General features: G+C 44.0%; 1 protein-coding gene across 2 annotated transcripts; it reads right to left on the reverse strand.

Moving 5' to 3' along the window:
* Nucleotides 1–38,679: 38,679 nt before the first annotated feature.
* Nucleotides 38,680–189,959, reverse strand: ANKFN1 (ankyrin repeat and fibronectin type III domain containing 1). Of its 2 annotated transcripts, XM_036269323.1 has the most exons (17): nucleotides 175,591–175,791; nucleotides 172,709–172,919; nucleotides 159,100–159,294; nucleotides 157,293–157,406; nucleotides 112,080–112,177; nucleotides 109,599–109,689; nucleotides 103,963–104,070; nucleotides 94,041–94,140; nucleotides 93,211–93,343; nucleotides 92,628–92,744; nucleotides 83,903–84,118; nucleotides 75,225–75,391; nucleotides 72,517–72,667; nucleotides 70,761–70,929; nucleotides 60,681–60,847; nucleotides 53,474–53,690; nucleotides 38,680–39,476 (listed from the first exon to the last, which is right to left on the reverse strand). In XM_036269323.1, exons 1-17 carry the CDS (start codon nucleotides 175,774–175,776, stop codon nucleotides 38,680–38,682), a joined length of 3,237 nt encoding a protein of 1,078 aa, XP_036125216.1. In that variant the 5' UTR covers nucleotides 175,777–175,791. The 2 variants fall into 2 exon arrangements, with proteins under 2 accessions (XP_036125216.1, XP_036125217.1); XM_036269324.1 differs by lacking the exons at nucleotides 38,680–39,476; nucleotides 53,474–53,690; nucleotides 60,681–60,847 and adding an exon at nucleotides 189,830–189,959 and having other exon boundaries at nucleotides 70,637–70,929; nucleotides 175,591–175,792.
* Nucleotides 189,960–288,358: the final 98,399 nt, after the last annotated feature.

Consider the following 288,358-nt stretch of genomic DNA (forward strand, 5'->3'; position numbering starts at 1 on the left):
TTTCTTAGGCCCCTAACACTTGATTTGGCTTTGGTTTGGGCCAGGGAAGGTTAATAAGGATCAGGTCCTTGGCCGTTGTTTTGTCCTTTAGAGAGTCACCTTGTTCTCTACAAGAAGTCTTTGCCAACTCCTTCTTCCCCAGGTTCCCTTCCGCCCCTACCCCAAAGCAGGTCTGGCTGGGCGGGCTTTAGTTCCTCCTTGAAATGAAAATCGATTAAGACACTGTAATAATTACTGATTGCCACAATGATGTTATGTAAATAGTCACCTCGAAATTCAGTGGCTTAAAAGAATAAATATTTATTATTGCTCAAGAATCTAGGGTTTACCAGATGGTTCTTGTGGTCTCAGCTGGGTTCACTCATGTTCTGTAGTCAGCTGTGAGTCTGGTAGGTGACTCTGCTGATCTTGGCCAGCATTTTCATATGTTTGGGGGTTGACTGGCGATAGGCTGGTCCAGGACACCTTAGCTGGGGAAGGCTGGACTCTCCTTATAATCTTCCATCAGGCTAACCCAGTCTTGTTGGGTTAAAAAAAAGGCAGTTCTGTCCTGGCCTGTTTGGCTTAGCAGTTAGAACATCGGCCTGCAGACCAAAGAGTTGTGGATTCGATTCTGGTCAAGGGCACATACCTTGGTTGCAGTTAGGTCCCAGACCCTGGTTGGGGTCGTGCAGGAGGCAACCAATTAATGTGTTTCTCTCACACTGATGTTTCTCTCTCTCTCTCTCTCTCTCCCCTCCCTCCCCCACTCTATCTGAAGATAAATGGAAAATATCCTCGGGTGAGGATTAAAAACAAAAAACAAAAGCCCTGGCCAGTTTGGCTCAGGAGTTAGAGCGTCGGCCCGCAGACCAGAGAGACTCAGGTTCGGTTCCCACTAAGGGCACGTGCCTTGGTTGCAGTTTCTCCCCTCCCAGGTTGGGGTTGTGTGGGTAGCAACCACTCGATGTGTCTCTCTCACATTGATGTTTCTCTCTCTCTTCCCCCCTCTCTCCCTCCTGCTCTATCTGAAGATAAATGCAAAAATGTCCTCAGGTGAGGATAAAAAAAAAAGTTAAAAAACAGAAAACAGAAACCAGTTCTCTCCCGTGGTAGTGCTCAGTTACAGTTACACTGATGCACACACACAGATCCATTCTCCACTCTGTTCTGTGCCAAGGAGGCTGACCTTTATCTTCTGGGCTTTTTCACTGCTGGCTTTAGGTTGGGTTTGGCCATTGGGAGGCACCAGGAGAAGTTTGGAGTTAAGTGGAGGGGGCTTTTTAAAAAATTTTTTAACCCCCCCCCACCCGCACTGGCCAAAGCAAATGACATGGCCAAGACCAGTGTCTGAATGGGAGGGGCCTATGAATTTGCAGGATAAAAGATGGACATCAGGAGGCCATTAATTGACGAATTAATGCAATCAACTGAACACTAGGCGAAACCCCCTCTTTTATCAAGCAGTTGCTGAAATCTCAGCTGGAACAGCAGAAAGGCAGTTGCTTGGGAAAGCTGTAGTTGTGAGGGAATACACTTATTGACAGAGACAGTGCCAAGGCCCGAAGAACAATGAAGATGACCCTCCTCTCTCTCTCTCTAACTCCAAACTCCTATTGATGCCTCCCAATGGCCAAACCCAACCTGAAGCCAGCCAGTGGAAAAGCCCAGGAGATAGGTCTTACAGGTCTGCCTCCCTGGACACAGAGCAGGGCAGAGTGGATCTGGGGGTGTGTATGATGCGGGTCATTGGAACTCTAGCTGTACCACTGGACTGAACACCTGCCTCATAATTCCAAGCTCAAAAATTTTAGTGGGCTTGTTCCAAATTTAGCCATGCTCAGCATCCTGGCCCCGCCTTCTCATTTCCTCCCTCCCTGAATTGGTTAGGTTCTCTGAGATGTAGATGCTAAGATGGTTTAGATCAGCGATTTTCAACCTTTTTCATCTCGTGACACACATAAACTAATTGATGAAATTCTGTGGCCCACCAAAAAATATATGTTTTGCCTATCTGACAAAAACAACAACAACAGCGACAACAAAAAGATATAATATTGACTCATTCATACCTGACGGCTCTTGTTGTGTTGGCTGTTGTCATTTTTTTATTTGACAGTCTAAGGGAAACGAGGTCAGTGCCTCTGACTGAATAGTCAGGTATTGCACGTTTTAAAATTTCTTGCAGCTCACTGGTTGAAAATTGCTGGTTTAGATTTATGGGGAGAAATAACCATGAAGAAAAAAGACAAGGGGCCAGAGGGGGAGGTTGGAAGAGCCGTTAGGACCACGATGCAGGTCTGACACCTGTGAAGAAGAGAGGAAGGAAGGGGCAGAGTCTCCAACTGTAGCGCAGTTCCAACAAAGTTTTGGCCAAGCCAGTGGGCATCCCTTGAGCCAAAGTCCACATCAAAAGGGTCCTATATTTTGCAGGATCTGTCTGCCCTAGTGCTCCAGCCATGCTTACTCTTTGTCTGAGAGCCGCAGTTGGATGCACGGTCTCCATGCACTGGCAGCGATGCATTCAGAACCCGGCAGCTGGGGCCATCAGTCAATTATGCACCCAGTAGCAGGAGATCTGAGGCACGCTTCATGGTGTTTGCCCTTCTTCCCTCCTTTTCTCCCTTCCTTCCTTCTTTTCTTTCAGATACTTTTTGGAGTGCTGTTCAGGTTCCAGGCGAGGTGCCAGGTACTGGCGATGCCCAATGAATAAGACAAATACTGTCTCCGTTCTTATGGTGCTTCCTTATTCATTCTTGCTTGTGAGTATTTGTATGATTCTGTTGAATGAACTCACCTGACAGCTCTTTTGAGTGGAGGGAGGGAGACTTATCTAGCTTCCCACCCTCTTAATCCTCAGAGCTTAGTCTGTTGCCTGGCACATCATTGAGATAACCATATTTCCTCAGCCCCAAACCAGGCCATTATGATTTGTGAATTTATTTACAGAAAAGTCATAAAAAAACCTGTGAAAGTTAAATCACATTTTTATAGTTTTAGTGAATCCCCTTTCAAGAACTAGGGCAAATTCATGAAATTAGACTAATCTCAGGAAAGCAAGGGCATATGTTAAATACGACAAGCAGGTTGACTGAATCAGATTTGTGTGGGTGCAAAAACAAAGATTCATTCAAATTATTCATAGGTTTGTCATAAAGTTACATGTGTAGGGGAACTCAGGAAAAGCCATTCAGTTGGTCTTGGGAAGGTCAAGAACTCCAACAGGATTTGAGCCGTACAGAGCCTGAATTGTAGGGTCATTTGGAATCCAGGGAGATTCTAGGAATGTTGGACTCAGGACAGTATGGATCTTGACTCTGGTGTTCCACCGTTTTCATGACTCATCTCTTCTTCATGGCTTGTTCTCCACTTCCTACAGATTGCTTTCCTCAACCTCTGCCTTTTATCTTTTCTTGACTTCCTAGTTTCTGACCCTCATAAGTTCACCTTGTTCATGCATCATGGTTCCTCTGGTTTATTTCTGTCTCGTGCTTTGACTTCTGCTGCTAAAGACTTCACTCTCCTGGCATTTCTCAGTTCAGATTCTAGAGAGAAAAAATCGAATGGGCCCAGTCTTGTTTTATGACAGCCTGTGAGAATCAGTACTGCACTGGGGACCTGGCTCAGAAGTCCAGTTAGCTCGGAATTCCAGTTGTGGTCTAATCAGTTGGGAAGGTTGGGTTGGGTTTCATGTGACTCCACGTAAGCTGCCCAAGGCTTTCTCTTCTCCCGGGGCAATTGGCCTCTCAGTTTCCCTTAGAAAAGAACCATGGCTTCGTTGACAAAGATATATCATTTTAAAAGTCTTATATCGGTCTGTACTACAGTCGTGATAAATGAAATAATGTTATTATATACCTGCCCCATCCCAGTCTTTTTCGTATAAACAAACCCACTCTTTCTGTTTCCCAGACTGATGGAGGAGGGGTGGATGAAGGTTGATCAAGTCCACAACGTATGCCAAGAATGCTGGTGTATGTTCTGCATTCATTACTTCACTTGATGATGACAGTAACCCTATGAGGTGAGTGCTGTTTATATTTTACAGATGGTAAGACTGGAACTCAGAGAGGTTGAGCAGCTTGCTGGAATTAGCAAGTAGCCAGCCCAGGATTCAAACCTAAGTGTTCAGCTGGTCTTGGTCTAAGTGTCCATGTCGGTACAATTTCTTCTTCAACGTTCTGCTTTCAAGTCTTCCCATAGTTCAACGATGTCCAGCTCAGACAGCACTCAGAATGCTTCCTTTTCTGCCCTGCTTGGCCTGGAAACATGGGGTCCAGAGAGCATTTGTATGTGCCGCTCTCTGTCCTTTACTTAGCTCAGAATCCCAGAGACTGTTTAGTTCATGAGGATGGTGACCATGTGCCGTCTGCTCCCCTCTTCACGTTGTGTGGGCCCTCTGCTACACGCCTCCCTCTGGGTGGTAAAAATAATCCCAGACCAGTGGCTGTCAGAAGGCCTGAGTTCAAACCGTGGTTCTGCTATTAATGAGATAGGTGATTTGGGGCCAGTTTTTTTTTTTCTGGGAAACTGGGCTCCAGCTAAACAGGATTTGAGTAAATTGGATTTGAGTAAATGTTACTTTCCATCTGATTCAGGGCCTTTCACGTGGGAGGAATGTGAAATAAACTGAGTGGGAGAGAATACTTCTCCACAGTCAGAATTCATTTTTCTCCAGCTGTTCTTTCCAGGACCATGGTTTTGATTCACCAAAGCCCCACAGTTTCACACACGTCCTCGGCGCCTGCCTGGAGCCCCAGCCCTGGGTTGCAGAAGTCTACCCACTGGGGAGGCCATCACCGTTGCTTTCATTCATTAAACATTGAGTGCCACCATACAATTCTGGACACGAGGTCTGTAATAGTGAACAAAACAGATATGGCCCCTCTTGCCTATTGCTTACAATCTGGAAGGAAAGACAGTCAATAAACAAGTGATGAATAGACAATTCTAACTTCTCAGGCAGCTCTTCTTTAGAAATCTCATAGGGAGTAAATCAAATGATGCTGGGACCTTTTCAAAACACTGCCTTTTTAGTGTTATGCATTACAAATAAGATCTCACTGTGGAGAATTCCTGCACATATATCCCAGTGGATTTATCACAGTCAAATTTAGTTACAGTGGGATCTAAAATAGTTGGCACATAGTAGGTGTTCATTAAATATTGATTTTCAATCCTTTCACTAAGAGTGAATGAATAAATGAAAAGATGGACCCTGGATGGAAAAGTGGAAGGAGAAAACTGTTACATAGACAGTTTTGATCTAAGCCTGTTGCTCACTCAATTATTAGATTATTTTTGCATTTATTCCAATTATTCATTAAATACTTAATTAAAGACTTACTATGTGCCAGGGCTACTGGTGTGCTAGGTTATGAGGGTACAGTGGTTATCAGAACAAACAGAGTCCTTGCCCGTGTGGAGCTGTTTCTAAACTTTTCTTTGCCCTCCCTCCCTGTCTCCCTCCCTCCCTTCCTTTTCTTCCTTCCTTCCTGTTTCTCCCTTTCTCTGTTTCTCTCTCCACCAGTGGGCTTTTCACGTGGGATCATGCTTTAATAAGCATGATCAAGATGGTGTTTGACATGGCATGGGAAGTAATAAACAGAGACAGAGAAAACCATGGCAGAATTATGGGGGAGGGCAGTTTTTCCTTTCTTTACCCTTTTTCCCCCCTGTGTGATGAAGGGCCCATAATTAGAATATGATTGTTACAGTGACTCTTACAGAGAAAGGATCGAGGGAGAGCACTTGTATCGAACATTGATACAAGTGTTCCGTGAGCCAATAGCCCATTGTGGAAATAATTCTGTTATTTACTTACGTAGCTCTTGACAGCAGTAGGATGTGCCATCCTGGAAGCTGACCTGCTTTACTTTCTGCAGGGATGCAGGCCAGGGACTGTTTACAAGTCTATATATTCTATGGCTGCTCTAAACAACTGGTAACCCAGGCAATGAAGGGGCCGGGGCTTTGCATAAATAGAAAAGCAAATGTATATTTGTCGGTATTGCTCTCCTCTCCTTTGTTTTATCCTCTTTCCAAAAATAAAGCGCATTGTTCCCAGGGAGTGGAATTTGAAGTGGCAGCTGTGTGCCTGGCTGACTCCTTCCCAAACAGCAGAGCTCAAGGAAGTGACTAGGGTTAACTTGAGTTTGTTCTGTCCTCTACCGGCCCAGGGATTCAAGCTGCCAAAATAGCTGCATTCGCAGGGTGTGTCATGCTGAGCCCCAGACGCCCATTGCTCACACATTTACAAGTGACACACAAGCTTTGAGGGGTACCTGTGTCCTTGTCGCTACACAGGTGTTGCTCATTGGAAAGCTTCCCCCCCATTGATAAGGAATGGTATAGCGCTCTGTCCGTCCGCCACTTTCTCAATGGTCAAATGGGAGCTGAGAATCACTTCACGGGGTCCAGGTCCCCAACAATTCCACAGAAGTCTGGTTTTGACAGTGCTATTGTTTGTGCACCCGTGAACTTGCGGGGCCAGCCGGAACGAGGAAGGTAGACGTGCACACTGTGCTATGCTGGAGGGCTGGCTTGAAGAATAACTTACGGTTCACGAGATGCCAGCTCAGGGGTACTGGTGTAAAAACTATTTGTCCAGCATAGAGGACATGTTATTCAGGAAAATTTGGTGGGCAAAACTCAGGTGCATAATCAAAGTTTCTGGAATTGAGTTAGATTACTATGACCCGATTCAACAAATATTGATTAAACCCTTTGGTATAGTTAATATACCAAGAGATCCTGCCCTGGCTGGTTTGGCTCAGCAGTAGAGCGTCGGCCTGCAGACCAATGAGTCCTGGGTTCAGTTCCCACTAAGGTCACGTACCTCTGTTGTGGTTTGTCCCTGGCCCCAGCTGGGGTCGTGTAGGAGGTAACCAGTCAATGTGTCCCTCTCACGTAGATGTTTCTCTATCTCTACCTGAAGATAAATAGAAAAATATCCTCGAGTGAAAAAAAAAAAAAATATGTATATATGTACACACACACACACACACACACACACACACACCAAGTGATCTTTGTAAAATAATCTATCTTTTCTTTCAATGGCTGGGTCAGTGTTTTACATTAGCAGGGATGTGTTAGAGGGATAGTATGTCTGCCATCCCGGGAGTATCAGTTTTTGGTGGTGGGAGAAATGTCCCCTCGAGTTAGCATTACAGCGTGGGAGAAACCATTCCCAGGCACATTCTGCGAACAGGCACTGACTAAATGTGCTAGGGGTTGTGGATGTTGGAGTAAAATGGCAATAAGATATGTCTCTACCATAAAAAGGCACTTACTGGGTTGAATGGCAACCTCCCAAAAGATATATATACGTCCTAATCCCCAGAACCTGTGAACGTGACCTCACTTGGAGAAAGTGTCTTTGCATATGTAGTAAAAGATCTCAAGATGAGATCATTCTGGATTATCTGAGTGGGCCCTAAATCCAATGACAGGTGTCCTTAGAAGAGACATACAAGGGGGAGACACACAGAGAGGAGAAAAAGGCCATATGAAGACGGAGGCAGAGGTTAGAACTGTGCAGCACAAACCAGGGAGTGCCTGGAGCCACCAGAAGCTGCAAGGGGCGTGGAGAAATTCTCTCTCTAACCTTTGGAGGGAATGTGGCCCTGCCGGCCCATTGCTTTCAGACTTCAGGCCTCTAGAACGGTGAAGGAATACCGTTCTGTAGATTTAAGCTACCAAGTTTGTAATAATTTGTTGCATTAGTCCTAGAAAACTACTACAGGGAATAAGTGAATGATTTATTCTGGAAACGCATAGTTGGAAGCTAGCTCCTTCTGAACTGTCAGAGGCCTTTATAATTCATTCATTCATTCCCTCCACAAACACACAATGCAGGGCTACTCTGTGCTGGGCACTGTTCTTGGTGCTGAGTAAACAAAGACAAGTAGTGCTCAGCTGGGCTTTTCAGGGAGCTCAGCCATGCAAGCAAAGCAGTAAGGACCCAACAGTGGGCAGGGCCTGGGAGGTGTGCACTGTAGGAGCACAGAGCAAGGCTGGCCGCCTGTGTGTTTTTGCAAGGAGATCAGTAGTTTACAAAACAATGCACATGCCCTGAGGTCTGGGTGTGTGCAAAATCAGGGAAAATCTGCTTCCAGGGAGAGCACTTCTGCAGGGTGAGCTAAGATTTCTTGACCCTAACCTTAGACTCAGTTTAAAAAAAGGAAAGACGGTGGCTCATAATTTATGGGGCCCATGGGGAAGAAAACAAAAGGGTCCTTTCTTGAGTAGGCTGATGTGTGTGGAGTTTATGTACAAAGTTCCCTCTGCCATTGCCAGCCTTGGTTTTGAATCTTTTTGAGCTGGTGGTGGACGGGTGGGGAGGACTGGGTGGAGCGGAGGGGTGGGGAGTTCTGCCAGAGGAAGGGCATCCCCATGGAGAACTGGGCCTGAGCTACAGGTGCAGTGAAATTCCCTGGAGATGCTGTTTTGTCTCTCAGACTTGTCCAAATACAGGCACTCAATTATTCATTTATGGAACACTGATTTATCTTGTGAGGTTAACAAGGTAGTTCTGTGCTAGGGCTCAAGGTGGGATGGCACTTCCCAGGAGGCAAGGACATTCTATCAGGAGCTGATCAGTCACATGGGGGACAAAGACACAGACCTTGACACTGAGGACCGATGTACGGCCAGGTTTAGCCCCAAATGCAAACTGTGTAGACAGACGCAGTCATGCTTTAGACAGACAAGGGAGGTCATTAAGGGCCAGCATGATCAGGAACGGCTTTCTGGGGAATGTGGCTCAAGGTGGGTGTTGACATGTGGGTAGGATTTAGCCAGATGAGAGCAGATGGAGGTTGGATGCATCTTCCTTTCTCCCTCTTTTTCTCCCTTCCTCTTTCCTTCCCCGGCCCCTTTCCTTCCTTAAGCCCGGGGTGGGAAGAGGGCAGCATGCCCACAGGTCTACTATCCAAAAGGATTGTCATCTGGGGGAGAGGGCGAAACTTGTGTTAGCTGGGATATCAAAATCTCGTTAAAATAAATCTCGGGGGAAAAAAGGTATATAATTTTATTCAAAGCAGAAAATGTAGTCCTGGCTGGTTTGGCTCAGCAGTGAGAGTGTCGGCCCGTGGACCAGAGAGTCCCAGGTTCGGTTCCCACTAAGGGCACGTACCTCGGTTGCGGTTCGTCTCTAACCCTGGTTGGGGTTGTGTGGGTGGTAACCAGTCCGTGTGTCTCTCTCACATCGATGTTTCACTCTCTCTCTTCCTCCCTCCCTCCCTACCGTTCTATCTGAAGATAAATGCAAAAATGTCCTTGGATGAGGATAAAAAAATAAATAAAATAAAAGCAGAAAATGTAACTTATGGCCAGATTGTAGAAACCTTGAGTACCTGCTAAGGTATTTGTGACCCTAAAAGCAGTTGAGCCATTGCTGTTATTTTTTTCTTTTTAAGGAGGTAAAATCTATTTCCATCCTAAAAGTAATAATGCTCATTACTGGAAGTAGAAAAATTATGGGAAAAAAAAGAAAAATAAACCACCAGTAATCCTCCCTTAAAGAAATAATTACTGTCAGTATTTTTCCTGCATGTAATTTTTAAAATAGTTGTGGAAATCACATATAGACTTTTTTTATATCCTGCTTTTTAATCTTACCTTTATAATACAAGCATTTCCTGATGTTATTTCAGTTCTTCAGAAACACAGGTTTTCATGCCCACATCTAGGAGATGTACATTAATTTACTTAATCTTTCCCCTATGGTTAAATATTTGATTTACTAGCATTTTTCATTATTGTAAATCATGCTGGGATGAGGTTCTCTGTGTAATAATCTTCTTCCATATTTATGATTATTTCCTTTGGCTAGATCCCTAGATGGGGAATCACTGAATCAAAGGGCATGAACCATCTTTAAGGTTCTTTGAACATTCTGCCAAATTGCTTCCTTGGGGGTTGTTGAGCTCTGGAAGTACATGATGAAAGATGAGTCTCATAGCCGAGGACAGGCAGGGCCAGGCCAGCGAGAAAGAGCATTCCAAACATTCTCGCAGGAAGAGACATTCCGGAGTCACCGAAGCCGCAGCCCTGGTGATATGCTGTCCTGATATGAAAGCATTGCTGGTGGCCCTGCCATTTTTAGAAAGCCAGTTTTCAGTTCTTCCCTACAAGGACAGTCCTGCTCCGGACACACTGGCCTTTCCTGTGTTCCGAGCACACCCCACGCTCACTTCCACCACAGGGCTTTTGCATTCGCTGCGTTCCTCCACTGGAAAAGCTCTTCCCTCAGAACTTGTCACCACGGGTGCCTTCTTTGCTCTTACATCTCAGTTCAAATGTCACATGCTCAGAGAGGCCATCTCTACGACCTGTTCTAAAGAGGCAAGCATCTTCTGCCTCCAGCCGCTGCTACCGAGTGGACTTTATTCATGGCACTAATTATCCTGTCCAGTGTCAGTGTTCAATGGCTATTTGTAGAATGCCTGAATTAAAGTCATTCACGTATTCATTTCATCCACAAATATTTTCTGAGGGCCACTTTAAAATATTCCTCTTGCTCTAGGAGCAATATATGTAATGTGGCCGAGAGAAGGATTTCCAGAACTGGTTTTTACCTAATCTCCCTTGTCTTAGCTTGACTCGCACTCTGCCTTAGTCCCTGCACTTCAGCCTTATGTGCCCGGATGTGCCATACTTCTTACTGCCTCAGAGCCTTTGCACAGGCTGTTCCCTCCGCCTAGAACTCATCTGTCAGATCTCAGATCTCAGACCTCATACTAGGTCAGATTCTTCTATTACCTACTCTTTGTGGGAGCTAGTCTGCAAAGATGGCTCCCAGTGAACTACACCTCCTAGCATTCCTTTATTTTGTAGTTCTCTCTTTTTGAATCTGCCCTGGCCCTGTGACTCATTTTTTTTTTTATTTTTTTCTTTACTGATTTTTAGAGAGAGAGGAAGGGAGAGGGAGAGAGATAGAAACATTGATGAGAGAGAACACTGAATGGCTGCCTCCTGCATGCCCTTCACTGGGGATTGGGTCCACAACCTGGGCCTGTGCCCTGACCGAGAATCGAACTGGCGACCTCTTGGTGCATGGGTCGATGCTCAACCACTGAGCCACACGGGCCAGGCCTGTGACTTGTTTTTTGATCGATAGGATGTGGCAGAAGTAACATGTGCAGTTTCTGAGGTGAGGTCATAAGGAGCTTTGCATCTTCGACCTGGGCTTCTTTGGGTACCACTCCCTCTCAGAGTCCAGACATCAGGCTCCGAGAAGCCAAAGCCGCACGGAAGGCGATGGGTAGGTGCTCTTGTCCTAGGGCCCAGCTGAGAGCCAGCGTCAGCGGGGAGTCTAGCCCAGATAAGCCTTCCCATGGCTTCCCCTCCAGCTAGTTGCCATCTGACTGCAACTATACGACTGAGCCCAAGTCAGAACCACCTCGCTGAGCCAGGTCAGTCCGCAGAACCACGAGAGACAAAAACAAATGTTTGTGTTAAGCTTTCAAGTTTTGGGGTTGTTCGTTATGCAGGAGTGGACAACGAAATGCATTTATAGCATCATGTACCTCAGAGCATCTCTCCTTCACTGTACTCATCACAGCTGTGGCTGTGTTTCTCGCTTGGTTACTTATTAATGATTCCCTTTCTTAGTTGTCTGTAAGCTTTATGAAGGCTGAGGCCACAGTGACCATGTCTTTTTGTTTGTTTTGTCTTTTTGACTCACCATTTGTAGTGGACAGTTGTCACTTCATGGCCACTGAGAAATGTTTGGGGAACCTGCCAGGGTGTCAGTTTCAGAAGAGGCAGGGTTTTGCCTCCCAGAAAGAAAGCTGGAAAGTCAGATACTCTCTGTTTGCTCCCTGACAGCCAGGGCACAGTACATGCCCTTGGCCCAGCCAATTGGATGCTCCTGCTGGGTCTTTGGAGCTAGGGATGCAGACAGAGAAGGAGGAGGGTGTAGGATTCTTCCTAGTGGCCCTGGTAGTAGCATCTGGTGTCCAGTGGCGGCAGCCTTGAGACCCTAACTGCTTCTGAGCTAGAACTGGCTGTGCTTGGGCTGCCTGGCTTCCCTTAGTCCCCGCCCATCCGTTTTACAAGTTGGTTCTCCAGACTTGCTGGTGATCTTCTAGGCTACCTGATACCCTTCCAGGCATTTCATTTCTGGGGGAGCTAGAGTTGCTTTTTGTTGTATATACAGAGGATGCAGAGTAGTTACGTAGGAGCCAGCATTGCAATGAAGGCACGAAAGGTATTTCATAAGTATTGTTAAAGGAATCAGTGAGGACGTGTCAGGGATCCAGGTGGACATCAGGGATTCCAGAATAAATAAAGCTATAATTCAGAGAAGCTTATATTTTACTAAGTTATACCTAAGCAAAAACAATAACTACAGGTAAGTGCTGCAAGAGTGATAGGCACACAGTTATGAGAACAAACTATGTCTGGAAGGGGGAGGGGCATCTCCTTGACTTATATCAGCCACTATAATTAAATGAACAATCAGTGTTTATTGATTGAACGATGAATAAATAAATGTAATGTTGAAGTAATGTATATGGAAGAGCTATGAGAATTATAAAGTGATACATACCTGGAAATTACTTTCCTTAGACTAACGCTTAATTTCTGTATTAGTTGGGACTATTTATTTGTAAATATCAGAAATCTCAAGTCAAACTGCCTTAAGTAAAATTGATTGGCCCATATAACCGAAAAGGCCAGGGAGTATAATAACTTCAGGGGTCAAAGTGTTGTTAAGACCTCTTTCTCTTTGGTCTTATCTGCATTGGCTTAGGTTCTCTCTAGATGGTGGGTCCCAGACATCTAAGGCCTCCCTATCTCAGGTTCATGCTCAGAAGAAACAAACAAACAAGAAACTATTTCTGGTTGTTCAAGTATAACTCCTTGGGGTGCATTGGCTTGGTTGATATGCCACTTTTTAAACCAATCACTGATGGAGGGGGATATATAAAATGCTCGGATTGGCCAGAGGGCAGCCCTGCTGCAGCGACTAGTGGTTAGGACCATGGCCTTGGACGCCGACTACTTGGTTTTGCAAATTTTGCTTCTCCTACTTAAGAGCAAAGTATGTATTTGCTTCTATTTTGGCTGATGCATTTTTGAAATGGAGATAATAATAGTGCTGACATCACAGAATTGGTGTAGGATGAAGTGAGTTAATATGTTGAAAATGCTTAGACCAGTACCAGGCACATCGTGAGAGCGTACTGCACGTTAGTTACCATGCGTAGCTCTTATTGAGAGGACCAAGAATAGGGGAGGAATGACTTGCAAAGGAAGTTCATGGAACCGTTACCAGAAGAGAGTATGAATGAATGCTTGAAAGGCAAAAACAACAAACGTCCACTACACTTCATCCCCAAGTTCTAACCAGCGAGCCACTGGAGGTGCACAGCCAGTTAGCTCTTGGTGCCAGTCCTGTCCCCCGAGAAGTTCCAACGCCCAATTCTGCTACCTGATCAACACCCCAGCAGTGCCGAATGTCTCCCTGGCAACAGTCCTCATTTTTTTCCAGGCTTTACCTTTGGGGCAGTCTTAGAAAATCCATGCCCTGGCCAGCCCGAGTGCATAGTAAACCATTTCAAAATGTTGGAAGAGGAAGTCTGCTTGCTTAATGTGTAATTTAGCTGAAAGAACTGGAACAACTTGCATTTTGGTATGTTCCTCATTTTGCAAATGAATGTTATTTTCGTAATGGACCATAATGGCTCCCTCAGAGTTATTCTGGTCTGTCATATTAATGTGGATGGTGGCGCTTTAATAAGGGTTGACTTTTGACTCTTTGGGCATGCATGATGGTTGCTTGGCTGCTCATACACCAAACATTAGCCATTCTCCTTGTAAATTGATATTCCTTGTTTCACTACTTTCTTAGATGAGCAAGAACACGAATAATACATCAACAAGCCCAAAGCTTTGTCAATGGCTTGACGTGACAAAGGATTGGTTTTTAAGTCCTTACAAAATTCCAGTTGAGGAAGCACAGTGTCCAAAATTGTCTAATTTTGTCTGAGGTCTCTATGTCTCTGTCATTCATCACATCTCTCTGGAGACAGACTAGAGAGGTGGCCTCAATGTTGCCCAATTCAATTTGTTTCAAGATGGAGGTGTTCAACCATCAAATAGCTGGGTGAGAAGGACATTCCAGGCAGGAGTTCCTGGAGAGCACTTTTGGCAGAGAAGTGGCTTTGAGCTAGGTTCCTGGAAAGAAAACAGCCCTTTTCAAATAGTTCTTATAGGAGTGCTGGAAAATCTGCAGCACCTCTGCTTGGGGACACCTGGGTGGTGGCCGTGAGCACCTATAGCTGTGAAGCTCCTGTGTCACACTCTTGCTTCTGCCCAGATGGCCGTGCATTTTGAGGCAGGTTACGTCACCTCTCTGAGCCTCAGTGTCCTTGTCTGTAAAACGGGCACAATCATATATACACCAGAGGACTTTTTAGGAAAATTAAATGAGATCGTGTCAGTAACACACCTAACTGGCACACGACACTCTCAGTAAATGGTTGCCCTGTCAAGTTAGAAATCACTGTGTGTGGAGGACACTGTCCCTTCCCTCCTCCTTCTCTAAGCTCTCTCAGCCTCTTCCCTGTCTCCTTTCTTCCCCCTCCCTTTTTCCTCAGCCTCTGGTCTCCTCCACCTTTTCCAATCCCACCCACAACTCAGAGGGGATGCAAGAGGATAGAGTTGTTTATTTTGAGACTAAATTCAACATTGACCCTCAGGAAAAACAACCCCTGCAATTCGCTCCATTACCACATGAGCGCCACATTGAAACAAAGCCTTCGGGCCTGAACTGAAAATCGTCGGCCCTCTGGGAGGCAGGAACCGAGGGGCTGCCGGCGGGAGGGACAGGCAGCAGCTGGCAGGGCCGCCTGCAGGAAGGAGCAGCCCAGCTCCTGGCTGTGTGCATTGATTTCACTCGCAAAGTTGTGACCCCTTTTCTGCACAGACAGGGAAAACAATAGCAATCTGTGAAACTGTTGGAGGGCAGGAAAGCAATGACTGTGATAGACTGAAATCAATCAGCGCTCCACTCAGTGACCAGCTAGAGACTTCTCCTGGGGCTCGGAGGGACAGCCTGGAAATGGCATGAGGCTATGACTGCAACCACCCCCATCTCCTAAACAACAACAACAAAAACGAACAAAAATCCAAACCACAGTGGAGCAGAGGAATGTCCCTGTGGGTAATGATCATCTGAGCACGGAGGAAGGCAGACATTTATCGAACACTTGTTATGCACGAGGCACAGAGCCCAGTGGGAGCTTTTCCATACACCAATTCATCTAATCCTCACCACCAGCCGATGAGGTGGCTACTGTATTGATTTATTTATGACCTTTTTAAAGAGTGCTTCTGGGTTCACAGCAACCTTAAGAGGAAAGTACACAGCGATCCCATATATCCCCACTCCCACACATGCACAGCCTCCCCCGGTATCAGCACCCTGCCCTACAGTGGGCAGATACTATTCTTTATCTTTATTTTTACAGATGAGGAAACTGAGGCACAGAGGGGTTCAGTAACTTCTCTAAAGTCACACAATTGGTGGATTGAACCCCAGCATTCTAGCTCCCGAGCCCATATACTCACCCCCCTCCGCCCCCGTGCTGCCTGGTTCTGTGTAAGATGCACTTAGCTGTGACATTAGGATAAACATGAGACAGCATGGATCTTTCCGACGAAGCTGCTGCTGGGCCGCCTTGGGCGCGTTATAGTTACTTGCACGCCTGTCTTGTGATCGCCTGGGAAACTGTAGGATCCTCGAGGAGCTACCTGTTTGGGGCTGGCACAGAGAAGGGGCTCAGTAAACACTTGCTGTGCTTCCAGCAGGCAGATGCTACATGAGGTGATACTGACTGTAAATGTGAACTAGACGTTCAGTGAAGATGGAGATCAGAGAGGGATGGAGAGGCTGCAGAAAGGCCCGCCGAAGGGAAAGGTAGCCAGATGCTGGGGTTCAGTCCACCCACTGTGTGACTTTAGAGAAGTTACTGATGTAGGCCTGGACAATGTGAATAGTGAGACGGTTGAAGAAAGGGTGCTCAAGGTGGGGAAACCATACAGGCTAAGTGCACCAGTGGGAAGGGGGATGCTGTGGCTGATGCGAATAGGGAGAGCTGGTCAACCAGAGTGAGCAGTTGACCTTGGTATAGCTGGCCCTCACCTGGGTCGGCAGAGGTTCTTGAGCTGGGGGAGCATGAACAAGGCAGTGCTTTTGGAAGCTTGGGGGGCCAGTACGGCCCTGTGGTTAAGCACTTGGAGTCTTGAGGTCAAAGCCAAACTTGGCCATTGCTCAGTTGTGGGACCTTGTGCAAGCTTCCAGGCATATGTGCCTCTGAGGGTGTGAGAGGATGAAATGACATAATGTGCGGACAGTGTCTGATGTCGTCCCGTAGACTGTGGTGCCAACTGCTATGATCTATCGAAAGCCTTGAGACAGAGAGTGAACTGGAGAGAGACTGAGCAAGGTGAGAATTTGAAGGCCATGGCTATCACGACAGAAACAGTAATCCATTCTGATACGTATGGAACTTGACACCCAGGCTCCTCATCACATCATATAACCCAGGGAGGTGAGCAATGTCCATGTGATGGCATAGGAGTGATCACCTGATTCAGGTTCACACACGCTCTGGCCTCCAGGCTGATGGACGATCCCTCACCGAATCCTAATGATTCAGACGAAGAGGTGAAGAAGGAGGGGATTTTACTGGTGGAAACATCCCAGGGCTGCACATTGGTGGGCGTCAGGTAAGTGCCCTGGTTCAGGAGGCCTTTGGTAATTCCTTCTACTTTTTGAGAAACACACAGACTCCTCAGCCCCACCTCCGGGAGACTCTACCGAGGTCACCCACCCTTTGTCTCTCTAGAATCACATCTTCTCTTTACCTCCATTACCCGAGAGGCGCTGTGTCAAGCTTAACTTTCTGTAGCTTGTTTTATATTTTGTTGCCATTTCCAAGCAGATTTATGACATGGAGATTTTCTTAATTTCTAGGACTAGACAGTAAACTCCATGAGGCTGGGGGCTTTGTCTTGTTCACCATTTATCCTCTTTACCTCAAATAGTGCCTGGCACATAGTCGGGGCTCAAGAATCATCTGTTGAATGCATGGATATACTTTTTCAAACTGAGCATGTCCCTGGGAATTCTGTGTCCCGGGCACATATCCAGAGATGGGTAGTTAGTGTTATTATTGCAGTAATCCCGCCTGCTTTCTCAACTCCACTTCCCACAGCCTCTGTTCAGTGGCCAGACTGTCCATTCCTTTTTTTCTTTATTGATTTGAGAGAGACAGAGACATCGATGAGAGAGAACATCGACTGGCCGCCCCCTGCCTGCCCCCACCAGGGATCTGGCCCACAGCCTGGGCATGTGCCCTGACCAGGAATCGAACCGGCGACCTCTTGGTGCACGGGTCGATGCTCAACCAGTGAGCCACACCAGCCGGCTAGACTGTCCATTCCTCACACTCAGTGTCCTGGGGTCTTCAGGCTCTTTCACCTCTCCTTTCTGAGTGTGTAAGGGATGTAGCTTGGAGTAGGTGCTCAGTCAATGCTGAGAGATGGATCTGTGGGTGTGGCGTGGGTGACTGTGTGTGTATGTGAGTGCAGGTGGACACGGGTGTGGTTCCCATACCAGCCCTCCTTCCATGGAGCTGGAGGGTGTTTGCTGAAGTTAGTCAGAGTGGCTGGGACTCAGGACTCTTGGGTTCTCTTCCTATGATTCATGGACATTCTGGGGAACTCTGTGAAGCCCTTAAACTGCGGTGAAAACTGGTACTTAAAAAAGAGGATGACTTCGTTCCTCGTTCCCTTTTGTACATTTTTCCACTAGCACACAGGCTCCTCCAGGAAATTTTGGATCTTCAACCACCTTTAGAGCAAGTCATTATTAGTATTTATTTTGGCCTTTTTTTTTTTTTGCATAAGCTAGCTACTAACTAGGCATTTGTTCATAACATTTCATTCATTCATTGATTGATTCACTGTTTTAACTCTCATTTACTCTGCCCCCACCATGTGCCAGGCACTGGCTGGCACTACAGCGATGAGACACCTCTGTGCCCTTGAGGAGCTCCTGGGGCGAGGAAATGGACAAGTGTCTGGGAGCAGAGATCTGGTGGAGAGGTGGGGGTGGGTGGGGAGGAAGGTCAGGGGTTCAGGGAAGATTTCTAGAGGCGGGAGCACTCCCTGAATGAGGGCTCGCAAGGTGCCAAGAATCATGCTAAGCATGTTGCAGACATTATTTCATTCATTCCTCCCTGATCTATGAGGTAAGTGCTATTATTCCTGTTTTTGTGTGACCTTGGATGAATTACTTAATGTCTCTAAGTCTCAGTTTCCTCATCTGGAAAATGGAATCTGAAACCTCAGAGAATGGTGGCGAGGAATACGCGTTTACAAACATGCATAAGGTGCTTGGCAACATGCTAAGTTGGAATTACTGGGGGGAGGCAGAGATATCGCAATAAACCAAAGAGGAGATGAGGCCTGGAGGGGTGGACGACTTGCCCAAGTTCCCACAGAGAGTGCTAGAGGTAGGATCTGGATCCTGTGCTAAGGACAGGCCATGCTGTCTCGCATGTCTGCTTGGGCCTTTGGAACGGGATTAGAGAGTTTTTCCTGGATGGAAAGCTATATTGTTGAAAGGTTTTCAGCAGGGGAGAGGGGCACGTCCTATTTCTGCTCTGTAACCTCATTCATGGTAAATATGCTGCTTCCCCGGTCAAGCTCTGAAACGGACGTGGGCACCCCCTTCCTTTGTTTCCAGACATTGGAGCTCTTGCTGTAGAGCCGGGGAATGACCTAGAAGGGAACCCGTGAAGCCAGTGGAGGACCAAGGACGCTCACTGCAGAGCTCCTGGGTGGTAGAAAACAGAGAAGTCATTCCTAGGGGAGCAGTAGGGGAGGGAAAGAAAAGAGGAGAAAAGAAAAATAAAAAGCAGGCCACTCCTGGCTCTGATGTTGTTCACTGAAATAATTTTTTATCCTCTGTACGGAGTCACCACCCAGCTCTTCTCGGAGCCACCTCCCGGGGCAGTTGTAAGAAGCCCTGATAAAGATTTATGTGGTTTGTTTTCTTTCCCCGAAGCCTTTGAAGATCAACAGAGGAGGTAATGTTTATGGTTGGTTGGTTAACCCTACGGCTCTCTAGGGTCTTCTCTGCGACCCCCAGGCTGGTTCTCAGGGCAGGAGGCAGCAGACCATGGCTGCCCCATCTGGGGAGCTGGCTGTCGAAAGGCCAGGGTTGGAGAGAATGTCAGACCCAGGGGTTCTGGAGGCTTCGCTCACCGCAACGGCGTCATCACAGAACGCCCCCACCGTCTTCGGAACAGAACCAGTTCATCCCACAGGGGAGTGAGCTCTAGAAAATCAGCATCAAGAGCGGGGGGAAAGAAAAAAAGAGGTTGGGGTGATGCTTGCAAGGTTGGGTGAAGCAAGACCCGAATCGATTTGGCTCTGAAATTGTTAATTCAGGTCAGGTGAAGGCAGAATTGTCCAGGGTTCTCTGGAGTGTGAGGGACGTTATAGGAAGATATGTAGATATTTAAAAAATAAATGAATCTCAGCTTTGTTTTTTCAAACTCTAATATTTTCCTGGCACTGCTGGTTAGAATTACTTGCTGGGTGTCTTGAACTCCATTTCTGAGACCCAGCTGAAAACCGTGGACAGCTGGCGGGAAGTAGACACCTTGGAGATTCGAAATATTTGGTATGCCTTTCCGACCTTATTAAAAAACAAATCCATTTGTTTTTTTTCACATGTTCCTCCACATCCTAGGATAGCTACTGAAAGAACATTGGAAAAACGTGTCTTGTTGGAGTTATGCTGGTCAACAGTTCAGGGGAGCCGAGAGCTTGAGTTCTTTGCCTCATACAAGGGACTCTGTGGACTTATAGCTCCAAATCTGTTTCTTGTTTAGGAACCAAGGAACTAGCATGGACTCCTTAAATTCCCCCTCTAAGTAACAGTGGGACTCCTTAGCAGATTTAAACTTAGAAGAGATGTTTACCCATATATCAATTCATTGGTTTATTTTGGGTCAACAAGCTGGCCGTAAGCTACTCAATGAACGTGAAAGTCATCTCTAAGAGCTCAGCTGATTGTATGAAGGTGCTCGTCTCCCACTTTTTTTGGCTGAGAAAACTGACGCGTGGTAAGGTTGAATAATGGGACCACCCAGCATCTCTGATTCTTTTCTCTTCTCTAGTTGCTTTCCCCAGAACCCATGGTGGCATAATCTGAAACTTCGGCGCCAGAAAGATCCAAGTTCAAATTCTGTGTCTTCTACTTTCTTTGGGGAAGGCCTTAGGCAACTTCCTTAATTTCACCAAGCCTCAGTCTGTTCATCTGTATAATGGCGATCGACACAACAATAACAACTTCGCCAGGGTCGCAGTGAGAGTTAAAGAGGACGAAGTGTTCAGAGCCCTCTATGAATAGGTTTTCCATACGTAGCATGAATTTTGGCATGATTAGGTCAAAGCCACGATCCTTCGCGCTGGTCCTGGGGCCTGGAACGTGTGCTTCAGGTTCACAGAGGAGCCTAATTGGCCTTTCAAAGGTTTAGCTCCTGCCTTGGGTGCTGCGCTCACTGTGTTGGGCAGAGGTGGTCTCGAGAGCAGTCAGCTTTGGTTTCTCTACTAGGAGGTAGAAATATTTAACATAACAAGGTGACCTCATCAGGGGCATACCAGATGCTATCATCCATAAACAGCCATTTATTCCAGCCGAGCAGGCCCCACATGCCACAGGTAAGCTGGGGAAAGAGAGATTGAATTGTTCAGTTCTGCAGGAGTGGAGGTCGAACAGAAAAGCAACACAACCCTTACTCATAACTTCCAATTGCTGCAAGTGTTTTTTTTTTGTTTTTTTTTTTAAAGCAGGTTAAACAGGTTTTCCATGGAAAGGTGCTGAACAGACCCAAAGCTGGACAATGACAAAATTTTCTTTTGCATAGAATCCTCCTCCTCATCTCCACCCACCCTGCCCCCTACCCCACATTTCAGCAACCGTCCCTCCTCTTGCTTCCCATCCCTGAAAAAATGTGTCAGGCACAAATTAGGCCGACTCCACCGCATAAAGGCACACTCTTCCCAAATGAGCAAAAATATTCCCACTTAAAAATGTATATAAAATGTTTATGAAATGAGGGAGATTTAGAAGTTATTGTAGGAGCTGCCAAATGTATGTTGGATCACCTCTGATGGTTTCTCTGCAATTGCCATTTAAAATGTGTAGACATGTTCTTGCTCCCTCCCTGGAAGGCCCCCACTCCCCGCCCCCAGGCCCAGCTGCACATGTACACAAGAACCCACATATACATGCACGCACGCTCTGACCGAGGAATCCAGCAAAACACGGGCTGTTCTTTATAGGCTGGGGCGCTTGTTGTTTTAGTCTGTTGTTTTCATTTCAGTGCACCTGCACCCCTTGCTACGCCCCCCGCCACACTGCCCCTGCCTTGGCCAACAACACGGGGATGTGTGTTTCTGAATAAGCCATACATTATTCAATTTGGTTTCCTCAGGAATTTGGTAGGAAAACTCTGGATCCCAGTGAATTGAGCTTAATTGGATCCTTCAGGTCCTGGGCAGCATGTCTCACCTGCCTTGGGTTTGTTCTCTGGGACTTCCCAGTCCTCATCAGCCCCCCTTCCCTCCCCAAGGAGCCGAGTGCATGATTCTGCTGAAGTCTCTACTCCTAGCAGGAGCAGGTCAATGAGCTGGGGACGTGGGTGGTAAGAACAGCCTGGGCTGCCCAACATTCTGGTGGCTAAAGAGTGGGCGGAGAGGGAGGGCTCCAAGCTCCAAACTGATGAAGAGCTACTCCCTGCATTTGATGTCCAGCCACTACCGAATCCTGTTTGCAAATGCGAAGTGACCTTGTCAATATGCTACAAATTACCAATAGCAGCAGGGGGGATGTTGACTGCTGCAACTTGGGCCTTGAAGGGATTACTGTGCTGTTGGTGCAGCCCGGGGCGATGGTGTCTTAAATCCAGTTTTCATTTGGTGGTTGTCTAAATCATGGCAGAGATGGCAATGCAAAAACAAAGCCAGGTTTCTTCCTGGTTGAGGTGGGGCGTGGGGTGGGGGAGGGGAGGGGAAGGGAGGCAAGCCAATCTGGAGCCAAAAGACTCATAAGAAAATCATCCCATGGTTGTCTTGCCTTAGTAGGAAGGTAACCTTCCTTTCTCAGCCAGAGACGGGAGTGAAGGTCAGGAAATCAGCACTGGCTGGCTGAGCACTGAGGACCCCCTGCTTCCCTCTCTGGCATCCTTCCTTCTCCTGTTAGACAACAGTGATAATCCGGACTTTTTTCTGTGATGACTACACTGGACTCCTTGCCAGACCCATGTTTTGGTCATTCTATTAGTTGTTTATTGCCGCATAACATATTACTCCAAAATTTAGCAGCTTAAAGACAACAAACGTTGATAATCTCAAAGCGTTTCTGAGGGTCAGGGATTCAGGAGCAGCTCAGCGTTGCTTCTGGGTCAGAGTACTTGAGTACTTCAAGAAGTTGAGTCAAGACTGCAGTCAGGGCTGCGCCATCTGAGTTTTGACAGGGGGTTGGAAGGTCTGCTTGCAAGATGGACCACTCACACGGCTGTTGGGGAAGTCCTCAGTTCACTGCTGTTGGCAGGAGCCCTCAGCTCCTTACCAGGCAGACCCCTCCATAGGGCTGCTGGAGTGTTCTCGAGACATGGTAGTTGGCTTCCTCCGGAGCAAGTGATCCAAGAGATGGAGCAAAGTGGAATCCACAATGCCTCTTATGACCTAGTCTCGGAGGTCACGCATTGTCACTGCTGCCCCATTTTATTACTTAGAAGTGGGTCACTAAGTCGAGCCCACATTCAAGGTGAGAGAAATGAGTCTCCGCCTTTTGAAGGGAGGATTACGGAAGAATTTACGGACGTATTTTAAAACTACCACAGACATGGTTCTCCTAAGTGATACGATAGAAAATAAGTCTATTTAATTGTTGGAGTAGTCTTCTGGATATTTGAAGATAGCTATCATATCTTAACACTGCTGGCAAAATATTCTCAATTCCTTTGACTGTTCCATGCGACTTGGTATGTATATCTCTACCATCCTTGTACAGTGTGCCAGTGAAGCTGAAACAAGGTAACTTGGATTGAGCATAAGACTTAAAGCATGAATGCACAAGACTATGTAACTGTTAAAGCTCATTAACCCATGCTCAGTACAGTGCTCGGCACACAGTAGGTATTCCATTAATATTTGCTAGTGACAGAATGAACATATGGACGACTAGATGAATGGACTTATTTCTATTAAAATACCTGGAGACAGCATTTGTTAACTTTGTTCTGTTTTTTTTTTTTTTTTTAATAGCTCTTTATTCTTTTGCTTAATTGTAGCTTATTAAATTAAATGCCTAAGTCAACTTAAAAACAAACAAACAAACAAACAAACAATTCTTTGCCCAGCTACGATTCTCCTATTTTGTTCTTGGATTTTTAAACCTAAATATGGAACCTCAGTCTCTACTAAAGGACTTCTGCTATTTGAGACCATTCTGTATCATGAACTATCATCTAGCATAAACTCTCCTAGATTGACGTTGTCCAAAAATCTAATCTAGGAGTTGTACATATTCATTGATTAATTATTGCTTCTTCAGGCTACCAAGTTAGTTCATCTGTGTGTATTTTCCCTGCTACCAGGGATTCTGTTTCCTGTCTCCCTCTCACGGGCTCTGCATGCGATCAGCACTCACCAAAATGGCAAACCACCCATAACTAACGTGTCCTAACCACTTAAATCTAAGCCATCCTCCACAGGTGTAGTCCTCTCTCTGGCGAAGACCTTTAGAAAGGGAGATTCCACTGCCTCCCACAGGCACCCGTTCCAGAGTCCCCCCCCCTGGAGGTTAGGGAGAAATGAGTGGGGAGAACCATGTATTGGCAGAATAATTGGCGCGGAAAGGATTTATTCTTGGCTTTTTTAGTGGGACCAAAGTCTTTTTTGGGTATGAGTGAAATGTGGGCAGAGGGAAATGTGGGAGTGGGGAGAATGAGTCTCAGCTAAAGTCTTAATATCCAGCAGAGATGGCCACTTCGAAAACCAATGTGGGGAGCAAAGAGTGGAGCTTTCCACGCAGATGTTAGTGTCTGGGGCCAATTAAGAGAGTGCATTTGGATGAACTCGAAGACATAATGGGAGTAATCTGAGTTTCCTGTGCTTGAATCAGCCTTGAAAAAATTCTGGTCTCCGTTTATTTTTATCTTGACCTACTTTATTATTGTTTTAAATTACAAAGATAATCTGTGCTCTTTTTATCAAGTCAGAGAGTCTTCTCCTCATCCGAACTCTAAAGTTATAGCTTATGTTTCTTTCTATATTTCTTTCTACATGTAGGTATACAACATACTTATACATGCGTAGACTTTTTAAAAATTACTTGTAGCAGGCTGGATCGTAAAATACATTTCACTGTCTTACCCTCCTTCCCTTCTTTCTGTCTTTTCTTCTCTTCTTCTCAACCTGCCATGGATCTCTCCAGGTCAATACAAACGGCTCTTACTCATTCTTTGCAGGAGTACTTTAGGTGCTACTCTATTGGAGTAGCTACTCTATAGTAGTACTCTATTGGACAGATTCCCCAAGTGGTATTTTGGTTTTAATTGGTAGTATGTGTTACATTCTTTTTTGCTGGTTAATGGTGTAATAAACAATGTACTGTCCTCTCTCCCTTAAACCAGCTCTTTAAGCTATTATTCTATTTGGTTCAGGCAATAGCAGATTGCCCCAAGTGGCCACGTGGCTGAAGTAAAACCTGGGAAAATGCATCAATTCACTGTTTGGGTGGGGGTGTAGGGTGGGCTAATTTATATGGGCCCAGTTTTGAAGTTGGTCTATGTGTGTTGGTGAGTGTGTGTGTATGTATGTAAATGTGTGTATCTGTGTGTGATTTAAATGACTCAGCTTAAATGTATGAGTAACCATGTTTCACTATCACTCCATGTTAAATAAAGTAAATGAATGGCAATACTGAGGTGTGACATAGTAGAGACAGCATAGGATTTCAAGTCAGAAGACTTGGTTCTGTATCTACTTGCTATATTCTCTTAGAGTTGAGACCTTCATAAGAAAAATGGGCACCATTGCTGTGCCAACCTTAGAGGTTGCGAGACTGGAAAGAGAGATCACACTGTAAGCCCTGCAACTCTCCATGTGTGGTTTACATTTATTTAATGCAAGCAAAAACACTCCTGAGGAAGATGCTGTTCTTTCTAACAAACAACAAATAAACACATAAAGTCATCAGGAGGCCACCAGGACCTTATGCTGCAGAGGTCTTATAGGAACCGAGGAGGGCAGGTCCCAAAGGCACCCAAAGACCTCAGAAGGGCTGGCTGGATTGAGTGGAAGATACCAGGGACTTACAATCATAAGTGTATTTGAAGCCTGGCCAGTGTGGCTCAGTGGATTGAGCATCTTCCCATGAACTGAGAGGTCCTGGTTGGATTCCTGGTCAGGGCACATGCCCGGGTTTCAGGCTCGATCCCCAGTAGGGGGTGTGCAGGAGGCAGCCTATCAAGGTTTCTCTCTCACATGGATGTTTCTCTCTCTAAAAAAATCAATAAAAACATATTTAAAAAAAAAAAAAAAAGAGTGTATTTTAAAACAGCCACACGCAAAGAGCTGCTCAAGTGGTTCCTGCATTCGAGGACCGCTGTCACCTGGCGGATGGGATTCCTTTCTTTTGGTTCTGGTGTAAAGATCCTTTTTGGTAGACTGAAGCTGTTGGCTGCAGTCCTGTGCTGAGCAGCCCGTGGAGGCTTCTCAGGTGTTTTCTCTTTTGCTAAAGCCATCAGTTCAGTGGTGTGCCTGGGACTGTCCTGGCTTTAAAGACGAAAGCCCAGCATCCTCAATCCTGGGCGCGGGGGTCTTGCTCACTCTTGGGTCGCTTGCCCTGGGGGAAGTCAGCTGCCGAACTATGAGGACACTCCGCAGCCCCACGGAGAAATCTGCCTGGTGAGGAACCGAGGCCTCCTGCGTCTTGCTCTTTATTCCTGGGTGGCTAAAACTATTCAAAGAAAAAAAAATGTCATGATCACAGAAGTTGTCCTCCATCCCTCACTCCCTGGGGATTATTGATTCTTTAAAGCTGTACTTCCCAAACTTTGATTTAATGGAATATTGATGCTTTATAAACGGAAAGGTGAGTATTTTTTTTTCTATTAAAATTTAAAAACAGCTACTTATCCCAATTAGCAGAAAAGAAAAAATTAAGATGGCAGTAGAATTACATTCATTTTCAGCCCTTCATCCAAATGTGACCAATCACTTACCTCTTGTCACTTACCTACAGTCTCATGATTTTATTTTACTTCTCAACCAGGGATGTGTTTATTGATTTTAGAGAGAGAGGAAGGGAGAGAAATAGATAGAGAGAAACGTGCCCTGATTGGGGATTGAACTTGCACCCTTTCTGGTGCACAGGTAGCTCCAACCAACTGAGCTACCTGGCTGAGGCATTATTTTTAAATATATACTAAAATGATATTTTAAATTAAAATTTCATGTATGGATATCATGGTATATCATAAAAAGCTGTGACTTCCAATGGGCTTCATGATATAGAGTACACTTTAGGGACATTGTAAAAGGATGATCTTGATGGCATGTTATATAGGGACCCTTCAGAAAGTTATAGAAAAGGGGACTCATGGGTCCCAGTGTCCTAGGGATAGTCCCTGGTAAGCCTGTGCCCCACGGTCTGCCCAGTCAGTGCCCACTCTTACTATCAAAAGCCTTCTAGTTTGAATGACAAATTATATTTTCATCCTGGTTATGGGGGAATCTGGTAGGAGGGAGTTTTTCCCTCCTTAAATTTGCTAGATCACGCCAGGCATTGATTTGACCACTTTCTGAGCATTTTCTCCTTTAACCCAATGACCATTAGTACGTGCTGTTAGAGATAAAGAACCCAAGGCCCAGAAAGGTGAAATAATTTGCCCACATTTGGAAAGCTGCTACGTGGCAGAGTCGGGATTAGAACCTGTGTCTGGCAAGCTCCAGAGCCTGTGCACTTGGCCAACACATAACTCGTTTTCATCCTTCAGTATTAGCAAGTGGTCTGAGAGGTTGAACTGGAGTCCCAGCTGCCTAGAATCCTCAAGAATTCCAAGGAAGCCGACGTAGCCTCAAGTGGCCAGTGGGGCTTCCTTCTGGGGAAGCTGTGCTCCTTGGGTAGGAAAAATGAGGTGTCTGTACTCATCTGAGTATTTCAGGTAACCCCAAGGGAGGCCCTGTCCGTCCCTCATTAGTAGAGCTGCCTGTTTACAGGCCTGCTGAGATTTTTTTTTTTTCCAATTAAAGTATAACGAATTCGCTAAGCCTTCGCCCCACATCGCCCTGCCAGTGGGGTGTTTTGGGGTACATAGGCCGAAGTGTGAGCCCAGCAGCCCGCCCTGGGGTGGGAAAAGAGCAGATCTGTGTGCGTCCCAGCAGCCGGCAGCTCTCCCTCGGCTGTGGCCTGTTCTGGGACTGCGGGCCAAAGGAGCCTTGGAATGGCTTAGACCTGCCTCTGTGCCTTTAGCTGTCCGGGTAAAAACATCACCTCTCTGGAGGCCTGTGCTGGAGCACAAACCCACGTATTGTCTGGCCCCTGGCAGGCTGGTCTGTGGAGGGGACACTCTAAGAGCTCTATTTTAATCTTTTGGAGCTGGGCCAGGGTAGGAATTCAGCTGCCAGCACCAGGCTCCCCACCCCCATGCTCTCACCCCAGCTCCCATACCGCTACCCCTCCTCCTGGTTTCATTCGCTCTGACCTCCCATCATGAGAGGTGCTGGTGTTCTTTTTTTCTCCTTTCTCTTTTTTAAACTACCAGGGCTCTTTCATTGATTTGACCTCCCAAAGTGAGGCAGACCAGGGCTCCTCAGTGGGCTACTTGGGGCTCCGAGCTGGCGTGAGGCCAACCCTTGAATCCTGAGTCTTACCTCCAGATGTGTGTGCCTCTGTGCTTGTGTGGATGGGTGTGTTTGTGTTGTGTGTGTGTGTGTGTGTGTGTGTGGTGCAGGGAGAACTGAGTGGATTGGTACGTGTATGTGTGTTTTTTGTATCTCTGTGACTTTTATCTCCATGTGAAGAAAATGATAGAGGGATATTGAGGGGATAGAAAGGACAGGAAAGGGTGGCTCAAGACCATAAACCTCCTCTCTTCCCTCTGCCAACAACACACCCCCAGCCCGAGTCAGATCATTTCGGTGGTCTCCCCTAATGGGTCTCCCTGTGCGTCCTCTGAGTCACTCGGGGTTGCTTCTCGGGATAAGAATGAGTCTTGCAGGGAGACCACAGCATACAGTGGGCATGGGACTCCTTGAAGTCCAGTCCCAGCTCTGCCACATGCTGGCTGTGTGATACTGGCTACGTGAGTTTCCTTCCTTTGAGCCTCAGTTTCCCGATTTGTAAAAGGTGGATGATAATGCTGCCAACTTTCACAGAAAGTAGAAAGTAGAAGATGAAATGATACTCAAAAGATGACCCTTAATGTTAGCTCCTTTCCTGCCTACCTATCCTTTCCTGGGAACAAGCCCTAAGGCAGCAGTGGCGCCTGGCCCGACCCCGGTGGAGAAGCCCCCAGGTGGGAAGGAGGGGCTGAGTTCTTCCTGCAGGGGTGGGGGGCAGAGGGTGTGGAGCTCTCTCTCCCACCCAGAATCTCCCATCTTCGCTCACCACCATCCTTCGGCCTCTGCCAATGATGTGCATTTTCCCCTCTGCACCGGCCTCCCAAACTGACTCATTACCTCGACAGGGTAGCAACTTCCAAAACAAAACTTTTTCAACCAAGGAAAATATAACTATGGGGAGGAAAACATTTCAATATCAGGCCTCCGGGGACCGAGGAAATGTGCTGAATGTTTGTCAGAGAATGATGCTGCCCTGACTTCAGGGCCTTCGCGGAGGGCAGAGGAGAACAATGCCTGGCTCTGGGCTCCAGCCGAGTCGGACTGGCCCGGGAGAGCCCACGCTGGTGCTCACGCTGCCTCAGACTTGGAAGGATCAAAGTGTGCCCGACACTGTGCCTCAAAGCAGGTCCCCCTACATAAAGGAGGGCCCATGCTCTGTCCCATGCCAATTTCTCATCTTCCCTTCTACCCCAGAGGAGATGCCCGCTGCAGGCTTGCTGTCTGGCGGAGGGCCTGCCTGCCTCACTCCTGGATTCTGGGAAATGGCCAATGGAGCACACTCCACTCTCAATTATAGTGCCCCCTGGAGTTGGGCAATGCTTCGACCCTTTCCAGACACTCCAGGGAAGGGATCTCAGGGTAGTGATCGGGCAGGATCTAAGAGAATAGCTGGTGGGAGATGCCAGTACCAAGTCAGGGCATCAGGGAAGGTCCAAGGGCTAGTCCAGATCTCATTCACTCACTGTGATTCCACCGCGGCCTGGGCAGCCACAGATCGGGGAACTGAAGTAAATGGAACTGTTTTCTGAGAGAGAATGTTGTAGGGTGAGGCAGAAGGAGGAATTCTTTTTGTGGGGGGAGGGTGCAGAATATTGGGAAGGGATGCTGAACGTGGATTTGTCACTTTTCTTCTCCACTCTCCTTTAGCTTCTATAGACTCAGTGTCATCTCCTACTTACCTTCCACCACCTACCTTCTCCAACAAGAGCAGTGACATCTCCGTTAGACAGAAACGCTCTTTTTTTTTTTTTTTTAAATTTTTATTTTTATCCTCACCGGAGGACATTTTTCCATTTTTTGTTCAGGTAGAGTGGGAGGGAGAGAGAGGAACAGAGAGAGAGAGGGAGAGAGAGAGAGAAACATCGATGCGAAAGGAACACATCGAGTGGCTGCCACCTGCACAACCGACCAGGGCCGGGGACAAACTGCAACCGAGGTACGCGCCCTTAGTGGGAACCGAACCCGGGTCTCTCAGGACCGCAGGCCAACGCTCTAACCGCTGAGCCAAACCGGCCAGGGCAAGACAGAAACGCTCTTAAAAGAATCCCTCCTCCTCCTCGAGAAGTACTCAATGTATCTTGGATTTGTGGAATTTCAAAATGGAAAAAGACCCTACACATCTGATGATGTTTTTATCTGGAAGTTCGGAGGACAAGTGTCTCTCTCGCGGTCTCCGAGTGCCCGAACCCGAGCTAGAACACGGGCCTCACGGGAACGTGTCTGTGTGCTTTGTTGCCCTGTTTGGTTCATTTGGGGCATTAGCTGTGGGTGTACACATGCCCCTGGCATGTCTGTCTATGCAGGGTGTCTGTCCAGAGAGAGGGCTTCTAGGGGCCGCATCAGGCAATGTTTTTCCATGGGCATTAGCTGTGGGTGTACACATGCCCCTGGCATGTCTGTCTATGCAGGGTGTCTGTCCAGAGAGAGGGCTTCCAGGGGCCGCATCAGGCAATGCTTTTCCATGGGCATTAGCTGTGGGTGTACACATGCCTCTGGCATGTCTGTCTATGCAGGGTGTCTGTCCAGAGAGAGGGCTTCCAGGGGCCGCATCAGGCAATGCTTTTCTATTCTCGTGGGACCTAAGTCAATGGCACATGCCACACTGGAAAGTTAAGAGTCCTGGGCCCCAGAAATCACTCTACGGAGCCTCTACCTCCTTATTTGTATGTAAAACAGATCAAAAGTTCTTGCTCAGATCGCAGAGCTGTTTGTCAAGCTGAAATAGGACGGTGCTTGTGAAAGGCTTTTGTACACATACAGGAGACTGCAGTTCTCAAAAGCCTGATGAGGAAAAGGGTGTGTACAGAAGTGGCCTTCTTGGCCACTGGGACAAGACGTTTGCAGGTTTTCTGGAGACTCCGAGGATGCAGCAGGGACAGATGATGTGTACAGCAGTCTCCCTGGTGCTCAGCCAGTGGGTGTGATTCTAGGACTCTCAGGTAACCGTTGGCTGCCTGGAAGTCTTCCCTGCACCACAAGAGAGAGCAGGTCTCTCCCTGGGCCCTTTGCTTCTGTCTGGGGGCTCATCTCAATGAAAACATTCCGGAGACGGCGTCTGGGGTGGGTGGTGCAACTTTTCAGGCAGTCCTAAAAGAAATACTTGAGGGTACACTGAGGGGACAAACTGAGCTCCCTCTGAGCGGACTGAGAGAGCCTTGTGCGAGCAGGCATTTGGGAAGGCCTTTGAGTCCCTTTCTTTATGGTGAAGGCAAACAATTTATGGGATTTAACCTGACTTTAAGTGATCTCTTCATCAGTTTTTCACTGATTTAACAGGTATTTGTGCCAGGAGCTATGAAATGTGTTGGGAAGAGGATGGCCAAATAAACCCAGGCAGTTGCTTTTGGCTTGGAGCATCTGATCTAGTTTGGTGTACACCTGGTGCCTGACTTCTCTAGCCTGTATCTAATTCCAGTTCCTTCTGTGGCCTATAGCTTAATGCAAGGGTTGACAGAATGGGCATGATGATAGAACAAGCATTATTATTATTATTACTGACAGAATAAGGCACATTATGCAGAAGTGAGCATGCCATATGCTACCTGGAGAGAAAATATAATTCACATTCCAAAATCATTACAAAGATCTAACTTACTTGAGAGATAATACTGGACAAGAGAATTTCTTTGAGTTTTTTTCTTCCCCCCGCCTGAGAGTTACCGTAAATTGATAGGAAACTCCTGGTTTAAGCTCGCTTAATTCCCTAACATTATTATTATTACAACTAATATTATTATGAAGAAGAAATTATTTTTTGTTGGCATATTGAAATACTGGGTATTGCTCAGCATGCTTTATCAAGGGCTAAGCTTTCAATAAAGGGACACGTTTTAATGAGCAACTTGCATTTCAAAGGCCTCCTCTTCTCTATACCACTCTGTCCCTCCCCCAATACCTCCCCAGGAGTGTTCATAGAATACAGGGGATATTAAAGAGCAATGTTATCTGTTTGGTTTGAAAAAGAAGGTAAACTTTTATTTAAAGACCGAGTTAGGAAAAGAAAGTAATGGTTTACTTAGAAAGATGACAATTTACATAAGGAACACAGCACATTTGGCCAGGACAACAAAACAGCCCTCTGAGGCTGTCAGGAAAGCCGGCCACAAACATGCCAATAAAGAGTTGAATTGTGTGTGTGTGTGTATTTAAAAGAATTCTGTAAAACAGCATAAGACAAATACATGGTCTAAAGCAGCATATTTCCTGCCCTTGGGGATTCAGGGGAACCTTTGTACAGGCCCATGGGATTGAAGTAATCTCTTTGTAGTGGGCTCGAGCACAGAAGAAATCTCAGTTCTCAGCCAGAGGAAGCAGGGGTAAGAGGGGAGCTTTGTAGGTGTGGATACAAAGGGTGAGGGAAATACAGATGGGACAGCACATGCAGAAATGCACTGGAGACATTTAGACATGCACACAGTGGAGGAAGGAGCAAGGTGAAGAGGTCCAAGCTCCTGAGTGCAACTTGGTGAAAGTATTTGCCATTGCAGCCCGCTGCTGTATTTTCAATACTTGGCAATAATCAATTATGCAAGAGAAAGAACCCAAATGCTGTCAACCAATCAAGGGCCAACTGGCCAGACTTTTCTGATAGTTGTCAAAGCAATGCCCCAAATAATAACTCTTCCAAAGTATCAGCCTATCTTCCAAAGGCTCAGGCTGAAAAATGTTTGTCTTATTGAGACTTGGAAAAACCATCATATAAGCCCAGTACTGACAATTCTATTAGTTATTATTTAATTGACATTTCTCCACACTGAAGACAAAGGGCTCGAAAACTGTCCTTGAAGCAGCAAAAGATTTTAGGAAGAATCAAAACTATTTTTGACTTCTTCACCCTTGAACTAGATTTCCACAACATCAGGTTAGACATAAAGTACATTAGTATTACTTAATGCTTATGAAACAAAGTCGTCCCTTCTGATAGCTAAGATTTCTTCTGTTGACAATTTTTCTTTCAAATATGATTAGGCAGGTAAGAAATTATCAAAAATACTTGCCATTAGAAAAATTACCTTAATTCTTGTTAACCTCTGACTTCTTGTTATAAATTGGTAGGTGGGAGAGGCATGCATTTACCAGTGTTGTTTTTGATTGAGGGTACTGGCCATTTACAATATCCTTTTAAAATTTCCAAATAGTTTGCAAAAGTACATACTACAAAATATTGTTTCAAGATCGAAAGTTACATTGAGCACACCAAACATGATTCATCTGTACATGTACAGAGGTTTAAAGCACACAAAATTGTGCAGATAACATACCAAAATCTAAACTTTTACATACACTCAGTTGCATTCACAGCCACAAGATACAATAGATTCTGAACAAATAACCAATAATCAGCCAAATTACTATGTACAATTAGGCAGCAAGCAATTAAACACTGCCTAATATAATATCACTTAAATTACGTTTTCTATGAAACACACTTCCCCCACTACACATACGCACACACGCGCACACATACACACTTCTTTAATTCTTTTTTTCATCACAAACATTACACTGATGCTTGTGACCACATACATGGGAAAAATCCTCAAACATCTGGTTTGTTACATGGCAAGAAGCAACACAGCAACTCAGAGTGACTTAACACAATAATCTGCCAAATTTGGTTTGTCTAAATCAGCTACTGGATAGTGGTTACTGTGAAAGCATATTTAGACTTTCATGTCATGGATTGAAAGGAGAGGAGCAAAGAGCATTATCTAATAGCTTTATAACACTTGCCACTAAGTTAAATATTGGCTTTTGCTAAAATGAAAAATATGTGTTTCTGGAAAGACCCTAAAATAGTATTTAAAATAACAACAAACCTCCTACTTCCTTTATCAAAATAGCATATTTTCACAGACTATCTATGATTGTTAAATAAAACCAACTATCCTTTTGAGTAACCATTTGACAAATTCATTATTAATGGAAATAAAACAAATAATTGAAAAAAAACTCCCAAATAAAACTACTATGTGCAGATGTAGTGGAAAAACCAGAGACCCGAAATATGGCAAAATCAGTGCTTCATAAAGAGTCAATGGATTTTTCTAAAAATACTTTTTGCTAATGGCAAAGTTCAACACCTCAGAAAAACTCTGAATTAAGATCTTAGAAGAAGTTTCCAAACTGTACAACATAGTTTCAAATACACTACCCTTGTTGTTTGTAAGGCCGCATTGAAGTTTAGCTTAACAGTCATGAGCCATGTGTTTGAACATCTTATGAGAGGTGACCTGCAAAGAAACAAGTTTTTTCCTTGTTCACCCTGCTACCTGTGAAGAGGTATCATTGCTTTCCAAATTGCTCCTTTAAAAAATTTCCTTAAAGGTATGACCAGGAAAAAACATTCAGATTTGCTTTATTGAATCATCTGAAAAAATATTTAGACTTTATAAAGTGAAAATGTAGCACTTTCAATTCTTCAAGAGTGTTCTCTTGTTAATCTATAACTACCCTCTCTAATTGGTATGTTCTAGTTCAATAAACAAATATACCAAGAGATGCACACTCCTGTCGTAGCTCTGCTACATACAAAGGTGAGAGAGCTGTAGAATAATAGCATCATCTTTCCAACAATGATCAGTTTTAAGAAGCCAGTGCATTCTGCATGCCATTGACATAACTAGGGAAATTAAATGCACTTCAGACCCCTTAACATCTTGAGTTGATAGTTCTCCAAGAGAAAGTGAATATATCTTGGGCGGAGTATGAAGAAAAAGAGGCGGCCAAGGAGTTGGGATTTTCCGGTATGCCTCCTTGCCTAAAATTGTCTTCAAGTGAAGAGCTCAACACTTTCCGGGGCGCATGTTCATGTGGCAGGATAACAATGAATGAGAGGCCAGTCCTCTTTTCCACTTGTCTGGCATGATCTCCTGGCAAGGACGGGGTAGGTGTTTGCCAGGTGGCTCCTGGACAAGGTCTTTTTAGGGGAGCACAACAAGGCTTCAGTCATTGCTTTTCATAAAGTGCTTTGGGATCCTTCAGGAATAGGGGCTGGAGGAATATTATTACTAATTGGCTTCAATTTTCAAACCAAATGGAACCATTTTCTCCAGTGTAATTATTGCTTTGAGCATCAGTGAATGTTCTTAAACGGAAATGGGTCTCATCTTAAATACCCACTTCTTAAAATACTCATTCCCTAGAGTGAAAGTTTTAAATTACTGTCTCCCAGATTTCCTCAGCAACTAAGGTTTTAAATGGTTGCAAGCATATGCATTTAAGACTTGTATTCTCCAGGCTGTTATCCTTATGACTAGACAGTAAGAGCAAAATCAAAGATGTCTAGCCCCACATGTACTACGTTGGCCTGGCCGAGGGGACAGGTTCCTGCGTCTTCTGAAGACATTGGTGAGAAGATATGTGGTGATGCCGGCTACACTCATAGCAGATTGTGAGCTCCTTGTGGCCTGGGAATGTGTTTTATACTTGATTCTTTTGTTCTCTGTGGGTCTTAGAATAGACACAGACATGTAGGAGGGCCTCAGTCAATGATTTTTGAGGATTTTCACAAATGATGAGAGCTGGCCAATACTGGTGAGAATTAGGCATGTTAGAAAAACCATGGAAAAGACCTGGCATAGGAAAGTTTCCTCCAGAGGCTCCCAGGATGGATTTAAAAAGAATGAAAAACAAATGTCCATCATATCCCAAACCAAACCAAACCAAACCAAACCAAACCAAACCCAAATAAGACAAAACAAAACAAAACAAAAAACAAAACAAACAAGGAGTCCTTGTACATTGTAAAGTTTCCATAATCAGAAGACTGGCCAAATGAATAAAGGACTGTGAATTAGAGAACACAACTTCGCTCACAAGAATTAATTAATTTAAACTAGGCTCACAAAGTGGAGTTATGGGCGGAGGGAGCCTATTTGAACAAATAGCTAATTACTGAGGATATAACATCCACTTTTATATAGGAATAATGCTAGGAAAATGCATTTCCAAGTTGATTAAGCATGCCCATTGAAACCTAATGTGAATTATTAATTTCATGGGCATGCATTTCTTTTTCTCAGAGAAGGTGAAGAAATAACCCCGTGTCCCCAGTATAAATTAGTGGGTTTGGATTTAATGCAATTGTACTTCATGAGTCATTATTTGGTCCAGTGTGCCAGAGCTTGCTGACCAAACAAGGGGCCCAAGGGTGGGTAAGTCTCTGCGTTTGCTGCTTGTCAAATGCCTTCCATCTAATTCATAGTCACAAACTTCCTTCCATGCCACCAGAAAGGTCATGGTCAGAGAATCATTTTGTTTCTTAGTCCTTGACAATTATAGCATCTCAACTCAAACTTATTCAACATATATAATTTATCTTATAATTAGGAATAAGTAGACACTGACTGCAGGTCGTATTCTGTTATTATTATGTTTTTATCCTCACTGAGGACATTCTTCCATTTTTTTGTTCAGATAGAGTGGGGGGGGGGGGGGAGAGACATCGATGTGAAAGGGACACATCGAGTGGCTGCTACCTGCACTACCCAACCAGGGCCAGGGACAAACTGCAACCGAGGTACATGCCCTTAGCGGGAACCGAACCCGGGTCTCTCGGGACCACAGGCCGATGTTCTAACTGCTGAGCCAAACCAGCCAGGGTGTCATATTCTGTTATTAAAGAGGAGTCATATGGTTTGTAATCTTAAGTGATACTTCTCCCCAATTGGCATTTTAACTAATTAGTTTAAATCTCTATTATATGAAATTTGAATTTCCTGGCAATAAGGAGCTCTGTGATATTGGAAATCTATTAGGTAAAAGTTGAAAAAAAAAAAGTTGAATTTGGGATTAGAAGTAGATAGATAATTGGAGAACTAGATAAGTAATAGCCTATAGACAAGAGTTGACTAGGTGCGTGCCAATTCCCAGTGGGAGAGTCTGCTATAAAGAGAGTGGTTCTGGGTCCTGACCCTAACTCTGAGACTAAACTAGCTCTTTGACCTTGAGCAAGTCACTTAACCACTCTGGGCCTTAATTGCATCATCTGTAAACGCAAGGACTTAGACTAATTTTATGGTTCCTCCTAGCTCTAACACTCCATACACATAGGCTTCACTCAGAAGAAGAAAACTGCCTTTTAAAATTCTCCCAGGCAGGGGAAAGGAGCTGCAGTGATTCTGATCAGATTCTTTGGAAGATTCATTGTGTATAAAATCTCTTTAAAAAAAAAGAGAGAGACTGAGCTCTGGGTGTTAGTTTTCTAATGACCATAGGCCATGGGTCAAATCTGTACCTTTCCACCAGGGTAATTATTTATGTTTAAATCAAATGTTTTACAAAGGAAGGGATCGGAATAACATTGTGAACAGGGGACTCAGTATCAACTCTCGTGAGGATGAATGGTAGAGGATGGGAGTAGGGCTGTAAAGAGCAGTATTGAACCAAAATGCCTATGAAGCAGAAAAGGACCATTCAGAATATCAGCGAACCAAATGAGTTTTGGCTCCAGGACATGAGGGAAGGCTCATGTGCTTTTGAATATGCTGCGTGATTTCTCTTCGATTTGGATTTCTCCTTTGAGAGAAAAGCAGGTGGGAGGCGATGGGACCAAAGCAGGATTTTCAGGTGTCTTTGAGCATAGCCTTGGAACCACAGGCAGCGCCTTCTAAGAAAAGATTTTCCCTGAGGCCAATGGACCAGCTGATTTCAGGGTAAAACTGACTTTGGAAGGGGTGGATTAAAAAGAAGGCAGCAACTCATGCCCCTTAGACAATCTGTCCTGTGACTTGTGATGTGAGGGTGAGTAGATGTCTCTGTGTGACTGTAAGGACTCCATCACTGCCTGGCCGTATCTGCAGGGCACTTTTGTGTTCAATGACAATTCTGTCACCTAAGAAATCTGGAGCAGATTACTTATCATTTTCAGAGACGCAGCCTGCATGAACTTGTTTATTTTAGGATTGTAATGTAAACACATTTTTACTCATGTCTTTCTCCCTCCCCTTGTCTTGACTATAATCCAGGCTGTCTCAGCCCTCTTCTTGCACCCTGGAATAATATGCGGCCCTTTCCTGCTTGAATGGGAGCTGAGTGTGCAGGAAGGGCTGCTTGCTTCCTGCCCTATTCCATCTTTGCAAGACAGAGTTAGAAGAGAACCATCCTTTACTTTTGTTTCTGGTGGTTTTCACACAGGCAAAGTGAAGAAAAGCCCTGTCCAAGGCCTCCTTAATCAGATCAGTGCTGGGAGATCAATTGGATTTGGTGAGCTGCTGAGAACCCTGCACTTTGGAATGCCTTGGTTTAGCTGGCAGGGAACCCAGGACAAGTCAAGCTGACCCTGTGCCTTAGAGATACAGCGTGGGCTTCTTCCCCCCAAACTGTTCGAAAGGTTTGGAATGGAGAGAAAAACAACGCTAATCTTATTTTCATCTCTAGAACTCCTTCTATCAATCACAAATTCATGAAAGAGCCCTAAGCCCAGGGGTCAGATTACAAAGCCAGCTGCAGAACTGAGGGTGGCTCGTTGGCCTGCCCTACCTTAGTCACAGGTGCCACCAAGAGGGAGGCATGTTCGAACGGTTATGTCCAGGACTCCACGCGGACACAAAGGCTCCTCTATTGTAGGCTGAACCGGGAATGACACTGGAAACTCTTGCCTTTACCCCAACTCTCCTCTTAAAAAAAGAGGGCCTTGAACCTGTAACCTATGGATTTTTAAATATTCAAACCGTTTGAAAATGGATGGGGACGTGGTGCGGGCAGGCTGGGTGATAGAAAACGCTGGACTTGCGGTGGACTGTGGCCTCCCTAAAGCATGCTGCTGAGAATTTCTGCCACCGGGGAGGTGGTCGGAGCCTCCGGGCTCCTCTCTGGACGGGTGGGGCTGGGCAGGCCCGAGTGGCCCCCAGGAGGAGAGCTCAAGCTGGCCCAGGGCTTTGCGTCCACCAGGGCCTCGGGGTAGGGCTCCACGTAGATGCGGCGCACGGAAGGCCTCGGGTCCTGGAGGATGCCCTGCCGGCCCTCAGGGAGGCTGGCCGCGTGGGCCAGAGCCAGGCCCCGGGGCGCATCGGCGGCAGGTCCGAGCCGCTCGGCCTCCCCGGGCTGCTGGGCCAGGTCGCAGGCCCCGGACCCGTGCTGCGTGTAAACGCCCTCGGACAGCGACAGCGACTGCGTCTCGCTGTGCATGCGCAGCCAGCGGTGGTGCCGGCTGAAGCCCCCGTAGTGCTGGTGCTTGGCCGGCTTCCGCTTTCCCAGGAAGCCCAGCGGCGGCCGCGCGCCCGACGCCATCTTGGCGTGGTTCTTGGACGCCAGGCCCGAGAGGGTCAGGCCGTGGAGGAACTCGGCACATGCGTGGTCTGGATCCGGCCCCGGAACCCGGCCCTGGGCGTCCTGGCCCGGCCCCAGCGGAGACTTGATGTCGTGCACCTGCAGGACGTCGGGGGCGCTGCCGCTCAGGCCGCTTAGAGCCTGCTGGGCGATGTCGTGGGACGACAGGTAGACCAAGTCGAGGTCTCGGGGGCTCAGGGCGTCACTGGAGTCGTAGTCGCTGTCGGTGGGGAGGAAGACTTCCGAGCAGCCTTCTTCATCAGAACAGGGCTGTGAATCTGCAGAGCCAGAAATGGAGGTCAGGAAAAAGGGAAACTCTTAGCTGGGGGTACTTCGTGGACCGAGAATTGATGTAGCTGAGAACACCCCGCCCCGTGCCTTGAAGGGCCTCGTGCTTCGTTTCATGGTTTGCGCTCATCTCTTGAAATTATTAAGCAGCTGTGAACAAGCGGCCCTACGTTTTCGTTCTGCATAGGGCTCTCTCCGTGAGGGAGGGAGGGGACTCTGACAGGTCCACCTGCTAGCGGGTGGGGGAGAACGTGTCCTCATTCCACACATGCGACTCTCTTATTTATTGGGTGTGTGTAGAGAGAATGAAACAGGAGACAAAGCTAGATGTTACTCATTTATCATTCCCTATTCTTCAGATATGATTTTTTTTTTTTCTTCTTTTTGATATAGTAGTGGAAATGTAGAAGGGGGAAGGAAGAAGAGGACGCACTGGTGGCTGAAGTCAGGGAAAACTGGTTTCAAATCCTAGCCTTCCTCCACCTGCTTGCTCTGTAATCTTGGGGAAGTTTGTAGTTTCTTTGAGCTTCAGTTTTCTAATCTGTAACATGGGGATGATAATAGAACTTACTAAGGGTGACTATAAAAAATAAGTTGATTATGCATATAAACACCATGTTGTCAGGTGTTTGAAAAGAAAAAAAGTGAGGCCAAAGTAAAAACAAAAAGCAGAAGTAAAATCAGAAGCAAAAACAAACCTCGAAGTGCATGCTATGATGACCATGAGTCCCAAGTTTAGTTCTATAGACATTTGTCATCGACTGCACTAGTTATTTATGTGTGTTTCCCCCAATCAGGTTGTATATTTCTGTAAGGCAAGGACTGTCTTACTATCCTTTTAATTTCCCACAGAACTCAGCCCATAATGTACTTGGTAAATAAATGCTAATTTTGAAAACATGCAAGTGCTCTTAAAAAGAAGAAATCTCTAATCTACAAATCTGAGACAATCCTAATAAAACAAGTCTCCATAGTATTTAAAAATGGAATTTAGTAAATTGATTTTTAAATTCATTGGAAGAGAAAATTTATGAGAATAGCCAAACTGTGTTTTTAAATGCAACAGGAAGAGGTCTGAATTACCAGATTTCAAAACATACGATAGAGCTTTGATAATTAAAACTTTGTACTATTGGTATATAAATGGACAGATGGATCTGTGGAACAGAAAAATAAAGTTCAAAGACAGGCTTAATTCTGTGTGATAGTTTAACATATGGGAAAGGTGACATTTCAAAGTAGGGGAGCGAGTAGATTATTCAGCATATAGTGGTGGGAAAGTAGGTTATCCCTTTAGCAAATATAATTAGAGAAAGTCCTACCTTATACCATATATAAAAGTAAATTCCATGTAGTTTATGTATAACAAGCAAACCCTACAAGTATTAGAAGACAAATATGTTTGTAATTTTGGAGTGGGAAGGTCTTTCTAAGCAAGACAAAATCCCAGAAGTCAGGAAAGAAGTGATTGGTAAATTTGATTACATTGAAGTTTAGTACTTTGTAAAACAATTGATACCATAAACGAAGTAAAAAGATAAGTGATAGATTGGGGGAAAATAGATTAATATTCAGAATATATAAAACTCTTATAAATCAGTAAGAAAACAGTCCAAATGGGCAGAAAGTAATGAACACTTCCAAGAATAATTAATACAAATGGCCAATAAAAGATGTCCAACCTATGGGGAACAAAGGGGGACATCTGTAATACTTTCAAAAATTAAAAGAAAAAGATGTTTAATTTAGATAGACTATAATTACTAACTAGATAGTAATTAAGAAAATTCAAGTTGAGACAACAATGAGGCATCTTTTCACCATCAGATTTGCTAAAAATCAAAAGGGTGATAATCTCATGTATTGGTGATGTGTGGGAAATCAAGGACGCTCATATAATGATGGCAGGAGTATAAACTACAGCTCTTTGGATAGCAATTAGGTAGAATATATTAAAATTGTATGTATCGTTTGTCCCAGCAAGTCCCTTTTTAGATATCTGTGTTTGAGAAATTGTCACTGTGTGTACATGGAAGCATTTATAAGTTGTGTACTGCAGTGTGATTTATAATAGTGAAAAACTGGAAATAACCTTGTGGCTGAGACTGCTGTGAAAGGAAGACTTAGAGGCACAGAAGCATTAAGAAAAGAAAAATAGTTTAAGAAAAGAAAGACGGTTTACTTGCAAAATTCTCCAAGGGAGTCCAAATTCAGGACTGGCTTGCTGATTTAAAAATACAACAGGTATTTAAAAAGTAAAAACCCACAGGGTTACAGGGTTATAGTGAGTCTGTTCATGGTAGAAAGTCAGACATGATTATCATAAGAATATTACAAAGTTTAGGGAAAAAATTGTTTTGTTAGGGATTCAGTAATTTACACAAATGGGATTAGGGTTTCTTCTATTTTAGCAACTAAAACCAGATGTAATACTTTTTTTTTTTGCTTGTTTGTTTATTTCAAGGTCAGGGTGTGAAGTATCATCCCCCCGTACCACCTTTTCCTGACTATAGAAGATGTGTGTGCTTATTCATTGGCAGAGCACGATTTTTGTTCTTTCTATAGCAGCTACCCTATAACCATTATCCTTTTTTAGTTACAAAATCTTAAACTTTGTTTGAGACAGCAATGCACTCATGTAAGACAACATTTTATTTTCTAGCTTCTCTTGCAGCTAGGCATAGCCACACAACTAAGTCTGGGCCAATGAGACAGAACTGAAAGTATTGTATGAAACTCTTGGAAGGCTGCATAAAGGGAGCTGGCTTAGCTGGAGGTAGGCCCTATTGTTTTTCCTCGTTCCTTCCAGTTACCTGTAACAAGAGGTGGGCTCATGAGGCAGTTTGGAAAAAGCTAGGACGGTGGAGCTGCAAAAATGGAGCATGGACCATGGAGTCCACATACCAACCCGGAATTGTCTACTTCTGGGCTTCTTTTACACAGGAGAGAAATTACCTATCTTGTGTTTATGACAGGCTTATGTAACATGGATCCAAACTCAATTCTAACTGATACAAACCTAAATGCCCATTAGTAGCGAAATGGTTTAAAAATTTGGGCACATCCATACTATAAGATGTTGTCCAGCAGCTACAAAGAATGAGATCAGCCCATATGTTGTTCTTTAAATAATGGCTACCAAAAAGGATTCCCTTTTCTACTTTTTTTTTGTTTTACTCATATATTCAAGGTTTCTTTCAAACATAGCTTTCTTTGGGAAAGCATACCCCAACTGTCCTGAAAAGTACGCTCACTTGTCTGTACATCTGCAACACTTTTTGCTTCTTTTATCCTTTGGCACTTAGCCTATATAGACTTGTATTATTAGTTATCTTTTTTGTGCAAATATAATGTCCTGGTTTCCTGATTAGACCAGAGCCCTCTTAGAGCAGCTATTTAATTCATCTGTTCATTCAACAATTAAGATTCTGTTTTGCTTGAGCTCCTGTTCTAACAGAAACCCTGGGCTGTGTTTGGTGCCTGAATGAATTTAAAACTAATTAAGAAATGATTTGCCTCTAGGGAGTTTACTGTTTTAATAGAGTTATAGGGGACATATATATCTATGAGACTGTGGAAGAACATGTACTTTATAAGAGAAATATAGCAAATAGGATGTAGGTTTATAGGAGAGAGGTCACATGTTATTGGAACAGGGTTGATAAAATACTTTGTCATCTTTTATTTATTTATTTTCTCCATTTGTTCATCTCTGTTCTCTGTCTATATTAGTTTATTTCTGCATCCACTTTCAAAAACGATTTGAGGCAGCTTTTAATAATAACTGTGCAAATGATGATGAGGATTAGAAACCAGAGAGGAAAAGGAGACAGAACAAATAGTCCTGTTTGACTGTCATATGGGAATAGGAATAGAGTTTTGGGAAAACGAGACTACCAAAGTCAGATGCCAGCAATTGTACTCTTGGGAATGTGTCCTTGAGAAATTAAGGCTTATTCAAAGCAATTTTATTCATGTTAACCCCAAGCTGGAAACTACCCTAAATATCCTTCAGTGGATGAGTGATTAAACAAACTGTGTAATACTACTCATCAATAAAAGTAAAAAATTCCATTTATGTAACATTTATTGAGTAATTATAGAGATGAAAAGATTAGCAGTAGCTAGGGTTAGGGATAGGGTGTGGTACAGAGGGATTTTTGTGTTGGTGTTAAGTTGAATATCTTGATTATGGTGGTGATTACCCACAGCTGCACATAGGATGCAGTTGCCTAGAACTATACAAGCGAGCCTGCAAGGAGGCTATGGTTCAGGCTATGTTTCCTTTAAACATTTATCTTTTTTAGGCTGTGGGGCTGAGCAAGAACAGAGGTTATGTGGAGGAAAATAGAAGTCCAGGAAAGTATTTCATTCAAAGATATGTACTGAGCACCTGTTTTGTGCTAGACAGACATGGCCTCTGCTTTCACGCAGCTCACAGAGGGTGGATTAGACAACAAACAAGTCAGAAAATATGTAAGATTAATTTTAGGTAGTACAAAATTCTTTGAAAAAAATGAAACCGGGTTTCGGATAAAGAGACTTGCGAGGAAGGTTCTTTTGGTAAGGTAGCCAGGGGAGGAATCTCTGTAGAAATTGAAGTCCAGGTGAGATCTCAGTGATTAGAAGGAACTAGCTATTGAAAGTTTTAGGGAAGAGTGTTCCAGGAGAAGCAAGTGCAAAGGCCCTGAAGTGACCAGTAGGTTACAAGCCTCAGTGGCTGGAAGATAGGAGTAATATTAAACTAGAGGAGTATAATTGCAGCAGGTTTGGGCAGTGGAAGAGATGATAAATTTAATTTGGGACAGATTGAGCTTGAGGGGTTGGCCAAACATCCTGGAGGGCATGGAATGGGAGCCTAGTGGGGAAGGGGTTGGGAGGTTGAGGGAAAATGTTTGTGGGGAGAGGGAACTGTTGAAGATGTCAGTGGGAGGTTGATGGATACAACAGGAGGGTGGTCACTTGGAAGCACCAGTGCTGACACTGGTCTTTATGAAAAAGATGGAGGACACATGATTAGGGAAGTAGACAGATACAGAGAAATTTTCAGCTTAAAAGTAGAGAACTTGATAAAGACATGGGCTGAATGACTTAGGTATTCTTAAAACAAGTTTTAGACACTGTTTTCCCTAATTTTTAGTGGAAAAAATGGGCACTTCAAGTAACAGGGTCTCAGAACTATTGGTTTTTTTTTTTTTTAATCTTCACCTGAGGTTATTTTTTCATTGATTTTTAGATAGAGTGGGAGGGAGGGAAGGAGAGGAAGAGAGAGAGAAAAAAACATCGATGTGAGAGAGATACATTGATTGGTTGCCTCCTGCATGACCCCAGCGGGTTCGAATCTGCAACTGAGGTACGTGCGCTTGACTGGGAATTGAACCTGTGACTCCTCATTGGTGGGCCAATACTCTAATTGCTGAGCTAAACCAGCCAGGGCCTGTTGACTGTTTTTGATGATGGCAGTGTTAGGTGCCATGGAGTGATGAGGAAGCGAGGTTAACTGAATATTTGAAATTGGGCTGGAAATAAGATCCATGCAAAGAGCTGATAACTGACTTTAGTTGAACTTCTCTGTTTATCTGATCACTGTGTCTATTCAGCTATCTACATGTATTCTTTTGTGTCCATAATAGTAATAACAAGACCTGTGGGCTAGTCATTCTGCTAAGTGCTCTAGTTGCTTTATCTTATCTAATGCTTACAATTATTTCCATTTTGCAGATAAGGATACTGAGGCTTAGGTTTATTAAATTTTCCAATTCATATAGTTGATTAAATGGCAGAATAGTAACCCACATACAGATTTGTGTCACTTCAAAGAACTTCTGTATTGCCATTCCATTCAGCTTAGCATTTCCATGGCTCTCCCTGGAAGCTTCCTGAGGGCTGGGACCACTTTGTTCAGTTCCCACCCAAAGTTATGTTAATTAAGTTCTTAGTAAGGGCTTCTTGACATTGGTGCTGCTAGAGAATCATGTTAGGTCTTATATTAGTGTCCTGTGGCCGCTGTAACAAATTATCACCTACTGGGTGGCTTAAAACAACAGAAGTGCATTCTCTCACAGCTCTGGAAGCCAGAGGCTGCAGTCAGGGTGCCGGCCATGCTGCCTTGGAGGAGTAGGGGAGAACTGCCTCTTCTAGCTTCTGGTGGCCTTCCTGTGGCCGCACCACTCCAGTCTCAGTGTCTGGCTTCCTGTGGACTCGCCTCTGTCTCTTATAAGGACACTTATCATTGGATTTAGGGTCTGCCTGGATAATCCAGGGTGATCTCATCTCAAGATGCTTAATTACACCTTCAAAGACCCTTTTTCCAAATAAGGTCACATTCACAGGTTCTGAGGGTTAGTACAGGAACATAGCTTTTTGGGGGCCACCATTCAACCCACAAGAAGGTTGATAAGAAAAATGACTATAACTAGACTTCTAGTTCTAGTTGAGGAGTTTATGACACCTTTTTCTTATTTCCAGCCCATAGTCAGGTCAAGCACTCTGAAAGAGCAGTTTGCACTTTGACCTCTTGACCTCCAAATAGCATTTATTTTCAGGAGTCTAAGGGATGTATGAAGGTGTGCTGTAAAGGGCTGACATTCTAATATTTCAATAGATCCTCACATTTTAAGACTCATTCTCTCAGGAAGAGCCTGTGCTGATTTCCCCAGGTGAAGTTAGTTGCTCAGTTCTCTTGGCTTTTATAGCATTTTATTTATATCTCTCTTACTGTATTTATCAAAGTTTATTATAAATTACTCGTTTGCATGTTTCTCTACCTCAGTGAATTATGAACTCCAGAGAGCATGCATTATGTCTTATTCATTTCTGCTTGGTAAATGTTGAAGACATCAGTTAATGAAGGAATAGACTAAGGGAGTCAAGCAAAGGGACATGTAGAATCTTCTGTATTCCCAGATCGTCTAATCTGAACTTGGACCTCCTAACTAGACTGTGACTGAATCACTGATGTATTATTAGCCTCTTGTGTTCTATCTGGTACATACAAAGCTCTCAGTAAATATGTTGAGTTGCTTTGAACCTGAGACAAATATTGAAATCTGGGAGTAAAAAGAATGGTATAATTTGACTGCCTCTTAAAAAACAATACTGAAAGCAGCCTGAAAAGATCTAATTTACTATAGAAATTTTGGAAAATAATCACCCAAATAATTTTGCTTTATATTTAACTTGATGAGTCAGCTGAGTTATAGCAGAAAGAACAATGTTCTTAAAATTAGACCAACCTGAGCTGACGTCCTGTCTTACTCTTTGCTGTGTATATGATCTAGAACAAATCACTTAGCCCCTCTGAACCTTCATCTGTAGCATGTAGGTCATTACATTGCCTACCTTCTATAAGTGCTATGAGGATTAAATTAGTTTGTTGAAAATGCTTTAAGTGCTGCCCTGGCCAGTTTGACTCAGTGGTTGGAGCATCAGCCTGCAGACTGAAGGGTCTCTGGTTCGATTCCCGGTCAAGGGCATGTACCTGGGTTGCAGGTTCAACCAGGGTCATGCAGGAGGCAACCAATCGATGTCTCTCTCACATCAGTGTTTCTCCCCCACCCCACTCCCACTCTATCTAAAAATCAATGGAATAATATGCTTGGGTGAGGAGTAACAAAAAAAATGCTTTATGTGCCTTACAAACAGAAGGTATCAATATTATTGAGATCTTTTCCAACCTTAAATAGAGAATAACTAGAAAACATTTCAAGTGGTGATTCATTAAAATACAAACCAGCAATCAGATAAACTTTAAGATTTTGCTGTGAGAACGCTGTTATAATAAACGAGAACAGTCTCTTGTATGATGTTCTGTGTTGGTGATGATCTAGTCCAGTACTGTATTTCTCAACCTAGATTTAGTGACTTAGTAAATTGCAGTAAATGACATAACTTCTTTACTATAACTCCCTCGCGCAAGAGAGATAGGAGATAAATCAAGAGGCGAGTAAGTTATAACTAGTAACTCAGGAAGGAGAGTATGGAGTGGTAAATATTATCTTACAGGTTCATGGATCCACACTTGGGAAATGCTGCTCTAGTGGGAATCTAAATATTTGACTTCCATGGTGGTTGTATTGTTTATTATAAGACTTAGTGGAACCTATTGCTTAGAGTGGGATACCCCTCCCAGAACAAGCTGGGAAAATCTCCAGGATGCCAGCCAGGGCACTGAGGAGAGTTTCCAGGGACTTAGGCCACTGCCACTCCCTCCCTTCCTGGAAAAGAATGCAAAGTGCAGCTTCCATCCCCAGATCCAGCCATATGCTCCATTAAGCATTGGAGGCACTTTGCCCAGTTGTTATTTTAATAAACCTGGTTGTGCTCCTCAATTTCCCTTAGAGGGCCCACTGGGCAGGCTGGCACTGGTAGAACCTTGGTTTCCCTCTAGTTGACCCAAGAGCTGTTTGATGAAGTTCTGCCCATAGTATAAGTGCTGGCGGAGGAAGCTTGGCCTTCCCGCTATTGTAATGGGTGTTGCAACTCCTGGGCTTTGGATTAGGCCAACAACAGCAGAGTTGATGTGGATTTTGAGGGCATTATGGAGAGATGACATTTCAGAAAAGAATAATTGATTTAAAAGCTATTACTTTTCTCTTAAAAGCAGATGACATGGCAAGACAAAAAGAAAGGAATAATGAGCAGTATTTGTTCTAAAAATATATTTTCAAATTTTTAATGTACTTTTGTATGAATTTGTATTTGTGCTTCATTGAATCTATTTCCACACTGTTTAAGGAGAATTTAAATAATTTGTACATAAGAATTTTAATAAATCTTTTATCAGGCCTTGGGTGGAACCTCAGGGGTTTGTTCACCTAATTTCCCAAGAGAAATAGCATCTCCAGATTTCTGTTGATTTTTCAAGCTGTTTAGTTTATGCCATAGTGTTCTTAGTGGGAAAAGGTTACTAGGAAGATTTACATTTGGAAGCTCAGGATAATCTTCAAATGCATCTGAAGGAAACAACGCCCCCCTCCCCTGTTGCCTCACCCATGCGTCACTAGGAGAAATAGCAGAATTGGAAAAAAAAATTACTGCTGCCTGTGACCACTATACCCACAGAAAAGGAGTGGAAGAGAAAATACCCATGTGATGGACCAAATCATTCCACCCCCTGCCTTGAGCTGCCTTTTCTAGGAGCCAACTTTCCCCCTTGGGTCCTTGGGAGATGCTTAATTTTAATTGACTCAGAGGAGTTCTACTTCATGTTTGAAAACCACATAGAAATGGGAAGTTAAAGAGCCCTCCCCTCCCCCCCACACAAATCAATCCAAGGTACTCAACAGCCTTAAAACAAAGTCTTAGGCTGGCACCAGAGGCTAGGCGTGTGATAGGCTCTGTAGTTCCAGCAGGTTCCTCAGAAGTTAGGTGCACCCTACGCACACAGAATGGAATTGTGTTGTAAACTTTGGCCTGTGAGCAACCCAATGGGGATGTTCCTCAAATTGGATATTTTCCTCTTCATAAATGGTTTCCAAACAATTAAAGTCATCACACTAGTGTAGATGACAGAGCACGCAGGAGCCGATGTCATTGCTCTGAAATGCTTTTGTTTTTGTGAGGGGTAGGACACTAATGTTTCTCCCTACACTCCTCAACAGTTGCCCTGTCCCTGAGGTCCATTCTTCGTTTGCTGCCCTCCACGTCTCTGTTTCACAGCCCATGGAATCTTGGCCTCAGAGAAATAAAGGGACCCAAGAGAGGGTTATATTTTAAGAAACAGAATGATGATCACTCACATTTTAAGTTAATAATAAAATCTGAATGTAATTGGCCAGATCCTCCTAGCAGGGAGTGTGTGTAACCCATCATCTGGCCAGCGTGAGAGTTTGGCACTTCTGTGGCATAGGAGAGGCCACCCTCCTACAGCTGGGGGAACCACTTAGGACCCTGTGGCCCAGAGAAGATTAAACGTTGGGGAAGTTCTGTGAGCAGACAGGGCATACAAGGGATATGAAGATGGAAGTAGAATTGAAGAGTTAGTTGTAGAATTATGTGAATTGTGGAATGGCAGAGGGCATATCTAGCCTGCCTTTAACAAACGCAACTTCCGACCCTTTCAGCCCTGTACTGCTCTAGCTACTGCCCTCCCCTCTTTCCTTCACAGCCAGGGGCCCACTTCTTTACCTCCCTCAAGCTGCTGGCCTACTTCTAGTTTCTGTCTCCTTCCTTTCACACACTGCTCTCATCAAGATTGCTGATGACTTCCTCATCCGAAACAAAATAAAGCAATAGAAGCTTTTCACTTTTATTTAACCCCTGACCATCATTTGACATGCTTTAATTTCTGAGATACTACTCTCTCTCTCTCTCTCTCTATCTTTTTTCTCTGGTTGTTCTGATTTAGTCTAAGACAGTAGTTCTCAACCTTTCTAATGCCGCGGCCCTTTAACACAGTTCCTCATGTTGTGGTGACCCCAGCCATAAAATTATTTTCGTTGCTGCTTCATAACTGTAATTTTGCTATTGTTATGTCTTAGGCGACCCACAGGCTGAGAACCGCTGGAAAGATGTCTTGTTCCTTCCAGTCTTCTCTCCTTACTACACCTACTCTCTCTAGGGAATCTCAAGCATTTTTGTAGTTACGTTAATCATATGTCAACAATTCTTAAATCTACATTAGTCCAGTTCTCCTTCCTGAGCTCCAGAACCTCATGCGTCCTGTTTTCTCCTGAATGTTTCTTTTTATATAGAATGTCCCAAAACTAACCCGAATTCAACATGCCCAGCCACACAAGCTTGCTTCTCCTAATGCCCCCCCACTGGTAAATGGCATCATGATATCCAGAAAACGTTTTCAGTCAAGCCAGAAAACGTGGTATCTCCTCTGTTAATAGCTTCCTTATTGATCTCCCTGCTTCCAATATTGTTTTATACATAGAACAGCCAGATTTGGTTTTAAAGAGTAACTTAGATGATAGCAATCCTTGCTTTAAAAAGTTTCCAATGGCTTTTCCTCCCAAGTAGAATAAAATCCCAACCTCATCCCATGGCCCTCCCTGAGTTGGTCCCTGCCTTTCCTTCCTGTCCTCTGTCATCGCTGCCCCTGTGTTCACATGGCCCCAGTGACTTTGGCCTTCTTCCCCCTCACCCACCTCAGAGCCTTCTGTTGTTTTGTGGCTTAGGGTATTCCAACTCTGATCTTTGCCTTACTGGCTCCTTTTACTGTGACTGGTTCGAATGTAACCTTCACAGGCAGGTCTCTGTGATCGCAGGGAATTCAGCGCTCCCCCTGCCCACCCAGACTGCTGTTTCATATTATACATAGGAATTTTCACTATCTGAAATTACTTTGTTTGTTTATGTTTTCATTGTTGTTTGTCACTGTTTAGAACAGAGATTTTGCTTTGTTTATTACTATATCCCTGTTACCTCAGAGAGTGCATGGAACATGGTGGGTAACCAAAAAATATAGTTTTTTGAGTGAAAAAAAGAAAGTACACTGTACTTGGATCCTGAGTTCAGCCAGACTGCTTACAGTTCCCTGAACTACAACATAGTTGTACATTCTGTTTCTTCTGCCTGTAATGCTCTCCTCTTCTCTTTTTTGGTTCAACTCCTGCTTATTCTTTGGTACTTGACTCTGACACCTCCTCTAGGAAGCTTTCTTTGAACTTATGAGTTTAAAACCTCCAATAGACTCCATAGTACCCAGTACATATCCTTATTAGAGTACATGTGCAATTATCAGGAAATATTTGTTAATGCCTTAGACCAGCTTCTGCCAGGGATAGTGTTTGATCCCAGTAGGAATCTATAAAAATACACTTGAGAAACTCTACTTAAAGAATTTTTGTTGTTGAATTATTTGGTAAGTCATAGAATCCTTTGGTAATGTAAATAAGCTGTTTCTCAAGTTCTTCCATATGCCCAGTGTTGATTTTTAGGCAGTGAGGTGTTTTAAAATGTAGGAGTACAGACTTACTTAAAGAAAAGACTCATGCCCTGGCTGGTTTCTCAGTGGTTAGAGCTTCAACCTGCAGACCGGAGAGTCCTGGGTTCGATTCCTGCTAAGGGCACGTACTTCGGTTGCAGTTTGTCCCCAGCCCCAGTTAGGCCTGTGTGGGTGGCAACCACTCGATGTGTTTCTCTCACATCGATGTTTCTCTCTCTCACTTCCTCCTTCTCTCCCTCCCACTATATCTGAAGATAAATGCAAAACACAAAAAAAGAAAGAAAGAAAAGACTCATATCCCCACTACAGTTTTCTATAAGAATAATAACATTAAGTATGATACCTACAATTTATTGTCTGTTATGTGCCATGCATCTCTGACATAGATTGTCTTATTCACAAGTAACTTTTCAAGGTGTAAATATTTCTCTCATTTTACATATGCGGAAACTGAAATTCATGTAGTAATCTGTTCAAGCTCATACAACTGGTAAAATAAAGCTGGAATTTGAATCCAGGTCTCTGATTTCTAAGCCCAAACTGCTTCTACTACACCATGCTGCCCCCTATGGGACAAGCCCACATTTCAGTACTATTTATTAAAAAATATCAATTACTATTGCCCTGGCCAGCTTAGCTCAGTGTGTTAAAGAATCAACTCGCAGACTGAAGAGTCACAGGTTCGATCCCTATTAAGGGTATGTACCTTGGTTGCAGGTTCATTCCCTGGTCCTGGTCAGGGTTGTGCGAGAGGCAACCAGTCAATGTCTCTCTCTCACATCCATGTTTGTCTGTCTCTCTCTTTCTTCCTTCTCCCTCTCCCTCTCTATCTTCTCCTCTCCCTCCGTTCCTGCCCCAACTCTAAAAATCGGTGGAAAGATAACCTCAGGTGACGATTAAAAAAAATCAATTACTATTGCAAAACTTACAAAATTGGAACTCTTATACGCTATAGCAGTGATTTTCAACCGGTAATAGGTATTGCATGTTTTAAAAATTCTGTGGCACACTGGTTGACAATTGCTGAGCTATAGAATTAAGAAAGATGCTTTAAAGCCATTATTTTAATTAACTAAAAAATATGGCACTAGTCTCAACATGTCTTAGGCAAGAACATTATATTGTCTTTGACTAGTATGCTTTCTCTCTGTTTATAAGCAAAAAAGTGTTTTGTAGAAATTTGGGATTAGCATTTGCCATATAAATTGAAACTTGATTCCCAAGAGTGGAGGTGACTTTTATTTTATTTTTATTTTTTATCCTCACCCAAGGACATTTTTTTTTTTTCGGTATTTTGTTCAGATAGAGTGGGAGGGAGAGAGAAACATTGACATGAAAGGGACACATCGAGTGGCTGCCACCCACACGACTCAACCAGGGCCGGGGACAAACTGCAACCGAGGTACATGCCCTTAGCGGGAACCGAACCCAGGTCTCTCTGGACCGCAGGCCGATGATCTAACCGCTGAGCCAAACCGGCCAGGGCTGGAGGTGACTTTTAGATAGCTCCTCCAGTTTGTCAGTAAGTTGTCTCCTGCTTGCTGTGTCCATGATGATGCCAATTTATTTGATTTTTGGCTCTGGATTCTAATGTATCCAAGGTTTCTCTCTTTTCTACCTCCACCCCAGGACACTGGTGCCACGTGGGTGGGAAGTTTGCCCTGAACTCTTAATCAGGAGGGACCTACTTCCTACCTTGTTCTGTCAGCCCCTATTTTCTTGAAACTGGGCATGTTCTCCTTCCTTACCTGGTTTCCGTCAGATCCTTCAGCTGACTTGGCCTGCACGTGGCACTGCATCTGCCTTCTCAGGCCTCGTCCCTGCTCTGTGTCCTTTTGTATCTTGGAAGGTTGGTACAGAACTGGACTGAATCTTTCCTACCCCTAAATGGAGTTGATCTCAAGTTACTGCCTTGGTTTCCTACCTTTCCACTGCTCCAGTTCTATTCCCCATCTGCTTTTAGATTATTTCCACTGAACAGTGTTTCCTACAGCTTGATGGGACCATGCCTCAGCACAGATTAATGTCATCAGCGGAAACAGGACTGAGAATCTGGTGACTGAAATGCATAACTTTAGTTGTATTGCTTACCACTCACTGCCTTTCTTCTGTGCATCTCTGGGGATGGGGATGGTGATGGAAGACAGTCTATATGTGATGATGTAGAGCTGATCTTCTTTAGGTGGTTCTGCTCATCTGAGGCATCTATCAGCTTAGTGATGGGGAATCCAGAAATTGATTGTTTGTATCTTGCATACTGTAGAGCATCCATGATCCATCTCATTTCACGCCAAACTTCATCTATTTGCTTTGAAATACAATGGTAAAAGACATTAAGTTATCAAATCAGTGTTAAAAAGGACTAAGTTCCCTGAGAGTCCAAGATGATAAATTTTCCACAGTATTGGTTTTGAGAAAGAGTTAAATACTTTCTTTAAACATTTTTTAAAATTATTAAAAATTTTTTTTTTTTTTTTTTTTTTTGGGTAGAGTAGAAGGGACGGAGGGAGAGAGAAAGAGAGAGAAACATCAATTTGAAAGACACTCAGCAATTGGTTGCCTCCTGCACAACCCCAACTGGGGCTGGGATTGAACCTGCAACCCAGGTACGTGCCCTTGACTGGAATTGGAACGCACAACCCTTCGGGCCACAGGCTGATGCTGTAACCACTGAGCCAAAACAACCAGCGTGAGTAAAATATTTTCAACATCAGTTTGCTACATCAGAAAATACTTCTTCTTTATAATCACTAGTGTCTTGAATACGTACCCGAGAGGCTATGTCATTCAGTGCAGAAAACAGAAGACCTGGATTCTAGCTGGGATCCGCCACTTATTAGCTCTAAAACAACCCTGGGCAAGTCACTTGACCTCTTTGAGCCTCGTTGCTTTATTGTGAAATGTGGACAAAACATCTCCCCTTTTATATCTCACAAGACTGCCATGATGATTGGGTGAAATGATGAGTCTGAAAGTGCTTTGTAAAAACTACAGGGTACATTTCTTACACACGTGAAGTGTTATTAATTCTCAGCATATAATGAAATATTCCTTGTTAGAATATTATGAGGAAGGCATCTGATAAAGTCTGAATTTCAGAATAAGCACTTGAGGGAAAAAGTATAGTTTTAGTTCTTTGTGAACTAGAAAAACAAAGCATTACTGGAATATTGTACTAAGAAGAGGTTTTTGGACCTATTTGAATAGAAAAGAAGCAACTTTATATATCAAACTATTATTTTCTTACATATAAAATAAATTCTTTTAAAGTACAAATAGGTTTTAAACAGCTTCTTCCTGAGTAATTTAAATATCTTTATATTTTTAGGGTAGCCCATTTAAGATTGTTACCATTTTGATTTCTGGGTTACCAAAATGCTTTTAACATTTTCATTGTGAAGCACAATAGTCATTTTGCTAAAGCCTATCAAGTAACGATCACTCATATTTTTGTGTCTACTTCTGTAGATGACAAATATTCTCCCAGATCTTAATAGACACTGACCATGAACTTTCTGGTTATTCTCACATTCTCCAAGGAGGGGCTTTTAGTAACACATCTTTTTCATGGGACCCTGGAGCTGGGGATAGGCTTTGTACCTATTTCATTGAGTGCCTTGGGCAACCCAGTCACTTCTCAAGGCACATTTAGTCAACTGTAAAAAGAAGAGGTTGGATTAGATGATGCTTACGGTCCCTTCCAACTCTGGCACTTCATGGTTTATTTTTGGAGAGCACTTGGGAAGCTGGTTCCCTCAGCTTTCAGGTGGAAGGTTCATTGTGTGGACACTGCAAGGTTAAGATCGCTCTGACTGTGGAAGTTCCAAAGATAAGGGACCCCCCAGTGTTCTGTTTTATTTTCAAAAGTCCTTCTTAAGGGCCTTAATCTATATTTAGAGATTACTCTTTAAAGAATATCCACAAACCTGGTGCTCCCAATAGAGCACAGTCTGAAACTGGGAGTCTGTCATGTGTAGAGGGACCAGCAAGCCAGACTGAACTAGTCAATGGCACTGCATGGTCGATAGCCATTTTCTCTTGCTTCTAGTTCTGTCCTGCCCTGGAGTGACAGGACTTGGCAGAGTTTTCATAGTAATGAGAGCATAAGTTTGAGCTTCAGGCTTTGTTGGGCAGTGAGTCGGGCAGGAGGTTTAGCAGTGGGCAGGCCCATGAGGAGGCTCTGAGCATCATAAAGGGAGAAATCTGAATGAAGTTCAGCCAAAGTGGGAATCCCAGATGATACTCAGACCAATTTTCTTGATAGGATTGTTGCACTCTCATCTGGCTTTCATTGGTCCTACCTTATGTAACATAGTCTTGTCTCAGTTTACTTTAAAGGGACTACATGACTGTGGACAGCTTTTAGAGTGCCTGCCAAGGCAGGGAATGTGGTTTTGTATCGATTACTCTTGGCTGTGCAGAGTAAGGTAGGTAGGCACTCAACGAATGATAGCTCAGTGAATGAATGAGTGAATTAGTGGTCACCTAAAGATCTTTACCCTCAAACAGCGTTATTATGGAGATTCAGTAAGATAATGTAGGTTAGTGCACTTTATAAACTATACAGTGTTACATAATTTTCAGTTGTTGCAATGACAGTCATAATTATTGTAATGGGCTGAATGTGGCCTCCCAAGACATATGTCCATGTCCTAGTCCCTGGAATTTGTGAATATGACATTATATGATAAAAGAATAAATATTAACCTTATTTGGCAAAAGATGTGATTAGGTTAAGGATTTTGAGAGGAGGAGTTTATCGTGGATTATCTGGCCCTAATTCCAATAATAAATGTCCTCATAAGGACATTCTTACAAGAGTAAGGCAGAGGGAGATTTGGCAGACAGAAGAGAAGGAGGCATTGTGACCAAGGAAGCAGAGGTTGAAGTGATGTGTCCACAAGTCAAGGAGCTGGAAGAAGCGGAGAGCAGATTGTCCTGTAGAGCCTCTGGAGGGAGTGTGGCCCTACTGACACCTTCATTTCAGGTTTCTGACCTTCAGAACTGTGACAATAAATTTCTGTGTTTCTAGCCACCGAGTCTGTGGGAATTTGTTACAGCAGCCATAGGAAACCAATACAATGAACAGTAACTACTTGTTCTCTTTGGATAAGATTGTTTCTGCCGTATTGCTTAGGATGGATAGTGAGATTTAGTGTAGAAGAAATTTTAAAATTATGTGTAGAAACAATGTGTATTTCTTCATTTTTCTCAGTGATGAGGTGAAAAGGGATTCAACTGGAGAAAAATGGAAAACATAGGGTACAGAGAAACCCGTGGACTGAGTTTAACTGACTTAGCTAAGTAGCTCTAAAAGAAGTACAATTTTCACCCATTTTACCTTATACTGTTGATCTAAAAATAACTGACAACATAATCCCCCTGATTTTAAGGTCCAAATTCAGCTTCTAAAGACTTGCTGACACGTTTTTAAAAAGAAAGACCGTGAACTCCCTAGGTCTGTTGGTTAAAAGTTCTGCATCCATTTCTCACCCTGCCTTTTAAAAATTTTGGTTTTCATCCCATGAATTACACCCCTTTCTCTGTACTCAGGCAAGATAATATTTTTATTAAAATGTAAAGGTGATTGGTTTTCTCAGAGCACAGTTACAAGGTGCTTGAGGGGATGATAGATTGGCTATATTTAATGAGCTGTGTTTCTATTACAGCTTAGGAGCATTTGAAGCATTACAGTATATAAATTATAGCCTAATTGCCCTTTAGGCTTTAGCAGCTCAAAATATGCCGGGCTCCAAGTCTCTGCACTTTGACATTTCTGCTGCGTGTGCTGTCTATAAAGCCTGTATACCTTATCTATGATTTTCTGCACCTCCCCTGTCCAGCCCTCCCCCTTTCTGGCCGCACTCCTTGGCTTCTTTTCCTCACTGTATTTACATAGACTCCCTTGCTCTTTACAATGTTTGGTTTGTGTAGTAACTTCAACACTGTCTTAGATCTGGAATCATACAAATGCTCTCGTGGCTGGCGGTTGCCTCTGCAGGTTACGGTGTGTGGTGAGCTGAGCTGTGAATGCCAGTGGGTGAGTGGCTACAGCTGGTTTTCATTCTGAGAGAGAGAGAGATTGAGAAGCTCCAAATAGATAAGGGGATAGGTGATACCGCGTTGTCTTCAGCCAGTGAGGACATCCATGTTGAATGAAACAAGGCATTCCACTGAAAGCTGTGGCTGCAGAGAGGTGGTCTGGTTTTATCCTGGCCAAGAAGTGATTTTTTGGAACCCTTTGAGAATTGGCTTTTATCCAAGTCTGCGTGTACCTGGCTAGGTGGAAGGAGAGTATGTAGAGGGGCTCTCAAGTTACCTGCTTTGGAAGACCAGAGCAGGCTAAACTGTGAAGAATTCCTGGCCTGCCTTTATCCATCCCACTTGATGGTGCGAGGAAAGGGAAGGAGGAAAAGGCATTGGAGTCCTAGGCTGGGTGAAAAAGAAAGGAGCAAGGGTAGTCCTCAGGGAGTGAGAATGTAGCCAGGAACCCTGGAGGGGTTGACTGTGACAGACTGGAGAAACTCAGCCTTGTCGGATGAGCAGACTGGATTCAGGGAGGCTTACGTGGAATAAAGCAGGAACAGAACCTAAGGCATGGTTAAAAAAGTGCTTCTCTAAAAATATTTATGGTTGTTAAAGAAGTCGTGAAGTATTAGAATTAACTGTGCCCTGAGAAGTCATCTAGTCCAATCCTTTCATTTTACAAGTAAGGAAATTGAGGCCCCTGGCGATCAAATAAATTGTTCAGTACTCCAGGGTATATCAGTAGAAGATTCCAGATTAAAAGTGTATGTTGATAGACTTCTGGTCACTATTCTTACTATCCTCCACTGTTCCATATATTGGGTTCAAAAGATAAGCCAGTCTACTCGGCTGTGTGGCTCAATGGTTGAGTATCTACCCCTGCATCAAGAGGTCGCTGGTTCGATTCCCAGTCAGGGCACATGCCCAGGTTGTGGGCCAGATCCCCAGTGGTGGGCATGCAGGAGGTGGCCAGTCATTGTTCTTTCTCATCAATGTTTCTATTTCTCTCTCTCCCTTTCTTTCTCTCTAAGATCAATAAAGAAAAATATTAAAAAAAAAAAAAGATAAGCCCTGGCCGGTTTGGCTCAGCAGATGGAGTGTCGGCCTGCGGACCAGAGAGTTCTGGGTTTGGTTCCCGCTAGGGGCACGTACAAGCCAGTCTTTCATTCTTCCCCTTTCCACCCTCATCTCTGTCTGTATTTTTCTACTTTTACTGGAAAAAAATAAATTATGTAAATGTTTTGAATTTTTAAATGTTACATTCTCAAGTAAAGAGAGCAAGTGACTTCCTAAAAGGTTTATTTCTTTAGTTGAGAGGTCACCTGAGAAGTTGGAGACCTCATTTACAGGGTGAGAGAAGTAGGGTCGGATGTGCCTGCTCACCACTTTGCAACTCTATTGCAGGATCTTCTTTCAGAGTACTTCATAAACCCAGATCTTGCATATACATGTTTCAAAGCATTTTCCCTTGTTAATGCATGAATGAATTAATATATAATTTATTACATAGTTGTGTGTAGGCATTTTGCTGAGTGCTTTACGTGATTATCTTGTTGAATTCTCTCAGTAACACTGTGAGCTGGTGCTCTTATTATTATCCCTATTTTATAGATGAGGAGATTGGGAATTAGAGAAATTTATTTTCCCAGTTCATAGCATTTTCTCATCTTAGGTTGTCATTATTTCTTGCCTAGATGCTTCTAATAGCTTTGTTTGTGGTTTTCCTGCATTTAGTCTTTTTCTTAAATCTAGGAATGATATGCAAAATTATTTAGTAAGTATGGCCATCAAGAATGAGTGCTTACTATAAACAACCAGTATGGCCATACCAGTGGGCATGGGAGGACTATCCTGCCCTGCTTGAGTCTATCCTAAATAGCTATGAGAACCTCTAATTTACCTTCTCCAAAACTTTGGTCAGGTCCCTACTGTCTGCAGATTAAAGTGCAAATTTCTTATCCTGGCCTTTAGTTTGATCTCATTGCTACTTTCATTTTTTCCCAACTTCTTTCTACTGCCCTTCACTCAATTTATGCCCCAACCAATCTTGACTACTCATCATTCCCCAAATACTATTTTTTCTTCTCTTTCTGCCTTGTCTGTTTATACATTTTTTTTTTATCCCCACCCCCACCCCAGTTTATTTCTCCTCATAATAGTTTAACCTCTCTCTAGGCCCAGCTCACATCTCAGATATCAGTTACATGCTCTATGGCAACTTCTCTTTTACCCACAAATGCAAGTTCATTTTTACTTTGTGTTGATACAGAACTTTATTTTTTTTACTTCTCTTGGCATCTAACTCATTTTACAAATTGTATTTATACACATTTCTTGTCTCTCCTAATGAATTTTAAACTCTTTAAGGTCAGTTGTCTAATTCAACTTTGTATCTTCCTTACAGTGCCCAACATCTAGGTGTTCAACAAATATTTATCAAATTGAACTGAATATATATCATAGTGATATTTGTCATGAGGCTGTGGCTGTTGTACTCATTTTGTGAATCGGGTAACTATAGGCAGAAAGATAGTAAGATTTGTCTACAGTATTCAGAGGCAGTGTCAGACCAGATTCAGATTCTCCTGATGCCTAGTCAGCACCCTGCCACAAGACCCTGGAGTTGTCACTGTAAGACCTCTCCAGCCCCGGCCGGTTTGGCTCAGTGGTTGGAACGTTGGTCTGCGGACCAGAGAGTCCTGGGTTCAGTTCCCACTAGAAGTACGTACCAAAAAAAAAAAAAAAAAAGACCTCTCCAGACAAGACCGTGGACAGGGAGCACCTTTTTCTAACCTCTGTAGTGACACATTATAATGTCGACTCTTCCAAGAAGACATTCAAAGCACGAGGAATCTGAAGTCCAACTTGATTTGGGTTAACATAAACTAGTGGATCAGTTTCTTCTCTCTTTCTCCGGGGTCTGAGTGAATACAGTGTTTCTGTTGGATTTGTCAGTGGACTCAGGTGAGAATGATATTCTGATCACTACTTCTTGGGGCATTGATTTTTCTCTCCATGTGGGAAACCACTGCTACCCACCATGTGGCTGATGCGGCTCTTAGTGAAATTGTGATCTATCTGTGGCTTTTTCTTAAGCCTTTGTTTAAAAACTCACATTTCCTTGAGCTCTGGATTCTAACCAAACCAACAAGCTACTTGCACACTATGGTCTTTAAATTAGCCCAGATGGCTGCTCTTTCTCATGCTTGTTTCTCATCCCCTCCACCCTGCCTTTTCTTCTTTCTTTTACCCAGAAGAGACAAACTGTTACCTGAATGAAATCTAAAACTTGTTGGTGTCTTTGTTTGGCAGCTGCAACCTCGCTGTCTGAGATTGCTTCCCTCAGGGACTGCTGGGTATTCAGAGAATGCAGCTCCACAACAGCAGAAAGGCGGCAATACAGACTAATAAATTTCTCCCTGTAGCTGCAAAAATGAACTGGAAAACGGGTAAGCAAAATAAAACAAGTTAAGATCTGGTATCAAAATAGAGAAATTCATACCTCAGAGAAAACAAGTTGAATGAAAACATGATTTATTAATCCTATCAGTGGAAAATATTAAGCCATAAATAAATTATAAATGTGCTCTTAAGGAGCCAGTTGTCTGGCTTTAGTCAGACAGTATTCCCTTTTAAGGTTTACCAAGTCCTGGAAAGGTATGGGGAAGTGGGGTTGGTACAAGCTGCAGTTTATGATGCTCAGTCCCTAAAGTTGGGGCTGAAGATACATATACATGTGTGTCATATAAATATATATATATATATATGACATATATATTTATATATATGTGTGTTTATGTATATACATATAATGTATTTATATGTGTGTGTATGTGTATATATATATAAATAATTTTATATATATAGATAAATAATATATTTATATACTGGGAAAATAAGTTTGCTTATCACTTTAAAGAAAAAGAAAGCCAAATAACAATTTGAAATTTAGTTTTAATTTCCATGTCTGATTTTCAGTATGTATTTTGTGTGCTTCTTTCCAAGGCCAGAAGTCCCAAAAGATATGAGAAATGCTTTTCTCAGGGTACCTTTTGCCTGGCTGGAAAACTTCCCTGAGGACTTAGTATGGTGCATTTGATCCTCCTCCTGCCCCTCTGCCCCTTAGCTCCTCTGGAAGGATGGTGAAGCAGATGCCTTGACAGAACGTTTTTGTCTTCAGCAGACTTGGCCTTCCTCCCTCAAAAGACAGTGGGCCAGAGGCCAAGGTCCACAGTCTAACCTTCATCCCCATCTTGGAGGAGGGAGACAGGAGAGTGGGACTCAGCCTGGTGCAGACAGCCCGAGGTGGTCAGACTCTCCCTGTGTCTCAGACCACCATGATCTCGTACTTTAGATTCCAGCGGGATGGTGAAAGCATCCTGATTTAGACTCATGTAGTACTGGTGTCTCCCTGGATATTGTGGAATTTGGAGACTCACTTTCTAGGAACTTCACTCTGTGTACTTCTGACTTATACTGGTATTTTCCATACTTTGGAAATAAGGCTGTTAGAATGCAATAGATATGGGGAAACATTTTCATTCTGGCTGTTTGGTGAGGAAGTTTAGGAAGAATATCGAATTACTTCCCTGGGGCCTCTTAGCTGTTGATTCTTGAGACCTAGATCTGGCCATTTAAGGAACCTAAAGGCCACATGACCTTAAAATGGGGCATCTGACCATCTCTGCATCTCAGTGAGGAAACCCAGCTTCTCTGCATGTTGAGAAATTTCTGTGACCCTACAGTTTCCATCTTACTACTGCCTGCTTCGTTGCTTGATTTCTTCTTAGGGTGAATCTCAGATGGGTGGTGAGGGTGACCTGTTCTGTTTGTATTTCTTCATGTGGAAATGGAGGAGGAGGATGGGGTGAGGGCTTCAGTAGCCCATTTTTACTCCAGCTGCACTCCATTTTGAGGAGGTATTTTTTATGCAGGTAGTCTCAGATCTGGGGTTGACTTTTCTCTCTAGTGTCAGGTTCTTCCTTCCTACTTCTTCCATTCTAGTACTTCTTCCTTGCCTGACACACAGAGAACTGACTTCATGTAACCTCTTAGTAAATGACCATATACTAGTTCCTCTCAAATGATGTACTTTTCCCAGCTTAACTACCATAGAGCTCCTTCTTGACTTCAGGATAAAACCTAAATATCTTAATCACCATAAGGAAAGTTTCTTGGGATCTGGGATTTGAACATATCTTCAGTTGTTATCTTGCACTATGCAACTATCTATCCTCCACTTCTGCCCACACCGACCCTAAGCTTGGTCAAGCCGAATCTCTTTACAAGTCCTTTTGTACTTATATGCTTTTAAACACACCTTTTCCTTGTCCTCAAATACCCTTCTCTCCCAGTACTTCCAGATCAGCTTTATCTGGTACTTAATGTCTGACGCCTCTCCCCCTCCTGGCAGAATTAGTTTCTCTCTCCCTTGTGCTCCTTAGGGCACTAGTTTCTGAATGTATCAGGACATTTATCCTGCGTTACTGTGATTATGTGTTTACTTGACTGCCTTGGTATTAGACTGGTTTCTTTGAGGGCAAGAAGCATGCCTCCTATTAATTTTTATCTCCTCAAAACCTGGGACATTGTAGCTTCTCAGTTCATATCTATTGACTGAATGAACAACAACAAAAAAATGCATGCCCTGATCGGAAGAGGGCAGGCCTTTCCTCCCAAGTCTCCTCTTTCCCTCTCTTCTCACCGTGCTCTTGATTTTCCTGTTTTGAAAGGTGTATTCCAGGTCTGTGATATTTACTGGAAGTCTACAGGAAAGAGTCACCATTACTTTGTAGCTTACTCTTGACACTTGTAGCTCCCTGAATGTCTCTTTATACCTTTCAAGGAGGAATTATATCCTGTTAGTACTTAACAGATGCCCTCTTTTGGCTGGAGAGTGCAGAGAGTGAGGTGTCTCACAGCCTGCCTTTCCAGAGCAAGTTGTTTAAATAAAATCATCTAATTTCCCTCCTTTCTAAAATATGACTTGGAAGATAGGGAGAGAGACTGAAGACTTTCTGTAAAAGAACCACTATCAGTCTCATCTAAATTCTAAAACACCAGGGTGTCCATAACTTTCTCTTGTTGTGTCTCTTTGCGGTAGGCGTCTTGGATCAGTGGGTGGTCTCATAGCGCCCACACCACCCGTGCCACTCACCACAGTGACCTATGAGGGCCTTTCAGCTACAGCGCTCCCACTTTCCTGCTCTAGTGGTTTTTATCCAGAGCCTTTAATATTACTTTAACAAATGTTACTTTAACATAGTCTTTTGTGGTTTAGCAATGATACATTTGGTAGCCATCACTGAGGAGGGGAGGATAGACTGGAAGCTTCTAATTCTTTTCTAATGTGAATCACATGCATTTCACAGACAAAATGGTATAAGGGTTCAATAATGCGTTATCTGGACCACATTACTAATTTGTTAGTAATTTACAACCGAAGACACATTTTCTGTGGTGCTCTCTCTGTCTTTCTTTGATATAAGGTAGTGACAGACTCGAATGCAGTTGGCACAACACTAGAAGCCAGACAAGTATAGTTGATTGGAAGGTACTCAGGCTTAGGTATCAGAAAGAACTGGGTTGGAATCACCGTTCTGCCACTTACTACCTGCATGAGAGTAGGTGTGTAACTTCGGGGAGCCTCTGTTTTCTCATCTAAGTCAGGGATAACAATGTCTACCTAGGATTAAGTGATAGAATATATATAAAGTGCCCAATACAACATATGGCACATAGCAGATACAAAATAAATGTTTGTTTGTACCCGTACCTCATCCCCCAGGAAGAATGAGCCATTGAGTAGTTAGAGTTTTAGAACAGGACTGTAGTTAGAGTATTAGAACAGGACTGTGATGAGAACATTCTCCTTGAAGATCTCTAACTCAATAAAGTCCTAATCAGTCTGGGTGGTGAAGCCTGGTTTGGAGGCTAAGGAATCATACCTCTTGGGGTCACTTTTAGTTCCATGATTCTTTGCCAAGATGTCAAAAAGAACTTGGGCACAAGATGCCCCTCTAAAGATTCCTAGTAGTAAATGAGTTGACAGTTGAAATTCAGGAATGGTATCCTAAATCATGAAAAATGGGCATCAAGAATGAGGGTTGAGACTGTGCCATTTCTTATAAGCCTGTGGCCTGGATTCCATTAGGCTCAATGCCTGGATATCCCACAGGCACCTCAAAACTCATCATTTGTCAAACTGAACTCATCATCTCTCCCCCTCCCTCAAACCTGTCCCTCCTCTCGTAATTCCTATTTTGGTGGATGGCAGCACCATCCATTTCAGCACCCTGTTCAGACTCGCTGGCTCCTCCACCTTGCTCTTCAACACGTTAAATCGATCACAGAGTCCTGTTGATTTTAACTCCTAAATTCCTCTTGCCTCCACTTTCTCTTCTGTACCCCTACCGTGGCAGCCTTGGTTTGGGTTCTCATCATTGCCCACTGGACCCCTCAACTGTCTCATTGCCTCTAGTTTCAGTTTTTTTTGTTTTTGTTTTGATTCTCTTGTAATTCATCTTCTACAGAACTGCTAAAAACCAATAAAAACATATTATTCATTTTCTTAAATCTCTTAATGACTCCCTATTGCCTATTGGATCAAGTCTAACTTCTTTAAGATGTCATAAGTAGCTTTTGGTGATTTTGACCTTTTTAATTTTTAGTTTCATCTCCTGTCACGCTTCCTCAGATACCTTAAACATCTATCACAATGAGCTACTAAGAATATACTTCACTGGGCTTCTTTTTCCCAGATTTCCAAGCCTTTGTGCATGCTATTTCTTCTGCTTGAAGTGATTTTCTTTTTCTGCTCTGTCTTTTCTTTTCTTTTCTTTTCTTTTCTTTTCTTTTCTTTTCTTTTCTTTTCTTAATATTTATTTATCTTTCAAGGTCTAGCTCAAATATTATCTCTGTAAGAAAGGATTAGGTGTGTTTCCTCTGAAATTCAACAGCCTATCTCTTACAACAGTGCTTTCATTGTATTGGGACTGTTGGTATAGATGTCTGTATCCTCTACTGGACTTGAAGCTTCTGGTGGGCAGAGTATGTCTTGCTAATGTCCTTACATCCAGCCCCAGTATAGTACTGGGCATGGTGGAAACTCACTAAATGTTTGTTGAATGAAGGATGGAGCCAAGCACCGAAGTATGAAATATATACCAAGTTTCAAACTTTAAAAAATTCCTCAGTTTTTAAATCTTGCTAGTCTAATCAGTGTGAATCATAGACCCAAGGAAATAAAAAATTAGCTTTCCTCATTGCAGGGCTGCTGTCAATGCTGACTACTCACAGTGCCAAGGCAGGGCAACCTTCTCAGTGCAGTCTCGGCAGATTCTCAGGAGGCCACGTCCCTGGACAGAGTTTCCAAGGGCTCATGATACTCCTTTTGTTTCTGGAACAGTATAAATAGTGACCCTTGTCAGCCCCCAGGCACATGCTTTATTACTGCAGAGGAGTGCTATCCTGCTTTTATCCAAAGGATGGGGGAGTGTCAGCCCTCAGGCTGTGGAGGGGGAGTAGGTTGAATTGTACCACTTTGCCTCAGCTCAAACTTGCTCTTAGAGATCTCACAGCATCCTCCTATGTGACAGTCTCCCCCCCATACAAGTAAGTAACTCTGTTAAGAAACACCTTCTGGGTCTGCCCAGCCTAGTCTTTCCTTCAGGACACAGGAATAAGCTCTTTATCGTTTTGTCCTTGCTAGATCTATTTAGTGCTGGAACAGGCCCAGATGCAGTTTTCCATAGCTGGTTAGCAAGTTATTTATGATTGACTCAGGCCACTGGCAGGAACATGGTCAGTCTGCCAAATCTCAAATACTTCCATCAGGACAGGGATGACTTACACAAGTCAAACTGAGATATAGAATAATGCTTTATGCTATTATAATTTACATGTGCCCATATTCTGCACCTTTTCAAGCTTTATTAGAATTCCCCATGTTGTTAATACAATTTTCTGAGTTCTGACTACATTTCCAACAACCTTCTCTTTCTCAGAAATGCTTAGTGTATGTGTGGATTTTTAAATCTGGACCTATCTATGGAAGAAACAAGTCCCTATTTATTAGAAACAAGTAAAAATGGCTTAGCATTTTTCTTAAAGGGGCTTAGACCCACTATAGCAAGTTTCTATAGAAGACATTATTAAATGCTTAGTGGGCTGTGATGATCTATCTCTTGGAAAGCTCTGGTTACTTGGGGATGAGATTCTTACTAAGGCCGAGCAATATTTCAAAATTTGTTGCTGGTGGTGCTGAAGTACAATAAGCATTGTACTAGAGTGCATTAATTTCCTGCTACTGCCAACATTTCCTCCTGATCCCTGGGAAAAACGAATAGAATTGTGTATGCCAGTGGAACCAAGCCCAACCAAGTGGTCTTTTCTGGAGATCTACATGGTCTTCATTAATCAGCCGGATCAACAATGATATGGTAAGAAAGGAGGAGCAAGAGGGTAAGAAGGTATGTTTTACTCTAGGAAAATACATCTTAAAGTTAGGAACTATTGAGAGTTCTCAAAGGTAAAGAATAGTATCTGATGGTCTTACATTGCTTTTAGTATTAAGAAGAGTAAGGCAGCTCAAAGAGATCGGCAGGTTGGATTCTATTACTATGTTAACCACATCCCTAATTCCATAAGTTCCTACAATGTCTTTCTGTCTGTGTTCTAGGCAGTACTAATTTAAGTGTAGTGTGTGGATTGGCAGCATCTGTATCAGCTGAGAGCTTGTTAGAAAAGCACATTTATCTAGTCCTGTTCCCAGACTTCCTGACTTAGCATCTGTGGGGTGGGACTCCAGGAATCTATTTTATTAGCAAGCTTTCCAAGGGATTCATACGCACATTAAAGTTTAGAAAGCACTGTTCTAGGGTATCATATCCTTAAGCATGTTTTCTTTGAGTTTTAATAGGTGCCATGCCAAAAATGGTCTCAAGTCATTGTCAAATGAATTTGGAAAATCCTGGGTTAAACAGAGTTAAGCTTAAAAAAAATTTTTTTTTGTAGAAGGACTACTGGAGTTTGCAGAGCTTTTTAATATGTTACTCTATTGCTCACAATTCTCCACTGGATTCCCACCACATTTAAAGTAAAACCCAAGCCCTGGCCAGTTTGGCTCAGCAGTTAAAGCATCAGCCTGTGGTCTAGAGAGACCCGGGTTCGGTTCCTGCTAAGGGCATGTACCTCGGTTGCAGTTTGTCCCCGGCCCTGGTTGGTCGTGCGGGTGGCAGCCACTCGATGTGTCCCTTTCACGTCGATGTTTCTCTCTCTCTCTCTCTCTCTGTCTCTCTCTCTCTCTGTCTCTCTCTCCCCCTCCCACTCTATCTGAACAAAAAAAATGGAAAAATGTCCTCAGGTGAGGATAAAAAAAAAAAAAATTTAAAGTAAAACCCAAAATTCCTATCATACCCTACGAGGCCCTGCATGATCGGGCCCCTATTGACTGTACTCTCATTTGCTATCTCTGTTGCTGTTGCTCACTGCACTTTACCTCCAGTGATCTCCTAGCCCAGCACACTGTCACTTTAGGCCTTTGCACTCGCTGTTCCCACTGCATGGAAATCTCAGATCTCTGCAGAGAGGCCTTCCCAGGTCACCCTATACAAAATTGCATCTTCTGTCACTTCACTCCAGTCCCTTACCCTAACTTGTTTTCTCCATAGCCCTCACTACTACCTGACATTTACAGTATTATTATTTTTGTTGATTGGTTTACTATTTGTCTACCCCACTACAATGTAAACTCCATGAAGAGTTTGTTCATTGCTGATTCTTTAGTACCTAGAATAGTACCTGGCACATAGTAGGTCACTTAATAAATATTTATTTATGAACACATGAGCGGAGAGAGGAAATTGTAGAGTAGAGAGTAACAACAGTGGGACAAAGTGTGGCTGCCCAAGAACAGTGCATGAGACTCTCAGAAAGCAGAATAGAAAGGAAACTTGCAGGTCTGGCTCACGGAGGGTCTTGGGAATCACACCATTATGATGGATACCAGATCATTGACTGTTCACACCAAGGCCACTGAGGCATGGAGAAATGGATTTCATGTATCTTTTCCTGTAATTATGGGACAGAATGGACTCCTGGTTAGCTTTCTAATGAAGTATTTTCCTTAGTTCTTTTCCCTGTTAATTATCAATTATCAATCCCTGGGAAATCATTCACTTTCATGTCTTCAGATGTCATCAGTAGACATTGGTCAAATTTCTGTGTTTAGTACCCAACTTTCTCTCCTGTGTTGCTACTGCCAATTGGATATGTCCACTCAGGTATTAAACTAGCACCCTTATACTCAAGATATTCAAAGCTAAAAACATAACTTTTTTCTTCCCTGATTTCCATACTTCCTGTAATGATAGCAATAATCTTAATAGCCTTTGAAGCTGAAAACCATGGGGATGCTCTAGAAGTCTCTAGATTTCACCTTTTCTCATTCAGACAGTTGCTCAATCTTGCTGATTACTCCTAGTGTTTTGTACATCTGTGTGTATGTATGTGTATGTGTATGTGTGTGTATATATATACATATATATGTATATATATATAAATATAAATAAACAGATCTCTTTTGGTTTTGTTTCTACCCTAACACTGGGCTATTATAATAACCTCTGAGCTATTCCCGCTAACCCTGCTTTCAGTCCACCTTGAACAGACTCTTCAGCCTGACTCTTAAGATACTGACCAGTATGGACGCAACATGCCTATAGCTTTATGTTCATGATTTCCTCATATCTCTTCTGTGATCTATCCAAACTGGACCACTTGTTTTTTTCCTGATTCTTTCTGAGTTCTTATATTCTCATGTCTTTGCTCGTTCTGTTTTACCTGACAAGAAAGCTTTTCTTATCATCGTGTTTATTACCATCTTGTCCATTCTTTAACATCCACATCAGATATCCTTTCCTCCGAGACAGCTTTCTGATACCTTCTTTGAGAACATGTGTGTTCTTTTCTTAATTTAACATCACGTAATACTAATGATTTTGGCACATTCTACCTCATTCAATAATAATTTGTATTCTCATTTTACTCCTACCACTGTATTGAATGCTCCATGAGGGCAGAGCCTTTGTCTTACTAATTTCTGCATCTCCACATAAGCCCCATTGTATACACTTAGTACCTTGAATTGAAATACCTTGATTTAAACTGTATTCCATAACAGCAGTACAGTTATATCATGGACTAACAATGTTCTTTGGGTGGGGAACTTACTGAATGGTCAGATTCCTATCCAGGCTTCTTGGGAGTGGGCCATTTATTTGACATAGAAAAGGTACAGAAAGGTTAAGTGATTGTCACTGCCTTATAATAAGTGACCCAGCACTCTCAAGTCCCAGTCTGCAAGTTTGATTCAGGCGTCTCTTAATAACTTCCTCTGGAAGATAACAATTGCTGTTCATCAGCTTTTGAGCATCTGAACTACCGGGAGCAAGAGTAATGGGGAGGCTTACTCCATTTATCCTCAAAGGCTAAGTTCAGATTCAGATGCCAAGTCTCAGAGTGAGGCATCAGGTAGTTGCCTGGTCTGCTTCTAAATCTGGTGGCAGGGGAGCAATCCGAAGAGAATTTGCCTCCATTCCATCCACCTGGTTCCTCATCCTCCCACAAATCCTACAGCTGATTTGAACCCCTGAAACTCTTGCTAATTGCCTCTTATTGGCCTGTTACAAGGTGAAGCATGGGGAAGAGACAAAGCCTGCCTATTCACATTCTCAGTGGGCAGCTGGGGTCTCTGCAAAAATAAGGAAACAGGCCCAAGCTATTCATTTCTTAAAGTCAGGACAAGATCTTCTGCCATTCAGAGTCCCACATTGTAATCACAGTATTGCCTCCTGGGAGACCCTGTCAGCTTCTCACATGGTCTGCTAGAGTCTTAGAGTCTATTAAATATTAGATCTGTTTAATAAATCAGTACAATTTAAAGTTATAGGCTTTTTTCTCCAAAGTGATACACACACTACATTTTAATTTTAGTACTTTTTTCCCAGTTGGAGGAGAGAGAGAAGTGCTTTTCATGGAAACATCAGTTCATGTATTTATGTTTTAAGAAAGCAAAGGGGAGGTAAGAACTGCAGCCTGATAACTGAACTTTCTGTTTAGAATTCCCTCCTCTCTATTGGGCCTTAGCTAGGTTTCAATAATTATTGCTCAGGCACATAGTCTTGGAGCTTTGCTTTCTCTCAGACTTGTACACAGTTCTAGGAAGGGTTGTTGCCAAAGCCATCATGTGATTTATTGACCCTCCACTGGGACAAGGGGGAACAGATATAACTTTGTGATTTTATTATAAGGAGGCTGGGTTAATATTTCTAGGTGAAACAAGCTACTATACCAAGTTCAAACATCTGAAGAGGGAGGTTAAGAAACCCTGAGTGTGGGGTGTAAGGATTATTCTGTCCTGGGGCTGTACAGACGTCGTCTGAGGCAGGGAGCAGGAGAAGAAAGGACACATTGTGACCCATTTCCAACACCTCCTGTGTGTAGAGGCGGAAGTTCCTTGCCTGCAGAGGGACACGCGCGGAGGAAAAATAGGAGAGTTACAACATGGCACTTACATAAACAACACCAAACTGGCATAAAACATCTAACAAAATCACACGACTTCAAGCTCGGAATTTTTATACAACATAAATATTAGGGTTCAGCCCATTTAATAATGCTATATAAAATCAAGATTTAAGGCAGTAATGTTCCACATAAACTCTGAAAACAACATTTATGCTTCTTATAAAAGCAGAAAATGATTGCATTCTGTGGGCTTTTCAAAATGATGAATATAATTACATGAAGCAACAAAAATGGATTGAATTAAAAATCCACTAGTTTCAATTTAAGTTGGTTAAGGGGGAAAAATGTAGTTTCTGGCCAAGGACTGAGAAAATTTTACAAGAATCCAAAAAAAAAAAAAAAAAATGTTGTATGCACTCTTAGGCAGTTAGGCAGCCTTCTCCCAACATATATATGTAGCCCAAGAGTCACCAATGAAATATGAGCTGCTTCAAACCTGCTAAGCCCAAGAAACCCTTTAATAGTATCTACTGTCACAAGTAGACCTGGTAGGTTTTTTTTTCCTTCCTCCTGAGTACACGGCCACCCCTGGAATAATTCAGTTGCTCCTGTAGTGTCTTTTTGGCATCTTATGCAATTTATTCTTTGTCAGTGTTGGCTGTTTTGCACTAGCCTTGTAGTCTTAACTTAGAATTAGAGCAATAACCCAGTGGAAGAACACTCTTGGAGTCTCTACTCATAGAGACTCCATGGGTCAGAGGCCAAAACATGGTCGTCTCTCTGTTATTTAAAAAGAGACATTTACTCCTGCAGTGGTCTTCCTCTTTACAGGCTAAACTTGCTTCATTTTGTGTGTGTATATGTATGTGTGTGGGTAGGGTGGGAGTAGAAGGTAAAGGTAGGCAAAAAAAAAAAAAAAAAAGATGAAAGAATTCAAGCTAATGCTATATCATGTTAACTTACTGGACAGAGCTAATTAAACTTTTTTCTTCCATGCCAACAGCTTTTCTTGAAATTGCTTGTTAGTGGTGGTTAGAGTTAAAGACAATAATTTTGACAGTAAATTCTCTGTGGAAAGATAGCATAGCATAACCTTGGCCATTGCTATAAATTACACTACTGCTAGTCTGCTAGCCTTCTGTTCTTAGATACATTATTTGTACATCTAACTATATAGACTTATTTATTTATTCATTTATTTTCCTTGCTTCATGCTATCCTGAAGCTGAGACTTGGTATCTTACAAGGTGGGGTAGCCAGTGATTTTTCCTTGCTTGGCCAGACCACAGTAAATTAGGGTACAGGAACCTTGGAAGAAGTTGATACAGAGCAGCCAGAAAAAGGGGGCAGAAATGCAGTCTGTGTCTACTTGGAGGCATCAAATTCAAAAGGTTTTTGTATGTGCAAAGTGGTATTTAAATCAATGAAAATAAACATTATATATATATATATCTGTATAAATATATGTATAAATATTTATATTATGTATATATAAGTAATATATATATCCTCTTGTGCTTTATGCCACAGTGCAGTTTCCATTAGCCATAAAAGAAGATAGAAACGATAAGGACTGGTACCTGGTGTAGAGGTATATTGATCTGCTTCAGGAGAGCTTTCACTGCCATCTGGAGCTCGTAGAAGAACAATTGCACGGGGCAGTCAGAAGTATGATCCACACTTTCCATGGAGTCAGAGCCAGAAAGCTTTTGGACCCATTCCCACTCCTCTCTGTATGTTGAGTCAAGTTAAAATTAGAAATATAACAAAAGTTCAGAACACAGCTCAGAACATTTTTAGTGTATATGTCCAGAACCTGGGTAACCAATTTTTGGTGGTGAAAATGCAATTCAATTTATGATATTTGAAATTTTAGTCACCCAAATGGAGTTTAAAATGAGCTTTTTCTAATTTAAGCTTAATTTACCTATCAAGTCACCTATACCTCAGGTCTAATTTGTATTCTTTTTTTTTTTTTTTTGAGATTGGAGCTTTTAAATATTTTGTCGTCATTTTTCTTCCCCTGAAGATCCTCTGCAAGTTCTAAGACCCTGCATTTTGCCACAGGGGCATCTTCTGGTTAATTCATCAATTGAGTAACTTCAGGATTCTGGTCCAACTCAGGCAACAAACCACATGGCACATTTCAACCCTGGCCTGTAGTAATCGTGGACTATTTTAGTTTCTTTCCCTTTCCAAAAGCTCAAGGAGAATCACAAACAGGACACCAGACAATTCCAGTAAAAGGAACCAGGGGCTACACATCACTGCTTCCATCTCCTTTCAAACTAGTCACATGTGTCTGTATTCTGCATGCTCTGGACTCCTTCCTAATGAACTTTTCCAAAAGTCACGCAGAAGGGAAGAAGGGAAAGAATGGTGGTGGGAGGAAAGTGCATCTGGTTTATCCCCCAAAGCCTGCTCTTCAGAAGGAACTTGAAAAGATCAAGGTGAATGCCTCTTGGGTAACATTGTTTCCACAGGTATTTAAGAACAGGTCTCTAAACATATTCAGTTGGCCAGGTTTCTCCTCCTATCTCTCCAGGGAACAACAGTATGCTCTCAGGAGCAGGCTAGGGAGGAAAGGGGAGCCCTCCTCTCTGGGGATGGAAAGAGAGGAGGTGCTAACATGTGTTCCCACTCTCATGAAAACCCTCTGAGGGCTCTCCCCAATGGGTTATACCAGCCTGGGCTCCAATTTGTGGGTCAGAAAATGAAACTGATTGTGACATGGGCTTTTCATCAGGAAACACTCTTTTAACCAACTACCCTCTTAGAAAGTTTCTATTTTCAAGATATCTGTTTCATTTCAGTTCCCACACTGGAAGAGACTGTGGAAAATTTACCTTTTGTCCCAATAAAATAAAAAAAAGTTAAATCCTGTTTCAATCTGGGCATACTTTTGGCTTCATAAGTAATTGAAATCTTTGAGAACCTGCTTGGGAACTATTTCTTTTCTCCCATGCCTGATACTGAACTAAATGAGGGGGTTCTGACTAGCACAAGTATACACAAAACTTGAAGGAGAACATTGCTAAAATAGCATCTGTAATCAAATTAGAAAATAAATTACCGGTAGGAATACCATGAAATATTACCACTAAGTAATCAGCTTGATCTGTAAGGATGAGGGAGATGGAGCTGGCAGAGTGAAGGAGACTGGAATCGCCCGTAAAGATGAAACTTGGAGTCTTGGCGAGGGGAATTAGATGGTATAGTCACTAACAGATAGAGTCTGAACCTTTAAGACACAAATAAGCCTTGTAACCTCTTGCGAAGAACTGAGATCACTAATGTTGAGTGTAGAAGTGACCACCAGAGGGCAGACTTAAAGTCTAGGTATAGTTGATAAGTAAAAGAAGAGAATATGGCAGCTAGTCTCGGAAGAGACCATCATCATCATCTCCTTCCTTTTGATCAACTGGTATTTAGTAAATGTTGAGAGACACTATTGTTAATAAACTTGGTAACATTTTAAATGACCAAATTAGAATCTCATTTGGTTAAATAAATCCATAGGTCTGACTAGAATTTGGGCATCTAATTTGTACTCTGAAGCCTGAAAAGCTCTGGAGAGTTCTTTTTCTTTTCTTATTTATGCTTTCCTTTCCCTTTTTAATTTTTTTTTATGTTAAGCACAATTCAGTAGACTTTTAGAGGTCTTGCTAGAGGGCTAGTTGTAAAGCTGAGCCAGATTACCAAGATTGGGCAACTTTCCCAAAGCTAACAGGGTAATTCACCATAATGCCAAACCATAGAGCAGTTTCCAGAAGCTCAGGCCTTGTTACTTCTTTTCTGCCCTAGAGAATCATAAAGAGTATATAGAAAGCATACCAAGTCCCCAGGCCAGAGGGTTAGGGGTGAGGTGAATAAGGGTGTGGGAGGTCCTTTAAGATTAAGGGTAAATCAGTGATGCTGTACTAGACCCCATTTCCATAGCAGGATTAAATAAAAAAGACATTGGATTGTGAAGAAAGAAACATTGGGTTGAAAGGAAAGGGCACCTATTCATTAACCAGCTGGGCATCAGTGGTTGTACCATGAATAATGTAGAGAGGAAAGAGAAAGGATAGTGCCCCCTCAAACAGGCTCGCTGCTTTCACTGACACCACCAGGCTTCCGTGTCCTGATGGTGAAAGGCAGCTCTGCCCCTGCCCAGTGTGCTGGCTCCTGAGGACCTCTCCCCAGAGAAACTATGGGCAGTAACACTTCATCTTCCCTCACACACCAAACCATCACCCAAGCCATTGTTTCGTCACAAGGGAAATCCAAATTCCTCGTAACTTACTTGGAAATGTTACTGTTTTCACGGATCTTCACGTGGCAGAGAATGTTGGGCAACTTTTGGGTAACGAGAACTTTGATCTGATCCACAGAGCTACACAGCTTTAGATAACCCATGTACAATCCAGGAGAGAGACGCTGATGGCTCCTCTTGTGGTAGGACAGAATATCCTGTAGGGCGAAAAAACAAACCGAAACAAAAACATCTTGAAAGGCAATCTCGAAATCTTTTTCTTTCTTAGGTGTGACATGTCATGAATTAAAGGAGCTGTAGCTAAGTAATTAGGTGAGGCACCCCGGATACCACCATGAAAGTTGGAGACAGCCAGTCTTACCTTCAGGAGAATTATCCTCCAAGTCAAGTAACCAATCATTACTATGTTCTGGGTGTTTATTTTCCTCAGATTTCTGAGCTGGGGTAGGTGTGTGATTGGGAATGGACTGCTGGTGGTGGAGACAGGTACTAAAGAAAACTAGAATTTATAATTTCTGTCCTTAGAGGGCTTATTATGTAGCTGGGGGGAATCAGAAATTTACAAATACAAAAGCTGACAAAGCAGTACAGGAAGCTCATTGTTTCAGGATAATTGGTATCAGGAAAAGTTTATTTTAAATGATACCACTTAAAATAGGATAACATTTTATAGTAAATAAAAAAAAGATTTAATTGATTTTTTATCTTGAAAGATGAAACAAAATGTAGTAACAATAGATTTCTGTTATTAATATTTCAGTTGTAGCTATACTTATTAGTTCTGAAAATGAGAGAATCAAGTATTGATTCGTTTATTGGCATAACTTCTTTAGACTAAATTGTATGATAGCTGAAATGCTGTTTCTCACATTTGACTTTCACAGCGAAGAGGATACCTTTTACAGGAGTTTGTGAAAGTTTTTTTTTTCTGGCATTAAAAAATTTTTTTGATATTCAAGTCATTCTCTTATAAAATCCTTGTTCCTTTTATTAACTGGTCTACCACTTAATTGTAACTAGCATTGCATGTGATTTAATTAGGTCTCCACATCATCTTCACAAAATTCTGTGTCTTGTACCAGATTTTAGATTTACCCTGTGATAATTTTGCATTGTATTGCCACATCACAATATTGCACAGGCAGCAGAGACCAAATGAAGTTGTTGGTGCAGCGGGAAGTGCCAGCCTGGTTAAGCGTAGAGGGATGTTTTACGGGTGGTCAGTTCTCGAGTGAACTATTTAGGTTGTGACTTGAGCTTCTCTGTATCACGGCAGTGACTCAGATAATGAATAATTGGAAATACACTTCCCCCTTCCCCGATATCAGTAGGTATGACTTTTTAAACATTTAGACAGTGTGCAGTTGAAACAGTTAAGAGTGATGAGTCAGGTAACTGATTATAAGAGAAGGATTCCTATAGACCAGACTTTAGCCTGATTTTTAAAGTGGGAATTTTAGAAAAAGAAGGAATCAACTATACTACTAAATGCAGGGAAGATGAAAAAGAAAAGAAAACCAAACATACTCGTGCAGTATTTTATATGGAACAGAGAGGTATCGAAGCCTTCCTTGACCATGATACTCTGAAGGAGTGACCCCTCCTCTGTAGAATTAATGATTTGCAACATCTAACATATGCTTTTGTATTGTCTCCTTTGTCCCATCCTGTACCTTTTTTGAATTCTAGGCTCTAAGGGAGACATTGGGGTTTCAGGTAACCTGATATGATCACTACTTTTGAAGAGGTCAAGAAGATGAGTAAAAAAATAATCACAATATACTGAAGTCAGTTTTATAATAGAGACAATGTGGAAGGAATATTTAGCTTATATATTTTTTATTTTATGCTCTTTTTTTGAACTAGACTATTAAATTAATGGTGTTGCTGTGGTTTTTATTGCTTTATATCCTTGGTACCCAGTGCCAATTCTATATATAATAGGTACACACATGTGGAAATGAGGACAGTTCCCTGAAACAACATATGAGAATAGCAGAAGAGGGACAAAATAAGAATGGCCACAGCCGGGGTCACAAGTGGTCACATAATGAGCAAGTACAGAAAAGCAAAGAGGCTAAGTAATTTTTAAGGTATTTGGCGAAAAAATAGACTAGAAAAAAATTGGATTTTGTGATCAAGAAGGAAGGCCTTCTTCTTAATATCAGGAGATTGATACAGCTTAACTTCTTAATGTCTTTTGTCCTTTCTCCTCAGAACAGATTACAGGTAAGTGGCTGACTACAGGAGCTTCAGTCAAGGCGAAATTCTGAGAAATGAGCAGGTAATCAAAGAGAGAAATGGTTAATGAGAGGAGGAAATATGGGAGTGTCCAGATGAGCAGAATCTGATGATATGCACCCTAGGGGTACTTGCTGTACAAGCAGATGTGGCCACAGACCCACAGGTCATTATTTTTGAGAAGTGATGGGGCAGTAGGAAATCCCTAGAGATTAGAAAAGAGCAAATATGCCTATCTTTGAAATAGGACGGGAAGAAACACAGGATGTCTCTAGTAATTAAAGACTGCCAACTTATTGATCTTAGGGAAAAATGAGAAATAACCATTGAACAATCAGTTTGCAGTCAGTCAGGAAATCCTAAGACACTAAATAGGAGTCAACATCATTTTGTGAAGGGCATATCGTACAGACAGTTTTAATTTATAACAGCAAAAGAACAGGACCCACAGACCAGGGAGAAGTCTCCAGTGGAGCCTGTTTTACTCGATAATCTGAAAAAAGTAGAATCTTTATATTACTTTAATAAGCTGAATATCTGGGATGGAGATTTGTGAATGATGGAAATGGTGTGGGAATAGTAGACAGATTGAGTGATGGCCCAGTAAGGACTGGTTCTGAGGGCTACTCTTTGCAGCCTATTTATTGACATTCCAGACAAAGAAATAAAAAATGTGTATCAAATTTGTGGATCCCAAGTTTGGTGTGGTTTTGATTTTCTGGAAAATCGTAATAAAGCTCTGAATGACCCTATGCATTGGAAAAATAAGCCTATCATAATTAAGGTTGAAACTTAATAAGAAAATGTGCTTGTAAAGACCCAAACCCAAGTACAAATATAGGATGGGTATGAGTATAAGAGAAAAAACATGTGGGGGTCAGACTGACCACAAACAGAATGTGAGCTGGGAACATACTGTGGCTCTGTAAAGACCAGTACCATTCTGGAATGGAGTACTTCACTCTTTCATTCAATTTTTTTTTTTTTTTTTTTAAAGACTATTACTGAGCATCTACTATGTGTTTTCCTGTCTTTACATAGTCATTTTATCCTTCATTTGAATATTTTGGGGCCTGAGAAATGCATGGGAAGAGAAAGGTGTCCCATTCACAAAATCTGAGGTACACTAGAAAGGCCCCCTTAAACCAAGTGAAATGACTGTGGGTTTATATATGGCCTCATTTGATCACTAAACCACACTTCTAGCCTTTCCTTCCACTGCAGCCCTTTTTGATCTCTCATCTCCAGCCAAGGTGGATTCCTTTTTCATCCTTCATGCATGCCCTAATCTCTATTTTTATTTTTTTGTTGGTTCATGAATTAACTCATTCTACCAACTTTTATTGAGCACCTACTACATATCAGGTATTGTACTAGGATATTACTGGCATCAAGATGAATAAGACATGAGCCTTTCTTTCGTGGAACTCACATTTCAGTATGTGAGAGCTACGTGTAAGCAAGTTTTTCTAACCCAGTGTGATAAGGGCCATAAGAAGAATGTGTGAGGTTTGCTGTGATAAGGGAGGGTCCACAGCTTCTAGCTTCTGTCTCATTTCTTTTACTGTGCTCTGCATTTAATTCTATTTAACTCCTTCCTTCACCCCTTCCCTCCCTCCCTCCCCTCCTCCCTCCCTGTCCATCTTCCTTCTACCTTTCCTCCATCTTTCTTTTCCTCTTCCTTCCATCCCCCCATCTCTTCCTCACTCTCTTTCTTTCTTCACCTGGTGAACTTAACTTACCCTTCATGGCTCAGGCAAATGTCACCTCTTCTACAACGCCTTCCCTGATATTTCCAGGTGGAATTAATGCCTGCTTTGTCTGTGTTTCCATAGTACGCTGTTTGTGCTGCTATCAGGCTCTGGTTTAATTCTGCCTTGTATTACCTTGATTTGTTTACAAGTCTGTCTCCCTCCTTGACTGAACTCCTTGAGACTAGGGACCTTGACTTATTCATTTGTTTTCCCTATAGCACCTAGAAGAGTTCCTGGCACCTACTTGGTGCTGAAAAAATGTTTATTAAATATGAAGTGAGAGGCCCAGAGGGAGTGGGTCTGGGACCAGGCCTCTGGGAGAGAATGTGCTGTGCTGGTGCAGTAACTAGGAAGGGTCTATCCAGCCGCTCTTCATGGCTCATATTGCCTAGGAGCTTGTTAGAAGAATGGTGTACGCTTGCTTTTCCAGTCACTGCAGGTTTTTGTTTTGTCGGAGAGGGGATGGAAGCAGGGTTGTCCTGGAGAGCAGAGCTCATAAAATGGTGGCCAGTGGGCCGTGTGGGCCAGCCCACGATCATTGGGCTGCAAATAATTTACATTTTCTGAATTATGTTTTAACTTTTGAAAGGAAAGAGATTTTATTCAGAACTCTGAACTTTAAACTTTTCTTTAAAAATTGGAAAATATTTCAGCATTGGGACTACTTTGTTCCACTGCAATTAGCTGAGGCTGAATAAGGCTGTTCTTTAAATGAGACAAGCAGTCTCCGGATTACTGTAGTCTCTGTTACTTCTACTATTATTTATTGAGATATAACTCACATACCATAAAATTCACCATTTTAATATGTGAAATTCAGTGGTTTTATTATATTCACAAGGTTGTGCAGCTATCGTCACTATCTAATTCCAGACCATTTTCATCACTCAAAAAAAACTTTGTTTCATTCTTAACCCCTCCTCCACCTGTCCCTGGGACCACTGATATACTTTTTGTCTGTATGAATTTGTCTGATCTGGACATTCCATACAAATGGAATCATGTAATATATGGCATTTCATACCAGCTTCTTTCACTTAGTGTAATGTTTTCAATGTTTCATTCCTTTTGTTGCATGGATCAGTACTTCATTCATTTTTATGACTGAGTAATATTCCATTATATGGATATACCACTTCTGTTTATTCATTCATCAGCTGTTGGACATTTGGCTACTGTGAGTAATCCTCCCGTAAACATCAGTGAACAATTCATGTGTAAAACCAACTGTTTCTTATGTTCAGCCCACTTGGCTCATTTCCAATTGTCTTCCTTATTCTAGTAGTTTTCGATTCCATGTTAGAGGCTGCTTAGAGATAGAGGAAACAGGAATGTGCTAGAAAAAAAGCAGAAAAGGGCAGACAAGATAGTAGGTCCTAGGCACCTCAGATGTAAGAAGATACTGGGTCCCTGGAGGTGGCAAGGGATGCATAAGGAGAAGAGAAGGAAAGCAGAGATGGGAGGAGATGGAAGACAAGCTCACTGTTGCTTCTGTAGGGTGAAACTTTTAAAAAAGGATCCAGAGGAAAGGTGAGGAGGTGTGCAAAGCAGCATGGTAGACTGGGAGGAGCACCAGGTGAGGGGTCAGAAGACATCGGTCTTTGTCCCTCCTATGTTGCATTGTGGCTGATTGACTTTGGCCAGTTATTGTCCTGAACTCCACAGCTTCATTTATGAATTGGTCACAATAAAATTGCCCACTCAACCTCACTGGATTTTTGTGAGGGTCCGATGATGCTATCACAGATGTGACAGTGTCACATATCTGACAGTGCAGTACAAACGAGAGGTGACTGCTGTGAGGCTTTCGGTTTGAAGGGCCTCCTGAAGATCATGGTCAGACTCAGCCTGCGAGGGCCCCTGTGGGAAATGCTGTCACTTCAGTCAGTGCTCAGGAGGAGGCCAGCTCGTCCATGACAACTCCTCTTTTTTCCGAGCACCTGGCGAAGAATCTCTCTCTCCCAAATCTCTGAGAGAGGCCTGTTGTAGAGGTCTGGGACCTGAGAGGCTCAGGCATTCGAGAGCATTGGACGCTGGAGTTTCCCTGGGGCACTAGGGATTAGCAGATTAGTTATAGGCCCAGATCTTGTTAAAGCCCTTATCTGTTTTGTAAACCCCACTGTGGATCATATAGTTTTTATATAAGTTTTCCTTAGTTCTTATGCAAAGGTACAGGAAGGGAGAAGATGCCCCAAGGGATGATTGCGCTGGTACTTGGGGTCCCCTGGGAGAGCAGGGATGAAGAGGAGATGGACTGGGTATGCCCTGGGGAGAGCCTAGCATTGCTTGGATTTTTCTGAGTAGAGAAATAGTAAGAATTACTAACATTTATTGAGCAGTCACTGTGCTGCTCGTCTAATGTTTCATGTTAATTCATCTACTCTTCATTAGAACTCTAGGAAGTAGGTGTTTTGTTTTTTTTTTTTGTTTTTTTTCCCCAGAGGAGGAATATGAGAGGTGAGAAATTAAGTAACTTGCCCATGTCACATAACTAGGGAAGGTGGAATCAGGAATCACCCAGTCAGCCTGATTTCAAAGTGGTGTCTCAGAATGTCATGTGATGCAGCAGAAAGCAGCCCTGGCTTCCAATTAGAAGGCCTGGTGGTCATCAGTCTACCAACCCTGAAAAAGGACAATGGTTTGTGGCCCAGAATTGTGGGAATCACCTAGCCAGCTTTGGGCAACCACCACGACCTGTCTCTACTTTCATGTTCAGTTGGTGGGGCCACCTCCTGACACATTTAACCTTAGATCTGGGAGTGATTGGATACTAGCCCCAGTAGTTTTATCCCCCATTTCCTTTCCAGTGTCAGACCTACTTGGGAAGCGGGTGAGAGAGAAAAAATAGGAGGAGGAGAAAGGAGAGTGGGGGTGGGTGGGAATGACATCAAGCAGGAATGTGCCAGTCAGCGGGGGTAAATTTTCCATTTGGATCTGTGTGGAAACCTGATCTTGCCTCTATTTTTGGTCTCCTTCTCTAACAACCTTTTGCCAGATTGGAATTTTTCTGCACCTGTAACACATTTTTAATGTAATAAGTCTAGGAGAAACCAGGTATTATATCATGCTGGGGCCTGTGCTGTGTTTCTAGGAGGGAAGGTAGCCCAGACCCCAGTTTATCCCTATAGGGGATTAGTGTATTAGTCACCCTGTAAAAGCTCAATTTATTATGATTTTTTAAATGTTTCTTTTAGCACTTGCTTATAAAAGGTGAAGAGGGGAGCCACGAATGTGTCTGTGTTCCCTGCCCCCACCCTTTTCACAATCACACACACATACACACACACACACACCCTCTATCAATTTCATATGAACTCAAATTCTATAAAATCAAATCCAGAGGCTTTGACCAATTAGCTTACCTTTGCTACATTGGACTTTGTCCTTGTTTGGGCTTGTGCAAACTACTGGGAAGGTGAGTTTACAGTATGAGCCACCCCTCAGTGGGGAATGGAAATAAGTGGGCTCAGCTTTTCAGGGTGATCATAAGGGGCTACTGGGCCAAGGCTTGGATCTGGCTTGTTAGTTTGGGATTGAACCCTTTATTTCACCATTACTTTGGACCGGTCATCTTGTGAATATATGTCATGGGTTGCATAGGGCTCAAGGTAGATGTTCCTGCCGACTCTGCCACCTAACTGGACAGTTCTGTAGAACTTATCCCCATCACTGGATTCAGAAAAAGAAAAAAAGCAGGAAAAAGAAAGAGCTTGAAGCCCGTATCACATCAGAACTTGTGCGGCAGTGTGGTGGCCTGGAGAGAGCGCTGGACTCGAGCGGCTGTGGGGGCGCATCCTGGCTCTGCCATCCAGGGCAGAGGTCTACAGTGGGGCAGCTTGCATTTGAGGTTTGGTGGTATTCAGTTCGCAGGCAAGGCTCTCATCCTTTATTTTATCTCTCATTCCCCACTCACCGAATTCCTGCCTCCTGCCCTGGAGTGTGAAGTGAGGTAGCAGAGAAGCCTGCCTCCTCAGAAGCCTGAGCTCAGGTGCCTGTGTGCTCAGGGCAAGCCCAGTTTGGTGGGGCCTGCAGCTAATATAATTTTAGGTTCTTTCCTTAAGGTAAAGAATACAAAATTATGAATGTGAAATTGTTAGTTTCCGCCAGGGCCTTGGAAGGGGCTTGTGCAAGTGAAGAGCTGAATGAGATGGAACCTTAATAGCTTCACTAAATCTGTCTCTGTGTGGTCACATGTCACATAATCTCTTCGAGCCTCAGTTATTTCATTCCGAAAATAGATTTAATCATGTCTGTCTGTCTGTCTCAAGGGAGTATTTTAAGGAACAAGCAAGAATAAATATATATGAGAACGTTTTTGTTCAAATGATACATACAGGCACACACACACACATACAAATACATACATTTATAGTCTAGAAATGTATTATTATTACAGTCCATTCAGATATTGGTTTACTGTTTTGATTATACTATCCGTAGATCCCTACTCAAACATTTATCTCAGTGTTTCTCATTGGTTCATTGCTCAGGGGCATTCTCAAGGTGCCCATTACTTACATTGCAGATTGGGAGAGTGGTAAATAAAAACAAGCTTCTGAATCGCTCTGATATATGGAATACAAGCAGTGACATGTCTCTGGACCCTCTCCACTCCATCACTGCGTATGTTAGTGGCTTTTGGTATATTTCACTGAAGGCTTAATAGTGTGTTTGGAACTTTAAATATATTAAGAAATTGAAAAGACTACATACCTGGATGGTTATCGTTAAAATGTCTAAGGCTGTTGGCTCCTCGGGTGTTGACAGAGACTTCCTCTGGCTTTGCAGCTTTGAGATCTGCATCCATTTGCCATTAAAAAATGAATAGAGCATCTCCACCTCTCTGATGGTGACTATGAGGATGTTTCCATGCCGGTCTTTAATGGGCTCATAGTAAACTCTTCCCAAATTGTGTGTTCCAAGTAAGTTCTAAAATCAAAAAGATTTCTGGTAGCTTAGGTGATGTACAAACAAAGCAGCATAACTGCAACAAAAGACACTAAATAGTTATCTGATGTTTCAGAGAAGATTTTTTTTTGTTTTAGCAGACTTAATCCTAGAATATGTGGCATCATAGAAATGAACTTAACAGAAGCTCAAAGAAAATGTCTTCACCATAAGCCTGCAAAGATTATAGCAAGAAGCACAAAAATTATGTTTTTTTAAGCAAATTCAATATCTGTAAATATCTCTTACCCACATAGACACACCAGCACATAAACCTCAGTCACCAGCACTTGAAGAGAATCCCAGATGTTTTAAAGAAAAATGCCTGATATTTCAAGTATGCTGCTTGTGGAGTTTTCAAGCGATCTCCAGTACACCAGTGTGAAGTGGGGTTGTTTAAAATGAAGAAGTGAATTGACAATGTAGCACATTGTACAGGTCCCCAGATGACTGCACATTCCCTTCAAGATACTTTAATTGGGAGATTGGCCTGGTTTGACTTATCTGCATTTCAGGGAGTTTTGTTTATTTAAAACTTTGTTAAAATTGTTTGTGAGCTAGGTCTACTGAGGCAGACAATGCTTTTAGAAAGGTAGGAAGGGAAGGGTGCCACATTAAATGTGGAGGGGCCCAGGTAGAAGTTTTTAAAATACAGTTTCACAAATATGAGGGTTTGAACAGCACCTAGAGGAACAGGATAAAATACCTTTTTACTTTGAATATCTAGGGTTTTAAAAATTATAAACTGTCTCAGAGCTTCTAGCTGTTATTATTTTAATTTTTTGAGTTTACATAAATGCTGAATAGATAACCTCTTTTTTTTATTTTTTTTTATCCTCACCCGAGGACATTTTTCCATCCTTTGTTCAGGTAGAGTGGGAGGGAGAGAGAGGAACAGAGAGAGAGAGAGAGAGAAACATCGTCGTGAAAGGAACACATCGAGTGGCCGCCACCCACACGACCGACCAGGGCCAGGGACAAACCGCAACCGAGGTACATGCCCCCAGCGGGAACCGAACCCGGGTCTCTCTGGACCGCAGGCCGACGCTCTAACCGCTGAGCCAAACCGGCCAGGGCTGAATAGATAACCTCTTAGCAGGAGAACAAAAGTAGAACTGGGATTTGTGAAAGTAACAAGGACAACCTAAAAATGAATGAGCCAGCTTTTCAGTATCCACATCTACAAAACACTGGAATGTTCCCTCACAGGTAGGGACTGTGCCTCAAAGCTTTATTTTATTTTTTATTTCACAAGGACAGGACACATAAGGAAGAAATTTCACAAATAATTATTGACATTTAAAAATTCATCAGGCAGGATTACTGTCTTTAACAATGGCCTGACCCTGGCCAGTTCGCCTCAGTGGTTGAGCGTTGGCCTATGGACCAGAGAGTCCTGGGTTCGGTTCCCACTAGGGGCATGTACCACCAAAACAAAACAAAACAAAAAAACAATGGCCTAATCAGTCAGTCACATTATTCCTTTTCAATAATTGACTTCTAAATCATAGAGAAGTAATTAGGTAAGGCTTTTAGTCCAGCTTTCTGTGGTACTACAGTTTTATATAAAGTCGTTTGCTGCAGAGTAACATTGGCCAACAGCAGTGGTGTGCCGATAAACTGCCTATCAAAAAAAAAGGACCTGATTTATAGGATATGCCAATTTCTGTGGTGTAAATACTCCCATCATAAGCTGATTTCAAGCAACTAGGGGTTTGACAACAGGCTTTCAAAATTCCTGAATATTTAACAGTTGGCTTTCCTAAGCCAGTGCAAGTTGGCTCTAGCACACCACTGCTGTTAAGCCTTTAGTTATACTGGTGTTGAATTTCAGGGCTGGCTGCTGTTCATTAACTCTTAGACTTCTGAGAAATTATTTACTCTCTTTGGTCCTGAGTTTCATCATCTAAAATTAAGGGTCCTTACAGCTCATATATCCCTTATCCTAATCCTTCCCTTATAGAGTTTCGGGGGGCCTAATTCAAGCAATGCATGAGAAAATATTTTGTAAACTCTCAAGTTTGACATAAGTAGGGTCTGGGCTTTCTTTATTGCTCCCATTGGAATCCCACCTTGGCTTACACTTACTTATTTTCACAACTCAGTCCAGGTTTCATCCTCTCTGGAAGGACTTTCCCAACTATCTCAGGTAGAATTTACCATCTTCTCTTTTGTCCCTTATTGTTTCCTGTACAAACTTTTATCTTAGCATGACTCTGGCCTTCCTGCATATTGATATACATGTCACGAGATCCAGATGGTTTCATCTCTGTGTCTCAGGCTTCCTTGCACCATGCCTGGTGCATAGTTAAAGCTCAATAACTTTTTGCTGACTGAATTAACATATTATCATTAGGAAAGTGGAAAATACAATTTACTTCAAACCTAAGCTGGTGGGTAGACATTGGATGAGTGGTCATTTTTTTAAGCAGAGTCATTACCAGTGGTTCACTGTTAGCTTTGGATATGATGACTAATGGGGTGAACAAGCAAACACTTTAAAAGTCTACCAGGAATTCTTTACTGACATCAAACTGGGTTTGGGGAGCACCCAATTTAAAAGCAGAATATCCTTGTGAAAATAAATTGTAACTTTGTTCCAAGAGTACAAATTTGAAGGTCTTTAGGGCCTAAAGGAAAAACAGACCATGTTGATACCTGTCATGCTATGCAATCAATGTTAGGAGATCTAGGAACCCTGAGCATCGTACAAGATAAAGAGGACTAAAAGCCACCTAATGGCGAACAGGTATGCATGTAGGTTGTAACTGGAACACATCACAGGACTGCCAGTAAGCCCTAGATCAGCGGTTTTCCACCTTTGGGGGTCGAATGACTTTCACAGAGGTCACCTAAGACCATCAGAAAACATATTTCCTATGGTCTTAGGAACCGAGACACCGCTACTCTATCCGTCTCCAGGCGGGTCCACCCACATGCAGATACGCCCACATGCAACATGAGGAACTGTATTAAAGGGTCATGGCATTAGGAAGGTTGAGAACCATTGCCCTAGATAGATGCACAGTATTTGGACACCTTTAGTCGGTTTGGGATGACACAGGAAGTTTAAGGAAGTCCGGAGTAGAGTTATGAAGGCCTGAAATAGAAGAGTAAAATTTTGGGGAAACTTTCCTACAGCTTGAAAAATGAAAAAGACATAATATTCATAAATTGTTGCCTGGCATTTATTCGCTAATGCTCATTTCTAAAAGCAATGGAGGAAGAAAGTTTAATGTAATCCAATCTACAGTGTCAGATTATTACTGTATTTTGAGGATAAGTAGGTTGAACACCTCTTAATGTACAATGTACACTTCTGTCTGTTGAGGCCTCTGTCATTTCCCCAAGAGTAGGGAAAACAGTGGGGGGGGGGGGTCTTAGCCACTTAACAGGACTTCTCATTTTCCAAATACTGGCAGATACCTGTCTCCCCTCTTGCCTAGGTAATATTAATCAATTTAAGGCCACTTCTAAAGAGGCTCCAAATGATGCAGAATAGAATTCTTCTTAAAAAAACAAAACAAAACTATGCCCTGGCTGATTTGGCTCAGTGGTTGGAGTGTCGGCCTGCGGAATGGGGAGTCCTGGGTTCGGTTCCTCTGGGAGTATGTACCTCGGTTGCAGTTTGTCCCTGGCCCTGGTTGGTGTCGTGTGGGTGGTGGCCACTTGGTGTGTCTCTCTCACATCGATGTTTCTTTCTCTCCCCCCAACCCTTTCTTCCTCCCACTCTATCTGAAGATAAATGCAGAAAGGTCCTCGGGTGAGGATAAAACAAGAAACAAACAAACAAAAAAACTATAATGAGGATAATTTATTTCTATTTAAAATTTTTGTCTGCTTTTGTAAATGAACATACAAGAAGATGATGAAGCATTGGAAAGAATGCAGGCTTTGGAGTTACATAGATACGGATTTGTATCCAGACTCTGTCACTTTCTGTTTGCTGACCTTGGGCAAGTTATTTAACCTTCACAACCCTAATTTTGTTACCTGTTAAATTAATAACAATACTTTCTCATCAGGGTGTGGTGAAGGTGAAAGGAGATATACTTTGTAAAGCACTTAGCACAGTGCCTGGCATCTGTTCTGTTAAATAAAAGATAGTTGTTTCACAATTATTATTATTTTGTATTAAAGGCTCTTACCACAGAGCAGAAACTGGAGAGTAAGGGACGGGATGCACAGTGGTTGGTGTGCACTGTCTTGAAGGTAAGGCAGGGTACTGTGGAAACAGGCGGGAGAAAGGTGGAGACGGAGGCCTTTGTGTGCGTGATCAAATGGGCCACTCATGAAAGAGCATGGGTATGGGAATGACAGGTCAGAATCTTCTGTGTGTGGCGATGCCAGTCAGGCTATTAATAATGCATCTTTACTTTGTAAAAAATGTTAGGTTAGTAAAGAGATGTAAAATATTAAGTGAACATCAATTTCCCCCAATTTATTTTTCTTCCTCTTCTGAGAAGTTTTTCTATGCCTGTCACATCCACTTACCCCCTCCCCCCAAAACAATAACAACAGGTGGCTTCATTACAGGTTGGGGCAAAAGTAGATTTACGGTTGTTCATATGGAAAATAATACAATAATTAATAAATAAAAAGAGTCAACTCAGTTTCATTCATGTACTCACAACTGTAAACCTACTTTTGCTTACCCTTGTATTTTCAGATATTTTTGTTCTGAAGATCAGCAAATAGTTTAGGAAATAGGTCCTACAGAAAAAGCTGAAAGTGACTCATTATTCAGGCAGGCAGGCAGGCAGGCAGACAGAGACGTGAAGGGGAGAATGGAATTTACAACTGCTCTGGCCTTTTTTAGGCACTGTAAGAGGGTAGCTGTGGAGTGTGCGAGGCTCTGGTCACCATGCAGGGCTGGGAGCTATCCAGGTGGTCACTGTGGTATGAGGTGCATTTCTGTGTTCCTTTCTCCCTTTGACTAGATAGAACACGCTCAGGTGTGATCTTTGGGGCACAGGGGTTGGACTGACATATACATTTATTTATCCAGCTAGTGCTTGTTGAGGGTCTGCCACAGGCCACACGGAGGATATAGTGGTAACCAAGATAGATGCATTACTTGAGCTCAGGATCTCACAGTCCAAGTGGGTTACTAACCAAATAAGGGCACAAATAATTAGCTAAGGGGTTTATGACCACCGTTCTGAATGAAGAGTACAAGGTGCTATGAGAAGGATTCAGAATCAGGAGATCAGAGAAAGGCTGCCCGAGGGAAGTATAAAAATTAAACAGATCTGAAGGATAGATAGAAATGAGTAAGGCAAAGAAGTAGAAGAAGAGTTGTCTAAGCAGAGGAAACAGCATATGAGATGGCAAAGGAGACTGAGAAAGACAGGCCCAGAAGTTGGAAAAGCCTGGACATTATGGAGTCATGGAAGCCAAGGGGTATGGCCGTTTAAAAAAGGAGAGGGGGACCAAGTGCGTCAAACGCCGTGAGATGTCAGTTGCGAAGAGGATTTAAGTGTCCATTGGATTTAGTGACATTTCAGTCACTGGCAAGGGCCTGCACCCTGTAATTTTAGGACCCTCTTTAAGACAGAGAATACCAAATTACAAATATAAAATTATGTGTAAACGTGAATATTTAGAATGAGAAAGGAACTCTCCCCAGATACTGGAGTATTAGGGATTTGCAATTCCCTTCTCCCTGAGGTTTCTTGAGTCAGTTTACCAGAAATGTTCCCTGATTACAACTCAGTTTCCCTTCCCCACCTAACATCCTCTGACTCCCACGCACCCAGGTGCTTATCTGCTTCCGGTGCCTGGGGCCTGAGAAGGCAGTTTGGTGGGCATGGTGTCATTGGGCAGGGAAAAGGGGGAGAGCTGAATGGGGAGTGAGCAGGGACGTGGAGAAGGGAACACAGGCAACTTTTTCAGAACTTTGGGCCTAAGGCAGAGAAGAGAGTTTAGTAGCCGAAGAGGTCTGGGGGAGGAAGGGATTTGAGGGAAGTTAAACCATAGACACCTGAGTATGTTTAAGTAAGATGGGCAGGAAGAACTGGAAGTCAGAGCACGTGTGAAGGGAGAAGCCTTTGGGAGGAGGACTGAGACTCCTGGAATAGGAGAGAAGATAGAAGTATCTATCTTCACATTTGGTGACGGGAAGTAATTAATTCCCATTTGTTAATGATTTATACAGTGAAGTCACCAGCTGATGGCGGGATGGGGGAGTGTAGGGAAGCCGAAGGGATGTGGGAGAATGAAGAAAGTATAAATAGTTGTTTTATAGTTTGGGAAAGTGAATTTAGTAGAGAAATAGAATGTGATCACTAGGTAACATTACATGTGGGAATTGTAGTAATGAATTTAACATAAAACCAGTCAAACCCCCCCCCCCCCCCCCCGGATTTTGGGTGATTTTTCTACAGCAGTGTGCAACTACTCCAGTGTAGACATGTTGGATTCATCCAGACTTGGGATTTTTCCAAATAAATAATATGGAAGGAGACAGTGGCCAGAAATTTAGAATATTTTCAAGGGAGTGATTATGATGGGCCAAGGAATCTAAGCTAGACAAGGAGGGAAATGACCTCAGAGGAGGCTGATGCATTATGAAGTGGTGGGGGCAAGGGAACCCAGGAGCTGTTCGGTGGGAGGAGTCGAGCCAGGAGCACTGCCCATCATGGTTTCCCCCTGACCCCTCAGCGTGCGACTGCACTGGCTTGTGACAGTCTGATTCTTCCCGTGTACTGATACTCGATGAAAGTGTTTTAGGAAGCCTCCCACAAACATACACTCAAGAGCCCTATGTGAAATGATAAAGCTGTTTGGTCTGTGATCCAAGTATGTCTGGGCTGTATGGTGGGTTCATGAGAGAGTCCAGTAAGGGGTCTGAGCCTCCTGGGAAAGAACTTGATCGTAATGAAGGAGCAGTTTGAGGTATAGTGGATTGGTCTAATTCAGGCTGATCAGTGATGAAAGGAAGGGGCTTCACATTGAGCACGGTCCTCATGGCCCAGCTCCAAGAACGTTTTCTTGAGTTGAAGGAGAAGGTTCTGCAATCAAGAGTGAGTTGAAATGGAGAGCACTGTTTACTAAAATGTCTGAGGCCAGGGAGGACACAAGGCAGTAAACCGCTTATGTAATGGAACATAGCACGGAAGGGGTAAGAGTTACTTTTCAGAATCAATCATACTAGCAACACAATAATTATTATTGCAGGAAGTGGAATTATTGCGTGGGTCAAGAAATGAAGTTCCTATAATTGCAGGTGGGGGTGGAGCCGTAGACATTTTTTTTTGTTTTGTTATTATGACCCTATTTTTATGCCTGGGCTGGGATAGCCCGGCCAAACACAGCTTACATAGATTCCTGTTATGCATATTTCTGAGGTTGATGTAACTGATAGCTTTGTAGGTAGATACCCATTACTGTTAAAGGCTCAGAGGTCTCTTAAAGACCCCAATTTCATGTAGCAGATGTTTTTCTGTGTTAAGAACCACAAACTCAGGGAATAGCAGAAAACAGAGGAAAACTCAGAAGAGCTTGGTTAGAACTTAGCGTCATTTCTAGGAGGGACTCTAACCTACAAAGATTCTTGTAGGAATTAGGGACCTGATCTGATTGGGTTAATAGTACAGAAGGATGAAAACTTCATGGTTATAAATAAGCTTTTAAGAGGTTTTATTCTGTTTTGTTTTAAGTAAGCAAAAGTGTATGCAAATGCCTGTGCTTTACCAAAAACATCAAGCCAAGAAACAACTCAAAATATCTGCTTGGTCTCTTTCTCCATCTCCATACACCCATAAACACACAGGATGCCAGAGCAGCAAGGGTTCTCTAAGTGATCTAGTCAAACTTCTCTTATTTTGCAAGGGATAAAACTGGGGCCCAGAAAGGAGAAATGAGTTGACTTATTAATATCAAATCCAGTCCTGGCCAATTTGGCTCAGCGGTTGGAGCTTTGGCCCACGGTCTACGGGTTCAATTCCTGGTTAAGGGCACGCACCTGGGTTGCAAGTTTGATTCCCCAGTCCCAGTTGGGGTCGTGCAGGAGGCAGCTAATCAGTGTGTCTCTCACACTGATGTTTCTTTCTCTCTCTCTTTCCTCCCCTTCTTCTCTATCTAAAAATCAATGGAAAGATATCCTCGGGTGAGGATTAACAAAAAAAAAAGAGAGAATATTTTATCTATCTATCTATCTATCTATCTATCTATCTATCTATCTATCTATCTATCTATATCTGAAATCCAGAACTCAAATCTTCTCACTCCTTGTTTTGGGGTCACTCCTAGACTCTTCAAGAGAGACCCTGCTCCTCTTCCAGAAGACTGCTAAAGGCACAGGCTCCCTACATAAGCAGGTGTGCGGCAGCTGAGAACCCTTCAACCTGTCTGAGAACCCTTCCTATGCTTCATAGGGCTCTGAAAGAGAAAGGAGCCCACCCTTTCCTTTCCAGGTGGGATTGGGATGGATCTGACCGAGTTTTTCTCAAATTTCTGTGGAGATCTGGGTTGAAACCTGGCCCCTCACCTGTAGCTGGGCGGTTGCTGCGAGCATCTTCTGCCGAGTTTGCAGGACTGTGGATGAGGACATGGAGATAGGCACGCTTTGCCTCAGCCACCTTATATCTTCCCACATACAAGACAGCTGCAAAAGAAGTCACGAGGTCATATCATCGTCCAAGCCAGTGCATGATTTAGGTTGTGGCATCAAAGCACAGCAGGGAGAAGGAAACCTGACCCCTGATGTTTGTTCTCCAGTCCATTTTCAGATACACGCGAAACAACTTTTTGATCTCTGTCCAATTGGAAAAAGATCTGAATGTTAATGAAACAGTCAGATCCACATTTTAGTCTTTGCCAAACGATCCCATAACTCAGAATAGTGGAGACACAATCTGACAGGATGCAAGCTTCTTTGCTTTGAAAATGTAGCGTAGACGCTATTTTGGCATTTTGTATGACATAGGGCATATCAGAACTGAAAGACCTTTGAGATTATTTATTCCCACCCCAATACTTTGATCACTGGAGACCCCTCAGCTAAGGTTTCAGAGATTTGTGTGCAGTAACATTGGTGCAAAGTGGGAGAAAATAAAATCAACTCCGTATACCTTTGTAAACCACAGAAAATCTTGTGTGATGGAAGTGGTATGAGAGTCATCTATTTCAACGATCGGTATTTGATCTTCATTGGTGACTAACATATTGTCTTTGTAATAAAATATAACAGCTATGTAGAGTCCCCTAAAAAGAAAAAGCGAAATAAAAATTGTCCTTCACTGTCTTCCTCTACCAAGTCTGAATCATGGAAAAAAATTTGGGGGGCATGAAAAAGATAATTTAAAATATACCCAAGAGCGTATTCTTGCTAAGAATCACAAGTTCACTGACTAGAACTCAGAGAAGTTACTATCTTGTTCAAATTCTTAGGAGAAAAGTGAACTTAATATTCTTTAAAAAAAATGATATATTTATTTAAAAATTAAAATAGGGTAAGCACACAATATTAATGATTTTCAGGTGTGTAACATAGTTGTTCAACACTTACATAACTTATGAAGTGATCACCACACACAAAAAAAAGAAATCTTGCATTTGCGACAACATGGATGGACCTGGAGGGTTATATGCTCAGTGAAATAAGTCAAACAGAGAAGGACAAATACCGAATGATTTCACTTATATGTGGAATCTAATAACAAACAAACAAACAAAACCCAACAAAACTGCAACAGGCTCATAGAAAGAGATCAAATGGATGGTTACCAGAGGGGTGGGGTGGAGTTAGGTGGATGGATGAAAAAGGTGAAGGGAAATAAGAGGTACGGATTTCATATTCTTTTAATAACAAAAAAGAAATTTCTACCACGTGTTTCACTCAGAACTAAAACCAGCTGATTCCTGAGAAGTTAAGACTTCTTGGAAAAACCATAGGACCCACCGTTTCAAGGTCTTCACAAACTTGTTTGAGGAATGAAACAGGTGTTTCAGGCTTCTTGAGACGGATTGCTTTCGGCCTGTGGTTTGTAATTTTGAACTTTCTGAAACACAGGAAAAAATACAGTGTAAATTCCATGGGCAGAAAACACTCCCAGTACCTTCTTCCCACCTTCCTGCCTTCTGTGCCCGTCTCCTCAGTGCTGTCCTCAGTCCCTGTAGGGATTCAGCTCATTCATTCCTGTGACAAACTGAGATGCCAGTGGTTAGCTCAGTGAACAGATCCTCAAAAATATTGATGGTAAGTAACATAACTCCAGGGGAAACCACCTAGGTGTTTTATCCTCTCTGTATCAACGATTTATGATAAGGTGGGATATTCCATTAAATTTTTTCATTATAAAATTAAAATAGGTACATTACAGAAAATCTGGAGAATAGAAAAAAAAGGAACAAAATCCCACCCATATCATCCTGCCACTTTACTACAACCACTGTTAATATTCTGGGAAAGTTTTTTCCAGTGTTTGTGTAGGCTTGCAAAAATAGTTGTAGGCATAGGTATGATTACTAGCATTGTTCAGGAGAAAAACTGAGACAGAAAGGTTAAGTGGATTGTCCAAGATAAAAAAAAAAAAAAAAAAGCCAGTACCCAGGAAAACTGAGACATTCATTCACTGAATAAGTACTGGGACACTACTTTGTGCAAGGTTTTGTCGTGAACAAATCACCCGTTGCATCTGTTCAACTCTTCTGCTCACAACCTGGAGCACTCCCTGACAAAAGTAGCTGGCTTCCAATAACAGGCATTGCAAACAGTGCTCTCTGGAGTAGAATGAGATGCTCACTCATTCCAGCTTTCATTTTAAATGTAATGCAGGGAAACTGAAGTTTTGGGGGTATCATCAAATTCCTGGCAGATTTATCACTGGGGATGAGAACATGGTCCATATTGATACTGTTAGGCATGAAATCCTGGGCAAGATAGCCCATGACTGAGGCCCAGTGTGGTTCTGCCCATGATCCTATAGGAGCAGTCGGGAATGAGCGGACTGGCACAGGCATTCATGCCAGCTTCAAGCTTGTGGTGGTAACAGTTATTCCTGGCAGAACAAAGCAAAAGCATTTTTTTTCTGACTTGAACATGAATGTGGCAGGTCATATCCTGCTTGAAAATGATGCTGCTGGGACTTCCGGTTAAAGCAGCATATTGAATGTATTCATTACATACTGCTCTCTCCCAAAACCTCACTAAAATCAGAGCAGAAATATTTTTAAAATCTATAAAACAAAGAGATGGGACAAGAGGCAAAAGCAAGTGAATTTTGGTAGTTGGAAAGCAGATGGACAGATGGATTTAGCAGACTTGAGAAAGATGAATCCTAAGCCAGCAGTGGAGAAAGCTGAGCAGTAACCTGACTCACCCATGGGCACCACATACTGCTGGAAGTGGGGATGAATGTGGAGCTAAATCAGGGGGGTGTGTTTAAGTTAGTTTAGAAAGTAGCTGGACTACTAGATATCCTCTGCTACCCTGCATAGGTGCACAAATACCCCTCCCCCTCTCGGAAGAAAGTTAGAGATGTATTCTCTGGAAAGCGTAAAGGGAGGTCTCTAGACTGGGAGAAATGGGGTACAGTTAAAAATGGGGGGGGAGAGGTGTTACTCAAAATAGGTGGATTAAATGAAAGTTTCCATACAGTATATTTACCACTGGGCTCTGGGAACACTGGTACTCAACTTATATTCCCCAGGCAGGACTCTGGAAAAAACTTCTCTAGAGCCTGCCTAAGAGAACACACCTAAAGAAATATTCTGATACTGGCTTCATTGCTTTCCTAAAGATAAGGCAATGCCGGATCACCTTACAGCGAAGCCTATAAATAAAGAGCCCTAATGTGCTCAGAGCTTCCCAATAGCTATTGAGTTCCCTTCCCTTAAGTCTGAGCAAACGTCTAAGGATCACCAGGTAGTTGCAAATAGCATGTGACAGGAAAGACAGAGGCCAAAAACAGAAACAAAAGAGCAATTTAGAGGAGAGACTAAGAAAAGAAAATATAAAATGAAACAAAGCCTATCATTAATAGCCTGGGAGATAAGAAAAGATATTTTTATCATTATAAAAATTATATGAATCTGTAAGAGAAACATTCAGAGACTAAAACAGAGCATTGGAAATTAAAAGTATGTATCAAAGCCTTGTCTGGGGAGCTCAGTTGGTTAGCGCATCATCCTGATACACCAAGGTTGCAGGTTCGATCCCTGCTCAGGGCACATACAAGAAGCAACCAATAAATGCATGAATAAGTGGAACAACACATTGATGTTTCTCTCTCTCTCAAAGTGTGTGTGTGTGTGTGTGTGTGTGTGTGTGTGTGTGTGTGTGATTAAAGTCTGAGAGACATAATAAGAAACCTAGAAAATAAAGTTGGGGAAATCTCTATGAAAGTAGAGCAAAAGGACATGGGGAAAGAAAGCAGTTGGGGGGTGGAGGGCTAGTCTGTGAGGTTCAACATCGGAACGAATAAGAGTTCTTGTATGAGAGAACGGAGAGGGAGGGAAAGAAATAATTAAAGAAAGAATTTAAGAAAATATCCCCTAATTGAAGGTGCCTTCCACATTGAAAGGGCTTGCCAAGTGTGCAGTGCAACAGACAGTAGAGCCACACAAAGGCACCTAGTGGTAAAATTGTAGAATACTGAAGTTAAAAAGAAAACCTAAACCTTTGAGAGTAGAAAAAAATGGGTTTTATATAAAACTCCTGGAATCAGACTTCCCAGCACTGAAAGCTAGAAGACAATGAAGCAACCTTTGAGGTCCGAGGGAAAATTATTTCAGCGGTGAATTCGATGCTTATCCAAACCCTTAAATAAATGTTAAGTAGAATAAATCTTGAAACAGTCAGTGTATCTAAAAGTTAGCTCCCAAGTATCTTCTCAGGAAGCTACTAGAGGAAAGGCTCCTCCAAATGAGAGAGACTAACCCAAGAAAAAGGAAGACATGGGATAAAGAAGAAGAAATCTAATCTAGGAGAGTGGCATGAAGAGTCCCCAGTATGGTGGTGAAAGCAGATCTTAGGGTGACAGCTGTGCACCAGACACCGGGCAGCCAGTAACCAGTCTAGATTGGAGGAGGTCAGGGGCTCCGTGAAAGGTTTCTTTAAGAAGATGCAGTTAGAACAATACTAATGTTATCTGATTGTACTGGGAGAAAATGGATATAGCTAGAGAATAGCTTGGGTATTAATTAGTTATAACCACATAGAAAAATGAGAAAAGAATAAAAGATGATTATTAACTACAGGGAAAACAGAAAATTATCCAGGAAAGGAATCGTAGAATTTACATGATCATTATAATGTAAGCAACAAATAATAATCTTGCTAAAACTACAATATAATTAAATTAGGAGGATAAGGGGGTAGGAATTATATGATCATATAAGAAGGTAGAGGGGTAAAAAACAAAACAAAACCATCTTTCTTAGTGAGATGATGCCTACAATTGAAAAAAATCAAGAATTTGCAATATAAATGTGTTATATAAAGATATGGAGAAAATATAAAAAAAATTGGCCAAAAGAATTGAACCTTTAAGAAATAGAAAATGGAGCCCTGGCCAGTTTAGCTCAGCGGTTAGAGCATCGGCCTGCGGTCCAGAGACCTGGGTTTGGTTCCCGCTTCGGGCACGTACCTCGGTTGCAGTTTGTCCCCAGCCTCGGTTGGGTTGTGCGGGTGGCAACCACTAGATGTGTCCCTTTCACATCGATGTTTCTCTCTCTCTCTCTCTCTCTCTCTCTCTCTCTCTCTCTCTCTCTCCCTCCCTCCCTCCCTCCCTCCCTCCCTCCCTCCCTTCCCACTCTATCTGAACAAAAAATGGAAAAATGTCCTCGGGTGAGGATAAAAAAAAAAAATAGAAAAAGGAGAATGAGTGAAATTACTTTTTAAAATAATAAAGCTCTTTTAAGTGCTTTACTTATTATAAGTCATTTAATTTTAAACAATGACTGACAGGTACATATAATTCTTCCCTGCATTTTATAGATGAGCAAAATGAGGTATAGAGAGGGTAGGCACCTTGCTTAAGTTCACACAGCTAGTAAACGTCCAGCCTGGATTTGAACCCAGTTAGTCTGGTGTCAGTATCATCACATATAATTTAAATAAAAATGAAGATTGAACTAAACAAATTAGACTAAAAAAAAAAAAAAAAAGAGAAATGCTACTACCAGTTGGGAAAGGAGTCCATGCAAATATTAAATATTCCAGGTCTCCTTCATTTGGGGCACATGGTAGAATTGCATTTCTTATTGCATTTCTTATAGCCTTTGTGGTTGGGAGGGGCTCATTTTTGGTCAATGAGTTTTGAGTGTAAGTGACATACATAAAGTCTTCCCCATATATTAGATCTTGAAGAGTTTCTTTTCCCTTCCCCGTGGATGCTGGCAAATATTACTAGAAAGAGGATGATGACAACACAGAAGGACAGTTGTCAGTTGACCATTGGTAGACATGTAGCTTGTGGTAGGAATAAATATTTTGGGGTTCATTTGATTACTGCAGCATGAGATAGCCCCTTTTGACTGATACTGGACCTAAACTCACATTTCTCCTAAGGACTGTGGCTTCTGTTCTGTCTTTGCTTAATAAGGGGCTCTGGATTGATTGTTGGTTTTCTGGATCCTGAATGCAGTAGTAGGTCTTTAGCTTTCAAGTGCTTGGAGCACAGGGAGTTTATTTTACTCATACTGGCATGTCTAGCATCTGGCATATAATAGTAGGCAGTGTTTTAATTAATGTTTGCCAGCTGAAAAATTGGAAGATAACTGAAATTCACTCCTATAGGGTACTGCTGTGGTGAACTCAATTAGCTTCCTTATAATTTATTATATATGTCAGGGCATTGACCTTATGAATGATAAAGGTTGCTGAACATCTCCATTGAATTTCCTTCCAGTACTGAACATGCAGATTAGCTGTGGCCAGTTCTTTAGCCAAAATATAGAAGTGAATGTGGGTTTTGGTATCTCCCACGTAGGAAAAGAAATGTTTTATTTTTACTGCTGTATTTGGGTTATGCTGTGTGTTTATTGAGTACTCCAGGCTCATTATAATGGATTTTATGATTACCCTTTGATTCTAGGACATACTAGTAAAGTGCCGAGGATGGAGAACACCCCATTCTTCATCTGGAAGAATATGGAAGGAAAATAAACTAGAGTTTGCAAAGCTCCTACATTATGCCAGTTGTGTTTGATCCATTATCTAATTTAATCCTCATAATGATCCTGACAGATATTATGCTGATATTTTCTGATAGGGAAGCTATGGCTTAGAGAGGTTAAATGCTTTTCTCCAGGACACGTAGCTATTAAGTGGTAGAACTGGGCTTTAAAATAAATATTTTTTACTCCACTGTATGCTCTTGCCACCTTTGTCAAATATTAATTGAGCATATTGCCTTGGGTCCATTTCTGGGTTCTCTGTTCTGTTCCACTGGTCTATATGCCTGTTCTTGTGCCAGTAACAGGCTGTTTTGATTATAGTGGCTTTGTAGTATAACCTGAAATGTGGTAATGTGACCCCTCCTACTTTGTTCTTCTTTTTCAAGATTGCTGTGTCTATTTGAGGTCTTTTTTGGTTTCATATGAACTTTTGAAGTATTTGTTCTAGTTCTGTGAAGTATGTCATTGGTGTTTTGATGGAGATCGCGTTGAATCTATAGATTGCTTTGGGTAGTATAGACATTTTAATGATGTTAAGTCTTCCACTCCATGAACAAGGTATGTGCTTCCACTTTTTTATATTTTCCTCTATTTCTTTTTTTCAATGACCTGTAGTTTTCTGAGAATAGGTCCTTTATTTCTTTGGTTAAGTTTATTCCTAGGTATCTTAATTTTTTTTCCACGATGGTAAATGGGATTGTTGTTTTAGTTTCTCTTTCTGTGAGTTCATCATTGGTGTATAAGAATGCCATCGATTTCTTGATGTTAATTTTGTATCCTGCTACTTTGCCAAATTCATTTATTAAGTCTAGTAAATTTTTGAGGGAGTCTTTGGGGTTTTCTACGTATAGTAACATGTTATCTGTGAATAATGACAATTCCACTTCCTCCTTTCCAATTCGGATCCATTTTATTTTTTCTTCCTGTCTGATTGCTGTGGCTAAGACTTCCAGTACTGTGTTAAATAAGAGTGGCGAAAGTGGGCATCCTTGTTTTGTTCCTGTTCTTAAGGGAAATGTTTTTAGTTTTTGCCAATTGAGTGTGATGTTGGTAGGAGTAAAGATAGCCTCTTTAATAAATGGTGTTGGGAAAATTGGACAGCTACATGCAAAAAAATGAAACTAGACCATCAACTTACACCATACACAAGAAAAAACTCAAAATGGATAAAAGACTTAAATGTGACTCATGAATCCATAAAAATCCTAGAAGAAACTGTAGGCAACAAAATTTCAGACGTATGCAGCAGAATTTTCACTGATACATCAACTAAGGCAACAGAAACAAAGGAGAAAATGAACACATGGGACTACATCAAACTAAAAAACTGCACAGCAAAAGATACAATCATCAAAATGGAAAGGCAACCCACTGTATGGGAGAGCATAATTGCCAATGATATATCAGATAAGGGGTTAATTTCCAATATATATAGAGTGCTCATATGACTCAACAAAAGGAAAACAAAGAACCCAATTAAAAAATGGGCAGAAGAGCTAAATAGACACCTCTCCAAACAGGACGTACAAATGGCTAAGAGACATATGAAGAAATGCTCAACATCACTAATCATCAGAGAGATGCAAATTAAAACAACAATGAGGTATCACCTCACACCTGTCAGAATAGCCGCCGTCAACAAATCATCAAACAAGTGCTGGTGAGGGTGTGGAGAAAGGGGGACTCTAGTACACTGCTGGTGGGAATGCAGACTGGTGCAGCCACAATGGAAAACACTATGGTGTTACCTCAAAAATTAAAAATTGAACTTCCATTTGACCCAGTGATCCCACTTCTAGGAATATACCCTAAGAAGCCTGAAACTCCAATCAGAAAGAATGTATGTACCCCCATGCTCGTAGCAGCACTATTTACAATAGCTAAGATCTGGAAACAGCCCAAATGTCCATCAGTTGACGAATGGATAAAAAAGCAGTGGTACATATACACAATGGAGTACTATGCAGCTGTAAGAAAAGAAGATCTCTTATCCTTTGAGAGAACATGGAAGCACCTGGAAAGTATTATTCTAAGCAAAATAAGCCAAACAGAGAAAGACAAGCATCATATGATCTCACTTATTTGTGGAATATAATGAACATAACAGTCTGAAGAATGGGGTAGTCCCAGAGACATGGAAGTGGGGTACAGACTGACAATCTCCAGGAAAGGGGGTGGGGTGGGATAAACCACAGAACTTATATGCATGTATACATGAACAATGGATATGGACAACAAAGCTGGGGACAGGGCGAGGAGGGGGGGAATCAGTGGGGGAGAAAGGAGAAACATCTGTAACAAAACTAAATAATTAAAAAATTATTTTTTATATTTATAAATTTTGTAAAGGTTTATCCCTTCAATAAACCACATAGTATCTCAATGTAACAGTATTTTAAAGAACAGTTTTTTAGTTTTCTGCATGTAATACCTAATTATCCTTCATTTATCATTTTAGAATTAGATATATGTTAAATTATCTTAGAATCATTGTGTGTGTGTGTGTGTGTGTGTGTGTGTGAGAGAGAGAGAGAGAGAGAGAGAGAGAGAGAGAGAGAGAGAGAGAGAGAGAGAGCTTGGTTCTTTTATCCTGGGCTATTACTGGTCAGCATTTCCCAAAGTTTGTGCCTTATAACACTAATTCTTTGAAAAACATTTTACAGTGGCCAATAAGTTTGGAAACTGTTTGCTTAACCAAATTCAAAATGTCTCTTTATTAAAGATTTTATTGTTTATTTAATATTTTAATGTTTATTTCACATTTCCAAGGAGGAATAAATAATGCAACATTTTCTTAGCTTACTTGCCCAGATACCTTTTTTCAGCTGAGCATCCTATACACCACTTGTTTGGGGACACACTTTGGGTACTGTTTAAGTGTCCAGCGCATATTTCAGTATAAAAAATAATCCTTTTTGGGAAGCTCTACTTTGGGCCTTAATCAGTCTTTCCTGATAGTGCGTGCATATTTACATGGGGAAACGCTTGGGCGTGGTGAGACCATAGAAATAACTAGGCTGTCTAGACAGTCATTTCTTTACCATTGGATAGTAATCCAATAGTAATGGGGAGAGCATTTAAATCCTCAGATAATATAAAAAATGTTCCCTCATTCTCATGAGTTATTTTAGCTGTCCCCCTCTGATACAGGCCAAACAAAATGTGGCTTATGAATTGCAAGAGTTATCTGTGCAATTGCTTTATCAGCTTAGCCTGCCGTACAGGAACCAGTGGGCAGGGGAATGGTGGCGGGGCCAGAAAGGAGAGCAAGGCAGTGAGGGAAGACATCGATGCTTGGAACTAAGAGTGCTAGCTGAGTTTTAAGTAGGTATTAAGATCATCTGTACTGTATGACTGACAACAAAGCACTTTGGAAATTTTGACTATAGCTAGAAATGAGGACAAATATTTGCAAGAAAATAATGTTCTAGGTAATGCCCGGTCTGGTTAAATGGACCCTGGAACACTGAGAATTGAATGCACTTGGCAGAGTGTGGAATGTTGAAGGCCCTGGTTGGATAAAGTTATCCTAGAGTTCTGGGAATTAAATCTCCCTTTGGTTTCCTTCTCAAGCTCCTTCCATGCATATTTACCTCTTCTAATGAACCATTTATTAAAACAATATTATTTTCTTGCAAACACTTGTCCTCATTTATAGCTGGAGCCAAAACTGCTGGAGGACATATATAACTCATTGTTATAGTTACGCAGTAATTGGGAATAACTTTTTGTTCATATCTTGTCAAAACTCAGCTAGCATCCCTTAGTTTCAACCATTGATTTCTTACCTCCCTGGTCCAGCAGTACCCTGAATCTAGGGAGTGCAGTGTAGCTGGCGATCTGGTGGGTGAAGGAGCATGGAAAACGAAAACTTTATGGAGGCTTTAATTCTCCAAATAAAACTAAGTGCCTGTTCCACGAATCATTACACAGATCAGAAACCTGACCCTGTCCCAGCTGAACAGCCCAAATAGAAGAGAAGCTTTCAAAAGCGACTCAGAGATTTTCTGGGTGTAGTTGGCTAGATCTTAGAAAGTGTGCTCGCCTTTCTCTTAAAATTCAGGGTGAGAGTAAACTCCAGGGCCCAGTCCTGATGTAAGGATGGGAGACAGAAATGAGGTATGGCAAGAAGACTGGACTTCAAGACAGAGAACCTCGGTTTCTCTTGATTCTGTCTTCCTAGCATTGTGACCTTGGTCAAGTCACTGAGCCTCGGTGATAATTGCCAAAATAAGGATGGAAAAGAGATGTGGGATGTGAAATTGCATGTAAACTTTATAGTAAGTATACACAAAGGTTTACTACTACTGTTGTGTTACAAGTGGTTTCGCGTTTCCAGGGATGCTTACAGAATTTTCCTCAGAGGCGCTAGTTTTAGGGTGAATAACCCAAAGACCCAGCATACTGAGGAGTTTTGTGAGGGACAGTTGAAAGGGAAGGGAACTAATGGCAGCTGCCATTTTTCCTGTGCTTGTTTTCAAACTGTTCCTATAAAGAGAGAGTGAGAAAGAAAGGGAGGGAGGAGGGGAAGTCTCTTCTGAAGGGTTAAAGCAAGATAGTGCTCTAAAGTGATTCCAGATGTACAAATATTAATATCTCTCTCTTCCTGATGAATGAGAAGGTATGACCCAGTTAGGAAACTGCTAAATGACCGGCGCCACCAAGACCTCGGTCGATGGCCCAGTGCAGATTTTTATCCTTACCTCGGCAACTGTAGTGCTGATGAAGGGCTCGGACCTGCTGCAGCAGACCTTCCAAAACTTCGCTCTGTCCCTTGTGTCTGGGCTCTCTGTCGTCATAGTCTTTCCAGTCTATTGAACAAAAGAAACAAACAGAGTGAAATTTTAAAGCAGGGGAGGCCTCTCCCGGCCCTGCCTCGGGAGCAGAGTTCTGCTCATGCCGCCCACAGACGCTGTGGACAAGCACCCAGCACTCGCATGGCTGGCTGGCAGTGCCAAGGGTTTGGAAGCTGCCATTGTTCGGGGCCCTGTGCAAAACAGTAATTGTGGTTGGTTTCTTGTGTTGGGCAGTTTTAGGGCAAGAGAAAATGGTAACAGAAAGCCAAAAGAAAATGGGGAATTCAGGAGTCCAATTTCCCCTCCCCTCGCTCCTTATTCTCCTTTCAGCACCCAGTGTCCTGTCAGTTCCCCTGCCACCTTCCCACTCAGCACCCCGAGTCTCCACTGAATCTCCACAGTAGGAGAGAGGGGTGGGAACGTGCAGACTAGATGAAATCCACAGTCCCAATGCTTTTATTGTAGGTTTCACACTTTTGGCCAAATTGACATTTCTTTCCAAGGAAAGAGCCCATGTCAGATGCCAAGAAATGGAAATCTACATTTTGCTCTAATGAATGTCTGCTTTGGTTAGCTGGCACGGCAACCCCTGCACATACTCTGAGCCACCAACCACCCTGTCTGCTCAGTCTCTAAATATACAGTATTAGCTTACATGGCAAATTTAAATTGCAATACCCACTGAGATTTTTCTCCCCCTTCTATTTTCATTCCATTTGGCAATAATGATATCAAGAGTAATAACCCGTATGGGACTAATGTCAAGACTGTAATTCTGCTGTCTCCAGCTCTGGATTTTTTTTTTTTAAAGCAGGTCAGTCAGTCATTTCATAGTCCATCGCTTCTTCCCTCTATTTTCTTTCCTCCAGTTTTACTTTCTGAACTTTTCAAAGCAACAATTAAAGGTGCTTCTTGGTTAAAATGCTTTTTCTAAAAATGCTAGACATCATTTCCCTAGAAAACTCAGTTCGTTCATGAGTGTATTGGAGGCTTAAATTCTAGTTGAATGATTTTCAAATTCCCTCTCCCCAGATTTATTTTAAAATGTGGAATCTCCCTTGTTAGACGCCATGACAGTTAATGCTAGGTAAATGTCTTTTCTGCACTGGTCCATCCAAGGCCCAGCAGTACAGCACAGCTAGAAGGAACACCCACTGGTCCTGGAGGCAGATATATTAGGTTATGAATCCTGACTCTTCTGATTCCTAACTTAGTGACTATAACTGAGGCAAGTCACTTACACTGGCAGGGTCTCTACTCTGTAATATGAGAAAGGAACACAGAATCTGCCTTGCAGTATTTTTTGTGAGAAGGACTAGTAGGCACCCAGCACAATGTCACATGGAAGGCATTGTGTAAGTCCTAACTTAAAAAGAAGGGTATTCACTGGTGGGAACTTAACTCCCTGAGTAGCAAGTACGGAAATATCATTTCTTACCTTATCAGATGATCCCCTATGAAGAAGAAGGCCTCAGATTTTCTAACTCCTCCTCCTTCCCACCCTCCCCCATGCGCCCTCTTCCATTTACCTCTCAGAAGACTGAGGCCCAGAGAGCCCCATTTCAGTTCCACATTACTCAGCTTGTTGGTGGCAGGGCCAGGACGGTCACAGAATCTTATGGCCCTCCCTGTCATGCTCATTTCCTGATACCACAGACGTGTTGGGTTTCTTTTGGGAAGGAGGGTCAGGCCTGGTTGGCGTCTGTGTGGTGTGGGGTGGTGGTGGTGGTCAGCTCTGGAGACAGGGAGTTGGCATAGGTGCCTTCTGCAGACTCTGTTCCTTGTGGGCAGGAACCATGACATAATTTCTTTTTGCCTCAGGTTTCTTCTCTGTAAAGTGAGTTTTTGAGTCTCTTTTTAGGTTAACTGAGGTTTCAAAGAGATAATGTAAGTAAAGCACCATTTGGGGCATATAGGAGATACTCATTAAATGTTGGTGAGGCACTGTGACTAGTGCCACCATGGTGTTCAGGTCGGATGGACTAGGGAAGGGCTTTTACTGGGAAATTTGGAAAAGCTAGAGCAAATGAACTCCAGGTGCCCTTGGACTCTCTGTCCTGTCCTGGTGTCTGGGCACAGTGAGAATACACATTGTTCTTGTGGATCCCCGAAGACTGTTATGAGTTTGTTCCCCTCATTGGGTAAATATATCTGAAGTACTCGTGATAAGATAAGCAACCTTGTTTGCTGGAGTAAGGCTCCTGGGTGGCTGGATTACTACCTGGCCCTGAACATGCTAATGCATTCTAATGAGTGTTAATACTGCCGGCAGTGCGAGGGGAGATGAAATGGACCTGGCTCTTTCAGCTGAGCCCTATTACATCAGAGCGAGCTCGAGCTGATGACTTTATGATACATTAGAAAATTGCTAACGCTAAATTGCAGCCCGAGTGAACGCTGGACACGATGCCAAGGTTTTTGGAAAGAATGAGTTTTTCTCATAGATGTTTGGAAGGTTCTGACGACTACATAAAATAGGAGACTTTAGGGATGAGGGAGAAAATTGAAAATATATTAAGAAATCAGGAACCTGACAGGAATAAACTTAGCGTGGTAGGAAAAGAGCAGATTGTGCCACATAATACAGCTCACTGTTCTGGTAACGAGACACTTCAATTGCAACACAACGCAGAGCTTACATTCACTGGCGATATCAGGGCTTTCCTGATCGTAACTCAGACAAGCCTGTCTGGGTCCTTTTCTCTTATTATGTACCATACCATATAACATAAGTCTATAAAAACACATTAAGGCCTTTTGTAAAAATATAAAAAAACGTTTTATAGCTTACTGGAACATATTACCCAATTTCCAATTACTCTGTCATGTTAGAATACATTGTCTTCTGGTAAATATTTGAATACTGATACATGTTACATCACAATGTCATACTCTGTTTATAAATAGAACCAGAGTGTTTTTATATTGTTCTTTCCAAGTGATATGGCATGTCTGCAGCAACTGTAACGACATGTTTGCATTTCAGTTCTTTGCCAGATACCCCTACTGATCCATCGTGCTGTTTTAGAAAGGTTGCCATTTTGCTATGTTAATTATCAAGCAATAAGTGACTCTTCCCAGTCTTGGACAACTGTTCCTGTCATTCTGGAGAGAGCTCTTTGAAAGGGCTGTGAGGGAGAGTGTCTGAATAGACTCTGTGTATAGAAGCAGACATCTGATGTTTGTAAGTAAATGCGTCCATGTGCGGTTCAGAATTTGCATCGGGTGTGCATGTGGAGTGGGTTTCCCACTGCTCTTCCTTCAGGTGTGCTGAGGCTAGCTTTCCCCCCCTATCTCTTTTATCTCTCCATCTCCACTAACACATACCCTTTTTCTTTTCTTCCTGGAAAAAGAGTGGTTCCCTTATCATAATCTTGCAATATTCCCAGTTTGTGTTTCTGATAAGTCTTCAGTAAAAAAGATGTTCAAGCCCTGGCCAATGTTGCTCAGTGGTTAGAGTGTTGGTCCTTGCACCGAGGGTTGAGGGTTTGATTCCTGGTCAAGGGCACATACCTAGGTTGTAGGTTCGATCCCCAGCCCGTTTGGGTTACATGTGGAAGGCAACCAATTGATGTGTCTCTCTCTCACATTGATGCTTCTCTCTGTCTCTCTTTTCCACCTTCCACCCTCCCTTTCTTTTCCACTCTCTCTAAAAATAATAATAATAAAAACAGATGTCCAAATCAGACTGGAATAATTAAATCATTAAATACTAGGGGATTCAGGAGCCTTAGGTATTGGTGGTCTAAGGCTCTGTATAACCTGGTTTAGCTATCTGAATCCATCAGAGGTGGGAGACAGGAATGGTTGGCTGCTCTTAGCTTGTCTGCCTAATAGCAGGGTACTAGTTACCCCTGGTCTAGATAGCGGGTCTTGAGCAGTTTGGGCTTGAATCCTGGCTTAACCACATACCTACCAGAGCTGTAACCTTGGGCAAGGCAACATGCTCTCTGAATCCCAATTTTATTATTAGAGGAGAAGGAGGATTTGGAACTGACTTCAGTGCTAGCTAGTTTAGGTGATGTTGGGCTCTGTGTATGTATGTGCCTCTATATTAATAGTTCTCTCATCAGTAAAATGGGTCTAAGAATAAAATTTACTTCAATAGGTTTGTTATGAAGATTAAAAGAGTTAATCCATGACAAGTTCTTAGATGAACATGAAGCATATAATGAGTCTAATAAATGTTAGCGCTGATGTTGATGATGATGATGATGCTTATCCGTAAGACAGGAACAGTGATGACTGACTGTTTTAAGTATTAAGTGAGACACTGAATGTGAAAGCCCATAATATACCACTGATTTGTGATTTGTTCTGGGTAAAGGGTTGTTGTAGTACTTGAAAAATACATAAATATTAAAAAGAAAACTCATAACCCAAATATCCACCATTAAATTTGGATAGTTATATGCAGACTCGCCTATCTAATGGTAGTCAAACTTACAGTTTAAATGTTATATGAAAATTTTTGCATTTTCCACATAAAACTTATACTGTAAGAATTTCTTCTACACAATGCATGGTTTTGAAAACACCAGTTTGTTCTACAGTATAGATACTATATCATACTTTATTTAACTATTAAGCTAATATAGAATATTTGTTCTCTTCACCACATATATTTCACTATATCAATATATTGCCACATTGAACATCTTTGTCCATAATTGTTTGTCTGCATCTGTTTTCTTGGTTTTGATTTCTAGATGTGTAATTATGGGATAGAATGAAAAGAAGGTTCTTATGGTAGTTGTATAGATGGCAAATTGTGTTTCAAAAAGGATGTAGCACTCACAGGAATCATATTATACATTTTTAACTATCACATTTGTGAAGATCTAAAAACAAATTACAATATATTTTAGAGCAATAGGTTTATTATGCTGAAACATCTATCATATGGTATGTTTGGAGATTTTTTTTCTGGTTAATTAAATTTTCTGGTTAATAGAGATACACCAGGGTATAAATTATCAATCTTCAAATAATTGGAAGAGGCTTTTGCTGGGTTTTTCAGTCACCGCTACAAATATTATAGGTTATATTTGTGGGAGAGTGTAGCAGAGTGTCTGTTTATAAGGAAGCTTTTCTTTGGATGGAAGGTAATATTTGCTAGGTTCTCATCGTGGAAGGGGTGATAAGAGCCCAGATGGACTGTACGTCCTCTGGGCCACCCGGTCCCATGGTGTCGTTTCACTACGTCCCCATGAAAGCCCTGTGGAAGGGTATGATCAGACCCGTTCTACAGATGTTGAATTGAGACTCAGAGAGTTGAAGAAACTTTTGAATGCCATAGAGCTAATGAAAGGTATAATGGGCATCAAATTTGGTGTTGCTGGTTACAAATTCTCTCTCTTTTCATTCTACTGAGTTGCCTCCCAGGGGATCTTTTCTGCAGAGGAACATTCATTATGTGGCGCAGATGCTACCCTGAGTTAGTCCCACATAGGGGAGAGGAATGAATGGCAATGGCATCTGGAGGATGGAGTTGAACTTGGAGCCTATTGCCAGGCTTGAGGGAGTTCACAGCTACCACCTACTAGAAGGAGAGGCACATGCTGGCGTCGAGGTCTGAGCAGGTCCCCATCCTTTCATGTTATAAGCCGAGACTTGAACAAAATACTGTTGTCCCTGCAAAGTATTGAAATAGAGAGAAGAATGCATTGGGCATTTTATTTAGTCACTTTTACCCTAGTAATACTAGATTCCCATGTCTGATGAACTCATTTATCCCTTACGAACAAACTACCCCACCACCCATATTTTAGCTTTCTAGCTTTTCTTGACTATTATGTTTACATAGGATAATACATATTTTGGGGGTGTTCTTTTGGTTTCTCTGTGCTTTCTTTTTTCCAAAAAATAGAATATCATAATTACTTTTTCTGGTCCCTCCAAAACACATAAACGCCACTTCTTTAAAGTAACAATTCCGTAAGGTTTACCAAAAAAGAGCACTTTCCCACCCTGGCCTCTTTCTCCTTATCTTCCCCTCCCCAGAGACAGCCACCATCATGGTTTAGCTGATCAACTTGCTTTGTGAAATTAACGAGCTCTATTGAACATCTTTTCAGATTAGTAATTAACGGTCTGTTCCATTCTTTTAGTGGCTGCATAGTATTTCACTGTGGGGCCAGTACAGCCATTTAACCAGCCCCTCACTGGTGCACAGTTAGATGGTTCCCACACTTTAGGCCATCATAAATAATGCTGGAATAAACATTCTCTACTTAGCTGTCCAAACTTTTAAAAAGTTAACTCTTTGATGTTACGTCCATTTTAAAACCATTATTAAAACAGTAGCTTATATTCTTTAATATCTTATGGCATTATAAATTAAGGAGTTATTTTTGTTTGCTTATACTCTTTAAAAATGTTTTGTATGGTTTTATGTTTGTGCTTTGAGGAGTTTATTATTTTTTCCCCTAGTGACTGCAAAGGGGCATGTTAGAAGCCAGCATTTGATAAATCATTGCTTGCAAAAATTGTAAAATGGTGTTTGAAGTAAAAAAAAAAAGCAATCTTTGTAGCAGCTTTCTTAGGAGTTTAATAATATTGGCTTTAGCATATTAATAAAGTTAAAAAATTTTTAACATTAAAAATGGGTTTCCATTAAAAATGGGTTTCTCTGTCCCTCAAGGTTATGGAGAGTCTGTAGAAGTGTAAATCTACTTCTATGTGATTAGGGTCCTGTCTGTGCTGTTCTCATTGGACGACTAAGTGGAAAAACTTAATTCCTGTAAAAATTAGTTCAAATATTAGAGAAACTCTCTGTGGAGAGGTTTCCATTTTTATCACCATATCACTTTTTCTTTTCAAGCAATGGAAATTCCCTAGGGTTCTCTATGGCCTCCTTCCATCCTGTAAGCTATAGGGTTGGGCATCAGTCTTCAGCTGATAGCATCTCTGGGGGCCACCCACTCGGGTTTGTTTTTTCTGGTAATCCACAGTTTTGGCCTCTGGTGTAGACGTGTGATTAGAACTAAAAGTCAGGATTCTGTGGTGGTGACCCAACCACCAAGAAATTCTAGTAGAACGAGCTGGTTCAAACTTGAAGAGATGTAACCTGGTGCGGCTCTTTTAATGCTGTGCTTCAGGATTGTACTTTACATATTACTGTTTCAATTGACCAATGCTTTTTAGAAACAATGACAACAACAAAATTCTCCCTCCACCTCACATATGTGACGGTCCTAAGATATTAATTATTTGAATTGGCCCCCCCCCCCAAAAAAAAGAAATGCAGGTTGGATTTAAGTTTACTAAAAAATATTTTTTTCCATAAAAAAGAAAAATATTTTGATGGTCCACTTTTGTTGCATTTTAATTGTTTGCGGAAACGTAGGGTTTATTTCAATCTGAACTGACTTGCTAGGTGTTTTTATGTTTTGCATTTTGTATGCTTTTATGGTTTATAGTTCTATAAATAATTAACGTTTAAGTTTAGATTGGTTAAACAAATAAGCACAGTTTGTCGCAGTTTTTCATTCACAGTTTAAATTGGTTCAGGTTACTGAGAAATGTAGCACTGCCGTACATAGATTCTTTTTTGTGAAAGGAGATTTAGACAGATTTTTTTTTTTTAATCAAGGGAAAAGGATTTCTCTCAGGAAATTGTGTGACTCCAATTGATGACTGATCTCAACCAGGCTGTGGGGGTGAGGGTTAGATGAGGCTGTTATTTTTACCATCAGACAAGGAGTCAAAATTGGATCTCTCAGAGCCTTTGATCCCCCCGAAGATTAGACTGCGATCCAGCAAGCAGCAGCTTTCAAGGCTTGCGTGAGGCCAGTCTTTTTCTGATCTCCGTAGAACATGGCAGCTTACAAAGTGGTTCATGCTGTCTGCTCACTCCTTTGTGGGGTTCAGATTATGGATACCAGACATATCACGCTTAACGAGTGGCAGTTGTTGCCAGAGGACTGGGTGTTGGCTGTTGTTTCCAGAGTAGGCATTTGCTACCAAAATCACAGCACAAACATCGGGGCAGGGGAAGTCTAAGGGGAGGATTTGGCATTTACCGTTGTAAGCCCTGTAATTGTACATCTCAGGGTCTGCAGGTCCTCCATGATGATTTCTCCAGCCAAAGGACAAAATTCTTGAGACATGCTCCATTCCACTGGATGGGAGAGGAGGAGGCAGAAAGGGAGAGAAGGGGGGAGGGGGTAAGAGAGGGAGAATGAATGAAATTGTTACCAAGAGGCATCAGAGATCCTCTAGCAATAAAATCTCTCTCAAAAATAGTAAGTTTACCTTCTGTTTTCTATATTGATACATCTAACATTCTCCTCAACATGTCAGTTTCCAAGTTCAGAATTATTTTTAAAACAAGCAAAAACTATAATTATTTAACAGTGATTAATATACCTTAAATATATGTGTGTGCGTGTGTGTGTATAGACACACACACGCTCAGACACATTACATATAAAAATTTATTGTATATAGAAGATAAAGCATTTTATTACGTGTGAGAAGTGAAGGGTTCATTACAACATTACATTCTATTTATTTCCCAAGTCTGGTTTCTGCTTCACTATTCTACTGAAAATGCAATTTCAAGGTCCCAGTGACATTCTCATTCAAAGTAAAGAAGCCTCCTTTCATTTCCTTCCACAAAATATGACACCTCCTTCTGGAATCACTCTTTCTTCAGCGTCTCATACGCCACTCCCTGGCTCTCCTTCTGCTTCCTGATACTATTGCCCAGGCTTTTTCCCTGAGTTCTCTTCAGCCCAGGGATTGGGGGTTTGTGGCTGACCTCTTCAGTGCTCCCCCACACCTGACATCCCCAAAGCGGGTGTTCATTCAAAGTTAAATCTCACACCCAAATTCTAACACCCCATTTTACTGAGAGACCATGTTCTTTCACAACATTTTCCACTGGTTAAAAAAAAGCATGATCAGGAAAGATAAATTTTGCATCATCAGTGAAAAGTGTCTTAAGTGACAGTTTACATATGGCAGGATTTAAGGCAATTCTAAATGACGCAGGAGCTCGAGTCACATGGGAGACAAGGCCTGCACGTTTCTAAACCTCATGATGACAAGCTACAGACCTTAAGATTTAAATGATACTCTCTTTGACACTTAAATACTTCAAAGTTAAGCCAAGCCATCCCTAAATTCCGCTGCTCCCATGCAGTCCTAGAATCTCTCTGCTTTAGGATTGCAGCCCTCTGCCTCTTTTCATTATCCCCCTGGGAATCTGCCTTGCTCCCTCTACTCTCTCAGAATTGCTCTCCTAAAATTCCTAGTGTTCTGATCATCCACAAAACCTCTCCTCAGGAAATCCTGCCACATTGGCCTCCCTTACGGTTTGCAACCTTCTTTCTCGGTGGTGGTGGTTGCACTCTCTCTTCTGCTTCTCCTACCTCCTGACCCCTCCTTCCAGACTCTCCCTGGCTCCTCCTTTTATTCTTCCTTCGATGTGATGTTCCCTGGGGGCTTGGCTCTTCTCACTGCTCCTGCTTGTCACAGGTAGTGACCTGATTCTCTTTCATGGCTCCAACTGTGCCTCTTGAAACTGTCATTTTAGGTATAGCCTCTTTCTGGAACTTTAACTTCCTCCTGTAAGTCTCCACTCCACTTGGGTAGCCCCTAAGTACCTCTTGCCAAAATATGTTTCTCCTCTTGTTTTCTCATTTAGCTCATGGTATTGGCACATATCCAGTCACCCAAACCCAAATCTCAGAGCATCCTTGCCTCCTCTTTTCCCCCAGTTCCTTACAATGAGTCAGTTACAAAACCCAGTAGGTTCTACTTGTTAAATGTCTCCCATAAGTTTCCCTCTCCCCCTCACACTGAAATTACTCTGGAACAGGCCTTTATAATCATGAGCATCAGCTCTGCAACTGATTTCTTTATGGCCTGACAGACAACTGATCAGCTCTCCTAATTTATTTCTCTGTTCATCTTCTCATCCTCATATATAATTCTTTTACTATAGCCTGAATTATAGTTTAAAAATGCAGATCTATTTATTTCAGTTCTCCACTTGAAATCATTCATAGTCTTTTCAAAATAAAATGAATTTTTACCAAGGCATTCAAGGACTTTTATCATCTGGTGCCAACCTTAGTCTGCTGTCCTCATCGCCTTCCATTTCCCAAAGCAAAGTCCTTGGAATATAAGTCTGTATTCTACCTGATTGATGTGTGTACTTTTCTGCCCTGTGTCTTTTGCTCATAATCTAACCTTTGCTTGGTGAAACCCCACTAATCCTTTAAGACCTGGCAGAGCCAACTCTGAATTTCTCAGGAATAATCAATTAAACATACCTGTTTCTGTGTTCCCAGAGCTCTTTATTCATATGAAAACAAGATTTATTGAACACATATTATACTTGATTGTATGTGTCTTTGTCTTATTAGATCGTGAGAAACTTGAGGGTAGGAAAGTGTCCTTTTCTCTTTCTCTCTAGTATGTGGATCTGAGTGCATGGTGCATAAAAGGTGCTTACTAAATATTTCTCACACACACACACAACTAGAATGGACATTTTTTTTTCCCAACATGGAGATATTTTTCTTCCATGTGCATTTTCTCCTTCTCTAGTCTTTGGCATATTGTAAAATGCAGTTACAATCAAATGATTCCAGTTATTTGTTAACTCTCAGATCAAGCCTCTACCTCTTTAAAAATATGAATTCTAAAACATATTATATATCTTTGTGTGTATAATTTTTTTCAAAATGTTTTATTCTGCTTATTATGAGCTACTGGCTCTTGAAGAAGTCCCTGAAAGTCAAATTGGAGAGGGTTTGTAATCAGAGAATGATCTTGCATATAATTTTAACCAAAGAAAAAGGAATTATTGAGGAAGTTATCATAAACAAAACAAAGTGAAAATCAGTAGCAAATATGCAAAGACATTTAGAAAGAGCAAAGAAAGTTCTGGAAACAAAAATATCCTTGATTGTCATTAAGACATGCATGATTAACTGTTGTGGTGGAGCTCCAAGTTCAAGGCTGAGAATTAAGAGCTTTGATTCCAGGCTAAGGATTTAGCATAGCATCCCAAAGAAGAGTTAGGGATCGGGGGGGGGGGGGGGGGGGGCGAACAATGCCAGATGCTTTAGCAAGTGACTAATGAAAATTCAGTCAAAGATACAAACTTTAAAATTTCTGAATTCACACAATTTATTATTTTTTTATTTTCTATCCTTACCCGAGGACATTTTTGCATTTATCTTCAGACAGAGTGGGAAGGAGAGAGGGGGGAAGAGAGAGGGAGAAACATCGACGTGAGAGAAACACATCGAGTGGTTGCTACCCGCACAACTCCAACCGAGGCCGGGATACGTGCCCTTAGCGGGAACGGAACCCAGGACTCTGGTCCACGGGCCGGCGCTCTAACCGCTGAGCCAAACCAGCCAGGGCCACACAATTTATTTTTGAATAAGAACTGTTCATGTTCTATTAAAATATGTTTTACAAAGCATGTTCCAGGTGGAAAAGAGGGCCCGGATTCTTGAAAAGCAAAGCAAAAACATAGAAGGAGGTTTGTAAGGAGGTGTGGTCCTGCTTTGGTAGGTAGTAGAATGTTTTCAGCATTTAAGTCTGATCTTATAACACATACAGGTTTCAAAAGGGGAAGGGACTAGGAAAAGAGAAGATACAAATAGAAGGAAAAAAGTCTCCATGTTGGAACGGCCAAACTATTCTGGGGCCAACCCAATAGTCTTTTCCCTCTGTATACTTCCCTGGGTTGGTGGACTCTTCTGACATGTAAAAAGGAGCTTCTGGTAATTTAAAGACCGAGAGGGGGAAACAGAGTAAGCAGGAGTCACTTTGAGAGCCAACTGGGAATTCTAAGAAGGCAAGTTAGCATGGTCCCTCTGGAAAGTTATGTGTAGGTCGTTTAAAGACTTAATATTAAAGCCATGAGAAAATCACATCTAAGCCTGCTCTAAATCCCTGAAGGGCTGGAGCCATGTATATGAAGTTTAAAACTATATAAGACTTATAATTTTAAGATAAAGATCAGGCAACTGTTTCTACTTAGGTCTGGGAACTAGAAGCAGGGTTTAATCATGCAATGGCTCATAGCAGTTGAACATGAGCAAGAAAGGTACCAGACAAAACCTGGGTGTTAGTATTTCTTAAAATTTGGCTCTGTCTCAAACTGTGGTTCACTATATTTAAGTCAAATAACTATGAATATTTTAAGTGTGACCACTTTGTTATTTTAACAAATATTTTATTTTTATCTAAGCTCTAGAAATGTAGAATCATTTGGGCAGGAGAGTCCTAGCTGAACCCCAACCATTTTCCTGAAGGCAGTGATATAAACCAAAGGCCGAAAGCATAAGAAGAAAAAGAATGCCTGACGATCTGTCCTTGTTACCCAGATTCTGCAATGTGAGGGAAAAGGTCATAGACTCGGTGAGAAGGGCGGAAAACTCACGACTAGAAGTGTTAGGAGGTACCAGCCAAAGACTCAGTCTAACTCGCAGGTAAATATCACGCCTCGTGCTGTGGACTGTGTGGTTCATACACTGCCCTTGCTGGAACACTTGCACGTTTCCGGCCAGTTTTTTGAGATGTGAAAACTGTGTACTAAAGTTGTAAAGAAATAACATTGCAACAATGTCCGATTCATTTCATCCGATTAAAAAATCAACCACAAACCTGTTGTTGTCTAAGTTCTCCCTACCGTCTCTAAGGCCTCAAGCCCAGTGTTGCCTGTTGGCGCACCGGGAGGAGTGCACTGTGAACGTTTTCCTCTCACCTCTGGCCCAGACCCCACCCCACCCACTAGAGCCTCACCAGTCCCTGGACCTCAGACCCATCGCTTATGCTGTTTTCTCTTTGGGTACTCTGTCCTCTGTCCCCAAATCCTCTTCCTCTCCATTCACACAGGCGTGGTTCCAGGACTTCTCCTTCCATAGCTTTTCCTGGGTTTCCAAGGGAAGCGCCTTTGCCACTTTTCCCACAGCAGTTTTAATGTGTCTTACATTGCACTTGCTTTATTGTTTTCTATTTATTTTTTAAGACATCTGTCTCCTCTGTAGTTTGTAAGCTCTTTGAGGGCAAAGACCATGTTGAATTAATGCCAGTTTCCAAAGCAGCTACCACAGCACCAAGCCCAGTATAGGCGGTTCAGTAAATGCTGGGGGAATTGAATGCTAGATTCTTGACTTTCAAATGTTTAGAGTCTAAGGTAGACAGAAGTCTGATGCTGGTACATAAAGAATAAGAAAAAATGAAGTTAAAAGAGAACAGGAATTGCTTGAGCTGCCTAATGAGTGGTTGAGATGGAGATTAATCCCTGGCCTCCAGATTCCCAGCATCCCAGATTCTTCACTTGCCCATACTGTCTCTCAGGAACCAAAAAAATAAAAGTTTATTTCCTGTTCCCTATCAGCACTTCTATGGAACCAAAACAGCATTCTTACTGGCCACACTCACCCCGGCGCCTTAGCTAATGAACGGAATTTGGCTAGACTGCCTAGCCCAGCACCAGGGCATTATGAAATCTTCCCCTGATCCATCTAATTGTGCAGTCTCTAACCTTCCAGGCCAACCATAGCACAAGAGGAAGAAAGGGAGAGAGGGACGTGCCGAGAAACCCAGAGAGGGATCAAATACAGTCATTTCTAGAGATGAGAAGATGTGTCTTGCCGAAGCATGAACCCACTCAACACTTGTGGGTTTTAAATTGGGAACTGACGTGAAAACTCTGGATCTGAGAATTCTGTTTAGCTCTGGCAAAATATGAGGTCGGAGCCGCTTGCCTTTTTTATTTTAAATTCCCTTGGTAGTCCTAGGATCAGGGGCATGCATTACATTCAAACAAGAATCTTTATTGTTTGCATAGCACATGGTCTTCTAGTTAATTAGAAAAACATTTTTTTTCCCCAAATTAAATTTCCCTAGAAAAACAATGATTGAAATTAAGGGCAAAAGGCTTTTTTTTTTTTTTAGACACTAGTAAAGCCTTCCTGACCCACGACTTCTAGAAGATTAAAAGCAAAGTTGGAATCCGAAGGCTGTCTTCGTTTATTTATTGTCAGATTCTGTCATCCACACAAATAATATGTGCCTATCTGTATACATTGTATACTGTTTTAGTTTTGCCTGCCATATGCTAGGGTGACACACTGATACAGACAGGAAGCAGGGATATCTAAATATTCAGGTTTCAAAAAGTACATAAGCACAAGTAACCACAGAAAAAGTTAGCACCATAGTCGGATCCATTTGCTTCTTTATTTCCCTCCTTTATTTCACCCTGTATGTCTCTTGCCTAAAATTACTCTTTTCCTTGATCCTGTTGGCTTCTTAAATGAAAGGTATGATCATTTTTATGTTTTACTAGCAGGGCTCTCTCTCCTTCCAAGCCCAGCATAAATATTGCTGAATGAGTACCAGTCTTCATAGGCCCAGTCGCCCCAGCCTCACGCCTCCAGGGGGACCCACGAGCCTCAGCGCTCATGTACGTATCTGGTCGCTTAGCTTGGAGAACGAGGAGTGCCTCCACACAGTCCCCTTCGGTTGTGTCCATAGACTGGGGATGAGAACGGCTGAATAATCTGTGCTAAGCAGAGTGATTGGAAGCATGAATAGCCCGGAGCCCCAGGTCAGGTAGCAGTTGGTAGTTTCTTACATCCATAGGATATCTGTCCTTAGTAGATCCACCCACTGGTTTTGGGAAGGTGTCAGCTTTATCACGAAGTAGAGTGCACAGTCCACTTCTTGTGTCACATCTGAGACAACGTGATATGATGGGGTGGAGTCAGAGCTTGGCCCAGGTCCACATTGAGCTGGGATAAATGCAGCAGGGTGCTGGAGTCGACCCATGTGGCTCACAGAGCTGAAGGTTGACATTGCAGAATTCTGCGCTGGCCAGTTTGGCTCATTAGTTAGTCAGCCCTTGGACCTAAGGGTTTCGGGTTCGATTCCTGGTCAAGGGCATGTACCTGGGTTTCAGGTTTTATTCCTGCCCTGGTTGGGTGTACAGGAGGCAATTGATCGATGTGTCTCTCTCACATCGATGTTTCTCTCTCTCTTTCCCTTCCTCCCTTCTACTCTAAAACTCAATGAAAAAATATCCTCAGGTGAGGATTAATAAAAAAAAAAATAAGTAAAATTTCAGAATTCTGCAAGCTGGTAGCTAACACAGCCATCATTAAAAATTAAGTTGCATAAACTTAAAGCTAAAGAAATGATATTAAAGACAAAGACAATAAGTACTCAGAACTCACCTCTCTGTATTTTTATTGCATTTTATTATTAATTATGCCCTCGAGGTTTTTGGTATCTATTGTATCTGTATGGTATGTATAGTATATGTTGACATACTACTGAACATCTCTTTCCGATCTATTTAGTGACATCACATTGGTAGCTTGAAATTAGCCATGGTAGGCATATTTACACCATAGAAACCAGCAATACTGTAAACCAGGGCTTGATTTTTCATTCTGTGGACTGTCTAGACCAGGTATCAGCAAACTACAGTTCCATAAGCCAAATCTGGCCTGAGGTTTTGTATGGCCCAGGAGCTAAGGATGGTTTTGGTTTTTACATTTTTAAAGGATTGTAAAAAAAAAAAAGTCCACACATACACGCGCACACACACGCAATGAAAAATATGTGACAGAGACTATATATAGCCCACGAAGCCTAATGTATTTACTCTCTGGCCTTTTACAGGAGAAATTTGCTGACCATTGGTCTAGACTTAAGAAAGTGATAGAGAAAATGTCGATAATGCAGATTAAAGTTAAAAGTTTCTGTGGATGTTACATTATGAGTAGCACACAAAAACTGAAGAAAAATTCTTCTAGTGCTTAAACTATCAGTACTTGATTCAGCAAAGAATGTCACTGACAAATGAGTGAAGTTCCAACATAAGTCTTTGTCATTTCATTTTTGTTTTACTTCCTTAAAGTAAATGAAAATATAAAACAACATTCACATTGAAACTATGGTTATTGTCACCTGCAGCTATAGAAACCTCTTGGGAGAATCAATAGGCTACAAGGAATTTCCAAAAAAGAGTATATATATTTTATTATTGCTATTTGTAAATTGTGTTGCTACCTATCTTTTCTATCAGTAAAATTTATGAAAGACTTATATGTGTGTGTGTGTGTGTGTATGTATGTATGTATGCATGCATGTGTGTCTGTATGTATATATACAAATATATATTTCCCCCCCACAGAGCCAATTGTGAAAGTTACCACTGGATAAATGCTTAGTGGCTCCCCATATGCACCGGAAGGGTATGGGTATAGTGTCTGAGGAGTGGATTTCTTGGGCATAATTTAGGTAACATTCTGTTTCAGTACACAAGAATGAAGTATGTAAACCTTTCTGGAGGCAGGAGTGGCACAGTGAGGGAACCTGGGGCAGAAGTCCAATTATCAAGCCCTCTCCATCTGGGAGGTCTGCCCATTGTCCAGTGTCCAGGCCCCAGGCACAGGGTAGTACAGGTGCCCTGGTTCCCTGCATTGGTCAGTTCTTTTTGCCTAAGCCAGGGCTGGCTCAGAAACTGGCGCAGCACACAGCCTGCAGGGTGGGAATCTGTGGACTTGACTGTAACAAGGACAACAGAGTCAGGAGCTGACCAACAGGAACTTGAATGTTGATTGTACGGATGGCAGGACATACCAGTCCCCTACTCCTGATGACCTGAAAGAGCTCCCTGCATAACCAGGATTATCTGTGCTTATTAGTATTACTATAATCTTTATATATTTCATATTACGATAATAGTCTTTATTATATTTTATTATGCATTATTATAATATTTAATTTTATAGTTATCTGGGCTTTATGAATGGGCACTTTTAGGACACTGTGGACTGAAAATAGAGACTGTAGTCATGAATTCAGAAAAACTTCTTAATTTTCCTTTTTCCTTGGACCACTGCCATATCCTTGAGCTATAAGATGTCCAGATAGACTTTTATTTGCTTTAGACTACTTTTTAAGAGAAAGTTTCCAGATAATAATTTTTGTTCATTAAAGAAGTATAGTTTTTTAAAAGCTGAACAATAGCAGGGACTCAATTAGAGATCTGAAGACTGGGACTCCCGCCCACCACTCGTCCCAGAATGAGCAGCATCTGACACCTCTTCAGTGGGGTAAGAGCTCTTTTCCTGGAGAAGCTTCCTGGGATGCTGAGGTTTTTGTTTTTTGTTTCCAGCGGACTGATGCCCTTCTGGTCTGCAGGCAGAGAGCTCCAGCAAGCTATTTTACATTTCCAAAGAATACCAGGCAGGGAAGTACAAGATCAGCTGTCTGATTTATACACACAAGGTCCAAAATATGTGGCCAATTCACAGCTTTCTGAATCCCACTGGACCCTCATAGAATTAAAATAACCAGCTACAGGGGCAAAAGCAAAAATATTTCAATTTTCCTGCCAGATGACGAGCCTTCATTTAGAGAAAGGCACTCTATTCGGCTTTTCCTTCATTTTCCTACTATACCCATTTTTAACATACCATTTCCCTCATAATTTTAACAAATTAAACTCCTTGAGGATGGGACCCATGCCATATTGATCTTTGGAGACCCACCCCACTCTCCTGTAGAAGTATTGAGGAGGGTCCCAGATTGAGTGGGTTTGACTCATGTGTGGATACTGATAGGTGGGGGCCAGTCCTCATCCATTTTGCTTCCTATGATCTACAAAATGAGGACTCCTTTGCTGACATTTCAGCTAATTTCTGAGCCTTAGTTCCCACTACTGTCTGCATTTATCCTGTGCTCCAGGCAGGGATAACTAACAGTGGAAATCAAACAGGTTCTTTTACAGATACTTTCCTCATTTATTTCTCACAATATTCCTGAAAGGTAGGCTAAGTCATTCATTCAGTAATTCCACCAATTTAGCAAGTGGATGAACTGGGGATTAAAGTCAGGTCTGTCCAGTGCTCACCTGTACCTTCTCATTGAGCCTGAAGTAGAACCCTCACTCCCTATCCTGGCCCACAAGGCTGTGGATGATGGCGGCCTTCTCTGCCTCTAGCTGCAGGTTCATGGTGCCTACTCACCCTCTTTCTCTCTCTGATTATAGATCCTGGAACATGTCAGGCTTCTCCCTCTCTCACACACGCTGTTCATTTTGCCAGATGTTCCTCCTTTCTAACTTCCATTCCATTAATCATCCCTTCCTTTTCCTGCAACAATCAGTGTAAATGCCACTTCCGCACGTAAGCCTTCTCTGATCCCAGGATAACATTAAGTCCGTTATATCTCTTGGAGCACTAAGTCCTGTTCCTTTGTACACGGTCATTATCTAACAGTGAATTGCCTCTTTAATCCTGTAAGCTCTCCAAGGACAGAGAACATATAGATTCCCTGACAGCACATGCCATAGCTGTAGGGTAGTGGATACTCATTGAGTTGGTGCCAGACTTTTGATCAGCTGGGTTCAGGGATATGGAGAGACAAGTGATGTGGTCCCTGGCCTCAAGAAGCTTACAGTTTACTATTACGGTCCATTTTTACAGATGAGAGATGAGGACAGGAGATTTAGAGAGGTCGGGTCTATCTCAGACCAAAGTTCTTTCCCCATCACCATGCAGACTTTCAGGAAACAAGTCGTCTTTCCAGCCTAAAGCTTCAACTGTCTCCTCTGGTCAAAACCCACTCAAGTGAAAGACTCAGCATCCTTCAAGTCCAGGTCATTCTCTCTGATTTCCCAGAATAATTTTATCTGTCATTCTTTCTGGCATTGATACTCTCCATTTTGTATCACAGTGATTCACGCACGTGTATTTTCGACACCACCTGTACAACATGTTACACATTGGTCTCCTTTTTTTTATTTATTTTTTTAATCCTCACCCGAGGATATTTTTTCCATTTTTTTGTACAGATAGAGTGGGAGGGAGAGAGAGCAAGGGAGAGAGAGAGAGAAACATCGATGCGAAGGGACACATCGAGTGGCTGCCACCCGCACCACCAACCAGGGCCGGGGACAAACTGCAACCGAAGTACGTGCCCTTAGCGGGAACCGAACCCGGGTCTCTCCGGACCGCAGGCTGACACTCTAACCGCTGAGCCAAACTGGCCAGGGCTGGTCTCCTTTTAATTGTTTTAAAACTCCATTCTATCACCTCTGTTTGAGCTATCATTGTTTCACATTGGTACTGCTGCGTAGTTTCAGAGCTGAACTAGTCTCTCTGATGCTGTTCATACCCGCCCAGATCCACTGAGGCCAGAATGACCTCTTCTTCAAAGCATAGACCATACCACAGTACTTTTCTTCATTGGAACCTCAGAAGTGCACTTGGAATAACATCTACACTCCTTACGATACTATCCAAAAGGGGCTGGCAATGAGACCTGTTGCCCAAACTCAGCCTGGCTTCTGTATTTGTACAGCCTGTGAGCTAAGAAGGGTTTTACATTGAAGAAGGAAAAAATATTTGGTAACGTGAAAATTGTATGAAATTCAAATTTCAGTGTCCATAAATAAATGTTATTGGAACACAACCTCACTCATTCTTTTATGTATTGTCTCAGTGGCAGAAAGAACAGGTGCACTAGAGATCATACGGCCGAGAGAGCTGGAAATATCTACTACCTGCCCTCTACAGGAAGGGCGTGCAGACCCTGGTCTGTGAGGGCCGTGGTCTGGCTCCCCCCTGGTCTGTGGGGGCCATGGTCCAGCTCCCCCCTGGTCTGTGAGGGCCGTGGTCTGGCTCCCCCCTGGTCTGTGAGGGCCGTGGTCCAGCTCCCCCCTGGTCTGTGGGGGCCATGGTCCGGCTCCCCCTGGTCTGTGAGGGCCGTGGTCTGGCTCCCCCCTGGTCTGTGGGGGCCATGGTCCAGCTCCCCCCTGGTCTGTGGGGGCCATGGTCCAGCTCCCCCCTGGTCTGAGGGGGCCATGGTCCAGCTCCCCCCTGGTCCGTGCGGGCCATGGTCCAGCTCCCCCCTGGTCTGTGAGGGCCGTGGTCTGGCTCCTGCAGACTTCTCTGCAGTCCTCCGTCCTGGCCATACAGTTGCCTCATCACACTTTCTGTTTCTCTAGCTTAGCCAGTCATTTGTACCAAACTCTTCCTTTTTCTCAATTATCGTGTTATTTTATTTTTAGCATTTATTATTTGAAATTATTAATTTGCTTGTTTATTCAAGAAAATGTCAGTTCTGATTTTTCATCTGTTTTTGTTCCCACTGTATCCCCAGGGCCTAGAAGAGTATCTGCACATTGTAGACATTGAAAAAACCTGAGTTAAATGAGCATTTTCTCTTCCCAGTAAGTTCTTTAGAGCAGACACTGTCTGACTCATTTTTGCATCAGACACAGTGTCAAGATCATGCCTTGCATGGAGTAAGAGTTCCAAAAATAAATGTTGAATGAATATAATGCCAGTCACTTCCTCTTTCTCCCGAGACAGTTGTTGTCAACTGGACCCCAAGAAACAAGAGTGTTTTTTCACCTCATCTACACTCTATCGTTGAAGAGTACATCTTAAGGAGGGGCCGTGGATTCCACCGTATTTCTCAGAGAATAGTGGCTATGGGTACCTCATGTGCACAGAAGGGGGTATTCTGGTTGATGCAGAGTTAAACCAGGTGTTTTCTGGTAATAGGAAAGAACTGTTGGTCAAGGGTGGGGTTGGCAGTATATCCTAAGAAAATGGCTTTAATTTTTTTTTAAAGATTATAGATTACCCTTTAAAATATGGCATGTGCGAAATGTTACCAAAATGGGGGTAAAAAAGAAAATCCTGAATTAAACAGAAACAGATAATGGTTTATAGGAAGTTAATGCTTAATGATCTTTGGAGGACACTAAGAAACTATTAATATTTATTGGGCCCTGTGCTTTACTTCCAAATCCTTCACTTTATCCTCATAACAGTCCCATAGGGTAGGTAGTATTTTTCTCATTTTACCGATGAGGAAACTGAGACTCAAAACTTTGAAATAACTAGCTCAAAGCCACACGGTTTATCAATTGCACAGTCTGGATCTGAACCCCTGAGTGTTTTGTCTGCCTCCCGAGCCCATATGGGGGAAAAGTGATAAATGGACTAATAGGTCTTTTAATCTAGGGAGAGTTCCAACCGTGCAAAGCTTGCAGAAGGTATTTGCAGCATTTGAGTTCTACTGAGGGAACCTAAGGCAGGGCACCTCTGTCCCCTCTCCGCAAGGACCCAAGTTATCTCCAATGCTGTGATCTCCTTGTTGTGGTTTCAAAAGGGAGAGACGGTTGGGGACAGTGACCACTGAGCAGAACAGAGGATTGTACTGATGCTAGGGGCCTGTGAATCTCATGAAGATGTTCTGTATTTTCATGTCAGCGATGTGGGCTCTGGTGGCCAAGATAAGTACTGACTTAAACAAAACACAAAAAACAGCAATGTAAACAGTCACAGAAGACTTTTGTAAATTGCTAGTGTGTAATTTGAGCCCGGTTCATGTTATGTAAATAACCTTACTGGTGCTAAATCTTCCTCCTCTTCTCCCTCCAGTAGCCTACTCTGAGCCCTCCCCAGGCCTGAATAAGGCTTACATCTTTTCCCCCACCTGTTTCTTCTCTGGCTGGAGACACTTAAGCTGAGGTGAGAGATGGGATGGATGACCTGGGAACTAACCAACTCTAAAGCAGGGACGGTTCCCCAGGATCCAAAGGAATTTGTGGGAGAAAAGGAAGGAAGGAAGGAAGGAAGAAAGGAAGGAAGGGAGGGAGGGAGGGAAGGAGGAGACCACCTTGGGAGCAGCCAGCCACAGTCCTCCTCCCTTTGTGTCTCACCAAGGGGAATGTTCTGTTTGGGGTGCTTCCCTTCTGTATTTGCTTTCACATTCTACTGTAAATTACTCAACAAGGTGCCTTATTGATCCTGAAAAATCCAATCTAGATTTTCCCATCGGGGCAAGAAGCAGCCTTCCAGAGATTCTCAGGGAGACAAAGAGCCATGTCTTCTGCTGCTGTGTGACTGATCAGACTAGACGACATTGAGAGCACACACCTCAATATGTTCATGAGCAGGTTCTTTACTTGGGGTCCAGGATTTGCAAATGAGCTTCAGGGGGTCAAAGAAAACCCTTCATACTGTAAGCGACATACATGTATTTTTTCGAGATCCCCATGAAAGGTTACACATCATAGTGTACAATGTATGTCCCAGCTGGGGCTATTTGAAGGGTCTAATTACTTTTCTTGGGAGAGTGCTTGTAGTTATCTCTATTTTGTTTGTTACCTTTGGTATCTACTTATATGTGATGTCTCTATATTAGCAACGTGCACAAAACACATTTGTATCAGTAGCTTAGACCTAAAATGTATAATGTTGAGCATTTTCCAGCTCATCTGTTCAAACTGGCAGAATACCCCATACCTTTTATCTTGGTCCACGGGGCAACTGGCACATAGTAGGTATCCAATAAAGATGTCTTAAGTGAATGAATGTAGCAGTTCATTTAATGAAGAAGACTTTGGCCCAGCCTGTGTGGCTCAGTGGTTGAGCGTCAACCCATGCACCAAGAGGTCGCGGGTTCAATTCCCGGTCAGGGCACATGCCCAGGATGTGGGCCAAATGCCCGGTGGGAACCATGCAGAAGGCGGCCAATCGATATTCTCTCTCATCGATGTTTCTATCTCTCTCTCCCTCTGTCTTCCTCTCTCTCTAAAATCAATAAAGAAAAACATCGTAGATGAGATTCAGTAGGGAGACAGGAGCTCAGTGTCATGCTAACAAGGGTCAACATTTTGAAGTTCCTTTTGGAGCTATTCAAAGATCAGGCCATTATATAATCAGATTTGCATTTTAGAAAGATCATTCTTGTACTTTCTGGGAGAAAAACTAGAGGGGCAAGGCTGTAGTCAGGGAGACCAGAAAAATATTAGTGCCATGATCCATGTGAGATGGGATAACAGGTCAGGGTTGGCATCACCTTCACCCTTTGTGAGTAGGAGAAACTGCCTGACTTCCTATTACCCACCAAGAGACAGCTTTTCCTATTCATTGAGGCATTTGTGAGCCAACTTTTTATGTAAACCCAAATATTTGGCATCTCAAGCTCTCATAGGAAATGATGAATACTGGAGTTCAACTACTTTTTTTTTTTCTTTTAAACTAAGAGCTATTAGCAACACTGTATACTTAAAAATTTCCAAATCAAATATCGTGGTCATATCAAAAACCATGCTCTCTCTCCAGGTGTATGTAACTGGTCTCAGCTTCACTCCAAGTTCAATTGCAAACAGCAATAAAAACATTGACATCTCATTGCTCATTTAATATTTATGTAGCTGTCGCCATCTCAATTTTACACATGCAAAACCTCAGCGTTGGTTGGATTTGAGGTGAGCTGAAATCCCCTTTGACAGTAGGTTTTTTGGGGGATGCTTTCATCCTTAAGTAACTTTCAAAACAACACTCAGATAGTGGCAAGAGATCAAAGAAATGCGCTGTTACCACAGGGGCTGCTGAAACTGTTATTTCCCCCACAAAAGTTCTCCCTTTGCAGAGAAGAAAGTAGATGAGCCTTATTAGGGATTGGAGCAAATCTCTGTGCAGAAGCAGACCCAAGCCCAGTCAGATGTACATTCATACTGTGGTTCCTCTGCAAGGGAGTCCAGGAGAGAGGACTGGGGCAGGAGTGGTAGAGGAAGGCGGCGAGACTGGCTGGTACTAGTCTACTTCTCGCCATGGGAATAACATCTTACAGTTTTATAGCATTTTCAGTTTGCAATGCCTTCTTCCACATTTTCTTATTTGATTTTCACAACAACCCTGTTATGCATTTTTCTTATTTTTAGAGGTGAGGTCACTGGCTCTGTAAGACTGAGTGCGCTGTCCAAGGCCACACACTTGGAATGAATGAGCGGGTCATATTTCAAACCTATGTCTGTCTGGGCTCAAAATCCTAGTGCCTCATAGTTAAATGACACTGCAGCTTGTACTAAAAGGCAAGGAAAACAGTAGCTGCAGACAAGGAATCATAGAGGTGCACAGGTTCATAAGTTTTGATTTTGAGAAAGTCTGAGAGAGAATCCTTCTGGATCTTCAGTAGCCATCAGATGAAGGTACAGTTCCATGGACCAGCTCTGTCCCACAGTGAAGGGCAGGGTGTTATTCCTTGTAACCCCAAGGGGCTCTCTCCCTGGTACACCCACCCATTCTCCTATAGGGTCCTGGAAAAAGACATAGCATATAGATTTTAAAAGGTGGTGAGGCTCATTCCTTCAAGTGCAAAGTTCCGGTACAAAATTCTCCTTGTTGCTCATGCTCTTCACCTTTAATGACAATAATTACTACATTTTAAAGAGACTTTCCAGTTTAAAAACACCTTCATGCAATTCTGTTTCCACGTATGAACCAATACTTTTTTGAGCAACTTTAAGATTGGAAAGCACAGTGCTCGATGATCGGGATGTAAACATGAATGAGACACCATCTTTGCCCTCAGACTCAGCGACCAGCAGGCAGATGGGTAAGGATATAGGCAATTATAGGAAGATGCGACACTCCCTATAGCAGGCAGATGAACAAAGTGTTGTTGAAGTTCCAAGGGCCAACAAAATCAGGAGGAGGACAGGATAAGGGAAGAGTCTGCATTTTGAAGGTTGAGTAGGATTTCATGCAGAGAAGGGTTTCCTGGCAGAGACGGGACTGAGAGAGTTGGGCATAGTAAAGGTAGGATGCTTCACGTAGAGGAAGCAGGATATGGAGGCTGAGGGCTGGGCTGATACGTGAAAATCCTTGAATGCACTGCTAAGGGGTTTTATCTTATGGGAGCCAGTGAAGGTTTATGAGCAGGAGAATGACATGATCAGTTCATGTTTTAATTTGATGACCAGTGTTGGTGTAAGGTGGGTCATGGGAGACATTTAAATCTCACTAGCTCTGCTAGGTTAGTTCTTACTCTTATATTTCAGTTAAGGGAGCTGATTCCTAGAGTGTTTTAGTGACTTCCAATAGCTAGTAGGTGCAGGCATCATAATTCAGCGGTATAATTCCTGACTTTGGTTCCCATAGATACCACCTGCCTGTGTGATACATGGTAGAGCCTATGATTTATAATATTTGGGGGTGGTCTGCCTAGCTCATTCACCACTAACATTGTGCACAGATAAGTTAGATTTCCCGTGAAGGTCTGGCATACCTGAGGACAGTGACCTTTCTACACATTAAAAAAAAAAATCTTACTTGCACCCAGTCACCAAGATGAATCTCCTCAGAGTAATTGCTGAATGGTGTTGACAGATGCTTGAGTCACATCATCTGACTGCTGACAGCAGACCTTAGAGAATTCTGCTGCATGGACCCACTGTTGCTTTAACTCCCCTAGAGCAGGGCCAGGACTCTGGGAAACTGCAGTTCTAGACCTAGAACATCATCTCTTTCATTGCGGAAAACCGGGTAGAGGACTCTCCTTGAAATTCACCTGCCGTTGAGCTCCAGCAGTGAATGAAAGCAAAAGCTAGAGTCCAGGCAGAAGCTGAAGACAGTTCCATTCTTTGGCTGTCCCCCTTTCGGAATAGATTCGTCTATTTTTAACAGACACAGAAACTCCTACTGACGTGGGGTCATGGCTGAAACGGAGCATTTCCAGCATCTTAATGGTCACCACTCAATTATTTATTTCAAATTGTTGTGGATGGGAAGATCTCACCTCAAGGTGTTCATCGTCCTCACTGTTTACAAATGTCCTTACCATTTTTTATTTCTTTAAGCCTCAAAACAGAAAAGTAATGAACATCTCAGGCTTCATGGTTTTGATTTAAAAAAGTATGTACAAACATTAATACTGATTATTTAGTTACCTGAAAATTTTAGTAGTGTACAAAGAGACAAAATAGTTGCAAATGTGTGTGTGTATGGGGGTATGGAAGTTTGGCTAAATACTCTCTGGGATTGGAGAACGAAAAAGTAAAAGTTTATTTTACTATTTAATGTGTCAAAAAATCTGGCATACAACTGCACAGTCCAATAATTCTTCTGAAAACTAATTTGTAAGTAAAAAACCAAGGAGATGCAATAAACATTCAATTGTTACAAATATAAATACCATATATTGACAAGATATAATCTCATTATGCTGCAAAGAAATTTATTTTTAAAATGTATAACTTACCCATCAATTATCTGACTAGTATTAGGAGATAAATGATTTTAAAATTATATGTGAACTTGTATACAAAGGTTTCATTTTTCAGAAGACAGTGGAAATAATCTGATTTGCCTAAGTGCACCCATTATTTCACCTATTGAAAGGGGTAAACTACAGATTTAAAAGTAGCAGATCTGATATCTTTCTTTAAAAAAAAAATAAGTGACATCAGGTGTGGAAAATATACAAACGCTACGAAAGGTTATGTTCCCTCTTAGTTTGCTTTCCAGAGGCAGCCACTGATACCAGTTTTTGACTCTCCTTCAAGATATTTTTCATTTAGACAAAAATTAAGAATATTCTCTGACAAACCAGGCTGACATTGTTTCCTCATGAGGAAGAGGAGAGGGCACTTGGCTAATTGGGTTGTTAAATGACATACTGGCATGAATAATATTTGACAGATTTTGGAGGGATCAGCAATATTAACTGATCACGGGGTTCTTAGCTTAGAGTTCATGGACCTCTACAAAATCTAAGGCTTGGCTTCAGAGTATCTATGAAGGTCCTGAAGTTGTAGATAAAAAATACTGGATATGTGCATAGATGCATTCTTTGGTTTGATTTCCTGTGTGTTTTTCCTGGGCAGGCAGAGCCATGATGGCCATGAGCTATTCAAAGGGAGAATGATACCCACGTGGTTTAGAACCAGTGTTCTAGAGCCTCAATTCTATTTTTTGGGGGTTGTGCCTTATTCATTGAGTGTACATGAAATGGATGAGAGGATGAAGATTGTGAAGCAGTTAAGAGTTGTCCCTGGGACCTTCTAACTCCTTTTCTGTGGATCTCTCTTTCCTTCTCTGGCTTTTGCCCAGAACAGGGCCTACATGGTCCTCACTAAGTTACCCCACTCCTCTGAATAAGGCTACTTTCTTGCATATTGTACCAAGTTTCCAAAATTATCTCCCTGTCTTCTTTTATTAGCAAAACACTGAACCCAGCTGTCACAGAGGAAAGTTAAACTTCTAATTAAAAATTAAACATGTATTTAATGATAAATTGTGTAAAAGTATGAATGATGCCTAATTGTATAAAGGCATGCCCCAAGACTGTATATTTACATTTATGTATTTATTTTTAAATCTTCACCCAAGTATATTTTTTCCATTGATGTTTTTAGAGAGAGTGAAAAGGGGGGGGGGGGATATCTATGTGAGAGAGACACATTGATTGATTGCCCCCCCACCAGGGCCCTGACTGGCTGGGATCAAACCTGCAATCCAGGTATGTGCTCTTGACCAGGAGACTTCAGTGGGTGGGCTGACTCTCTAACCACTGAGCAACTGGCGCCACGCTGTAAGGTGTTTTCATTTTAATTGAAGAAGTCAGAAGAAGCAACATAGGATATCAATTTCTACTGCAGAGTTTCCAAGCTTGTTTCCTTCACTGCAAACATAATAGATTATGAATTCCTGTATATGCTGCACTCCCACTGATGAATCCAGGGTTGTGCCTAATTACCTGCACCCTAGGTATAACTTCACCTGTTTTGTACTCAAAATAGTACATCGGAATGTAAGTGAGCGAGACTAATGTATGGATAACCTTGAGCTCCCCATAACATTAAAAAAATAATAATTTTTTGACAACTTCACTACCATAATCATTATGTAGACTATTGCTATATACCTGGTGGCTAATAACCACAACACTGGTGTGGTCCAACAGGGAAGATGAGACTACTCAAATAGTAGAGGCAAAATTTTAATTCTTTGAATGGGAGCTGGAGCTGCTTTAGTATAGTAGGTTTTATTAGTACTCTTCAAATGATAATGTATTTGCTCATTCCCTCATTCGTTTTTCATCCATCCATTCACTTATCCAGCCAGCCCTCTATTTGTGCAGTGTAGGTGTTGGGAGAAGGTGGAAGGGCATGCCGTACAGAGGGAACAACATCGGCATGGGCATGCAGGCATAAGTCCAAGGTAAGGTGAGCACTCTGTGGTTTTAGCCTTAGAATGCAAGATGGCAAGTGGTGGTAGATAAAGCCGGAAGGGTATGCACAAGATTTTCTGCGTGTTAAGGAGTCTGGACCCTTTGTAAGGAGGGAATCCACATAAAGAGCAAAATCAGACTCTTGAATTTATGTTTCTTAAAATCATGACTGGAGTCCTGGAGAGGGAGGGACAACGGGTTACTCCCACGCCCTCCCTCTCATTGTTGGTTCCCATGATCCCCCTGTTAGAAATGCAGGGATCTGAGGACCGAGGTGTGAACCTATGATGTCAGTAGAAGTAGCAAGGGTCTAAAAGCCCTCAGCATGTTACTCTAATCCCAGGGAGATCAGAGTTGAACAAGCTCCTCTTGTTGAGAATTCTCAGCTTCTGCAAACTCAAGAAATCTCACCTCAGTTCTGCAAATTGCTCAGATTATGGGGTAGGTGCATTAACCCCTGAGATTCCTAACCTAGGCTTTAGGTCTCTCTTTGGTTTCTGGTGATTTTTTTCTTGAGAAGTAGTATGCTATCAGGGAAATAACAGTGAATTGGGAGCAGGAATCTATGATTTTTATCTTGGCTCTGCCAAATAGTTTGTGCCATTGAGCAAATCCCTTCACTTGTCTGGGTCTCAGCTTCCTCAGTTTTAAAAGAATAGGTTGAGCCAGATGATCTTTGTTTTTCTTTGGTTATGAACTTCCGGAATGCTGCTTTTTGAAAATTAATTATACATATCTTATATGACTCTGTGTTTTATGATTTTTGTTCTTGCTTTTTAGATGTCACCACATCACCATTTTAAATAAAACTCTTTTCTATTGACTATATATTTTTTAAAATGTAGACATTTTAAAAATGGTAGTCTTTTTGTTTTTTATTTTACCCTTTTTATCACTGTTTTTTACTCTTTTTAAAAATAAAGGGTCATTTCTTAAGAACATTTTAAAAATCCCAGTTCTTTTGGTAACTTTTACTGGGTTTTGATTTTCCAGAATTAGATCAGACAATATGAATAAAAGATCCAGAAGGCCACATCTTTGTCCTCTGATCTCAAAGAACATCAAACCAACACAAACACATTCTTTAGCTTTGTTAATTCCTTAGCAAATAACAAAGAATTTACCACCTCAGTGTGAAATAGATCTGACTATTTAAACATGAAAGAATAAAATTATCAGAAAAGAAAGGTAGTTATTTAAAATTACACCTCTAGAACCCATTTAATAATGACCAAATAAATGGAAATCCTGGGTAAGTTGTGGCAAACTATTTCTGTCCAGTAGTTGGAAGTATTCAATTGAAAAACCACATAAACACAATTTGCAAGAAGAAATTGGATTCCCTGTGTCTGACTAACAAAGCAAACAAACAGTACAGGGGTCTATTTTGATTCGGTGAAACCGGCTTATAGGAACATAAAGCCTCTAGGCAGTGCTCCTCCTCCTGCAGGGCTACCACTATCTTAGACCCTACTCCTTGGAGAAAGAAAATAGCATGGACTTTGGAGAATTCTAGTAGGTTCCCAGTGATAGCAAGGACATGTTTCAGGACAAAGGAAATGGAAAGTCTTTCGTTTAGGCTTCAATTCTCAAAACTGGCCCAGCTCTTCCCCTGCTTAATGGTTATTATACTCTCAGTTATTTTAAATTATGCATTATTGAAGTAACAGTCGGTCCATTTTTATGACTCTGAAAACAGTAGAAACTTTGCCTTCTTATTTGAGGAAGAAACTGAGGCCGGAGGGGTTAAATACTTGTTCAAGGTCAGGCAGCTGACAAGTAGAGGAACTGGGGACAAATTCAAATGAATGAGGAAGGGAATTGTGATTGGTTGTGCTTAAAAAATAGTACCTGTTATTCCTTTATTACATTCATATTTGGAAAGACATTACACATAATAAGAGTATTAGGGTTATGATTTAGTGATCTGGGGATAACTTGGCTTATTGAAGATGAACAAGGGTCATAAAGGCTACTGGAGTCTTTTAAAGAGATGCTGACGAGCTTCTGTGAGGCTCTCCTCACGGAGCAGTTACGATCAGGATTTTCTTCCGATGGCATTAGGAACAAGCTGTTAAGTAAATGAGACTTTAAAATGAATTCTTTTTCCTATGGAAACCTCTAAAATTATAGGCATTCCCAGAATAATTTTATAATCATTATGTATGGAAATCATTCCATTCATAGGCTCTTTTTTGATATAAAGAAAATATTTATTTACTTAAAGTTGTTTTTTTATCCTCACCCGAGGACATTTTTCCATTTTTTGTTCAGATAGAGCGGGAGGGAGAGAGAAGAAGAGAGAGAGAAACATCGATGTGAAAGGACACATCGAGTGGCTGCCACCCGCACGACCAACCAGGGCCAGGGACAAACTGCATCCGAGGTACATGCCCTTAGCGGGAACTGAACCCGGGTCTCTCTTTACCGCAGGCCAACGCTCCAACCGCGGAGCCAAACCGGCCAGGGCTATTTACTTAATGTTTTAACTGACTTTTTTTAAGAGAAAATAAGGGAGAAGGAGAGATAGAAACATCTATGAAAGAAGCATCAACATTTATCAGCTGCCTCCTGTACGCCCCCTACTGGGGATCGAGCCCACAACCCTGGGCATGTGCCCTGACTAGGAATGGAGCCAGTGACCTCTTCGTACATAGGTCAACGCTCAACCACTGAGCCACACCAGCCAGGTGACAATATTTATTTTAAAAATGAGGAACACAACATTAACAGACACAAAAATAAAATGGAAAATTTACTAGTGATCAGTTGTACCAACAAATTTAATAGGTTTATTTTTTATATTCCCTTTCATATTTAAGCTCATCATCTACTTTGCATTAATTTCTGAAACTTAAGGTAAAGGTCCTTTTATTTTTTTGCCTCTGGATATCCAATTACTTCTGCACCATTTGTTGAAGAGGTTATCCTCAGTTGAGTTGCTTTTGTACCTCTTTCAAAAATTAGTTGGGCACATTCGTGTGGCTCTAATTCTGGGATGACTTCTGTTCCATTGATCTTTAATATCTAACCTTTCACCAATACTACACAATCTTTATTACAGTAGATACACAGTAAGTCTTGGAATTGGGTATACTAATTCCCTCCACTTTATTCTGCCTTTTTAAAACTATTGTAGCTATTTTAGTTCTTTGCCTTTCAATATAAATTTTAAAAAGCCTATCTATATCTAAAAAAGTCTTGCTTGCACTTTGATAGGTAATTTTGCTGGGCATAGGATTCTGGGTTGGGTTGACAATTATTTTCTTTTAGCACTTGGAAAATATTGTTCCACTTGTATCTGAACTCTGTGTTTCCTGATGAGAAGTGCACTACCATTTGAATTGGTTTTCTCCTGTAGGTGAGGTGTTGCTTTTTCTTGTTGCATTACATTTTTTTCCCCAGTGTTTAGTTTTCAGAAATTTGACTGTGTTGTGTCTTGCTGTGGATTTCTTTTGTTTGATCCTGTTTGGGGTTTGCCCAGCTATTTGAATCTGTAGGTTTCTATCTTTCTCCAGCGTTGGGACATTTTTAGCCATTCTTTTTTTAGGTACTTTTTCAGCACTGCCCTCTTTCTCTTCTCTTTCTGGTACTCTGATGGCATTAATGTTAGATCCTGTTGTCATCCCACTGGTCTCTGAGTCTCTCTTTATTTTTTTCAGTCAATTTTCTCTCTGTTTTTCAAATTGGGCAATTTCTGTTGTTCTTTGAGTTCACAAATTTTTTTCTCCATCCCTTTATCCTGCTCTTAAGCACTTCCACTGAGCTTTGCATTTCATTTATTACACTTTTCAGTTGTACAGTTTGCATTTAGTTGTTCTTCATACCTGTTTCTTTGCTAAGATGTTCTATTACTTTGCTTAGTTTTTTAATTTTTTTATTTGTTCCAAGCAGGTTTATAGTTGCCTATTGAAACATTAAAAAAATCTTTTTTAGCCCTGGCTGGTTTGGCTCAGCGGTTAGAGCGTCAGCCTGCGGTCCCGAGAGACCCGGGTTCGGTTCCCGCTAAGGGCATGTACCTCGGTTGCAGTTTGTCCCCGGCTCTGGTCAGTCGCGCGGGTGGCAGCCACTCGATGTGTCCCTTCACATCGATGTTTCTCTCTCTCTCTCTGTTCCTCTCTCTCCCTCCTACTCTACCTGAACAAAAAATGGAAAAATGTCCTCGGGTGAGGATAAAAAAAAAAAAAATCTTTTTTATCAAAGCTGCTATAAACTCTTTGTCAGAAAATTCTAACCTCTGTTATCCTGATGTTGATATCTATTGATTATTTTCTTTCATTCAGTTTGGGGCCATATTGGATTTTACTTTCGTGAGTGGTTTTCAATAGAAAGCTGGACATTTCCTTACTATTTTATGAGACTCAGGGTATTTCTTAAACCTTCTGTTTGAGCTGACTTTCTCTGACACCACTCTAGTGTTTTTAGTAGTATTTAGCAGGAGGAATAGGAAAAAATATATCTACTCCATCATCCTGTAAATTCAAGTTGTCTACTGGTGAGATTTTAAGATAATGGCAATCCATCTGCTTTCTTGGATCTCATAGGATGGAGAGACAAATGATAAGATGCAGATTTTAAAAACAATTCTTAAAAGCATTTAACCTTTTTGTGTTTTTAAGTAACACGATCTCTGACTTCATCCCATTTCCCTGGTATCATTTTTTAATTCCTGTAGTCAAACCCAGTTGATGGGGGGAGGGGAAGCTTTTGTTTTTGTATCAATTTAACCATCTCCACAGAATCTGCTCTGTTGGTCTTTCAGGAGCTGGTTTACCTTTGTAACCAAGAAGGATACAAATACTATAGGTTACATCATTTTAGTTCTCTCTTTATTTTTACCTGGCATAAGTGTTTCTGAAGTGCATAACAGAAATGGAAGCTCTCATGTATCCTATAATCTAACCTTAATACCTGTGACCTCTTCTTCTGTTTCACTTTTACCAAATCTGGGTTGAATGCAATTTTTGAAAATAAAGAAGCTGATTGGTCTTTTTCTCCACCACAAAGATAATAAAAGAGAGCATCCCTGCTGGGTCCACATAAAAGCTCCCATCCTTTTCACAGCTGTCTTTTCCCTAATCCATTAGCAATTTATACCTCTGTTGATTCAAAATAGGACCCGAGGTTTAACCAGAATGTTTCAAAGAAAACAAATGGAGAAAACTTGGTTGACAAACCTATCAAAGGAAATAAAACTTCTTTAACAGCCATGATAATTTTCAGAAAGAGACCCAGAATATTATGATGGACCAACAAATTGACCAGTATAAGGAATTTAAATGTGTAGCTATTTATGCTTAATACAATAATCTTCTAGAAGCTCCCTATTGAAAATAATTACAGTAATTTCAGTCACTGAAGAAAACATCTAGACATTTTGTTGAAATCTGGCTCTGACATCATTCCAGTATAACTTATTTCTGATGTAGACTTATGGAGCTGAAATGATCTTTAGTAAATATAGCTTAAAATTTTGTATAAAAGTGGTCTAAATTATTTTCAGTTTTACTTTTAGTCCTCTGATACTTCGGCAGTTCTGAGCTGGGAGTGTTTGGATTCCTTTAATTCAAGCCTACGTTTTAGAAGCCATAATCAAATACAAAGAATGTATTGATCATAAGTGAGCTAAATACTACTATAGAATAATAAAGGCCTGAATATGTTCTAACATAAATGGAGGTCTGATACGATGTCATGAACATGTGCTTTGGAGGAATATGTATCCTGGCTTTATCACTTACTAGCTGTGTAACTGGGGCAACTTTTTAATTTAACCTCCTCTCAAAAATGAAGAGAAGAATGGACCCTACCGTATAAGGTTGTAGAGAGAATTAAACATTTAGCATGGCACATACTAAGAGCTCAATAAATATTTTCTACCATTACAGCTACCACTAACACTACATTTCTCTCATAAACCAATAGAAGGGATTACAGTTTGTTCAAAAGGCCTTGTTTGGTAGACTGTTTTTATAAGATACAAATTTTCTTTAACAGAATAATTAAACCCTTTCCAGATTTCAAGCTCATGTCCGGGTCTGAAGGCAGATGCTATTAGACACCTTTGGCTCATCAAACATTTATTTTTGGAACACTTGAGCTATAGAATCATCCGCCTTTCCTCCCTTTTTTCCCCTTGCTATATTTACTTGGTCCCATGCCAGAAACTTCTTGGGGGTAATTCAAATTAGCATCCATTCCAGATCAGTCTAGAAAAGGTTGGTTATTTATTGTCAGGCAGATACATGAACCTTGGCAGTTTCAGAAACCAGAGCTAAAATGATCTTATAAAGTTCCAGTTAAATCAACACAGTGATGTGCTAGTCTTATGGTGACTTTCGCGAAATTACCTCTGAAATGCTAAGTATTTTCCCACTCAGAACCTCATTTTAACTCTATAACTTATACCAAAGATCACACTGTACCTGCTCTCAGCCTTATAAGTCTTACAAAAGCCCTTGGCCAAAAGCAATAAAATTTGACCTGACCTAATCCTAGAGTTGCAATGGATAATGTGTGTATTTTTCATTCAATAATTTAATGTGGAAATTAACTGCATGTGTCACATATTCCCCATCTCGAGGAGAGAGCTTTTATGGTTCTAGTGTTACACAGAAATTAAATATGTAAACACTCTTGTCATTTAAGACTCTTCACTTTGCTGATAGCTTAAATAAGCACCACAAAAGACTCCTTTGGAGAAATGTGTTATTTCATACAGCTTGGGAGCCTGTCCCATGAAATTCACCCTCTGCGGTCACAGAAATGATAGCAACAGATACTTTCTTCTTTCTCCCTGAAAGATTTGAAATAATTTACCCACTTTAACTAACTGTATTATTCTCCCCTGTTTGTCAATACAGAGAAAAGTCACAGTGGAAATTGACAGACAAATTTTGCTCTTTTTCTCTCTTCGTTCAGATGTACTCTTAGGCGTTTTCTGCTTCTGAGCACCGGGTGCAGTGTCTCTTCTGCCCTTACTCTCCCTGGGAAGGCTGTTCCTGCGTAACAGTCTCTGTCTGCCGTGCCCCCTTCCACTGCGCTTTCTTCCCCGACTCTCCGTTTCCTCTGCGTCCCATGAACTTTACTTTTCCTTTTGATCCTTTTATTTAATTTAATGTTTTGAATAGATCCACATGGTTCATAAACCAAGAGGTAATAAAAGTGAGACTGCCATAAGTCTCCCTCAACCCCTCGTCTGCTGCTTCCCAGCTCCCAGCTTTGCTCTCCTGCCACAGGTATCCACCATTCTGCGTGTCTTCTGTATCTCTCCAGGGTTTCTCTATCCACACGCAAGCAAATATAAATGCAGATTTCCCCATTTTACACAAAAGGTAGCATATTATATATACTCTTTCAAACTTTTGAAAATTTATCTTGGTGCTCTCTCCATATCAATACATAACGAGATTTCACATTCTTATTACTACTGTGTATAGATGTACATGCACAATTTATTTAACTGGTTCTGCATTGATACTCTGCTTTTGTCAGCGGCCTGTAATGCACTTCACTCTTAAAAACAATGCCACTAAGAATAATCTTGTGCATATTTTATTTTATACCGCTGTAAGTGTGTTTGTAGGGTCAATACCCCTAGTAAAGATCACTAGGTCAAAGATTATTTGCATTTGTAATTTTGATAGATATTGCCAGACTGCCCTCTATAATGGTAAGAATAAAAATGTATTCTGTCAGCATTATGTGAGTGCGACTGTTTCCTATAGACTAATCTATAGAGTGAATGTAAAATCTTTGGGGTTTTTGCCATTCTTAAAGGTGAAAAGTGATATCTCAGGTTAGTTAAAAAAAATTTTTTTATAATGAAAGAAGTTGAACTTCTTTTATATGCTATTTCTTTCTCCTTGAACAGTCCTTCCCTTGTTTTTCCTTATAGATATCAAAAGCTATTTATATATTAGAAAGAGGAACATATGCCTATTGTATTAAATTTTATCTCTTATACTGCTTATAGCTGTTTCTGCTGAAGATACATATATATTTAAAATGAGATTGAATGTATTCTAGATTTTGAATCATGATTAGAAAAGCCTTTTTTTTTATGTTAAGGATTTCTCCTTAGAACTTTTATGATTTTATTTTGTTTTTGCATTGAAATCTCTAATCCCTTTATAATTTACCCTGGAATAAGCTGTGAGACATCAATCCAGTTACATTTATTTTTCTATGCAGTAGCCCTCTTATTGAATTGTACTTCCATTTCCCACTGATGTGTGATACTACTTCTATACCAAATTCCTGTGTTTAGAGTTACTTATGGATTTTCCCTTTTAACCCACTGGCCTATTATAATATGTTAATATCATGACCTTTGTGTTAACTAATAATGATGATAGCATCATCTTAAATATATATAGCGCATTTTAATATACAAAGCATTTTCACTTACGTTACCTCATTCGTTTTGATCCTTTTACCCTCCCATGGGCAGCAGAAACAGGTACTTCTGTCCTGGTTTTATACATGAAGAAACTTAAGCCCAGAGGAGATGAAATATTTGCCCAAGATCACAAACAAAGCTAGTAGGTGGTAGAAGGATGACTTGTCTCTTAGCTCGGTTTTTGCCAGTTCGTGGTTATATCCATTAGAATCATCCTCTGAACATCTCTCTCCACTGGACAGCTTATTCGTTCCCACAGATTAATTCTCTGCTGCTGAGGTCTAAGTCTGTGCAGTAGCTTCAGCTTTATCTAACCTTTGGATTGAGGAGGGACAGAATCACTGAAATCACAGAACTTAAGAGCAGAAGGAGGTCGGAGCGATGATAGACTTAACCTAGTCATTTTATGAAACAGGGAACCAAAACTCAGAGAAGTTGTGACCTTTCTTTCCAAGGTTATACCAATTCTAAGAAGTCAGGGCAAAGCCAGAACTCAGAGACAGTTCTTTTCATTTGGTTTAATAATGAAGAGAAGGAGGAAAATATTGTGTGTACTTTACTGAAACTAGTCATCTCTAAGTTTGTAAGAACCTCCAGGGTTGGAAACAAGAGGTGTGCATTCATTCATTCATTCATTCATTCAACAAATAATCATGTACCATGTACTAGGTACTGTGTTTATCATTGGGTTTATAATGTGGTAAAATAAATAGGCACAGTCCCTGTCTTCATGGAGAATATAGTCTAGAAAGAGAAACATATCAATTCAATAATATGGATAAAGATTAGATTACAGCCCTGGCCAGTTTGACTCAGTGGTTAGAGTGTCGGCCTGGAGACCAAAGAGTTGCGGGTTCGATTCTGGTCAAGGGCATGTACCTCAATTGTGGTTCATCCCTGGCCCTGATTGGGGTCCTGCGAGAGGCAGCCAGTTGATGTCTCTCTCACTTCGATGTCTCTCTCTCTCTCCACCTCTTTTCCACTCTTATCTGAAGATGAATGGAAAAATATCCTTGGGTGAGAAAAAAAAGATTAGATTACAAACTGACGAAAAGACTATAGGAAACTTACATGGTACTATGAAAGAATATGACAGGAAGTCCTAATTATTTAGTCTACAGAGTCTGGGAACATTCTACTGTCTCCCCTACCCCCACTTCTGCCCTGCCACGTTGTCCCTGAGGCCTCTCTGTAGAAACCTAAGATTCCATGGATCGGTTTGAAAACTGTTGATCTAGCCCTGTTCCCTCATTCCTCCAGAGGAGAGGGCTAAGGCTCAAAAAGGAAGCATGACATCCTAGGAGCTCACCTAGCTAGTTAAAGTAGAACCAGCATAGGACTGCAGCCTCCTGACCTTCTGTTTAAGGCTCTTTCCACCATATACTGCCCCCTTAGGGCAGACCTCTGCTCTGCCACCTGTTTGCAATGAAGCCATACTTCACAAACCATGAGTTCCCAGGAGACTGGCATTTTGACTTAATTTATACCATGCCATAATCAACACCCTCCATAGAACAAATTAAGATTGTGAAAACCACTTTCCAATGAAGCTAGGTAATCTTTAGAAAATAGTTTATCTTATTTTCCTTGAGTGGTTCATCAATTACTTCCCTAAACTGAGTACACAATTTTAGAATGTGAAGTACTTTGTAGAATAGCCCAAGTCCTTCCTTTGTCCACGGACAGCTTTTCTTTGGCAGTGAACAGCCTGGCCTCCGTTCTCCTGAGGCTTGTTTCTATTTGTCAGTGTGGTCCTCTGCCCGCACTCCATCAGGAGTGGAAGTGGTCGCTTAGGAGAGATGCAGCATTCTTGTTTAGATTCGGTTAGTGTGTAGGCAGCACTCTGTGTGCCCTGTGCCCGTCACTCCCACATTCATGATAAAGTTGAGATCGTATGTTTCACAATAATGGCCAACGTCTGTCAAGCCCATGCCATGTGCCAGGCACAAAACACCTGGGCAGTGGGGTTGGGCTGGGGGTGACGGGTCTTCAACTTGTTTAGATGCTATTCTCATTAAAATTAGAGCTTCTTGACTCAGTTTGCTTACCGCCCCCCCCCCACCTTTTCTTAATTTAATTTTAATTTTTCTTTGGGAGTGGAGTGATAGAATTGTGAAATTTTAATATTATTTCCCATCTCCACGTTTATCAGTTTACAACTATATGACTTGAAATGCTAGAAAAACCAAGACTGATTTTAAAATGAGGGAAAAACTAGTAGAACTGTAATGTAAAGAAACATTGCAAAATGCAGGAAAAACGTTTAATGCTGAGCTGTTCATGGCAGGAACATTTATAATAGTAAATAACTAAAAGCAGCGTGAATAGCCAATAATCAAGAAAGGCTACAATGCAAATTGATATATTCCATGTCGTGTATGGATTGAAACAGTGCTTCAAAGCGAAAGTCACAATGTGGGATGTGGAGTGGAAAAGAAGGTAGTAGTGCAGCATCGTCATTAAGTGACTTGTCCTCTGCCCACAGTAAGTTCCTCTTTGCCTTAGAGCCCTCATTCATGAGGAGAGGACAGTAATCTACCTGTTCCATAGGGCTATGTGAGCTTTAGAAGAAGTAGGGCTTGACCCAGTGCCTGGCACATGGCATGGGCTTGACAGATGTTGGCCGTTATTATGAAACATACGATCTCAACTTTATCATGGATATGTCAAAAAAAGACCGCAGGTTCCTTCAAGAGGTGGATTTGTTTGGGAAGTAGGACTGAGGGTGAATGATGTGTTTCTGTTTAAAATTGCTATTCTTTGAAATGTTCTGTAATTACTATACTATTTTTTTGTCCCTTTATCTTCTTTTCACCCCAGAAAAAATTTTTTTTCACCCCAGAAAAGTTTTGACCTTTGCTGCCCTGCTCTGTGGGCTGTATCCCTCCTGGCCCCTTCCCCTTGGGCTTCTAGTTGGGTTTAGCCAGTGCCTCCTTGTGGTGATGGGTGTGTCCTTTCACAGAGCAGCTCCTCACTGTGCCCCTGCCCCAGCTTTTACCCCTCTTCCCTCCCAGCGCAGGGGCAATGACAGCTTCCCGAAGTTGCTAGTCCCGTGTGCCTTGCTGTCCCTTGTCCCTTCACGAACTCCGCTCACCAGTCTGTAAATAATCCTTTCATTAAATTTTCTTGAACATTCAAGCCAAGTGTGCTTCTGTTTTCTGCTGGGACCCTGGCTGATACAAGGAACATACATCATTTTTATAATTGGAAAAATTTTTATTTAAGAATCACAAAGGACCACCAAGGCCTCCCACCTTTCAAAAGGAAGCACTCTTCACAGCGTGGAGAGGCCCCTCAGCTTCCAGACTTGAGGGTGATTATTTTTGTTTCATTTTTGAGCCCTCACATGAAATTAGGCTTCAGGCTAGAACACCTATTTCTTAGAAAAACACACTTTCTCCTGGAGAGAAATTCTAGAAAGCAGTCGCGGGCTATTGACAAACTATAATGCTGCAAAGGGTTCTGGCCAAAAAGGAATGGGGGAAGTCTCTGAGGGGCGAAGGTGGCCCAGAAAGCGGTGCATCATCTGCAGTCGCAGCCGTGTGCCCAGCCAGGCGGCCACAGACAGAGCTGCGCCTTGAGTGGAGACCGGCCTCTGCGGCCACTGGAAACTCACCAGCCCCTGTGGCGTCTGGGCTCAGCAGCTGCCAGTCTCCCAGGGGGTAAGTGATACAGTTTGTTCAGTCCGGGGGTGGGATGGTGGTGTGAGGTGGGGATGGGGGGGGGGGGGCTGGCACGTCACCATGCACTGCGGCACGGTTCAGCCCGGATTGGCAGGCTGCTGCCCCGAGGAGGTGTGGGAGGAATCTCGCCGTTGCATGGCAATAAAGAGCTGCCTGGTGGGCCTCCCTCCCCGCCGAGAGGCTTCGTGGCTCCAAGGTTCCGGAGGGGTGTGTGAGGGGAGGAGGAAGAAATAAGCCGCTGCACTCAGCCCTGATGGGATCACCTTCGCAGAAACTTTCCAGCGGCCGTGTGTTCGAGGAGCGAGCTGGGAGCCAGCCGGAGGGTGGACTGAAGGCGGGGGCGGGGGCGGGGAGCCCTGGACTACTTACAGAGGAGGGCCCGGCGTGAGCACAGAGCCTGGGGAACCCCAGCCTCGGCCCTTGGAGTCAGCGACAGACCTTGTTTTCTCACACTGTGAAGTGAACGTTCTGTTGCTGAGCTTACATTTCCCCACGAACCTCCGAGCCCCGTAAACCAGGGGACGTGTTTGTCGTGTGTGTTGTGACTCACAATGAATTAGCACGGCACTTACACGTGTACGCTGAGCCCCGTGACAAGCACCAGGAATACAGAGATGAACAAACGTCCCTGCTCACCTGAGACGTAGAATCCGATGGCAGCGACAGAGACGGAAAACGCGGCAGCGCGTTCTCAGCCTAGTTGAATGTTAGGGTCATGAGCAATACTATTTCCTGAGAAATATCTCAGCTTGGGTCGCCTCCCTGCTGAGACTCAGCTTTGATTGGCCTTGGAAGAGACCGCGACATGGATCCCAAGGTGATTCTGATGTACAGCTTAGTTTGAGAATTCCTGTTTTAAATATTCTCAGGGTTCCATGAAACATTGTTCCCGCGAAGCATCCAGTGATGGTCACATTCAATTTGAGAAACAACTAATTGGATTTATAAGATATTAAAGACTAAGAAGTTCTATAATAAAGAAATCTATTTCAACTTAAAGAAATATAGAAATAGATGTTTGCAAATTGTAAGCATTACTTTGAAGAAAGGGTGAAAGGCGTGATATAACAGGGTTGATTGATGTTAAATACTTAGAAAATGCTTCTTTGAAGAAACAACTTCAATAGAGACCTGACCAACCCGTGGGCAGGGGATGGGAGAGGTAGTATTCTCCAGAGGGAGCATCCTGTGCAAAGGTCCTGCGATAGGGAAGATGTTTTGAAGAACAGAAAGAAAGCCTGTGCTCCTGGAATGTAGGAGGTGAGGTGAAAAATGAAAAAGATAAGATTTCTGCCTTCAAGGAACTCATACCTTAGGGAAGAACTCACATAGTATTCCAAAAAGTTCTTATTACTTTATGGATCTGTGATTCTTCCAAATATAACAGGAAGAAGAAGAAATCAGTGTCAGGAATAATCCTTCACCAGGTGATAAAAACAAAACAAAACCCAGTTTCATGTTTGTCCCTAGGTAACTTACATAGTTTTTTTAAACAGCAGATATGCTTTCATAAGCATGTTGGCTTAGGCTGATATTAGCATGAGGTCATGTTTACTGAGCATACAGTCTGGGAAAGAAGAAGTGACTTAGAGATTGGATCAAGATGCCAAACTGACACACCTGCCTGCCACCCTTTTTCTCTCCAAATCCTTTAAAAAGTAAACAGTATTTTAAAATACATCCATTAGCTAGAAAACAAAAACGTGAAGCATAAACACCAATGTGGCTCCTCTTTGTTTCCTTCTTAATCCCTAGTAACCACTAATCTGTTCTCTATTTCTATATAATGTTATTTCGAGAGTGTTATATAAGCGGAATAATGCACTAGATAGTCTTTTTGTATTGGTCTTTTTTACTCAGCATAATTCTCTGGAGATTTATCCAGGTTGTTATGTATGTCAGAAATTTGGTCCTTTTTTATTGCTGCGAAGTATTCCAGGGTGTGATTTTACCCAATTTGTTTAATTATTCACCAATTCAAGGACATCTGAATTGTTTCCAGATTTTGGTTATTACAAGTGAAGCTGCTATTAACATTTGTGTTTAGGTTTTTCCCTCCCCGATATGTTTTATAGATTTTTAGAGAGAACAGAAGGGAGAGGGAGAAAGAGAAAAACATGGATGAGGGAGACACATCTGGCCGTCTCCTGATTGCCCCCCCCCCCCCCCCCCGAGGATTGAGCCCATAACCTGGGCATGTGCCCTGACTGGGAATCAAACCAGCAACCTTTTGGTCCATGGGTCGGTGCTCAACCACTGAGCCACGTCAGCTGGGCTGTGTTTTTATATGAACGTAAGTTTTCATTTTGTTGGGATAAATACTCAGTAATGTAATTGGTAGGGTGTATGGTAACTGCATGTTTAATGTTTAAAGAAATTGTCAAACTTTTTTGGAGAACCTGTATTATTTTGCATTTCTACCAGCAGTGTATGAATGATCTGATTTCTCTGCATCCTTATTGGTGGCGTCTCTGTTTTAAATGTTTTTCCTACTGTGATAGGCATGTAGTAATATTGCATTGTGGTTTTAATTTGCAACCTGACGAGTTATTATTATGTAGTGAACATGAGCGGAGAGTACTCTGGGAGGGAAGAGATGTGCTACTCTTGGAAAAATAGGCACTACTCTGAAAGAATCATTTGAAACAAATGTTGAATGTGATAATGGCAAGTAGGGTGTGAAAGAGAAAAAGGTAAGTAGAGATCTGAGGAAAATATACAGGAAAGAAAATATAATCATAGTATACTACTTGACTTTGCAGTGTCAGAAAGTTACACACTCAGTATGAACATTGTTAACTTACTAAAAGTAGCAGTAAGAGAGAATAAGGGTGTGTAGGTGAGTAGGGTATCATGAGAGAGTTAAATTCTTTTCTGTTATAGTTACAACTGCATACATGAGACCTGCAACTGATAATCAAGAAATAGCCTACAAACATATCAATCCAAGTAGACCAGGTACGTGTGAGAACTGGAGTGAAAAGTGGCTGGCTCTGAGAAGAAGGGTAGGAAGGATGAAGCAAATAACTTGTTTTGTTCACTATAAAGCTTTCAGTACACATTTGGTTTTTAATCCCATTCTTATGGCACTTTGGACAAACAAAATTTAAAAGTGTATGTGAAAAGAGACTATCAGATTGAGTAAATCAGTTTGACTGTACACTCTTTATAAGAGATGGATGTATTTAATGCCGTGGAAAGGATGAAAATAAAAGGACAGAAAAGACAGCAGACAAATGGAAACACACAGCCAATGAAAGACAAGATGGAAGCAGAGACAAAGATCAAAGGGACACTCCTCCTTTAGAAAAGAACTGGGATTTAAACAACACATACATTCACACTTTTTACCCAGCGGAGTTTTCACATGCGGACACACCAACCGATTCATTAGTTAGCCACAAGTAAGAATTTTTAAAAATCTCAACAGGATACAGTCCACATTTAAATTTTTTTTTTATAATGAAATTAGAAATTAACAATAAAAATATAGCCAAAAAATATGGCCACTAAGAAGCTTAAAAATGAGTCATCTAAATGCTCTAGTTAAAGTGGAATTGAAACCTATGACACATTATTTGTAAATAAATGATAACTATAGCCCTGCATTTTACACTTTTTGGGTATAGAAAAAATAGTGGTCGGGAAAATTTATAGCCTTAAATCTGTGGATTATAAAGCAATAAAAATAAAGGAACAAGTAAGTTAACTTTTCAAATAAACAAAATAAGGAAAGAAAGTAAACCCATAGAAAGTAGTAAGATTGGCAAATCTAAAGCCAGAAATTAATAGGTTTAATGAATAAAAAAATTATTTCTTCAAACGAACCAATCATACAGACAAATGTTCAACAATTCTAAAGAAAGGGCCCAAAATACATGACTTTTGAAATACTAAAAGGGCTAAAATCACAGAGGAGATTTTAACATTGTGTTCAACACTATATAAATAATCATAATCCAAATGAAACTTCCTTAATTTAGTAAAGAGTATCTACCAGAAATGTACGGTAGACATCATACTAATTAGTAAAATATTAGAAGCATGTTGACCAAAGCAGGTGAGAGAAGGATACCTACTGTATCCCAGTTACTACTCACACTGTAGTGGGGACTAGCGTTCACATAGATTCTGGTTAATGAAGTGAGATACGAAAAAGAAAAATATTAGAAAGGAAGGGACAAAATGACCCTTACTTGAAGATAATATGGAAAAAAATTTTCATGAGATGCAAGACAATCTACTGATAAAAACAGAATTCAGTAAAGCAGTCAACTAAAGATTTAAAAAAATTAGTAATAGTTCTGTCCATAGAGCCAATTAGAGACTATCTTAAAAAGAAAGTTCACGCATAAGAGTCACACAAACTATAAAATATATCCCTCATGAAACTTGACAGGAAGTGTAGAAGACTCATAGAGAAAAAATTACTAAACTTTCCTGAACATGTAAAATTTAACTTGGTCAGGAAGACATGTGATGAATGAGGAGCCTCACCAAATTAATTTAGGAATATGATGCTAGCCCAATAAGATTAAAACTCATTAAAAATTAAACTTCACAAGCCAATGCTAAAATTCATTTAGAAAAGAACATGTGTGCAAATATCAGACCTGATTACCATGGGGAGGGATTACCATACAGGTGTAGACAGATCAGTGAGACAGAGAATGTGAATGCACACATCTTTCCGCTTCTAGTTCACAAATTAGGACTGTTAACTAGAAGCGGAAAGATTTGTGCGTTCACATGGAGACTCATGCAGGCATACCTTGTTTTACTGCGCTTACGCAGATACTGCGTTTTTTTCAAAATTGAAGGTTGGTGGCATTCTTGCACTGAGCAGGCTTATTGGTGCCAGTTTTCCAACAGCATTTACTTGCTTCATGACTCTTCACATTTTGGTAATTCTTGCAGTATTTCACTTTTATCATTATTATTATATTTGCTAAGGTGATCTCTGATCAGTGATTTTTGATGTCACTATTGTAATTGGCTTAGGGCACCACAAACTGTGCCCATATAAAACTGTGAACGTAATCAATAAACATGTGTGTGTTATTACTGATCCGTGAGCTTGCCGTTCCCCATCTCTCTCCCTCTCCATGGGCCACCCTATTCCCTGAGACACAATATTGATGTTAGGCCAGTTCACCCTACTGTGGCCTCTAAGTGTTCAAGTGAATGGAAGAGACATGTCTGTTACTTTATTTATTATTTAAAAACATTTCTTTTCTTTCTGATTTTTAGAGAGAGAGGAACAGAGAGGGAGAGAGAGATAGAAACATCAACGAGAGAGAGTATTGATTAGTCGCCTCCAGCATGCCTCCCAACTAGGATTTGGCCCACAACCTGGGCATGTGCCCTGACCTGGAATCGAACCAGCAACCTCCTAGTTCATGGATCGATGCTCAACCACTGAGCCACACTGACCGGGCATGTCTGTTACTTTAAATCAAAAGGTAGGAATGATTAAGCTTGGTGAGGAAGGCATGTTGAAAGCAGAGATAGGCCAACAGCTGGGCTTCTTGTGCCAAAAAACCATGTTGCGAATGCAAAGGAAAAGTTCCTGAAGGAAATGAAAAATGCTACTCTATTGAACACATGAACGATAAGAAAGCAAAACTACCTTAGTGCTGATTTGGAGAAAGTTTTAGTGCTCTGGATACAAGATCAAACCAGCCACAACATTCCCTAAGCCGAAGCCTAATCCAGATCAAGGCCCCATCTCTCTTCAGTTCTCTGAAGGCTGAGAGAGGTGAAGAAGCTGCAGGTGAAAAGTTTGAAGCTAGCAGAGGTTGGCGAAGTTTAAGGAAAGAAGCTGTCTCCATAATACAGAAGTGCAAGGTGAAGCAGCAAGTGCTGATGTAGAAGCTTCGGCTAGTTACCCAGAAGGTTGAGCTAAGAAAATCGGTGAAGGTGGCTACAGTGAACAACAGACTTTCAATGCAGACAAAACCGCCTTACAGTGCAAGAAGATGCTATGTAGGACGTTCTCAGATAGAGGGGAGAAGTCAGTGCCTGGCTTCAGAGTGTTAAAGGACAGGCTGGCTCTCTTGTTAGGGGTTAACACAGTTGGTGTCTTCAAATTGAAGCCAGTGCTCGACGGGTCCCCAAATCCTTGGGCCCTAAAGTAGTAAGCTAAATCGTCTACTCTGCCTGTGCTCTGTAAATGGAACAATGCACATCTGTTTACAACATGGTCTACTGAATATTTTAAGCTGTTGAGACCTCCTGTTTGGAATAAAAGATTCCATTCAAAATGTTACTGCTCATTGACAATGTGCCAGGTGACTCAGAGCTCTGATGGAGATGTGCGCTGAGATCAATGTTTCAAGCCCGCTAGCATGTACATGTTCTGCAGCCCATGCGTCAAGGAGTAATTTTGATTTTCAAGTCTTATTATTTAAGACGTACATTTTGTAAGGCTATACTTGCCATAGATAGTGATTCCTCTGATGATCTGGGCAAAATAAATTGAAAATCTCTGGAAAGGATCTACCATTGTAGATGCCATGAAGAGCATTCATGTTTCATGGGGAGAGATCAAATTATCAACATGAACAGGGGTTTGGAAGGAGCTGATTTGAGGGGTTCAGGACTCCAGTGGAGGAAGTAACTGCAGATGTGGTGGGAACAGCAAGAGAACTGGAATTACAAGTGGAGCCGGAAGAGGGGACTGAACTGCTCAGCAGCATGAGGAACTTGGAACGGATGAGGCGTTGCTTCTTATGGATCAGCAAAAATGTGGTTTCTGGAGATGGAATCTACTACTGGTAAAGATGCCATGAAGATTATTGAAATGACAAAAAAAGGATTTAGAAAATTACATAAACTTAGTTAACAAAGCAGCGGCAGGGTTCGAGAGGATTGATACCAATTTCAAAAGAAGTTCTGTGGCTACAATGCTATCAGACAGTGTTGTACGCTTGCTACAGAGACAATAGGAAAGGAAGTCTGATGTGGCAGAGTTCACTCTTTTAAGAAATTGCGGCAGCCACCTCCGCCTTCAGCAACCACCACCCTGACCTGTCAGCAGCCATCAACACTGACACAGGACCCTCCACCAGCAAAGGGATTGCGACTCTTAGAAAGCTCAGGTGATGGTTAGCACTTTTGCTTTTTTAGCAATACAGTAGTTTTTAATTAGGATGTATGTGTACATTGATTTTTAGACATAATGCTGTTGCACAGTTAATAGTCTGTAGTGCAGTGGAGACATAACTTTTATATGCAGTGGGGGACCAAAAGAGTTTGCGTGCCGTGTTTTATTGTGATATTTGCTTTATTGCAGTGGTCCAGGAGGAAACCTGTAATATCTCCAAGGTGTGCCTGTACACGGATTGAAATATTATTTAATAGGAAAAAAGGGAACCTATGTCCACGAGTCGGAGAATGATTAAATAAATTATGGCACCTCTATCTAGGGAATAAGAATACTATACAATTAATAAAACTGACTAAAAAACAAAAAGAAACAAAAGACAATTATTTAAAAGAGTGAAGATTAAACACACTGACATAGAAAGATGTATGTGATGTATATGGTATATTGTTGGGTTGAAAACACATCTAGTTGTAGGATTAGACGAATAGTGTGGTAATGTTTATATTAGAGTTCACAAACAAAACTGTACCTTTGTGTTCATGTACGTGTATGTGTATGTGTATCAAGAAAGGATCTGTAAGGAAATAGTACACTCAGAACAGGATGCACTTGGTGGTTAGGGATGTGACCTCAGGGGAAGTGTAAATCTCAGCTTTTTAAAAATAACCATGTACTGTATTGTTTGAGGGTTAAAATTTTTTTATAAATGAAGAATATGCAAAAAAGCTATGTTTTACAACATGTCCTTTTGGTGAAAGGTTGTAAGGTGATTCGACGATGGTAGAAGAGTAAACTGGCTGGATTTTGGCAAATCAGCAACCGGTGGAGGAATCGAGGACTGAGGGGTAACCAGTGGGGGCATCGAGGTGGACCGAGGGGTGACCGGCGGGGGCATGGAGGAGGACCAAGGGGTGACCGGCGGGGGCATGGAGGGGGACGGAGGGGTGACCGGCGGGGGCATGGAGGGGGACGGAGGGGTGGCCGGCGGGGGCATGGAGGGGGACGGAGGGGTGGCCGGCGGGGGCATGGAGGGGGACGGAGGGGTGGCCGGCGGGGGCATGGAGGGGGACGGAGGGGTGGCCGGCGGGGGCATGGAGGGGGACGGAGGGGTGGCCGGCGGGGGCATGGAGGGGGACGGAGGGGTGGCCGGCGGGGGCATGGAGGGGGACCGAGGGGTGGCCGGCGGGGGCATGGAGGGGGACGGAGGGTGGCCGGCGGGGGCATGGAGGGGGACGGAGGGGTGGCCGGCGGGGGCATGGAGGGGGACGGGGGGTGGCCGGCGGGGGCATGGAGGGGGACGGAGGGGGTGGCCGGGGGGGGCATGGGGGGGGACGGAGGGGTGGCCGGCGGGGGCATGGAGGGGGACGGAGGGGTGGCCGGCGGGGGCATGGAGGGGGACGGAGGGGTGGCCGGCGGGGGCATGGAGGGGGACGGAGGGGTGGCCGGCGGGGGCATGGAGGGGGACGGAGGGGTGGCCGGTGGGGGCATGGAGGAGGACGGAGGGGTGACTGGCAGAGGCAGGACTAAGGTGCAAGGAGAAGCTGCAGCTCAGAAGTGACTTGAATGGCACAACCTCTCCCTCACATCCACTGGCCCTGCTGTTTGTCCCCGTCATACACTTAGTCACTCAGCTCACTTCCACATGCCCAGCAAAAAAAAGTTAATCTACTGAGTTTTATGTCCTCTGGATACAACAGCCCCTGCCTCTCCTAGTTGCTCTCATCTGAGAACATTTGGCTTTACTCCTCCCCAAACAAGCTGAATCCAGTTATAGTTCTTTTTGCTTCATGGAAGTGTATCGCTTCAATCTAGTCCTGAGGGTAGCCACGTCATGCTTATGATGAGATATTCTTCAATTAATTAGGCATGGGAAATAGTTATATTCTCTAATGACATGCATTTTTCTTGGTAGACAAATATCGTTTCAACTAAGAGGTGTGGGAGGAAGAAAACAGAAAGCCTAAAAATAATTTAAATTACTAAACAATGTGTCCCATGAAATCAGGTTTTCCTCTACTCTGGTGAAAAGATGGCCCAAGTGTTCAAGTCATGATCAAGTTTACACTGTCATTATAAATGCCCAACCCCAAGGGCTGTCTTGTGCAAATGGTGTGCTCTTCCCTCTAGAAGCTGCAATGCTACCAGATGTCTTCCTCTGCTTCTGAGAAACAGACTGGAGGGGTCGTTGGTAGAAGCAACCACGTGGTCTTTGCATAAGCAGACATATTACCAGCTCCTGAAAGGTCTGACCGTCTCTTCAGGGAGGAACGCATTTCAGTTTTTAAAAAATGCCATCCAGTGAAGGACAGTTAAATCATTGACTATTGCAAGCCTTTGTAGGCAGGAATTAGGGTGCTGGTTTCTGATCAGAGAATAGGTGGGAAGAGACGTGGGGAGGGCACCATTCAGCCAGGGTGCTCACAGTAGCAGGAGCACCTGCTGCAGCAGCTCGAAATTGGCAAACCCCTGAGAGTGACCGCTTCAAGGCTCACTTTCAAAACTAGGAAACCGTTCATCCCGTGGGTGGGAAACTGTACCTGTTACAGGACACCTTCCTACCCACCCCAAATCCTGCAGTGAGCAGCAAAATTGCTATAAAAACTGTTTCCTACTTGGGCCTGCAGAGAAATGAGATCCTCCACGAACGGGGCGGCAGGCGCTACGCAAGGCAGTGAGGAGCAAAGGCAGAACGCAGTTTGGGCAGTTGTCCCGGCTTCTGAAGAAGCCCTAGCTGTGCTCTGCAGACTACGCACATTGCTGCGATGGGACCAAAAGGTGCCAGGGCTCTTAGGATCTGCGGAGGAAACACCTAGAAACAGACAGCACCCCTCCTCGCCCCGTTTCCCTGCATTCGGAGGAGCTGCAGGCAGAAAATCCAGTGGGTCTCACTTAGAACTGTTTCCTGGGTTTGAAGCTGAGTGGACAGCTTTCAGCGCCAGACTGTGACCGGCAGCTGGCCTGGCTCATGGCTCCCAGGCCCGAAGAAGGCTCAGAAAGAGATGCTCTTAAAAAGATTCCCGGATCTCAACAAACTCTTTAAAAAAAACCACCCCGACATGTCGGTGAGTTGTGTGTAAACAAGTGAGAAACAGAAGGATTCAGACCTTCTTTCAAATGCCGGCTGAAGCATGAAGGGGGAGAACACCCAGTTGTCAAAGTAGGCTGGAGGCTGTCTGCTGCACCCAGGAACTCTGGAGAGCAGCGGATGTTCTTGCCAAACCCCGAATACTGCAGGGCTAAGCCTTCCCTCTCACCGATTAGATAACTGCCAGTTCATTCTGTGGATTTCCCATTGTTTCTTCTTTTGAAAAGCAAACAAAATAATTAGCCTTGTCTCAGGGTAATTTTGCTGATATTTCCATAATTAAATAACTACTTCAACCCTGAATTAAACAGTGTCCCATCTCTGGGTACAGTAGGCCACCAGCTGTTTTAAATAACCCTTGAGAGCGGTCAGGTTAAGGACTCCATTTATGACCTTACAAATTAACATAAGGAAACCTACTCCATAATGCAACAGACAATTCTATTTATAATGCTTAATTAATCTCCTCCAGTCACTAACAGAGCCCACTTGTGACCTTTCGTTTCAGCCTCACCCAAACGCAAGCCTCCTAAGATGAGAGGTGTTAATATGTGAATGCTGATAGAATTGGCCGGCATTGTGGCCAAGTATTAAATAGCTGACAGTCTGGATAAATTAGCTCCTGATAGCTCACTAATCAGATGTAAGAAGCGAATGTCAAGTTGGGCAGCGCCGATGAAACCCTTCATCACACCCTGCGCGGGAGAAATACAGAAAGAGAGGGAAATGCTTGTGCCTGACACGGCCGGCAAGAACGCACTCTGAATTCCAGGAAGTCTTGGCAGACGAGACACCGAGGGAAAGTATCAGAAGTGTCTCCAAGGATGGCGGTGGGAGGTCATTCTGGGTGGCTTCATTTCTCTGTTGTCGCTGGTCCTCTCAGGCTGCCTTCTCCTAGAACAGCAGTGTTCGACCGGTGTGCTGCGTCTGTTTTGACAATGTGCAATACCTGACTGTTGAGTCGGGGCACTGACTTTGTTTGCCATACGTTGTCAAATAAAAACATGACAACAGGCAACACAACAGTAGCCGCCTAGTGTGAATGAATCAAAATTATACTTTTTTTTTTTTTTTTTTTGGTCACATGGGCAAAACATATTATTTGGTATGCAGCGGAATTTTAGTAATTAGTTTATGTGTGAAAAGGGTTGAAAATTGCTGTCTTAGAATAATACAGAAAGCCCAGAGTGATAACCAGTGCAGCGCTGTCTTACTGAAGGCACTGCAGACGGGGGCGAGCTGGAAGCTCCTCAGAGCGGGTGGAGGCTAATGCGTGCAGATGTGGGAACAGCGCCTGGGAAGGAGAAAGGAAGTACACACACAACTTGGACGTCTCTGGCCCAAAGGGAGCAGCAGTGACCTGAACAGACAAATCCTGCCTTGTGGCCTGGCACCTTGGAATATGTGTGAAGGCCTTGTCAGGTTTGCAAAGTTCAGGGTATGTCCATACGTCCTCAGCTGCCAGGGGAATGGGTTTCTTCATGTCCACCACATTCAGGCATCAACATGACGAGTTACTTCTGGCTCTGCTGTGAGCCTTAGGCACGTTCCCTAGCCTCACTGCCTCAGTTTTCTCATCTGTAAAGGGGGGATCTTAACAGTGCCTACCTCACAGGGTTGTTGTGACGATTAAATGGAGTTAATACATCTAAAGGCTTTAAACGGTGCCTGGTGCGTAGTAGGTGCTCTATAAGCCTGGGTTGTTACCATCCTAACATCTCCTTTCCTGGTGCTGCTAAACCCTCCAGCTCAGGATCTCATGACCTCTTTTCTGAAGACCTTCCTAATTCATGTTCTTGTAAATTCACCACTCTCCAGTAATACTTCATATATCGGATTGCCACTTAAATCTTTCAAACCTCTGATCATGTCTTTATCTTCCTCAGTGGTCTGCAGAGTTCATCAAAGAAAGTCTAAACTCCTTAATCTTTTTTTTTATCCTCACCCGAGGACATTTTTTCATTTTTTTTGTTCAGATAGAGTGGGAGGGGGAGAGAGAGAGAGAGAGAGAGAAACATCGACGTGAAAGGGACACATCAACTGGTTGCCACCCGCATAACCCAACCAGGGTCGGGGACAAACTGCAACCGAGGTACGTGCCCTTAGCAGGAACCCAACCCAGGTCTCTCCGGACCGTAGGCTGACGCTCCAACCGCTGAGCCAAACCAGCCAGGGCTAAGCTCCTTAATCTTGATTTCAAGCCTCACCCCACCCTTACCTCCTGCCCCTAGTTCCGCGCTCTAATCTCACACGTCAGTGCACCTTGCCCGAACCCTCCCCTCCTTGGAGCCACGCTATTTTCTGTTCCTCCAGCATGTCCCTTTATTCTTCCTTACTGGTCCCGGCATATTTTTGCTTTTACACCCATGCTCACTGTTCTCTCCACTTGGAGTTTATCTTCTGGTTCAGATCCTAGCCATCCTTGAAAGCCAGGCCCAGATGCCACCTCCCACCCTGGGGCCTATCTGAGCCTGTCATTTCCCCCACTTCTTCCTTTTCTGATCTCCAGCGCACTTTATTTGTTGTTGGGTTTTCGTTCTCCACCCTAGTAACCTGCCGTCACAGCTGTCGGTTTATGTGCGCCCTATTTAGTATGTCCTCTATCCCAGCCTCTAAGCTCCTTGGAGCCAGGCTCATTCTTCAGTGTGTCCTCAGCCCTGTCCCCAACCCTATGCTCTGCCCAGAGCAGGTGCTCCGCAAACAGGACTGGAATATTCATATTAATGGAAAGTCTGGGAATGACAGCCCAGTCTTTCTGTGACTTATTCTCAGTCACCTTATTGCTCTGTATATGGAAATATTTCAAGTCCACGTGGAATGAGAAAACAGCCTATCAGCAGGAAGACAAAACATAACAGAATGCACAGCCAATCCCCAAACAATGGATTGACTGCTTTTTGGGAGAGAGCCATGAAAAACGATCGAGTCGAGTACCTTTGTATCTGGTCACGACAGCTGCGTTGACACTCAGGGGCTCTTGGAAGCTGACAGTAAGTGTTGTGCTGCTGGTCACTGTGAGGCAGACACTGGTTGGCACCTCGGGGGCTCCTGGGACGGGAGGAAACATAAGGGTCTTAACACTTTAAATCCTTTTCAAACATGTTCCCGCATCCTCAAAGGATGCCCGAGACACGCACTAGAGAAACATTTGTTTGCTTGGAGAACCTGACAGCCTCTGCCTTTGAGCACTTTCATCAGAAGTCTCAAAGGGCTTTATTTGTTGCCATCTTGGTCTTATTTGATCATCAGAACATCTTCTAAGGGGTACAGAATACCAGTTAAGCCTTCCCAAAGTATCCTGGAGACACAGTAGGAGGTTAGCTGGGCCAGCGGAAAGGAGGCGAGAAAGTGTTAGCAGGAACCATTACATTTCATGAAGTACTTTTGTGTAATTCATTTCACTGGAGACTTTTTGCAACCCAAAAAGTAGAAAGGGCAAGTAACAGCATCTTCTCTTTTCAGATGAGGAAGCTGCAGCCCAGAGGCCAAATGACTCCTTCAGGGACGCAGTGAAGACAGGGCAGGATGGAAGCTGGTGGCTTTGGAAGGCCGATTCCGGCTCTTCCCAGCATGCGTGGACGACACCTCGCCTGCTCCCAGGCTGCCTCCTCCTACGCAGCAGTACTTTTCTAGGGAACACCTCACGGGCAAGTGTCCCGTCTGCTAACAGATTTCTGATGGTGTTAGGTATTCCTTATCACCTAGAAGGTATTTTGTAATTTAGAAGATGAAAAATTGGTATCAAGTCTAAAAATGCGACTTTCAACATTAATGTGCCCTGAATGAAGCACAGTAGCAAATGCATTGATCAAAGGGATTGCTTAATGTTGTTTTAAAGAGCAAGTGTATCAGCATTGCTTAAGAGACAGTTAGTTACTATTAAAAGTGACTTTTCATTCATGCCAGTTATTTGCCTCAAGTGAAAGGATTAGGCCTAGTTTGGGACTTCATATACAGTACTACTTCAGAAAAGATTGTCACTGCCTTTCGTCTTTCTCACAGCTAACGTTACCGGAACAGCGGCAGATAATTTCCAAACTGGTGAACTGACCTCTCCCTTATGTTTGAATAAGATTTCCTTTTGTAATAAGAGTTTAATATTTCACAAGTGTTTGATCTCTCCCCCCCCTATACATTTTATGTTAGAGGCTGCACTAAGCAGTACCTTCCAGCGCTAGTATTGTCCAGAAATGAGACTTGCGTAGACTAACAGAAAGAACTGGTAACAGAGAATGGAGGTGTAGACAAAAGCATAATTCATGGGTTGATTGACTGTCCTTCCCTGTATTAACTGAAGGTCAGTTTACATAAGCTCTATATAAAAAACGCAGTAGGGACTTGAAAACAACTTAAACCTGAGCCTGAAGCAGAAACTGGACAAATAGGCAAACAAATATTTTTCCACCTCCACATCCCAAAATATAGCCACTTAGCGCATCAGACCATCTAGGCCGTTAGGCATTAGGGCATAACGGGTGGAAAGTGGTAGATGAGTGTGAGGTGGTGGAGGGAGGCCAGCGCACTGAAGCCTCATGGCTGTGGCCAGAGAACCTATCAGGAGCCAGAAAGTCAAGCAAGACAAAAGATCCTTTTACAGCCTCCCTGAGCCCTTGCTCCACACAGGCTGACAACGGCCATCCGTGACCCTCTAGTGCTACAAAAAAATCAGTAAAAGAAGGCCTGGCTGTCTCACACCAAGCTTTGGCCTAGTTAAACGTAGAGGTCCTCTGCTTATACTCACTGGCGTGCTCGAAGCCTGTTTTCATACGTCTGTAGAGCCGATACCTCCACTCCCAAGCCTTCAGTTGTTTCTCTTTCTCTGTGTTGTCCAGACTGAATCCTTCATCCTCCACCTGAGCAGACAGCTCACTCACCCTCTCCTGGGCTTCCTGCACGAGGGTGTCAAGGTGCATCGCTCGGCTCTCCAGGCTGACAACTAAACGGAAAGAAAGGGGTGACTCCTTTTCCTTTCTGGGGCAACGCTGCTTCACTAGCAAGACATCTGAGCGTCCACGCTGGGTTTTAAAAGATGACTCGTGAAAGTGGGATCTGTGTGCATTAACGTCTCGTTACGATAAAGTCTAATGAGTGACATTTACAACTAGATTCAGTAGTAAATTCATCAGTTTAAGATATCCCCTTGCCCGCGGGCCCTTTCATGACACGCACCCTCCTCATTTGCTTAGCAGTTAGACTTCCACTCTCAAGTGCCCAGGAGGACCACTGCTCACCCACATTGCACAGGTGTCCATGACCTTCAGAGGGACAAACTCTGTTGGGCAAGGAAGGCCCTCGGAAAGACATCAGTGAGGCGAGCTGCACTCTGCCAGAGTTGTTGGTTCTTTCGAAGGGAGAGCCTGATTCAGATTTTTTGCTCTTACCACTTTCTGCCTAGCTCATAGACATTTGTGTATGCGTGTCCTCGCGGCATACGTCTGTTAGCATTCGTCAGCTTATTAACTGCCGGCAAAGTGTTCTCCTGCTGCCGTAGGAGGTCTAGTGAGTTCTGAGAGCTGGTGACTTGAGTGTGATCCGACGGGGGTCCTTGATTGTGGTCTGACTGCAGAAATGAAGGGCCTCTGGAGATGCCCATGCCCGAGAGCAAGCCGCACTAGCTCCCCTTGCAGAGAGAGGTGACACAGCTCGATGTTTCTGTTTTCCTCAGTGCATGATCGTCTCCACATCATGTGTTTGCCCAACCTGCCCTGTGTGAGTGCATGTCCGTGTCCGTGGTGTGTCACCTCTGCGTCAGGCCGGGGGCCGGCCCGGGCGGCCCCTCGGCCCTTGAGAGGAGCCCTTCCTGGTTTGTGACAAAGACAAGACAGCCTCACTGGGGTGTGCGGTGGGGGATGAAATGAACAGATCGGAGTCCAGCTCCACAGAGCTGTCACCGACGCGTCAAACACTCTCCGACCAGAACAGTATTTCCCCCTGGTGGGTGGGAAAGAAACCCAACTAGGTCATTCTTCTCACGCAGGGGAAAGTATTATGAAGATAACTCAAGTGAAAATTTGTTAGGTGTGTTTTGAAATGGAAATTAGGTGGTTATATATTCAGATTCTCTGTGTTCATAGGCATGTTTGCATTAATTACAGGAAATGAATACTAATTTATTATTGCCCCTGCTCACCATCAGTTTAAATTTATTTACCGATGAGGTCAATGAAAAATTAGTTGAGTCTTTTTTTCCTTTTTCTTTCTTTCTTTCTTCTTTCTTTTTAAAATTGCTGTGTAGAACACTCAGGACTGTGTTTTGCTGCAGATTTGTCATGGTTAATGAATGTTGCTCTAGCAGTCAATCATGTACTCTAAATACTGACACACTTTTTTTAAAGCCTCAGTCATGAGCCATGACAGAAAAATAAACAAATAAATATAAAGCTAAAAAACTCTTTCACTGAGCAGCTACACTATGCAGAATCCCCCGGGAGGGCTAAAGGAGGCCAGAATAAATGATAATATAAGTGCTGTGGACGTAGGGAAGCAATGATGGGGTATGAACACGGAGGTTCTGGAGAAAAAAAATACACACACACACGCGGGTGCATACTCCAGTGGAAAAATTGGCAATATTAGTAGCCTCAAGGTGCAATTTCCTGGAGCAGTGAGATTGACAAGTCAGTACTAAATGCTGTTAATTTAACTAACTTCAGATTAATGGTAGAGTCTGCTATGACTGAAGCCCTCAAACACAGTCTCATTATAGCCTTGCTGGGAAGGTCCTAAATATAGGCATTGACAGTTTAAAACAAATTCGTATACATTTGTGTATTTTTAGACATAGGTTAGGCGTCAGAGTTTGTGTCACAGTTTTCAGGTTGATTAATTGACCCAGTAACTGCACCCTCTACCCACTCCCCCCTCCTTCTTCCACTCCAAATTATAGAGAAAATGGGGGAATTGTCCTTGCTAAGTCATTCAGTGAGCTTTTCATTGTAAGCCCGATGTTTGAATTGCATGCATGCGTCAACGCTTGGGTGATAGACACATGATTTATAAAAATAAATTTTTCTAATACTATAAAATCCCCCCTATTAATTTTTATATTCACAACAGTTATTACGGGTGTGAATTCCAGGTGGCATTTCAGATGGACAGCTTCTCTTGAGCTGTGCTCGCCTCCCCCTGAAATTTCTCCTGCTTTCCCTAGCACAACATGCTTTGTTTCTCGACTTGCCCTCCCCTCCCAGGCTGTGGATGTGATGTTATTTGAGTTGCAGGGGTAAAAGGATTCGACATCTTCAAGATAAAGCATTTTGCCTTTTCATAGACTAACAAGGGACATCCATAGAATTTTATGGTCGGGTACATTTTCCAAGCTCATCTCGAACTGGGATACCTCCACCACCGCCTGATGTCATGGTGGTGGCGGCGGCGGGGTGCAGTGGGCCTCTCCGAAGCCACAGAACGAACATGTGTGTCTTCCTGGAGCACCCGCTTTCCCATGCAGGTTTTGATGAGAGCACATTATTTAGAAATTAAAACGAACTTTTCTATTATGGAGGAGAATGGAAAATTTCCCCCCAAATTCAAGATTTTTTTTTTAAAAAGGGAAACTTTATAGGGATTTCTCTCGCCCGCCCCCCAGGCTAAATCTCCAGGTGTCCCTGGGAATACGCGCACTCGCCTCTGTTGTGAGAGGTAATTCCATACACTGGTTGGAGAGGCTCTGACTGAGCCAGTGGCTTCCGGCCATTTCACCAAGCAAACCTTTTATTATTTTTTTTCCTATGGATTTTTTTTTAGTGGCTTAATAAACCACTCTCTCTTGAAAGATTTTCTTTATTGACTACCAAATCAACTGACTCATAAATTAATCATTTTCTCCCTGTTATTAATGACCTATTTAATTGCCAATAAAAGCATCTGTTCAGTAGGAGATAATCAACCTAACAGACTGGGTTAATACATTTTAAGCAAAAGCAAGTAAAAATGATAATCACATTAGACTGTGTAGTCCTAGCTTGAGGAATGGTGTGGGAGGTTGGGCGTTTGACCCTGCTGGGAGCCCTATTCCTGCTTTCTCCACCCCAGGGTAAGAACCTTTTCAACCCCCTTATTTTAAGATGAAGAAACTGAGACCCAGGGAGGTGGGATGATTATTCAAGATTTTTCTTAAACACCTTAAAAAAGCTAGTGCACTTCCTTCAAACCAAATGGAATGCAAATTTACCTATTTATGCATCACAGTTTTCTAACTGCTACCTGTTTGTCAGGAGACTGGTGAGTTCATTTTGGTTGGCTGGTTGGCCATAGAAACTAGAAAGGCTGTGTCTCTTACGATTGACTTTCCTGCCCATCCACGTCTCTTATTCTTGGATCCATTCCCCCCTTCAGTCCAGAGCTCCTGGATCTGTTTGCAAGGTTTGGTCTTTCTCTCTCAGTGCAGTCGATCCCTGCTGTCGCCAAGCAGCTACCCCCGTGCACAGCCACAGCACAATAGAGGGTCTGTGAGCGTGTGGTGAGCAGTCCGGCTGGGGCAAGACCACTCGGCTGCTCCTGAAATAGGTTCCTTGCTATTGTGGTGTTTAATTATCAACAGCATTTCTACCACCCAGTGTTTCTGAGTGGGTATTTGTTATAAGACCTGCCCAGCTAATTAACTACCCGGGGGAGTGGGGGGAGGGGCCGGCACTTGGTGTTCAAAGAATACAATTACGGTTACTGTTTAAATCCTGAGATAAATAATGATCCGACTGAGTGGGTTTTCTTCACCATCAGAATCTAAACTACAGATCACCAACTACTTCCTTGCCTTCCTAGTTCGTAATTTCGCCTTTGCCCTGCAATTGGTAAATTTGGGCCTGGTTGATAATTGCTTTAAAAGCTTGAAAATATAATGAGGGTAACATATAATTTAACATTTTTTTAGGTATGAAGGTGAATATATATTTATTTTTTTAATTAAAAAATTTTTTTTCAATTATAGGTGACATTTCATATTATTTTATATTAGTTTCAGGTATAAAGCATAGTGGTTAGATCATCATACACTTTACAGAGTGGTCCCCCTGATATTTCCAGTACCCACCTGACACCATACATAGTTTTTATAATATCATTGACTATATTCCCTGTGCTGTACGGTACATCCCTATGACTATTTTGTAACTACCAATTTGTACTTCTTAATCCCTTCCCCTTTTCACCCAGCCCCCCACCTCCCTCCCATCTGGCAGCCATCAGTGTGTTCTCTGTATCTAAGTCTGTTTCTGGTTTGTTTGTTTATTTTGTTCTTTAGATTCCACATATAAGTGAAATCATATGGTATTTGTCTGACTTATTGCACTTAGCATAACACCCACAATGTTCATTCATGTTGTCACAAATGATATGATTTCATTCTTTTTTATGGCCAAGTAATATTCCATTGTATATATGTAGCACATCTTTTTTATTTCATCTTCTGTTGTTCACTGCATCGTTATTTACAATAACCAAGATATGGAAACAACCTAATTTTAATTTTTCAATTGAGTCTTTTAGGGAAAATTCATTTGGTTTCCTTGAAAAAAATGAATACATTTGCCCGTTACTAATGACAGGCCATTTTCAATTTAGCAGTACCTTTTCTATTGTTATTAACATTTTCCTTGCTTTTATTTAAAAAAATGTTTTTCTTTATTGGTTTTTAGAGAGCAAGAAAGGGAGAGGGAGACAGAGATAGAAACATCGATGAGAGAGAACATCCAATGGGCTGCCTTCTGCATGCCCCCCCTGGGGATCGGGCCCACAACCTGGGCATGTGCCCTGACCAGGAATTGAACCGGCGACCTCTTGGTGCATGGGTCGATGCTCAACCACTGAACCACACTGGCCAGGCTTCCTTGCTTTTATTGATGAGAAAAGCAGGCACTGAGACAGGCATTTAGTCTAGTGTCAGAGGGTCCTGACAGTCAGCTGTCATGCCTTTTCCTGTGGTACCCTTGGCCCTGTGTGGCTTCCTCCATTAGGGAAGCTCACCGAGGTAGCCTGGCTCATTGCACTTTTAATTTTAACTTAATTCAATTTTAAAGAGTTTTCTTATCCTGAGATGGAATCTTTTTTCTATTATTTCCAAAGTGGAGGCAAGGTGGTAAGAGGGCTTTGGGGGCCCTGTAGCACTTCCCCTCGTGAATGTATCCCCCTAACCAGTTACCGTGGCATCTTGAGCCCAAGCGTCTCATTGCTAAAAGTGGCATAATAGTAGCACCCATTCAGGAGTCGTGATAAGTTAGTGATCATCTTTACAGAGAAGGCTCTAATTTGTGGAGGTTTGTGTTACTATTATTATTATTCCCCTTGGTCTGTGTTATGCTTTTTAGAGGCACACAAAAATAAATCAAATACTTGTTTTTATAAAATAGCTCTATGTTCTTACATTAAAAAAAAGAAAGAAACTTCTCCCAGATAAAAATTTCTGTTCTAACTACCATTCAGAAATATGTTCTGTACTAAGTGGTGTCAGTTTTAACCCTATCTGTTATTTCAAAGGAGAAAACAAGGTCACTTGGGTATAAACCTTGCACCGTAAGCCAATATCCTCAGGCAACCAAGAAGAGACAGTTAATAAAATTTATCTTTGCTGATCATAAATGACAACCTTCTAACAACCTCACAACTGACCTATTTCAGGGAGGAACATCAAAAGAAATAATATGGAGGTATTCCAATAATTGAACATCCTTAAATTCAAATTCTCATCCCAGGAAAACTCAAACCATAAGTTTTATTTTACCCATCTTGCTAAGGTTCAGGACTGAAAATTCACATTGGCTTCACTTATTGTCAGGTTTTCCCAAGGACTTGGAGAGTGTGGTTCCAAATATGTTTTAGAGATTTGGAGATTACATCTTCATTTTAATGACTGTGGAACTTTCTTCTCTTAGAAGTCATTACACCCTGGACACGGGGCTCTGGAATGTTTTTCTCTGCTACGTTCCAGCAGAACGTGGGTTCACAAAGTCCATATTATATAGTTTAGTTGCAGTTGTGGTTCTTTAAGAAGCCAGGGCCTGTGACACAGACAGGGACTCCTGCCCAGCTCTCCCGAACTCCAAGGGGAAAATGGACGTTTTCTCTAAAATAAACACACAGAACACTTGAAGAACTTACTTAGGAAATACAGAGCAGACTGCCCAATGATTTCATAGGGAGCTTATGTATGAAGGAGGATAACCATACCTTCTGCTAATTTTTTAGTGCCATCTGATAGAAATATAGTGTGAGCGTATCATTTTAAATTTCCTAGTAGTGGCATTAAAAAACAAAAATAGGTGAAACTAATGCTAGTAATATATTTTAGTTTACTCAGTAGATTGAAAATATTACTTTAACATGCAATCAATATAAAATTATTACTGAGATATGTATTCAGTATAAATTTTACATTTAGGACACATTTTGGACTGGACACATTTGAAGTACTCAGTAGTTATATGTGGCTAGTGGCTTCTGTGTTGGACAGCATAGTTTTAGAACATAAAATTCTAGAAACTTTGAAAAGTGCTTGTATTGGGCAAGTGTTTTCATAACACAAACTCTACAACAGATGGATAACCTATTTAAATTCTTTACTAGAAACGATTGGGTTTTATTTTTGTTTTTGAGCGTTCTACTCGTTACTAGCTTTTTGGGCCATTTGTAACGTGCCAGGGAAATGTTTTAAAACCAATATCACATTTAATTCTCAACAATCCTAGATAGGTAGTGGGGCGCCCAGTGATCTCTGTCTCCCGACGGTCATACCCTCCTGCCCTGAACCAGTGTTAATCTGTGATCAACAAGATTCAGGAGAAATGAACATTTATCATTTTTGAGATCAGGTTGTAAACTACACAGTTGTGTCCATCTTGGTTTCTCTCTCTCTGTCTCCCTCTCCGTCTCTCCCTCCCTTATCCTTGGTTGTGGGGGAAGCCAGCTGCCATGTCAGGGAGCAGCTCCGTGGAGAGGCCTCTGCAGAAAGGAACACAGTTTTCTTGTGGATAGTCTTTCTGAATAAGCTTGGAAGTGGATTGTCTAGTGCAGATCAATCAAGTGTCATGAGGCTAGGAATGGTGACATTGCAGGGACTTGGGGACGTAACCGGGATTGTATGTGCATGTGTATTGAGGGGGCGTCAAAGATACCTTCTAACTTTATCTATAATGTGTTGTTTTTCTTGAGAAGGAGAATATATTCTGTGTTACATGTATATTTTAAAATTAAAACCAAAAGAATGAAAAGACAATTATTAACTCTTGAACAGCAGGTAACTGTAACTTAGACTATGGCTACCTGATGTCTAAACACTTATCTGGAAAGATAAGAAAAGATCAATTCCCTTGATATTTAGCAAAACCATTGTCTTCAAGATAAATAATATATTCACACCCTTAAATAAAAGTAGCCTTGCAATTCATTCAGTTAAATCAAACGGATTTATTGAGTACCTGCTGTTGGCTAGGGACATTGTGATGAATGAGACGGATCACTTCTGCTCATGTGGAGTTTCCAGTTTAATGCAGGGGAGACGGAAAATAAGCAAATGAAAACATTGAGGAAAATACCATATAGCGGTAAGTGCTATGCAGAAAATTAAAATAAATGATATGATTAAATTAAAATAAAGTGATTTTAGCCTTTGGACTTGGTGGCCAGAGACTAAGTCTCTCTTGAAGATGTTCCATTTAAGCTGAAATGTTGATCGTGCAATGATCAAGATTTAAAGCCTTCCAGGCAGGAAACAGCAAACCCGAGGCCCTCTGGTAAGACAGTGTGGCATGTTGAAGGGGTGGAATGGAGGCTGGTGGGGCTGGTCTGTCATGGGTGAGCAGCATGAGATGGGGTTCGGGGAGCAGGTTTGTACGTCAGGGTGAGGATTTGTCCACCTAGTTTATTTATTTATTATTTTATTTTAATTTTTTAGGTTGGGGGTGACCAGTTCTGAAGACATGTTCTAATCATTTTTTTACTCACTGACTTAGAGATCTGTGATATCTAACATTTGCACCCGGGTTTCTCCCTTAATAAATCATATACTTAGCCATGGAGTCCATAGGAAAAGAATAAATACTATGTTCTCATCGATCCTACCAAATTTACTGGCCACCTATTTTAATGAAGCAGATAAATATATCTGGGGACTCATTCCAGAGACCTGCCTAAGGCTTGTTCTTTACATAGTCTTAATGGTTGCAAATCTTTGTCCTTTGAGGGTGGATTTGATTTCAGGAAACCTCTCTAAATCAAGTCTGGTGAACATGGAGGGTGATGACGCTGGGCAACGCTGTTTTGGAACGAAAATCAGGTGTGACTCTGAGCAACGAGTCAGCTTTTCTCATAAACCGGCTCTGAGGACAAATCCAAGCGTGCTCAGAGCAATGGCAGCACTGTTGGAGTCAGTGTGGGGTCTCCCGGGGGGACCGTGTTCAAGGACAACATTCGTTTGGATTGTAGACTTTCTGGTGTGTTTGTTTACATAAAGCCGGCCTCATTAGTTTATAGTCACACCTCTTAGACGTGCCCTGAACCAGTCCCGGCACCAGCACGAACCCTCGACTACCGCAGAAACGAGGGGTGCATCCTGACAAGCCTGCCAACGTTGTAACACCGGTGCCTGCGCCCTACTCAGATGACAGTTACTCTGCGGTTGCACTTTATGAAGTAACTGAACATAACTCACTCTGGGCCACGTGTCCTAGTTCTATATACAGCATCCAAGAGACGGCGAGAGAGTTCACAAAGAAATGCAGAGAGAGAGAGAGGGACAGGGTCTGGGGAGAAGGAAGAATGCTCTCTATGAAAGGCAGAAAGACGAAGCAAGGGGCATGCCACCATTCTTACCTCCATATTCTTACACCGTGTAAAAATAAAGGCAGGCTAAATCTACAACCAAATTCTACAACGGAACCCAGAAAGGAACAACAACAACAAAAGGTACCCCAAAGTATAAATTACTGGAAGACTTAAAAGTTTTTTCCATACATTCTATGAGCACTACACACAAAATGTATTGACTAAAATTCGATACCTGCAATTCCCTGCAGCGTAAGACAGGGCTTAAAATGACAGCTGAACATTTGAGTACCTACTATGTGCCAGGTACTGGGATCAAACGGTGAGACAAAGTCCACGAGAGAGAGGGGATTTGCACATAGTAGATAATCCAGAAAGGACTGGCTTCGTTATTACTCCTTAGAGAGCCTAAATGATGCCTAATAAATAGCAGCCTCAGAAAGGCGAGGACCTCATTGATGATTCAGCAAATTCCTCTGGAGACTGTTGAACTGTGATTTGAGGGTCAGAGCAGGGTATGAGTGAGGATAAGGGAGGGGCTTATGACTGGGGACTTGCCCGTATGGAGACAAGTCTTTCTCACATAGCAGCTGTTCAGTTGAGCATGGGTCATGGTGACTGGGTGACTGGGATACTGAATGGATGGGACAAATGAAGGCACAGCCCCTAGGTATCCTGAGGTGCCTGAGGTACATTAGCTTTTCCTAAGCCTGGTCCTTGCAGATTCTGTGCCTGTTTCCTGAGCTCAGCACACCACTGTGACAGGAAGTACCTGGGATTCTGCTTTAATAGTGACCAATGTTTTCTTCTAAAAGGAATGAGTGCTGCCTGTCTAAAAGTGGGAGGGACAGAAAAAAGCCACTGAATAAAGACAGTAGATTCATCTAATGAGCAGGTAGAGGTTCTGAATATATTTAACCTTGGGGCAGTGTATACGTTGGGTGGCCACTTCTGGGACTTTCCCTGTGAATACATGGTTGAGTTTCAAGCCGTGTTTATAAAGAACATCTCTGTATGGTTCTGATAGAGGAGCTAAAGACTGGAAGACAGGCCACACCAATGGCTTAGGAGTCCCTAAACTCATCTGTGTTTTTGTGATTCTTGTTATGACATGGGAAGAATTACAGAGGACTTTCTTCTGAGTTGTGTTGGATTCTTAGTTGGCACAGTGGAAAGAGTACGGAGCTAGTTTTCAGAATGGAACACAGGGGAAAGGAAGACAAAATGAACCCAATGAAAAACCCTGCACTCTGCTTTGAAATACGTGACAAGCACTAGAAGAGGAATAGATGGAGAATCAGGGAAGGAAGGAATTGAGCAGCTATGGTGTGACAGTAAATGTATCAGTGCTTGTCCACAAATTCCAAAGAACTGAATATGGGAAGATCTGGGTTCAAATCATGCTTTCACTTACTAGCTTTATAGCATTGGGCGAATTATCTGACATCATATTCCAGTTTCCTCGATTACAATGAAGAAACTACCATCTCACAAGCCAGCAGGTGCATTTTTGAAATGTGTAAAACACTCTAGGAACTTAAGACCTCATTGTTCTTTTAGACCCTGCCTCTGCAGCTACTGGGGGACAATTTGTAGCAGGTATCTGCTCATTTGGTTCTGGCTGGCAGATTGGTTTTCCTCTTGGGCTGCTCATACTTATGCACAAAAGCAATTTCTTTTGTATTTGATACATAAAGTGAATTAAAAATCCCTGAAAACAGACTGTGTTGTTTTGTCCTGTCGCTCTCCTACAGGATGGCACCTTGGTGCATAGATCGGAATGAAGAAACACCACAGAATTTTAGCAAACAGCACACGGGAACCGATGCAGGCCCAATGGCAAAGGCCCTTTGTACTAGTTGTTTAGGAAGGCAGCAGATGGGCACAGAGGGATCATAGGCATCCGTGTCCCACAGTCTCGGGCGTCAGTTTTTTGGAATCCCAGTTCATTCCATGTATGTGACCTTGGGGCAATCATTTAGCCTCTCAGAATAAAAAAATTCCTTTTTGAAATGGAGTGAATAACATCAACTTGAAGGGCCAGTGTGAAAACTGGAGAAAATGTATGTGGCGACTTCACAGACAGTCAAGATTCCTTTGCCATTTGTACACTTGCGGGAGTGTATGTCTTTGACTCGTTGGGTGGCCTAGGTGGTTTAGGTGTCATATTTCCCAGAAGCTAAAACCTGGGATTATCTCTCACCGTCCTTTACAACTTTGTGATGATAATTGTGGTTATCACTCTCCAGGGAATGAGAAAAACCAGGGCTCTTTGAACACATTTTCTTTTGGTTTAACAAGATATTTAGTCCTCCGGGTTCTTTTATAGAGATTTAATTATGCACAAAGGAGCTTGAGGAGAATGGGAGTCTTAACTGGTTTCACAAAAAAGGAGAATTCTTTGTAGCGTCTCAGGTAAGTAGGACTAATGTTTCACCCAGCCCAGCGCAGGCAACATCTGGATGAATGGTCTCCTTGTTCCTATAGAATGGGGCTCAGTCTGCATTCTCCATGTTCAGACCCTCAGATTCTCTCTCCACCACTCTCTCGCGGGATCTTCGGGACAGACGTGTTTGCAGCATAAATTGGAAGGTAGCAAATAAGCCCTTTTGATTTCTTCCATCCTTATTTGCCCATCCTGCAACCCCTCCAGTCCACTAAAAGGAAGCGGCGCTTTGATGACGAAGCTCTTACTGAAGATGAAGAGGCCCAGTCCTACCAAACCCCAACCCTCGCTCGCTTTGACATGGATGTGGTGAGCTTCGCACTTCAAAAATAAAGACTTTTCTGATACAAGGACCTGCCCCTGTACCTAGTCTTTGGGTGGCGGGGGTTTGTGAAATTTAGACCCAGAGACGTGACCTCTAATTATATATTTGCTTGCTTCTCTTTCAGCCTTCTGGGTCTCACCACTTGGAAGTAAGTGAATCAGCATTAGTGAAACTTACAGTTTGATGAGTTTACTTTTTTCTTTTAGGAAACATAAAAACGGTGGCTCAGGGCCACTGTGGTCATTGGGTCAGAGAGTTTGCACCAAGGGGAATGTAGTGCCTCCCTCAGAAGGCTGCGCGGACGGAAGGGTGAGTCCGTGGAAGGTGCCCAGAACAGAGCCTGGCACAGGGTTGGGGCTGTTGAGCTTCTCCCATGCGCTCCCGGGCAGGATATGCCAGCAGCCCCACGGCAGCTCCCTCTGGCGAGTCCTCAGCCCTACTTCAGAATACATCCGGAGAGAAGCCATTCACAGAAGACCACATGTAATACAATTCCATTGATATAAAATGTCCAGAATGGGCAGATCTCTGGCAACAGAAAGCAGATTAGTGGTTGCCCAGGGCTGGGAGCCATGGGAGGGTAGAGTGAGAGCTAAAGGGTATGTTTATTTATTTATTTATTTATTTATTTATTTTTAGATCATTGATGACAATGGTGTAAAGTTGATTGTGGCAAGGACTTCACAATTCTGTGCATATACAAAAAACCATAGAGTTGTACACGTTAAGTGGGCGAATTATATGGCGTGTGAATTATATCTCAATAAAGCTGTTAAGAAGTACATGCAGAATTCCACCCCTGCTCACCATCCTTGCCATGACCGCTAGTCCAAGCAACTGGCATCTTCACGAAACAGCCTCCTAATTGCTCTTCCCCGGTTCACAATGGCCCCACCGCTGTTCTCCACAGAGCACTGATCTTGTAAATTGTGAAGCAGAGGATGCCATGCATCTGCTCCACTCTCCACCATCTCCTATCACATTTCCAGTCAAAGGGAAACATCTCACCACGGCCTGAACAATCTGGTTCCGGTGACTCTTAGCGGTCAGTCTCTTGTGTTCCTTTCGCTTTAGCCACACCCGCCTTCTCGTTCTTCCACCACGGCCGTCTCATTCCTGCTTCCTCACCTTTCTGTGTGACACTCGGGCCGCCCAGAATTTGACCCCACAGTTCATGGCTCATTCTTTGATGCTGTCCAGGACTAAGCTCAAATGTCACCCCATCAGAGAGGCTTTTCTTGACCAACGCTATTAAAATCGTGTCTACTCCATCAACCTCTAGCCACTCATTCATTTTATTATCTTCGTAGTATTTATCGCTATTTGAGTTAATTTCTCTACTTGTCCACTGGAAGTCCCCTGCATGGATTACGTGAGGTCTGTGAGGACAGGGATTTTGTCTTGCTCACCACTGCATTCTTACCACCTGGAACAGTGTCTTGTCCTCAGCGTTTGTTGACGGAATTGATGAATGAAGTCATCACATGGCTAATGAACACACAGACATCACACACACACTCACTCTTTTCTATGTGTACTTCCATAGCCTCACTGAAGTGTTTCACATTTAGTTATATTAGGAGGATGTTCCTTTGAGGCTCCTTTACAATACCATTCAGTGTATTCCACTTAGAAGGTAACTTGATGCTTAGACTGACAAACACTATCACTACTTGCATGGAAGTCCATAAAAACATGTAGGAGATTTCAGAACCTATGCTTAGTCAATCATTCCTGCTCTAAAGGTCAGCAATGGCTATTTTGGTGACCTACAGCTGGGGTCTGGCCTTGATAGTACATATTTTCATTCTCAGATTTACTTACAGTGTGGACTTTCTCTAGCCCCTGTCCTCAGGAGAATCCTAGCGATGGGCACGTTGTTGGTCATGATGGCAATATCCAGAGGCGTCAGCCCCTCACTGTTAGGAGTATTGAGATCTAGTTCTTCTGCTGTGTACTGGTACAGAAGGATCTGCACAGCATCCATGTCCTGCTGCTCGACTGCTTCAAACATGGCTTCGTTGCCCTGGAAGTTCTGGAGAAGAACAAAAGCAGGTTAGCATAGTTTCGCAGGCTAGTGTGTCTTGGCGGCTCAGCTGTCGGGAATTTTGGAGACCACTTGAGTGACTGCATTCCCACTTATAATTTACCCCAAGGTCTTCAGAGCAACTGTTTCTAATGGACATTGTACAGATACGTGCATGTAGATGCATTGAGACAGTGCAGGAGCGCACGGCTGGTCTACAGAGAAGAGCAGGCAGCAGCCTTCTCCACCTGGTCTTCAGTGGGGTACGTGTGCCACAGGTCCCTGAACGGTGTTCTATGAAGAGAGCGTGTGGCCAAAGCAATTTGGTAAACATTGGAGTAAGCCAACCTGCCACATTATTTTCCTCTAAGACCTCTCAGAGCCTGTAATAGTTTTAACATGCAATTAATGACTTCTCCAGCAGGTGGGAAATAGGACCTGTTTCAAGTATTTGTTCAGAGAATGTGGATTTTTAATTGCATTTGTTTGAACTGCCCCTGGAATAAGGTTCTACAGAACTCAGTTTGGGAAATGCTGGCAGAGAGAACATAGCACCGGGAGTTGACATTGGGACTAGCTTGGAACCGGGAGTACACTTTCTGGTTCAAACTCAGCCCCTCTCTTTCCACCCCAGGTCTCTACTGTCGCTCAGACCTTGATCATCCCTTGCCTGGACCATGGCAGTGACCTGCCTGTTGCTAGGCTTTTCTCCTCCAGCCCATGCTGCACACCGATACAAGAGGACTCTTTCTAAGATTGCATTACATAGCCCTTCTTTTTTCAGACATCTCTTTGGTGCCGCACTAGCTGCAGGCTGACGCCCCCACTCATACACTCCTTTGTACTAACTCTACCCTTTCTCAGCCCAGAGCCCTGACCACGGAACACCTGGCATTTCTGAGCCCTCATGTGAGGGCCTCAAAAGAGGTGGTATCCAGGGAGGGTTTCCCTGGCTGGGCGGCAGATTGTTTGAGAGTCACAGAGGACTAAACATTTAATATTCATAAAGACACTACCCATAAAGACTATAGGGTTCCTTGGAAAAGTTCCTTCAGAGGGTTAATAGTAAACAAAGGAGGAAACTGTGGAATTCTCTCAAATACATATTTCTATAGCTCATGGGAGAAGAGCAACATACATACATTTGCACATCTATTTGGCATCTCCTTCAACAGTAGCTTGGTCTTCAAAACGTTGAAACACCATTGGTCCTGATCTAGCATAGGAGCCGCCTAATTAAAATGCGTGAGCTCTTCAGGGACCAAATATTGAGATTGGCAGGTTTTATTTTTAGTCTCATCAAAAATTGATTCTCCCCATCAAAGGCTGTAGGTCAGCTTAGCTGAATACATAAAACATGACTGAAGAAAATACAACGTGATGATGCAAATGCTTGTTTTGACAACGGCTCGCAGGGAATCGAGTGATTTTGGCATGCAGCGCTCAGGACAATCTGCTGAATGGGAAAGGGTCGTGTCTACCATCTGCAAACCAAAGATCCTCTGATGCTCAGGCCACAACTCAGCCACAACCAAGCCCTCCCCGAAGATGTGTTTGAAATGAGAAACGAGTGCAAAAGTTAAAATGCCACCCTGTCCACAGTCGTGCACTTGTGAGTCTTCGTGTGTCTCATGTCTCATGTGCCGTATTCCATCTCTTAAGTCACCCCCCCCCCCCCATGCTTTTGCTGGCAAACTCCAGCCAGCTGCTCTCTGGAGAGGCAAGGGCTCGTTTCTGTTAAGCTCAAACAAACGGTGCAATTACCCCCTGCAAAATACCCTTGCCGGGCACGTTGGTGTTATGCCTGAGCTTTTGCTGAGGATCCATATAAGAAACTACTACATGGGAATGTTTGTAACATCACCAGTACTACTTTTTATTCTCCATTAATTCATTATGACAGCGTAGAAAAGCCAGGGGATGAGCAACAGAAAAACATGAATGTCTCCTTATAGACCAATATACTTTCAGCTATCAGTTAATGGGTTGCTGTAACTCCTTGTTTCCCTTTCTGCTTTGACTGCACAGGAACTCAGATACACATAATGATAAAATGTAGGTACTACATTTGCCTAGGTTTTTGGTATATCTAATTCTCTTTCCTTCCCAACTATTTTCTTTTTTCTCCCTCCCTCTTTCCCTTCCTCTCTTCCTTCCTATCCCCCCTCGCTGTGCCTCCTTCTCCTTCTCCCTTTTTCACTCACTGTCTCCCTGTTTCTCTCTCTCTCTGTCTCTTTAGTTCACATTATCTGATACACATGCAGTTTTTTGGCTTGGGTTTTGTCTTGAATGCCTTTGGAAAGCATGAGGAGTATACATTATAAATAAATAAAAGATTGTTTATTGATCATTCAATATTTGAATGACTAATGAAGCTCTCAGAAAGCCTGTTTAATCTCAACTCCCTGTTGGCTGTTTTTGGTTTCTTTGGTCTAGTAGAGAATGAAAAACGAAGGGCAAAGAAAGAGGAAGAAATTAAGGAGGAGGAAGGGGACACCTCCCGATCACTCATACTTCAGCTAACCACACAGGCACAGGCAGCCCGTCTCCCCGACTTCCAGAGCTCATAAAATTGCCAACGTCAGGCTCGGAAGTAGACACGGATCATCTCAGCATCTCCTTAAACCCAAGTACAACCGCACACATCAAGGCAAGATGAGAACATACAGAGTTTTCTTACCACCGAGGTCTTTCTGAGACTCAGCCGGTCAGTCCTTGCTCTGAAGTAGGCCTCGTCGAATGAAGAGTGGCCCCCCTTCAGTTTCTCAGACAGGTTCCTGTACAGGCGTTTGGCAGCATTGGGAGATGATGGGGCACTATGTTTTTTTGACTGAGAAAGATGTAAATTCTGCATTTGTTGGGTCATTTTCACACGACAGTTCCTAAGAGGAGGAAAAATCTCTATCAATTACACACCATGGTTGTAAGTGGACACAGGATTTTATCTCCGGTAACCATCTGGCATTCTAATTAAATATTATAGCTGGAAGGGAGCTTCGAAGTCATCAGAGCCAGCCTTTGTGTTCTACATGAGGAGATGCAACTCGGGGAGAGGAAGCAGCTTGTTTATGGCCACGTGGCTAATTGCTGGCAGAAAGGAAATGATGGCCTTTGTTTACGATATGAACATGTACATCTACATGCAACATGACATGAGCCTCTACTTTAAGTCTCTGTCTCACTTGGAGGAAACATCTTAGTTCTATAGCCCAGAACATCTGTTCAGTTCCTCTCAGGTATACACAATCGGTATTGTTCCACTTACCTCCTAGATGCTGCTCTCTGTTAGGTGTATAACAGAGTGTGCTTATTCCCAGGAGATCCCCTTCTCTCAAGGTGTTAAATTATGCCCGTGTTTTGAGATTTGGTGAACCACCTAAGTGCCCAGAGGTTTGGAGGGTTTATACCCAGAGGCCCTGCTCACCCCAGATACTCCAGGCAGTGTCCTCCAGCACTCGCTACTGGCATTCTCTAAGTAGTGCCTCACTGCTGTTCCACAGGTCTCTAACAGGTCCCAGTGTCGTAGCTGAAGTCACTTTCCAGATCAGCATTGCCATTTCAAAAGCCATCCACCATTCTGCTTGATACTGCTACTGAAATATTCATGTCACCAAGGCTCTGGATGCTGGCATGCATTTGCATATTGGATGAACAAATGCATGAATGAAATAGCTGGCCAAGGCTGCTACAGTGAAGTGTCCCCACCCCTGTGCAGCCTCTGGTGCTCTGGGTCCAGCTCTTGCTAGAGTATGCTGCTGCCTTCCCATCACCTCCCTTAACATCTCCAGTGGATTCTTCCATGTGTAATGCTGCCCTCACTACTTAGCCATGAGCCTTAGGTCATCTCCAGCCCTTCAATTTTTATAACCTATGGACCTCCTGATATAATAACACGTAGAACCTCTTTTATTGACCAGAGTCTTCATAGGACTGACTTGACTGATTCCCTACTTCCCACAGGATAAAATCTACATTCCGTAGCCTCACATATATTGCTTACCTCTCCAGCCTCATCTCCTTCTGTACCTCTACGTGTTATGTTTCAGTCTTTCTGATTTCCTTCAGGTTTCCCAAATAGTTGAAACCTTTTGCTACTTCTTGGTCTTTGTGCGCACTGCTTTGTACATATTGGAATTCCACCTGTGTCTTCATCACCTTAAGAAAGGACTGCTGATCCTTAAAGTCTGTGCTCAAGTGGTCTCTGGCATCCCCAGCAAAACGATCTAATTCTTTACTCATTCACTTAGTATATGCTTGTTATAACAAATATTTTAGCATCTTGCAACTGTTCTTTTGGCTTTCTGTCTCCCAGCTAGTCTAATATGTGTCTCAAGAATAAGGACTGTCAAATAATAATTTTTTATATCCCCAGCACCTAAAATATGCCTTCCTCCGGGTGAAACAAACATAACACAGATTAGGATATGAATTATTACTCTTCTACCTGCTATGTGAACTTGGGCAAGTTACTTAACATGTCTGAGTCTCATTTATTAATTAAGGATAATAATAACATCTACATAGTATAATTGTCAGGATTTGATGAGATAATGCATGTTAAAGAGCTTAAAGTAAAGGATAGGTCATGGCAGCTGTCATTTTTGTCATAGAAGATACTCAATAGACACCTTAGGAAAAATGAATGTACATATGGGGGTATTATAGTACACCAAGGGGCTACCCAGAAAGTGAATTTCCTCCTCATGCCTCTGAATTGGGTTCCATGTTTACTAGCACCAACTCATCTTTGCTAACTTACACTTTCACAAATGGCGATCCATCTTTATTACATTATTGACTGTATTTAGGCACTTTTTAGGTCTTGCTTGCAATTTCCTCCAACATAAAAAGACTTTCTAGTGCCTTTTAAGGTGGTCAGACCTGATTCAGTATTAGTCATGTCCATTAGCTCTACCCAGTCTTACCTAAATGGTCATATTTAAATTTGGGAGGAAGATATAAAGCACTGTCTGTAGTGTTTCTATATGTGTGAATGTGTTCTCACAAATATTTAATAATCTTTTAATTTACACAAAAGCAGAACTGAAAAGAGTAGGTGATTTGACTTCTTTCTCTTTTCCGTCTACAAATCCTTTGCTTCTGATTTACTAGCAATGTTAGTGATTCTTCTCTATCTTTTTAGTCCCACAAAAATTGCAGATTGATATGCAAGCTGGCTCACATGGGGATTGCCTTAAACTCTTTCTTTCTGCCTTCTGCCTGTAGCCTTTCCCTTAAGAATGAATGCCCCAGTTAGTGCCATCTGTCCTGTCTACATCATTATCATTCCCAAAATAACTCCACACTTTTCTGTATCTGCCACAGTGCTCAGGAGTCCAGTAAATAAATTCTTGTCGATTGATCAAATTCCAGTTACTTGACCTACAACGGATGACACCTACCCACTGGCCCCTTTTATCTCCGCTCATGTCCCATCTGTTCTCTTTAGTCAAAATAGATCGGCTTTCTGTCTCTCTGACTTCCCTGCCACACTTCCCCAGCTGTCCCTTCCTTCCAGGCTATCTTGTAGCATATTTTTATTCTTCTAGAATTTATCTATCATTATGTATGTTTTCTTACTCTATATTTAAAATTTTGTCTCATTAGAAGTACTGAGAAAGAGAACTTTCTATTATCTGTTCTCATAAATATGCATGACCCTTCCAATGAACTGCACCCTTAAATTTTTACCCTTATGGAAAGGAATAAGCATTTGAGAAGCAGTGTAGCTTTGGCTCTGGTATTTGGCAGACCCAAGCTTGAATCATGATATTGTTATCTATAATCCAGGTTATTTTGGACAGTCTCATAAAAACTTAAATCCTTCTGAGTTTGTCTAATCACATGTAAAAAGAGTTCTGCTAGAGCTGTGAAGATGAAATGAATGAACAAATGAAAGGTACATATCTTGTTTGAATGGCACAGTAGCCACTCGATAAATAGCAATTATTAAGGTTACCTCAAATCTTCTTCCCAAACCAGAGACACCAAAGTACATTGCAACAATGTAAATAGTGTTTTTTTGTTTGTTTGTTTTAGTTTTGTTTTTCTTTATTGATTTTTAGAGAGAGAAGAAGGGAAGGGGGGGAGAGAGAGAGAGAGAGAGAGAGAGAAACATCGATGAAAGAGAACATTGGTTGGCCATCTCCTGCATGCCCCAACTGGGGATCAGGCCCACAATCTGGGCATGTGCCCTGACTGGGAATCAAACCGGTGACCTCCATGAGTCAATGCTCAACCACTGAGTCACACCAGCTGGGCGCTTGTTTGTTTTAAACATAGTTGTGAAATCTGATTTCATGTATTTATTATACTATTTAGTCTTTATTATAGAAAATATATGTTTAGATATTTTAATATGTACGCTTTCAGTAACTTCTAGTAGAACAGGAAGAGCAAGTAGAACTTCAAACTATTAAATGGAAGAGAGGAATAAAGATAAAAATTGAAAAATAAAGAAGAAATAAAGTAAGAAAACAATAAATACACATGTAAAGTAAAGTAGCAGGGCTAAGATTAAATATATCTGTGAGAACAGTATATTCACATGGCTTACTTTTCCTAAAAAAAGACAAAACTCTCCAATTGAACTTTTTAAACAAGCCATTTACAAGTCTTACACCTAAATAAACATTTCACAGAAAGATTATAAACAGAATAGTAGGAACAGCAAAGTAAGGACATCTAACAATTTTCTTTTCCATAAAAGCAATGAGAACACTAGCAAAAATTAACTTCTTCAGAACCCCAGAAATTAACCAAAGGTTTGTGGCAATCCAGGAAGTGTTTATTTAAGAAGAGTGGATACATTCAGTGAGAATAGTGAGCTTCATGGCATTTTTAACTTGCTTAATTCCCATCTTCCCCAGCTCTGTGGTAGTCTTGAAGACCAACAGCCTACATTAATGGTAAAACAAAACCCAAACCAAAAAAAAGTAGCCTGGTGGTCACTGGTGGTACAGAATGGTGATGGAGCTCTTTCAAAACCCCATTTTGAGAGAATTGTCTTTATTTGACCTGTTTGGTGGTTTCTTGGAAGACCACACTCACAAGGCTTTTCTTTATTTGACCTGACTTGGACCTTACCAAGTGCAAGTAACCTTTCCTCTGGGGCATCTGTCAAAATCAAACATCAGCAACCGCCTAACATCACAGCTGCCTGAGATGGTGGATAAAAGTGGGGCAAATAAGAGACTAACCAAAAAGCTTAAAGGAAAAGCTATGGAATGTAATGTACATAAGGGACTTTAAAAGCTCTGACACATTCCTGGGGCTCTATCAGATCTCATGCATGCCCAGGGCTGGGAGTATTCCCATGGAATACCTGAGAAGGTCTTAAACTCTCATTGCTGTTGGACTTGGAGGCTCTGTGCAAGCTGGAAGTGAAGGCTAAGGCAGAGCAGCCTACTGCCTGATGAGTATTGAAGGTGTGCCCCCAAATGCACACAGAGCCCCTCTGCAAAGACTAGGAGACTTATTAGTTCCAGTCATTTAAGGTTATTTTTGTTCAATATTAGCTGACCACTAAGCTAACCAAGAAGAGACTTAGTAGCCGCATGACAGTAAATAGACTTTACAGACATACTCTGAAAAAATTACTAAACAAATGCTGAGGAAGGGGGGTAATCTGATTTCTAGAGTTGCTACATTATGTTATTTAAGATGTCTAGTTTTCAGCAACAACAATATGAGACATGCAATGAAACAAATATTATTTTCCATTCACAGAAAGTAAAGCAGTCAATAAGCATTGCCCCTGAAGAAGTCTGGAAGTTGGATTTATTAGACAAAGACTTTAAGTTTGAGATCTTAAATATTTTCAAGGAACCATTTCTAAAGAAATAAGGAAATTATGAGAATGATGTCTCACCAAATAGAGAATATCAGTAGAGAGGTAGAATTTATAAAACAAAGCTAGAAACAAATAGACATTCTAGAGTTGAAAAGAATAACTTAAATGAAAAGTTCACTAGAAGGATTCAACATCAGAGTTGATCAAACAGAAGTAAAGATTAGCAAACTTGAAGACAGGTCCAGTTTTAGGAGCAAAAAGGGGGGAAAAATGAAGTAAAATGGGCAGAGTCTCAGAGATCTATGGAACACCAAGTGTCTCAAAATACACATAATAGAAGTCCCAGAAAGAGAAGGAAGAGGGGGGAAAAGAATATTTAAATAAATAATGGCCCCAAACTTTCCCAAATTGGTGATAAACAATCTACACATCCAAGAATCTCAATCAACACCAAGAAGGATACATTCAAAGATTCACTCCTAGATACATCATAATGAAACTATCAAAGGCTGAAGACAAAGAGGAAATCTTGAAAACAAGTGAGAAATAACTCATTTCATACAATGAACCCTCAAAAAGATTTATAGATTTTCACCAGGAAACCATAGAGGCCAGAGGAAGTGGTATGACATATTCAAAATGCTGAAAGAAAATAATTGTCAAATCAGAATTCTCTATCCAGCAAAACTACCCTACAGAGAAAAAGGGGAAAGTAAGACATTCACAGATAAACAAAAACTGAGTGAATCTGATAGCAGACCTTCCCTACAAGAAATATTAAAGGGAATGAAAGGGCACTGTACAGTGACTCAAATCCACATGAAAGAAAGTAGGTAAATGTGAAAGGTAGTATAAGACAATATAAGTCTGTCTGTAACACTTTTCTCCTTTCTGACTTAAAAGACAGATTGAAAATGAAAATGAAATTAAGAAAACAATTTCATTTTAAAAAGCATAGTACTAAAGAAATTAAGAGCCCTGGCTGGTTTGGCTCAGCGGTAAGAGCGTCGGCTTGCAGACCAGAGAGCCCCGGTTTGGTTCCCACTAAGGGCACATACCTTGGTTGCAGTTTGGCCCTGGCCCCGGTTGGGGTCGTGTGGGTGGCAACCACTCGATGTGTCCCTTTCACATCGATGTTTCTCTCTCTCTCTCTCTCTCTCTCTCTCTCTCTCTCTCTCTCTCTCTCTCTCTTCCTCCATCTCTCCCTCCTGTTCTATCTGAAAATAAGTGCAAAAATGTACTCAGGTGAGGATAAAAAAAAAAAAAAGAAAGAAATTAAGATCCTTAGGAATACATTTAACAAAAGAAATGTAAAACTTATTAATCTCTCCTCAGTTACTTTGTTTGAATGTGGCATATGATTCTTGCTGGGAACTTTACTAATACATCATGCCATCCCTATAGCACCCATAAGAGTGTCTTGAAAATGATAGAAACAGTACTCTCTACATCTTTGTATTGAATTGAACGGGAAAAAAAGAGACTCAAATGTTGAAAGAAATACCTGATGGGTTAAATATACTGGAGGACTGAAAGGAAATGGTTATGTTGTATTGAGTTTGGGATATCACTCTTCAGATGAATTCCTTGTTAGTCAGTTTGAGAAACTCAATGGGTTTAGATCTATAGTTACATTTATTACATTCTTCTACTAAAAGATAATCATGGTGATTTTAAGGACAGTATTACAAGTTGGGATTTTGATATCAGGCTGATATAACTTTGGGTTTTGGCTTTTCTACTTATTAACTGTATGCCATTAGACAAATTATTTAGCTTTTCTCAGCTCCAATTTCCTTACCATTACATCATTAACAGTATTCCTCATCTCAATTATAATAGTCATGTCGAAAAGGGATATTAGAGTTTTAAATGAGATAATATATCAATTGTTTAGCAGAGTGCCTGAAATAAGTAGATGGTCAATAAATATTTTTAAACATTTATTTATTTCAGGCCCACTGTTTTTAGGCAACTACCACTTCACTTTCTGAAATTATACATTAGGTTTTATTTTCTAGAATTTCATACAATTGAAATAATCACTATGTGCCCTTTCTGAAAAATATATGGCTTCTTTAACTCAGCTTAATTATTTTGACATGTACTGATATGTTTATCAGTTGTTTTTACTTTTTATTGCTGAATAGTATTCCATTATTTGGGTATATGACTACTAATCAATGTGTTAGGTATTTTAATAAAAAATAAATAAAACTCTTAGGAGTTTCTTTAAAGAAAAAAGATGTTTCTTTTATTCTTTTTCTTTCTTTAGAGAGGCGTAGGGTACCTGAGTTCTAAAGAGAAGAGGGCAGATCTGTTGAATGCAGGCGGGCTGGTCTCTGCAACATGACTGCAGGATCAGACTTCAGGAGATAGTAAGCTGGGGAGAGAGAGATTCTTTTTTTTTTTTTTTTTTATCCTCGCCCAAGGGCATTTTTCCATTTTTTGTTCAGATAGAGTGGGAGGGAGAGAGAGAGAGAGGAACATCGACATGAAAGGGACACATCGAGTGGCTGCCACCCGCACAACCAACCGGGGCCGGGGACAAACTGCAATCAAGGTACATGCCCTTAGTGGGAACCGAACCCGGGTCTTTCTGGACCACAGGCCGATGCTCTAACTGCTGAGCCAAACCGGCCAGGGCTGGAGAGAGATATTCTATGGGAAAGTAATTTCTAGTGTTTTTTTGTTTGTTTTGCATCCTAATACATTTTTTAATCCCCAAACCTTGAACAAAAGTCACATTAAATGTTACAGCCTGCCTAACATTTAAGAAAGAAATAATACCAATTCTACACAAAACTTTTCCAAAAATTTGACTTCATTTTTGAGGCTACTATTGCCTTGATAATAAAGTCAGAAAAAAGAGCAAGAAAAGGAAGCTATCACCCAATGTCTGTCATGAACAGAGACAAAAAATTTCAACAAAATGTTAGCAAGTAAAACCCAGCAATACACAAAGAAGATAATGCATTATGATCAAGCAGGGTTTACTCCAGGAAAGCAAGGTTGGTTTTACATTCAACCACCCATTAATATAATTCACTACATTAACACAATAAAGGGGGAAAAAATGGCCATCTTAATAGATGCAGAAAAGCAATATTTGATAATATTCAACATCCAATCATGATAAATAAAAGAACTTTCCGAAATAAAAGGGATCGCTTTAACCTGATACAGAGAATCTACAAACATTTACAACCAATGTTATATTTAAAGATTAAAGACCAAGTGCTTCTTTCTAAAATATTCTTTCATTGATTTAGAGAGAGAGGAAATGAGAGGGAGAGAGAGAGAGAAACATTGGTGAGAGAGAACGTCGATTGGCCACCTCCTGCATGCCCCCCAGGGGGGATCAGGCTCACAACCTGGGCATGTGCCCTGACCGGGAATCGAACCGGTGACCTTCTGGTGCATGGGTCGATGCTCAGCCACTGAGCCACACTGGCCAGGCCCAAGTGCTTCTTTATAGGATCAGATGCAAGGCCACAATGCCCACTCCTACCTTTTCTTTTCTTTTTTCTTAAATCCTCACCCGAGGATATTTTTCCATTTATCTTCAGATAGAGTGAGGGAGGGGGGAGAGAGAGAGAGAGAGACATCAATGTGAGAGAGACATTGATGTGAGAGAGACATCGACTGGTTGCCTCCCGCACAACCCAAACCAGAGCCAGGGATGAACCGCAACCGAGGTACATGCCCATGACTGGAATCGAACCCACGACTCTTTTGTCCGTGGGCCGATGCTTCGACTGCTGAGCCAGACAGGCCAGGGCACCGCTCCTACCTTTTCTCTTGCACTGAGCACTCTGGAGCCCGTGATGTAAGGCAAGCAAAACAAAGGAGTATAGATCGGAAAGGAAGCAAAACAATCTTCATTTGCAGATGACATGAACGTTTTGAAGAATAAGAAAATATATCTACTTAGGAATAAACACAACAACATGTATGCAAACCATATACATTTAAAACTGCATGACAATGAGTGAGATTAAAGAAGACTTAACTAAATAGAGATACCTTGTTCATGCATTGGATCAGAAGAATTAGTGTTGTTAAGGTGTCAATTCTTCCAAATTGAGCTATAGATTCAATGTAATTTTAATCCAAATTCTAGTAGGATTTTTTAAAAAGAAATCGACAGGCTGATTCTAAAATTTTTATAAAAATGGGAAGGATCTAAAATTTTTAGCCAAAACAACTTTGAAAAACAAGAACAAAATTGATAGACTTACACTACCTAATTTCAAGACCTGCTGTAAAGGTATAGGCATCAAGATGTGGTACATTGGGGTGAAGATAGCTACAGAGATAACAACAATGGCCTAAAGACAGATGAAGGACAGCCCAGCGACAGCCTGCACATAGATAATCAACTGATTTTTTCTTTTTTTTTTTTTATCCTCACCCAAGGACATTTTTCCATTTCTTGTTCAGACAGAGTGGGAGGGAGAGAGAGGAAGAGAGAGAGAAATATCAACATGAAAGGGACACATCGAGTGGCTGCCACCCGCACGACCCAACCAGGGCCGGGGACAAACTGCAACCGAGGTCTGTGCCTTTAGCGGGAACCAAACCCGGGTCTCTCTGGACCACAGGCCAACGCTCTAACCGCTGAGCCAAACCAGCCAGGGCTAATCAACTGATTTTTGACAGAGGTGTCAAGGTAATTCAATAGGGACAAAAGAATTTTTTCAACAAATAGTGCTGAAACAATGGGGTATCTATATGCAAAACAAAACAAAAAAAACCCCTTCTTGCATCATGTATAAACATTAATTTGAATTGAAATAACCACAAAAGCTCAAACTATAAAACTTCTAGGAAAAAACCAGGAGAATATCTTTGTGAACTTGAATAAGAATGATTTCTTAGAGGAGGCACAGAAAGCATAAGCCATAAAGCCAATGGGTAAATTGGACTTTATGACAGTGAAAAACTTCTGTGCTTTGACATATGATAGCCTGGCCTCAGCTGCCCTGTTGGAGGACCTGAGGATGCACCTGAGCCGAGCTGTAAGCAAAGAGGGACTGTAGCCTGGAGAATCCAGGTCCACGATGCAACATACTCCGCGGAGAGTGGAGTCTCCTCGGGTTTACTTCAAAACCACCTGTTCCCTGGGCTTTGGCCGCTGCCTTAGAGCAAAGCCCCGGCTGCCGCCTTCATCCTTCCTCCCGACCCCCCCACTGTGTGCTGCAGGGCGGGTTCTGGCGTGGCCTCCATCACGGTTGCTGACCCAGCCAGCCCCAGGGAGGGAGGCTGCGGCTTCACCCCGGGCTGCCCGAGGGAGTGGGTAGCCTGATCTGGAAATGGGAAAAACCGGGCCGATGGCAGACAGGAGACTGGCAGTCGCAAGCTGGTCATTTCTTCTTCATTCCTTCCCTGTGGATTGTTTTGAGGATTTCTTGGAATCGATGACATACAAAAAAACAACCAGATGTGTTTCCCTGTGAAGCCTTACTAATTCCATTTCAACCTATAGTTAGTTTTCCTCCTTTCTTGACTTATTTCCCCTTTTCCTTCATGCTTTGTTGTTGTCAATCCTGACCTGAGGATATTTTTCATTGATTTTTAGATAGAGTAGAAGGGTGGGTGGGAGAGAGAGAGAAAGAGAGAGAGAGAGAGAGAGAGAGAGACATCGATGTGAGAAAAACATATCAATTGGTTGCCTCCTGCATGACCCTGTCTGGGCCAGGGATTGAATCTGCAACCCAGGTACATGCCCTTGACTGGAATTGAACCTGAGACCCTTTGGTCCATGGGCCAACACTCTAACCACTGAGCCAAACTGGCCAGGGCTGTCCTTTATTCTTGATGCCCTGAAGTTGTATGTCCCGATACCCAATAAAACACTGACAATCGGCTTTGCCTCTGGCTTTTTCCTGGGCTAAGACAAATGTAAAAACAAAAACCCTTTGAGAAAGTCAGTACTATTATATATTCTCACTTTACAAACAAGAAAACTGGGGCCCAGGGAGATTAGGTAACTTGTCTGAGATCCTACAGCTGGCAAGGGGAGGAGCAGGATTTGAATTCTGCCCTCTAAGCCCAGGCTCTTAGCAACTCTGTTCTCCTGCCCGAGGGAGCTGGTCAGCTGCCCGTCAGCTTCCTCCTTCTAGACTGTCATTCTGAAGACAAGATCCTGCCCTCATTGTGAGTTCTGGCATGTCCAGGGTCGCTGTTTCATTGATTGCTGTGGGACTTGCTCACTGAATCTGTACCGCGAAGGAAGATCTGAGCCCGTTTGGCCGAGGAGCCGTCGTAAGACAAAGCGTATTAGAAACAGGAGCGCTCGCCATTTTTGACAGCTGGGTAGACAGATACATTCGGTGAAAAGAACATTTCTGACTGGGACAAGATTGCTCTTCAGGCTGTGATGCGAACTGGGGAACTTCCGACTTCAACCTGCCTGTCACTAGACAGAAAAGAAAGTGTGACACCTCCTCCCACTCCCCACCTGCTGTTAACAGGACAGGTATGTCTGTGATGGCTGAAGAGTGGCCCATTCGATTACACGGATGAAATACAGTAGGGTGGTGGCATCCCTTCCAGCCCCTGAGCACTGAAAATATATATGTTATTCTTCAGTGATACTTTTTGAAAAGTCAGCTGTGACTTCACCGCAGGACAAAGACTGATTTTTGGAGTTTGAAAGCACGTTTATGAGGAAGAAGGTAGAAAGACTATTAATATTGACTTTAGAGTTCCATGAACCCTTATGGAGGGTCTACTTTGTAACTTACCTATCCTGTGACCAGAGCGTCCTGGTTTGCCCAGGACTGAGGGTTGCCCAGGAGGCAGGACTTACAGTGCTAAGAAACTGGGGAGTCCTCCGCACCAGTAGGGTAATCATTCTTTCTCCTAAGAATATTTGTACTTTATAAAACACAGCAATACTTAACTGAATCCCCACTGAAAGAATTGTGGGTACCTTAATTGTAGAGATGGGACAATTCTTTTCTTTTTTCTTTTTTTTTTTGGCAAATGAGACTTCTAGAACTTCTCAAATGGTAGTACATTTGTACCTGCTAATCCATGTCCACGGGTAGGTGGGTTATTTGAACAACCAAGTTCCATACATAAATCCTACTCATTTTTGAACTAACTCTCCCGAGATAATTGCATGCTTGTCTGTTTCAAAACATTTAAGATCTTTTAGATCTTGGCTTCATGAGGATAGAAAATCAGTTACTACTGATCAATATTGAAAAATTATTTACAAGACATTTTTATTTGAATTTGAAGTTATTTTAATGCCATTTCCCGGCTCTGTTCTCCCTTCTAATCCCTGAAGTGTGGCCATGCTTCCTGCAGCCTGCTCTGTGCCCTCACCTGGGGAAAGCACCCGGTTCCTCTTCCCCACACGCCCGCCCGCCTGTGGGTTTCTGAGGCATGGTCTCTGCATTGAAGAGCGTGAACCATGGTCTTGATCACCTGTTGCACGCTTTAGCAAGAAAGCTTTAAGAAGTATCTCATGGATACAATCATTGAACTTAGCATGTCTTTTTTTTTTTAATCTTCACCTGAGGATATTTTTTCTGTCCATTTTCAGATAGCATGAAAGGGAGGGAGACAGAAAGAGAGAGAGAGGGAGAGAGAGAAACATCGATGTGAGAGAGACACATTGATTGGTTGCCTCCCGCACACCTCGACCAGGGCCGGGGGATCAAACCTGCAACCCAGGTATGTGCCCTTGACCAGGAATAGAACCTGCGACCCTTTGGTCCACAGGCTGATGCTCTAACCACTGAGCAACCCTGGGCAGGGCCTAGGATGTTTTCTTTGAAACCATTAGGAATGGAGGTCCAGGGAGAGTAAGGCAATTTCCCAAAGACACAGGCTTAGCCTGGGAATCAGCAAGAGCGTGCTGCTCTCCTGGCCTCTCTAACCACTAGGAGACTCTGCTCCTTCCTGGGAGGATGTCAAGTCGTGGGGCAATTACCCTGAGTGGCCTGGGGGTACTTTCTGCTAGGCAAAACATCACCCATCTCTCAGATTTCCTACTTGGGTTTTTATTTAGAGAAGCATGCCGTTCACTGTTCCAACATCATCCATCTTTGTCAGCACCCAAGGCCACAACTTCATCTGCATGGCCAGTGACATACTGCAGGTAGAGTACACCGGAGACAGTAAGCGGTCTATGGCATTTCTATGGACTCTGCGCCCACCAGAGATGGAGTGATGCTGCCGTAAAGTCTCGTAGTAGCCAGGCAAACACAAGACAAAGGAGAATGCTGGGGGTGGTGGTGGGAAAAGCAACAGCTCTCCACATTCACCCTCCCCTTCTACAGAGGCTGGCTTACCTCTGACTTAGGAGATGAAGACATCCGGTGAGAATGGGGACTTGGGGGGCCCAACATAGTGAAAAGACAGCCTTGATTATCAATGGGACTTCAGCACCTTGGCTGGGCTAATGGCCAGCACGGGTAACAGGGCTCTCAGAATCTCCCACTTGGAACCTAGTGCACACTAGCAACCATGTATCCTCAGGAAGAAGAAAGGATGTAAGGAACATAGGTGACAGAGTGGCAATGGGTCAAGCAAGGGTTCGCATGCAGCAGTGCACTGTGTCCCCCCTGTGGCAGGTACCCCACCGTCACAGTCATCACGTCACCTATGGGCACGCTGCCCCAGGATGGACAGAGGCTGCCGTCTACTGGGCAGGTCCAGGCTGCACACTGCACTAAAGACAGCAGCATGTCTGGGTTTGTACCCACGATTAACAGTGTGATGGGACCCATCTCTACCTGATCCAACAGGTATTTTGTAGGTACTCGGGCACCCGATTAGAAAATGATCTTATGCGACAAAAGAGTATTTTTCATAGCTAAGGCTAATCAGTTATGCAAACACATAATATCCTAAAGCTGGCTGCAAACAGAATGCTCAGTGATCAGAAATGGGGATCCCCACCCCCATCCTCTCCTCTCCACACGGAGGTGCGTGTGGTGCTGCAGACCACTGTGTCCGCGTGTTCTTCACAGACCACCTGCAGCTAAGTTTGGAAGAGGCAGGTTTTTTATATCATTTAAGCCGCGGCAACACATACACATTTTAAAAATGATCAGTGAGTAAGAAAGCCCCACATTTCACACCAAGAAAGACAATCAATTGGACTTACCAGTTTAGGTGGCTCGAGGTAGCGGAGGAGCACGCTGCTGGTAACTGTCCGGTGCTTTCATTCAATAAATCACATTGGCTTTGCCTTCTCCTGTGGCTCAGCCTCTGCGCAAAGCAAGCGAACCTCCTTCCTATTCTGTGTAAGGAATAAAATGCGAACAGGATCACTACAGGCAAGAGCTGAAGTCCATGATCGCTAAGCTACTCGTAATGCGAAACGAAAGAGCAAATGATGCACAGGGAGAGAAGGGGAGAGGGAGACAGCTTGGCTCCAAAACTAAATGTATTTTGGGACTGCAACCCCGGAAGGCTTGATTTCTCAAGCTCTGTGCATGCAGGGAAAGAAGCCATGCCTTCAGTGTGTTTTGAGCCTATTGTACTGTGAGGTCCATTAGGAACACAATGCAGGGGCAACGAGCTTCATGGCAAACGAGGCTGAATCGGAACCAGCTGTCACTCAAACACCAGCAAAGGGGCAGCGAGGTGGCCAGTTAGCTTTGCACTGCATCAACTGAAATCCCGCCTGGCATTCAAGAGCCCATCCAGCAACCTGGCTGCAGGTGCCGCAGGCTCTCGGGGCCAGCCAACCCCTCTCTCCCACAGCCGCCTGGGACCAGAAGCACCCAGGTGGCAGCCACGCTGTCGTCTGGCACCTGTGCAGTCCCTGCCAAGCTCCCAGTCCAGTCCGGGCTACTCAACCAGAGCTTGACTTTTTGTCAGAGCGGGTTCTGAGGAGGTGGTCCGCAGACGTGGGACTTAGGACACCAAGAGGCTCAGTCCTGGGAGGAAGAGCCCAGCACTCCTCCACGGAGCCCCGTATGGGCGCACCTGGCTCCTTCCACAGCAGTACGCTTTACATGGCTCAACAGACACGCAGTGGATTTCCTAGAAAGCCGCTACGTAGGCAATTTTCACGTTTCTCCCTGAAATAAAACGGCAAATGACCTTCATAGGCTGCTTATTGTGTTAGAGAGACGTTGCAGATGGAGAACACATATGAACACACACACACACACACACACACACACACACACACACGTCCCTAGCAACAGCTCTAAGAATCGAAAGCTCTATTCAAATAGTCTCTCTCTGCCAAATGAAACTTTAGCTGCTGGGATGACTTCAGAAATAATTTGGGACCCTTCTGCTAGGTAGTGACCTGGAGCTGAGTCAACTCCCCAGTTCTGAATGTGACTCAGTGGCACATCAGTCTCTTGGTTATAAATAAGACGGTGGAGTGTTCATCTTCGTCCTGGTGATTAATTAGAATCCTGGGAATGGCATCTTGTATTCCTGAAAATCTCCCCTTTTCTAGAGGCAGCAGCTCGCTGGTCCCCGACAGGTGCTATTCTGGAATCTGAAGCAAGACTCAGGGGCTCATACACCCCACGTCCAAAGGGAGAGCTCGTGCTAGCTTCTCAGTGTCTTCCTTTTTCTTTCTTTCTTTCTTTTTTTATCCTCACCTGAGGACATTTTTCCATTTTTTGTACAGATAGAGTGGGAGGGAGAGAGAGGAAGAGAGAGAGAGAGAAACATCGATGTGAAAGGGACACATCGAGTGGCTGCCACCCACACGACCCAACCAGGGCCGGGGACAAACTGCAACCGAGGTACGTGCCCTTAGCGGGAACCGAACCCGGGTCTCTCCGGACCACAGGCGGACGCTCTAACCGCTGAGCCAAACCGGCCAGGGCTTCCTTTTTCTTTCTTGTTGGAAAGGAAACATCTCTCTGGACTATTTTTCTTTCTTCCTCTCCTTGGATTTATTTGTCCATGGAAGCATTGCTACAAATAATCTAATTTGGAACTATTCATGCCCTTAAAGTCCAGAAGACACCCCCACCTCCACCCCAGTCAGGGATTAAGAAGGAGTCAGGCTACACTTTCTCAGTTTAAGCCTAAATGATTGCCAAGTAAAACCTTATCTGTAGAAAAGCTTTGACTTTAATGCAGATTTACGTAAATGCCATCTGCTGGGGTAAGCCAGGTGACGCTGAGTAATTCTTCTAAGGTTATGGGTTGCCTCCAAGGGGTCATGAGTTCATTATGTTCTGCAAACCTCGGGGGACAAGATGCCCCCTGTAATAGGGGCATTACTTTCTGGAGCAAATGCTCAAGTCTGAGTCATTTCATAAGCCCTCATCCCTTGCAAAGGAGATCCATCTATCCATCCATCCATCCATCCATCCATCCATCCATCCAGTCATTCACCCACTCTTCAGCAGACATTTATTAAGCACTTACTCGGTTAGATACACTGTGCCAAATACTTCAATGTTACCAAAAGCCTATTGAAGAAATAGAAACTCTTCCACAACTTTAGCAATATTCTTCATAATCTGGCCCTGACCACCTCCTGCATAATTTCTTGCCACCTTCTTACCCTCCACACTGTCTTTTTTAATGTCTTCCAGTTCCTTGGACATGCCACATCCTCCACTCTAGAATTCTGCATATGAGATTCTTCTGCCTGAATGCTCAGTCCCTTTTGTCTGACCAACTCATGTACAGCCTAGAGCCTTGGCTCAAACATTACCTCTCAGGGATACTTTTCTAGCCCCTGGGCTGTGAGGCTCCCTGCATCATGGTCCCATCACACCTCACACCCTCCCATCGTCATCTTGCAGCACGAGTTTGCCGTCAGTCATCCCCACCACACTGTACGAACTCCAGTGCACAGTGTCTAATTCACAGCTCTATTTCCAGCGCCTGGCAGAGTTTCTGGCACACGGAAAGCAGTCGGTAAATATTTAATGACTGTTTTGTTGAAGTGCTTAGCATGTATTTGTTGAATGAATGCATGAACCATCTCAAAGAATAAATGGGGTCTGAGAATTGAAAGGAACCCTCAAGTTCACATAATACCCCCAATATTTCTTGTCAAGTGGCCATCCATGGAAGGCTTGCCTCCCCTGATGATCCCTTCTTGATTAACCACACTGATTACCCATTTGCTTGTTCCCTACCTCCCAGCAATTTCACAGCACGTTCTTGCGTTTTGTTCCCCAGCTGTTTCCTGGAGTTTGTCTCGTCTCTACACATGGATAGTCTCCACAATTCCTAGCATAAGCCTGCAATTCTTTGATGCTTGATTCATCCAACAGCAAACATCTGAACAGGGAGGTAAATGATCAGAGTCTTGCTTTAGAAAGATTACCCTGGTATTAGAGAAAAGAAGGGTTGACTGGCCAGACCTAGACAGGACTCTAAAATCACCCCAGCACAGAGATAGGGTTTAAAAGCAGCCTGGCCTGTTTTTCCCCCTGCTCCTCCCCCCTCCCCCCTCCATATCATAACACCAGTGTTCTCACGGGGAACACTGAGAACATTTGTTCCATACTCGGCACTTCCGCTCCACCCAGTCCACCCCCACCGCCCGTTCACTTGCCTAGGTTATTCCTGAGCACGTCTCACTGATTAAAGCCCCTTTGAAGAGAGGGATTGCATTTTGATCACTTTGTATCTTCCTCCTCCAGCCTTTACGTTGGTATCTAGGGATAGTAAATGCTCAGCAACTATCAGGGAAGAAAAGCATTCACGAAGCACTGTGGTGAGGTGGTGCAGAGAGAGGAACGGGGCAGGATTAAATCGGCGCCACAGAGGAGTAGGGGCAGTGGGCCGAGGGAGCTCAGGAGCTCTCCCTTCCCCGCGGGCTGGTGAGGGCAGATTCGCAGAGCAGGCTGCCTCTGGACTGGGAGGAGGGAGGGAGACCTGCAGGGCCGAACACAAGGGAGTGGAATCAATGCACAGGGTCCCGACTCGGTGGGAGATGACAGTAGTCCCTCTGGGATGGAGTAAATGGTGGTGGGGGGATCTACTGGAATTTGGGTTCCAGAAGTGGGCAGGGGCTAGACGGGCGTGCTCCAGGGCTCTGTCACAGAGTGTGGACTGTATCCCGTGGGCGACAGGGATTTGGGCAGGAGAATGGCAGTACAGCTGGTTAAGACCTCTGGCCTGGCCGCTGTGGACACGAACCGAAGTGGGGAGAAGCTGGAAGCAGGAAGACCTTGGTGGTAAGGCGCGTGGACATGTAAAGTAGGAGACGGACACGGAAGGGAGTCAGAGGGACAGGTGACAGCAGGGGAGGAAATGAGGGCGAGCAAGAAGCTGACTTTTACTGATTTTCGACCTGCATGGTGGCAGGTGACGGGGACATCCGTCGATCCCAGCACACAGACACAGAGATAGTTCGGGCATTCACATCATGGCTTGAAGACAGAGAAAGGAGGAGGAGGCGGAGTCCGGGGAGACACATGAATGCGCCTGATCTGCTCTGAAGAAGCCGTTGAGTGGCAGCGCAGAGGTCATTTCAGGCTGGGACGGGCAACACGCAGGGCCATTTGCAGGCGAGTGGCACGGTTTCCTTAGAGGGGACCGTGGATGCCCTGTGAGGGTTTGCAGTCCTTACCTGGAACCGCTTAGCTCGGCGGAAAGAACCCCAGTTTGGGATGGAGGGTCTGAGCTCGAGCCCTCCAGCTGCCCCTCACCAGCCGTGCGACCTTGGGCGAGTCCCTGTGTCTCATGAGGTCTCAGTTTTCCCACTTGTGAGAGGAGGGAGCGGGGCCCGTGGAACTCAGAGGTCCCTTTTATTTCGCTGCCTCTGATGTGTGCAGTGCAACACGGAGACTTTCAGCAGGCGTGTGAAATCAGGCCAGGGCCCACCACGTCAGAAGCTCCTCGTGTTCCCCTCTCCTGCGGAATCATGCCCGTATTTCGGGACTGTCCATACATCACTGCAAATGCACGTCTGCCCTGCGGTTAGTTCCATGTGGTTTGTTTGGAAGCCATAAATTTAAATTGATCACTTTTTGATGACTATTTTCTAACAATTTTTCACCTTTTTTCTTTTTTTTTTTTCAGCAAAGATTTTTTTTTTTTTTTTTAGGGGTTACCTTTTCACTGGAGTCTCCAAATTAAATTATGGCAAGAAAGCGGCAGGCGCTCGCGTGGCCAGCAGTCTGGCCGGCCCACTTCCGCTCCCTAATCTCCTGACCTTCCTCAGGGGCGGCGGCTCCATCAGGGCCCGATTCTTTTTTCAAAAATAAAATGTGCTACTTATCGAAAGCTGCTAAAAAGGAGACAAAAAAATAGGAAAAGAAAACTAACACCCCAGGGTGTATCTGAACATGCTTATTATGTGTGAAGTTGTTAGTAATGAATGTGAAACTCTTCCTCCTCCTCCCTCTCCATTTCTATGCCCCGAAGAGAAAGGGAAAAGGGGGTGGGGGAGGGCGCTGGCTATTCAGCCCCAGAGCAGACCTTTTCAAAAGGTGCAGACTGTTCGTGGGCCCGGCATTTCTTGATTATTTTGTTTAAAGCAGCAGTTGACCTTTCCAAGGAAAAGTAAAGGTCCCCACATATCCCGAGAAACCCTCTTTTGGATTCCGTTCCCCCTGTCTGAGTCTTGGAGACTAGACTCATGACATTCACAAAGCCTCTTCAAAAAGAGATGGCTTGCCCGGCTGCTGGTGCGATTTGATGACAGTGTTTACGAATCGTGTGAGATTTTCCAGCGGTGCATTTTCGAGCCGTGGAATTCTCTTCGGGAGCCTACAAACACCTCCCTGACGGCTTTCCAGGAACTGCCTCCCACGGCCGCGCAGCCTCTGGCCGGGCTGCAGCCCCGACGTGATAATCAGGGTCCCTGTTTCTGAAAAGTCTTCTTGTTCTGCCCGCCACCCTCCTTTCAGTCATCGTTAGAATTCGCAAGCTATGAATCCCCTATTGTCTGCCGAGCCCGGGATCCCCCACACCACGCCGAGGGAGGAATGTGAACCTCCTAGGGCTGCCTGCGAGTCTCAACCTTCCCCGGCAGGTCACAAAGCCTCATTTATCCGCAGCTCCAACGTTTTATCATAATTCTTTATCTGCTGGGCCCCATGCGTCCTCCAGGGCAGTCAGGAGACATTTGGTAATGAAGCCCATTTATCCTCATTTTCTCAATTGGCACACTTCAAGTTCTGCTATTTACGTTCACACTGTCCTGATTCTGACCGTCAAAGCCACCACACCAGACAAGCGGTGCCGCTGCTGCTGGGGACCGAACAGCCGGACGCTCCGCCAGAGGCTGATACAGTGATGTGGTTTGTCATATTACCTACCAATCATGACATCACAAATCGTTACTTTTAACAGCTCTGTGGAAAAATAATCACAAATGTTGCCACTTATCCAACACCTCCTCATGCAGCAACACCGCTGAGCTCTCACACCCTCCAAAGAGGATTATCCACTTTTTATTGACTAGGGGACTAAGGTTCAGAGAGATTAATTAAGCCCTTTACCTGCATGAAGGGGCTGAGCTGACATTCAAACCCGGACCTCTGTCTGCAGAGCTCCTGGAGTCTGACCTCACTCCTTTGCCTCTGACCAGGGATACAAGTGGCGAGTTGTTATACATTAGTCTAACATACTTATTTCTCATTACAAACATATGAAGCATTATGACCTTGGGGCTGGTAAAATGTTTTGGCCAGCACAGTAATGAGATCTGCTCTGATAAGCATTAGCACCAGGTCAGGGCCGAGGAAGAATTTGTGGCATATATTTCACCTATCAATAGGTGGCAGTATTCACCTAAATCTCTCCAAGAGGAATCAGCACAGGTCACTTCTCACAACCATCCCCAAGGCCATCTGCATTCTTCGAAGCCCTGGATTTTATCGTGAAGAATACCATGCGCAGTAAATGGGTGCCTAACTGGATCTTGATCCTGCCTCTGTAGGGTGATCATTGGACTGAGGGGTGCCGGGGAGGGCGATGAGCCACGGCAGAGATGTTGGGACCCCTCTCCATTTACCACATCTGTTTTGGCCATTTTCCTGGGGAGGTCTCTTCTTTGCAGCCCAAAGGCCAAGATGACGTTTGCATGTTCAGTTTAAGAAAGTCAGCCAGAATTCTCAAATAAATTAAAATCGGAATTGTTAATGCCTTAGGATTTGATCATTCATACATTCATAATCCAGAGAAAGAGTTGACTCAGATCAGGACAATAAGGCAATGGGCAGGCTACATGGTTTCCCCACAGTGTCAGCACCCTCTGTCCAGGTCACCCTCAAACCACGTGAACCCTCACCGGGAAGCATGGAAGCTGGGGTCAAGGTGCTCAAGCTGACGGACTGAAAGGCTGGAGGAGAAATGCTTGCTGAATGTTAGGGAGACTCTTTCTACGTGTTCTCTTCCTCCTCATTTTCTGGTGAAGAAAATTTTAATATAAAAATATCTGTAGTTAAATGTACTAGCACAGAATCTGTCTCTATCTCCCGGCCGCCGCCAAGAAAGAGCCTAACTGGTGGGATTGGCTTTTATAACGTCAAGAAAACAGATGCAGGTACAAGGATACGCCGAAAGATTCCCAGACCTACCTGAATGCTGACCTCTCCATTTTCATTGGGAATACTGGGAACTGGTCCTTATCAATGATGGCCACGACGCACTCAGAAATAGATCAGATGGGGAGGCCTAACTTTCAGAACTAAGAAGTGGACTCAAGTAAGATTCTTAGACCAGAGTCAAAAGAATTCAGATGGGCTGGTGGGTGAAGGTAGGAGGTTTGGGAGATCACATCTTAACTTTCTCTTTTACGCTCCCGCTAGAATGCGTGTCTTCTCTCCCTGTAGAATTTATAACCTTGCTCCTGCTCGTAGCCCTAACTCCTTGGAGTTGCAGGGGGCTGCACCTTCCTGACTGGGCCGAGATCTCCCTGAGGGCAGGACCCAGGTCGCACTAACCTCTGCCTTTGCCTCTCAGCTCAAGGATTGGGGTCCCTGCATGGTAGATGATGTTCAATACATATACGCTTTAAATTAGTGTAATATACTTACTTGTCACACTTGTATGAATGAGCGAGAACTCGCAGGAATGGAGTTTATACCTTTGTTCCTAGGTTTAAAGAAAAATTGCCGCTTGGATGTTGGATACCACACATGGGCTTCTTGCTTCTCATCTAGTTCTTCCATTTCAGGATGGCACTGCTGAAGCCCAGCCCACCCCTGGGGCCATTAATGAACCAACTTTACCTCCTTTGGAAGGCCACCATGTTCTGTAGAATGCCCTGGCCACGTGAAGGTTAAATGCAGAAGCAGGAGAAAAAGCCGTTACAAGGGACATTCAGTGACCCACATCCAGTGTATCATTCCAATCGCTCCTGCTTCCTGCCTTTGTGGCTTGGAGACCCGGCCTGCTCCAGAAAGCTGAACACGACAATGTTGTTTCCTAATGGCAGCGATCATTGTTCCCCATATTAGGGCACAGCTAGGCACATTCACCTTCAGAAGCTTACAGAACTACATTCACCCGTTGGGCATGTCGGGAGCTATTGCCACGCTCGGGGAATGAATTAGCCGGCCGAGTATCACAGGCACAATGAAGCTGTCAGCGGCAACAGGGCCAGTGTAGGTGGTCTGATTCTGTGTTGACAGTGCTGGCCATTCAGGAACACACCGGGGAGGAAATCGTTGTCCTAGTGCTCACCACAACCTCGGTCCCATCCTCGGCCATGGTGATACACCCGGTATCCCTAGAAGCACGCGGAAAACAACAACAAACCAGAAAGAGCATCTCCTTATTCCTAGCGTGGCTGGAGTCTCTCTGCTCCTGTGGCTCAAATCTGCCGTCTTATTTTTTTTTAAATGACCATGACAATAAGGAGGGTAAGTTAAGATTCTAGTCCTTAACGTTTCACCATGGGCTTCATGGCCTGTGTTAACTTCAAAATAGGCAGCTGTCCAGCAGGCAAGCTTGAACTACGTGGGTGGGCTCTCACCTTTCCTATGAGTGAAAGACAGGCTGAGCCAATCCCTTCGGCAGAAGGATCCGAGCAGGTGACATGTAGTGTCTCTTAACATCAACGGGGATCCTCTCAAAATTCTCCTGGCTTAAAAAACAACACACACTTTTACCTTTCTCTTCTATTAATTGAGGGGGTCAAACTGGATCTTGAAGGCCACTTCCGGCTCTAACACACTATGGTATCAAAAAGGCTCAGGAAAGCGAGTCTCTGCCACAAAGATAAAATGTTTCATTTCTATCCAGCTACTCGGTTTGTGTCGGAGGTTTCTGTGCGGTCAGAACAAGTAAGTACGTGTGCCCTTTCTTCTCCCAGAGTTCATGGGGATCTGCTTTAAACATGTGCCATTTCTCAGGAATGTTTGCTTTAAGACAATAATAAAACGAATGTAGACGTGCCTCGCTCATTAAGAGACTCCTGTGTGTGTTTGCGTTTCCTTCGGATCAAGCCGATGAGATGTTTCTGTTGGTGGACGGGTGCTGTCCATGCTCACCGTAGCGCCCGGAGCAGTGAGTCTGTGGTTCTCCATGGCCCCCCTGGGTGCGCAGTGATTTGCACGAGCAATCTGGGGTTTCAGTGGTCGGTCAAGCCGTAGATAGCATTCTCCTTCCACCCTCATTTCATTTTTTTCTCCCGGGCACCAGCCAAACTGAATCTTCATAAACTCTTCCAGGAGTTTGAGTCCAGGTATACACTGAATTCTAGGCCCCTAAGACCACATTTCCGAGAGGGTTCCGTCATCATCGGTTAACCGATCAGTAAGCGAATCCCTCAAGAGGCTGTCCCTCCTCCCCAGGTGTTCTTTGTCCATTTACTTCGCAGCCCACAGCTCCTGAGACAACACCTGTGTGGCTGGCTGGGGATCTAGTCTCCTGCCAACTGCTCACCTTCCCACCCTCACCGGAAATGCCTCCCGACTGCTCAGTGGATTAACCTCCAGAACTTCCCGACAAGACACCTTGATCTAGAAGAGAGCATGTCTTTGTAATTAACCAGAGAGAATCCGGCGTGGTAGGGAAAGGGCCCGGGAGGGAGCGGCTTGTATTCTCTCTCCTTCCCACGAAACCACGGGGACGGTAGCTGTGTGACAGGACCCAGCGTTTATAATGGCAGCCGATCCGGCCCTTACACACCGACCTGGATGTGGCTTTACCATCCACACACCGGGCTGCAAGGAAAAGCCTCCCCTCCTCCTAGCAATGCCAGGTCGCGTCTGCCGACAAAGGTCAGGCGCTCGGACCGAGGCATCGGGGCGCAAGGCATTTGATGACTGAGAAGAAAGGAGAACAGAGGGAGAAGTAAAACGGAAGTTAAAGAAGCTATAGTGATACTTTTCAAGAAGCTTGCAGGACCCCTCTTGTTGAATTTGAGCCTCATCCCTGCGGGGCAGGCCCTGGCACAGCCCCCTTATTTCTGGCCTAGCTCCTCGGCCTGCAGATTTCGCTCTCACGCCCCTTTTCCTAACTCTGCCCTGATGGCAGCCCGGGAGGGGCTGGAGGGGGCGCCCCGGCCCCTTTGTAAGCGGCGCAGCAGAGCCTTCCCGAGACCCGCGCGTGCCAAGGACTCCGTGTGATTCTCCTGTGGCATCGCCGGGCCGCCGGGCGCTCGCGGGAGAGCAGCGGCACTGAATGGAACTGGGAGCTCAATGGCTTAGTCACTTCATTCATTATTGGTGCTGGGGCATCCAGGACTTGGCTCAGAGGGGATTAAAAGGACTGCAACAGGCGCCTTCTGTCTGGGCTGCCCGTCCAGCTCGGGTAGGCTCCTCCGGGTTTGAGAGGGAGGTCACACAGTGTCACTTGGTTCTCAGATCCTCAACACTCAAACTCAGTGTTTCAAACACAGCCAGAGCTAGTTACTCTTCCCACGGCTCCTTCCGCGATTTACCTTCAGCATCAAGAAAAAGAAGGGATTTTCCATGATAGTCCAACTCCAAAATACATTTACTTCTCAACCTTGGGGGGAAAAAAAGAAAAATCACCCAACACACACCGCATATTCATCATCTCCTCCAGATATACGAGGGACCGTCCAGCACTGAGGGGCGTTCACACTTCATCCACCAAATGTTAACTCAGTGCGATGTGGTCTGTGGACAGGAGGAGTGGGGGTTATTTTAACTGATTGAATTAAAACCAAGCAGGCTGAAGGGAGTTCCACGGAACCCAGTGAAACACATTTGCCCTTGAACAAGACGAGTTTCTTTGGAGCTTGGCAGCGTTGAGCAGTGAGCGTGAGAGCAGATTCCTGCCGGAGGTGCCATCGGGCCTCACACGAGGGCCCGAGGGTTACAGTGAGAGGGCTTTGAGTTGTGCATGAAGAAAGGATCGCTGATGTTGCCAGTTACCCTGAAACCATTCCCGGTCTCCTTTCTCCACATCTGCACTTCCCTACCTCATCCTTGTCTGACCGGCCACGGGGTTCAGGGGACTGCCGCGTGTTACTGCTCAGGAGGCTGAGGCCCGTATCTTGGAAGGGAAAACCCGTGGGAGTCAGGAAATGTGAATAAAAGACTTGGGTTTGCTACGTGCTGGCTGTGAGTCTGGCAAATCACTTCTGAGCCTCAATTTTCTTCTGTATAAAATGGAATTAACAGGATTTACCCTGCAAAAGACTTGAATAAACATATCACGACAGAAGATATACAAATGGCCAATGAGCCATTTAAAGGTGCTCAACTTGATGAGTCATCAGAGAATTGCAAAATAAAACCACAGCGAGATGCCGGATGACACCTACTAGAACGGTTAATACCTAGTGTCGGTGAGGATGTGGAATAACAACAGTCTATGATGGGGGTGTAAAATGGTATATAACTCTGGAGAACTGTTTGGCAGTTTCTTATAAAATTAAATATAATCTACCTTATGACTCAGAATTCTACCTTGGGTTTTACCTGAAAGAGAAGAAAATAAATATCCATAGAAAGAATTGTACAGGGATAGTTATAGCAGTTTGGTCAAAATAGCCAACCTGGAAATAGTCACAATGTCACCAGAGGGATAACAAATCAACAAATTGTGGTAAATTCATTCAAGGGAATATTACTCAGTAAGAAAAAAGAATGAACTACGGGACTAATTTAGTCTGGGAAAGTAAAGCAAAACATGATATTGAGTAAAATAAGCCAGACACAATATCATACTTATTGCACAATTGCATTTTATAAAGACCAAGAATTGGCAGAACCGATCACAACTTGTGATAGAACTCGAACGGGGGCTGCCGAGGCCTGGGGTGTCAGGATGTGTGTCTGGACAGGGGTAGGGGAAACTTTCAGGCATGCTGGGTATGTTCTATATTTGATGTAGGTGCTGCTTAGGTGGGTGTATACAATTATTGAAATGTACCTGACCAGACACTTAAAATCTATTCATTTTATTGCATGCATTTTTAAAAAAGAAAAATAAAAGAATGCCTGCCTTAGCTACCTTACAGAGGTATTGGAAGACGGAATGAGATTTCAAGCCAATGTAAAATGCCACATGTGTTGGAGTTGTTACCATTAGACAGATAACCCCAAACACAGACTGGGCTGTGGGCAGACATGTAGAGACATGTATCTGGAAGTCGAGTGTCGGCAGGATGTGAACCCAGGCTGCAGCTCAAGGACTAAGAGGACAGGACAAAGAGCCACCTGCTTTGTACCGTAAGGCTGGGACTACTACTAGTCCATGCAGTGTCTCTGTGAGAATCAGGAAGACAGACCTCTTCCTTTCTTGTGGCCATGGCACAAGGGAGCAGAGACAGGCTGGATTTCCGCACCTCCTTGCCCCTTGGGCCAGCCTGTCCATGCCAGGACTAATCCGCACAGCTCAGTAGCGGGGCTGTCCTCGAGGCTGTGTACAAACTGTTCCACCCGCCCACGACGTTTGTCCCTGGGTCCACAGCGCCGGCTCTCTTCCATCCTTCAGATCCTGGTTTAAATGTCATTTCCTCGGAGAGGCAATCTTTTTCCTTCACCCCCCAAAATCTCTGTCTCAATACCCTGCCGTTCTCCTAAAAACACCAGCCATTATTTGCAATCTGTATTTCTTCATCTGGCCTTCATCAGTCTCCTTGTTCTAGGTTGCGCATTCCACAGAAGCAGGGATCCACCTTTTTTTCACCATGCTGCCCCAGGGACCCCTAGCACACAGTAGGTGCTCTACAAAGTGTTCATGGAATGGCAGTCTGCAGTTTGAGGAGGTGTGAGGCTGAACGCTCGTGATGTTCCCAGTGGGTGATCAGGTGGCAAAGACTACAGGACTGGAGAGCAGCAGAGGAGGAGGGCTGTGGAGGCAGAGACCTATCCCTGGGGCAGCTGGGATCAGAAGACAGACACAGAATGAGTAACAATATCAACTTGCAAAAGTACAGTATTTTGGTGTCAAATTTTTATATAACACAATAAATAATATTTTACTAATGTGATCTGAATTAGACATATGATTTTTTTGACTTGTTGTCTGGAGATTTGTTTCTTAGGTCACCAAAATTTATAATTTTTAGTAACTTCATTTTCAATTAATATAAGTGAAAGCGACATCAGTTGTTTAGTCTTTCTTAGCAAATGGTAGATCACCAATACTCTTGTTAATTTTTAATTTTGAGAGGATTTTTTGGCTGATGCAATTATTACTGGATTTAAGACTGTTTTATAGGTTATAATAGTATTTAGATACATTTTTGATGAATAGATTTCAAATATACATTTTAGTATATTTATAGCTGATGACTCTGGCAGAACAATCATTCCAAAAAGATTTAACTCTATACAAATTCATTTTCTGTAAGTCTGAATTACATTTTAAATGTAAATGTCTACAATGACATTTTAATGTTTCCTCTGACATTTCCTGTAATTTGTGGAAATGATATAAGAAATTAAAAGTGGCTTCATGATTTGTCTATAATTAAAAATGGCTGTTTATATATTCCATCACTGCATCTTTAATTATGAGAAAAATAATTTTTAACTTGCCTTTCTCATTAATAATTTGTTCATCCAAAGTTTCATATGAAAATAATATTCTTCTCTGTTCAATGCAATAACCTTTAAGTTTCATTTTTATTTTTAGAACGTACAAAAAAAGCCAAGCAGAAGTGAGGAGATAATAAAGATAAGAGCATAAATGAATAAAATTAAAAGCAGAAAATAGAAAAAAATCAATGAAATGAAGAGATGGTTTTTTGAAATGATAAATAAATTTGATACCTCTATTAAGACTGACAAAGGAAAAAGAGAGAAGATGCAAATGATCAATATCAGGAATTAAATGGGGATATTATTACAGATATTGAAAGGATAATAAAAAAAATACAAAGAATAATTCTACAAATATAAATTTGGTACCTTAGATGAAATAGATCACTTTCTCAACACACACAGACAGAATTCTACCAAACATTTAAAGAAGAATTAACACCAATTTTATACAATATCTTTCAGAACACAGAAGAGGAAGGGACGCATCCCAATTCATTTTATGAACCTAATATTACTTTGATAACAAAACCAGATAAAGACGGTACCAAGAAAGTAAACCACACACCAATATACCTCTTAGATGCTGATGTAAAAATCTTTAACCAAGTATTTGCACATAGAACTCAACAATGTATTAAAAGTATTATACCACATAACCAACTAGTGTTCATTCAATGCATGCAAGGCTGGTTCAATATCTGAATATCAATCTGTATAACTCACCGTCTTAAACTAAGGAAGAAAACTTACATGATCTGATAAATTGCAGCAGAAAAAGCATTAGACAAAATTCAACACTCATCCATAAAAATACCTCTCAGAAAGAATAGGGATGAGAAAGCCTCCTCAGCTTAATAAAGAACGTCTATCAAGAAACCTATAGCTAAGATTATAGTAAATGTTGAAAGACTGAATGCTTTCCTCCTTAGATGAGGAATAAGTGATGGATGCTAACTCTCAACACTCTTATTCATGATGGTACTGAGAGTTTTAGGTAGTGTAATAAAGCAAGAAAAATAAATAAAAGAAATACAAATAAAAAAGGAAGAGCTAAAACTGTCCTTATTTGCAGACAAAATGATTGTCTACACAGAAAATCTCAAGGAATCTATAAAAATATTCCTAGAACTAATAAGTGAATTCAACAAAGTCACAAGATGCAAGATGAACATACAAAACTCAATTGCATTTCTATATATTAGCAACAAATATAGGGATGCTAAATTTTAAAAATGTAGTATCATTTATAATTGCTCCCAAAAATAAATTTAACAAAACAGGTACATGATTTGTATGGTGATAAATTTAAAGCATTGGTTTAAGAAATCAAAAAAGATGTTAACAAATGGAGAGACACACTGTGTTCATGGACTAGAAGATTCAACATAGTGAAGATGTCAGTTCCCTCCAAGTTGACATATAGTTTTAATACAATTCTTACAAAAATCCGATTAAGGAGTTTTGTAGATATAACGATTTTTCTAAATATAGATGGAAAGGCAAAGGAACTACAATAACTAAAACAATTTTGAAAAAGAAAACTAAAGTGGGAGAAATCTGTCTACTTCATTTCAAGACTTATCATGCAGGTGTAGTGATCAAAGCTGTGTAGTATTCGCAGAGATTTCGACACATAGATCAGTGGAAAAGAATAGAGAATTCAGAAATTAACCCACACAAATATGCCCACCTGATTTTTTGGGGGGACAAAGGTGCAAAAGTAATTCAATGGGGAAAGATAACCTTTTAACAGGTGGTGCTGAAACAATTAGACATCCAGGGGCAAAAAAATTGAACCTCAGTCTAAGCCTCACACCTTATACAAAGTTAATTCAAAATGGATCAGGTACTTAAATATAAAATCTGGAACTATAACACTTCTAGAAAATCTACAGGATCTAGGAATTGGCAGAGTTCTTAGGCTTGGTGCCAAAAATACAATCAATCCGTAAAAGGAAAATTGATAAATTGGACTTCATCACATTTGGACTTCATCAAAACGAAAGTTTCCTTTGTGAAAGACTCTAAGAGGACAGAAAGCCCTGGCCAGTTTGGCTCAGCAGTTAGAGGGTCTCGAGTTCGATTCCCAGTCAAGGGCACATACCTGGGTTGCAGGTTCCATCCTTGGCTGCCCCGTCGGGGTCATGCGAGAGGCAACCAATCGATGTGGCTCTCTCACATTGGTGTTTCTTTCTCTCTCTTCCCCTCCCTCCCTTCCACTCTATCTACAAATCAACAGAAAAATATCCTCAGGTGAGGCTTAGCAACAACAAAGAGGATGAGAAGACAGCTGCAGAATGGCGAACGTGTTTGCAAGTCACGTGTCTGACCGAGAGCTGCTATCTAGAAGATAGAAAGCATTCTTAAAATTCAATAATTAAAAACCAAACATTCCAGTTAGGAAATGGGCAAAAGACACAGAAAAAATTTGTGTATTATTTCGCCCAACAAATCCATTCTTAGGGCATTTTCCTGTGGCTGTCCACCCCCCAACGAGCAACAGCATCTGAACAGTGCACATTTCATTGCACTGGAGTTTCCAGTTGCCAGAAGTTGGAGTCAATCAAACTCTTCAGTAGATTTAAATAATGAAATACTATGCAGCAATCCTTAATGAAATACTATGCAGCTATTAAAAAGGACCTGGTAGATATGTAGTATTGATAGAGGAAGATATTCAAGATATCTTAACAAGCAAGTTCTAGAACAGTTTTAAGTTTTTGTTTAGAAAATATAAATGTATATCTCTAGGATTGGTAGTAGATACATAGAGAACATAGAAATATTGTACTCTATGCTATTCACATTAGGCTATCTTGGAAGGGGGCAGATTATGAGGGACTTGAACTCAGTACTCTATTTCTGTGTTTGACTAGGTTACTACTAATATTAATAGTTTATTAATAGTTTTTGTAATCAGACAAAGGTGTTTTCTTTTTTTTTTATCCTCACCTGAGGACATTTTTCCATTTTTTATTCAGATAGAGTGGGAGGGAAAGAGAGGAAGAGAAAGAGAGAGAGAAACATCGACGTGAAAGGGACACATCGAGTGGCTGCCACCTGCACAACCCAACCAGGGCTGGGGACACACTGCAACCGAGGTACATGCCCTTAGCGGGAACCGAACCCGGGTCTCTCCGAATCGCAGGCCGACACTCTAACCGCTGAGCCAAACTGGCCAGGGCCAAAGGTATTTTCTTTTATGGGAAGATCACGGGCTTTGGAGTTGGACAGATTAGCGTCTGAATTCTAGCAACTTCCATTCTCTGCGAGCTTGGACACTTAGCTTACTCTCCCCAGTAAGTAACTTCAGGAACTTTTCTCACCTGTAAAATGTTGTTAATGACACTTAGCTTATAAAGTTATCAGTGAATTCAGTAAGGTGAGAAGAACATTTGACCCAGGGCCTGGCTCCACGCAGTTAAAATAGAGACATTCGTCTACCTCTGCCATCGCCTGGAAGGGCAGCAGATTTCTGCACCTGCCGATGACTCACCAGGCCCCGTGCAGTCACTGAATTTCCAAGACCCGCCACGTTCTGTCACCTGTTCCCTATTCTCATCCAAGATCCCAAATGAAAGCTACCGGCAGTCTCGCTACCCTGGTTTGGTGTTCATGTTCTGTAGAAATGCCCACCTTGTGCCCTTCGCCCAGCCGTCCAGGTGCAGAATGCCAGTTTCGTCTCTTCCCTGAGCTCAGGGAGGGAAGTCCCTCCAGGCTCTGAATCTTTTTCATTCCCTGAGTCCAGCTCTTGGCGCCCATCCCCATTTCACACGGCTGCCGTCAGGGCATTTCTGGTCGCACTTCCTCCGTGCACCTGTGTCCTGGAAGGGGGATGCTCACGAGGCTTTCGGCCCTTCTGGTGGAGAAAGCCTGACTCTGAGGACCAGGTGCCACACGCTGGGAGGCTCCGGGACCCTCCGTGTCCAGGAAGACCCAGCCCAGCTGGCAGGGGACACACTGCGGGGAGGGAGCCTGACCCGAGTTAAACTCCAGCTGAATGCAAAGAGGTGGCGTGGCCACCAGCCCGGACCTGGCGCAGCCAGGCGACCCCCGATGGTCCCTCCTCCGGCCGCGAAGTAGCACACACGCACGGCCCGCGCCTGCCTGCGCTGGACATCGGGGCGCCCGGACCCCTTCCGAGACGGCAGCTGCTGCCCCTGGAGGAAGGCCCCTGCCCCGTGAGGACGCTTCCTAGGGCCCGCCGACCCGTAGCTTTGCTCCAGATTCACACACGTTTGCTGTATTTTAGAGTTTGTGGTCTCAGTTCTTTTAACCGAACGTGTGCATGCACTTCTGGGGCCGAGTGTCGGGATCTAAGGGGGAGGGAGCCAGGTTCCAAGGAGCAGACCTCCCAATGCAGAGGCTCAGACAGGAGAGAGACTCAGCCTGGTGGGCACACCATCCAATGCCCGAGAACTCCGTCAGGACACACGGCCGCGTGACCGCACCCTCGCTCCTCCGCGGAGCCCGGGAGCAGCCGTGGAAGGTGCTGTTGTCGCCAGAACACAGCTCCGTGAGCTCGTGTCCACCCGTCAGCACTGACCTTGAGACTTTGGGTTTGGTTCATTTTCTTTAAAAAAAAAAAAACAACACCAAAAAACAATTTCCTGTGTCTCCGGGAGGGGAGAAAGGTTAAAAAATATCATTATAAAGGCTCCAAAGATTTTTTGGGACATCAAATTGCTCAGACAAACCATTTTTATGAGTTAAGTGTAAAGGAAACAGAAACATACGGATTAAATTTCCCTTAAAATACACATGGGCTTAAAAATTAAGGGGGAGAGAAGGACTTGGCAACGTGGGTTTCAGGCTTTGCCAAACCCCAACTCCTGAGAAATAACTTGAGATGCTTGACAAACCCAGAAAGCAGCTGGTTTTGCCCTCTGCCCCCGTCGAGCGGCATCTCGGGGCCTGGGACTGGAGGCTCGCTCTGTAAGTGAAATATGCTAATCTACAGACTCAGACCCCGATTCTTCACGTTACCCCAAATAGTCCCTGTTTATAAAATATCTCCCTAAAGGCCCAGTTCTCCTTGAGTTCTCGTATCCAGACGAAATCACCGTTCAGCATGATCATTCCCAGTTCGTGGGCGAAAACACGGAGCTCGAGGTCTAAAACTAGATGGTCGGTGGCAGCTTTCTCGAGACAGAAAACCTGCCCGTAGGCACCCCCACCTGCCTTGGGAATACAAGAGAATCTTTGGTTCATTAAGTTCTATAATAGACTCATAGACAGGTGGCAAGTATAAACTCCCCCCCGAGCCCTGATCATTCAGAGCAGTCTGTGTGAACTTAACTGCGGTATTTATTCATTCATACATTCAATACACACACGCTTCTGGTGCACACGTGCGCTGTTGGAATCACCATGGAGAATGAAAGTAAAAGGAGCTAACGTTTGTTGGGGGTTACTACATGCTGGACGGTGTGCTAGCCCCTACCACACAGTATCTCATTTAATGCTCGCTCGAATTCTGAGAGGTTGGTACTAGGACCCTGTCCATTTTACATGAGGAGGAGGAAAGCACAGAGGCACTTAGAATTCAAAGCCCAGACTGATGTTAAAGACACTCGGAGGCTGCCTTCAGGAACCCTAGACTCTCCTGAGCAAGCTAAGAGGTTCGAATGCAATCATCATGAAGTGTGGTAAATGCCCCCCAGCATCCAGAGCACAGAGGCCATTAGAAAGGCGTTGTGTAGGAGGCGACTTTTACATAAGATTTTAAAGGATGAGTAAGATCTGAATACCAGGGGAGAGGTCAGATTCACTTCTACCTGGAAAACATCCCAGAGAGGCCCAGGGAGGAGGAAGGAAGCCTTGGGCATAACAGGAGGAATCGTGGAGGGGTGGGGAAATCATGCCAAATGCACTCTGAACCAGGCAGATGCACTTATATACCATCAACCAGAGCAAAAAACTGCATAAACCCTCCAAAATAATTTGAATAGTGGTGGCAATTTCATCTGCATTGCTTAGAAAATGAGTATAAGATAGGATGAGTCTGTCATTTTCTCAGTTGGTTCTGACTCTTAGACCCTCTCCCCGTTCTAAGTGATGCTAGGGATGCAAGGTGTACCTTTTTCATAAGTTGGCCGCTAACTCTGTGAGCTAGTACTCAGGAGAAGCCTGCTCCACAGACTAGGCTGGTGTTATTGAGACAGACTCATGCTGACCTGCGTGATATTTACCTTATCAGCTGATATTAGAACTTAAACCTCCTGTATAAATGCAAATCTGCAATCTCTGCTTACCTTGTCAATGAAACCTCGAAAGGAGAAGGGTCAAGTTGTCACAGTGCTTTGAGTCAATGTAGTAAAATGCGGACAAAATGTAAAGTGTGCATGAAATATATGCAGAAGCTAAAGTTGATACTAATCCATGAAAATCTGTATTTTTGTATGCATATAATTTACATATTTATATCTAAATATATCCAAAAGGAAATATCATGTTTTTTTAATTAAAAAACCCAACTATTTATTCACTTATGACAAACCAAGCATGGAGACTTCTGACAGTTTCCAAAACTCTATTATTAATAGCAGGGACTTCCAGACAAGGGAAGGAAAGCCAGTACACAAATAGTGAGGTTGAGAAGATTCATCACAGAAAATATAGGGAGGTCGACCTGTAAGAATAAAAAAACTGACGAACATTGAAGGTGCGTGCATAGTTAACTCTTCTTCAAGAAAATGTGAATATGGTATAAACTGAAACAATACACGTTTACCAAAACTATCGAATCACACTAAATATCATGGCAAGATATGCTCCTTTTGGAAAAAGTAGATTATATTAAAAAACACAAACGATAAACAAGGAAGAGCAAAAATCATCCATAACCCTAGCAGAGGGAGACCCACTTTATCTTTTTGTGTATTTTTTGTTTTTGCCGCATGCATAGAATTTACATATTTACGTTGATTTATGCTCTATACGGTGATTCTCAAACTTTAACATACATCAGGTAAACCCGGCAGTGGGCTTCCTCCAGGGTCTGGTTCAGTGGGTTGGGAGGGGCAGCAGGGCTGGGTGGGGCCTGGGGTACAGCTGCTGCCGCTGGTCCAGGGACCGCACTCTGAGGTCCACTGCTTTATATCAGGTTCTGATAACGGCAGTTTTCACTCCACATTGCATCAGGGGTATCCAAATGATCTGAAAACACCTCTGGTCATGGCTGCAAAATATTTTAGTGACTGAGTTGTTAACTACGCCGTTGCTGTTGAACAGATTTTCCAAACCCATGAGTTAGAGGATGCACCTCAGGCTAGGAGATCCAGGGGATGTTTACATGCTCATGGTTCCTTTGGGCTCCAGGGGGCCCTGAGGCTCAGGGTCCGTCATTGCAGGTGGGCAGCAAGGACCCACGGAGCCGGGGAGCTTCCCTCCCACCAGCTGGGATCACTGACTTCTGAAATACTTGGGTTCTTTTGAAATATGTGGGAGAGACCAAAGTCCAGAGTCTAGGCAACTGCTGTGTTGATACGCGACCAGCTAAAAATCCTGTTGCAGAAGCCGCTTGGTACATTTATGGTTCCACGGAAACCGTTGACGCTCTTGGTGAGCAGGCTCTCGCCACAAACAGAGTCGCAGTGTGGAATGTTCTGGCCCTGCTGCCTTTCTCTCCTCCTCCGCTGTGAGCAACACAAACAGTTAAACAGCCAGCGGCTCCCAAACAGTGGTTTCCGCCCCTAGCGACGGCCAGCCCTGCAGGCTCACCGCACGCAGCCCCAGAGGTCTGGCTCCGGAGCCGGCTGGGCCCAGGCGCCCTGACAATGAGCAGGGATCACTGCGGCCGCGCCGGGCATCCAGGCCAAGCTGCCCGGGCCTCCACCCTGCCGGGCCCTCCCCGCACAGGCCTGCGCCTCACCCCTCACCTTGCCCCCACGCTCCCCAAGCCGAGCCTTCGCTCTCACTCACTGTCTCCCACGGGCCCTGAAGAAGAACCCCAGAGATCTCAGGAAGCTACACTTCTCAGTGAGGAGTCTCAGAACACGTTGGACATGTGCACTGTGGGTAGACCCGTAAAATAGTAGCAACAGTGAGACCACGTGTTGCTTGCACACGGGCTTTCGATGTGTATCATCTAATGTAATCCTCACCTTCGCCTCGGGAGCTCAGTACGATCGGCCTTCCCGATTTACAAGGAAGACAGGAATGGAGGACCAGAGAGGTTACACCACTAGCCCAAGATCACTCAGCAGGCAGGCGACGGAGGTGGACTTATACCCGAATCTGACTCCAAAGCCCACATATGTATATACTTAATTACTAAGGAGATTGTTTTGATAATCAAATTCCAGAGTTCAGAGAGACTCTAAATCAGAGATTAGAAATCTATCTATCTATCTATCTATCTATCTATCAATCATCTATATAGAGAGAGGTTGATTTCTTTTTATATTACAGTGGGACCCAGATTTCCTTTTTTATTTATTGATTGATTTGAGAGAGAGAGAGATGAAGGGAGAGAGAGAGAAACATCGATTTGTTGTTCCACATATTTATACTTTCATTGGTTGCTTCTTGTGTGTGCCCTGGCCGGGGATCAAACCCGCAACCTTGGCACAGGGGATGATGCTCTAACCAACTGAGCTACCCAGCCCGGGCTGGGACCCCGATTTCTTGATGGAGGGTAGAGTACTGATTCTCAAATGTCAGTGTGCACTGAGCGCCCGGAGGGTTTGTTAAATCTCAGACTGCTGGGCTGTACCTCCAGAACTTCTCATCCAGGAAGTTGGGGTAGGAAACAAGAGTCTGCTTCCCTGACGCATTCCCAGGGGATGCTGACACCCCAGAACTTTTCATCCAAGAAGTCGGGGTGGGAACCAAGAGTCTGCTTCCCTGACGAGTTCCCAGGGGATGCTGACACCCCAGAACTTTTCATCCAAGAAGTCGGGGTGGGAACCAAGAGTCTGCTTCCCTGACGAGTTCCCAGGGGATGCTGACACCCCAGAACTTTTCATCCAAGAAGTCAGGGTGGGAACCAAGAGTCTGCTTCCCTGACGAGTTCCCAGGGGATGCTGACACCCCAGAACTTTTCATCCAAGAAGTCGGGGTGGGAACCAAGAGTCTGCTTCCCTGACGAGTTCCCAGGGGATGCTGACACCCCAGAACTTTTCATCCAAGAAGTCAGGGTAGGAACCAAGAGTCTGCTTCCCTGACGAGTTCCCAGGGGACGCTGACACCCCAGAACTTTTCATCCAAGAAGTCGGGGTAGGAACTGAGAGTCTGCTTCCCTGACGAGTTCCCAGGGGACGCTGACGCGGCTCGTCTGGGAGCCCCTCAGACCAGCGAGGACAGAACTGCCAGGGCTTCGCCCGACAGGCAGAGCCGGGCCGTGGCATTGTAAGGTGCTGCTTTCCTCCCTGAGTTCAGTCCACCTTGGCTCTGCTGAAATGAAGGGTCCGTGATGTGGCCAGAGGGTGGGTGATCACCCGGAGAACTGAGCCCCCTTCGCACCTACTGTGACTCGGGGTTTTCCCAAGGACTGGCTGGGCTATGCCCCGAAGTCCCAGGGGAGAGCACGCACAGATGAAAACCAGAGGACGCCGCATGTTTTCTGATTCGTTGCTTGGTGGATTTTAGAGATGGTCTCAAGCAAGCCCCGTGACTCTCTGCGGCCATCCCAGGAACCGGACTTCCCTGCTGCGGGAAGGGCCGCGCTCCCTCGCTAACGCTGAGACTGCGTTCTCAGGTCTGCTCACCAAAGCGCCCTATGACACGCTCCCCAGACCCCATGGATCCCGCCTGGTCCTGCGGGCGCGGCTTCCGGAAGTTTCTCGGCACATTAGAGTACGCGGAGATTAGACTCTGTTCACGCAGTAATAGTATCATCGAAATTAGTGGGTTGAGTTGTGTGGCAGAGAACTTGGGCTGTCCCTGGATGACACAGCCATGAACCAGCAGGTCAGGCCCTTGCTCCCGTCAGATTCCTTGTGTCTTGAGCTGTTTTGCCAAAGCGAGACAGCATGCATGGTGCTGTGAGGGACTGTCACAGCGTGCCCCTTGGGGACTATCACAGAAGCAAACTCCCAGACCTCTGCTGTCTCTCCCCAGGATGGAGGAGGCCAGGCTCACTTCCAACCTCGCCTTCTGAGAGCCAACCAGAGGCCATAAAATGTCAGTCTGCTTTCTTCTTTGATAAGCCTCCTTGGCAGAGTGGGGTGACCTGAATGACTGCGTGGCCTGTGGCCCGAGAGTCTTGACGGCAGCTTCTGCCTCCCCTGCCTGCGGCCTCTCCAGGCGGTGACGTCCGGCCCTCGGGGCTGTGACCGATCACAGTGCCATCATGTGTTCTCTTGATGATTGTGGGTGTGACTGGGAGGAGGGAAACAGCCACAGATAACCCCAAACAGAGCTGACCCAGGAGCCAATTCTGCTGTTTGCTTTGGGAAAGTTCTACTGGGTTTTGTTATACAGCTATTTTTCCTTTCTAGACGATGACAGCAAAACAATTTTTTGTTCCCTGAGTACATAAGACCACATGGTGGGCGAGGTGGACCAACACCCTGCTTATGAGGGGAGAAAACAAAGCCCACAGTTGAAGGAAAAGGCTACTGAACATGGCTTTAAACTGGATGCTTCCCTTGCCAAGAGAACCTGCCAGGTGGCTGAACCATACCGAGGAGATGCTTCTGCCCAGAATGTTGAACAGGCAGCTTGGAGAGCCTCCTGTACGAAAAGCCTCGGACAGCCCCCCCGGAGCCCCGAAAGGGATGGAGCCTTGGGGCTGCCAGAGACCAAGAAGGCCCAGCTCTTACCCTCCAAGAGCCCACGTTTCAAAAATGGCTTCATGCACATTCAGTCATTCATTCCGATGGGTATTCCCGGAACACTTAGAATGAGCAGGGACATCATTTTGGTAAACAAACCTCAGAGTAGGAAGACGCTCTAGAAAAGGGCCCCGAAGTCTCCTGGGAGCAGCTCACCTGTGTTGTTCTTGGCGGATCCTTGCCCGACCTCTAAGCACATCTCGAGACGGGAAGCTAAACACTGTGCAGAAGCTTTACCCCTGCTCCAGAGCCTCTTGGTCCAAAGGTTCGCTCTGCCCTGCACAGAGTCTGTTATCTCCTTCTTGTCCCTCATCCTGAATGAAGCCAGCATCTACCTGCAGGAATACTGTCTAACTCAACAACCCTGCCCGCCAACCTGCAGCCCCCCCCCCCGCCCCCAAATAATGACACAAACACACATGCAAAACCCAGAAAGTTGCTGGACTTGTTTTTGGTTCTGTCCTTGGCAGTGTGGTGGTAGCTGTGTGATACGCCGAGGTCAGGAGGTAGAGAAGAAGATGGGGTGATTTGTTCGGCCCAGTGCCCAGTACATAGCCCCTGGCACACAGAAGGGCTTCAGCAAATATTTGTCAAAGGAATGAGTGAATGAGGCGTGACTGGATGAGTAAATAGAGTATGAATCACTAACTGATCTATACATTTTTCGTGCTATAGTCTATGTCTCCAAAGACGGTACTCGGTCCAGAGTAGGGTTTCAAAGTAAATAAAATCTGAATAAGTGGATGGATGCATGACATTGAAATATAAGTGGGTACTAAATACATGTCTGTGTCAGAACAAATGAAGGAAGGAATGAATGAAGGAAGGAAGGGATGTGGACACCAAGGAGCGGTACTTCACGGGGGACAGCTATTCTGCCTCACGGGAGGGACATCCTAGTTAGAGCGGGTGGGGAGAAAAGCATCACTCGGTTTAATAGGGCTGTTGGTTGCCTTTTCAGCCTGAGACACTCTTTCCCGCTGCTGACTCGGCGGCCCAGGAGGCGTGCCTTTATCCCGCGGTCTTTTCTAACACGCCAGGGTGAGCTAGGTGAGATGGCAGTGTTTTGTTTTGCTTTTTAATTAAGCTCTGCTTTCACTAGAGATTCTACACTTCTTTGGTTTGCTTTCCAGTCGCTTAAGGGAGGATAGATGTTAACTAGAAATGGTTACAGATGCCAGCAAAGAGGCTGTCTGAGAAAAGAGAGGTCTGGAGAAAATGAACAACACATACTGATGTCTGTGCTCTTGACTTCCTACAATTGCCTGGAGACCCATCGCGGACACAAAAGAAGAGCAGATTTTCCATTTCTCCGGAGAGGTCTCCTTTCCAATCCGACCCGGCTCCCTCGAGTGGAGCAAGTCTGTGTCCCCCAGGCATGGTCCTTGGCTTTCCACAGTCAGCTCTTTGAAGATGAGACCACAGGTTACTTTTTATCACATCACCTCTGTCCCCTGGAAGGCAGCCCTCGGATGATACAGGGTCAAGACGACTGAACTGCGGTTCGTTCTCCCCCCTGGAACCAAGATCCTCAGCCTGTGAGTCAGTCAGGTTGCACTGCCCAGGAGACCAAGTTGCACTCTGGTTTGGCAGGGATCTGACTCAGCCTCTGCCTCCTTGGAAGGCATTGCGATTTCCATGCCAGGGACGAAAAGCAGAAGGAGGTACAAGTGATGCCCACTACTTAGCAAAGCACGTGCTCGGCAACATGCTCCAAGAGGCCGCCTGACTGGCTGCCCCGCCCTCTCCCCAAACGAAGAACAAACCACTGGCGGCAGCTCTCAGGGAGATCAAGACTTTGTCACAAACTGTAGGAGCATCCCGTGTAGTTCAGTGGATTAAGTGACCTTCTCTTAAGCTAATTAGCTCCTGGTTCTTTGTTCGATTGGGGGTCATTTGTCAATTAATTTCTAAGGCAAGTACACTTTAAAGAAAAAGGTGAACAGACTAAGGAAGTTCAATAGATGCCTCTGGACCAAGTGTCAGAAGTCACAGCTCTTCCTTGCTTCAAAGGAACACAGGAGAGTGAATGACCCCAGGGAAGAGCCAGTAGCATGCTGGGTGGCCAGATCATCTGCTGGCCCCTCTATTAAGTTCTAAGCTCTCCAGCAAGGGACTCTGGGCCAAGTTGGGCATGAAGTGAAGGCTGCCCAAGGCCACATCACAGGCAGCCGTTAGTCTTCAGGTCAGCCCAGCTAGATGAAGCCAAGGTTAAATTAGCTGGAATAAAACCAGGAACAGGAGGACTAGGTCCTTCAACATGCTTTGGGCTGATCCACATCCAGGCATCAGAAGACCAGTTCTAGCCAGCAGGATAGCCCATGTCCATGGACATGGTCTTAATCTGGGTTGATTTGCCCTTGAACATGACCATACTTCCCAGTCACACAAAATGGAAACTCCTATATAGTCACTCAGTTAATGAATTAAAACCCCATTCAAGACCTTTACAGAGGGGAAATTAGGCAAGCAATTTAGGGAGATGTAGAACAAATTCTGAAGAGATGTGGGAATGGGACCAAATACACAGAGACCCCTGAAATGATCCAATGACCTTCTCCTCTAAACATTTGCCCTTGAGGGATTGATTATTGGCAATCTCACCAGGGTTCTCCTGGTTCCGGTCCGTTCTCAGGAAATGACCCTGACTCTTATTTACAAACCGGGACGCCAGTTTTTAAGTCGAGGAGCGTGGTGTGGAGGAGTGACCTTTCTCTGCTTCTCTGAGTCAGGTTGGAGGTGTTTACGCCCTCGTCCTGAGTTCGTGTCCTCTAAGCAGCCTAGCCCGGAGACTGGAGACAGGCGCTCATGAAAGCTTGTCTTCATGCCATTAATGTTCACAGGAGGGGAGGAAATGAGATCTGACATTGTTCAGGGAGTGATTCTGATAGTCAGATATTCCTCCAAACATCTGCAGATCAATAGAGACGGAGGGAGAGGGGTTATTGGAAGGCGTGGGTGCAGTGACTAATGAGACTCATTACCATCTGCCGAGCTGGACTGCTTCGAGACAGAACACTTCGCTTCCATTTGCCAAGAGAGCCTTCCTCGGGGCCAGACAGACTCAGCTCTTCACTGGACCTTTTGAATATTTAGTTTGTCTCTCCCCTGAGGTAGAAAGGATGGTGTGGGAGAGAGCTCCAGGTTTGGCTCAACTCAAACACTCCAAGCGAACATAATTCCTGATTCTAAAAATTGCCATACCCAGGCATACATATATATATTTTTTTCAATCTTCACCCAAGGATATGTTTACTGATTTTTAGAGAGAGAGGAAGGGAGAGAAAAAGAGAGAGAGAGAGAATCATTGAATGGTTGCCTTCCATAGGTGCCCTGATTGGGGATCAAACCCACAACCCAGGTATGTGCCTCAACCAGAAATCGAACTCGTAACCTTATGGTGTACAGGACGATGCTCCAACCAACGGAATCACCCCGCCAGGGCCAGGCATACATCAACTTGATGTAAAGAGGTACAGGTTTATGTAGCCCCTAAATCAATGTTTTTGGGTGCCACTGGTGTTAGAACCCTCTCACACTGTGATCTCATGGTTGTCCCCATGGCATCCTCACTCGGCCAGGCAGACACATCACAGAGAGGCGGGCGAGATCCCCCCGAGCTGTTGAAGTGCCTGCGTACATTTCTGGGTTAATGGTGAAGTCGGCAGTGTTCAAGGTGCCGCCTGAAACCCTCGTTGAAACAAACGAGAGTTGAGGAAAGAGGAGAGAGGAGAAGAAAGAGAGAGAGGAAGGAAGAAGGAAAGGGAGGGATGCGAGTGGGGGGTGGAGAAGGGGTTGGAGCGGGAGTGGAGGGAGGAAGTGAGCAGAGAAGGGGGAGGGAGAGGAGGGAAACTCAGCCCAGGCGGGGAAGCTGTGATGAGCTGGGAGGTTGGGCAGCGCCCGGCCACTCTCTAGCGGCCCCTGAATTCGCACGGCTCTCAGTCTCCTCATCTGTGAAATGGGACTAGCTTCCCCTGCCCTGCCTTCCTCGGACCCGTTTTGAGGGAGCATTGGAAAACAGCACTGTTCTGCTCTCGGGCAGACGGCCGTGGGAGCTCAGGGCTTTGGCGACCTGGAGGGTGACTTCAGCTGTTTGCACTCTCCATTGCTATGGAGGGAGGAGAACCACGCGTTACCCGGCCAAGGGTTCCAAAGCAATGCCAGGTGGGGAGGGGAGCCGCCCGCGGGGCTCCAGGCGCCGGGGGAAATGGAGCTGTCTCCCTGCTTTCTGAGGCCAGGACAGCGCAGGTCTGACGGGGAGCCAGCCACCGGAGCCAGACCTCGCCGAGACGCCCTGCCCGGCAGGCAGGCCCCCCGCTGCACTCTGGTCTGGGGCTCCAGGCGGGCCATCAGTCTCCAGGGTCCGGGGCTTTCTCAGGAGTGAACGTGCTGGCCTGTGGGCCCTGAAAGCGGAGTCTAGGCTCTTCACCCAGGCTCAAGGGCTGCGACAGGAGAAACTGGAAAATGCCTTCTGAACTCTGACCAAATGTCTCTTCTCAGGAGCTCGGGGGCCCCTTCGAGGACTCCGATGCCAGACCCTCCCGGTCCCCAAGGCGTACTTCTCAGATACCGTAAACACGGATTCGTTTAGCTCCTTCCCTGGTCTCTCATCAATGACAAATGTCCTGTCCAGTGGCCTTTGCCAGCAGAACACTGTGTTCTCTTGAAACAATAACAAAATGCAGGGCCTTTTCACGGCTCGGGGTCCGCCTTCCCAGAAACGGACTCCATGCGGGGACTGGCCGAAGCCCTCAGCTGCGCTAGCCTTGTGCTCTGCCCAGCACAGAAGGTTGGCCTCCCCCGGGCCATCTCCCAGCAACCGCAGCCTGCCCCGCATGCCAGAGCCATCCGCCGTCGCCGGCAGCCTGCTGCGCTGGGTGTCCTCCTCCGCCGTGTCCCCGCCGCGTCTGCGAGAGGAGTCCCAGAACTGGCTGCACTGCGCAAGGCTGCTTCTTCTTGGAGCCGGTGAACAGCACTCCTCTGGGAGAAGGGGTCTCAGACAGCTGGCTCGTGGGTATGAAGAGAGAATGCAAAGCATCTCTTGTTTGGGGTGGCCAGGCATCGCATTTACTTCTCAAAGGGCCGGCTCCAAACAAGTGTGTCACCTGTTAGCTCACATGTCATCATTGACATTAACTTCTCGGCTTCTGCTTGGGCGCCAAAGATGGGTCAGGCACGGTTATAGGCACTTTACAAACATTGGATTCCACGGCAGGAACGAAATACAGGGTAGGTTTTACTGCCTTTATTCAAGGGGGGAGAAATAAAAACCCAGGCAGGGGAGCTGTTTGCCCAAAGCCACCACGCTGTAGAACCGAGACTCGAATTCAGGCTGGTCTGGTGCAAAGCCAGGGCTCAGACCCCAGTGCTGAGGGGCTTTCCTGTTCGCAGAAGTTACTTGGACGAGGGAAAACGGATTCCACCTCAGATGGGCTGTGCTGAGGGCCAGTTCTGACTTGGGGGGAATGCTACAACTTGGGGAGATGATTTACCTGGCTGCACTCCCTTGCTCTTTTGTAAAAAGTAGAGAGTGAGGCTGGCCTTACCTGCCTCACAGAGTCCTGAGGATCAATCGCAAAGACGTGTGAAAGTGTAACAGGCCTTACAACTATAAGGCATGACAGTGGCATTGCTGATTAAAACATTGTCACCCCGGAGGAAAGGGAACCCCATGCATTGGTGGTGGGATTGCAGATTGGTGCAGCCACTATGGAAAACACTATGTAGGTTCCTCAAAAAATAAAAAAATAGAACTACCATATGACTCAGCAATTCCACTTCTGGATATTTATCTGAAGAAATCCAAAATAGTAATTTGGAAAGATATGTGTATCCCTATGTTCATTGTAGCATTATTTATAATAGCCAAGATATGGAAGCAAACTAAGTGCACAGCAATAGATGAGTGGATAAAGAAGATGTCACACACACACACACACACACACACGCATAACGGCATATTACTGGGCCATAAAAAAAAATGGAAATTGCCCCAGCCAGTTTGGCTCAGGGGTTAGAGCGTTGGCCTGCGGTCTGGAGAGACCCAGGTTCGGTTCCCGCTAAGGGCACGTACCTTGGTTGCAGTTTGTCCCCGGCCCTTGTTGGGTTATGTGAGTGGCAACCACTCGATGTGTCCCTTTAACGTCGATGTTTCTCTCTCCCTCTCCCTCCTACTTTATCTGAACAAAATATCAAAAAATGTCCTCGGGTGAGGAAAAAAAATAAATTAAAAAATTGAAATCTTACCATTTGTGACAACATGGACAGACCTAGAGGGTATTATGCTAAGTGAAATAAGTCAGACAGAGAAAGACAAATACCATATAATCTCACTTAGCTGTGGAATCTAAAGAACATTATAAATGAACAAACAAAACAGAAACAGACTCATAGACATAGAGAACTGATGGTAGCCAGAGGAGAGGGGGGTTGGGGAGCTGGGTGAAAAGGGTGAGGGATTAAGAAGTACAGTTGGTAGTTACAGAGTAGTCCGAGGGATGTATTGTACAGCACAGGGAATATAGCCAATAACATTGTAGCAACTATACATGGTGCCTGGCGGGTACTAGACTTATCAGGGGCAACACTTTGTAAATTATGTAAATGTCTAACTACTACGCTGTCAACCTGAAACAAATATAAAATATTAAATGTCAACTGTAATTGAAAATAAAAAAGAGAGCAAAGATGTCCAGCCAATGTGGCTCAGTGGTTGAATATTGACCCATGCACCCAGAGGTGGCCAGTTCGATTCCAGGTCAGGGCACATGCCCAGGTTGATGGCCAAATCCCTAGTAAGGGGCATGCAGGAGGTGGCCAACTGATGTTCTCTCTCATCGATGTTTCTATCTCTCTCTCCTTCTGCCTTCCTCTCTCTCTAAAATAAATAAAGGAAAAAAAAAACACCTCAATTTAAAAAAAAAAGAGAGAGAAAAACAGTATTACCCCATGTCATAATATCAAGAGGCTTATCCTTAGACAATTTTGATAAAAAGAGGTAGCAAGGAGGATGCCATCTTGCCTGTGGTTGGTGGGAGTGTGGAGGAGGCGGCTGGTTACGTTCTATGTGGATACATTCTACATAGATACATTATATGTATCTCCCCCATCCCCCATGACCTGACAATGTGACTACACTTCTCCCATTGAGGGGTGGGGTCTCAGACCCTGGTGCTTGGATCTTGGCAGTGGCTTGCAACTTCCTTGATCAGTGGAATATGGGGGAGGGATGCTATATGACTTGATGTTACATGAGCCTAGATCATAAAAAGGATCGGTTTCCACCTGGCTCGGTACTTGTCCTTGGATCCCCGCCACCCTGTGGGGAGGAAGCCCCGGTCGCACGGGGAGGCCATGTGTGAGTGTTCTAGGCCTCGACTGCGAGCCGGCACCATCCTCCAGATGCGTGAGCAAATGTGCCTCAGATAACTCCAGCCCTTTGAATCTTCCCGCTGAGGCTCCAGACAGCACGGAGCAGTGACAAGCTGTCCCCAATATGTCCCATCTGAATTCCTGAACCACAGACACCATGCTGGATAATATATGATTATCATTCTTTTAAGTCACTAAGTTTTCAAGATGATGCCGGGGGAGGCAGGAGATGCTGCTTCTGGGCCAACCTGGAACTACAGACCTAGGGGAGGGACCCTGCAGCCCGCCACAGGCTGAGGGGGCGTCGGTGTTGGTGGGTGACTGTTCCCACTGGGGTCTTTGACAGTGAAAGGGGGTGTTACTAAGAGTTACTCTGGGACGATGGGTGTAGAGGGGGATGTCCTGGGCAAAGTGAGACTTAGAGACCAGGTTGCCAGCAGTAAGAACTGATGAGGACTCGGACCGGCTGGCTGACCACAGCAGGGATGATTTAGGAAGAAAGATCCGTAGATCGGGACAGGGGAGTCACTGTTTGTAGCAGTGACCTATGAAGTCACAAGGCTGGGTGCAGAGGCAAGGTTCACGTCCTGGGTGGGGAGAGGGAGGCTCAGTCAGAAAGGCCCCAAAGGAAAATACATCAGCATTATACCTCTCCAGCTCTGAGAGATCTCTCCACCAAGAAGGTGAATTTCAACTAACCATTTTGTTTTAAGAAACTCCTTGACTAGACGTGGATGAAGATGGAGAGAGGCATCTGAAGTGCATGCGTGTGTGTGTGTGTGATGGGAGAAGAGTCAGGGAAATAAGAAAGGGGGCAGAAGGACGCTCTGAAGGGAGAATGTTTCGGAGCAGACCTGGGCTGGGGTGCTGGTAGCTCCTGACCTCAAACCCCTGAGATCGCATCGAGGGTGGGATGCTACCTCCAGCCCAGCAGCTCAAAGGAATGAGCCTTTAGCAGCCTGTCCAGTCTCTGCTTCACACTCTTTACAGAATAGCAATTTGTCTCTGCAAGGAAAGGACCACACACAGTCCCCAACCACACCCCGGCTGTCACCCTAAATAACATTGGCATGGCTCAATTAAAATTTTGTGAGAAGGGAACAGATTTTTAAGGACGTCGTAGTTGTAGATTTCTCCACGAGATGACTTCGTGGAGTAGTCAAAGATTCCTTTCTACCAAAAAATAGTGCAATATTTATAAAGTCACAGAATAAATAGAATCCCGACTTGCGCTTTATATTTCACATAGCTCATTCCAGGTCGTTTGGGCCCTTTCTGACATGCTTCTGACAATTAAGGCAATTGTTTCTCTTCTGGGAAGCGGAGGGGAATTTGCCTGTCATCTCTCTGAGCTGGTCTTCATGAACTAAATGAATTCTCTCCCTGGGCTGCCTGGGAATTAATTCCTGGTTTGTTTCTGAGACTTTCTGACCTCTTGATACATGGACACACGGAAGCCCGGGCCGCCTGACCAGGTGGGGGCGCTCTCACCGCCTTTGCTACCTGGGCATCTGTGTGGCTGCATTTTGTGCTGCTGCCCTTACACCTCTTCGACCGCAGCTCACACTAAGAAGCACTTTTTACATCGTGACCCAGTGAGCACACACATCACCTGTAAGCATCTGGAACCCAAGTTTCCCACATTGTTAGTGGCACTCACGAACCACCTGCTTCGCACTCAAAAGGCCTCCACCCCCTTCTGTCCACGCTGAGCTTCGCGGTGCCCGGCGCCCCCCTTAGGTGCAGCGGAAGTCCATCAGGATGAATGGAAAATCATTAGCGCTGATCGGATTCTTTTCCGACTTGAGAAGATTGACTTGTGTGTTTATTTGTGAAGAAAAAGAGTTTGGAAAAACAAAAGAGCTTATGATTATTTTTGATGTTGTACCTTCTAAGACCACTTTAAAAGTTGAGTTATAATTAGAAAATGTATAATACTTTTTAGTGTGATAGGAATGGAATTTAAGTCCATTGCTGGGATTTCACAAATCAGTCTCTCTCTCATACACAAACATGCGTGTGTGTGCATTCGAGCACACACACACACAGACAGACAGACAGACACACAATTTCCAGATCTCTCTGGGAATTCTTATCAAATGCCAGGGTACGGGGTATTAGTTTCCTGATCAGAAATGCCAAGCAGCCCATTGCCGGGTGAGGAAACAGAAACCATAACAAGGTCACATTGCGGAGTCCTCAAACGCTCTTGATAGCCGTAAATAACATCGTATGCTTTCCTGTTTGTTTGGTTTTTTTTATCCTCACCCGAGGACATTTTTCCACTTTTTGTACAGACAGAGTGGGAGGGAGAGAGAGGAAGAGAGAGAGAGAGAGAGAAACATCGATGTGAAAGGGACACATCGAGTGGCTGCCACCCGCACGACCAACCAGGGCCGGGGACAAACTGCAACCGAGGTACGTGCCCTTAGCGGGAACCGAACCCGGGTCTCTCTGGACCGCAGGCGGACGCTCTAACCGCTGAGCCAAACCAGCCAGGGCTGCTTTTCTGTTTTTGAACGGGGTCGGGTTGTAGTGGTTAGAACAAATAAGATCTAGCCAGGTCATAAGAGGAAACAGTTCTCTGAAGGAAAATTCTATGTCTAGGGAAAGGGAAAAGGAGGTGAAGTTTAACCTCGGCATCAGGTGTTCCTGCTCCACCTCTCAATATGCTACTTCATGTAATGGTTGCACTGACGCGGGGAGATCAGCGAGCAGTCGCTGAGCCGCGTGGTCTGCAAGGTGTGCGTGGCACCTGCTGTGTTAGGACCTGGGAGGACAGTGAGCAGAGCCCCAGTGAACCACCCTCTAGCCCTCGGTGCACTTTTATGCCGAGCTAAGTGCTTTGAAGGAGAGACTCCTTGTGTTGGGCATGAGACCGTCCAATCAGAGGACTGGAGTCTAGGTGTGCTTCCCCGACAGAATGATTTTGGGGATGGGGAGGAGTGTGTAGGTCACTGGCTTGACGTCTGGCACAGGCGACATCCTCATGCCTATATTCAAAGCTCTTCAAAAAGGCTGGTGCTGTTGGAGCAAGCCCTGTGGGCTCCGCAGCTTTGTCAGAATAGCCCTTCACGCCCAAAGCTGGGTGTGGTTGCAGAGGAGGGCGCAGAGGTTTGCTCCTGGGTAACTGCACTTGTGGCTCAGTGGGAATACTGCCCTTGGGAACTGCCATTCAAACGAATGATGCTTTATGGAAGGTGTGAGTGTGAGTGCATGTGTGTGTGTGTGTGGGGGGGGTGGGGAGTGGGGAAGGGGACTCTTCCTGGAGAACATCTTAATTGAGATTTTGTTGTAAAATAATATACTCTAATCAGGTTCCACCATTTTAGCTTCGTGCAGATGTTTTCATATTGTTGCGTATTTATTACCTTGATTTACAGAATGTGATTTCTAGTGTCCCATGTCTTAAACTTCTATTCTTTTCTATGTCAATTCAAAGGTGCCTCGCTAAAATCACCAGCAATCGCAATACAGTGAATGTGCCCACACTTTGGCAAGATCCAAGGTTATATCTATTGATGTACAAATCACTCTTGGTTCCAGCCTTTTTTATTTCTTTTCCTCCCCCCCTCTCCCCCTTTCTTATTGCTAGCTAGAGTGGTTAGAAAGTACTGCATTCACTTTCTTTCTTTTTTTTTTTTATCCTCACCCGAGGACATTTTTTGATATTTTTTGTTCAGATAGAGTGGGAAGGAGAGAGAGAGAGAGAGAGAAACATTGACGTGAAAGGGACACATCGAGTGGCTGCCACCCACACGACCCAACCAGGGCCAGGGACAGACTGCAACCGAGGTACATGCCCTTAGCAGGGACCGAACCCGGGTCTCTCTGGACTGCAGGCCGATGCTCTAACTGCTGAGCCAAACCGGCCAGGGCTGCATTCACTTTCTAAGCTATGAAGTAAGCTCGTATTGGAACCAATCGCATCGAATATCTGGATGAAAATGGGATCCCCCACGCCACACGATGACTCAGCATCAGTGCAACACTCGACGTCAAACTCATCTTTTTCTTGGAGGGCTTTAAAAATTAAAACATTTCCTAGAACTTGTACAACATTTTTCGGTTTACAAAAATGGTTTTAAAATTTTTTTGAGTATAATTTACAGACAGATCTTAAGTATAGAGTCCGATCAGTTTTAGCAAATGTTTGACAAACATATGCACCCATGTAGCCCACAGGGCAGTCTGTCAGAACATTCCCAGCACCCCAGGGTTCTAGTCTCCCCTCACACATAGACAACCATTGCTCTGGTTTTATCATTGCAAATGCAGTCCTACTGCATGTATCCCTTTGTGTCTGGCTTCCTTCACACAAAATGTTTGGGAGATTCATCCATGCTGTTGTTTGTATTAGTAGTTCACTCCCTCTTATTGGGGAATATGAACATACCACAGTTTGTTTACCCATGCTTCTGTTGATGGACATTTGGGTTATTTACAATTTGGTTATTGTGAGTAAGACTCCTATGAATATTTGTGTACAAGTTTTTGTATGGCCATGTGTTTTCATTTCTCTTCGGTAAATAAGAGCGGAATTGAGTCATAGGGTAGATATATGTTTAACTTTATAAGCAATTGCCAGTTTTCCTATGTAATTATACCATTTTGTACTCCCACGAGCAATTCCTGTTGCTCTACATCCTTGCTTACATTTGATGTCATCGGTCTTTCTAATTTCAGCCATCCAAGTGTGTGGTGAGAAGTTTTCATTTCCATTTCCTTGATGTCTAAAGAGTTTGATCAGTTTTTTTTATGTGCTGACTGGTTATTTTTATATCTTTTGTGAAGTGTTTGTTCAAGTATTTCACTCATTTTAAAATTGGGTTATTTGATTTTTTGTTATTGAGTTTTAGGAACTCTTTATATATTCTGGATACAATTCCTATGTAACATAAATCTTTTCCCCCAGTCTGTGGCTTTCTTATTCATATGTATTTTTAAGAGTCTTCTGAATTTTTATGTTGTCTTTCTTAATGGTTAGTACTTTTGGTGTCCTGTTTAGAGAGTCTTAGAAGTCTTTTATTTTATATTTTCTTCTAGACACTTTATAGTTTTAGCTTGCACATATAAAATTAACTTTTGTATTTGGTGTGAGGTAGAGGTTGAAATATTTTTTTACTTGATTTTTAGAAAAAGCAGAAGAGGGAGAGAGAGAGAGAGGGAGAGAGGGAGAGAGAGAAAGACAGACAGAATCATCTATGTGATTGGTTGCCTTCCATACACACCCCAACTGGGAATTAAACCCGAAACCTAGGCATGTACTCTGACTGGGAATTGAACTCACAACCTTTTGGCGTATGGGCGACGTTCCAACCAACTGAGCCACCCAGTCAGGACAAGGTTCGTCTTTTTTTCTTTTTCCTCTTGAAATGATTATCTGCTTGTTGCTGTGCTATTCATCAAAAATATTTTCTATTTCTGATTGAATGTTTTTGGCATCTTTGTTGAAAAGCAATGGATCATTTACGTGAGGGTCAAGTGTTAGACCATCTGTTCTGATCCACTGATCTATTTGTTCATTTTCACACTAATACCATGTCTGGATTACTGTACTTGATAATCTTGAGGCCTTCAATTTTGTTCTTTGTGTAAGATTGCTTCGACTCTTCTAGAGCCTTTACTTTTTCATAAAAATATTAGTCAGTTTGTCAACTTCCACAAAAAAGCCTGTGGGTCTTGACAGCGACGGCGTGGGAGCTGGAGGGAGCTGTTCCCAGCTCCAGCCGCCTCTCAGGTGGACAGGCTGAGGCTCCAGAGCACCGGCTTCGGAAGCCTGGGGCTAACCAGCGCTGGAACATCTCGTTTCCTGCAGTGGCTCTTTAACATTGTTGCACACTGGAATCGCCCGGGGTCTTTAAACAACAAACATGTGGCTTCCACCCTGAGATCTTCTGATTTAATTGGTCTGGCGTGCAACCTGGGCACCCAGATTTTTAAAAGCTCTCCTGGTGCTTCTAAACACAGCCGACTTTGGGACCACTGGTTTTGTGCTCAAATGTACAGATGTGGAAATCGAGGCCCGGAAATGATGAGTAAGTGGCCTACGTTTACAAAACTTACAAAGTGACTCACTCTAAACCCACGGCTCTGTGCACAGTGCCACAGGGATGTTCAAAAAACTTGGCGTAAACCTTCAGAACAACCGCCACCGCGGCTCCCGACTGCAAGAGGAGCTGCCAGTAGAGACCGTCACCTCGGTGTCCCATGAATTTCCTCAGGCACGTAACAAAGAGCAGGAACAGGGTGAGGGGGCGGATTCAAAGGAATGCCCCAGACCCGAGGACCAGGTATGTTATGTACCCCTGATGCCAAGTCCACGGCTGTCTTTGTGTTTGCTGTTTCCAAGCTCCCAAAACAAAAGACTATTTGGGGAAACACTAGGAAGCCCAAAGTTTCTTACGCTTCTCGGGTAAGAACACAGACTATCTGATAATATTGCTAATCTCAATATTAGCAATTTCTATTTAAATTTCATTTAAAGAAAATTGCTTTTAAAACACCGCAGGAAAGAGAACATTACCCGGCAGGCACATTCATTTTCTCTCTCCGTGGGATTCAACATCCTTTTGTTTGGAAAGTAGAAATTACAGGACAATAGGCAGCAAAACTGATGTTACACAGTTATTAGTTCTTTAAAGTGAGAATGTTAGAATTTGAAGTGCTTCCCCTACCCCCCACCCCAACATAATATTTTTAAAGCTCCTTGAGGACAGAGACCATGCTGTCCTCGTGGGCTCTCGTCAGCATGGGGACCTGGAGGGCCGTCAGTGACTGTGAAATTGGACCATCCTACTGAAGCAGAGAAACTCAGGGCCGCATCAACATCTCCAACAAAAGTCCCACAGCTTTTACTTTAACAATCAGACACTGTGCATTTCAAAGTTTTTAAAAAATCCACACTAAATAGATCTTTCGCTTTCAAGCTTGGTGCTAAATATCCTTCAAAATAAAAGTTGAGTTTCACAATGTTTTTGTTTTTTTCTTCTTCTTCTTCTCATTTCAAGGCAGTTTAAGACACGGGAAGACTGTTCAAGGTACCCATTCCGTGAGGAGGTTTGGGCTTTTATAAGTTGTGTTTGCGTATTTGTGCAATAGAGCATCGTTCACGTGGCCTAGTGGTCGTGAACTTGGAATTACCGTTGCCCATAAATCACCCGTTCTCTAGGTTTTGAACTAGAACCAGCTTCAGAAGGACTGGTGATGTTCTGGAAGCCTGTGGAGACTCCCTGTGCACGTTCGTAAAGCAGGGAGGACTGTTCTGAGCTGGAGCTGTATGTGGGGTCCCCCAAAAGCTGTCCTGCTTGGACGGGGCCAGATGAAGAACGAGGAGGCATGAGATCAGCGACATTCTGAAGTTTACTTTGGGGACGGTAGAGGATAAAATGAGACGACAGACATTTCTTTCTGCTATTTTTATCTCCCAGATTAGAAGAGAAAATCGTGATGAAATAAACATGTACTTAATACCTAATTTGGGGATTTTGGGAAACATAGCCCCAAGGAGGGTGGGGGTGCCTGGAGGAGGCGGGGGACAGCAGGGCAGGAAAGGCTCCCGGGAGCCACCTTGCCAGAACTCGAATTGTGCTTCATCTTTAAGAACGTCAGCGAGGTTGGCAAAGAAGTGTTTAGACCAGATAAGGCTTGCGCATGAGCCATGAGCTGCTTTGATCATTTTGATCCTGCTGTAGAAGGGTGATTCACAGTGGCTTTTATTCGGAATTACTTTAGAAACATTATTGATTCATAATAAAGAGCCAGTTTATTACTTGTTATTTGCTTCGTAAATGATTACTTCCTTAGGGAAGCAAGGTTTTTTTTTCCAACTCCCCTTATCAGACTGCTGACACCCAGAGTGGGCGGTTGTCATCCCTTGCTCTGGTTGGGACAATGACATTGCAAGATGCGAGGACGCCGCTGATGGATGCACCGTCATCCCATGTGATTAGAGACACCGCAGATCATATGGTTCAGTATTTTCTCCCATAAAATCTTACCTACTCGGCTACCTTTTGGGCTCTCATCAACGCACCTGGCACTTCCTCGGATCTACCATTTGGGCTGAAAATGCAATTCCAAGGCAGTGAGCCAGATTTTAATTTTAATTTAAATTTTTTTTAATTTAATTTTTTAAAGGATATTTTTTCCATTTATTCTCAGACAGAGTGGAAGGGAGAGAGAAAAAGACAGAGAGAGAGAAACATTGATGTGAGAGAGACACATCAGCTGGCTGCCTCCCACACGACCCAACCAGGGCCGGGGATGAACCGCAACCGAGGTACGAGCCCTTGACTAGAACTGAACCTCTGACTCTTTGGTCCGAGGGCCGACACTCACCGCTGAGCCAAACCTGCCAGGGCGGTGAGCCAGATTTTCAGAATTCACGCCTGGAAGGACTGCAGACTCACTTGTGAAGCAGTGTTGGCCCTGGCGTCAGCCATAGTTGGGTTTGGTTCTCGTTCTGTTACTTAGAATCATGGGACTTGGGACACATTCTTTGAAGTTTAATGTCACCTTCTGTAAAATGGAGATATGAATAATAACTTTTTGGGATTACTTTGAGGATTACATAAGAACATGTAATCCTCACTGGCACATAGGCGCTCAATACATAAGAGCTACTACTCTTTTTTTTTAATCCTCACCCGAGGACATTTTTCCAATTTTTGTACAGATAGAGTGGGAGGGAGAGAGAAGGAGAGAGAGAGAGAAACATCGATGTGAAGGGACACATCAAGTGGCTGCCACCCGCACGACCAACCAGGGCCGGGGACAAACTGCAACCGAGGTACGTGCCCTTAGCGGGAACCGAACCCGGGTCTCTGCGGACCGCAGGCCAACGCTCTAACCGCTGAGCCAAACCGGCCAGGGCAGAGCTACTACTCTTATTATTATGTTATCATTGCCACAGAGTAACTGTAGGTCAGTTACTGCGCAGAAAATGGTCTTAAATAAAAACCAAGAACTTGTAAGATTGGTATCTTGCTAGCCAAACCTACAGAATTTGGAATTATAAATTCCTGTACTTCTTATTGCCAACGTATGTCTAGAAAGCGCTTCATTATCACCACATAAGAACAAGATGGAAGCTACTGTAACTATTAATATTCGGCCAAATAGGTATTTTTATTACTTAATACTATATGACGGCATTGAATTAAATATTGTATGACAATCGGGATTAAATAAAAAATGGGATCTTTTGATTTTCAGGAATAAAAGAGTCATGGAATTAACTCCTGAATTTAGATTTGTTGCCGGGGAATTTCAAGAAGAGGGTCTACAGCTGTTTATAAATTAGTATTTAAACAACTGGACAGAGCGTACAGCCACCAGCTGGTGGTCATTCCCTTGAGTGGCAGTGGGGATGGGCCTCGATGTCTCCTTGGTCTAGATCATTTCTATAGCTGGAATTTTAGGAGTTCAGGTGCGATGGTTAATTTCATGTGTCGACTTGACAGAGCTAAGGGATGCCCAGAGAGCTGGTAAAACAATGTTTCTGGTGTGTCTGCGAGGACGCTTCTGGAAGAGATTAGCGTTTGAATGAGTGGACCCAGTAAAGCAGATCAGCCTCACCAATGCCAGGGGCATCAATTATCCATCCTGCTGAGAGCCTGGGAATGGGGCGGAGAGGTGGAGGAGGGGCGAATGTGCTCTCTGCTTCACCAGGACATGTGCCTTTTCCTGTCCTAGGACATCAGCACTCCTTGTTCCTGGGCTGTGGGACTCAGACTTCTACCAGGGACTCCCCTGTTCTTAGGCCTTTGGGTTTGGATTAGAATCTCACCACCCACTTTCTTGGGCCTCCAACTTGCAAACAGGGGACTGGGGGCTTCTCAGACTCCATAATCAAGGGAGTTAGTCCCTCATAATAGATCTCTTTCTACATATCTTTCTATATCCCATTGGTTCTGTTTCTCTGGAGAACCCTAATACAAGGGGGGCCCACAAACACTCCTGCCATGGTACACAGACTGCATGTTTTTGTGGGAAATCTCCCATCCCCCAAATCAACCTCAAAAGTGAACTTGCTAAAACTCAAGACCAATAGAGGAAACTGGGGCTCTCTCAGCAAAAACCCCGCCTCCTCCGAAGCACGGAAACGCAGCCTCTGGCAGGTCGAAACGCATCGTGGACAAGAAAGAATTCGGAAGAAGAGATAAGCTGTCAAAGGGAATCAACATTTTGTGAGTTAAAAAAAATAAGAATAAACTCTCTTTGATAACATTCACTTCCTGGAAACATTCTTTCTTTCTCTTTGTAGGGTCACTGACTTTATGGTAAAAATGTGAAGATGAAGCAGGGCTGTACCCTCTGCTGTCTAAGATTGGTCTGTCCTCCGGTCTCGTCTCCCATCACACAGCACCTCCAGCGTTAGGCATCACACTTGCCGTCATAAGCAGCCGTTCCTGAGGATGGGCAGGCATGGTGGCTATATATAGCCCAGGAGGAGATGGTGACGATGCCCTTCATGCTGTACAATGGCCCCCTGGCTCTGGGTACCAGTGAGTAACAGTCATGGCTCTTAATAGGTTTCATGCATTCGAGCACTTAATTCTTACAACCACCTTATGGAGTAGTGACTATTACTCTATTGACTGATGAGAAACTGAAGCTTGGTGAACTTAAGTGATACTTTCAAGATACGTTCTTTAGAGATGTCCCTCTGTCTGTCTGCCCTGCAAATCCCAAGTCCTTAACCACGAGGTCCATTAAACCAGAGCCAGAATGGGGAGGTCTCCTCCTTGGGCTGACTGGATGAACGCATTCGCCCTGAATGGATACGGTAATGTGGAGACCCAGAGCTGAGCGAAGAACCCGGCACCCGGCCAGCCCCAAAGGGACGCGAGTGAGGTTACCTTTGGGTCAGAGATTTGGGAGCTGCATCAAGCTCTCCAGAGCTACTACTAGGGTCCGAAAGATGGGGGACTGCATTGGGATCGCTCTCTGCCATGTACTCTCTTCTGTGTGATCCCAGAGCAGTCCAATAAGCTCTCTGAGCCTCCGTTTCTTATCTGTAAACTGTGGTTGGAAAGAGCCTCTGCCTATGCTAGAGTTACTCTTGCTGCTCAGTATACATGGACTCTCCTCTTGATCGAAGGTCCCAAATTCCCTTTAGCCTTCTGCCCTCTGCCCTGTTCTCAGCTGTATGCTTTGGGTGGTGGTGTATGTGACTAAGATCTAGCCAAGAAGAGTGCTGTGTGACCTTGGCCATAGAAATGTGACCTGGTGGGAGTCACTGAGATGCAGTGAGACTGGCCCAGGCTCTTGGGCAACAATTCATTGCTGAGAATGAAGCAAACACCGAGGAAATCAGTCAAGAAATTATAAAAAAAAAAAAAGGATCATTTGGGGATACTGAGTCAAGTTGTACCTGAACCAAATAACTTATCCCAGATCTTGTCATTTAAATGAGTCGGTTGGTTGGGGTATTACAGTTGGACATGTCCTAACTGTACTATATAGTTTTTGTGTGGATAAAAGATGGTTTTACATAAACAATTAACAATGTATCTGACACACAGTAATATATTAGCTATTTTAATTTTTTCAGAGTCTAGGCCTATACTTTGGGAACTTAATTACTTTTATACTTTTAGTTCTTCCTTTATATATATATTTTTATTTCCTTTAGGTTTTAGTAATTTTCTTTATTTAACAATCTAATATCATAGCTAACAAACATGAAAAAAATTCAGCTTAACTGGTAATCGCCTATGTAAATGAAAATGAGATTAATTATCTGGTTATAGTATATACTTGCACTATATTCTGGCAATTAATTTAATAGTAATATAAAACTCCTTAAAAATTCCCATGGGTTTTTTTTGTGTTTTTTTTTTATCCTCACCCGAAGACATTTAAAAAAAATTTTTTGTTGTTGTTCAGATAGAGTAGGAGGGAGAGAGAGAGAGAAATATCGACATAAAAGGGACACATCGAGTGGTTGCCACCCGCATGACCCAACCAGGGCTGGGGACAAACTGCAACCGAGATATATGCCCTTAGCGGGAACCAAACCTGGGTCTTTCTGGACCGCAGGCCGACGCTCTAACCACTGAGCCAAACCGGCCAGGGCTGTCCGTGGTTTTTGATCCAGAAACTTACTTCTTACACTCTCTCTTAGGAAAACAACATGAAATCCAGGCAAAGATTTATGTATTAATAATAGTGAAAAGTTGGAAAGAAAAACCTGAGTATTGAACAACAGAGGAATAGCTAAGAAAACTATGAGCCAGCCATGGAACTGAATAGTATATACGCATTAAACAGAGATATTTACCAAGAGTTGCTTATCACAAGCAAAAGGAACATGCACAACGCTAAATGAAAAGGGATGCACGTATTAGTACTTCAGTCGTATAAAGAGCTTTATGTGTATGGTATCACGTTAGCGCAGAAGCGGAGGGAAAGCATCACTATTGCTCCGAGTCTCGGGTGCCAGACGTGCATCCTGGAGGAGTTAGAATTTTCTGTCTTCTGCGTCAAAGCGATGACTCAGGCTGCTAAGATGCATTAACAGCCATATCTAAAAAAAATATTTGGGCTGTTGAACCAGGGCCCTGATCCAGGCACCATCTATCAGTTTTCCCTGGCAGGGAATTAAAGGAAACACACTGAAGAACATTTTCCCAGGCAGGCGGGGGTAAAGTGTGGAGCTAATATTCCTTCTCCATGGTATTCCACTCACCCCTTGCATGTCCCTCCTTCAGCCTCTGTTTAAAATTAGACGGGTAGGTGGAGACATTTCCCTGCTCACTCCAGTCTGGGGAAGTACCTGTCCTAATACTGCAACAAAACCACATTTCTCCGGCTCATCATCAGAATTCCTCTACCTCTCCTCTTCCCAATCACATTATTTGGATACCCTTTTTATGTCAGATCTGGTGTTTGGTATTTTATACATTTTAGAGAATCCTACACCCTTTGAGTTAGATATGATCACTCTCACTTTACAAAAGAAACAGGCTCAGGGAGGGCACATGACTGGCCCACAGACACCTGTGAATGTCAGAGGCAGGATGTGGCCTCTGACCTATCTTGGCGGTGGCTGCATTCCTATGAGCTGCTCTCTCTTGCAGGTCCCAGGTCCCAACTTGTCCCCATTGCATCAAGCCTTCCAACACTCCGGAAGTTGGGGCCAGGCTCCTACAGTCATCTGTTTGAAGCTCCCCTCCTTTCCTGGTCGCTGTCACAGCATTTACTCCAAGGGACAGCTGCCCGAGAGCACTGGGTTGATGCCATCTTATCCAAGACAGAGGCAAGACTCATCTAGGTCTGCTTGCTCCTCCTGCTCAGGAACTGGGAGGCATCCCCGACTTCGTGAGGTTATATGTGACTCTGGGTTGAAATAACTGTCAAGGGCATTCATTCATTCATTCATTCATTCTTCTCACTCAACAGATTTTTACTGAGATATACCCTGAATCGGGTACTGTTCTGGGCATTGGAGATTCAGAGGTGAATAAGGTCTGGAAATGTGTGCTTTGGTAGAGGTCAAAATAAATCACCATATAAACAAAGGCACAATTAAGAATTTTAGGAGGTGGTAAGTGCTAAGGAAAAAATGAAACATTCGAGAGCAAGTTAAGGTGGGAGGGTTACTGTAGCAGAAGGGGTAAGGAAACGGATGTTTGGAAGAAACGAATAAGGAGCTGAAGGCAGCCACATGGCCTCGTGAAGGAAGAACAGTGCAGGCTAGGGGAGCAGCCGACGCAGAGACCCCGAGGTTGGAAGGCATTTCTCATGCTCAGGTCAGAGAACAGCGGCTGTTTGGCTGGCGTGGCGTGAATAAGGACAGGCAGTCGGGGCTGAGTTTAGAGCGGCAGCTAAGGCTTGGTCATAACGAATATCCTGACCACGGTGAGAAATCTGAATTGTATTCCAAGTGGTTCAGGGAGGCATCGGCAGTTTCTGAGCCAAGGAGGGGGCAAGCTTTAACTTCCATTTTCAATGGTTACTCCGGCTTCTTGGGAGTGAAATCTGGGCTGTAAGGGGTCACGAGGGGAAGCCGAGTCACCAGCCAGGGGGGCTGCTGCAGGAGTCCAGGAAGGGGTGGTGGTGGCGAGGACTGGCTGCCTGGTGAGGACGCTTTCATCCGGGGGTGACCATCTCCTTGTGAGCTAGCAATACCGTAGTTCTCTCGTATCTGGAGACTGGGCAGGACGTGGAAAACCTTCCACCTCAAGCCTGTAGCTCTGTCTGCTCCTTGTTGGTCCCCGAGGCAATTACATGGGCCTGGCCCTGGGCAAACTGCCCTGTCTCAAGCTCCTTTGGGGGTCCCCTCATGGAGCCCCATTGCCACGGAGCCCAGGAGACTCTGCTACGCAAAGATGTCCCTCTTGGTCTCTAAGCAGACTGGGGCCTGATTGTCCACCAGGCTCTTCGGGGGCCTTAGTCTGTTTACACGTGCTCAACTCAAGCATGGGCATGCCAGTAAAACAAAGGCCAATGGCTGCTAAGGGGGGCGGGGCACTCTGAAAGATTTCTGGACATCAGATAGCTCTTCCTAAACAGAGCTCGATGAGTTAAGTGTAAATGAATCAGAAACATGTGCATCGGATTTCTCTTTGCAGGCACTTTGGTTTAAAATGAAAGGCAGGGGCGAGGGGATGAGGAACGCAGGGCTGAGTTTTGCAGAGACCTGAATGAGAGCTTCACAGAGTGGAGGGCCCCAAACGTGGTGAGACACCTCCCCCCCCCCCCCCCGCCCCACTCTAATTTCTTTCATCCCAGGACGTGAGAGCTGCTTGATATATGTGGCATTCTGCTACGTTTCCCTTGCAGACACTATGTTCCTGGTATTCCTTGTTTCCTTGCCAAAGGCCTTATTACTCTGTGGGTTAAAACTATGCTTCACCAAAGGACTTTGGACTTCAACATCCTAGGAAGTTCACATGTTCTCATAGGATCCAGGCTTTTGATGGTGAGAACAGACTCTATCTCCTTGGCTGTGCTGCAGCCTCACAGAGCTGAGAGGGGACACTGTCTTTGCACCCAGAAACCCATACCAGCCTGTAGTTACCGCTCAACCTTAGCCTTCTCTTCTGTAAAATGGGGACAGCTTATTTGATCCTGCTTCCTGCAGTCGTTTGGGAGGCTATGTAAATCACAGAGCATGTTTAAATAAAATGCTTGATTATAATGAATGTGCCGGAAGGGTGTGGATGGCTCTAAAATGGTACACCCAGCCCTGGCCTGGGTGGCTCAGGTGGTTGGAGCATCATCCCATGCACGGAAAGGTCGCCAGTTCGATTCCCAGTCAGGGCACTTACCCAGGTTGCAGGTTCGGTCCCCTGTCGAGGTGCCTACAGAAGGCAACTGAGCAATGTTTCTCTCTCACATCAATATTTCTCTTTCCCTTTCTCTTCTTCTCTCTCTAAAATCAATAATAAAATAAAAAAAGTCATGCTAAAATGCTACCTGTCCAATTCATCTGGAAGGGCTATGGGGGAGAGGGGGCAGAGAAACAGAATTGCTTTCTCTTCTCTCTTCTGCCGAGAGGGGTGAGGATGTCATCTGAGTGGAATGACATGACTGGGGACTAGACGGCTGTCCATGACCTAGAACCCCAGGCATCTAGAGCTCGAGGAGCTTCTTGCTCATCTCTTTATCTCACACTTGAGAATCTGAGGCCCAGGGGGGGAAGGACAGGCCCAAGGTCACATAATGACCTCACTACAAATGCTCTGATGCCTATGGCTGAGAGAATAAGGTCCATTCTTGGCACTTGGAACATCATAAGGAAGGGGGTCCAGTTATCTGTAAAGCATTTTCTGAGCATCCTGTATTTTCCATTTTTAAAAAATCTACAGGGCTTAGTGCCGTTTCTGGTATGCAACAGACATTTAATACAATTCCGCAGTGTGAGTTAACGAGTGAAGAGTATGAGGTAGGAGAGGGAGGAATGGAAAATCAAAAGAAAGCGTGATTCGTCCGGCCGGTGTGGCTCAGTGGTTGAGCGTCGACCCATCAACAAAAGGTCACCATTTCAATTCCCGGTCAGGGCACATGCCCAGGTTGTGGGCCCGATTCCCAGTGGAGGGCATGCAGGAGGCGGCTGATCGATGTTCTCTCTCATCGATGTTTCTATCTCTCTCCCTCTCTCAAATCAATAAAGGGGGGAAAAAGTGAGAAAACAAAGAAAGCACGATTCCTGCCCTGGACGAGCTTACAGTCTCGCCTGGAGACCAAATATATATGAAAAAAATCGAAGCATTGCAAATGACAGCAAAGTAATTCAATCCAAGCAATTCTAAATAAAATAAAGGCAATTTTTTCCTTCAGAAAGATGAATTTTTTGACTGAATGAGATAATTTGTATCTCCAAGACAGGCAAGGAACGTGTTGGTATTCCCGTGGCAAACCGGAGTCCCTCTGTCGTTCAGCCCTCCCGAGCCCACCACTCACGCCCTCCAGCTGCCCTCGGAGTTCAGCTCTTGGTGCAGGGCTGGACACATGACTTTGCAAAAAGGTTCAGCCATAGCGCTTCCGTGTTATTTGGTATATGAACAACAGAGAGAAGGGGTCTTTATCCTGTTGGACTACTGGTCAGCAGCATGTCCATGGGAGTTGTCAGTGGCCTTCTTCCCAACACGCGGAGAGAGAGTAAGCATGATGTCCATGGACAGTCGGAGGTGGAGCCAAGAGAAAGAGAAAGGGGCAGATGCAATGACTGAATGCAACTCTCTGGATTCGTCCCCTTGGACTGACCTCCAGTTCCATGAGCCAATAAATTCTTTTCCTCCAACAGGATTTCTGTCACTTGTATTTTAAAGAGCTGAATGTAATGGGTAAGGAGCTCTGCAGGCTTGTTGACATTGGGTGGGGAAGCTGAGTTGGTGATGAATGAATCATTGGTGGAAGCCGGTGATATCCGGAAGATCTCGCCATCTGGAGGCGGAGTTTAGAGTTGAGCGCGGTCATGCAGGAGGGTGGGCAGTCGGTCTCATCCGGGAAGTGGAAAACCACCTTCTACCTCCACACTGGTCCAGCATCACCTCTGCTTGCTGGACTCAGTGCCTGAATGCCCCGCCGCTGAAACCCATGATGGACTATGCACACGTTCTCCGCGTGTGTTCTGAGTAACACGTAAAAGGACTGTGTTTAAATACATTTGTGTTCTTCACTTCGGGACCTTTTCGCTATAACTATCCTAATATTCCCTGAGGATCTCCAAGAGGATGCTGGAGTACCTATTTCCTAATCTGTTTTTGTCCAAAGAGCTTTTTGTCTTGTCTTCCTTTGTTTGCAGGAGCCGCTCATAAAACATCCTTTGATCGGCCTTGGGTTAAAAAGCATCATTTCCTGGACAGGAGCATATTGCCTTAACCTCTCTTCCTTCCATAAAGCTCTGGAGAGACAGAGGAGAGAAGAGTGGGGACCCATGGCTCAGAGACCAAGAAGGAGGAGGAGGGAAAAGAGGAGGCGTGTTGGGCCAGGTCAGAACGTGGGATAAGAGAGGTGCCGGCGACGTGGTGACAGGCTGGGGCAACCCCGGCAGTCAGGAGTGGAAATCATGATGAGTCTCTTTCCTACATCGAGGAACCATTTCTCTAATAGTCTTAAGCTCAATGCATTTCGTGCCGCGAATGACCTCTTAAAAGCAAGCAAAATAGTTGATTGGGAGAGACAAATTTTTTTTTTTCCTTCTAGCACTAAACCCTAAGGAAAAAAATTGATCACATTGAAGAGGTATTAGCATAATAGATGGTCTTCGACAGCAAACTTACAGAAGACAGAAACATGCTTTATAGGGCTGTTTAATCTATTAACATTCCCCCAAAACCAAGGACATGGCATAAAACCACAGCTCTTTGGAGGAATATCTACCACGGACTTAGGTCATGTAGCCCGACACGACGCGCAGGTGATCTCAGCTCGTACAGGGATAGACAGGGCAGCTAAGAAGTCCACTGGTGGGCTCCACCAATATGTGCAGAGTAGATTATTACCTTAGTTAACCGTTAGTGAAGAGAGCTGATAATAGTGTCCTGAGTGAAAGGTGTGGACAGCAGGGTCGTTTTGAGAGGAGGAGAAACAGCAGGGAGAAGGAGACAAGCGGAAGGCTGGCTTTCAGACTGTTCAGACTCACGATTCAGCGCGGCTGTGTCTTGGGGGCCACAGAGTTAGATTCAAGGGAGGCTCAATTCTCAGAGGAGATGGCCTGAGAGAGAGCTGGCACGAGGCCTAGCTCTGGGGCTCCAAATCACAAACTGAAGAAATACGGAGCCTAGAGCTCAAAACGATTGTATTTCCAAGTAGAAGAGAGGAAGAGAGAGCCCCGGTGCTCTGATCAGTGTCCTTGACAGATGATTCAAGTGCAGGTAAAACAATGTCAAGGAAACCAAACTTCACTGTTCACTAATGTAAAAAGTTCTACCCTCTGGTTGTTCCAGAGAAAAGCCCAGAGCTTGGCACTCCTCACGGTCGCACCTACTTCTGTGTGCATCTGCCCATCAGACTCTGTGCCCTTTGACGGCCTACTTTGCATGTACAGCGCCACACTCGGCGTCCAGGCTACGAAGGTCCTCCTCGGGTTCCCACATCCCCAGCCATGGCCTCGACACTCCGATTTTATCGCACATGACACCGTTTACTCAAATCTTGGGTTTCTTCTCAGAATATCAGGGAATCTTTCATTCCCATAAAACCGATGAGCTATAGCAACATTAAAAAAATAATATTAGCCTGGCCAGTGTTGATCAGTGGTTGAACATCGACCCCTGCACCAAGAGGTCTCTGGTTTGAGTACCAGTCAGGGCACATGCCCAGGGTGTGGGCCCCATCCCCAGTGGGGGGCGTGCAGGAGGCGGCCAGTCTATGTTCTCTCTCATCGATGTTTCCATCTCTTCCTACGTCTCCCTTCCTCTCTCTAAAATCAACAAAGAAAAAACAATGATATGAAAGCAGCCTGTAAAGGGAGACGGGGACAGAGAAAAGCGACAGAAAGCACTCAGGATGGCTCTGGCTTGGAAAACATGTGATGACAGGGCCGGAGCTGGAGGCCCGGGGGGGCGCTGTTTACTCCCTAAACCGAAGCCTTTGGAGAGGGGGGCGGAGAGCACCAATAGGTGTTATGGGTCCCAGACGACAGGAACCACAGAAGATCGACCATGAGTCACGGAGGGAGTTTTGAGGCCGTTTGGTTAACTGCCCCCGTAGTCACTCACATGCGTGAGAACAAGCCCGCGTGGACTGCCGTGCGGCGGAGATCAGATAGTGGCAACCTGAGGTGAGACTCTGAACCTCTGGACTCCGAGTTTGGGGCTCTATTTGCCACACGGGGTTGATGGGCTGCAGGGGAGGGAGCTGGCTTGTTATGCTGAGAACCGGGCTGACTTTGAGGGGCTGACCAGCACAGGGGACATGGGACGTGCTCGGGAAATGTCCCCAAGTCAACAGAAGGAGAAGGGAGGGGTGTGTATATAGATGGCACACCTTTGGAAACTTGCTTCAGTGTCCTGATGAGCTCCCGAACCCCAGAGAGGCAGGAGCACCCCGAGAACCCTCTGCTGGGGAGGTCTGAGAGGCTCCCACGCAGGCAGAGTGCCCGGGCCAGGCCAGGCAAGCGCGCAGCCAGCAGCCCGGCCGCTCCCATGTCAGGAAAAGGGCACCGATCTCGATGGAACCCTGCTGAGGAGAAGGCTCCACATATCGAATGAGTCACCCATTCAGCTTCTCCCAGACAACGCAGATCTGCGGCGGTCCCCTGACCTCACCCCGTGGCTGACCCACACTTTCCCACCCTCCCGCCGAGTGCCCTGGCATCTGTCCATCGCCAGAACTGGGGGACAGCGCCTATGGGAACCAGCCTGCCACCACCTCTGGGGAGACTCCGGTATCGTCTGACCAGAGGTGGGGGAGAGTCCCCCCCGAAACGCTGTCCCCTTTTCCTCGCTCTTTGATCTTTTACAAAACATAATGCTACACAGTGGTCGCCTCGGAGCTCAGACCTCACTGCGGGTCCCTCCCAGGAGCCTTTCCGTTGAGAACCCCTGGAAACCCCCTGGAGGGAGGCGAAGGTACACCGGCAGGTACCAGGGGGACTATGACAAATGAGGATGGTGTCGAGAGAGGCTGTTCAAATAAACAGTTGCATGCTTGGAAGTGCAGCCTGAAGACCTCAGATCTTTCTCTCCCCTCTGTGTTTTTTTTTTTTTCCCTCCCAAAACAGAAGATTAAGTTTGCTGTGAACATGAGCTGATGAAAAGAATTCAAATAGTGCTTTGAATAGGACCCCAGTCAGACCCACAGGAGAGCTACAAATTGCTTTTGGAGACACCAGTCTCCCTTTATAGAAAGTTAGCATAAAGCCCACATATCTTCTTTCTATAAGGTACTAACTTGTAAATTAACCTTTAATGGTGTATAAATGATGTTCTGAAAGAACTGCTTATGCAGCTATATTTATGATCTAGAAAATTGCAAATATTTACAAGATTATAGGTGTTAATGGTCTGTCAAAAATGTTTGTATATTGTACATACATTAAACCCCGGTTTCAGACCACCCTGGTATAAAAGACCACCACTCTCTAGTCCCATATAGGGTTTCACTTTGATTCCATATATGCCAATCCCTATAATTAGCCTGTTCCCTAATATAGATCAAGTCCACTTTATAGGGAATTCTCCTGATAGTTTTCATTTAGTTTAAATCCAGCACCCAGGCCACCTATGTAAACTGTTTGCTAAATGGCACAGGATGGCCAATCGATCTTATGTCAGCCCTTCCGAGGCTCCTGGGCAAGGCCTGTGAACTTGTCCGTCTTGTGTCGAGCCCCCCTGCCGGCCGGCGCCCCCTGGTTTGACCGCTTTCCTGAAACAGCAGGAAGCATGTATGCGTGTTCCCACGACTCGGTCTCTGCGCTGGGGTTGGGTCGCTCGAGCCCGTACCTAAGCCACAGACACTCATTTCAAAGAGCAGCTGAGTGTTCAGTCAGCACCTAAGCTCTGTGCTCGACGGCGGGAAGGGACACGGAGCAAAAGGGGACAACCTCCTGTCCCCCGTTATTGTTAGTCCTATGGGGGCTCCTGTCTCTGAAAGACGGACTGTGTCGCTGTCCCAGGAGGGGTGGCGGCAGGAGAACACAGAACGGGCGGCAGGTCGTTTGGGATTGGTCCTTCCACCCTGGTTCATTATCTCACTTGCACGTGCCACTGTGTCCCCAGCGGTCTCAGGGGAGCCGGCTCCCGCGGCCTCTGCCAGGCGGGCCGCTGCACAGGGACCGGAGAGCAGGCTGGTCCCCGTTTCCCCAGAACGGCCTTCCGCCCACTCCCCACACACGTGCAGGTGTGTTCGCCGGAGCCCCGCCACGAAGAGGTTAACTTCGGCATTTTCAGATGGGTTTCCAAAGAACCACTCCCTGCACTTCTTTTAACTCAGATTCTAGCAACTCAATGTGTTTATGTTGGTTTTCTGGTGTATCAGTCACATGCTTCAAACTATGGATCTGAGAGAAGAGCAAAATAACAAGGTCCATGGAGGTGAAAAGTGGGGACACTGGTTTAGGGGTGCTCTGTGCTGGCTGCAGAGCATCAAGTCCCCACTTGTATTATTCAGGTGCCAAAAGGGAAAACCGAAAATAAATGCAAAATGCAGATCTCAGTTAGGGGCGGATGCCGACCTGTGTTCCATTGCCTTTTATGTTTATCTAGAAAAACAGATGGCTGAGTAGCAAATGCACTGTATTTACATGCTCACAGACAGGGGAATGAGTTCGCTTTCTCTCTGGCTCAGGGAGTGGTCCTCCTGAAGATGGAAGCTTCGTATGAGGAGGCAGCCGGCCACCCGGCAGGTGAGGCTGGGCCCGGGCTGCTCTCTGGTGTTGAGAGGGAGGGCCTGGCTTGGCTCGGCAGCCGCCCTGTCTGCTCCCTCTGGTGTGGCTGGAGGGTCTGAGAAGGATTCATCAATTGTTTCAAACTTTTTTTTTTTTTTTTTAATGTTATGTTATGGGTTTGGCAAAACCCCAGACATACTTTACCAAGTGCTTTTTCCCTTCATTTTTTAATCCCATGTGTATTCCAAATGCAATCCGTATGTTACTGATTCATTTACACTTAACTCATCAAAAATGCTGGTTGGGATGAATTAGTCGATGCCCAAGGAGAAGCATGGTCCCCTTTTAAAGAAGATGTTAGGAGCCTTTTCCCCGCTCCACCCCCGTTTGCCAAATGTAGTTCAAAGTGAATCAGCACCCCCTGCACCCCGCCCTCCCCAACCAATTTTTAATAACACGAGAAGACGCAATTCCAAGGAGCACTAAATTTGGGGAAATTCTTCATTCCACTCTCCCTCATTTAAAAATCCTTGTGTATTTTAAGGGAAATCTAATCCATATGCCTCTGATTCATTTACACTTAAATCATTAAAATGTTGTTTTGAATAAGCCACTTGGTGAACAGAAATGCGTATGAGTCTTCTTTTATTATTATTTCTTCAAGTTCTCTGCAAAACAGGAAGTCACATTGGGAAAGTTGAATACCCAAAAGCTTAAATTAGGTATGATAATTCTGAGGCCACCGTGGTTTCGATGAATCTATTTTGGGCTATTCTCACATGAAACTCAGTGCAGCGCTCTGCTTGGATGGCAGCTGCACGCTCCTAATTGCGTGTAATCAGCTAAATTGCATCTGCGAATACGTTACTTCCTTTGAGTGATTTGAATGGAGCGTGTGTGCGTGCATGATACTAGATCTTCTGGACCCTGACTCTACCTGGGAGGATGGGGCTGAAAGAGGAACTGTGTGCTGAGAAGCGGGGGAGAGTGGACGCGAGACGGTTTGTGCATTTGCCACAAGCATTAATGGGAAACACATGGAGTATAGTCTTCTTCAATTAGTCCTAGTTAGAGACTAGTTAAGATCATCGAACCAGTGTCACCAGGCTCACTGACAAATGAGGGGCCGATGGTTACCACTCCCTTTATCTCTCTTCTCCGTGATAACAGATGCCCGTGGACTTCACTCTTAGTCTTACAGTCCTGTTGGTCTCTTCCCTGAATCTCGTGGTGAAAATTATTCTGGGCACACCTATTCAAACCTTTTATTTTCACAGAAGAGAAAACAAGTTCAAGACGCGCAGACAGAGAGTAGGCTGACAGCTGTCAGGGGGAGGGGAGCTGGGGGGCTGGGAGGATCGAGCCAAAAAGAAATAAAAAGAGAACTCATGGACACGAACAGGAGTGTGGTGATTGTGGGGGGCAGGGGAGTGGAAGAGGGTATAGGGGGGATTAATGGTGATGGAGAAAAAAATTAAAGTAAATAAATTTTTTTAAAAAGTTTGTGACAAAAATTCAACACGAAAACTGGAATTCTGAAGTCAAAGTGTAGCATGGTGGTTAAAAATAAGGACTTAAGCCCAGACAGTGTGGCTCAGTGGTTGAGCGTCAACCCCTGCACCAAGAGGTCACAGATTCGATTCTCAGTCAGGGCACATGCCCAGGTTGTGGGCCCGATCCCCAGTGCGGGGCGTGCAGGAGGTGGCCAATTGATGTTTTCTCTCATCGATGTTTCTATCTCTCTCTCCCTCTCCCTTCCTTTCTCAAAAAAAAATCAAAGAAAAAAATATTTAAAAAAAAGAGGACGTAAGTGTTTGAATACTTCCTCCACCCTTCGCTAGTTGGTGATTCAGGCCTGTTACTTAACCTTGCTGTGTCTCTGGCCCTCAAACCCGGCTGATAATAGTACCTGGACCCTCGGGCTGCTGGGAGGATAACGCAAGCTGCTCCGTGGGACAGGGTCTAGACAGAATAACACTCAGAAGTGACAGCTGAGGAGCTTCCATTGTGGCCGCGAGATGTGCCCACTGTTCTCTGAATGAGACCAGTGGCCAGCTCACTGAGGTCCTTCCTCTCTCCCGCCCTTCACTCCCTGTCTTGCCAGCCGTGGGCAGGCTCCATGCGTGCCCAGCTTGGTGGCCGGAGGACATGAGGTCAGCGCCTTCCCGACACGGAGCTCTGACAAACCCTCACGCCCCGTGGGGATGTGGAAGCAAAATGGAGACAGCTCAGGTGACTAAAAATTTAGCACCACAGTAATCACTGGTCGATGTTGTTATTATTGTCACAACTACAGCCTAGTGTCGTCTTTAAAATATGGTTTTTAAGGCACGGGAGGGCAGTATTCTTTCTCCTTTGGACCGGGTGAAAATTCCTGAAAGTTCACCTCTCAGGTGAGGTCGTCTGAATCCCATCAGAACCGCAAGAAGGAGATTTCGTGGTGAGTAAGGGACTTTTTTTTTTTTTTTTTATCCTCACCCGAGGATATTTTTCCATTTTTTGTTCAGGTAGAGTGGGAGGGAGAGAGAGGAAGAGAGAGAGAGAGAGAAACATCGACGTGAAAGGTACACATCGAGTGGCTGCCACCCACATGACCGACCAGGGCCGGGGACAAACTGTAACCGAGGTACGCGCCCTTAGCGGGAACCGAACCCGGGTCTCTCAGGACCGCAGGCCGACGCTCTAACCGCTGAACCAAACCGGCCAGGGCAGTAAGGGACTTTTAATAAAGTCATCATGTGCAAGTGAACACCGAGGCGAGGGAGAGTCAGTTTCCTAAGCTCTCCTCACTCTGGCAACATTCAGAACTTCCGGAGCAGACCTGCAGGCACCGTCTCAATCTGCTGCAGAAGCTGGCGTGCTCGGATCCAAGTCTCAGGGCGAGGGACTGTAGTGGGGTGTTGGGGTAGCATCTGAATAGGGGCAGGGCAAGCACTGACGGAGTGCTCGGCAGGGAGGGCCGGTGGGGAGCAAGGAGAAGGCAGGTGAGACAGCCAAGGGTCCCCCCTTGGGTTCCCAGGTCCCCTCCTGGAGCTCCACCTGCTGCCTGGGAAAAGCCAACGGCCACCGGTCTTCTAGATCCAGGGTGACACGTCCTTGAGTACTAATTTCTTAAATTGTCCAAAGGAAATTGTGGCTATGCCTGTTTTCCTAGTGCCAAACATCTGGGGGAAGGGTGGGGGAAAGGAGTCCCCTGAACAGCTCCCGTGTCCTCATTTGCTTGTGGCCCGGAGGGTCGGCCACTGTGAGTAAACTGGCAAGATTTCTGAAGAGGCCATCGTCCCGGGAGAGAGGCTGAAGTCCAGGCCGAGGTTTTACACGCTGTTGGGAAATGCTCCCACCATGTCATCTGGGTGTCTGCAGGCCCCGAGCCTGTGGGGCTTACCCTCTTTTTCCAGAGTCATGAGCAAGAGAGAGACTGTTAATGCTTAAGGGCCGGTAAATAAATCAGTCATGTAGCACGTTGCATTAATGTGGTCCTGTTGTTTGCCGCTACATCTGTAGTCAGAGGCAAGGAATAGATGAATCCTGAAGGTCTTTATCAAATCCAGGATTCAAGAGTCTCTGACCATCATCATAGTTTTCTAGTGCCAGTGTTTCTTAGTAAAGAAGTGACATCTCTACCCCAGGAGCACTGCCTCCTCCTCCTCCCCCTCCTCCTCCTCCTCCTCCTCCTCCTCCTCCTCCTCACCACCACCACCACCACCACCATCACCACCATCATCACCATCAACATAAAGCTACTGAGTGCTTACTCTATCCAGGCACCAACCCAGGGGCTTTAAGTTATCATCTCATTATTCCACAATAACCCTTTGAAGTCAGTACCATCACAATCTCCTATTGATAAATCAGGAACCCAAGGTTAAGTGAGTTGACCAAGTCACCAAGTGAGCAAGTAGCAGATCTAGGACTTGACCTCAAAGCCTATGACATTGATCAGTATGCAGTTGGATAATACTAGTCTAACGTAAATGAATGAACAAGTGAATAATTACAAAGTCTTGGCTTGACTCGCTTCGGTGACTCTTGAGTCTCGGAAGATAGTGTTATTTGGCCAAAGAGCTAGACTTAGGTTTGGATTCCAGACTTGTCACCTTCTAGATGTGTGGCCTTAGGCGGGTGATTTTTTTCTCAGCTTAATCTTGTATCTATAAAATAGGGATGCTATTAACCACTCTGTAGAGTTGTTATTAAAATTCTTATGTATAATATGTAATGTGCCTGGTTTGTAGTTGGTCCTTAATATGTTATATATTATTTTTAAATATTTTAAACATTTGTATTAATTAACAATTGCAGGTAGACTGAAACTATCTTTCAAGAAATGAAAACTGTGGGACAGGTGCCCTTTGACCTCCTCTTTCTCAGACCTTCAGAACGTGAGTCTCCCTTTCTTCTCCTCTTCCCTCCAAGTTCTGAGCCTCAGATAATTCTCCTCCATGCACAGGGCAAACGCCAAGAATTCCAGCTTCCTTTCATAAGGAAGAGAACTCAAAGAGGGAAGACTTGGGTCTGCCAAGAGGAAAATGCTCAGGCTCTGAGAGACTGAAGAAATATTCCATTGTTCTTGTTTTCTAATTTGCAAATAATTATTTCCTTCCGAGCTCACAAGTAATAGATTAAAATCAATACTCCTCCACTGCCCAATAAAATGGCTTGGCCTGTGCCTTTGAAATGTTTTCATTAATCTTGTTTAACTCCTCCCAGGCTCTTCTCAGACCAACTCCAGCTCAGACCGTGGACACTGCCGGACAACGGAGGACTCAGAATGGAAGCAGCCACCCTCTGGGCGGGTCTCAGCTCCCAGCACATTCTTTAGGCAGAATTACTATCTACTTATTTTTCAGTTCTTACATACATTGCTATTCTTAAGATATGGAGGCTGAACCAGTAACGAGGAATTATAACCAAGGTACCCAAACATTTCAGACCCGATTGTCTTGAAAGTCTAAAATTTAACAAGCTTGTGTAAAAGCTGTGTGGTATACCCTCACCCAGTGAAAAGTTGACCCATTTGCAAAGCATGATTGGGTTACACTTACCACACTGACCTTCTTGCTTTGTAAACAGGCTACTTTTTCACTGGGGTAACATAGAGATCAAATTTCCATTAAAAATTAGCCACTTCTAAGTTTCTACAATCAATTTTGACTTCTTTGGGGGACCAAGGGAAAGGTGGAAAATGCACTCTTCTGTGTTTACAAGTCTGTGTCTCACAAGGAATCTCCCCTTCCACACTGCCTGAACCCGGAGGGAGTGAGTGTCCTTCTCGGGGGCGAATGTGGACACTTGGTGGACTGCATTGGCAGAGAGAGCTGAACCCACATCCCAGGTGTTCGGAGCTGTGCTATCACTCAAAAAGCCCAAGAAAAGCTGGACTTATTTCCCACCTTCTCTACCCTCTCTGTACCCCAAGGCACTAATGTTTTTTCTTAGTATACCCTCTAGCCCCAACCAAGGTCAAGAATTGTGGAGACAAATCACCCGTGTGTCCAGCTGTCTCTACCATCAACACAGGGCTGGCACCACAGAGACTTATTCAGTCCAGGGGCCATGGTCAAGGGTGGGTTAGAATCCAGGACTAATTTCCCTGCTGTCTTCTGTGCCCACCCCACCCCCTTCTGTAGGTGTCCACCGCCTTTCACCGCTCACTCCTTCTGTCCCTGGCCCTCTCTGACAGCAGGTGTTCAGCCTCAGTGTTCATGGATTTCGGGAGTGGGACCGGTCTGGTGGCAGGAGGCAGACAAAGTGGTCATGGAGCCAGGTCTTTCTTGTCTGAGAGTTGCCATTATTTGCCATCGAAGCCACAGGATTGGTTCCTTCCTGACAGAACACAGGTGGCCGGGTCCTTTCCTGGTCTCCTTCCTCACCGTCTCTTCTCCCCACTTCCCCGATAACAGGGACCCGGGACTCACGCCCACACTGTCCTCTCTTTCTCTCTCTTTGTCTTATGAGGGTTTTGCCCCAGAGGCCCCAAGACGGGTGGTCTGGGGTACAGCCTAGGTGTTTTGAAAGCCTTCCTGGTGATTGTGATGTGCAGCAGGGGGTCTCCTGTGTGAGGACCCTCCTGGGTGTCATTTCCACCAGGAAATGAGGTGCATGCAGGCCAGACATACATGAGATGCAGTCGTCCCTCTCTGTCCATGGGCATTATGTTCCAAGCCCCCTGTGGATGTCTAAAACCATAGATAGTACCAGATGATCTATGATGTTCTTCCTCGGGTAAATGTATGATGGTATTGTAATATCATACAGAGTATTCTCAGTGCCCTGAAACACCTCTGTGCGCCAACTCTTCACCCCTTCCCCCTCTCCAGCTCCTGGCAATCATTGCTCTCTTGACTGTCTCCTGTGTTTCACCTTGTCCAGACTGTCACGTGGTGGGAATTCTGCGGTACGTAGCCTTTTCAAGTTCTAGATCATTTTTATCTGATGCCTACCATGAATTTTTTTTTCTGTTCTTACTCAGCTGTTGAGAAGTACAGCATAACTTGGTGGCCCATTTTTAGTGACCGCGTAGAACCTTAGGGTGCATTTAGGGAGGTCACTAAAGTAACCTCTTGTCTCACCCAATTTTCCTCATCTCCTATTTCTCACTCCAGATGGTCTGCAGCATTATGTTTATCTTACTGCACTGCATGTATTTCAAATTTATAAAAGAACCTTTGAAGAAGTGGGAGGAAAGTAAACACGCAAACAAACCAAGACGGTTGGCATGGGAATACATATAAAGAATTTCTTTGCTGCCTGGCCCATGTGGCTCAGGGGTTGAGCGTCGACCCAAGCACCAAGAGGTCCCTGGTTCGATTCCTGGTCAGGGCACATGCCCAGATTGTGGGCCTGATCCCCAGCGGGGGGGCATGCAGGAGGCGGCTAATTGTTGTTCTCTCTCATCAATGTCTCTCTCCCTCTCTCTCCCTCTCCCTTCCTCTCTCTATAAAATCAATAAGGAAAAAAAAAAAAAGAATTCCTTTGCAGATTCCCTGCCCTAATGTTTTCTTCAGTGAAAAAGCATAATCACAAGAGTTCCAGTCTTGGTTTCATCAGTGGTTCGCTGCGCAACTTTAGAGAGGCCACCTCGTCTCACAGGCCTTCCGTGTCTCTGTCCGTGAGAAGCGAAAGTAGAAGCAGTCTGCATTCTCTAAGCAACTATCCCAGCCCGTAAACATGCCGCGTGCAGACGGAGCCAGCTAGCGAGCCGGCGCTCTGTGACCGCCACGGCGCGTGCAGATCACGACGAAATGCCAGCGAGCGAACCGCCCGAGCCGCCCTGGCACCTCCCTCCAAGGAGCCAGCGTGCGAGGCGCCCCCAACTGGATGATGGGAACTTTTGAAATTCATTCTCCATATCCCAAAGAGTGGGCGTGTAATAAGCATTCAGTACATATTTATTGAGTAAAGAAATGGAGGGGTGGATGAATAAATCAATACATTCTTTTTTTTTTTATCCTCACCCGAGGACATTTTTCCATTTTTTGTACAGATAGAGTGGGAGGGAGAGAGAGGAAGAGAGAGAGAGGGAAACATCGACGTGAAAGGGACACATCGAGTGGCTGCCACCCGCAAGACCAACCAGGGCCGGGGACAAACTGCAACCGAGGTACATGCCCTTAGCGGGAACCGAACCCGGGTCCCTCTGGACTGCAAGCCGATGCTCTAACCGCTGAGCCAAACTGGCCAGGGCTCCTCTTATTTTTATTGATAGCAATTTTTTGATAAATATATTTTTTGTTTGTTTCTAAGGGAATGCTTCAGATGTCTTATGATCTCATGAAAGGGGCTTGTAAGTCCACACAGAAAGATACAGAGCTCTGATTCAGAGACAGATTCATAACTCAAACCTAGCATCTCAGCAGGACTTTTGGCATTCATCTTATAAGCTATCCTCACCCTTTGCTCCCTTTTTCTATTTTTAGTTTCTTAATGTTCATGTTCCAGGAATCTTTTGTACAGACCTACAAGATCTCTTCCTACAGAAGTTAAGAGAACTGGTTACTTTAAAAAAATATTAGTTCTCCTGCACAGCAAAAGATACAATCATCAAAATGGAAAGGCAACCCACTCTATGGCAGAGCATAATTGCCAATGATACATCAGATAAGGGGTTAATTTCCAGTATATATAGAGTACTCATACAACTCAACAAAAGGAAGGCAAAGAACCCAATTAAAAAATGGGCAGAGGAACTAAACAGACACCTCTCCAAACAGGACATACGAATGGCTAAGAGACATATGAAGAAATGCTCAACATCGCTAATCATCAGAGAGATGCAAATTAAAACAACAATGAGGTATCACCTCACACCTGTCAGAATGGCCGCCATCAACAAATCATCAAACAACAAGTGTTGGCGAGGGTGTGGAGAAAAGGGGACTCTAGTGCACTGCTGGTGGGAATGCAGACTGGTGCAGCCACTGTGGAAAACAATATGGTGTTACCTCAAAAAATTAAAAATTGAACTTCCATTTAACCCAGTGATCCCACTTCTAGGAATATACCCTAAGAAGCCTGAAACACGAATCAGAAAGAATATATGTACCCTCATGTTCATAGCAGCACTATTTACAATAGCTAAGATCTGGAAACAGCCCAAATGTCCATCAGTAGACAAATGGATAACAAAGCTGTGGTACATATACACAATGGAGTACTGTGCAGCTGTAAGAAAGAAAGATCTCTTATCCTTTGAGATGACATGGAGGGACCTAGAAAGTATTATTCTAAGCGAAACAAGCCAAACAGGGAAAGACAAGTATCATATGATCTCACTTATTTGTGGAATATAATGAACATAGCAGTCTGAGGAATGGGGTAGTCCCAGAGACGTGGAAGTGGGGTACAAACTGACAATGCCCAGAAGAGGGGATGGTGGGGGAGAAAGAAACCACAGAACTTATATGCATGTGTGCATGAACAGTGGACATGGACAACAAAGCTGGGGACAGGGCGGGGAGGGAGGGGGAGGGGGGAATCAGTGGGGGAAAAAGGAGAAACATCTGTAACAAAAATAAATAAATTAATTATTAAAAAAGTTTTATAATTTCAATGTGAGCGTTCAGGCTTCATCTGGGGTGGGGGTTAAAACAAATGAGATGGACTGACTTTTGGCATCAAAACAATAAATGGACGTGAGAATGGTGCTGGTCAGACGTGGATGCCCAATGGAACATTCAGGCACTGGAGAGAAAACCTTTTGGGTGGCAGGAGATTCACACTCTCTGCTAATTGCATAACAAAAGTCTTTGTTGATATCAATGCAACTAAGTCAAATGTTGGCTTAAGCAGAGTGAAAACTGCCCCAGAAACAGAGGCTTCCAATTTTAAAAACCACCTACATACACTTTCATAAGATTTCATTTATTACCCGACTCCCCGAGTAACAGATCATGCTTTTAGGAGTACCTCTCGTAAGTTACAGTTGAAACATTATTTCACACCATTGCAAAGCTCCCTTATTAAAGGAGACCAATTAATGAAATACTGAGTAAACAAATTTGGCTTTATTTGGAAAAAATGACTAATTTTTTTTTATTAATAAGACTGTCTTTTTTTTTATTAATAAGATTGTATATGGCTTTTGTAAGCAGCTCCAATTTTTTTTTATTAGAGGTGAAGTATAAATACATTTAATATAAAATAACGTGTCAGGTTTAGTTTGCCATCCAAACTTCCTGAATGAAGAAAGTTGTTCATGTTGTTCAAGAGTGATACACTTTCAAGGGATAATCAATGATGGCTATATTATTGTAACACGACCATACATCATTGTCTATTGTATTTAGAAGGGAAACCCTGGGTTGCATATCTTATTTCTTAATCAGCTGCTGGCTTGCTGAAGCTCAACATCTTAACTTTTGAGGGTACGCATTCCCCTTTTGCTTGAGAGGAGCTATAACATGATGTATAGGTCCAGTGTGTGGGGCACATTCTAACCAGATGCTTTAAGACAAAACAAAAAATACTCTGTGGACAGAACTGGTATTGATGCACGGTTTTCGAATAGTAACACCAAGCTCTCTAGATCAATGACATAAAAATGTCTATTTCTGGACAGAACCACGTCAAGTCAAAGAAGGAGAAATTCTCGGCGCACACGTTACCCGCCGGTCCTGCCATTCTCTTTCGGGGGCTGGAGCTGGACCTCAGGAGCCTTTGCATGACTGCTTCGGTGGACTGTCCCCCCGGAAGGGAAGCCCACGCGCCTTGTGAGCAGGCGAAGCGTTGCGGGAGGGTCCGAGGGAATGTTGTAAGTAGATAGGTCTCAACAACGCCCGGATTGCAAGTAAAGAGTCAAACTAGGGTTTTTTTGAGCCCTAAATTTTCAAAGGAAACAGAATGAGGGGTTCTTAGGTGATGTTGTCTTTTCTGCTCCATCTTTACAAGTAAATGGGACTTTTGTTCCTATGGAGATGCTGGGCGGGGATCCAGTGTCCTGACCCTTGCTCTAATCACTGTATAAATATATACAGTAAAACTGTTTCACACAATCTTTTTTCCTTAGTAAAAATGCTAAAATGGTGTAAGCAGAAAATCCAGAAGCACTGTAGGCAGCCCCAGTGACTGAATCCCAGTAAGTGCTGTGGGGTTACTGGTTTTCCACAAGGAAAACATAAAATTCTTCTTCTCATTTATCCCCCACAGGTCCCTGCTTGGAATCCCTACCGGATCCCAGTGTCTGTCTGTCTGTCTCTGTGATAACACATACTTTCCTAATGACTGTAACTTCATAAGTCTACCTGTTCACAGCAAGTCTGTCCAACCTTTGTCCTTTACAGAATTGTCTTGGCTATTTGGGGGCCTTTGTTCTTCCATGTGGCGTTCAGAATCAGTTTCTCAGGTTCTGTTACGGACCCTGTTGGTATTTTGATTGGATTCCCTCTGAATGTAAGATGAGGAGATAATTTACATTTGTACAATGTTGAGACTTTCTGTGCATGAACATGATACATTGGCCACTCATCACATCTAGTCTGTCTTTCCCAAGACTTTCCTCGGGAAAGTCGCAAAGGTTAGGATGATCTCAGCTACAGGCGAATCACTGGCTTCATGACACCCAGAGCCGTTCCAGCCAGACTCTGTGGGACTTGGGGGTCTTCAGCTCCTTTCCACCGGGGAGCGCTTGCTCCCCGTGTCTCTGCCGCCCTTGGTCTCCCCGGTGGGATTTCCACAGCGTTAACCTGCTGCGGCTCCCTTCCCACTCTCTCCCTCCTGTTTCCTGTGAGCACCTCCTTATAAGCCGTAGGAACGTCCATCCTTGCCTCGGGATCTGCTTCTGCAAGAGCCGTGACAAGCGTTAAATAGACTTCCATGCCAAAGGTGATAAAATCTAATTCTCAGAACCTAAAAGCAGAAACAAAACGAAAAACAAAAAAACAAAAACAAACTCCTCCTGCAGTAACCTCCACGTAGAGTCATCTAGGGGAAGAACATGGGCTTGGGGTCCGGAGGTTTGAATTCTAGCTTCCCACATTTCCCCCTGGATGACCTCTATATACTCTGTCTTTCACTTCTGTGAAAATAGCCCTTTCAACCTCATGACATTGTTCTGATCATTAAATGATGTGCTAACTCTCACATTCACTCAACAGATATTTATTTTTCCAGGCATAACGCAAGTAAGGAGCCTAAATGAGTAACTGGCACCAACGAGTGTAGAGTAAATGGAGACTATGGTCAAGTGCTATAGCGTACAGGGACGAACGAGAGGTAGGACAGCCCTCGTTGGTGTCGGGACAAACAGTGACCCTTGGTAGAAGGGACATGCATTTGTCATAGGTGTTGTACAATGGGGCTCTTCAGGCTCTGTGTCATGGGGTGAGCCTTTGAAGGCAGTCATATCTGGGTTCAAATGCCCTGTGTATTAGCTAAATGACCTTGTCAACTTTCCTGGGGCTATCTGTGCAATGGTGATCACGATGCCTACCTAAAGGACTGCGGTGAGGAGCCAATGAGATAATGGGCATACGGGCCAGGCCTTCAGCAGTGTTCCTTTAGAAAATCTCCCTTCCTAGGCCAGCCAGTGTGGCTCAGTGGTTGAGTATCGACCCATGGATCAAGAGGTTGCTGGTTTGATTCCTGGTGGGGACACGTGCCTGGGTTGTGGGCTCTATCTTCAGTGGGGGGCGTGCGGGAGGCAGCTGATGGATAAGTCTCTCCCATCGATGTTTCTATCTCTCTCTCCCTCTCCCTTCCTCTCTGACTAAAACCTCAATAATATAAAAATAAAAAACCTTTCTTCCTGAAGGTCTTCTGGCTGCTGCCTACTGAGGACCTGGCATCAATTTCTCTTGATGTGACAACATGCCCCATCCAAAGGCATTTAGAAAAGTCTGATCAGTAGACATTGTTCTGTCCAGTTCTCCAGAATTTACGGTCGTAAGCACCAAACAATTTTTAACACACTTACTATGGGAACTTGTTATCCATCATCTAAGAAGCTTTCTTTTTTTTTTTTTTTTATCCTCACCGAGGACATTTTTCCATTTTTTGTTCAGGTAGAGTGGGAGGGAGAGAGAGGAAGAGAGAGAGAGAGAGAGAGAAACATCGATGTGAAAGGGACACATCGAGTGGCTGCCACCCGCACAACCGACCAGGGCCGGGGACAAACTGCAACCGAGGTACGCGCCCTTAGCGGGAACCGAACCCGGGTCTCTAAGGACCGCAGGCCGACGCTCTAACCGCTGAGCCAAACCGGCCAGGGCTAAGAAGCTTTCTTGACAGTAGCTTTAAAGAAAACCTACTGAGGCCAGGTTTGAAGGCTGGGGGCTGGATCAGTTCTTTCAGTCTTAAGCAGCCCTAAGAAGAGGACCACTGAGTGTGGAAGGAGGAATATGGGTTTAAGTCGGATGGCCTTGACTTGGATTCCAGTCTACCACTTTCTCGTTCCATGTGATCTTGGGCAGAATGCTTCATAACTGACCTTCAGTTTTTTAAAATTTTCAGTAAAATGCTAAGACAATCCCATTTTGCACTGTTATTCATAAGATTAAATCGGGTAATTTGGAAAATACACGTGTATAAAATGCCCAGTATAGTGCCTGGTGCACAGTCAATACTCAATGACAGTAAATGGTACTAGTTGCTATTATGTAGCTAGTGTGTAACTCTGAAATATCTACGTTAGCCTTTTCTTACCTACGCTTGTCTAAGGTACAGAGTATTTGTGGGAAATCTGTTTTACTTCCAATACCTGTGGGGCTCAGGTTAGACTTTCACATGGCCTGCATTTCTGTATATTATCTATTAACCTCCCACACACACACCATTTCCTTTCCTGTACTAAATTCAGACTTGAACCTCAGCTCACCAAAGAGCCGTATCAAGTTGTTTTAAATGTGCTGCCACCAATGGGTTCAGCAGCGGGGACATCGTTGTCTGCAAAGCAGCATATAGTTCTCAGTTACCTGAGTAGCTTATTGTATTTTCTCTCGGTAATTTATAAACATGAATAGAAAAATGGAAAAAAGAGCTGATTCTGGCGATAAGCATCGGTGTAAGAAGGAGCTCACTCAGCACGCTGAAGACAGCAGATCTTCAACCTGGGTTTGACGTTCTGTTGACTTCAGCTGGCTAACTGTGTTTTCAAGATGAAAATGAAGGACCCTTTTAACCTGATTCAGGGGAACAGACTCATCTGCTTTTCTCTCTCTGACCTTTAGGAGGTGGATGCCGCCTGTCTCCTCTCTCAGTAAATTGCAACACAGCTCTCCTATGAAAAGAATTTACTAAGCGTGACTTAGCGCTGCTGCAGCAACACCACACAAACCAGTGAACTCGCAGAGCTCCTGCAGGTTTGGGTGAACATTTCAGAATAAAAGTCAGGCTTCTCCAGTTTCCTTGGAGACGCTTTTCTCTTGGCAGTGTCTCTTAGCCCCCACTTCTACTTAGTCTTCCTTTTAATGACATGATTAAAAGGGACTTGGTTGTGTTCTTCTTTAAAACATTGAAAATACAATGATTTATTTTGTATACAGATAGAATAGTATTACTTTAAGTGTTTGCTACCAGCCTTAAAATGTTACTGATAAGATTTAAGAATCACCACGGAGTCACAGTCCATGTGGGACTCGGGTTTTAGAGCTGACGTGTACTGTTTACCAACTGTCAAAGTGACCAGTGAAAATTCACTACACACCATGGGATCATCTTATAAAACATGCAAAACAACCAGTGTGCCAGAGAAAGTTCCCTGGTGGTCACCAAGCGAAGTCGTTACCTCGTGTGTGGGTGCCATGATGTTAAAAAAACAAAAGGGTATGTTTAGCTACTAGAACCCTCTCCGTGTTGTGAGACCTTCGCCCAGGAGAGTCATAAAGTGTGTGTGATGAATGACCTGAGGGACCAGTAGCTTCAGGCTTGGGAACTGTCACAACGTAATCACTTTGAATCGTGGAGAGAGAGTCCCCTGGGCAGGTGACTTTGGGTACCAAGCACAGAGGGAAGGGGGCTGAGAAACCCTGAAAAAGATACCAACCCAGGAGAAATGATTAAAGGTGGTCTCTCCCCATCTGGGGGCAAATGTCGTGGGAGAAGGTATTCCCTCCGTTATCCTTCTCTATCTACACCTTGTCGCCTCCCCTGGAGTATGTTCCGGAAGTGCACAGGCGTAGCCCGTTCTTGTCAGGTATTGCACCTCCACCCAGCCTGCCCCGCACAGTGTCTGACCAACAGCACGTGCTCGGTGCACATTTTAAAAGTACATAGAAGGGTAAAGATTATGAATAGAGGAGGAAAGCCTATCACGCACACAGCGGTTTAAGTCACCACTCCCTCCCTTCCTGCCACACGGCCACGCTGTATGTGGGCCACTCGGGACCCTCCAAACAGCATCGCCCCGCCTTCCTCGCCGTGCCCCCCTCTCTCTGATATTCCATCACAGTCTGTGGCTGAACGCTGGGGCCACCTGACTTCCCCGCAGTCCAGTGAAGTTCCACGGCACTGAAAACGTATTCAGAGGCGCTGAATTATAAAACATGGTACTTACAGAGGTTTTAAGTTTTAATTAAAAAAAAAAATAACGTTCTTCAAATACCCCTTTAGGCCATTGGAGATTCAAACTGTAATTCCAGATTTAAGATGTATATATGTTTGTATAATGTTACAAGATGAGCCCTTTAAACATTGGTTCTCATGGTAAGACAGTGGCTCATAACCATCTTAATCCCTTAAGTATAATCAGTCGGTTTTATCTACCTTCGAGTCCCTTGTAGCTGCTGAGTTTAAGCTGGTCCCGTTTCTGGCTTCCAACTCATGCCACACCTTCTAATCTCTGTCTGACTATAACCTTGGCCTCAGATCAAGATGGGCCTCTATTTTGCCACTCTTGTGGTCTTTCTCACAGTAGGACATCCTTTTTCTTTACTGTCTTTGGGTGGCTGAGTACCAAATGGTGACATTAACCCACTGTGTGACCTCTTCCAACAGATTTGGATTTGTTATTGGCCCTCAGCCTCCTTGTTCAAGCTTTGCTCTTTATTTGCCTCATTTTCATTGCCATGAAGTATCTGGCTGAGAACTTGACCTCATTCAGTGGACATCGGCATTCGTGTTCTGTCCTTGCTCAATGACCTCTTAGCTTTGCATCTGTGGTGTCGTTCTAAACACTTGGGCTCTGGAAGATGGTCATTTGAATCCGTTCCATCTGATGCTGACATGATAGCATTTAGGGGGGAAAAGATAAAATGGGAAAGTTTCAATGGGTTACCATCCACCAAATCTGGATCAGGTCTGGTTGTAAAACTCTCAAGGTGAATTCATAATGATTTCATTTACATTAGCACTTTCCATTGTTTGACTTCTTCCACTTAACATTGTTTGAGATTTATTCACGTGGTTGCATGTAGTTTGGCCTCTACATTCTCATGGCTGTGTACCGTTTCATTGCAATGCATTTTTGTTGGATATATGCCTCCGAGTGGAATGGCTAAGTCCTAGGGCATGCATTTGTTCATGTTTAGGAGACAATGCCTGTTTCCCAAATGACTGCACCAAACGGCTCACCTACGAGCAATGCATGAGAATGCATTTGTGCTACACCCTCACTAGCACTGGTATTTTCTGTCTCTTGTAGCCATTCGGTGGGTGTCATCTTATCATCTTTTCTTTTGATCCAGATATCTGGAGTATATGATAGAAGTTCCTTGGGGTACTTTAAACTGGTATCTCTTCGTGATCTGGGCAGTTAGCTTTTACAGTGTCTCTTAAGTAGCACTGAGTCTCTCTCGGTCTGCTTCTCTCTTGTTAAAAGGCACAATGCTTCATAAATCAGGAACAAAGTTACTTTAGCCACTTTACAGTTACTTTATGTTAGCCTGAAAATTAAACAAACATGAAGACACAATAATCTAGTGCTTCTGTTTTAAAATGAACTCTAAAATAATAAAGTCTTATTCTAGACCATACTGCAGCTTGGTGACTTTATAGATCGCACGGTACTAACAAATTGTTCTATGACCTCTGTAATGGCCCTTGACGAAAAGCAGTGGTAGCTACCCCTACAGCAACCTCTCTGTGTGCGTTGGTGCCTTGACACCCCATTGAACCCCACCCTGGAGGATGTACGATGATCCCCGGCTCCACGCATGGAATCATGGATACAAATAAAAGAAATACAGGCTATATATTCACTGTCTTCATAGGTCTTACAGAACTGGGAAAACATGATTAACCCACATGTAAAATTCGAGAAAGACAACAATGAGTATGTGACCAGATGTGAAATAGATGCTCTGTTTATAACTGCTAGAATCACTGATGATATTTTACTATACTGTGTTGTAGACTTTTGTTTGCTCCCCACACTAGACATAAGTTCCGTGAAGACAGAGACCACACGTATCTCCTTTATGTCTGTATTCTCAGTGCTCACACAGTGCCCGATACTACTGCGTGCAAAAAATATTGATGAGATGCCCTGGCCGGTTTGGCTCTGCGGTCCGGAGAGACCCAGGTTCGGTTCCCACTAAGGGCATGTACCTCGGTTGCAGTTTGTTCCCGGCCCTGGCCGGTCTTCCGGGTGTCAGCCACTCGATGTGTTCCTTTCACGTCGATGTTTCTCTCTCTCTCTCTGTTCCTCTCTCTCCCTCCCACTCTACCTGAACAAAAAAAAAATGGAAAAATGTCCTCGGGTGAGGATAAAAGAAAAAAAAGAAAAATGTTCTCGGGTGAGGATTAAAAAAAAATTATGAGATTACATTGCAAGAAGATAGAGTACGCGTTAGAACAGGTGGCCAGGGACAGACGTAAGGTTTCAGTGGGCACCGAGGAAAGGGAGGCTTTCTGGAGGAGAGCACACCCCTTACGCTAGTGTTTCCTTTTATTGCTATAATCCTCCATGTTTTTTTAAATCCACATAATTCCCCCAGAAGACCGTGTGTGTTTATGGGACTCCATGACATTGACCAAATATTTGAAAGTCCTAGCTTTGTTCACAAACACAATCATTATCTCTGTAGATCCCCAACAGCACAGAAGAACAAAGGAGTAAGAGGAGGGGTGAAGGCCTCGCTGAGCCCAGGCTGGAGTCGGGACAAGGAGGGCCTGGGATCAGAGAGGGCCAGGGGTCCAGCCCCCGCCCTTTGCCGGGCTTTCGCATCTCGGTATCACGTGGGAATCTGCGGCTGGGCTGCTGCTTGCAGCCGGCAGGTGGGATGGGTGTTCTCACCTTGTGCAGGAGGAACAAAGAGGTTGTCGCCTGTCGCTTGGGACTACAGTTGTGGCCTGGGGAGGCTGCAGAACACACACCCAGCTTTATTTATTTATTTATCCTCACCAGAGGACATTTTTCCATTTTTGTTCAGATAGAGTGGGAGGGGGAGGGACGGAGGGGAGAGAGAGAGAGAGAGAGAAACATTGATGTGAACGCACAACCCAACCAGGGCTGGGGATGAATCGCAACCGAGGTATGTGCCCTTTACCAGAATCAAGCCCACAACTCATTGGTCCACGGGTCGATGCTCTAACCACTGAGCCAAACCAGCCAGGGCTGCTCTATATTCTTTACATGGATTAGTGTACTTCATCATCACAACAATTTCATAAGGCGGATAGAGATGATATAATATGTTCACTCTATTTGTCAGAAAACAGACCCAGAGAAGCGGAGTAGCTTGCTCCGAAGGCACACAGCTAGCAAAGCTGATATCAGAGCCCAGTGGGGCCCTCAAGGCTGCCCTGTTAGTGTGTCAACGACACTAAGCTACAAAATCACCAAGCTTCGCAATACAGCATAATACTCATCTTTTAAAATTTTTTTCCCTTTTTTTATTGATTTTTAGAGAGAGAGGAAAGGAGAGGGAAAGAGAGAAACATCGATGAGAGAGAACATTGATTGGCCACCTCTTGCGTGCCCCCCGCTGGGGATTGGGCCCACAACCTGCGCATATGCCCTGATCAGGAATCGAACCGGCGACCCGTGGTGCATGGGTTGATGCTCAACCACTGAGCCGCACCAGCCTGGCCATAATATTCATCTTGTTCTTAGTTTCTGAGAACTGAGTTTACTAACATCACACTAAAGGCAGCTCTCTGTCAGGGTGTTGGGAAGCTGCCTGCATCTGATTTTGTTATCTAATTTAATAAAACCGTGTACTGAGCATCTGGTTGTATAACAGAATGTCACAGACATTTCAGGAGAGACAAAGATGAATAAAACATGATCCCACCTTTGCGGAGCTTCAACTAAAGATACTCACTGTTTTTATCCATCTTTCAAACGGAGTCAAGAGGCGAATCCAGTATGTCATAAAACCGGGACAGGATTGAAAACAAGTCAAATTCAACCAGCGCCTCACAGTTTTCGCTACGATTTTCAAACTAAGAAGTGTCACAGGGATACACGGAAAGGTTTGCGTTCTAGTCAAAACCAAGCGCATAAATACACGGCTGGAAAAAAATCTGCGTTTATAGCAGATCTTTCTACAACCTACGCTTTTCTATAACATATCTAGAGGTTTCAGGATCAACCTCAGAACGGAAGTGCCATTACAATGGGTGAGGTGCTCTTAGGTTATAGTGATGGAAGTAACAGGACAGGAAGGGAACAGAAGCTGTTTGCTCCGTGAGCTGCAATGGCCAGCCAGCTCCACAGTCTGTTCTTCGGTCCAGGTGGCAACTTTGTTTTTTTTTTAATTTAGCTTCACTGTTGAAAGTATTACAGATGCTCCTCCTTTTCAGGCTGTAACATTTTAACAGGGACCTGGAGAAAAGCGGCCGGGACCAAAGAACAAGGAGTACTGAACCAAGTCGCACGAAGAATGGCTGGAGGAATCGTGGTGCTTGGCCGGGGCAGGGAAGACCCCGGGAGTCTACGGAATCCGGTTCCAACGTGCCTGGAGGACTGGCACGGGGAAGGAGTCAACTTCGGAGCACCAACCAAAGCAGCTGGCGGGCGGCTCGGGTTAGCCAAAGAAAAGTGTGAAGGGCTGAGCTGTGAGATCATGGAAGGTCCCCCCCGGGCTGCAGAAAGGGCGCCCCGAGAGGGTTTCGTGAGAAGGGCGGCGTGCAGAGGGTTGTCGAACTGCCTCGTGTTGCCGGCATCTTCCCAAATTGCATCCCATGATTTATAAGTCATGACACAAACAATCCCTAAAGCTTTAAAACATAACACTCGCAGGAAGAAGCAAATAAGCACAAACGATACAATGAACACGAGTAGTAATTATCTTTGTATCTCTCTTAGAAGCAAAAGAAATAGTGACAGTTGGGTGATGAAATGAGAAGAAATAAGTGGTCTGTGCAATTACCTTGTGCATAGAAGGCCTGGGAACTATGGGCCTAGGAATCAGCTCCGTGGAGAAAGGGGCTTCTCCGATGTAGAGTCGTGCACAGAGAAGGGACACGAGGCTTACTCCGATGCACCTTGACACCCTCAGCACAACGCTCAGCAGTCACACAAGCAAACCCAAGCAGGCAGGGCCCTTCCCGAGCGGATGACCACAAACGCGACAGATGACTCCGGCCTAGATAAACACGACATCGGAGCCCTGCCTCCGGAGTGCGGGCCACGGACCTCGCGGCAGAGAGCTTGGGTCTCAAGGAAGAGGAGGAAAACACAACCAGAACAAGGGCAAGCATTCTGGCACATGGATCTTCGAGTAATTTACAGAAACCAACTTAATGGAATTGGCAAGCAGACACCCAGAGGTATTTAGAGAGCATCCCTCCAAGGCCAGAAGAGATGGCTCCAGCCCCCCCTGAGTACAGGGGTAAAGGAGGAGACCGAGATTGCAAACCAGGCAGGGCTCAGTGGAGACTCGAGACGAGTTCAGGGGAACGGACCTCTGCCCTAGCCTCCTCCGAACGCTCAGATAAAACCCTACCACGCCGTGCAATTTATCAAACGTCATTTCTTCCCCACTCACCAACCGGCTGCCACCAGTCTCAAGCATTCTTTCTGACTTATTTCATTAATATTTCCTTCTTTTTCTGGAGTGGTCAGAGCCCCAGGGAATCTCTCTCTCCTCCCCTCCCCCTCCCCACCAGTGGGGCATTGAATGTGAGCCAGAGTGTTGTCTGTGTAAAGAGAAATTGCAAAACCACAAATTGCAGAAAATCGTTACTGCCAAAACGCGAAAGGAACACACAACATCACCATGCCTCTTAAAAAGCAATTGCGCATTTTACAGGCCTCTGGATAATTCAGGTTCGTTTGGCAACTTTTTCACCCATACCACCCAGAAGACAGTCCCCTCCACCAGAGGCCGTGGTCCCAGAGAATCTCTGTGGTGGGAAAGAAACAAAAAATGTGGGTTCAAATCTTCCCAGGGGTCCAATGTGGCCCGGTGTGGTTCTATTTTCTCCTATTGTGTAGTATTCATTGTAAGGCCCAAGGTTTGCCCCCAGAGTCGTGGGGACACCCAAGAAAACCGAGGGAGACTCCAGGAATCGAATCCAAATCCCTTAAAGAAACATAACCTGTTTTTATGGTCAAATCTTTCTGAAACATTATCTGATGTCATCATCACAACAACCCTTTGATGGAAGCAGGAAACATACTTCTCTTTCTCCTCCTCCCACCCGTAATAGATTCTTAGAAATTGAGGGGTTAACTAACATCCCCAAAATCATCCAGTTTCTGAGGGATTGATCTGGGACTCAGACAGCAACTTTCCGAATTTCAGTCCTGAACTTCCTTCCGTTGCCCCCCACCGCTCTCTGGGGGCATGTCTATATTTTCCTGACTTGGTGAAGGCTGTCCCCCATCAGTGGCCTCGGGGGTGTACGGGGCCCATACACACTTCCAGGTTCTTTACTCTGAAAGCTTCCTGCCGTTCACCCTAGATCAGGGCTTGTCTGAATGGAGTGCTGATTAGGCTGTTTTCCATGAGCCCTGGTTGTGTAATACAATCATCATTAGGATCTAATGTCAGCTCTAGAGGGGCTGATGCAGTCTGGCTGCCAAAATGAGCCCAAGTCACAACTGCCTGGTGATGTGAGCGTGTTTCCATGAGTCCATGGGTCAGACCAACTTCCCACCAGTTGCTCAGAGGTGACGTGGAGAGGTACGTAGGCCCACTGCGCCTAGATACTCCTACAGCACATTTTCTTCGCCAACCTACTATTTACTAATAAAATAGGTCACCCACCACTTTGCATTTCCTTGTGGGAAAAAGCATGAAATTACAGCGATCACACACTCACCCCGCTGAAGTGAAATGGCGGGACGCCTCCAATCTGGGACAGCAAAGGCGCTTTCAGCAGAAACGATGACAACGATCTCGAGGTCATTGTCATGTGTGTGTTTCTAGCTGCATATCTGCACAGAATGACTTAACATGCTGCCTTGAATGGCCATTCATCTCATTTTCACCGCGGACATACAGCCACTATCTTGGCATTTGAAATGAAGTCACTGAAAAGCAGCGGGAAATCTAAACGAGCAGAGGCACTGGAGGAAGAGCTCGAAGTGAGAACATACAGGAAAGTAAACACAGGTAGTTTCTCCCGAACAGTTTCTATGTTCAAAAGAGACAATACAGTCAAAGGTTAACATCTGTGCAAATAAAATACTCCTGATACCACTGCTCAGAACAATCTCGCATGACTGTTGGTACCAGCTGTTTGAAATATTCCTAGCAGGCAGGTGTCTCGATAATGCAATAAAGACCAAAACACTATCACAGAGAGACTGACGCTCTAAAATGCTCCAGGGAATGAGTACTTTGATGTAATATTAGAACGGTTTAAGGGTGAATGTGTCTTGTGCTGATGTTTGAACATTTGTCTGCAGCACTGGGACCAATGTAGTCTAGAGAGAATATCAACTTTATTTGATTAAAAAGAAAAAGGAAACCTTCTCATCCTAATTCCCAATTATTCCCAACCACTTAACCTGAACTCTAAAATATTCAGAACTCCCAGTTCAAACTTGGTGTAATTGTATTGTTTTTTTTTTAGAATAGAGGGAGTTTATAATTTGGGTACTGCCAAGAGGAAAGAAACACCACGCACGGGAGATTTGTTCTAGAAAAAACACAGGTTTGCAGAGTAGCCTCAACGCAATGCACACAGGAAGGAATGATCGAGATAATGACGCTATTAAACGCGCATCAGTCTGGGAGTCTGAGGAGCAGCTGGGCCAGGAGTAATCAGTCAGCCATCTGAGAGGACCTGACTATGCAAATGTTTGGTGTCAGAGAATCAATACGTCTGAAAGAACAGCGCCTCATTTTCTCCTCTGCACTTTTTACGAGCTTTTTAGATGCGATATGGTTGCAGCCGTGATCAAGTTCAATCTGTTTCTCAAACGGCTTCTAAAGTTACCCCACAGTGCTCTGCAGGTGAAGGGTGGGACATGTTGGTTCCAGCCCTGGCTGCCTTCGCTGAGCCAGACTTTCAAAGCGGAACACAGATGGGAGGGAGCCTGAAAGGTGCGGAGGTTGTGGGGATCCCGGCGGAGAAGGAGACACCACTGCAGGCGGAAATGTACTTACATTTTGCTGCAAGTGAAATGTCTGTCTTTAGAGGGTAGCCTCTGAAACAGAGAGAGAGAGAGAGAAAAAATGTATTAAAAAATTGTACAGTAACCAATTCAAAATGAAAAGGCATTGAATTGCCTTTGAGGGTACAGCCACTGGCTGAGAAAAATAAGTCTAGAGATGAAAATATTTATTGGGAAACTTCTCGGAGGGATACGGAGCTTTAGCCCAGAAAGAAAACACGGGAGTCAACTGCTGTATCTTACTGCGTGCTCAGCTCCCCGCCCCTGAATATCCTAGAATTTCGAGATGACTTGATGCTCACTTTGCCTCCCAGGTGTGACCCTGGGAGAGGAGCTCTGGGGAGCCCGGGACCGAGTTCAATGGCTTTGATTCATCATTCTCTTGCGTCTGGTTCATACTGACATTGTGCCTTGTTCTTGTAGGGCCCGTGCTGACACACTGTCCCATTAAATGAAACTCCTCCTAAAAATTACATTTTTCTTGATTCATGCTTATTGGGATAAGTGGACACATTTCTTTTCTAAGAAACAAAGAGTATTTCTGGGGAGTAGTGTGTGGGGAAAACTGAAATCAATGCCAGTTTTCTCTGTATTTAAGAAGGCAGTCGGCCCTGGCTGGTTTGGCTCAGCGGTTAGAGCGTCAGCCTGTGGTCCAGAGAGACCCGGGTTCGGTTCCTGCTAAGGGCATGTACCTCGGTTGCAGTTTGTCCCCAGTCCTGGTTGGGTCGTGTGGGTGGCGACCACTCCATGTGTCCCTTTCACGTTGATGGTTATCTCTCTCTCTCTCTCTCTCCCCCCCTTCCACTCTGTCTGAACAGAGAATGGAGAAAATGCCCTCAGGTGAGGATAAAAAAAAAAGGCAGTGGAAAGAGAAAAACAATGAGACTGAGCCTGGGCTTGAAAGGTGTTTGCCAACTGGGCGATCACTCAGCGTAGCATCTCACCTGACAGTTTAACTTGCTTCCAAATCCATTTTGTTGCTTTATCTACCCTGGGGTGTCCACAGGAGCACTTTTCAGGGGAGTAGGTTTATTTGTTTTGTTTTTTAGTAATTTTTCTTTATTGATTTTAGAGAGGAAGGGAGAGGGAAAGAGATAGAGACATTGATAAGAAAGAGCATCGATTGGCCGCCTCCTGCCTGCCCCCCACTGGGGATTGGGCCCACAACCTGGGCATGTACCCTGACTGGGAATCGAACTGGCGACCTCTTGGTGCATGGGACGATGCTCAACCACTGAGCCACACCAGCCAGGCAGGGTAGTAGGTTTAATTGGGGATGTCAGGCAAGTCCCGTGACTGATGTAAATTCTTCGAATTCCCAGATTCAGATGGTTCCAGGTCATCTCCAAGACTGAACATTCAGGTCACAGTGTCCTGAGACCTACTGTCTTGCTACCCACATGCATCTGGGAAAGTCAGCTTGGTCACGTCTATGAACAATAATTTTCCAAACCCTGCCATTTTTAGTAGTAGTGTGACTGTGGCACATTGACAGCAATAATGATAGTGGCCATTTTACAGAACTGTGATAAGGGTTAAAGAAGAGAATACATATGAAGGTAGTAGCATACGGCTGGCTCGACTCCGTACCTGCCTCCTGGTGTTGTTCCTGTTCCTGTTATTATTATTATCAGAAGGCCAATTTGAAAACCAGATAAGAAGATACAAGTCCGTGAAATTGGAGCTATGGCAGTAGCTACAGAGAGTCTTGCTTGGGTAAGATCTCGCCACCCTTGGCAGTCAAATCCGTAATACAGTCCTGGATGTCTCCCAGCCTGCCTTCCTCTCATCTTTGTTCCTCCAGCGGCTGAGTATAATGGAGGCGGAGCAACATCCGCACTGGGCAAGTCCCCCAATGTTTCAGCAAGCCGCCTGGGTCCTCACTTACTACCCAGGGAGACGGCTGGGGCCGGGCCTCCTGGGTCTACGGCCTGCGGAACTATTGCACTGCTGGGCCCAGGAGGAGAAGGAACCCTTTTCCCTTCCTAATGCTTTCCACACACTCTGCACTCACACGCATTTGTTGTGAGCTGACTTTTTGAGATGACTCCCGTGGCGTGACTTAGCCAGAGGCCACGGGCGTCACCGGTGGGAAGAAACTGGGGCTGTTGCTCTGACCACCGCCTGCCATACACTGCCCTCCTGCTCTCACCCCCAGACTCCTCTGAAACTGCACCCCCAGACTCCTCTGAAACTGCGCCCCTCGCTCCTCCAGGGACTTGTTGCTAGGAAACAAATCTAGAACACGGTCAGCTTCTCAGACAAGCTTTCAGGACTGCCTCGGAGAGCGAGTTCTTCTGTAGCCATGAAGGTATGAACGAAGAAAACGGGGTGTTATTCCCCGATCTGCGGGACTAGAGCCCTCACGGGCCGCGGTTTCACGCAGCATCACGGATGGCTTCCAGCTGTGCACAGCGTCCCCGAGGCCGCGCTGGGCAGCTGCGCCTACGCGCTGGCCGACCCTTCTCCTTGGGGTGGAAAACCAAAGCCATTACGATCAATGGGGTGGCGAGGTTTCAGGTTTCACAGACTCGAGAAGAACATGAAAGCTCACCTTGGCTTTTCTGAGCTCATTTCTACATTAGAAAAAGAAAGACCTGCCCTGGCCGGTTTGGCTCAGTGGTTAGAGCATCGACTTGCGGTCCGGAGAGACCCGGGTTCGGTTCCCACTAAGGGCTCGTACCTTGGTTGTGGTTTGTCCCCGGCCCTGGTTGGGTTGTGCGGGTGGCAGCCACTCGATGTGTCCCTTTCATGTTGACGTTTCTCTCTCTCTCTCTCCCTCCCACTCCATCTGAACAAAAAATGGAAAAATGTCCTCGGGTGAGGATAAAAAAAAAAAAAGAAAAGAAAAAGAAAGACCTGAATTCTAAAAGGAGAAAGAGGGTCCTCAAGTTTATTAGCTCATTCGCTGAGTGTTTATTGAGAGCCCAGGACGTGCAGGACAGGAGCCAGGCCCCGCGGTACACTCCCTGCCCCCGGTCATGTCTGGCTGGTGGGGAGACCAGCACACGGTGTGGAGGGAGCACGTGATGATTTGATGCGACGTTACAAGGTGGTCGGAGAGAAGGGAAGGTGGTTTTTTATATTCCCATCTGGAAAAAGAAACCAGGGAAGTCTGACTGGGGAAGTGTTGGGATCGTATCAGCAAAAAACAAATCATGTTTAACAATAATAACAGCAAACACTGCCGAGTGCTTAATGGGTCAGGTACTGCCCCATGTGCTTTACACACACGGGCTCACTCATTGCTCATAACAGTGCTAGCGAGGGGAGGAATGAAGAAGGCAAATGGGGAGTGTGGGGCACCCCAGGCAAAGGGATATCATCAAGGGCATGGGCCCTGGCCGGAGGAACTGGCTGCTTTGTTCCACTTGCCTTATTTCGCCCAAACTTCAGCAACGGCCACTTTCTGCCACGTGGGAGACTTGAAGGGATCATGGTGTGCTCTTCTGACAGCATCCTGGGTAACGGCAGTGAGGGAGCCTAGCCCTCTGCTCCTACCACAGGAGATGTGGGCCACATTTTGGCTCTCTGCCCTGCACCACACACACCCTGAGCCACCCTCCGAGGATGTGCAAGGCCAGCAGGTTACCATCCTCGGGTCATGGCAGCACCTGGGCCTAATCCAGTAGCCAGGTCCACATGGAATGGATCTTGGACAAAGCCCTTGAATACCTTCGTCAGTCTCCTTGCTAGGAATCCAGTCTGCTATGCTCTGAGGATCACTGGAATCTGTCAACTGATGGTCCTGGAGCAACTGATTTCTAGGCCAGTGTCCGACTAGGAGACTGTCCGCACTAACTGTCCATCCCAGCTTCTCACCCTGGTTCCTGTGGCGGGTCCCATCTGGCTATGACCAGGGACCTGCAACTGATGCTCCTTAAAGGACAGACTATTTAGTAATTGTGCACTGTTCTATGCTGATTGGAATATCTGGCTTAAGTTGTGTTTAAAATTTGTACAATTTCCCCCCAAAATTGTATAATTGAGTCATGTAACAGGTGGAGTCAGATCTCCTATTTACCCATTCCTCTCTGTACTACACAACAAGCTAGCTCCTGCAAGTCCAAGATGATGAAATCTGAGAGGAAGTGGCTGCCACTTTCTTATTCTGAATATTGAATGCATTCTATTTTATGTTAATTTTACTTATTTGCTTACGGCTATGGTAGGGAAACATTCCCCATTCCACACATTCCCAGGAGTGCTGGGAACCAATGATCTTTTAGATTACCTGGGAAATTAATTTCGGAATGGACCAATGCAGTTTTATATGAGGCAGAATATGCCAGCAATCCGGTAAGAACATAATATGTCGTGAATGGTGGATCTCCTCTTCCCTGCAATCACGTGTTCTTTAAAACCCCATCTGACAGTGGCAGTTCAAGGGCCTCTGCCCGGGGCTCCCACTCTGGCTGTAGAAGCAATAGTATCAGAAGGCTGTGAGTGTGAGTCCTGGCCCTTGCACTGACCTCCAGTGTGATCTCTAGCCAATTATTTAACCTCATGTTTTCTATGCTTATGAAAGCACACATACAGATGTAACCTTTGTGTATCTCAACGCATTTGTCTATAAAATGCAAATAAAAGTAGCACTTAGACCTCTCCTAAGAGTTTTGTGCTTCTTGGAAGAATAATGCACATAAAGCACTTGGCAGAGACCTTGACTATTTTAGTTGCTTAACATCTGATAGTTATGGTTTATTGAGTCCAAGCTGAAAAATTACTGTACCAAGAATTGCACATTCCATTTGGATAAATACATTCTGCACGAATCCTTTAAATGGTTACGAACATGCCACCTCCAGCCTCTTTTGTCTGACTTTGGGTCTTGATTTGACCTGAAGTGGGCTCTCCTTTTAAAAAAATGTCATAGTAGATTGGTTTTTTTTGTTGTTGTTGTTTTTATCCTCACCTGAGGATATATTTTTCCATTTTTTTGTTCAGACAGAGTGGGAGGGAAAGAGAGGAAGAGAGAGAGAGAAACATCGATGTGAAAGGGACACATCGAGTGGCTGCCACCCGCACGACCCAACCGGGGCCAGGGGCAAACTGCAACCGAGGCACATGCCCTTAGCGGGAACCAAACCTGGGTCTCTCTTGACTGAAGCCGGCGCTCTAACCACTGAGCTAAACCAGCCAGGGCAGATTGGTTTTTCTTAATAATTTTGCTCACAGTAGTTTTTAATTTTGTTGCATCTAGGGTTTAAGAAGGTTATAAACATTTCCAATTGCTTCTCTTATGGTATTAGAATTTCACTGTTTTTTTCATTTTTCCTGGTCTTAACTCTGTGCCTTTGCCGACACCTCAGAGAACCCTCCTGTAGCTTTGCCGTATTTACTTATAAATGGCTTCTTATGTTTTGATTTCTTCCTAGCTTTTAAACAGTTAAATTTTTTAATTAAATGAACTATTTTTTATTACAGAAACTTTGGAAAATACAAAAGAGCATTAAAATGAAGTAAAAGAGTTCACAAGCTCACAGATTTTTTTTTTATCCTCACCTGAGGACATTTTTCCATTTTTTGTTCAGATAGACTGGGAGGGAGAGAGAAAGGAAGAGAGAGAGAGAGAGAGAGAGAGAGAGAGAGAGAGAGAGAGAGAGAGAGAGAAACCTCGATGTGAGAGAGACACATTGACTGGTTGCCACCCGCATGACCCAACCAGGGCCAGGGACAAACTGCAACTGAGGTACGTGCCCTTAGCGGGAACCAAGCCCAGGTCCCTCTGGACCGCAGGCTGACACTCTAACGGCTGAGCCAAACCAGCCAGGGCTCACAATTTTATTCTGAAGCATATAAAGAAGTGAATGTCTTACCCAACACTTAACCCCCATAGAGGTAATTCCTATCAATAGTGAGGGTAACATTCTAAATTGTTTTTATGCTTATGAAAACATACATACACATTTATATACATATGCATATATTATTAAATTTTTTCAACAAAAATAAGGTCATGCTATATAGTTTTCTATAATATTTCTATTGGAAAAATTATTTCTATAATATAGAAAATTATTCTCTTAATATTTTTGTGGACATACATTCTAAATCAGTATATATAGAACTCCTTTCTTTTTTTAAAATATGTTTTATTGATTTTTTTATAGAGAGAGGGAGAGAGAGAAAAACATCGATGTGAGAGAGAAACATCCATTGGCCGCCTCCTGCACGCCCTCTACTGGGGATTGAGTCTACAATCCGGGTATGTACCCTAACCAGGAATTGAACCGGGACACTCAATCCACTGAGCCATACCAGCCAGGGTCGGTCTCCTCTTTCTTTAGTGACTAAATAGAATCCAGTTATGGACATGCCCTAATTTATTTAACCCATGCCATACTGATGAACATTTGGGTTGCTTATGAGTTTTTGCTGTTATAACAAGCTTACAAGAAGCATTTCGAACATTTGTTTTTAGACTCATGCTCTTATACCGTAAGGTAGTTCTCAGAATTTTGTGTACTTTATAATTGGGTATATGCAGCTTAATAGCAGATGAAGAGTCCAAATTACTCTTCAAGAAGGTCGAATCTATTTGCCTCTTACAACAGAAGACTGTATCTTCCACATCCATTTTTCACTTTGCACTCCTAATGTCTGTTTCTTTGAGGCTTACCTCTTTATGTGATAATCCTTCCATCTGAGCTTTAAGATACCAAATTTCGTTTTCAACAATGTTTTTGAGTTCCAAGAACTCTTCCTTTTTCTCGGATTGCTCTTTTGTAATAACTTTTCTAGTTTCCCTGGGGATTTACATTATTTTCCTTCAGAGTTCTTTCTCCTTCTTCCTTTAAGGATACTCACAGGGGTCACCGTTCTGAGTATGTGCTTCCTTCTTCGTCTGCTGAGTCCCCTTTAACGCACTGCGCATGTTCCCTCCCCATGTACTTGTGCACAGACCCCGCTTTCCTGACCCGAGAGGAGGGGTCCTCCGCTCATCGGCAGGCAGGCTGCGGGGTGTCCTAAGTGATAGTGGGGCTGCGTGTGGTGAGAAGTAAAGGAGGAGCCTTTCCCTGGTGAATGGGCGGATAGGCTCGGACCCTTTGGCTGAGGGGGACGGGGGAGGCCTCCAAGTTCTCCAGACCCTCCTGCAAATGTGTGGGGTGAGATACCTCTTCAAGTTACATACAATAGATGTGTTCTTTAGTTAGGGCCTCCTCAAAAACAAAGCACAAAGCGACAGCAACAAATCCAAAAATGACTCCCAAGACAACAGAGAAATGTCCACGCTGACAGGCCAGACCAAGCTCAGACTCGCACCTTCAGGGTAGGTCATGGAACAATCCAGAGGCGGGGCTCTCTCAGGAGGCGAGCCAATAATATCATGAATCGTCTTCTGTCTTTCATGCGGGGATATTAGGGCAAAATTGTTTTATTATACACACTATTCAAATAATATATGTTAATTATCAGTAGCAATAAAGTAGATGGTACTTTGTTGGCTAATAAGGTATTTATTTATCAAATGATATCCAATTTAAAATGTGTTCCAGGTGTTAGACATAATGCTGACAAAACATGGTGATTATTTCATCTCCAAGGTGTTTGTACTCTGTCTATTGCATGAGAGGCTTATTCTCTTAGTAGCATTTTAAGAAAAAGATTCCACATTGACAAAGACACGTGGTAAATGCCAGGCTAGTTCTATGCCTGGGACAAGTACCGGGAAAACGAAGGTTCTTCCTAAATCAGATGATGTGAGATTTTTCCAAAGAAGATTGATAACGGGTTTGTGAAGAAAAGAAGTGAAATGTTTAAGTAAGTTTGTGAAACACTGGATTAAAGGTAGTTAAATTGGTCTTTTCCTTGTAACATGCTTTCAGAGCTTTTGATAGTCTAATATTTATTATAAATTTCAGAGAGGGGTAAGATCCCAAACGTATGTGACCAATGAAGCCATCTTGCGAAACATTTTGAGGGACACACCTGTAGAACAGTGGCCCAGGTGATCCAAGGGAGCTGTCCTCGAGGGGCCGTATTGGAACTGCGGCTCCAGGTGAGTAGGTGAGCTAGATGAGGAGGGAGGGGCATTCTCCACAGAGGAACAGCATGTGCAGAGGCCCAGAGACAGGACACGGGCCAGGTAACACTGAGAAGCTCAAGACAGCTGTACTAAGAATTCCCCGTGAGAAAGCAACCAGCCGTGGGGAGAGAGAGAAGCAAGAATGAAACCATTTCATCCTGACAGAGGGTTGAATTTTACCCTGAAAGCCAGGAAGGGTATTTAAAGGTTTCTAAAATAAGGGAGAGGTATGAATATATTTGTTTTGTCAAAAGTATCACCCTGGTAGCGGTACCGCTGTGGATTGCAGCGAGGTCAGCCTGGAGAAAGGATGAGTAGTTAGGGCGATTTATTAAACTGATCTAAATATCAATGTCAAGGACTGGACTAGAGGAGAAAGATGGAGAGAGAGAACGAGAGAGAGAGAGAGAGAGAGAGAGAGAGAGAGAGAGAGAGCGGGCTAAGGAGGGTCTGCAGGACCAGGTCCAACTGGATGGGGGACTGGGTGGGTGATACAGTCACTTAGGGGAATAAGGGAGGAGAAGCAGGGTGGATTGAACCTAATGACTTGCTGGGAGGTAGAATTCAGGCAAAAAGGGATGAAAGCCTAACCCAAAGGTGCAGCCAACATTTAGACAATGAATTTGAAGACCTGTTAGAACGCGTAAGTGTTAAGACTCTAACAGGTAACTCTATTAGCGCTAACAGCAGTGTAATATTACTTAGGAGATACAGACCCTATTTAGACGCTCTATACCCAAGCCCCCTCAGCGGACAAAGATTATGAGTAAATTTTAAACAAACATTAACATGGTGAAAAAAAATACTATTTAAAACCCAAACTGCCTTCTACAGGGGGATGAACCTGTATCCATCGGTAGGAAAACAGATCGCTGTGTCCAGGTTTCTCAGTCTTGGCACCACAGACAGTGGGGGCCAGACAGTTCTCTGTCGTGCAGGCTGTCCTATGTGCTCTAGGTCGGTGAGCAGTGTCCCTGGCTTCTACCCCTGGAGGACAGCACCACACCCCCACCCTCCCGCTCCCCAGTCATGACAATGTCGCCATGGCGCCATGGCCCGGGGTGCACCACCGCCCAGCTGAGAATCACTGCTCTGTGCTTTGCCTCTGACACAACCTGGTGGAATTTGGAACAACTCAGCTAATTCCCTGTGCCCCTGAAGGGTGGAATCCACAGGAGAGGGCCTTTTGTTTAGCAGGAGATATTAATGAGTGTTTGGAAATACAAAGAGGGCCTGGAGGCGGAGTACAGGGTGCGGGAGAGATTCAGCAGTAGGAGGAAGTGGGGGGAAGTGAGCTCCTCAAGGAAACCAAAGGAAGCTGGCTGAGCGGTGGGGGGCTGATCTCCGCGGGGGGCTGATCTCTTCGGGAGGGAAGTGAAGCTATGAGACACTCGCAGTGGCTGGGCGGAGGCAGGGCCTTGGATGAGGGGATGCTTCCTGTCTAACCCTGACCTATGACCGTCTGCGGTGGAAGGCTCCTCACTGTCCTGAAGTCCTGCAGGAGGACCTCAGCCAGATGTCACTGTGAGAGTGTTATCCGCCAGGGTTTGCAGAGACTTGAAAGCTCCGGCCGCGCCCTGCTTGCCGCTGTTACTGCGGTTTCTTCTTAGATTTCCCTCTCCTTTCACATCCTGCAATAAAACCTTTCTCTCTCTCTCTCTTTTTTTTTTCTTTGAGGTTAATTTCTTGGATGGGAATGACTAGTAAGCTTAATTTCCTTGTGGGATGCTGAATTTCTGAAGTTGTAAGAGGCTGGAGTTGCCCTGGAGGCTGGATGGGGCGGAGTTCGGCCCAGAGTGACATCATTAACCTGATGTCTCTGTTTACAGGTGGGTAAACTGAGGTTGCGAGGGCCACAGAGCTTCTCCCCCCCCACTAAATTTACTGGGGTGCCATTGGTTAATAGGACCATGGAGATTCCTAGCGTGGGTTCTGTGTTACAAGGTCCGTGCATTGCAGTGTGCCCTCCACCCGCAGAGCAGGGCAGGTCTTGTGGCCCTTAGTCCTGTGCTTTTGTAGCCGAGGATGCTTGGCAAGTCACCTCCCTCTGATTAGCTGACACCAGGATCTAGAAAGGTCTCTGACTTCTGTGCCAGCAGCTTTCATTGAAAAAAAAGAAAGAAAAGGCAGAATAAAAGCTACTTAGCTAAAGCTTCTCTCTGAGGATATCTTAAAGCTCCACTTATACTCAGATCTTTTCTCCACAACATCATTAAAATATCATCTGGCTCAAAATCCTTTTTCCTTCCCAAGGTTTCTTTGCAAATTTCTGTCTTCTGTCAGCGGCAATAGAGTCTCATAAAACCCTTTCATGTCACAGAGGCTACTGTCCAAATCTTATAATTAAATCATGATTTCTAAGAATTAATTATTCAAATGTCAGAGACCTGGGTTTTGGCAAGGTGCGGAGTCCTCTTCAGATCTGTGGTTGAGAACCGAGCTGGCGATGGCCAGTGTTTACGTATCGAGCCATCGATTTCGATGAAACATTTCCTTTGAAGTCATTTACCAAAAAAATCATGAAGTCGGTCTACGTGAAGTCTGAAAATCTCACGGAAGTCCTGCTTCGCAAAAGGTGCCTAAACTGGAGGTCGCTCTGAACCTGTTCGGCGGAAGAGCCACGGCTCACGTCTCCGTGAATCAGAGCTGGGCTCAGGCAGCTTCTTAGCCAGCTTTTCAGCTCTGCCGAGTCCAGCAGACCACTCAGCACACTCAGATCTTCAGTGGATGGCAATGAAAGACGGGCACCTCCAGGCTTTCCCAGCAACAAGCTCTGCCTGCCCAGCAGCATCCCCCACGAACCCTCCTCTGTCCTCCGATCCAGGACCAGCTGTGGAATTCGTGGAGCTCAGTCCACAAGGAAAAGGCAGGGCCCCTTGCTCCAGAATGATTGCGAACTTCGAGCCGGTGACGACAGAGCATGAAAGGAAGCTCAGGGCCCCATGCGGCTGCGTCAGGTGCCTGGACTAGAGGAGAAAGATGGAGAGAGAGAACTGGTCCTGTCTGTGCCCAGTTTTCTGGAGTTCTGACTCCCGGCGCATGCTAATCACACCTGTGCCAACTGGAAACCCACACATACGCTGTCCTTAGCCCCTTCTTTCCTGTTCCATCTTCCTTGAGTGTGTCCCTTTCACTGTGCTTTCTGGACCCCTGCTTTTTTTTTTTTTTTATAATATGTTTTTATTGATTTTTTAAAGAGAGAGGGGAAGGGAGAGATAGAAACTTCAATGTGAGAGAGATACATCCATCGGCTGCCTCCTGCGCGCCCCCTACTGGGGATCCAGCCCGCCACCTGGCACGTGGCCTGACCAGAAATCGAAAAGGGACCTCTCAGAGTCCATGGGATGACACTCAATCCAATGAACCACACTGTCCAGGCTGCACCCCTGTTCTCAGGTGCGAGAGCTCACCTCTGCTCCGCCTCCTCAGTCCATCTTCTCACCTGGATGGAAATGAGGCTTTTCCCATCTGCACAGTGCCCTCCGGGACAAGCCACTGTCGTTTCTATTTCCAGAATCTAACTGCATACAGGCACAGGATCCAGCTGCCCTTGAGCCCTGGTGGCCCTGCAGGCCACCTTGCCCACGTGTTTGACTGCACCCCCTTTTTCACACCCACTGCTCACCATGGCTCTCCTCTGCCTCCCTTCTGCCTGTGGCATGCAGCCCCCACATCTGCTTCTCTCTCCCGCCTTTCTTGGTCAGGGTCAGGTTTGCGTCGATGACCCCTCTGGCTCTCTGCCCTTGCCGTTCAATGACTTCCACAAGGGCCACGGATCTTTATTTCCATCGACTCCAGTCACTCACTGGCATACTTCAAACTGCACGATACCTGGAACTACTCACTGACAAGATGTATCTTCTAACCACTGGACAGCTTCAAAATATAAAAAGCAAAAACAAACAACAACAAATCAACCAACCAAAGAGAAAAAAAACAACCCGTAGTTCTATTACAGTTTAACCATCACCCCGGGTCTTTTTTCTGTGCATAGGACATTGAAACTGTAAGAGTTTGTGATGAGTCCTGTCCACAAAAATAGAGGGAATGGATTAGGGCTCCTTGCCAGGGAGTGCCAGTTAAGCTGAAATCGGGAAGCTGGGAGGGAGCAGCTCCCCGAAGGGGAGAAGGAAGGTCACTGTAGGCGGAAGGCATGGCTGTACAAAGGTCCTGAGGTAGAGAAGAGCGTGTCTTGTTTGAGGACCTAAAAGAAAACCACTGAGTAAGAACGCGAGGAGACAAGCTACCTGGCTCCCAATCCTAAGTCATTTACGTCAGCGTCAGGTTCCTCCCTGGGAGTGCTGGAAACTTGAACGTGTTCCTGTATGGGAACCACCGAAAACGGCACCCGGCGTGTCGTGAAGCTTTCTTAAAGCAAGGGACAGGTGCAGGGGTCTCAACAGTCACTGTGGAGAAGAGACGTGTCTGTCTCCGCTTTCCTGGTGGAGGAGGCTTCTGCACCCACAGCATGATGCCGGGTACTGGTGAGCACATCTGGCTTCTCTCTTCACTCCTCGCTTGCTCCTGTGTTCAGGAGGAGGCTGGCTTCCCAGACCGTGCGAAGGCCGACATCCTCTGGGCTACGTGTCCGCAGTGGGTGTGTTTCCCGGCTTCAGGCCGCTGCTCTCGACTGCACCGGGTTCTGGGTCCCTACGTTAATGCTCAGGTCAGGCGTCTGCTGTCTCGGGTCCAGATGTGACTGGACAGGTGAGCCACAGGAGCGTGACACCAGGCTCCCCTCAGAGGAGGGCAGTGGGAAGCCCTTGCGGGGTTCTCCAGTGAAGAGTCCCAGTTGCCCTGTAGGTTGGAGTTACTGGACATTCCCCAGCTGTCAATCAAGATGATACTGTGACACCCATTTAGTGAAGAAGGCGGGTAGAGAGCTAGTGCACCCTCTGGCCATCTTAAGAGTAAATGCAAGTATCTGGAGAGCAAAGAACTCAGACAGGGGATGGTAGCACTTGCTACAGAGACTGTGGCCGGCGCTCCCACGCATGGGCACTGCCAGCCTTTGTTTCTGACTTGCTTCGGTGGCATTGGCTTGCGGTCAGTGTGCTGCTGAGGCCAAGGCTGGATCATCTGAACTTGAAGTCTCAAAAAAAATCCTGTTAGATTCCATCCACACAACAGTGGACGAGAGTGAGTGGTTTGGTCATCAGATTTTTTTTTTTTTATCCTCACCAGAGGACATTTTTCCATTTTTTGTTCAGATAGGATGGGAGAGGGAGAGAGAAACATCAACGTGAAAGGGACGCATCGAGCGGCTGCCACCCGCACGACCAAACCAGCACCGGGGACAAACTGTAACCAGGGTACGTGCCCTTAGCGGGAACCGAACTCAGGTCTTTCTGGACTGCAGGCCGAAGCTCCAACTGTTGAGCCAAACCGGCCAGGGTGGTCATCGGATTTTTAATGCTGGGCACTAGGAACTCTAGCATAGTTGATCCAAACTGGGATCCTTTATCCTGTTTGGAATTACACAGGCCCAAGGGCGTGCTGTGGAAAGACTAGATTCCGAATTCCTGTAGCTTGCCCCACAGGCTTGGGGCTCCCTGCCAATGGTCTCACATTGGCTTTTTTCCCCACAAAGCTGATTTCTTAAAGAAGAGATGATGTCTTACATCCATATCCGTTTCTGATGTGGACATAGGGAACCCCAACCCAGATAACGGTTACAGACCAGTGGGCCCATTACGTCCAGGCACGGCTGGGGAAGGACTTCCTTCAGAGAAATGCTGAGATTTGAGAGGCGAGGTTGGGCAGATAGAAACCTAAAATGTTTTAAAGGCACTTAAAGTGGAAGTTTGAAAAGAGGCATGATGGAGGCGTTAAAAATCCAACACATTGAAGCAAGAAAACCAAGGAGACCAATGCCCCCGAGAATGCCCAGATGTGGGGATGATTAGGAAGCGGCTGCGAGGAGGATGGGAGAGCCATTCTGGGTGGTTACATCCCCCCTGGACAGGAGTGTGAGGGACGACCGACCGGAAGACCAGGGCGGGATCCTCCCGGGATGATCTCACGAGTGCCGCGCTAACAGCTCTTTCAGCCACGAGGCTGCCTCGGGATTGCCACGAGGGACGGCGTGTGTCAGTCTTTGAACAGACAGCCCGGGAGAATGCCACCGACAACCTAAGTGAAAGGTACCCCAAACCCCAGGGAATGTATCGCAATGGTCGGGAACACCCTTCGATGATCTTGATTTGGGGAGAGGGAGCTGCTGGTTGCTGAACATCTCCCCCTGCACAGGGCAGCCCCGCAGCAGAGAACTCGCCAGCTCGAGATGCCAGTAGAGCCGGGATTGAGAAACTGCCCTCAGGAGAAGCCAGGCTGGGTTACAACATGTGAGTCTAGATGGAATTATCCAACTTGGACAACTAGACACGGACACGATGTGTGTGAACCATGGGTAGTTTGGCAGCTGCCGAAATCGCTGACTTCACGAATCTCTTATTAAGGAGGCTCTCAAAGGACCAGATCTGGAAAAATGTCAGAAAGGAAACAAATGAATGGGACCGAAAGCAGAGAGAAAGACAAAGGAAGGTTGTGGGATCCAGCCAAGGGGATTAGCTCCCACATACGAGAGAGGTCGGGAGCCAAGTGAGGAAGCGGATTCTACTTTCGAAAACTGCTGAGTCTGCTTGAAGAGCGCGCAGAATGGGAGAAGCCAAGGCAACGCTGGAGGCATTTGCCGCTGCAATGGGGAGGACCGGGGCAGAGATGAATGTTCTTGCTACGAGGGAAGTAGCATAGTTCACTCAAGGTCTGGAGATTTAAAAATCAGGCAAGGCAAGTTTTGGGGGGAAGAGCACAAGGTAAAGGATGCATTTCCCATCTGATCATGCAAGTTGCAGCTGCATGATCAAGAGCTTCAGGCAGAGGGTCTGCAGAGGGCGGTGCCCACGGCGACAAACACGAAGGCAGAGGAGCCACGCCATTCACAGACAGGTCGACAGCCGTGCTTCCCAAGCTCTCGTGCATTAGCTAGACAAACCCAGAGAGCTGGCCAAAACCCAGATTCCTGGGTCCCACCCCCAGAGTTTCTGATGCAATAGATCTGGGTGCAGCTTGAGAATCTGCATTTCTACTAAGCTCCCAGGAGCTGGGCTGGTGCTACCTCTTTTGGAGACTCACTGGTCGACAGAATTCTAGTGTAGGAAGCAAAGACAGTAGACCCTGCCCCCGGGAATCCTGTGACAGGTGGAGAAATACAACAAGTGAGACTCTGGGCAAGGCACGAGCGTGAACCTTGCTTAGACAAGTGCATCTCCCTCAGAGCACCCTGGTCCCAGAGGGACAGGAAGCCAGGTCACTGTAAAGAGCCCAACAGCTCCAGGGAGAGGCGCCAAATGCCAGGCTCAAACCTGGAGTGGACATGAAGATATGCAGCATAGAACCTGGCCACAAGAAGATCTGAAGAGGCAGACAAACATGGACATTTCTTAATTTTGCAAGAACAGGAGTGTCTGAAATGCCAGGCTCTGCGAGAGCAGACAGGATGCACGGGCACATGCCCGGAGGACATGGAGTGCAGGGTACAGTGACAGCTGCCATCGTTGCACGACACGTCTACGCTTGGCTGTTCATGTTCCCAGGTCACAGATTCTAGATAGCCGTCTTACAAGGCTGAAACCAAGAACACTATTTTTATTCCCCAAGTTTTTCTGTGCATCCTTCTCCCCAGATAACACTCAAGATTCTGCTATGATCTGGGGCTAACAATGTGGGCTTGGTACTTTGCATCCCATCTGTCTCTTTATTGTTCTCTGTGTATATTTTTTTTATCAAGAGGAAGAAGAATAGCCCGGCCAGTGTGGCCCAGTAGTTGAGCATCGACCCATTCACCAGGAGGTCGCCAGTTCAATTCCCAGCCAGGGCACATGCCCAGGTTGTGGGCCAAGTCCCCAGTGGGGAGCATGCAGGAGATGGCCAATCGATGTTCTCTCTCATTGATGTTTCTATCTCTCCTTCTCACTTCCTCTCTCTCTAAAATCAGTACAGAAAAAAAGAAAAGAAAAGAAAAGAATGTTCACATAATCATCACTACCATTTAAAAAAAAAAAGAGGAAGAAGAACTGAATAGTCACATTCAGGCACCAAGCTCCATCCTAAGCTTTTCAAATACTGTAAACCACAATACTTCTACCTACTAAGGGACTATCACAAAACCATTAAAAAATCTTTATGAAGAGTTGTAATTACATGGAGGAAATGCTATGGTATAATGGTAAGTGAAAGTAGAACAATAAACTTGAATGTACATATAGTATCACAATTACATGAAAACATAAAAGCAAGTAAGGTACTAAGCACAGGTGAACCTATAGATGGAAATGCATTAACATGTTCATGGGGGCTACTCTTAAGTATTTGGAATTTTCTCCAAAATTTTTCATTACTGACTTGGATGTCATAGATAACAGGAATAATTAACTATCAATTTTAAGTAGTTGAATGCAAGTGTTATTGCCATAAGAAAGTCATGAAGACCCTTATTTCTAAAAGAGATAGAAAGAAGACAGGTAAACAAAATTGGAAATGGTGTTTGGTGTGGGTGGAGATGGTGAAGAGACTTGTGAGTGGAGAGAGGATTTACCATGAGGGGAGTGAGGTTACTCTTCCCACAGAGAAGGAGTTATTAACCAAGAGACTGACATTTTTTGATATTTCAAGACCAGCAGAGATTTGATGTATGGTAATAAAAAAAGATGTCAAGCAAAGCTGGGCTGATATGGCTAACCAATTGCAGAAGTGTGAAAGCAAGTTTTAACACTCTATAGGTAAAATGAAAATCTACAAAGTTGGGAATTGCTTTAATGAATACCACATGGGAAAACAGAATGAATCGGCTATAAAAAAAAAAAAAAAAAATCAAAACCTCCCTTTGAAAGGATGGCTACAGTATCAGTTTTCATTGAAAATGAGGAATATAAACATTGTCAAAAATACATAATGTCAAATGAATTTGAACAAAAATATTTTAGCTTTCTGTCAGCCGACTAGAATAAGTTTGGGTTTTAATTTAAGCATCGAGAAAAATGATCTAATGGTTTCTGAGCAGCTCTTCAGAAAGCAGAAGTGATAAAAATTGCAAACAGATGATATGTAAATAAATATTTGCATCGACGGGTATAAATATTTAAAAGTGCTGACAACTCCCAATTATCTTGTTTTAATTGGTTCACATAGAAACTAATTTTTGACAATTGTACTCGGCCAATTAACACTTTAGTAGTTCAGCTGAGGTCTTTGATCTTAAGAGTGTTTTTGGGGACACGTCTCTAGGTAGTCATCCCTTTGTACCTTGGAGAAATAAACTCTTTACTCAGTCCTGAACATGCAGTGGTTTGTGACCTCCTTCTGCAGCCAAGAACATCTTGGTCCAGGAGAATGGAGCCAGAAAGGGTGTCATAGTAAATTGTCAAGACAAGTGGTACTAGAGAAAGGGTAGGGAGGAGAGGAAGGAACAAACTCCCAGGGAGTGTTGGACAGTGGCTTTGAAATGTCTATGTCATGACGGTGGTGTTAGTAAGTCACGCATGATCATCAGCAGTGCCTGGTTTTCCGAGAGGGACGGTTTAGGTGTCATTTCAGAGAAGAAATCAGACAGAGGGTGGAAGCTCACCCATTTCTTGGTCTTCTCCTTTCCCATTTATATCTATCAGATTCCTTTGCTAGGGATATACTTTTACTTAAAAATAGATATCCTTGGCGAGATTGTGCCTGTCTTGTATCGCAAACCAATATCCAGGTTTTATCGTGCCCCCTGGTACTCACTCATGCTCTTCGTCAAATATGTCTTGCTCTCCACCTTCTGAGCGGCTGGAGGATTTCCTTCCTGGCTCCCTTGTGGACGCGTGAGGTCATACGACTAACTCTGGTCTCGGCAGTGGCATCCCTGTGGAAACGCTTTTCTCTATTCGCTTCTCTGTGTTAAAGATCCTCGAGTAGTTTCCCCCACCCCATTCTTGGCCAGTATGAATAAGAAATCAAGTCGCAACTATCAAAGATGTATGGAGAATTACATATCCTGATTAGTTCAACTTTTGTTTTCCACAAGAAACTTTTTTCTTTTCATTCTCACCTGAGAGTATTTTTACATTTATCTTCAGACAGAGTAGGAGGGAGGGAGGGAGGAGAGAGAGAAAGAGAGAGAGAGAACATCAATGTAAGAGAGACACATCGACTGGCTGCCACCCTCACGACCCCAACTGGGGCCGCAACAGAAGCACGTGCCCTTATCAGGAACCGAACCTGGGATTCCCTAGTCTGCAGGCTGATGCTCTAACCGCTGAGCCAAACCGGCCAGGGCCCACAAGTAATTTTTGATTAACCAAAGTGGTCATAAATTCTTGCCTTGTGCGAGTTTTGGTAAAAAACTATGAACATATTTTCCTAGTTTATTAGCAATTTAATCAACAAATATGCATTAAAAGTATATCACATGTCTTGCACTGTGCTGGACATAGACCTCGCGTGGTGTTTACAGTTTGGTGAGGAGGGCAGACGGCCATCAAGTGGTCCCATGTATAGGTGTGGATGTGCGATGATGAGAGATGAAGAGAGGACATGGGACTCTACGACAGCTGTGACAGGGGGTCCTCCCGAGAGCGGAGGAAGCAGAGGTCGGAGACATGGAAGATGTTGACCTGGAAGAGAGGGAAGGACGAGGTTTCTGTGCAGCGGGACGGCCTGTGTTAGGCCTGGTGATGGGAGGAAGGCTGTGGGTTGAGGAGCCGAGAAGGGCTGGTGAGCGGCTGTCCTGCGTTCACTGAGGACTGGTTCTAACAAGAGCAAGGGGAAGTCATTGACGGCAATGAGGCAACAGTCGTGGAGGGAAGCTGGGATGTGTGTGACATGACCCCGTGTACATTTAGAAAGGGTCACTCTCGAGGCAGGGCATCTGGACTGCGGGGACTCTGGTGGATGCAGAGATGGACTGTCAGATGGCGATGTTCGCCGTCCGTTTCACACACTGCAGCCGCCGTGAAGCGATACAAGTGTAGCATGTACAACAGAAGTTAATCTTTCTGGTAATGCTTCAGAATCTTCTTATGACCCCGACCACCACCATGACCACCCATCCTCATGAGATGAGACTGTAGCTGCGGAAGACTGGGATGGCCTCCGCTGAGTGGTTTCTCTCCTTCCCATCAGAGAAGAGCATGGGAATCAAGCGCGCGTTCCTTGCGAGGTTATGTTCTATACGTGTGTGCACCTGCGCAGTCTCAGGTAACCTGTACCTGGATACTATGCTACAGTGACACATTCTCGTCTTGTTGAAGCAGGAGGCGGCATTGGCCTGGAAGTCTGTCTAGCCCAGTGGTGTCCAGTGTTTTACAGAGTTCCTTAAGGGGCCCCTCAGAAGGGCAAGGAGGAATTGAACTGGGGGATGCTGGACCTGCTACATCTTCAACTGCAATAGTTCTACCTGTATCTGCAGCAGATATTGGGGTTCTGTGTAATATTCCTTTTTTGGGGTTAATCCTCACCTAAGGATAATTTTTCATTGTTTTTTTTAGATAGAGTAGAAAGGAGGGAGGGAGGAAGGGAGAGAGAGACAATCCAATGGGATAATCTCTATCTATCTATCTATCTATCTATCTATCTATCTATCTATCTATCTATCTGAGATGTAAGAGAGACACATCGATTGGTTGCCTCCTGAATGACCTCAACCAGGGCTGGGGATCAAACCTGCAACCCAGGTATATGTGCCCTTGACCAAGAATCGAACCCATGACTGTTCAGTCAGCAGGCCAACACTCTAACCACTGAGCAACATAGGCCAGGGCATATTTCATTTTTAAATGACTTCATCACTGAAAATGTTTGACAACCACTTCCATTCCAACTGTGCCATTTTACAGATGAAGAAACGGAGGCCCAGGAAAGTGACGTGAGAGCCAATTTGTGATAGAGTCAGAATTAGATCCAGGGTCTCCTCATTCCATATCAGTACTTATGGCTCTTACTACTTGCAAAAGTAAAGTGCTATATTCACTTGTCTTCAGAGTAAAAAATGTCTAGTTCTGAAAATCCAGAGAAATGGTTGTACTTTTCTCTTTCCCCGGATGCTTGGGAGCCAAGTAGAACCACACACCAGTTTGTTCCTTTATTTAAATCCAAAACGTTTTGTGGTCCGTGCTCTAAAAATATTTGATGATCTTCTAGTTGTTATTCATTCTTTAAAAAAAAAAATTCATTTAAAAAACATCTATTAAATGTCTAGGGTATGTCAGTCACCACTAGGTTCTGGGAGTATGAAGTACCCTCTGAACACATAGTTATAACAGAATATTAAAGAACATATGTGTATAGAGCATGTATAGAACATATGTGGGATCACAGACGTGCACTTGGCTTAACTGGTTTACTAATTGGAACTGGCACTAGAGTTGTGAGATTTACCAAATAAAAACCTGGGGCACCCAGTCAAATCTGAATTTCAGATAAACGACAAACAATTGTTTTACTCTATATATGTCTCGAACATTCCATAGGACATACTTACACTAAAAATGTATTTGCTGTTTATCTGAAATTCAAATTTAACTGGCACCCTGTATTTTATTTGGCCATCCTAGCTGGTGCATCGGGGTGACTAGGAGATGAAGTTCATAGGGTCAGCGTGGGAAAGTTACCACGACACCAAGAGATGTTGGAATTCATTAAGGAGAGTTGAGCAGAAATGCCAGACAAAGTGAGAATATTCAAGGGGAGGGGTGGGGAGAGAGGTGCATCCAAGTTGGGGGATCAAAACTGAATTTGCGATTTCACATGTATCTGGAAGTTAAAGCGAATGTAATGCGAACCAGAACAGAAATGAGGAGAATGATCTTTGCCAATTGGAAAAGAGGGAAATTTTTTTTTTACTATTTTCAGGAAATACCTTCTTAAAGAAAACAAAACAAAAGCCGTGAGAATCAGCCAGAAAGTACTGGAATCGATGAGAGTTCAATAAAATTATTAAGTATGAAATAAACATTAAGAAGCCAGTAGCTTTCGGTAACAGCAATAACCAGCTAGAAAATGTAATGAGCAAAGACTGCCTTTGGAGTTCCATCAAAACAACGCAGCGACTCCAGAACCATGAATTGTACTGGACTCACACAGGAAACAGATCTGACACTCTCCGGAACATAAAAGTAGTCGAAGAGATGGCCATACTCCTACACGAGAAGACCAAACAGTATATCAATTTGCTCAAAATGTATTTATAGGATTAATGAAATCAGAACCAAGATCTCTGCAGGATGTACATGGAACTTCAAAAATGATGCTAACATTTACCTGGAGGAAGAAATTAATAAGACCAGCTAGAGAAATGAAAGAGGAAGTACCAACAAAGGGGCAGGCAACCCTACCTGACGTTTAAACATTCCCAATGCTACATTCCTTCCATTGCCGTTGCTTTGGGGGAGGAATAAGTAGACAAGAGGATGGAGCTGAGTGCCCAGAAACAGACCCCGGTGTCTTCAATGCCTACTTATGCGGCATGAGAGAAAACACACGTCAGAGGGAAAGAAGAATCACTCAAGAAAAGGTGCTAGAGAGTGTGATATCTATTTGGAAAAAAAAAAAAAAAAAGAATTTTCATCTCGTTGGAAACACTAATTTCCAGATGCATTGAAGAGTTAACACGTGAACATTAAACTAAACAGAAGAAAATAAGGGCAACTATGTATCTGATCTTTGGGTTTAAATGATTTCACCCCTGTGGTTTAAAGGAGATGGAGCCAGTAAATCCAGCCAATCAGGAGATTGTAGGGGTTTTTATTATAGATGGTCCTTTGCAGAGTGTTTGCGAACTGCAGAGGAAGGAGCGCCTGGAGGCTAGTTAGACCACTGGAATAATCCAGACCA

The sequence above is a fragment of the Molossus molossus genome, unplaced genomic scaffold (genome assembly GCF_014108415.1).
Source record: "Molossus molossus isolate mMolMol1 unplaced genomic scaffold, mMolMol1.p scaffold_m16_p_19, whole genome shotgun sequence".
Classification (NCBI taxonomy): Eukaryota; Metazoa; Chordata; class Mammalia; order Chiroptera; family Molossidae; genus Molossus; species Molossus molossus.

What these genes read in the sequence shown, in the direction of transcription:
- ANKFN1 (XM_036269323.1), bottom strand. Translation starts at nt 175,776, where the DNA reads ATGACCCAACAAATGCAGAATTTACATCTTTCTCAGTCAAAAAAACAT. An exon ending in AGCATGTGCCTCTCCTTCTA is followed by an intron (nt 104,071 to 109,598) that starts GTAGGTGGTAGC and finishes TTTGTTCAATAG; the next exon opens with ACTGGAAAGACTATGACGAC. An exon ending in AAGTTTTAGATTTCATTCAG is followed by an intron (nt 53,691 to 60,680) that starts GTAACAGTTTGT and finishes TGTATTTCAAAG; the next exon opens with CAAATAGATGAAGTTTGGCG.